The sequence below is a fragment of the Manduca sexta genome, chromosome 5 (genome assembly GCF_014839805.1).
Source record: "Manduca sexta isolate Smith_Timp_Sample1 chromosome 5, JHU_Msex_v1.0, whole genome shotgun sequence".
Taxonomy (NCBI): Eukaryota; Metazoa; Arthropoda; class Insecta; order Lepidoptera; family Sphingidae; genus Manduca; species Manduca sexta.
The window spans coordinates 8,032,355-8,320,712 of NC_051119.1; the positions used below are offsets into that span (position 1 = coordinate 8,032,355).

The window sequence follows — 288,358 nt, forward strand, 5'->3', positions numbered from 1 at the left end:
ACTACACCCCAAGTAGAAGCAGCCAGCAGGCGTAAGTGCAATAAAATAAAAAAATACTCTGCATAAAACCAATTAACAAAGATTTTTTTCAACCTTTTAAAATATCATAATTCTATGCATCATCATCATCACACTACAGCAGGAAATAATAAGCCGATGACTAAAGTCATACGGGCAATTTAATTGACCATAATTATACAAGGAGACCAAAACCATCTGTCAACTACAATTTCACATAAGGCCGCGCAGTAAAGGTCAGACTGCAACTGGAAAATGCCAATTATAAAACAATAATAATTGTCAAGATTGCAGACAATGTACGCAGACGCGATTACGATTTCGACCTCTACTGGTGCCATTGTTTGCCCCAATGTTCCAACGTTTGTTCAAACGAACGCGGTACATGTGTTTGATAACAGTTGATACCGATGACTAATTGTTTTTCTGATTATCTGTCGTTGTAACCGAATCGCCTGTTTTTTACGGTTGAGGGAGCACACAAGCAAAAAGGTCTTCTGATGCTTAGCAGCATGAATTAAAGTCCAGTAACATCTGTATAGTTAACGGATTAGGCAGTACATATTACTATAGAAACTGATGGCGCCCCAAGAGTTGTTGGTGCATTACTGGCCTTTCAGGGTTTTTGGGCGTCTGACATTTTATTTCTATTATAATTAGCTTTTGCTCGCAGTTCGGCTAGCGTGAAATAAGTTTTTCCACCATATAAGTGTCGCTTTATATTATCCGAGAATAAAAAGAAGCGTATATTTTAAGTAAGACCTCTATCAATACATCGGTGAGAACTGCATTCAATTCTGTGCAGTAGTTTTTTCATCATGCGTGTACAAACATACGTAGAGACAGACAAAAATTATAAAATTTGGCTTCTGTTGGTATAATAAAGAACCCCCATATTAATTTTTCTTCAATATCTCTAACTTTATTATATGCAAAGATTACAAAATCTTCCTACGACTCCGCCCATATTAAATCTATAAAGGATACTATTAAGGACTGCTTCTTAAGATTACCAGATTACCTCCGTCTAGCTAATCTAACATATTCTTACTTTAAAGTTCGCAAAAATTATAATCATAAACACTAAAATACTGTGGAGATGCGATTGAGAGCTAATACAAAACAATGTGTATATTATTATTATTTTATTTTTTAAACTTCTTTAAAGAATACTTTTATTGAAGAAAACAGTTTCTCCCTCTTTTCTATGTTGCCGTGCCCTGCAGGGTCCACGATTATGTACTTCTTTAATTTATAAAACCTATATTGTAACAATTGTGGAGTGCAATAAATTGAATTGAATGTGGTTGGCTTTCAGAAGGACATACATACCAAATGCACTTCCCACGCCAACTGCACACTAATCAAATATGCAGTTTATGCTCATGAGTGTGTGTTAAAATGAAAAAAAAGTGTTAAAATAAATTATAATTATAAATTATAGGTACATATTGTAACTTTGACTTTTCGAACGACCACCATCTCAGTCCAGTGATCCTGAAGGTTGCAAAAGTTTTCGAATCGTTAAAAAAACCGCGATGAAATCTGAAAAATAGTTTTAATTTAAGTGTTAACACAATTGAAAACATGGGGAACGCGTTGGATTATATATGTACATACATATAGCGCCTTGAGTATGATTGTTGTTAATTTTACTAGCCTGCACTCGGACTTCAAGTTAAGCGTAGTCCTGCATCGCATCTGAAACTGAACAAACTAACATTAAGTCGGGTCTGCAAAAAAAATTTACAACTACGATGCAAATATATGTTTTGTGCTGAAAGTTGAACAATATTTAAGTAAAAAGTCATTATTTATTTATCGTTTGTGTTTCCCAATTAAAAAAAAAAAAAAAAAAATAAAAATGCTTTATTCATCACGTAGGCGAACATAGTTGCACTTATGATAAGTCAAGGTACATGAGAATATTCAATTATTACTTAATTAGATTAGCTTATATAAACAAAGACAATAAAATAAATGAAAAATATACTTAGTAACAAAGAAGCCAGCTCGGGCTGGCAGGGAAGAAGAAATAAAATTATGTATGTATGTATTTTTAAATAAGCAATAAGGGAGAAACGCGTCGCGATCCTCACCGGTGAGGACAATAAAAGCCCTAACCTAGCTAACCTACCAGCCTTTCACTAACTACCTAAGCGATGACTACCCGAAGAAGAAAGGCAGAAAGAAACTCCGGGCTTTATTTTTGTCATCAATTGTCTATTCATTTATAATATTGTTATTAAATATATATATTTTTTTAATAAGTCTTTTCTATACAATGTCTGATTAATTATATAAGCTAATACACGCACATCACCGTAAAATTGCGGAGTAAATCCTCATAAAAGTATTTAGCAATAACTAAAACTAACGAAAAAACAATAATACTAAAAAATTATAAAAACTATGAAACAGTCAGTGTACAGCGTGCATACGCCTACATTTACAAACATAATATTTTAATTTCATATTTTGTCGCAGATCTTGGTCAATATAATTAAGATTATAAATTTTAAGGCTGGTGCAACAAAATGATCGGTCGGTCGTCTATTATACATTGATAATTCAATGAGTCAATATAAAATAAAATATGTCACATAAATTTAAAACTGTTACCCAGTATAATGTCAAAATTGTAGAAAGGTACACATGAGACGTTTATGTAGTTAATTTATAATATTGGCGTTAACATAGGGTTGGACAGGGTGTGCAGGACTGTTTTTCCAAACCGTCTGATCATCGAGGTAATCCTTTACATTATAATACCCCTTTGACATTAATTCGCGCTTAACATGACACTTAAATTTGTAGCCGGGCAGATTGGTTATTTCAAGAGGGATTTTATTATAGAATTTGATACAATTCGCTAGATAAGATTTATTTGTTTTACAGAGCCGGAAATTTGGAACAACTAGTTTATTCTTATTTCTAGTGTTCAAACAGTGCAAGTCACTGTTTTTCATAAAAGTACCTAGGTTCTTACGGACATACATAATATTTTGAAAAATGTATTCAGCTGGCAAAGTCAGTATATTCACCTCCTTAAACAGTTCTCTAAGGGAATCGCGAGACCGAAGGTTATAAATTGCACGAATCGCTCTTTTCTGTAAAATAAAAATGGTCTGCAGATCTACTGCAGTACCCCACAGAAGAATGCAATAAGACATAATGCTGTGGAAGTAAGCGAAATATACTAACCTTGCCGTAGCCACATCAGTTAAATATCTGATCTTCCTAATAGCAAAGACTGCAGAACTCAATTTACTCGAAATTCTTTGAATGTGGGGTCCCCATTGTAATTTCCTATCGATAGAAACCCCAAGGAAGACTGTAGAGGGTACTAATTCTAGTTTATTCCCGTCTAAATCAATATCAGTTCCATTAATCTTGTTCAGTAACGAGAATCGAACACATTTAGTTTTTGCTGCATTTAATAGAAGATTATTGGCAGAAAACCAGTCAGAAATCAATTTAAATACTTTATTTGGCTCTACAAAATTTCCTTCCCTTCTATTTAGTTTAAATATTAGTGAAGTGTCGTCAGCGAATAATACAACTTCAGCCATTTTGTTAATAATGTACGGTAGATCATTAATATAAACTAAAACAGAAATGGTCCCAAAATTGAACCCTGGGGACCCCAATCCCAACTGTGGACCCTGCAGAGGAAACGTTGTTGATAAAAACTTTTGTTTCCGACCCGATAAATATGAAGATATTAGTTTAAGCCCCACTCCCTGATGCCGTAATAGTGGAGCTTTAAAATGAGGGTTCCATGATCAACGCAATCGAACGCCTTGGAAAGATCACAAAATACCCCTAAAGCATCCTGCGATCCCTCCCAGGCATCCAACACAGCTTTAACTAATGCACGTCCTGCATCTTGCGTGGACCTACCCTTTGTAAAACCGAATTGCCTGTCATGTAGAATCTCATTTTTATTAAAAAATTGATACAAAAATTGAGATAACGCAATCATTAAAGTGCTAATGAACGTCAGCTTGCAAGTGTATTTACATCCGCCGCACATTGTTATAAAAAGAGGACGCCAACCAGTTTGTATATCTTAAACCGGTATCATAAAATATTATCATTATTTTAAAGGCATTGTTTTCTGTTATTGTTTGCTGCTCGCATCGCCTGCATAAAAAGACTTCTAATCATGATAGGAGACCAACTATGTGCACTTTTTCAGGTAATATGTTGTCCTGGTTATGGTCTACCTTATTATAAATTTAATCTAAATGAAGGGTCATGGACAAGACGCCTTTTTACAATCACTAACGCTAATAAAAAACTGAAAAATAATTGCTAGGGTATGTCATTCTCATACCTAATTTTAGCGTTAACGGTTAAGAAAGGCATTTCTGCTACGACCTCATGTGTTACTTTGTTTCTTATTTACTTAAGCTTTGTCAGCTCGTAAGAATATGAATTAATATAAATGAATTCCTGATACTTACCAATAAATATTATTAATCATTAATTAAACAAATAATTGTTTTGTCTTCACTTATAAATAAGTTGACGTTAAGCAAAAAATAAAAGTCAAAATTTGAGTAGGCCAATAATATTTATTAATACATACAAAAATATGTTAAAAATATTTCTTACAAAAATCTAAAAGTGAACACCCAGCTCAAACTCAGATTCCAAAATAAAGTTTATAAAACTAATGCCATCGTGTTCTACGTTTTTGTTCTATTTATAGAAAATTCTCACTAACCTATAGAAGTAGCATGTTGATACCATGTCAAGGCGTTTGCATGTCGGTTGGTACAACAACCTCCTCGATCGATTTACTATGTACAGTCGCCTCAAAAGTAGCTGAACACATTAAAAAAATTAAATCGCCCTAAAAAGTCCTCCGCTGTCTGCCTGCCTGAACGCGAAAAACTCAAAAAATACAGACTAAGGTCAATATCTAGAACCGTGTTGATTTTTTGGATCAATTCAACTTCTTTTATGTCTGACTGTAAATAATAATAACCATTGACGCGCGACTAGATCTATGTACTCACCAATTAGCAATACAGTAACGACGTGCAAATGAACAAGCAACTACAGCAGCTTGTGACACTACAGCCGCGTCTAGGTGCAAACAACAGCTCGGTGCCAAATTTGACTCTAAATAATTATTGTTGATAGTATTGTTATATTATTGATTGATTCCTTTCCTTAACCGAATTTCAGCCCCGGCGGCCAATCTCAACAGAGATCAGCCAAGTATACAAGAGATATTGTAGTGCACAAGTTTGTGCAATGCACAGAAGCACTCTATGTTCCTTCGCTGTCATAATCCGATGAAACGGAATCAGACATGACCGGAGAGATATCAAGCGCAATACCAACAACTTTTACGTTCTATCATATCAATACAGTCGTGGTGTTAACCATCATGCGTAAAACCAATTCGTCTCCATACCACCTCTCTCTTTACTTGGGGGTTCAAAAATCCACCCGACGCGACGGCCCCATTTCACGCATTTCTGTTCGCCTTTTGTAAGTTAATGAAGCAGGCCACATCTATAAATTCTTGGGGTTTTAATAAATAATTGCGTGTAGCCCACAATTCAAGTTGACCCCAAAACGCGCGTTCGAATGTTACGTGTAAGAAGTCGGGCCCACATTTACATTACAATCTAAGGCGTAAATGGTTAAGACGTGGTTTTCGTTTACTATTTGTGTGGTGTTAAATACTGGTAAGTTTTGCCAAAATTATTTACAGCTGATAGACGAACTATTTGCCCGTCTGTGTAAGGGACTGTGAATAATCAGTACATTGTAACACCATAGAAGTATATACAAAGCAATAGTAAAAGGTAACATCATAGAATATTGTAACATACAAAGTATTGCGTGCCATTTCTTTAGCTATATGCTTGTCATTGTTAAACTTAGTAAGAAGCCCAATAGGTATACAATAAGCTTGTCGAAGATTAAATATAATAAACATCTCTTCTTATTCATTTAGGCATACATTTTGAGTTTATATGATTTTTAAATATTAACAAAAAGGTTTATCTAATTTTGGAATTAAATACGTTGTATATAATATGACAGATTTTTATCTCATTACCAAAACAGATGTGGTATCAGAATTCGGACTTCCCCCGGCCACATAAAACGTGTAGGTAGTAATATTTCGCTAGCTGAACAATTTTCCTTATTTCAATTCCCCTAACATTGTCTGTATGTACTTATATTGTATATGGACATTATACAAGGGTAATTATACATATAATTGCCGTACATATTGCGTGAACGTCTCCCAATTATATTATTATATTGTGTTTGTTTAATTTACTGCGTTTGAAATTAAATTATATACGTGTTGAGTTTTCCTATATTGGGCTTACATTATAGCTATAAGTTATAGTATTTTAATTATTGTAATCATAGTCTTAAGTCTGCTGGAAAACCTAATAGATAAATAAATAAATATAAGTATAGCTAAAGAATATGCTTTATGCGTTAACACCTGGAACGTTTCTGATTCTGAGGGCCATATTAATAAATCAAGATGAGTTAATTGAGATATCTACTTGACTAGGATCTCAAGTAGACATTTAATGTATTTAATTATTTAATAAAAAAAGTTTAATTTGTCATTTATGTACTTGACTCAGCTGAGTCTGCTTTTTTTTAATAAACCAATCTCAGATGTCAAATTCATACGCTGTGTTTTAAGTTATCATTTGAGATGTTGACATCTGTTTCTTAAATAACCACAATCTTAAGATGTTGACTTCAATTTGAGAGCATCTCAGCTGTTATCATACTGAATGAAATTGAGTTGCATATTACTACGAACAAAAAGCGTAGTTATTCCTGATTGCTAGTCTAGTTTATTGCTCCTGCCTAATAGAATATTCACACATTATTCGCGAGCGTGTGAATTGGCAACCATGAGGTATACACACTTAACTTGTGTAAACTGAGTTATCTGAATTGCGAAAGCAAATGACCGAATTAATGTCAGTATTAACCTCAGTTAAGAATGATCAAGAAGAAAATATCAACAGACTTTGTCAAGACGTCGTTGCTATCAAAAATGAGGTTGGTAATATAATTACTACTATAGAAAGCCTCGTTTCGGAAAATATCAACTTAAAAAATCAAGTGTCCAACCTATCAAACATTACGGTAACCACAGAAAAAAAGGTCAAAGACCAAGAAGCCGATGTCAATAACTTGAAACGTAATTCAACTTCGACTTCATTTCTGGAAATGCGGTACGAAGAAATGTATAGCGAATTTCAAGATCGTAATATTCGATCTAAAAATATTATTATTGTTGGTGTACCGGAACCCAATGCAAAAACTACAGCAGAAAGGCAAGAACACGATATGAAAGAAATTTTAAAAATAACCAACCTTATCTACTTATCCTGCCCTCGTCCCGAAAAAATCATCCGCCTGGGTAAATTTAAACCGGACCGCACACGCCCAATTAAAGTTTGCTTTTCATCTAAAACGACTGTGAGAAATATACTACGCAATAAAAACATTACGGAGATCGAAAACATTAAAATATTTTCTGATCAAACCAATTATCAACGGAAATTCATGCAAAGTCTAAGAGAAGAACTAAACAGACGAATCGCTAACGGAGAGACTGACCTCAAAATTAAATATATCAAAGGAATTCCCAAAATAATTAACCTACACGAAGAACAAAATACTGTGACAACACCTACAAAAAACTAGTTACATCCGCTGATAAAATTACTTACAAAATTATAAACCAATACTCAGACATTACTTTTGGAAGAAAATCTTTGAAATCATTCTATGCAAATGCTCGGAGTATCGTCAAACCAGGAAAATATGAGGAGTTGCGATGTATAATTACTTCACTTCCAGCCACAATACATGTAATCATACTTTCTGAGACATGGATAAAGAACGATAATGAGGCAAAAAGGATACAATTACCATGTTACACACATTATTATAATTTCAGACAGAACAAGAGGGAGGGTGGTGTTTCAATTTTTGTCCATAATAATCTTAAACACAATCTGATTGAGGAACAGTGCATCAATGACACACACTATCTCTGGATACATTTAAACAAATTTTCTTTGGATATTGGTGTGATATATAAACCTGATAAAACTAATATGACCAATTTTCTTGAGACATATTCGGAGCAATTACACAGCAAGAGACGAGCAATTGTGTTTGGTGACTTTAACTTAGACCTATTAAAACCAGATGGACCAACCCGCGAATATAAAGATATTTTAAAAGAAAATAACTTCAAAATATTAAATAAAATTGATAAAAAACACTGCACACGTGAAACAGCGACAACTAAAACCATACTAGATCATATCTGCTCTAATCTGCGAGACCACAATTGCCATATAACCATGGTCGATTCTGACATGTCTGACCATAAACAAATGTTCCTAGAAATTGAAAACTATCGTTCTCCCTCAATTAAGAAAGTGGAATATCAGGCACTAAACTATACTGCGCTCCAAAAATGTTTTGAGGATGTCGATAATATTGTAGTAGATTCATATAAAAGTTTAGAACAAAAAATTCTGGCATCTATAACTAAGAGTACTATCACCAAAACGAAAACTCTTAACCCACCTCAACAGGATTGGATAAAACAGGAAATTATTCAAGATATAAATGAACGTAACTTGCTTTGGCAAAAACTAAAATTAAATCAAACAGATGTAACCTTACAAAAAGAATATGAAGAAATAAAGGCAACTGTAGCAAAAAAGATTCAGAAAACTAAAAATAGCTATTATCTCAAAAGCATAAGTGATAACATGACTAAACCACGGAAAATGTGGAAATTAATTAATGACCTTTCCAAAAACAAAATTAGAGATGACTCTGGACCTGATAAACTTGAAGCAGATTCCTGTGTTTACACCGATAAAACAGAAATATGCGAACAATTTAACTCATATTTTTCAAATATTGGTTCGTCTCTGGCTGGTATGATTCCTGACTCCTATAAACGAAACCAAAGCCATCAAGATTCTGGAATTAGTAATATGTTAGAATTAAAAACTATGCAACCGACCACCACCGATGAGATAGATAAAATAATTGACAATTTAGACGCAAACACCGGAGCTGGCATTGATGGCATTACTACCAAATCGATATTATGCATAAAAAAAAATCTCGTTCCGCTACTCACAACGTGTATTAATAAATGCCTTGAGCAGGGATCTTTCCCAAGTAATTTGAAGATTGCTAAAGTCGTGCCAATCTATAAATCTGGTACTAAATCTGACCCTAGCAACTATCGCCCAATATCTGTCCTACCGGTCCTATCTAAGATCTTCGAGAAAGTGATATATACACGCTTAGAAGTATTTTTGAAATCTATAAAATTCCTATACCCCAAACAGTATGGTTTCCGGCCCAGGTCAAATACCCTCTCAGCCACCATCGATTTAATAACAAAACTAAAAAACAGAATTGATCAAAAACAATTAGCTTTGGGAGTTTTTATTGATCTCAAAAAAGCTTTCGATACAATTAGTCCAGCAATTCTATTACGTAAATTATCGACCATTGGTATCAAGGATAAAGCGCTCGAAATTTTTACATCATACCTCGAAAATCGTAAACAAGTAGTCAGAATAGGCAAATACCAAAGTACCCCAAACACAATTAGCTATGGCGTGCCCCAAGGCTCTATACTGGGCCCGCTTCTGTTCTTAATATATATAAATAACATAAGCCAAATTGGTTTAAAGGGAGATATTTCTCTTTACGCAAACGATACAACGATATTTTACTTTGGCCACTCAATCGATGCCATGTTACCCATTATCCAAAGCGATCTAAATGTTTTAAATAACTGGTTCCAATCCAATTTGCTTACAATTAATATCGCCAAAACGAGCTATGTTATCTTTGCTCCAAAAAATAAGAAGATAAATGATAATATACAATTAAAAATCAATGACAAACTAATTCAAAGAAAATCAAATGAGAAATACCTTGGCATTATTTTAGATAATCACTTAAGTTGGAAACCACATATAGAAAAAATCACGTCTAAGTTGACATCCCAAGTGGGCGTTCTTCATCACTTAGCAAAATGTCTCCCTCGAAAAGCTCAGTACATTATATATAATTCGTTGGTAAAACCACATATCGATTATTTAATTGAAATTTGGGGCACCGCAGTTAAATCCAATTTGCAAAAACTTCAAACTAAACAAAATAAATTAATCAAAATATTATTGAACTACAAACTTAGAACACCCACGGAAAAAATATATGAAGATACGAAAATAATGAATGTCGCTCAAACACATACGTATTATACGTGCATATTAATACATAAAATTTTAAAGAAAGAAATTCATACAAGTTTAACTTTTACTAAAAACCCAAGTCCAAAAAATCAAACTTAGAAATGCTAACTGTTTAGTCACACGGGCACCTAGAACAAACTACGGTAAAAAGAATATTGAATATGAGGGCATTCAAATATACAACAAATTACCAGCTGATGTTAAGGATGCTAAAACTATACTCAGCTTTAAAAAACGTTTAAAAAAACATTTACAGGGAAAGTAATCCGTGTATACAACCGAGCTCATCTTAACGGATAGCATCATATTACCAATGTCGTCAATGCCGCATCTAGTAATAGTAGCATTCTGTAATTCTGTATATCTGTGGTCGCCGGTTACTTTTAACATCGACACTTTGCCGTCGAAAATTTTTTAGTTTACCCACTCATTTCTATACATAACCTTAATTTATTGTATTACTCTTTTTAATTCTGTACGCTCGTAGTTTACCATGATTTTATTTTATAAATAATTTTCTCAGTAAGTGAATTTATGTAATTCTTTATGAGGAAATAAAAGATCTTAAACTAAAAAAAAAAAACTTGTGCCTAGGGCCGCGACAAATATCCGACTGTGCATGGGCGTGCATTCGGTGTGGAAACCGAGCGAACAAGAATTCCCTTGGGGGGGGGGGGGGCGGTTCAGTATTAAGTGTATAACAAGCCGAGATAGATTATGCTCACGAACTAACAAAATATTGTAACAAAAATATTGTAGAAAATCAAATGCGGGGTCTTTATTAATGCGACAAAAGCCAAAACATGTTTTTTAGAATTTTTGTGTTTGTATGTTTGTACACGCATCACGTAAAAACTACTCCATGGAATTGAATACAGCTCTTACCGATGTATCGCTAGAGGTCTATCTTAAAATATAGGCTTCATTTTATCCTGGGAAAATTTAAAGCGAGATTTTTTCCCGGTAAAACCTTTTTACGCGGACAGAACTGCGAGTAAAAGTTATTTACCTCATATTTCCGCATATCCCCGACACATAGTTTCACCTCTATTTTATACTCAGCGTATTAACGAGATCAATTGCAAATGGTATTTAATCTGGCATAACTGCTGCGTGGCCGCGAGCGATGGCTTGAACAGGCCAAAATTATTCGTAAAGCGTGTAGGTCGTCCAGTAAGGACCTTGTGGCTCGCACAGCCACTAATTTACCTCCCACGGCTGTTAACATCAATCAACTACCGTATTATTATTCACAATAATTTTACATAGAGTATGAATTTCGGTTATTTGCATGCCTTGCTTTAGGATAACCTTACTAAGTTTATAAAGGACAATGTTTAATGGAAGAATTGATTTGTGTCAGTGGTTTTTGTTATCAACTAATAATATGAAAAACTAGCTATTGCTTGCAGCTCCGTTTGCGTGAAAATGGTTATTCGGTATAAATATTTTCCCGGAATATAAAGTAGACTATAGCACTCAGGAATGATATAGTATTTTATTAGTGTAAAAACATTCAAATCTGTTTATTAATTCCTGAGAAGTGCGTTGGAACTACCAAACAAACTCTTCAGTTTATACATTAATGCAGATTATATTGCAAATTTACTAAATTACAATAACAAATTTACGTTTATGTGCATTTTATACTTTCGAAATAATTATATAAGTTTCCTTTTAACATTACTACATATTTTGTTCAAGGCTTACGTAGCAATAATCTTTAAGATTGCCTGATAATGCATGCCCATTGCCCAACAATAAATGGTAAGTAAAATTATAAAGGTAAACGAGTGACAGTAATAAATATTATGTCCAAAACCGGACAAGTGCGAGTGGTAATCAAGGACCGAGGGTTCCGCACCAACCTTGTAGGTAAGGTATTTAAGTATATATCTTCGAAAATAACAATCTTACTTCACCGTATGATCCCAAGACAAATTTATTGCACCAACCGCAAATAATAAGTTTGTTACAGTAAATAGATTATTTTTTATCAACAAGAAATAAACAAACACAATCAACTTATAACTAAAGCAATATAAAGTTTTGATTTCAATAAAAAAAAAAATATAACAATTACGGCTTAAGTGTTAATTTACCTAATCAATTGTTTAGTTTATAAAAATAAAGTCTAATCGTTACTTTTAAATTATACTTGCTAATATATAAAGCTAGAGAATTTATTTGTTCGAATCCTAATCTCAAGAAATACTAAACCGATTTTAAAAAATGTTTCACCAATAGGAAGCCACATTAGAAGCTCAAGAGTGCTATAGCCAAATTTTTATCCCGGAAAAACTCTTCACGTGGGCGAACTCACAGACAAAAGCTAGTCATATAAAAATTGTCTTAGAGATACAAAATTTAGATAAAACGACGCAGAACACTCTGGCAATTCCAAATGTGTATAACTCATTTTCGGTATATTTGTCGATATATGACTGGCTTTCAAACGTCGATATGTATGAAGTACCTAATCGCCATCTAAACTCATTACTCATTCATACTGACCGGAACTAAACGAAATTTATTGCATATGCAAATCAAATCCATTAGAGTAAGGACGACTGTTGTCAAATTACAGCTTATGTTGACCGAGGTCATTACCAAAGAAATCCGACAGCTAAATTGATACTACGAAACACGCAAGCGGCAATAGCCTAGTGAGTGTGGAATAGACTGCCGAGTTGAATGTCTGCAGGTTCAAAACCCAAGGGTATACACCTCTGACTTTTCTAAAATTATATGTGTATTCTTTGTGAATTATTGCTTGATTTAATGAAGGAAAACATCGTGACGAAACCTGCATACCTGAGAAGTTATCCATAGAAATTTTAAGTCTGCCAATCCGCACTAGACCTTCGTGGTGGACTAAGGCCTAATCCCTCTCAGTAGTAAAGGAGGCCCGTGCCCAGGGCCCTTATTCTGTATGATAATGTAAACACGTAACGCGGCCGTGTCATGTTATCTTCGAGAAATGTGCGTGGAATGGTATTCTGTAAGCCAAATATCTATAGTCTTAAACATGATGCGTTGTGTTACGTGCTTGTTACGCACTGTCAAAATAACGTGCGGGATAGAGAATAAGGCCCCAGTATATAATACAAGGCTGATATTATTATTATTATAACAACAAGCAACTTGACATAACTTGAGTTATAAACTACTGCAGTTTTGCAGTCAGCATCTGTGGTATCCCTTTACTTTAGCTTACGTATTCACCCACTACGGGAAGCAAGGTTGCTAAGTAAAATTAGAGATAGCTCTCGTCTTAAACCTGGATGCCAGGCCTACCTTCAATCTTGTTATGTCACTCTATACGCCTTTAATTAATGATAAAAACATTGTAAGTAAATTAAAATAAAAACCTTCATGCTTTGAGAAACAACCAAATATTTAATTGGCAAAAAGTAAAGAAACGAGAACTACATTATAGGTAATAAAATTGTGTAAATTATCAATATTACATAAAATTATTGCTCTTGGTTTTCCCCGCGAGAAAAAGGTTTTCCTTTCGGTTTTCGTTTCTTTTTTTACAGGATAAAATTAATCCTATATTTGAATTTAGAGTTCTAACAATACATCAGTGAAATTACTTTCAATTTCATGCAGTCGTTTTTGCGTGATGCGTGTAGTACAAATGAGATAGTACAAACATACAGACAGACAAAAATTCTAAAAACTGTTGTTTTGACTCCTATTGTTTTATTAAATACCCTCCATATTAGTTTTTCTTTAATATTTATTATGTACAGACGTGCGTCTGACAATCGTATTATATAAAAAAAATATTGAAACTTAATTCAGATTGAGAAACTAATTGAATGTATGTAGGTACATATCCGTTATGCAAAGTAATGGCTGAAGGGAAACGAAATATCCGCACGGCATTGGAATTAACATACCTAAGGAGTAATGAGTCGAATGTATATGTAACCATACGATACCAGTGTAATATCTGACACAGATAGGCTTGTTTGCACCAAGATTTATGTTAAAAAACTTGCAGAAGTCGATTTCCGCAATAATTTTTTAAGGTTTTAACAATTACGGCAAGCAACTGCTAATGTTGTATATAGAATTATTGAAATACTAGGTGTTGCTCACTGCTTCGACCACGTAAAAGTTTTCCCGTTAAAAAATCCCTAAAACACAATTCATAGCTTCACCTGTACGACGTCAGCGCCGTCTATCTAAATCAGTTTAAAACCTCCCATTGGAGACAATTACCGACATAAAAGTAGCCTATGTGTTAATCCAAGACATGGTATACACGTTTGTCAAATCTCACTGACATTCATCCAGTTGTTTCTGCATTTACTTCTAACAAACATCTAAACGTTATTAACAAACTTTCGAAAATATTAGTAGGTAACATAAGAAATAAGATAATATTGCCGCGAAAAGCCTTTACCAAAATAAGTCTGTATTTTCCAGGATAAAATATTTATAATATATTCATCCAGGACAAGATACAGTATATGTAAATTTCTTCGAAATCTGTTCAGCAGTTATTATCATAATATTTTATGTCCGATATCCCGATACGGTTTGTAATAAATCCGGTTAACAGTCACGCCTAGAAGGTATCTCCGCATTTTATGCCTCGTAAGGTCAAACTTATAAGTGAATGTATTGTTACATACGTCTTAACAATCAATATAATTATACAAGTAATAAATTTCTGTAAAGAAATCTGACAACGCGGGAAATTAAATATGGAACATCGTATTATGTAAAAAAAAATAATTATACCGTCTTCAAAAACCATTGAAAGCCAAGAAATAGCCAAGAAATATAGGTTCCGAATTTGGAGTCGGTTAAAATATGGACAAAAGAAAGGTTTAATAAATAAATATTGCATATTAAAAAAATATGACATAGTTATAAACGTACCTCTGCAATCTTTTTTAAAAAGTGGACCACAAAGTTATTAACTCTGTAGTCACGCCAACAGCTGGTCTTAAAATTCCCAATAGATATTCACATCAATAAAGCTATATGTTTATAACTTGCATAATAAATACGTATCGATATACGCCTACCTCGTTTGTGTAAATAGGTTCACTGTGAGCGATTAGTCATAGACCGGAACGTCCTTTTTATAAATATTATGTACATATATTATAGGTTTAGGTAGCATAAATTTAATATAGGATGTTAAAATATTAATTACCTTATTAAGGTATTAAGGTAACCTTAATAAATGGCTGCATGGCATAAACTTCGAATTTACAAAATATTAAATGTTGATACTTCAATGCTTGGCTAGATGGCGCCATCGCTGTTTTAAATCGCGCTATAACTTTGTGCGAATCAAAAGCCTAAGGGACTGAGGTTTTACTTAAAGCATGCTTGAGTTGTAAATACCTTAATGTTAGTTAATATCACCCAGTAAATTATATTGTATTGTCAGCATCTATTTTTGAAGTGTGGCAGTTATTGCCGCATACATCAAGAAAAATAAGTGTAGTATATGAAAGATTCGTGGTCATTTAATAATTAATTAAAATCACATATCATGACAGTTGAGTAGCCTGAAATTAACTTACTCAATCAGATATCTTAGACTGATTTATCTTATTAAACGTTTGAACATTATCGGCTTAAGTTATCTTTGCTTGTAGAGCAAAGCAGGGCTCTCAATCCCAAGGCCCATCTTCAATCTCGATATTTACGGCACCAAACATTTTCAACCTCGCGGGATCCTACTATATTATTATATTATTTTGGGTATTTCTAATAGAAAGTGCACGGTCCATTCCCAACTAGGCTAGTTTGTTAGATAGTTTAGTACCGAGTTTAGTATAAGCGGCGATAGCCTAGTTGGGTGTGGGACGGACTGCCGAGACGAATGTCCGCAGGTTCAAATCCAAAGGGCACACGCCTCTGACTTTTCTAAAATCATGTGTGTATTCTTTGTGAATTTATCGTTCGCTTCAACGGTGAAGGAAAACATCGTGAGGAAACCTACACATCTGAGAAGTTCTCTATAGGAATTTCGAAGGTGTGTGAAGTCTACCAATCCACACTAGGCCAGCGTGGTGGACTAAGCCTAATCCCTCTCAGTAGTAGAGGGGGCCCGTGCTCAGCAGTGAGCAAGTATATAATACAGGGCTGATATTATTATTATTATTTATTAGTACCGAGACAAATGTCCGCAGATGCAAAACCTAAGGCACACCTCTGACTATTAGAAATTACGTGTGTATTATTAATGAATTATCGTTTGCTTTAACGGTGAAGGGAAACATCAAGAGAAGATCAAAAATTCTTCATAAAAAATTCTGGAGTATGTAAATTAACGAAGGTTAATATCATGAGACAACTTGAAAATTCTTCATAAGAATTTCTGAAGTATGTAGTCTGCCCGCACTATGCCAGCGTGGTGGACTACGGTCTAAACCCCCTCAATTATTCATAATTTCTCAAAAATTTTGCTGGGAATTGAAAGCGGAATCGAGAATTACATGATACAAGCATTTCGGTTATATAACCTGCCTGCGTGATAACAAATAATAATAATAATTAGTAGAAAAGGCCCGTGCTCGACAGCAAGCAGAATAATAATACGGGGCTGATATTATTTAATAAAAACACATGCTTTATTTTTTTTTATATTATTATTTGTCATCATGTTTTTAGTCATTATGTGAACGTTTTTGTTTTCGTAAACGTTCATTATGTTCCTGAGAATATTATATCTTATGTTTCTTTGTTTTGCCTTGTTATGTATTATGTTGTTATTGCAATTTAATTTACCTTATGCTATGGAAATCAGCATTATTTTACGCGTATGAATTTTGAATAACTTTGTCAAATATTGTAAATACTATCCTAAAAAAAATCGTTGCAATGCGTTAGACGATTTCAGACAACCCATAAGTCATGTTTGGCAAGTAAAATATTTCACTCACAAGATACTGGGTGAAACTGTGAACTAACGCTGTGCACACGCTAACAACTTGTTGCTAAGTACGTAATGGCTGAAGTTGCTAAAGCGATTGTCAATTTCGCTGTTGGTGGTGTGTCTTGTCAACGAATTGACAGCGTCTGCGCAACATCTTAAATAAGCAGAATATATCTTGATTTTTAATTGTGGCTCGGCAAAGTAGCTTGACTGCACCTTATGTTAAGCGAAGTGGCCTAATATTCTATATCCCGTTCACACAATAAACGTATTCTTTTAATTTTACAGAATAACAATCATGCTGCCGCGGAAAAGATACTTTGGTATTGTGTTAACAATACTATTCGTAGTACGAGAGACGACACAACACGGCTCCGGAGCGCCGCCCGGGGTAAGTTCCTGTTTGTTGAAATTCATTTCTGTAACATCCAATGAATCATGTAATGCCATCTGTTGAAAACAATGTTAACTAGTAATCGAAACGAAGTGCATAGTTCATTCAATTTTGGGTCATCGTCATCATTCGGAACGAATGTATGTTTCTTTTTATTGATTGGTTTATAAAAAATAGTTCATCGTTTGCCGCTATGTAAAAAGCAATACGCTTTATTACTGTTCATATTATACTCTGCAGTCAATACTCATTCAGAGCTGGCTTAAGTCAGATGCGACGTGGGTCACCGCTCTTGCCTTCGAAATATCACTGTGATGATATTAAGTAACCCGATATATTGATTACTATTATGAATGCCAATTAGCGCCTCGGCATGCTGCTAAAATTTCCATAGACATGGACGTACTTTTTCGTCAGTGGCTACTTAATCACGTGACCAAAATGCTTAGAGTTCCACTCATTATTAATCATTCCGCAGGCTTGCGCAGACCAGATGCCACGACACAGCGGCGTTGAAGTGCAAACATCGGTGCCTCCGTACATGATCCTCACTTCAGGAGCGCAGGTTCGGCAAGGCGACGTGCTCAATGTGACCATCGGCAGCCCCGCGGGCGCACCCGTGCCCATCGGAGGGTTCATACTGCAAGCTAGGGAAATACAGGTATGATTATTCTTATTCATAACGCACTCTTAATAATGCCGCCAAATAATAAAATAATGACCTATTTCAAAATTGATAATTTGTGGCAGTCGTCGGAAAACAAATTTTTGTTTGCTACCTTTTTTTTAAGTTGCTATAAAATTTAGCTTATTAAAGATAGGTAATAAATAAAACCTATAGCATGAAAAAAGAAGGGAAAAAACTAAAAGGTCACAAACAGAAATTGGTTGTTTGATGATTCCCACAAATTGGCAATTTTGAAATTGGTCATTATTTTATTAAGAGTGCGATAAATCCGAAAGAAATTTTCTCTGTTAACTTTCACGTCTAAACTACTGCACCAATTTTGATGAGATGTAGCTTGGTCAGTGAAAAGGGAGATAGACTACTTTATATCCCAAAAAAATAGGAACATCGTGGATTTTTTTATCGGATATATCTATATTGCTGAACTGGCAACAACAACTGGTATGATATTATAGTGGGCATTTGTTATTATAGGTAACCACTGAACAAATATAAACGTAAACGGTGCTTCCGCGGCTCCGTTCGCATAAGAGTCGAATCAAACGTATTACTTTCTGATAATTAAAGAATTTCAATCGAAGCAATAGACTATACATTTAAAAAGTATAAGTTTGATATAGATTTAGATATTTACAATGAGATAAAAATAATTTTAACAAAAAATTAAACCGCCTTCAAAAACCACTCAAAACCAAAAAATAATTTCACATAACAAGTATATATTGGATACACTAAGTATATATTGGATCTACTTCTTACACATATATATATATGTAAGAAGTAGATTCAAGCAAACCTAACGCAAAAACACAACTGATATATTTGGCTCACAGTACAACTATCGCGCCGTGGTGTAACGTGTGATGCTATATATATGTATGTAAGAAGTAGATTCAAGCAAACCTAACCCAAAAACACAACTGATATATTTCGATCATACTATGACTATTGCGCTGTGGTGTTACATCTCTGCCTACCCCTAAAAAGGGGAAAAGGTGTGATGCTATATACATATATGTATGTATGTAAGAAGTAGAGTCAATTAAACCCAACCCAAAAACACAACTGATATGTTTCACACACAGTACGACTATCGCGATGAAATGTTACGCCTCTGCCTACCCCCTGACACGGGGAAAAGATGTTATGCTATATGTATAAGTATGTGAGAAGTACAGTCAACCAAACTCAATGCAAAAACATAACTAAATACGTCACAGGAAAGCTAAATTCGCGATTTCGTTTTCTTGGACGACATAATTATTCTAGTTTTTAATTTTAAAACCAAACTACCGAAGCGATCTTGAAAAAAATTTTATGGGACCAATCTGGAGAGAAATTCTTTCGGATAAAAAAAGAATTTTCCAAATCGATTCATAAATGAGCGAGTTCTGAGGTAACACACATACAAAAAAAAAAAAAAAAATCACGTCGCATTGATAACCTCCTCCTTTTTTTTGAAGTCGGTTAAAAACAGGAAGAGATGTTTAATATGATAATTATGTTTAATTTCAGGATCCCGACGCCATAGTGGGCAAGTTCGTGAAAGTGCCACCCACGACCCACGTGATAACGTGCAGCGGGACGAACGACACGGTGACGCACTCCTCGCCCGAGGAGAAACCCGCCATGACCTTCCAGTGGCAAGCGCCTTCTGACTTCCTCGGAGGGATCGAGTTTAGGTAACTTTTTATTCTATAGTATATGTCGGAGTGAAAACTCTTTACTTGGTTATTTTTTTACATGACCGGTAAAGTATCACCGGTTTATATTTATTTTCCAGACAGTTATTCAATTATTGAAACACTTCTTTACTTCACTAACAATTTACTGCATAGTAACACTAAAGGAATACACAATGTGCTCGGTTCGAGCGTGAAACAAGACTGCTGAAGACTACTACAAGACTGCTACAAGGCTGGTACAAGACTGAGCTCTCGGCGCCGGTCCTTATATTGACAGCAGTCGACCTCCCTCCTTTTCTAATACTTCCTCGATGCAATGATAGATGGCGCCACTATCGCTCCGGAGGTTCACCAGTGCTGCGGCGACATATAATATATACGCCAAACGTATAGCCATTATATGGAGGAATGATTTCGCAAGATAATCGAAACATACTGTGTTTATTGTTCCGCGGAATACAAGTGCATGATTAATGTAAATGCTTCACGATGTGACACATTCATCGTCATCGAGCTTAATTACTACTGCTGGTGGTAGGATATATTTATATATTTTTCATCCGTCGGGATAGCGACCACCGTGCACAAGGTGTTGAAACCCGCCATAGTGGCCCACGTAAGTGTTGTATTCCGGGATAAGCCTGTATATATCCGATTCCAACAGGCCGGCATAATTGCGTCTGTCGGCATTCTCTTGGACCCCACTCCACTTGCCACTTTGAGGTAAATATATTAAAAAAATTGATACAAAAAAATTACTTGATATTAATACTAATTCTAGACATTGCGCAGACATTCGACGTTCAATACTATAGGTACATGTTATGAAAAGGACAGTATGTCCAAACTTCAAATTAGCTCAAGTTACGTTTCTGCAAAAAATATACGAATAATATTTACCTACCTAGGGCGACGGTAGCTCAAAGTTACGCGACGTTCTGGAAGAACGTAGAGTCGCCGCTGGTGGAGGTGGTGACGCTCGACACGGCGGTGAGCACCAGCCTGCCGCCCATCACCAGGGGACCCAACACCCAGCCGCCGCCCATCATCATGGAGTCTAAGGTATGAGGCCTATGAGTTCAATTATAATAATAATATAATAATATCAGCCCTGTATTATATACTTGCCCACTGCTGAGGCACGAGCCTCCTCTACTACTGAGAGGGATTAGACCTTAGTCCACCACGCTGGCCTAGTACGGATTGATAGACTTCACTCACCTTCGAAATTCCTATAGAGAACTTCTTAGATGTGCAGGTTTCCTCACGATGTTTTCCTTCACCGTTAAAGCGAACGATAAATTCACAAAGAAGTTTCAATTACCTACTGTATTTTATAGTTTTCAGTTTTATTATTTAATTAATTTCTTCGAAGCATTTGTTTTATTTGGGGAGATAATGGTAGTTGCTACTTGCATAAAACACCAAATTATAATGATCCCTCTAAGATTACAAAGGTAACCAATAAAGACATAAAACTATATTTTTATTTTTACTGCCTTATGTTAGACATACATTTTGTTACAGCCAAAAGCCGCTCCTGAGCCTATAGACGTGGTGTACCAGGGCTGCGCCGACACAAAGTTATGCTTCGGCGTGCCGCAAAACTGCATCGAGAAGGCCGACTGCAAAGCCGTCGTCGCTATCTTCGTCTCCGGAGACATCTACACCTTCGAAATACAAGGAACTGGCAACCCTAAATACGTAGCAGCCGCTTTGAGCCTCGACGATAAGATGGGAGACGACAGCGCAATGGAATGCGTCAGGAACGACAACGGGAGAGTCAGCCTGTACACCTCCTGGACTTACCCGAAGGTAGAGCCCTACGTGCAGAGGTCGGACTCTCCGCAAGAAATCGTGCAGTTGCTAGAGTCTTCGGTCATAGACGGGAAATTGTACTGCAAGTTTAAGAGGGACGTCGTGTCCACTGTGAAGGGCGTGACCTTCGATCTTGCCTCGAACAAATACAATCTGATGGTGGTCTCCGGCGATAGTATGAAAGGTTTGTATACTTCACTTTTTGCTGTAGTTACGCGACATATAATGACGGAAATATATTTCAACACAATCAAACTGGCAATTGCTTTAACTAAATTGCTAATCAATTTAGCAAGCAACAGTAACTGATCAAGTGCGTTCCCAGACGCCAACCGCGTCGGGTTCCACTCGATCGCGTACGAGGCGACGGGCGCGCCGCTGGCGCTGTCGACGGTGGGCGCGGCCGCCCCCGCCTCCAAGATCCTGCTGAAGCTGCACGGGAGCTTCATGCTGCTCGCCTGGCTCGGCACCGCCTCGCTCGGGATACTGCTGGCTAGGTAGTGTATTAACACTCCAGAATAAAAAATAAGAAATAAACAGGAGAAATAAATATCGTAAAAACTAATTAAGTAAAAAGGAATACGATGATTTTCAGGAGTCTGCTGTAAAATTTTAATATACTATGCGCTAATTAATTGAAAGAAGTAGCTACAGGCTTTTCAAAACTTAAATCAACCGTAAACAATAGTTCTATTTGATGGTTAACCTGTTTTCTTTCCAGATACTTCAAACAGACGTGGGCAGGCAAACAGCTCGGCGGGAAGGACATTTGGTTCGCTGTGAGTATATCATAGAAACACAGTAGATTTTTCCGTTATTTGTCGTATTAATTCGTTTTAATAAAAACTAGCTGACCCGGTGAACTTCGTACCGCCTAACAGTCGATACTATATTTTTTTTTAATACTTACTCTGCTATTCCGGCTCCGGGTCAGTTAGTAAGATAAAAAAAAAGAAAGTTGATAAAAAATAAAAATTATAAAACACCATCGTTCCATCTAAATCACTCAATTGTTTTGCCTTCCCGGAACCCCTCCACTAACACTTAAACTTTATGGTATAGGATTAAAGTTCAAATTGACTCTTAAGTATTATTACAAATCTTTTGTATGGGAATATAGAAAAGTGTTGTTTTTAGACTATTTTAGGTTATTTTTTTTAATTTTTCTCTCCTTTCTAAAAACCATCCTCGTACTTCAAGGAATATTATAAAGAAAGAATTCGCGAAATCGATTCAGCTGCTCTTGAGTTTTGCGCTTAGCAACACATTCAGCGATTCATTTTTATATTATCGATAGAACACTTCTAAAATGTCACACAAAGTAAAATCAAGCCAACAGCTCGATAAAAATGGATGTACCTCTGACCTAATACTATAACTACCCACAATATTGTAATTCGAAATGATAATTGTATCACCTCCCAATATTGATCAGACATATTCCATACGAATTGACCCTTCCCAAAGTCGCCCATTTGTGGGAACTGTCAAACAACCAATTACTGTTTGCGGCCTTTTAGTTTTTTCCTTTTTTTTCATGCTACAGGTTTCATTTTTTACCTATCTTTAATAAGCTCAATTTAATAGCAACTTCAAAAAGAAAGTAGCAAACAAAAATTAGTTTTCCGACAACTGCCACAAATTAACAATTTTGAAATAGGTCATTATTTTATTAAGAGTGCGATTTGTTGTACTCCAGTACCACCGCATCCTGATGGTGGGGACGTGGTCGCTGACGATGGTGGGATTCATCCTGATCCTGGCGGAGGTGCGCGGCTGGACCGGCGGCGACAACCCGCACGCCATCACAGGCATCGTCACCGTCATACTCTGCTTCATACAGCCTATTGGTACGCATACTTTACTATTACGACAATATAACTAATATTAAGGTCCTCTTTCAGAAAATTTAAGTAAGTTTTATCATATTATACAGCTAATGTAGGTAGTGCTTATTTTATTACAATTTACATGGGAGCATAGATTACAATGTAACTTTTGTATTTGGTAGGCTTATAGTTATGCGTCAAGTAGCATTTACCCAAAGATTGTGAAACAGGTCCTTTATATTGTTATGCTGCAACATTTATGTATTAATTATTTCCGTATACCATTCCAGGAGCGTACTTCAGGCCGCACCCGGGCACCAAAAACCGGTCGATATTCAACTGGGCGCATTGGTTTGTAGGCAACGCCGCGCATATATTAGGAAGTAAGTACATCCAACACTGACCGAACATATGTAACGTCACGTAAGATTATACCGGTAGTATACGGTTTGTTTAACATTTATTGCCAGTCACAGTATTTTCTTATAATATGCTAAATAAAGAACATCAGATTACATTTTCTTACTACTTAATTGATTTTAATGAGGTACTATACATATATGGAAATTCAAGAAAAAAACTATTCACATCTTTTTTTAACTCCATACGTAATGAACTTTCGTTTCTAAATGGTTCTAAACCTCACACGTTTTTTTTAGAAATGTAATAATAAAAAATAAATACTCATCGCTCCTGTCCTCCATTTTGTCCGAGCTCTGTGTTTCGCCACGCATGTAATACGAACTATCTATTGCAGTCGTGTCGATATTCCTGGCCGTGTACCTGCAGAAAGCGGAGCTACCGAGCTGGAGCGTGTACATCCTAGCCGCTTTCGTCGCTTTCCACGTTGTCATGCATCTCGTGCTCTCCGTAAGTAATCCAAGCAGATACATTATCAATAACCACTAGTTGTCACTTGTCAACCACGCTATAGCATTTGTGGCACAGCTGCGGTCACTCATTTGTGAACCGAAACCTAGCCAGGAGTGTGGCTGCAGTTGTGTTGTTTGACATTATTATATATTATTATATACCAGACAAAACAATGAAGGAAGGACAAAACAATATTATGAAGGTAACAATGAAGCCTTGTTAATATAGTTGTGTTGTGTGCAGGCGACGTGGTGCGTGGGTGAGCGCGGCTCGGTGGGAGTGAGCGGCGCGCTCGCCATGAAGCACCTCGCGCCCAGCTCCGCGCCTACGGGCGGCGCGCTCGCTACACGCCCGCCGCATCAGGTAATATCACCATTCATTCGTTCTTTATTTTCATTTATTCATTCAATATAACTCATATTCGTATAATATGTTCATTCCTTCAACCATTAAAAAGTTACTACTGTTTTATGAAGTAAAGCAAAGGTGTAGTTTGTCACTTTCTACGAGTAACCGTGCCCCAAATATTAAAAAAAAGTCTCCCACGTGGTTATGTCTCGACTTCCTTGGTACCTCGCAATTAATTTGAAATTATTTAGTAATGGTGTTTTTAATGTTACAGTTCTCCGGTTTCAAGAAACTGATGCTCGGCGTGTACGCTCCGATAGTGTTGCTGATCATCGTCGCCATGATCTACATTGTTGCGCGCGCGCCCCTCGGGGAATCCTACACATCCATACTCGGAGCGTAACGACGATATTCCAGACTTTAAGTACTAAAATCACCAATACTGATTCAGTACTATTGATGACTGCAAAAATGATTACTACTTACTTATTACTTTTGTGTGTGTTCTGTATGTGAAATTCTCGCAGGAAACAGTGATGCAGTTTTAATCATGTTCTTTACAAAAAAACATTGTTTATAAAAATTCGGAAACTTTGGCTTTACATTTCACATACAATTCTGTAACATTACATTACATTCGTTCACTCAAACTTTTACGACATTTATTAATTAATCCGCGAGAATGAGGTTTCATCTACTTATTCTTTTAATACATTTGTTTTTCATAAAAAGAAGGGCAAAGGTTCTCTCCCACGCAGTCTAGCTTTGACAACTTAGGTATAGACGTTGCAATTTACACGAGTCGAATTTATAAAACAAATGACAACTGAATTTAAAATTAGAAGAAACGTATCTTTTATGTACATAAGCCTAATTCCGCTGATTTGTGTAATAGGCGTGGTTATACAGTACACGAAATATTAACAATTTATTATAAATCACTTAACTATGACTAGTGCAAGGTCTTTGTTAGACCATACGTAGATCATGGTGCAATCGATTGATAACTAAACGAAAATGATTAGACTAAACCAAAACAGATGAAACACAAAGAAAAATATATTTTGTAAGTTCGACTAATAATAAGAAATCGTAGTTTTTAAAATTCACAAGTAGAATCGTAAAGTGGTGTGGCTCGGAGATAAAAAAACCCTACCATATTTCATATTAGGTATACTTGTCTGTGCTATTATCATTTTATCACTCATTATCTATGGTTGTAATTCAATAATTAAAATCTCGTAAAATGTTGTGCTTTAGGTACTCATACTAATAATTGTTTTTTTATAATAATTTATTATGCAAACTTTTCTATTTATCTACAATAGTAAATGTAAGTTAATTTTTATACATCAAAGTACTTAAGTATTAAATGATGTTAAAATTTGTATAGTAATCATAATTATGGTGCGTACACTGTAAAACACTTAAGAAATTATAATGTAAGAAATAATATCACATTACATATTAAGAAATTACATTCACCTAAATTCGGACCTGGAAATGAGCGAACTCTTTTCAAAAGGTCATTCTGAGACATAATCAGTGCGCTCTATTCTTAAAAGAGGTGCCTAATTTTTTTTTGTTATGCATTTTTCATCTTTATTACAATCAATATAAGGCCAGCCTGATAGGTATGCCCTACTCTAAAACTAAAGAGGTTCAGAAAGAGAGAGTCAGAAAAGTATTTTCTCACCTTGTAATAATTTGTGTTACCAGCGATTCGCATGCTGAGTGATTACTGATTGGTAACAATTCCATGATCAATAATATTATAAAAGGTAATTGATCCTGCAACTTAAATATAACATTGGGTTGCATTAAAATAATCTTCCAATATTGACAGTTGTTCCATTTATAAATCAAAGTATTAAATATTAGTACATTAGCATTGAAAATGCTGTATATTTTGGAAAGCCAATGCACGGCGTTACATTATAAGTACGTAAACTGGAATGTGATACTTCATAGCATGATGTTAATGTTGTAAAATTATATTTTAATTTTATGCTATTATTTATGAATTAAAATAAAATGAATCTTTAATGTTCATGTCTTTTATTATAATGGATACTACTAAGTGTTTCTGTAAGTATAGTATGAAAGCCTTAAAGCTAAATATTTAATAAAAAAATAATAACAGTAACACAGGTACCTTCATAATATATATATATTAGTGGAAAGATATTGAAGCTATATTACTACTTACAAATTCAGTACTAGTTTTAAATATAAGCAATCCACTGTTGCTTTTAAATATGTATTATTAAGTAATCACAATAATTTTAACTAAAATTTACTTGCAATAAATACAACCTTGTAATTACCCATCTATTTACTTATTGTAAGTCTAGCTCAATAAGTTGAAAAAATATCGTTATATTGCTTATTCTTGCTGAGCCAGTTCAGATTATGCGTAATATAGTTTGTAATTATTGCCAAATAGGTTTATTTTCATTCCATTAAAAAAAAAATTGAGACACCAGAGTTACTCTTGCATTTATTTTAAACAGCACTGAGTGAGGGTAATTATTTTCGCCCTTGGTACGAAATATAAGTTTTCAAACCCTTTCATATTTCGCAGTGTTAGAGAATCATAATAGATTAAATAAAACAAGTCATTAAATATATATGAAGATTATTAACTTTTAATGTATATCAACTGTCTTCTTTAGGTATTTGTGAATCTTCAACAGTCCGAGTGGCGGGCACATATACTTTGAATGAGAATTCAGTTCTTGGAAACGAACCAGGATTGATTATACGGCAGTTCTGATACACTCGTGAGTATGGCTGAAAGTGATCAGCTATCACAACCATGTCCGGCATTGGGTACAAGCTTAGAGCATCCGTATGCTTCCACAATACAGGCTGCACTCCTAGTGGAAGCGGACACAGTGTGCATTGACTGAACAAAGTTTTAACTAAATGATCCGGTACATCCCCTGATTCTGGAAAGTGGATTGTGTTACGGCACATCTTCATCATCAAATCTTGTCTAGTAACAACCAACTCCTGTGTGCAGTACTGTATACGACATGGGTTTTGTGGTAAAGATCACAATGTCTTGTAATTTGTCCCTTATTTCTTGCGTGACAGAGTTTGGTAGTGCCTGTCTTGGCAGTATATTTCCTGAACACGGATCAGATCTTCCCGGTACAAAGATGAATTTACAGGTCTCTTTAAGCCTACTAAATTGGTTGATAATGTCAGCCAAAGTATTCAATGCCCTTTTGAGTTGTAAGCAATGCTCTTGGCCATACGGACGAGATAGGAAATCTCCCATCAGAACTATAGCTACAGGTGGGTAATCATTGTAACCTGCAAATAATGTTTTTAATTTATTCAAAATCTTTTCTTTATCAAGCCAGACATCTGCAAGAAATATTATCATATCATCTTTGTGTTCTTGTTCCACCTGCAATAGCGCTTTAGAATTTTTAAGTAAAGTTTTAGAACTTCCACCAAATGTGTTCATATTGCCGAAGTAAGTAAGGGATGTCGCTCTACTCTCTGGAGGGTAAGACTAGGCCTTTAACATGAAATATTTTGTCTTCATAATATCCTTCAGCTAGAACGTAACTAAATTCCGTGAATAAACCTGAATGATATTTTGTTCGAGTCAAGTCAATCTCTATGCTTCCTGTAGGGTCTTCCAAGAAATATTTTCCTTCAACCAACTGACTTAATAATCCCAAAACAACAACTTCATTAAGCCTACTTGATGAACTTAAAAGCACTTCTATTTTCTGCAAATTAAAACACTGATCACTGTCACAAGATGGCAATGCTGTTTTAGCAAACAACTTGTTCCTAACAGTTCTTTGCCAGACCATTGTGTATCTGTCTAACAAAAATTTTGCCTTCCATTTTTGATCTGGAAACAAACTCTTGTTCGTGACCGTGTCGATGTAATATCGTTTTTTATCGTTATCGTAACACAGTTTGGGAACACTAAACGCGTCGATAACATTTAATACAGTTTCTGTTTGCTCCAATCCAGACGTAGAACACTCCTTATATGCTAATTCTATTAGTTCTTTCTCTATGACTGGGTGCGATATCCTCTGTTTTAGTAAGTAAGCAATCACTTGGTCCAACATTTCTTGTCGATCATCTGGTGGTAAAAAAGTTAATTGCTCGGCCACATACATGTTTGCTTCTTTGCGTAACATAAATCCACTGATTTTGAATGCATTGTTGATATCAAGGCGTAGTTGTTGCATTTTGGTAACGAATAACGACTTATTTTAATAATTCACTGATCATAATATTTATAAGCTGCTCCCGCGCAAACTACAAGTTGGTGTAATTGACATTTGACAACTGAGCCTATGACACTGACAGATACACCCTTTTTTTTTAAATATGACTGTGGTATAGTTATTATGCAACCTAATTAGGTTTTACTAGTTCGACTTAACTATATTTCCTTAATTTTAGAAATCGACTCAACATGCACTGAAGATGGAAATACAAATCCCAAATATATTTAGCTTTTAATTTTTCGGGACATTTTCCTATAATCCGCGATGTATCATATGTGTTTGATATCTATTGAAATAGTAATATTATTTTTGTGTTTTGGCATCACTGCATAGCAGGCGATAATCATCCGATTTGACGTCAGAGCTGTGATGTAAAATAGTATTTATTTACAAGTGTTTTGTTCGCAATATTTTCATTCGTAAGCATTTATTTGTGCGTAAAATAAGTTCGCGATAAATGGCCTTCGTAGAACAGTAAACATTCGCGTATTACGTCTCGGTGAATGCAAACGCTGTGATATCTTCGTAACCGATAAACGAAATATTCAGTAATTAATCTATTTTCGCGCACTCGTAGAATAAAATAAACGCCTAGAAAATAGTGAATTAGCAGTGCGATATTAAAATGTCTTTGGGCAGTCAGTGGCGTATAATAAGGCACTATTTGTCGTTAACCAATTTAAACAGTGAAGTGGAGAAATTAGTGCAAAAATTTAAGCCAACGTCTCCGGAGCAATGGGAAAGTATGTATTAGTTTCGTGTTCACGTCCTTGGTGTCATTTAAAATAATATGTGCGCCAACTTTTCAAACACTCGTTAAATATTGAAACAAGATTTTCGCACGCATGTTGTAGATTATTTTTATTTTCGCGAGACCTTCTGTGTCATCGCTGCTTCCTCATTACACACGCTGCGATAAACTTATTTGCGATGTAAATCTTACATTTCAAATTAGAAATATTTTAGAAAAATAATATTCACAATCCAGGAACAATAAATCATTTATATAATAATTAAAGCTGCTTATTTTATGACATATCTTGATAATATGTAGAAGTTTAGTAAACTCTATTTTAAAGTAATCCTTTATTCGTTTTGTAGACTTGAAGTATCTAATTTCATCAGAGGTTTAAATAGGTACAGAAAAAATATTATTTTTAACTATAGATAACTTTATCTGTAATAAATTATAATCAATATTTTGATCTTGGAAATTTAATGATTCTATATCTATTAAACTAAATTATTTTTAATAATAAATATTGTATAAAAAAAAATATTCATTAAGCTTTGATAGGTTTTCTCACAATAATATAACATATTTCTTAGTATAATAAAAATAAAAAAAAAATCACCATACTTACATATTTGTTATTTTAATATAGGTATTAACAAAAATAGCAACAAATTAAATATTAAAGCCATAAACAATTTAATTTCAATTAATTCCAGAACTACTAGCTACAATTCAAAAAGCTGTCCCAGTGCAGGTAATGAGAGAAAGCAAGTCTGAAGAAAAAAAGGATGTCAGAGTTTATTCCACAACTGTTGATAATGTAGAAAACAAAAGTGAAAAGGAAGAAAAACCGAGTCCACCGGGCACTCAGTGTGGGTTCCGAGGCGAAAGACATTACATTTGAAGGGTTCCTACAAGGTCTTAAACTCAAAACAGATCTTCATTTTGGCAAAATATCCGAGACAAGCTGGAAATCTAAAAAACCTGTAGTTAACAAGGTTGGTTATGAGTTTTCAAGTTTAAAGAAATATAATTATAAAATTAATTCAGTTTTGTGGTTGAGTCAGTGTTTTTTTAAATAGACTTAAAAGATATCTAACAAATTACATCTCCCAATTGATCTCTCATATTGATGTCAATTTAACTTATTTTAAACTTTGATTGATTATTTTGAAACCATAAATGGATAAAAATCCTTATTTTTTCTGGAAAGTGGGGACCATATGCTGTCAAGTAAATAAGTAATCTATATTTCTTCTGCTTACCTTTTACAGCACATAAAATTAAATTGCATCAATAAATCTATACTAATATTATAAAGCCCTCTTTATAATATTAAGAAGTTTGTAACTTTGTTTGTAAGGGCAAATCTCTGTCACTACTGGACTGATTTAGAAAATTCTTCAATTTTCAATTCACCAATAGAAAGCTACATTATTCCTGAGTGTTATAAGCTACTTTTTATCCCAGGAAAATATTTATCCTGTAAAACCTTAGCACACAGGTGGAGTCGCTAGCAAAAGCTAGTGAATAATATATAATGGTGTTCACTTTAACATGCTATCACTTAAGATAAAGTCATCCCAGTTCTGAGTGACAGTGCACAGTTCAGTATGTTTGTATATATTAATAATGTAGATAAAAAGATATTTCATAACATTTGACAAGCCAAGACTCCAGATTCTTCCAATAAATGTGATTTAAAAAAATACCCAATATTTAATGATTACAATTTGATTCTTGTCGTACTGCTTTATAAAGCAAGTAATTTCTGAAGTATCATAAAGTGTTTGGTTTCACACAGATCAGCATAATTATTTTGACTGTTAAGGAAAATTTCCTCTCACCATTTGAGACTCTAATATAGAGTAAGGTAAGGGCTATATACACAGTGACCTCAACATATCCACCTAGTCGCCCCAATGAATGCTGGCCGGTAGTCATAAGGGATTTTATGAGCAAAAAAAAAGAAGTGTATATGGAAACCCCACATAATGTCAGGCGCTGGGGACTCAGAAGATAGTGTCTAATTTATATAAAAAATTTTTTTTTTCCTTTTGCTAATTTTAATACTTGCTGTATATTGTTGTAGAGTTCGATCCATTCGCGCACTGCGTACGTGATATCCGCCATAGTGAGTGCCGAGACACTAGAGTGCCTCACCAAAAGAACTGAACATTTTATTGACCACCTCAAGCAGTATCCGGAAGCTAGGGACTACGCTATTAAGGTATATAATCATACAAAATTTTATTTCCATTTATGTTAAAATTGATGGTATTCATAACTTAAATTAGACCTATTTGCTGTATGCAATACTCTGTAATACAGTTTATTTTGGAATGGTCTAAGTAAAATAGAAGAAGCAATGTTAGTGTACTATGAAAGGAAAAAAAAATGTTTAAATGAGTCTCTAAATACAAATGTTTAATCCCAGTTATCTATGACAAAAACAATTCTTAAAATAGACAGTGTTTTTATCCAAAATGTAGAACAATATTTGCGCCAATTTTAATGTTGTTTTCTATTATGCATGGTTATCAGATTGATAAAATGTGAGATACATTGTAAACAAGGCCGCGAGTAATCTATCTGATCAATAAATTTGCTGTCAGATTTAATCATGTCCAAAAGTGTTGCAAATAATTGAAATCATTTTTTGTCTGAAATTAAAGAATATTTGCATTGTTTTGAATAATTTACTGTTATGCAAATGAGTCTTATTTAGTAGTTGAAACAAGTAATAGTCAATCTATGAACTGTTAAAGTAAAACCCATAAGAGTTGGCCCAAAAAACGTTACAATTTAGGCTAAAGTACCATTAATGTGGAATTACTAATAACCTTTTATTCGCTAACAGTGTCCTATAAAAAAATACTATTTATGTATACTCATTAATAAGTATACATAAATAGTATTTTTTTATGTATAAAACTTTTGTTTCAATATGATGATAGAACCAGCCTACAACTAAGTCTTACATGTCTGTTAGGAAAAGCGTTATAAAAGTATTTTTTTGTAGGAAGGTGCAGTGAGAGCTTTACTTCGGGGTACACAACAGGCTCAAGGATGACAAACCTGAGACACAACAGGCGAACGGGGTCGTCAAAGAAGTACGTTTAAATTATATAGATTATCTAATAAGAGGTTTACTCAAAAATTTAGTGCATAGATTCATAAGTGAAGAGTTGTTTTTAATCGGCAAAGTTTAATGTATCTATGCGTATATCAATAAAATTAATACATGACAGCTCTTATTTTTCTCTTAAACCTAACTTAAATATGTTCATATATTATTACCCTTTACTATTAACTTAGTATGTCTTTCATATTTAAATGTTTGCACCCGTATTCATAGACGTTTTCATCTCAGCTCTGTGTTGTCTGACAGCCAACTAGATTTAAGTTGTATCTCAATATTAGCCAATCACAACGGCCCTATGTCTACGCAGTGCGAAGGCCGCAATGCCGTCAGCACTGAGAAACAGACTTGATACAGCTTTGCTCCGTCCTTAGATAAAAAGTCTATGAATAAGAGGGTAATTTTGAAACATGTAATACTTAGTTCCTTGGTTCAGAACTTGAAACTTGTGCTCGCAGGCGCTGGCGCTGGTTGGATACACGGGTCCTACCAAGGGTCCAGGGCCGAACATCCTGTCGCTCGACGGCGGCGGCATCAGAGGACTCATCGCCATAGAAATACTCAGGCACTTGGAACGACTGACCGGCCGCAATGTGACGGAAATGTTTGACTATATAATTGGAGTCAGTACGGGCGCCATTATCGCTGCCGTTATAGGTATGTTTATTAGTATCACTCAATGGGTCAGTAAAGACCCATAAAGTACCCATTAAACCAGTAAATTAGCATAATGTTAGTTGGTGGTGTCTATATATTATCTTGAATGTTTGTCTTAAGTAATTTTGTAAATATCACTCTTATAGGTAGGTATGTAGTGATACGATTAAAATGACTATAATTCTTAGACTTATTAAAGTTGTGTTATCGGAGTTTTATGACAAATTGACAAATAATTATTTATAACATTTCAAATTTCAATAAAGCCTTGATTAAACTCATTAAAACCCCTTATTGAGTAAATATGTTTGATATGAATACACCTGAGCCAATCTATAGTGTATCATTGCAGATTATAGTGCATCATCATATTTATTGTTGCAGGTAGTGGTGTTGGTAACCTGGAGACTGCAAGTCGGATGTACCACACACTCTCAAAGGAGATGTTTGGCAACACTTCACTCATCGGAGGTGATTTTTCTCTTGTTTTCTTTGGTTTGCTAATTATGGTAACAAAATTCAGATAAGCAACTTAAAAGTTTAAATTTGCTTTTTTACGAAAAATTACATATTAAGTATTTGTAACGTACAGGCACGTCTCGGTTAGTATGGACGCACTCGTACTACGACACGGCGGCGTGGGAGAAAATGCTGCAGGACAACTTACGAGACTGCACACTAACGCAGTGCAATCGGTACAACTCACCCAAGGTCAGTGTAATGAACATTGAGAAGTGCGTTTATAAAATCTGACTTGAAAAAAATGCGTATAAATTTGTACAATTATGTTGGTGTAACAAAAATAATAAGTAATATATGTTGGCAAGGTTAACTTGATAATTTTGTTTATTGTTATTTTTGCATGTAAATGTTGGACCGATTGTTTGGGTTAATGATTTATCTTAGTATTATTGTAGTTAATTATATAATTGATATTTTGATTGATGATATTTGCGATACGGTATTGCTGCGTGGATATCATTAACAATATATCATGCATTCCGGGTCAATTTTGACCCGTTATTTAATACCATATATAGGCCAATTTAGAGTAAGTGTGCGATTATCAATGCATCAGGTATCAGCATACGGTAACTTTTGACCACGTTATTTAATATCACATACAGACCAATTTAGGGTAATAGTTGCGTGACAGATGGCGCTGGCGCATAGCCTAGTTGGGTGTGGAACGGACTGCAAAGACGAATGTCCGCAGGTTTAAATCTCAAGGGCACACACCTCTGATTTTTCTAAAATCATGTGTGTATTCTTTGTGAATTATCGTTCGCTTTAACGGTGAAGGAAAACATCGTGAAGAAACTTGCACATCTGAGAAGTTCTCTATAGGAATTTCGAGGGAGTGTGAAGTCTACCAACCCGCACTAGGCCAGCGTGGTGGACTAACGCCTAATCCCTCTCAGTAGTAGAGAACTGCCCACTGTTGGCCCGTGCCCAACAGTGGGCAAGTATATAATACAGGGCTGATATTACGATTATTATTAATAATATAATTGATATATTGATTGATGATATTTGCGATACGGTATTTTTCGTGGATGTCATGAACTATGCATCAGGTATTCCGGGTCACTTTTGACTCGTTATTTAATATCATAGATTCTCTTGGGCTCGAGTCGCCCTGGCTGAGGTTGCACAGCAGAGTAAGCATGATTAGGGGAGTGAAAGCAAACTAGGTCTTCAATAGAATAACAACTTATATATTTCTAATATATTGCACGTCGGAACACAACCGTAACAAGAAAGCACACAGCGCTTAGTAACAACAGTATATTGTTAATTATTCTAAATACAATAATTTAAATATTATTATGCTGCCAGTACAGCTAATATGATAAAGAGGCTATGCAACGTCAACAGATTCCAGGCTAACGTAGAGTACTTGTTGCGTGTCAGATGGCGCTGGTGTCGTGCGTGGTGAACTCGGGGTCGCGGCTGACGCCGTTCGTGTTCCGCTCGTACGAGTGCGGGTTCCGCGTGCGCTCGGCGCTGCCGGGCTCGTCGGCGGCGCGCGTGTGGCACGCCGTGCGCGCCTCCGCCGCCGCGCCCACCTACTTCCACGAGTTCAAGCTCCACGGGCTCGTGCACCAGGTACACTCGGCCTCACATTACACACACACACCAACCAACGGATTATTAAATGATTATTATAGAACCTCTTCTACTCAACATGCACATTCACATGACCATTTCACACATATTTTTTTTTTTATATCTATACATATTATAAAACAAAATCCCCTTTTCGGTTTTTATTAAAAGAGTACAATTCTTGAGGAAGGTTACTTAATGCTATTAGGTTTAGGGGTTTTTTTAAATCGACAGAAATATACTTGAAGAAATCGCGTGGTTATTTTGTGGTGAAAAAATTTGTGATACACTGATTTCCACGCAGGCGAAGCCGCGCGCACAGCTAGTAACGGATTTTTATGAAATTTGGTATGGAAATAATTTAAGACCCTGGGAAGTTTATAGGCTATTTTTTTATCCTTAGAAAATATATAACAGGATTTATATCACGGAAAACTCTATCACCCTGGCCAAGCGGCGAACAAAAGCTATTACTATTATAATGGTAACAACAGTAACTCTTTTTTCCTCAATTAAAAGTATTGGTAACTTATATCCCAGGACGGCGGAATAATGGTGAACAACCCCACCGGCGTCGGCCTACACGAGGCGAAACTATTATTCGGTGCGGAGTCCCTTCGCAAGGCGACCGTCATCTCGGTTGGCACGGGCAAGGCGCTCACGAAACACGTGGACTACAGCGCGCTCAGCAACGGAGTGGGCGGCGACGCGGCCGGCACCAGCTGGAAGGACAAGTTCAACAAGATACTCGACTCCGCCACTGACACTGAGGGTGAGTTGTACTGCTGGGTCAAATTTGACCCAAAGTTTTGGTAGTAGTTATGCTATTTGACTACAAGTTTTAGTAGTAGTTATGCTATTTGACTACAAGTTTTGGTAGTAGTTATGTTATTTGACTACAAGTTTTGGTAGTAGTTATGCTATTTGACTCCAAGTTTTGGTAGTAGTTATGCTATTTGACTACAAGTTTTGGTAGTAGTTATGCTATTTGACTCCAAGTTTTGCTAGTAGTTATGTTATTTGACCCAAAGTTTTGGTAGTAGTTATGCCATTTGACTCCAAGTTTTGCTAGTAGTTTTCCCTTTAAATTTTAGTTTCAAACTTTTGTTATACTGTGAGTCTTTTATGACCCCAAGTTAGTCGCTGAAAAGTAGTATAATTTCGTTTATAGAGTAGTCGATTTCTAATACAAAACTGTAACAAGGAGACTACAGATGAAAAAAATAATGTCAGCCCTGTATTATATACTGTCCCACTGTTGGGCACGGGCCTCCTCTACTACTGAGAGGTATTAGGCCTTAGTCCACCACGCTGGCCTAGTGCGGATTGGTAGATTTCACACAACCTCTAATATTCTTAATAGAGAATTTCTGAGGTATGCAGGTTTCCTCACGATGTTTTCCTTCACCGTTAAAGCAAGCGATAATTTACAAAGAATACACACATAATTTTTAGAAAAGTCAGAGGTATGTCCCCTGGGGATTTGAACCTGCGGACATTCGTCTCGGCAGTCGTTCCACAACCAACTAGGCTATCGCCGCTTCACAGGTGAAAATAACATGAATTATATAAACAATTGTTAATAAAAATATATTTGGTTCAGGCGTGCACCTAGTAGTGAACGAGTTGCTTCCGGCGGGCTCGTACTTCCGGTTCAACCCGCCGCTGATGCAGGAGTGTGCCATGGACGAGGTCAACCCAGACAAGCTGCAGAGTCTCATCACAGACACCAACGCGTATATCAGGTAACAAACAGGAACATATAGCGCCTTAGATGCTTATATTTCCACGAAGGGTCTGTAAGACAGCAAATGTGGAGTATTCAATGATGTAGAAAAATCTTGTAAGAATTTCTATATTCTAGTTTCTGTCTTAACTGAATATTGATATTACCAAGTTAAAATAAATTTGGTCTGAATACCGTGGAAAATTTAATTTAAATATGAAACCTATAATTATAATTTGCGCCACTGAAGTAATATTTTTACACATACATACTTAGTCTGGCCATAAATACTGTTACACTTAATTATAAAAAAATATTACATTTGAATTTCGAATCTGTCATTTTTATACGATTGTTCATTGTGTTTTCTCATTTTGGCGCCAATACATTGTAAAATATTTTGCGATATTAAAATGGTGTGGGGTGATAAAGAGAACCGAATCGCTGTGATAGCATTACACAAAGTAGGTATGGAGCCAAATGCAATTTTTAAAACTCTCCATACACTTGGTATTAGTAAAATGTTTGTGTACCGGGCTATTAATAGGTACAATGAGACCTCCTCTGTTTGTGACAGAAAAGATCTGGCCGTCCACGTAGTGTTCGTACGAAAAAGGTGGTCAAAGCAGTAAGGGAAAGAATTCGAAGAAATCCTGTCCGAAAGCAAAAGATTTTATCTCGGGAAATGAAGATAGCACCTAGAACCATGTCGCGTATTTTAAAAGATGACTTAGGACTTGCAGCCTATAAGAGACGCACTGGCCATTTCTTAACTGATAATTTAAAGAAGAATAGGGTGGTAAAATCGAAACAACTACTGAAGCGGTACGCAAAGGGAGGTCACAGAAAAATTTTGTTTACGGATGAGAAAATTATTACAATTGAGCAACATTTTAACAAACAAAATGACCGTATTTATGCTCAAAGCTCTAAGGAAGCTTCCCAATTAGTCGACAGAGTGCAACGTGGACATTATCCGACTTCAGTGATGGTTTGGTGGGGTGTTAGCTATGAAGGAGTGACTGAGCCATATTTTTGTGAAAAAGGTATCAAAACATCGGCACAAGTGTATCAAGATACCATTCTTGAGAAGGTAGTTAAGCCCCTTAACATCACCATGTTCAATAACCAAGTATGGTCCTTCCAGCAAGACTCGGCGCCGGGTCATAAAGCTCGGTCCACGCAGTCTTGGTTGGAATCGAACGTTTCGGACTTCATCAGAGCTGAAGACTGGCCGTCGTCTAGTCCCGATCTTAATCCGCTGGATTATGATTTGTGGTCAGTTTTAGAGAGTACAGCTTGCTCTAAACGCCATGATAATTTGAGTCCCTAAAACAATCTATACGATTGGCAGTGAAGAATTTTCCCATGGAAAGAGTGCGTGCTTCTATTGATAACTGGCCTCATCGTTTAAAGGACTGTATTGCAGCCAATGGAGACCACTTCGAATAAGCTTTTATATTTTTAATTGTTTTATATTTATGTATTAAACTGACACACTGTAAAAGTAATAAATGTTATTTGCAGTTAACAATTTTCTTTTTTCTTTATTACAATATTTATGGCAAGACTAGGTATACATAGTTATTTTGAAATTTTGTTACTAAATGAAACCAAATACTTATCTATTTGGAAATGACGCTTTACAATAAGTAACCTGAGCTGTATATGTAAAATAAAAAAAAAGTGTAAGTTTCGAACAACATAAATATTAATAAAAAGTAATTCTAATTTTACGCGCCCTAATGTCACTACTACTACTCTAAGAGAATTCGTCGCAGTGACAAGATAATGCTTTCAGTCAGAAATACATGCACGCACACGCCTTATTCACAAAAAACTAGAAAATGTTCAAACAATCAGAAAATAAAACCAGGATTTTTGGTGAAATTATTCGTTATTAATGTATGATTTTTGGCACAACGTCAGCAAAGATGAAGACGAGTATATAGTTTCTTTTGGTAACGCAATGCTAAAATGACCCTGTATACATAATATTGTAATACCTTATCGTATTATTTAGACGCAACCAACACAAGTTCGAGCAGGCGGCGGCCATGTTGACGCGCAAGCGCAGCGTCTCGCAGCGAGTCGTGGACTACGTGCGCCTCCGCGCGCAGCTCATGGGCCTCACCACCACCAACTGACACACGCAGCAAGGACCTCGGCCTTGCGAACCGTAGCCATTCAGGCCGGCACTGTGAGTGCGACGAACAACTGACGTGATATTTACTCTTATGGTCAATTTTAATAAGCCATTTTAACTTACCGTCGGATCGGAGAAAATAGATCAATTCTGTATAATGTTTGACATGTTTACACATGGTTAATTGTTGCCTTTAACGTGTAGCAGAATTTGGGTTAGTTTATTAAAGATGGCCATTATTTACCAACAGTACTGGCTCAATAACAAACATCGTTTAATGTGGTTTGAATTATTACAAAAAATTTGCTTGGCATACATTATTGTCAGTAAAATTTGAGCGTATTTTGTGTTGTTTTAGACCAATTTTTTCGAATTTTGCGTCCTTAGGTTAGTCATGATTGGTCATATAATGACGAAAGGCTATTAAAAATAGAATATAGGTTATGTTAGTTATCCTTACTTAGTAAGATGATTAAAAATATTACAAATAATTTGTAAGCAATAAAGTTTTAACACTTACAATTTAAAAGCAATAAATGCGAATGTAGACCTTATTTATGATGTATAAAGGCACATTTAGAGTGCTGTCTCATCATTCCGAAACGCTATAAGCCTATCATTGTAGACTTTTGTACCTTTATACACTTGTGATATGAATCACTACCTCTAAATGTAAACGCTTGGTATACCTCCCATACTGAACGTTTTGGGTCAATAATGACCCCAAATCATTAATAAATTATTTAAATACTTCGAGTATGAATAATGTCCTTTACCAACCATTTTGATGTGTTCAGCCTACTATGATTCTAATTTCTTTTTATTATAAAAAAGAAACTTGATTCAAAGGAAAATGAGTGATTATTAAATACATTTTCAACTATGATAACAAGATAAAGACATTTATGTTAATATATTGATATATTTTGTGCATATTGCTCTTCCTTTGGAGCCGTTCAAGTATTACGTAACGTATTTTGAGGGGTCGTGTGAAACGTTTCGATGCGTTACAGGGGCGGGAAGGGGCTTTCGTACAAAGCCTTATGTATCATTTTTTTTTTTTTGAAATGAAATGATTTATTTTTGTCTGTAAAATGTTATACATTATTTAGATTCCGTCAATATTAACTCTACCACCAGTTCGGAAAGCAGTTTTCACCAGAGAATAACGGGCAAGAAACTCTGGTGTTGCTCTTTTCAATCAGTTTAGGGTAAAGACTACAGTACATGATAAAGTGAGAAGAGAAAAAAAAGAAAGTTTAAAAAATGTTTGGAGCAGTTCCTTTATAGGCTCGTGAAATAAGGAATAAATTAATGTAAATTTTTGTATGACTGCACAACCCTCTCAGGAATCATGAAATTTCTCTATTATCCTTATTTAAAAAAATAACAAAGGTATTTTAGCGTCTTTCCGGTATTTTGCGTAAAATAATTGTGAATATTAGAAAAAAAAATGTAAATTTAGAGTTATGTAACTTTTGGAGGGGTGCGTACTGGAAAATGTTACGGCGCGTCACATGGGGGTGGGGAGGTCAAAAATCTTCATAAATTGCGATACGTAATACTTGAATGGCCCCTTTATCAAATATTGTATCGAATACTAGCATTGTAAAGCTTGCTTAAGTTATCCATTTATATAGCCAAATACTTCTGAAAGATCAATATGTAAATTGACCCATCTTTCGTTGTAAATATGTAGATATGTAAATTTTATTATTTTAGGTTATAGGTAGAAGCGGCGATAGCCTAGTTGGGTGTGGAACGGACTGCCGAGACGAATGTTCGCAGGTTCAAATACCAAAGACACACATCTCTCATTTTTCTAAAATGATGTGTGTATTCTTTGGGAATTATCGCTTGTTTTAACGGTGAAGGAACACATCGTAAATGTGCAAGCTTGAGGATGTCTGAGGTCTACAGATATCAGACAGCAAGGCCTAATCCCTCTTAGTAGTAGAGGAGGCCCGTGCCCAGCAATGGGACAGTATATAATTCGGGGTTGATATTATAGTTACATAGGTAGCATTTAACTAAGTAGGCATACTGTACAAACCTACCATTTTAAGTGCTACACCTACCATCTAGTCATGTAGATTTGATATGCGTAGTTAACTACATATACGAGTAAGAAAAGTATTTGATTTCGTCTTTAATGCTATTAAGAAGCTTTTGAATATGTTAGAGCGATGCCACACGATGCGTTGACGGTGCGGTGCGTCATCTATCTATATTAAAAATTAATCCCTATATCCCTTGGTCACGCCATCACGCGTGAACGGCTGGACCGATTTCAATATTTTTTTTTGTTGTTTGTTATTGCCAGAAGAAGATTCTTATGAAAAAAAAATTAAGAAATTGTGCGGAAAATTAGAAAATTTAAGGAAACTTAACGAAAATATTAGTTTTATATAACTGTCAGTGGTTTGAAATAACTGTCAGCGATTGACAGAATGCGCGCTGCAAATGCATAGTTAAGACGGGACGTTTGTCGGGTCAACTAGTCCTACATATAAATGTGACTTGAGAGACGAGGCGGGGAGTCGCAGTATTGTTTGCGGTTTCTTTCGCTCAACTCTCGCTAACAGACTTAAGTGGCTCGACACACTTGAGCTATCGAACTGTGGCGCCGCGCCGTTAACGCCTCGTGTGGCTTCGCTCTTACGTATTTATTCTGTTTTTAGTTTGTTATATCGCAATTATTGTTCGCCAATTTCTAGTGAATAAATTTATAAATTTCTCAATTATGTAAACGCTTAAATCTTTATTACTAGTCCGAATTTGTGTTAGAATTAGGTTTTGAATCGATAATTTTGTTATATAAATCTCTAAAGCACATTGTTGGTTCGATTTTTTAAGTGTAATGTTTGTTTTATACTGTACTAGCTTTTGCTCGCGGCTCCGCCCGCGTTATAAAGTTTTTCAGGCTAAAGTTTTCCATTATAAAAGTAGTAGTTTCCCGGGAGCCTATGTTCTTCCCAGGGTTACAAACTGTCTCCATACCAAATTTCATCTTAATACGTTGGGTAGTTTTTGAGTTTAAGACGTTCAGGCAGACGGATGCAGCGGGGGACTTTGTTTTATAATATATTTTTTTAGAACATTTTATGAGGAACAATCCCGTCATATATCATTGTTGCATAACTTTAACCGTTTACGCAGCGCACGCAACGGAAGCTCTCAAAACTAATAAATTGTCCCCGTATTTGCAACATGTTTCATTACTGCTCCGCTCCTATTGGTCATAGCGTGATGATATATAACTTAAAGCACTCCACAAACAAAGGGCTATTCAACACAAAAAGAATTTTTCAGTTCGAATCGGTAGTTCCTGAGATTAGCCATTACTGCTCCGCTCCTATTGGGTATAGCGTGATGATATATAGCCTATAGCAATCCACGAACAAAGGGCTATTTGACGCAAAAAGAATTTTTCAGTTTGGAGCGATAGTTCCTGAGATTAGCCATTACTGCTCCGCTCCTATTGGGTATAGCGTGATGATATATAGCCTATAGCAATCCACGAACAAAGGGCTATCCAACGCAAAAAGAATTTTTCAGTTTGGACCGGTAGTTCCTGAGATTAGCCATTACTGCCCCGCTCCTATTGTGTATAGCGTGATGATATATAGCCTATAGCACTCCACGAACAAAGGGCTATTCAACGCAAAAAGAATTTTTCAGTTTGGACTGGTAGTTCCTGAGATTAGCGCGTTCAAACAAACAAACAAACAAACAAACAAACAAACTCTTCAGCTTTATATAATAGTATAGATAATACATCATTCCTTTTGAAGTTACTTGCTATATATTCTAGCCAGCTTCTGTACTTATATAGGTAAATGCGTTAATATAATTTAAGATTATCTTCAAAAGAAATGCAATTTCTATATTGTTACTTTGGAGCATGCTTAATGAGCCATTTAAACAAAAAATATTATGTACATATCTATTGCAAGTGTAGTTATATTTTTTGGTAATACATTTAAATGTTATTGATTTTGTTGATTCGTTTCTTGCTAATTTTGGTGTCAAATGTGACCCTTAGTTACTCATGTAAACTTTTATGTACCATCATGAGCATATTTTTAATTACAACATAATATACTTTAATTTTTATGATATTAAAATAGTATTTTGAATTACAAAATTATAATAGTCTCAAGCAGTAATCATGCGAGTTTATGACCCACAACTAGGAACTGCATACGCCCTTATTCATAGAAGTTATTTATCTAAGGACGGAGCATTGCTATGATAACAAGTCTGTCTCTCAGCTTCGTTTATCTGACAGCTTGCTGTTTGTTCAGCTTTGTTTATCTGACAGCCAATTAGATTCAAGTTGTATCTCAATATTAGCCAATCACAACGGCCCTATGTCTACGCACTGCGAAGGCTGCCATGTCGTCAGCACTGAGAAACAGATGTGTTATCACAGCTTTGCTCCGATCTTAGATAAAAAACGTCTATGAATAAGGGGGATAGTATTTAAAACATATAAAAATGTACATAAAGCTATAATGAGATTATGTTGACGTTGAAATTTGAAGTTTTATTGTTCAAACATTGTGATATATTAATAAAAATTAACCAAATGTATTGGTGCTTTATTTTGTTGTTTTTTTGTACCTAGTATATATACCTGTGACCTGAAAAATAAAATTTTAAATAGTTTATCTATACATATTGTTGAAAGGCTAATTAACTTAAGAAATTATTTTTTCGAAAAATTTTAACTAGTTTATAAAAACAGAAAAAAGTACTGATGTTAAATAGTATGAAACGTGTTGCAAAAAAATTCAACTAATTGACTTAGCCCTTTACCCGTTGATATTTTAAAACAGTCCCTTTTTTTGTCTGCCTGTATGTTATCGATTTTCTCAAAATCTACGTAACGGATTTTTAGGAAATTTCATATGGAGATAGTTTAAGACCCTGGGAAGCTTATAGGCTACTTCATATCCCGGGAAAATATATAGCGGGTCTTTTATCCCAAAAAACTCCAGGCGGGCGAAGCCGCGAGCAAAATCTGGTTTTATTACAAATTTGTAGATGCCTAACAACCCTAGAACTCGAACGGTGGTTTAGGATGATTCTGAAAACAAAATAGCAATTACGCTATAGTACGCGTGGCGGTAAGGTGCAATTTAGAATGAACGCAATACTTTCAGCAGTACAAATGTAGATTATTAAATCAGTAGCTTTTCTCAAAGGAGTGTAACTTCTGCACGAAATACTCTTGTCTGTATTAAGGGTTTGAATTTGGAACCTTATTTTTTTACATAAAATCTCGCTAAAGGGGCTTCATTGCACCTGATGTTACGCGAAGTAAGTTTATAGAAAGTACGGATCGACCTAAAATACAAGCATCTCTGGAAGGTCGGCAATCAAGCCGGCCTGCATAATTACTTTCCCGCGTTTAAAATATAAATCACTTCACCTCACTAGGCCATTCGGACAATAAAAAAACATCAAAATACGACAAACATCCTTTTTAAGTCTGTTGAATGTTCTAGATGATGCATCTACCGGCAGGAATGTTGTATAACGCGAGGTAAGTGGGTGGGTCCGCATTAACATTCACATCGACTTTCGTTTACCACCACCATCGGATCTTAGTCAGTTGTGTAACGGACACAGTTGGTAACGTACGGGATTTTAGTGTTTTAAACCATGGATTGCTTTAAATATGTATTTTCGTTGGTAAGTAGCTATAAATACTTTTTGTTACTATGTAAAATTTAAAAACTTGAAATAATGTAAAATTTTGAAACGATTATTATTAGTTGAATAGTTTTCGGAAATGTTTGGTTGGGAAACGATTAGAGGATGATAATAGACCTCAGTTCACAAGGTAACTTTGGTATACAGTAAAGTATTTGTCAATCAAATGTTGTAATGTGTAGTGTGTAGGTATTATATCAAATTTGTTATTTAATTAAACGGGGACATAGGTACGTACATATCTAAGTATATATTAAAAGAAAACCAACCGAAACATTTTCGAATAAAGTTGAGATTTCGAGAATCTATTAGTAAGACTTAGATTTCTATATACAAAATAAGATATGCATTTATTTTAGTATTAAGTATGTAATTTACGTGATATTTTGTATAAATAATCGAAATCTAGATTACATAAATCAATTGAGTAATCTGTGACGTTGACATTATGTTCTTATTAAATAATTCGTTAATCGATTCCATTTGCTAATTGTAATCATAATATTATTGCAACAAGGACGCGTCCTTATTTCTACGTGAGGTAATGCGCGTACGCATATTTTTGACATACGAACCGACGTAATAGTTTGCTGAATTAACAACTTATTATGGGCTTGAAGGAGACCCCTCGGTCTAAAAACAAAACGTTGATTATTTATAATAAAATCAATGTATCAAGGTTATATGTAAATTATTATTAACTTGCAAAAATGTGATTAAAAATTGTCATGTTAATAAAAATTGGAAAAGACAATAATTCATGTTCCTCTTTTTATTTATTTTATGGAATTATTGGATATTTTCACTGAAAAGACAAAGAATGTGATATATAATTCAATTTGTAAAAATACAAAATAGGACCTTGTATAGTGAACCAACAAAATATTTATGTAACTGTTCCGACCTCTAGAATTTCACAGTTAAATATAATTATAATTTTACAGTTAAATTCATTTTAGTACCTATACATATAAAGTGGTAGTAATAGTCGACCAAAGTGTGTCGCGTTCTGGGATCAGCCTGTATATTTCCGGTTCCAACAAGCCGGTTTAATTATATCGACTGTCAAGCGCTCATCTTTCGCCAGTCGACATTCTATTGGACCCCATACTACTTACCATCAGGTGCATGGGAGTTACTTTGCCGTGCGCGTGTTAAACATAAAATAAAGTTATTTTTTATTGGACAGGTTATGTGCGGTTGTAATGTACAAAATTGCTGCGACTTATAACCTTACCTAATTATTACTTAGTAACATCCATTTCTAATTTTCAGCTCATGGTGATCGTGTGTTTGGTGATCACAACAGAGTCGACGATACCGCAGCCAAGAGCGCCTAACTTCCAATACTTCGAAAGGTAATTATATTCTTAAGTAAATTTAACATTAGCCGCATGCCTGATCACAATCCCTTTTCACAAATGCTTGGTAGCTTCATTATGAGATGGGTGTTTAGAAAATCCTTTGTTAATGGTCACCAACTTTTTTGGTCCTTCGAACCAAATAAAGTAACACAAATAAAAGCAGGTAATTAGTTAATGTTGATAAGGGTATAGTGAACTTCGGGGAGAATTTTGACGTATAATTAAAGAACCTAACGAGCCGACGGCTAACCTGATGATAAGCAACAGGACTAGTTCTTCAAATAATAGTAATACTGAGTAGAGCACCGAATAAAATGCTTACGACACCAAAGTATTTTTATTTATTATGAATGGTGAGATTTCATCTGAATTTTTACCATATTTAGGGTTCCGTTCTTCAAGAGGAACCCTTATAGGATCACTCTGTTTGTTAAGCCCCTTTTTATCAGGAATGCGTAGAGATATCAAACTGAAATTGCTATCACATACTAGAGTCCAAGATCTTTTTTAGCTGTAAAAAAATCAAACTTGTAAATCAATGCAAACAAAAGACATTATGTTCGTTCGTCAATAATATGTCGCATATTTTGCTATTTAAAAACAAAATTATTGGATACTGATTATATGAAAAGTAAAATAATTTTATTAATTGTGACCCAGATCTATGCTTATTATTTATGCACACTACTTTCCCGTCGCTTCTGCTAGCGATTACTATTATTATTAGCTTTAATATAGCAGTTAAATAATTCAAACCTAATATATTTACAGGCCGAACTACCGATATCCGTACTATGACGAGAATGGTCGTGGCAAGCTGCTATACGGCTACGGAGGGTCGGAGCTATACCAATACAAGTCTTACTCCCCGCTAGAAGGAATTCACTGATTACACGAAGCACTGGTAACAAATAGAACAAAAGTGAGGCTTCATTTTGTGCACAAGGGAAATATTTTGTATTTAAAACGTCCGTCAAGAGCATGGTTCATGAAATAAGTACTTAATATTTTACCTATGTGTTTAGATTCTATGGGTAATATTATATCAATGTATACAGAGGCTGTTACGTACGAACCGTGCCTTGTACAAATTAAATAAATATCAATTAACAAAATGAAGGCTATTGGAATTTAGGTACCTAAGTACTTACTTACCCATTTTTATATTTTTGTACATATTTTAATATACGGTAGTTAAGTAATAAATTGTGTTTTTTTTTAGTTTTCCTATGATCTATAACTTATAGGTAAGGCATTATTTTGTAGGTCAGTAGGTTTTGAACACAACATAACTGCAACTGAGTGTAACCAGAGCCAAACTCAGGTAAACATAAATATTGTAAAAATCGAACCTATGTTTGGCAAAACCTTCCTACTAATGTTTGTAAACATGCTTCGATATTTGTTACAAGAAAACTTATAAAACTTTGAACAGTTTTAGATGAAATCTGGCACAGGGATAGACCATAGTAAAACCTGGATTTATATAGGCCACTTTTCATCCTGGAAAGGTTGATCAACCTTGTAAAATATAATGAACAACTTGGCAATGCAAACTTCTCAAACTGATATTCCTGTACATTTATTATTATGTATGTTGCATATTTGTGAGTATATTTTGAATTAATAGATGTTTTGACATTTTAATATGGAAGTAGCAAAAATTATAAAACGTATGTACAACTTTGTTCAAGGCCAATCTTGATCAATGGTCTATGACTATAATGGTAACACCATTCGTGGACAGCGACTAGTGCGGTCCTTAATTTAATTCTCAGTTCTCAATCTTTGTAGAGGTTTTCCAACAAGATTTTACCAGGAATCCCTAGAAATAATCCGCAATCCTGTAATAAAAACTAAGCCAAATCTAGCAAAACTATACTTAAAGCTTAAACAATCATTTATTGCTTTTTTAATACTGTGCCTTTGCTTGATTTAAAAAAAAATAACCAATACCAATATTATAAAGCATATTTTTTGTTAGTTAAATGCCCTATGCTTTAGTCTGCATTATTTCCGAGTGCTTCAAACAACTTGTCGCAGCCGCGAGCAAACAGTAGCATAAGCTTGTATGAACATCTGAATAGTAACCTTAGATCACAAGCGCAGGACCTTGACATAAGACGACAAATATTTGCTCATAATACATAACAGACGCGCGCAACCTCAAATCATTATGATTTACCATCTAACGCTGACGCACAAAATGTTCAAATTATTAATATTTCTATCAATCACGGTTTGCGAGTGTGTGTATTTTTATTCGAGTTTTTGGACGCCGAGAATGCTTAATTACAAAGTTGATGTCGGATTTGAGCCAAATGGTGGCAAAATCGCGGCAAAAGAATACGAGACCTTGTATGGATATAGAGGAAGTAAATTAATAGCGGATTTGGGTAATGGAAGAGGCCCATCCCATGATGCTAACGATCCCAAGGTAAGATGGGTTTATAAATTGGAGTGTTTTTGTTATACAAATCTTTTAATTACCTAAAAAAGAAAAAAAATGTGTACGCATGTAGAACATGTAAGACATTATAAATATGCATATACATAGTGCAGTCATCAATTTTATTTCCTTATATGTAAATGTCAAAACTATTAAAAGGTAAAATTTTCGTAAATCCATTTTGATAACACATAGTATGTTCATCAATGAATACTAAATGTACATAGGAAACATTTATTTTATGTATGACTATAAGATATAGTAAAAACAATCATGTTGTATGAATTAATTAAAAGACAGTAGAAAACCAAACTTATGAATCAATGTAACTATGGCAAAAAATTATCTTTTTAGGGATAATTTTATTACATCATATTTTTGTTTTTTTTTAATGTGTTCAGTAACAGATGCAAACAATGCTATTTAGTTATTTTGGATAATTAAACATTAGTACTGTATATACAGTTATATACAAATTTTAATTTAAATTATGCACTAAATATTATATAATCATAATTAAGTGAAATCAAAAATTAACATTCATTCTATGATTTGTAGGAATTCGATTTTTATACCATTTCATACTCATAGATGATTACTACCAAATAAACAAATATTGTTTATGATTTTATAAAGTATTTTAATACAGATCAATCACATTTGCCTGATGACTATGCCATGCAAATAAATTAAGTTCTACATCAAAAATTAATTACAAACTCCTTTTTTACAGGTGTATGGAAAGGTGCATGTCTATTCTGTGCCAGCGAAATAATAATAATCTTTATATTTTTATAAGTTTCAAAACTATGTTACAGAAAACGTAAAAGAAATTAAATATGATTTGCATAATAACTACACTTTACACAGTACAGAATAAAAATTAGACTTGGTCTTCAAATATTTATATTTAATATGTTTTTTACCAGGCAGTTCCAATTGATTTGTTGATTTATTTTAGTTACAGTAGTTTCTTATACCAAGTATTTTATTAGGCTTTAGTCAAATAAACAATAACGGAACATTTAATAATTTAATACAAACTTAATGTCACATTCTTCTCTTTTGCGTGCTAATATATAAAACATTGTTGCCTCTTATAAAAGCATCACCATATTTGTTTTTGAGCTGTCCATTCACATACTCTTCGGTCTGTTCTAAAGCTATGTTCATATAACCGTCGAGACAGGCAAGGACACCTGAAAAAACAAATTATACAAACCAGTCATAACAGGAAGGCTCATATTTGGACAGTGGCAGCCTTAAACGACGCGACGACCTAGGCGAAAGAAAAAAAAAACAACGCTAGGCCAAGGGAGGAGCAAAAAAGTTCCCCGGTTTTAAGTTTCGTCTGTAAAATCGTAAATGAATTCCTCCAAGCCACTGCGCGAGACGCCGGGCGGTTGCTCGGTTTGCCTCAGCCTAAGTCCGCGTCTGTATTTGTAACAATTATTTTACAGTTACCAGTTTTATTATAAGACGAATAGCCAGAGTATGTAATTATTATTATGATCAAGTATGACACATCTAAACAAGAGCAGCTAAACCTAAACATAACCTCACTTACTCAGATTGTTCAATGTAACAAAAAGTATGCATAATTTACAAATAAATAGGGCTTAGATTTAAACAGCAATATTTTACTACAATGTCGATTGTATAAATAAAACAAATATTACCTCTGTAATCAACGCCGCTGTTCAACTTCACTACTACCGGGCGGCCGTGGATTTGTTGGATGAAGGATGATAAAGCTTCTTTACGACTCATCTTTGTGTTGTTTTATTTAATTAGTGTATCGTAAACTTTGTTAGAATTGCTATATAACACTATTCTGTTGTAGATGTATTGGCATTTAGGCAGTTGCAACAGGAAATTTGTTTTGACTTTTGGTTTTTGTCAGTGTTGCCACTTATTGAATGCCGCTTTACCTCAAACCAAATAAAATAATCTTCTAAAATAGGTATTCTTATGAATATTTCTTCCACAAGCTAATAAAAAATATTCCTAGGTCATGATCAAAAAGTTTTCAACGTTCCTTTTAATTTGAGTTGGACCAGGATAAGGGCACAATTTTTGCTCACTCTTATTTATGAATAAGTTAATCGAAAGAATAAGACACTTTTGTTTTTGTCCAATCATAATTTTAAAAATAAATATACCCCCAACTGGTCCTGTGTATATAGTTAAAACATTGGAGAAAAGTAGCCATAATTACCTAACCGCTTCTAGATAAGCATTGAAGACTGGATGTCTTCAAATAATGACAAAAACAGTGATATAAGTCACAAAATAAAACAAACTTTAATAAACAAACTAATATAATTCTATGTTCGCTCCTTGGGTTCAAGAGACGTCCATATGTAACCAGTGTAGTTGTTGACATCGTTCTCTGTGAGCGGGTAGGGGTTGCTACCAGTTTTGTAGTAGTCAGATGGAGCATGCATCACAAACTCCATGACATCAAGCTTGCGGGGCAGCTCTTCTTCAGGACCTAATTATTAACAGACAATAAAGTACAGTGATTATTTTACAAAACTTGGATTGTTTATCTTATGTTTCTAGTAAAAGTTTATCTGCTAGTTACATTTTTTGTTTACCATTTATTTGAAAGCTTGATTTTTGGAATTGGTCACACTATGATATTTAGTAATTTGTGTTTACAGACATGAATCAAACCCTAAGTATATCCAAAAAAGTTCAAATTTACTATCAAATTTAATATTGGTTATTGATAGTAAATAAAACTATAGAAAACATATTTTACCAATAATATATGTGGCAGGATCAAAACACTTCTCGGGAGGTGGACTGGCCTTTGTGGGCAGTAGCCATGTGACCACTGCACTCTTCTCGCAGTACTGGTCTGTGAGGAAGCCCCGGATCTGTGCGTAGTAGATGCCTCCTTCAACATCTGTCATTGATACTATATCACCCACCTGCATGTATGTGCCCTGGTGAATACAGAAGACGTTGTTAAGTGTATTATAAAGGCCAAGAATTAAATTTAGTTTTGATAATGTAAGATCGGATAACTATCATGGTTAACTAACATCACAAGCAGCAAGCATAAATATCATTAGTGTGAAAATCGAACTTCTTCACAACTTCAAGCAATACTGAATCATCAATCAGTATTCAGGAAGATATAAACTGATATAAGTAAAATAAATTTAAAACTTTTGTTTATTACCTTACTAGACAAAAGAATGTAGTCTTTCTTAGTATGAGAATTAGGATTGAAGAACAGTGAGTGAATATTAGAAGTGGAATGATTAAGAAGCAAACCTTATAGAATACAGAGTCACTAGTGACCACAGTGGCGGTGGCTGTAGGCGCTTTGAGTGGCTGTCTCTTAAATATACTTCTGCGACCGCGGCCCCGCGGCGCCGTCGGCTTAGACGGTGCGGGCGCCGGTGTTTTTGCTTTATACCTCGTTGATCTCGTACTTTTTCTTGTCCCTTTACCGGTCGCCTTCGCAGGCGTCGACTCAGCGTCAGTTTTGCCATTTTTATCTTCCTTCTCCTCTTTAATTTCGTCGTTCTCAGCTTTTACTGTGGCTTCTGGTTTTGAATCTTTGGCTGTGTTAGCGAGGTGACAGTCATTACATATTTGTCCGTTTTCACCGCTACGCCACAGTAACGAGTCATTCGTATTACACTGGACACATGTTGGTTTAGGCATTTTCTGTTGTTAGTATTTTATAATAATGAGATTTTACGGCATGTAATTATTTTATATATACATTGAAACGCCACTGTCAATTGTCAATGTCAAATGTCAAAAAGTCGAAATTTGATGTACTACGTTCCGTTTTACATTAAATCATTTTTAATAATGCTAAATATTTATCACATAATATATCATTTGCATTTTTAATTTTTAAATAAACGAAGATAAATTAAGTAAATGTATTTATTATTTTCACAATATTTTTTAATATACCGTTGGTATTATCTGATAAAAACTAGGAATCTTAGTATACTTAACATATCAAGAAACTATGTTATATGCGAATAAAGCCATAATTAGTATGTGCATGTAAATGTACATTATAAAAAATAATATAATAGTGATAGGTTTGTTACATTATATTATTATTATGAGTGATCTAAACTCAACAACACGAATTTTTTGTCAAAATTCTTCTAAATAATTTGCACAATAGGAATTTTCGAAAGTTATCGCCCACAAATTACCGGAAACGGTCAGATAATGCACGAGACAGACAGACGCACGCTCGGGGGATATGTGCGTGACTGTGAGTTATGCCCCGTATCTGATCGCTTGTCTGTTGTCCGGCCTGATTTGTACACTGGATTTATGACCGAGATACGTTATTACACGGTTTTATGTTGGCATTTTAAATCCAGGTTATCTGTCATTGTTTATCGGGTTTTTATAAAAAAAAGAGACGTGGTGGCTGTTTGTTCATTCTAAAAACTGAATTGCACGAAAGAAAAATAAAATCATAATAATTGGCTCTGGCAGAAATAAATCTGTTTACTATTAGACTTTAATTTTAGTTTAACCTTGATGAATAGAACAAAATACCACCCAACTATTAAGTATAATATTATGTTAAACACCTAAGTATATAATTTAGTGCGTTCTAATTTAATTTGGGTATATCTTACAGAGTTTGACTTTAAATTTATATCCATGGACCTATTGATGTAAATATGCTAAGAACTGAAATAATTTGTAATTAATGTATTTAAGTAATAAAAAATAATTGTAACCAAAACCACGCGGTGACCCTCTTCCGACCATATTGATACTCAGAACACGAGTTGCATACGATACGTTTCCATTACGACTCACGTGTGAACTGCGAAGACCATTAGTCGCTTCCTTGACGAACTGAGGTCGATTCTCTAAACTTCACCAATTCATGTGTCAGGAATTTGAACCTACTTTCCTGTTACCAGCGAAAATAATGACAAAATTCTACTCTAGTTTTGATAAGTTACTCCATTCACGCAAATTTACTGGTCGTAAGTATCTCTCATGTGTGAGAGGCCGCCTAGGTAGGTAACACCGCAATGTCTATTGCTGCGGCCAAGCAGCAGTGTGTAGTCACTGTTGTGTTTCGGTTTGAAGGATATTGTAGCCAGTGTAACTACTGGACATAATAAGACAACATCTCGTAATAAGATAACATCTCACGTCCGCAGTGGAATACCAAACGATACTTTGTAATTCAAGGTGATGGATGGTATTTCTATCGTTTATGGGCGCTCGTATCGCTTACCATCAGGCGAACAGCGGGTTTGTCTTATCATTGAAAGCAATAAAAAAAATTGTTACAATTATGTTTTAGTAAGTAAACAAACATAAAGGAAAATTTCTACTAAGCAAAGTGCGTCTGCGTAATTTGAAAATCAAAACAAAACGCACCGCGTTACTCGAACATGTGATTTCATTAAACAAACAAATATGCGACACGTGATGTATTTATAGCGTGGCTGTCTCGTGCACCACACGATTGCTGAACGATAGCAAACAAAATATTTTGGTTTGTTTTGATAACAGTGCGTGCTATATTGCATCCATTTACTAGCCTTGCTCGCGGATATGTTCGTCAGAGTTCTGTGACAGAAACTGCCATTGTAAATGTTATCGCGTTCCAGCTGTAATTACCTAACTTTCTTGTTTCACCCAATGCACGGGGGACATTTGTCGCGGTCCTAGGCACATAGTTTATTGTATATACCTCATGATTGCCAATTCACATTGAGGCCTATAAGGGCTCGCGAACATTTCCTGGCGTACTCCTCACATTTTAAATGAATTCCTTCTCCTTCGTCCACACTTTCTTCCCCAGCTATCCCCTCCCATATTTCCTCCAGGAACCTGCAGTCGCTAAGCCGAGGGATTGCAGTATCCCTTTGCAGGTTTCCCCCTTCAAATAGGAGACTGGATGTTGATTGCAGGGGCTGTTGGATGTTGATTACACAAAAACAAACTCGTTTTGTCGACAGCCTTTTTTAATTTTATTTATTTATTTGCAAATTAGTTTTACCTACTAACACTTTTTATCATGTGTATTCTGACCCATAATGGATGACGGGAGGCCCAGAGTGTAGGCCAAATACAGACTCCAGGTTTATTTAACAGAAAAATACAATTTCACTTTGCCTGACAAGTAGGCGTATCGTAAAACAACTACGCAATCAAGGGAGAGTAATATTTTATTATTGTTTGAATTTTGTTTCAAAATATAATATTTTCATTACCTACATTATTCTATAATAAAGATCTACACTATCAGATAATTGATGATTGATTATAGGCCACGTCAGATAAATTCTAAATAATATTTGCGCAAAAACTATTTTGTTTACAAAGAAATTCTTCATAATAATAATTACTCACATATTTACTAACCAGACGTTTGGCAATAGCACTGATATTGTTTATCTGCCAACAGAATTTACAGAAGTGTATTTCATTATTCATAGGATATAAATAACTACTAACTGGCTATTGTACAAGTACCGTCTCTCGTCAATCGACATTCTATTGGACTCCACTCCACTTACCATCTGGTGCAGTGGGATCAATATGCCGAGCACGTATAAGCAGTCATGATGCTTTCAGTATCACCGCCATTCTCAATAAATGATACATACTTATAGCGTGGTCGAGTAATTTTCAAGGGTTGCGAGCGCCTGAATCACCCAAAAGTCTGGATGTTTGTATAGGCCAGCCCTTGCCAAAAATGTAAAAAAAAAAATCCTTTGGCTTTGTAATTCCGCTGCATAGTTGGAAGGGAAACATTTTTGTCTATTGCTAAAGAAACATACACAAGTATTATGGCAAACATTTTATTCAAAAATGCATACATGTTATAAATGAATAAGTTAAACTTTAGTCGTAAAATGGAATGCATTTTTTACTGAACTAGTGAGGCGGTTATTACACTTTCACAGGTGTAAGTACAAGTATCTATAATAACTGTGAGTAATAGTGATTGAATAAAAAGATAAAAAAGCTATTTTATGGTTATATAAATTGTTTTCTTGAATAACAAAGCATTGTACTTCATTGACTACATTATAATTTAGTAATTAATAAATGTGTTTAAGTAATGCAAGTATGTAATTTATGAGCTGATTACAATAAACGATTGCGATCGCACTATTTAGATTCATCGCTAAAATGAACCATTCAAAAATATTTTTTTGACATGCTCATAGAATACCAATAATTTTGTTTCTTCACACGATGTTTGGGAAAGCAAACAGTATATTTATTGATATCGATTGTTTGTCTGTGAAAATGTATTGACCACTTAACACATGCGAATTAATAAGTACATATTACATCCACTTAATTCATGTCGAATACTTTAAAGCCGTTGTTTCTTACGTTAAGTGTACAAAGGTAATGTTAATTTAAGTACTTATATAGAAATATTTACATTTTACATAGAGTAGGTAGGTTTTATATAAATAACGTCACGACTAAGCATGTGATGGAACATTAAATGATATTGTGGCCAAAATGATTAACAAATAGTAATGAGATAAAGTCACAGGCTCATATTGATCACTGTTTTATTGGAAACCGGGAGCTTTGCAGAAATAATTCCGAAAACTCAACAAATCATCCCTTTATGCTGGTACTTACTTATTCCTTATGTTGACGTATACAAAATACTTTACACTGCCATCTAGCGATGATAGACGTTACTACGTGGTGCAATCGTAAACTAAATCCGATAAACGCTTAGATAGTTTGAAAAACCTTAATGCTACTTACTAATATTTTAATAAATATCAGAAAATACGATTAAATACAACATATTATTGTGCATGAGGAATGTGTTTCTCGTCAATTTCGGTGGTTAATGTGTTTTAACGTTATATTTGTTACACATTTTAAGTAAGTATGATCAAGGCGGGAACGCGCCATCATTAAATTCACCATAGATCAACAATGTTAGTCTCAGTGTTTTATTTTATCGAAACAATTTATAAGATTTTAGTATCTATTTTAAAATTTTACTCCTGTTTCGTACTAAAAACAACAGATGGCGTTAGAGACGCCGTTAGGATCGATCGAAGTTAGAATAATTATAATTTATGCGTTTACGATACTCAATATTTCTTAATTAAATCACAACACTAATATTATTAAGATTATTACAATAATTTACAGTTCGTGGCAATAAAATGATAAAATATTTTATACAAAATCGCTTTGATGCACTTTCCTTTCGAAAATAAAAATTTACAAACATACCTATCGTTAGACAATTATTTAAACAATTTTCAACTTTAAGTATGAGTGAGAAAATGACATTTAATTTGACCTTTGAGACCTACGACGCGACTTGCGTCCAGGAGATGGTCTGGGTCATGTCAGTTATTTTAAAATTTAAAATCTTTTTGGCCGCATTTGAGCCCTCTCACCGGCCTTCTATACCTATTGTTACAATATGAGTATCACTCGTGATTATCTGCAGCTCGACCAAAAAGATAATTTTCTACCTTCCTGTCAATACACGAGAATTGAGTTCAAATAAAGAGTCCCTGGAAACATCAAGATTCTGATCAGTTTCAAATTGACTTATAAGTCACTTTAAGGTTATAGCTTAAGGTCCATTTTTCATACATTTTGTTTCACCTTTAATCTGGGTAACTAAACAAGTATTGACAAGTAAAGAATTTAAATTCACGTCTAGTTAGTGATTAGTTCTCGCAGTTGAAAGAAAAACGTAAAAATAATTAATATGCATGGATATTTCGGCCTTTAAAATTTAATACGACGAAATTTTAAAGGCCGAAATATCCATGCATATTAATTATTTTTACGTTTTTCTTTCAACTGCGAGAACTAATCACTAACTAGACGTGAATTTAAATTCTTTACTTGTCAATACTTGTTTAGTTACCCAGATTAAAGGTGAAACAAAATGTATGAAAAATGGACCTTAAGCTATAACCTTAATGTTGATTCAGAAATTCAGGTATCAAATGCAATTTTGAAAAAGGCATATCTCACAAAGATCTATATCTATATCCAGAAATGTATATATAATAACAAATAACAACAAAAATCTGTAATTTTTTATTGTTAATTGAACCCAAATTCTAACCTAAAAATATTTTTTTTACAGTACTGTAGAAAATTTCCATTTCCTGAACTTTTTATATTTTCGGACATGTGCCCTTTTCGAAATTGCATTTTCAATTATACGAAACCTTGGTTAGTTCTTACCAATTCTCTGATCTAACATACGAATTCAGTAGATGCATTATCCGATCAATCTAATTTCAATTAGATTTGGAACGCATAAGGCGCGGCGTCGACTTGAGAATTGAAGCGTATCGAATCGTATCGCATTTGTTTTGTATAGTAATTGGTCTCAGCGCACCGCGACGCGACGCGTCCCTAATGGGCACAGTTTCATACAAAATTTACATACAGTAGGCAAATAAATATAACCTATACGACTTTGCTTAAACACTGGGCATAAGATTGATCATTAGGCATCAGTTTAATTAATTTCATTCGACCAATCATTAACCACGGATTAAAAACGTGTAGTTAAGTTAGAAGTCCTTGCTGTGTAGTTTAGAGTAGTAGAGTGTTCAGTTGCAGACGTGCGTCTCCTTGTTGGCGACGCAGGTGGCGCAGGAGACGCTGCAGCACCAGTGGAAGCGACAGCGGCACTTGGTGCGCTCCACGCGCCGCTGCGTGCTGTACCCGCGCCCGCAGCATAACGACTCGCACCCGTCTTCGCCTAAGGAGACATTACATGATTATAATACTACCGATCCCGTAAATGATGAGATATCCTAATTGTTACGAGCATATTTTAAAACATTATTAAATCTTACGCGAGATATACCAAATTAGTCGAAAACAAGTCAGTTTAGTGATCGAGAGGCTTCCGCTACGCAACGTCCTCTTAGCACACGCCCCTGAAGATGTCCTACTTAATAGGTCGAAACTGGCCGGCGATTCCGAATACTTTAGTACGTAAGGAAAACCGTATTGTTTTCGACAAATATTTTAACACGGTAATGTTTCGAACACTATACAATAACACAAATTTTCACATTGTTTAAGTTCTTTTTGCTGGTAGTAGGATATATTTTGTATCCGCGTGTATAGCGTCCACCGTACACAATGTGTTAAAACTCGCTATAGTGGCCCATGTAAGTGTTGTTCCGAAATCAGCCTGTGTATATCCGGTTACAACAGGCCGGCAAAATTATGTCAACTGCCGAGGGATAATCATCTCTCGTCAGTCGACATTCTCTTGGCCCCTACTCCACTTGCCATCAGGTGCAGTGGGCTTAATTTGCCGTGATCGTATAAAAACTTCGGCAAACTATTCGCGTACTTTTTTTTTATTTTGTTATTGTAGGTGTTTATTAAAGGTAACATCTACCATCAAGTGCTTCATTTTAAATCTCCTTTGTCAAATAAACTACAGCTCTACCTTTTGATATTGTAGGTGTTTACTAGAGGTGATCCCTAGCATCAATCGCTCTATTTTAATCTCCTTTCTCGTAAAGGCATTCTACCTTTGGAGGTCCTGTTGCAAGTCCGTCCGTGTGTGCCGTACGAGCCCGCGGCGAGGTCCGGCTCGCAGTAAGACGGCGATGGCTCCAGGTATACCAGCTCTGACTTGCGCGGCGCGCGCCCGACTCCGGACGCCTGCTTCGGTCTACAACAAACATAGTGGTAATACTTGGAACTTTGGAAGTTGCTAGAGAAGGATTTGAATCTGATAAACTTGTTCCTGGAAATATAATAATAATATCAGCCCTGTGTTACATGCTGTCCCACTGTTGGGCACAGGCCTCCTCTACTACTGAGAGGGAATAGGCCTTAGTCCCCCACGCTGGCCTAGTGCGGGTTGGTAGACTTCACACAGCCTCGAAAATACCTAATAGAGAATTTCTCAGGTATGCAGGTTTTCTCACGATGTTTTACTTCACCGTTAAAGCAAGCGATAATTCACAAAGAATACACACATAATTTTTCAGAAAAGACAGAGGTGTGTGCCCTTGACAATTGAACCTGCGGACATTCGTCTCGGCAGTGCGTTTCACAACCAACTAGGTTATCGTCGTCTTTTAGAAATATTGACGCCTAATTTTAATACATGGTCTTATCGATCACTCGGCTTCTGTAATGTAGTCCATGGTGAAGAAATTAATTTGATCAACTGACTTACAGTACTTTGTAGACATTGGGTGTTATAAACCAACCGCATGCTCTAGCTATGCATTGATTTATTTTGGGATAACAAACAGCTGCACAACAAAATCTATAAAATTTATGTTAGTTGTGTACTCATTATCCCCCTTTTAAGTTTGCTCAAAAATTCTGATCACGGTGTAAAATTTGTGTCTAGGTGATCGTGATCAAATTCCATATCGTTTTGAAAACTGCATTTAATTCCATGCATACAGACAAACAAAATTTATAGAAACTGGTGTTTTGGCTTCTGTTGTTCTAAATATAAACAAAAATGATAAAAACTGTTGTTTTTGGCTTCTGTTGATCTAAAAGACCCCCTATATTTTTTTCTACAATATCTATGATTTACATATATCGGCCTGTTACAATTTGATTAAATGTAAATATTAGATTTAAAAAAAGCTATGATAACTAATACCTCCTGAGCAGTAAATGTGTTTGTTCCGCGGGCGCTGGATGTGGCACCACGAGCCGCGCACGCGCGTACTTCTCCCGCAGCGCAGCGGCCGCGGCGCGGAACGTCGGCAGCGCGCGCCAGCACGTCCGCATCGCGCAGGAACCCGAAACGCCATGACACTTGCACTCGCGGTGCACCAAGTCCTTCACCACCTAACAGATAAGCACTTTGTCTCCTTGCTTTGACTTTTATACAGCAATCTAACTCCACTGATGGCGAGGTGGTACTTCATGCTGCGGCTAAATGGAATATCTACTGACAAGAGATGATTATCCCTGGCCAGTTGGCACAATCATGCCGGCCTGTTCCGTGCACATTGAGATAGGCTATTATAGCAGGTTTTACACCCTTAAAAAGGTGGTTGCTAAGGGGGGGGGGCTACAAATATCTTACCAAAAGCAGAATATTCTTTGACTTAAAAATAGTTAATAGGTAACCGTAATTGAGTCTAAGTAACCAACCACTGTTGTTAAAACACAATTATAGACCTACTTCAAGTATAAAATACGTAAGAATATACATCTGCCCTTAATTAAAATGCCCTCACGAAATATCTATTCCATGCTAATATTCATAAAGATAGACCGGTCATATTTTCATTGGCTCACACCCCGTAGCGAAACAAAACGAATAACTAGTGAGTAAATTCACACGCGAGCCAGAAAAACCACCTCTACCGTTTCGAGTAAAACAAAATGTTAATGGCGTCGTTACTAGCGAATGTAGTGCAATCAGCGTGCGTGTACCCACCACCATATAATTATGCCTTTAGTTGATATGGGGAATTAACGAGTTCCGTACAAATTGAATAATTTTATTGAAAATTTGTAAGTGCATAAAGGATCAATCACAACAAATTGATATTGGAATTCGTAGGGTTGTTAACAGAACTTCATTCTCCAGGTCTACAGTAAGGACATCAATAGATGATGTATTTGATGTTGAATTGGACAGCCCAATTTTTTTTATATCTTTAATCTCTAAGTTTAGAGCCTTTTAATCTTGTAGGTTAAAAGGCCAGCCTAGCCTAAAACTGGAATGCATATATTTTGGTTTTATAATTCAAACGTAAATAATAACCATAATATAAGACTTTCTTTTACCTCCGAAGAGATAGATAAAGCGCAACTAAATAGTGTGATATGGGGGGAGAAGTATGTAATAATGTAATACTGAAATAAAATCTCTCCTGTCATGATTTTAGAGATGAATCTTGCTTAGCATCATCTCTCTGGAGTATCTAATGGTAGACATGGGAAATAATATGCTATTAACAAATTTTACGGCACCATGTATACGTTGCAGCTCCAGGATATAACCAAGGGTTTCCTGCCCTACAATTAGCTTAAATCATAGCTCTCTACAGCTCAGGGTGTCTTATTATGCGATCCATATTCTTGTAATTGTTAAGTTTTAACATTTCGGCTCCCAACCGGTGCTGGAATTTCAATATTGTAGCATTTTGTATAAATTATTTTAATTGATGATTGATGATGATTGATGCAAAAATGTTGGTTTATAGTCTCAGTTTGATTTGATATGCTTTTAAATTTGAACATCGTATTTGAAAATTGTCTTTTTCTTAAGAATAGGATTATAACTATATAAGACTGGTTATATTAATAAATATAACTTCTCTGTTGCTTTTTGATCATAAAATAAACGACATATACCTTACTTATTAAAGTTTATTTTTATCATTGTAAATTATAATTATAATATTTTAAGTCCATCGTTATAATATAATTTACACGTGACATTTTTTCATCAAAATAAATATTCATCAGTACCCAAAGATAATACATTCTCTTTATAACTATTTACTACCATTTTGATCTTAATATTTAATATAGCTTTTGCTCGTGGCTCCGCCCGCGTTATAAAGTTTTTCAGGCTAAAGTTTTCCGTTATAAAAGAAGTTTCCCGGGAGCCTATGTTCTTCCCAGGGTCTCAAACTGTCTCCACACCAAATTTCATCTTAATACGTTGGATAGTTTTTGAGTTTAATACGTTCAGGCAGACAGATGTAGCGGGGGATTTTGTTTCATAATATATTTTTTAGAACTTTTTAAGAGGAACAATCCCGTCATAAATCATTGTTGCATAACTTTAACCGTTTACGCAGCGCACGCAACGGAAGCTCTCAAAACTAATAATTTTCCCTGTTTTTGCAACATGTTTCATAACTGCTCCGCTCCTATTGGTCATAGCGTGATGATATATAGCCTATAGCACTCCACGAACAAAGGGCTATCCAACGCAAAAATATTTTTTCAGTTTGGACCGGTAGTTCCTGAGATTAGCGCGTTCAAACAAACAAACAAACAAACAAACTCTTCAGCTTTATATAATAGTATAGATAGAGTATAGATGTCGCAGTAGTCAAAGTTGCGTTAATGATGAGATGTGTATTCGTCTGCCTAGTTTGAATTTCCGGCCCTCTAAATTCGCCGCCCGGAGCACGGGCCCTGGCTTGCCCCCTCCTAGATCCGGCGCTGACTGAGAGTGTTATAAACGTAAGAGTAGACAAATATAATAAGAAAGCGATCCCTAATCACCCCCTGACAGTTATTTTGGAAATATATTTCATGTACAGAATTGACCTCTCTACAGATTTATTATAAGTATAGATATAGAAGAAGAAGATAGAAGATAGATGACCTCATACGTCAATTAAATCAATACTAGTACCATATTCTTAAAATTGTTTAATTTCGTCTCTTTATCTATAACCTTTTGATTCATTACTGAACCCAAAACAGTAATATCACTTTTAAAATTCTCCCACACGTTGACCACCCGCGGGTTAATCATAGTCCACTCCAACAATACGGTGATGATTCCCGCCGGCGCGGTAAAGCCGGCTGTTTGCATTACTATTCTCCGACTGATTGGTGACTGCGGAGTGCATGATTGCTACCAACACTTGTAATGTCGTTTTAATGGACACATATTACTTTACATCTGCCTTAGGGTCTTCCGTCCATGCAACTGAATATGCAATAAGATAGCTTCGTTTGCTTCTCTAGTTCAGAAGGTGTAGCGATGCTAATTGCTTGTGGATGGTCACCTTTATTGGCTCAAGGCGTACGAGTGTCAGTACAATTAAATGCTGGAGTTAAAGATTGTATTGCATTTATAACTGGTGTTTGCGTCCTTCCGTGTAGGAGTCCCCGTTTCGCAAAATATAGCTTATCGGCGTGCCATTAGCGTAATGGGTTCGTGTAAGAAACAGAAAGATTGATTTTTTTTATTATGTATGAAGATATAAACGAATAATTTCTTCTGTATTGCGGTATATGTATTTAGAATATAAGTTAGTTAAAGTTAGTAGGTACCTATAGGGTAATATAAGTTTTATATAGATTGTTTTTAAACTGATTTTTAAGTTTGTCCAAATTACGCCTGACACAAGTCAGCTAGTTCAAAGACATCGGTCGATTTAAGAGAGATTTAGGCGTTAGCAAACCCTTTGCATTAAGCATCCATGCTGAGGGCAACCCTCAAACAGGTAATCTCCACTCAAGACTCCACTGGGAGGGGACAAAGATATCAGTGATTAAGGGATGATATTCAGACTATCTATCAATTACCGAGATCGTCGGCACACGGGCCTGAACTTTTTAAAGAGTCGGGAGGACGGGGAATGCCGCGAGGTCTTCGGCAGCGAGGGCAGAACTGCAGTCTTTTGCAGAGTAAGAGCTCGAAGAACTCGTTCTTACGATAAATAGCCAGAATGAATTCGTTGTTTGGATTGGTAAGGGTGTTATTAATAGAGAGAACGTTGTAGATATGATCTGGTCTGTCTTGATGTAACAACTAATGTAGACTGCCTGTTTTTACTCCAATATTAAAATCGTTTGATTTATTTTACCGTGCTGATAGGTATTTAAAGACAGTGATTTAAAAAATACAATACTCATAATTTTACGTTTTGCTATCTCAAAACTAATTTTTGATCTCTTAATTTACGTGTTTATGTCCAATTTTTTTGACCTTAAAGTTATCATGCACGTTTTCACTCTGAATCTAAAATCATTCCCACCTCCCTTGTATAAGCTGGCCAAGACGATTGGTAATATAGATGTATAGATGGGTCATTTGTCGGTTTCAAATCTTTGAGTAAAAACCCGAGGAACATCCTTTATACTCGGACCTCCTTGAGTATATTCTGTACCCAGTATATACTTCTTTATTGGTGTTTATATCGGCTTTTTACTCAAGCTCTGCGTCTAATGATAAGTTTAGATTAGGAAGACCTTGCAGCAATATATTGCACAGATATTTAAACTAGCGAGTTAGCGGCAAAATTTCTGTAGTTATGTTACAACTTGCCACATGTCTTGCATCAATTTTTTGTTAAAGTAAGCTTGCCGTGATTGTTTACATAGTAATACTTGCTTGCGCAAGTCGATTTCTTCAAGTCTTTTAGCTAATCTGAACCTCGCTTAAACCGGGTGATTTGTCTATCTATACATGTATTATACAGGAAAATAAAAAGCCTGCTTTGGGGCCGTGGCTTTTTTGCATTTTGAAGTTAATGTTGTCAATACAAATAATTAATTTCATAACATGGTGAGGTTTCTTATTTTCCTGTACAGGCTATTAAAGCAATGATATTTCAGTAAAAAGGTGTAGATATGGCATTGGGTTTAAAGGACGCGTTACCGCACATTTGCCTAATATTATAGCAAACAACAATATGACACGTGGAAATAGTACGCCTCAGTATAATACGTACTGTATCATACAGGACATTTTATCGAACAATATTTAGGCAACATACTTCAAAAGATACTCAATACTAATGATTTCTTATTCTTACGCAAATGTTAGACTTCGAAATACAACTATTTTATCGCGGATTTTTGTATTATAATTTTGTCCCGACGATAAAAGATTGCAGCCTTCATACTTAAGGGTTGGACTGAGATGTTGGTCGTTCAAAGAGTCAAAATTACACTATGTACCTACATTTTACAATTTAACATTTTTCGATACTCAATACTATAACTGATTACGCTAATTATCTTCAATTTTGCGTGCCACTCGCAGATATACAATCTACACCTTTTTATAAAAAAATGTGTATATACAAGTGCAGGTGCAGTGCGTAGTACCTCGCTCACCTTCCGGCCGACGCGGTTGTTGTGCAGGTTCATGAGCGCGCGCGCATCCCGCTCGAGCTCCCGCGCGTCGAGGAACCGCCGCGCCACGCGCGCACCAAACGCGCCTGACCCGCACCCGCCCCACTGGAACTGCTCCACTGCGTTCACTACGCGCCGTCTGATCACAAATTCATTTTCAAATCGGTTACTAATTGACTTAGTTCTGAATTAACCAAAAAAAAAAATACACATCGAATTGAAAGAAAATTAGAAATTTATTTTGAATAAAACAAAAAACTAACAAAAAATATTTAATACTATTTTTGGTATAAAATAACTCAGTAAGTATATGCTGGCAATAAAGCAGCGCTGATATTTCCTTGAACTGTTTTATTGTTAATGTTGGAGACGCCAAAAGCAAAAATGCATGTAGTGCTTAAATATTTTTTGAATAATTATAATATTTAAGTTACGTACATACTTTTGTTATTTGTTTACAAAAAAAGAATTCCAAATTCAAAATGAGAAGCTCCTTTTTTGATGTTTAAAATATATTATTGTATTTTTCCGCCCGATATCGACTTACGAGTTTAGAATCGTGCTGTTATGGCAAAAAGCTCCTATGAGTTAGGGAGCGGGCCTACTACCTACCTACCATTATGAAATGTAGGTATTATGGCACTTGTGCTACTGAGGATGAGAGAGTCGTCATACCATATATGTATTTGTATTCGGGCTGTATATAACGAGTTTTGAAAATGCCGATCTTTTTTTATGCGCGCACGGCCAAGTGCCTCCACTACACCTCGTGGTAAGTGAGTGATCTAATTGCGTTGACTGACGAGGGATCACCATCTTTCGTTAAACAATACTCTATGTAGTCTTAGAAGTCACTTAGCAATGACCGTATAAAAATAGACCGTACTTATTGAGGTCTATATGGACATATTCTAGAACTTCACTTCATAAAATTACAGTTAATTACCTGCGCAATGTCGTCGGTATATGCCGATGCGATCACATGCGTATGTTAAGTAAATGTACTGCAATTGAAGTTCTACTAAGTATATTAAAGTGTTACTTAACACACTGTGAATAAGTTATTTGGAATAACACGAGCAATCGATAGAGCGTCGACTTAGGAACCAGGCACGTAAAAAATCAGTGCTGTGTTCATCAACCCGATCAATCACGAGTGTGCTCAAGACTCGTGCCTGTTAGTAAGGGTAAGAAGTAACACATGCGTAGGGTAGTAGCTGACCTGTTGGCGGTGCAGCCGCAGGCGGGCAGCTCGCCGCGCGCGCACGCCATGCTCAGCGCATGCGTCACGCCAGCTGACGTGATGGCGTACGTAAACGCGGCCTCGCGAGTCGCTGCACAAACAAACATTACCATAGTTAATACACCAATCAGTAGCTGACATCGCCTAGGCTCACTGCATCGAGTCGCATTCATTCGCCTGCTATACTATGAAACGGCCTCTAACGAATACGGAATAAATACAATTCGGTTCCGCGAAGCCTTGCTTTCGTTTTAGTCGACGCCAGTCTTACACATAACCCTAATACTACACTACTGTACACGTTTTGTGGGTAGGAAAGAAGTTTACGTCGGGGTTGTGGTCCTATTTCCAACCTAAAAAAACCTAGAACATTTCTGCAGGAATTCAAACCCACTGCGCGGGACTTTCGGTCCTATACTGTACTTGAAAAAAAATCATAGAATATTACTGTAGAAATTTAAATCCACGGCCTAATGTTTATTCCGATGCGACTGGTTAACAGTTTTTTAGGCTCTAGCCTGGATCACTGACCACGTTCCTGTTAATTACAATATTACATACGCTCATCGCATAAAATTGTTATTCCAAACATTTCTGCTTTATTCAAGTCACCTAAAGTAATTTTAGAAAAAAGTAAGCGAAATAACTCCAAACACATTTCAGACGTAGAAATGTACGTGTTTTGCGAAGACTGATGCAGATGCGGATGATTGAAATGTAGCCGAGGCGAGAGAATACATGAATAACATTAGGCGACAGAACACTCGTTCATTAGTGCGCCGATACGCGAACTTAGAGTAGGGTTGCCAGATTTTTTTCTGTCTATAAGGGAGAAATGCTTAAATGGGCAAAAAAATACGGGATTTCAGTTTTTTACTAAGGACAAATAAGAAACAAAATTATTTTGTGACATTTTTTTTTTTCATATTTTTCAGAGGATCGAATCAGTTTTAACATATTCTTATTCGTTTTAAAACATTCGTAACAATACAATTATAATCATAATTAAAAACAGGTATCAACTCGCTTTTTATTAAATTATATTAAAAACCGAGTCGTGCGTGCGTGAGTACTTGTCAATCGTAGATCGATTAATTTACGGGACAGAGTTAGTCCCGTCGGGACATTTTAATATGTGCCTAAAATAAATACGGAACGTCTGGCAACACTAACTTAGACACGCTGGTTTAATGTGTTTCCAGAAATTAAGGGTGATAGTATTTAGATTTATAGCTTTTTATCCTAGCTTTTCATGAATTTTTTTTAAGAAATTAATATCACACTATGGATTTTTCTAATGTCTTTATAAGAGCAACAGAAGCCAAAACAACAGTTTTTAGAATTCTTGTCTGCGTGTTTGTATGTTTGTACACGCATCAAAGTAAAACTGCTGCATGAAATTGAATGCAGTTTTCACCGATGTATTGCTTGTGGTCGGACCTACGAATTTGTACAGAACTCTGGGTGCACAAGTCCAGATCGCACTTTTTCTGGTATTTTAAATCATTAAATAAGAGTTACGTATCATTGCTTGTAAGGGAATCATATCTAAGTGACAATCAGTAAACTTTTTACTAGATCTGTTCAAAGTTTTGATTTCATAATCAAAATTCATAACAATTAAACTATTTATTTACAAAACCTTCTAAAGCTACAAAACCTAGATCAAACGATGCACAAAAATCTGATTCTTAATATTTGTATCCCTCATTTTCAATATATTTGTGGCTATGATGATTGTCATTTAAGCTTTGGTATTCATTCTCATGGCTAATATATCTGATCTTGAAAACTCAACCGCATAAAATATATAATTTATATTGTAACTTGTGGAACGGTTATTTATTCACAAGTGGAATATTATACATAACGACACTTACTAATTAGTTTTCAATTGAATATTGCTAATAAATGCCACGTCGTTACATAACAATTATACTGAGTACACAATGTTATGAAGTAATGTAACTAATTGAGTTATAGCGAACTGTTAAAGAGTTGATATGTGTTAATATACACTGTGATATATTGCCATTATATTTTATTCATGAACACAACCTGGGTTACACAAGAATAAAGACATTTAACACATGCTATGATATTTTTGACTATGTATAAGACTAGTTTTTTAACGCGGCTTCGCCAGCATGAAAAAAAACTCGGGATCAAATGGAGCCTATATTTTACATCTAGCAATACATCGGTGAAAATTTAATCCAAATCCATGCAGTAGTTTTTGTCTGATGTGTGTACGAACATATAGACAAAAAAATCTAAAAGACTTGTTGTTGGATCTATTTCTCTAATAAAGGCCCCCATATATTTCTTCAATATTTATAAATTATAATGTACAGACCAGGGCCTGTTACAAATGTATAATGTGTCGCTCTCTTAATAAAATAATGACCTAATCCAAAATTCTTAATTTATGGGAGTCGTCCAAAAACTCATTTCTGTTTGCGACCTTTTTTATTTTTCTTTTCTTTTCATGCTATAGCTTTCATTTTTGACTTATCTTTAACAATTTCAATTTTATAGCAACTTAAAAAAAAGGTCGCAAACTGAAATAAGTTTTTTGACTGTTCCCACAAATTAACAATTTTGGAATAAGTCAGTGTGTTTTTAAGAGAGTGATGTATAAAAATATTACAATAGTGGCATAGTCTTAACTCTTAGTAAGACTGAAGCAAATTGTTAATCACAGAAATAGCCCCTAAATTTACATTTCCGCGTTCAAGTATAAATTCCCAATTCTAAAATGAAAAGGATCTCCACGTTACGATATCGACACGACACGACACCGACCCGACACGGCGCGTTATCCCGTCCACTAAACAAACGCTGTCAATTAACCGCTGCGAATAAATCACTTTGAGGCCTGTGGGCGGGACGGCAGAGGCTTACCTATATCAAGACTAGCTACTTCGCGCTTCTCTCGCTGTTTATTATTTAGTAGTTTACACAAATCATTGCATTCCAATGATTTTTTTTATTGCTTTGAATGACGAGATGAGCGTGCCTATCGTCTGATAGTAAGCGATACGACCGCCCATAAACAATAGAAACGTGTTAGGCGTCTGTTACAAAGTTCTTGCCACCTTTATCGTCTGACAGCCTTGCTGCAACGCTTATGCTAATATTTAAAAAAATGATTAAGGCCTTTGTTGGATATAAATTAAAGATGGCTGAGTAGCATTTTAAATTTCGAAGAGATAATGTGCGGTTTTCGTATAAAAACGTTCAACAAGATTCATTTTTACTAACCTTTAGCGTGTTTTTGTATTTTCGTTTGTGCTTATTGGTAGACATATTTGTCAATCCTCAAATTAAAGCAATACATTGTAACACTTAATTGAACTGAAAAGTTATACAATAAAGTCATTTTTACACATGGCAGTACCTTATATAAAAATGTCTGTTGTATATAAATATTTTTTGTCTAATGATTTATAAAGTAATTAATTTATTTCCCATTGATATTTTTTGTCTAATGATAAAAAAATAATTAATCATGTAATCCAATGAAATTATTGTTTGTATTCATGTCTGTGATATATTGTAATAATGGTGGAGGAATCATTGTGCGAAACATGGAAATGTAATTTAATAGCTTGAATCATAGACTGCCATTTTGAAGCCATAATTCATTACACGTCAATTTGAAATGCTCGATTCTGGAATTTTCTCTGCAACCAAATTCCACGCGAACGAATCACGGGTACATTGTGTTTTACCTGACTACGACGAAGCGAGGAAAGGGTAATGATTTTAACACCCTATCTACTGGATGTACGTCTCTCATATATGTGAGAGTTTGTCGGGGTAGGTACCACTGCGATATATATTTCTGCCGCCAAGCAGCAGCGTGTAGTCGCTGTTGTGTTCCGGTTTGAAGCATATTGTAGCCAGTGTAATAAATGGACATAATAAGACTTAACATATCATGACTCACGATGGCGAGCGCAGTGAAATATTAAAAAAACGAGTAAGATCACGTCACATGTCCTATTTCCCATTTAATCATGTAATTCATGTAATTTTTTTTACGTAAACGTAAACAATACTTAGTACCACCTATGTCAATCACCGCACTCTCACATTTTATTTACGTAAAAAATCTTAAGGCGACGTTACAGTGGATATGTTTATTAGGAAGACGTTAATTGGATATGTGTAGCATCGTATACATCATTGATTTCCAAAGTGGTCCAGTTGACCCCCAGGGGTCCACGGGAGACTTGACGAAAGTCTACGTTGGCGTGACCAAAAAAATTAGAGTCCACAATTTATAAGCGAGGGTCCACGATAGTTTATCTGGTTTGTTAGTAAAGAACTACAATGTTGGCTTGACTTCACCTATCAATGTAAGCAGATAATATTGATAGGGGTCGTGAGGCAAGGTGACCACAACATAACTCTCCAGACGCCTCCCGCGATGGCTATGCAGTAGTTGTAATACACTTTCTCTGCGAAACCAGAAAAAAAGGGCCACCGGAACCAGCGCCACCGTATTAACTGGGCGGTAGTTGTGATGCACCTTCTCTGCCAAACCAAAAAATCTATCGGAACCAGCAAAATTTTGAAAGGGGTCTATGAGAAAAAAAGTTTGGGAACCTCTGGTATACATCATAGTAAATTCGCGGTCAGAACTAGGTAGGCGGCGTCAGTCACGATGTAACACATCAAATAATCTATCTGTCAATACGAACATCGTAAATATACCATTTAATTACAAACATAAAATATAATAATGGTTATGAATATGTTTTGAATATCATATATATGGAAATAATAGCGAATGGTAAATATAAACCATTAATTAATTGCCTTACAAGTTTGTTTTCGTAGTATTGACCAGAGAAAAATTAAGAATATTGATTGTCTATATAGGAAATATTATTTTGCCATTTGCAAAATCAGGGTTTATTTTTGGTATTTTAGAACTGTCAAAAGACCGCGAAACTTTGTGTTGTTATCCTTAGGTTACATCTTCAAATAGTTATTCAATTGACGAAATATTTCACCGTTGCATTACGGAATAAATAACTCAATGGATATACGCGTGAGCGAGCACGGATGGTTAAAATGATGAGTTGTTGAACAGCCAGCTTAACATATCATACGGTAACTAGTGGTTGGTTTTGAGATAATTAATGGCAATTTTTATATAAAAATCAATGCCGATTTTTGATCGCGGAACGTTTAACAGCCTGTGCACACATTATCTGATGTTATATTAATGCACGACGTCCATCTTTTCGTCGACGTTCGCGTCGTGATTCGGCTTGGCGCGCCGCGGTGTGTTCCTAATGAACGCAGTATTAAAGTAAACTAGCTTTTACTCGCACCTCCACCCGCGTGAAAAAGTTTTTTTGGAATAAAAGTCTCATTTTAACCCGGCGAGCGTGTGGCGGGGTATGTCATACCCCCCATGTTAATTACTGGCGTATATTTTTTGTGCCTGACTTTCAAACTTATAGTCTCTTTGAGTAGCTGGAGTTACAGGGTTGCGGAAGGTAATAGTGGGGTGATCACAGTGTCGCGGCAACCTGCATTCGAGTTACACGCTTGCAAACTGAGTTCGGGTACGTGATACCCCGCCTCATAGCTGGTGTGACAAAAACTAAAATTGCTTTTTCTGCTATTTTAACTTATTTTCTTTGTTTAATTGTAGATTTTAATAGAAAATGGATGTTGAAAATAGAAAAAACAACTTCGGTCTATGATAGAAGATGTACTTACTAGAACAGGGTTTCGCAAACTTTTATTTAGTGCGGACCACTAATGCCACCTTATGCGACCTTTTTGCGACCAAAGTCGTAATGTTTGGGTTGATGTTGTTCAGTTGGATTCTTAAATTTGTTTTTACTAGCAGTTTACTTCTGTATTTATTTTTAGATATACAAGAGTGCAAAAGCGTGCACTTTATAGTTTTTCTTTTAACTTTTATTTTACTTGCGGATCCCTGAGAGGGGCCCACGGGCCCCAGGGGTCCTATGTTCTCGTGAAAATCAGGGCAAAGACACTAAATGGACCGATTTCATCCGTAACTTAGGCTTGGCTTTAGTTTACGAACACCTGAAGATGTGAAATGACAAAAATATATATTCCGATTTATATACGTCAGAGAATTTCTTCCCAGATCAACGAATCACTTTCATCGACTCAAAATGTTCCTGGTCATTTTATTAGATGTAAAGATTACCCCAACAAAAATAATCATAAGACAAAATACTCATGAACAAGCTCAGGAAAGGCTATTAGTGTGGAGCATGCAATGTTTTTTGCAAAAACTGCACAGATTTTATCTCCAGTTCCTAAGATGTTCCTAAATTTTTTGTGATTTTTTAGTTTATAAAGAAAGTTATTTCATATTCTATCATACGATTAAGTTTTTTTTATCATAAAACTGGTTTTACTTTAGTTCCTTTTTAGTTTTTAAGAGACTGAAAGTGTTTGTTTGAAATTCAAAGTGACTTATTTCCATCGAGGTAAAAAAATAAAATTGTTAAAATGGCGCGATAGTTTTATTTCCAATGCGTTATGATGGTATTGTCTTATTATACCAAAAAATAAATAGTATAATACTTCTTCGGAAACAAGTTTTATAGACAATTTTTTAAGGGGTATGTCATACCCTGCCTCATACTTCTTGTTACATTTTTTCACCACATGCTCGCCGGGTTAATTTCGCTGGATAAAATGTAGTCTATATTTTAAGTTAGACCTCCAGCAATACATCGGTTAAAACAGTATTTACTTCTAGGTAAGCAAGTTTTTGCGTTACATACAAAAAGACAAAAATTCTAAAAACTATTGTTTTGCCTTCTGTTGCTCTGATAAAGATCCCCTTTATTAATTTTTCTTCAATAATTATAGTGTTCAGACATCGACGTGTTACAATTTAATTATATACATCTAAATATATATAACTCAAAGGTGACTGATTGACATTCGCTTAAATAGGATTTTGATAAATTCAATCCCCATGGGGATAAAATTTGTTTGAACCTATCAGTACTGGGAAAATATGTAGCAAGACTTTTATCATACAGTGGACTTTTATCCCAGAAAACTCCTTCACGCGGGTGAAGCCGCGAGCAAAAGCTAGTAATATATAAAGATGTTTGGTAGGTAAATTGCGGCTCAATTTTATCAGAGTCGGGCGCCTAGTCGACGCTAGCTATAATGCAAACCCAGACATCTGCAGACGATGATTACTTTATGTCAACGAAAATGTCAAGTTTATAACAACCAGAGTGTTACGACCTTACAAAGCTATGATTTGATTATGAACCGCCCAAATCATGTTCTTGTAGGTCAATTATTATTCCAAAGCTAACATTAGGTAACGATTTAGGAATGTTCACAGTTTTTGTCTCAATGCTTTGTGTTTTGATGTCCAGGTTTTGTATTTTTTTATAGAATATAAATTGAATTTGGAAGCACTTGTTGCTCTGCCATCCCTTTAGGAATAAATGGTGTACGTATATTATTATGTTTGACTCCTACCAAAAGAAATATTGGACATTAATGGAATAAACCGTTCAAAATAAAATCTGTAGTTATGTATATCAAAACAATATTGTGATTAGTCTATCGCCGTCCGAAGATAGTTTCGGATTTATTATAGGCATTAATTTAGGTACTGATGTATTTACCCATCGGCATGACGTGTCCGAAGTGGTTGCCGTCGCCGACGCCGCTGCAGTTCCATCGGCGCCCGCTCAGCTGCACGCGGCATTCCTCGTACGCCATGCTGAACATCAAATCACTTTATTTACTGTAGCTACATAGGCATCCAATAACTTTGTTTACAGTAGCTTCATGAACATCAAATTACTTTCTTTACTGTAGCTACATGAGCATCAAATCGCTTTGTTTACTGTAGCTATATGAGCATCAAATCAATTTGTTTACTGTAGCTACATGAGCATCAAATCACTTTGTTTACTGTAGCTACATAAACATCAAATCTCTTTGTTTACTGTAGTTACATGAGCATCAAATCACTTTGTTTACTGTAGCTACATAAACATCAAATCTCTTGGTTTACTGTAGCTACATGAACATCAAATAACTTTTTTTATTATAGCTACATGAACATCAAATCACATTATAGCTTTCTATAAAAAAGCAAAGTATTCGACACACATTTGTATGTTTTTTACACTTATTTATGATTTTATTTTGTTTTATTTTTTTCTACAGACTCTTTGGTATGTTTTCAGGTTAGGAAACTAATAGTACATACCGCAAGCCGTCTCCAATGGCCGCGATGGCGGCTGGCGAGGCGCGGCACATGGCGCGCTGCTTGTCGGTGAGGCCGGGGGCCTTCGCGCAGACCAGGTGCGCGCCCAGCGACACTCCGCCGCACGCGCCGCCTCTGCACACAATACACATACTATTTACTAGCTATGCTCATAACTTCGTGTATGTAGACTTACATCCGAGTTGTGGATAAAGTAAATAACGAATATCTTAAAATGACGATAATTTTTACGGTATCCGTATGAAACAAAACCTGTGTTCTGTTTCCAATTATACTTTGTCTACTTGACAAAACTTGTGAAAAAACCCTGAGAAAACATAACCGTTTAGTATTTTAGGAGATGTGCTAACAAATAGAAAATCAGTCGGACAGAAAATTATTCTAAATATCGCTAATCTGTATTCCATTACTCATATTATAATTCCCTTATTTTTTTTTTATGTTTACACTTACCGAATTTGCCAATTAATTATACGTATAGATGACTAGTTGTGTTAAAAAAGCTAAAGGAACAGTATTCTTCAGTTATCACTGGTATATCTTGATTTATTATCTTTTTGATAACTTACACTATTCGAAACTAATAAAAAAAAAAACTATTAGGTACGATAAAATGACTTCACTTCACCTAATATTAAGCGTAATTAAGAAAAATAAACCAAACAGAAAAAGTCGTTATAATATTCCTCAGAAAATTTTACACAACAGCAAAATCATTCCAATTAAAATCATCCTTTAGACTTCAAAGTGAAGTCTATATTAGAGTTTAAATTAAAATTGAAAACACGCTGAAAGACGTTCGTCGCAATTACATAAAAGGCATTGCGAAAAAAACTCAACGTTCTACAAACTGTATTTACATACGATATCTAATGAAATATATTTATTTGTATATCATTAAATAGTAGGAAACGAAGCGGTAACAATTGCGACACACATTAGAATTGTGTCGCTTAGACTATTTGTTCTGTGTTGTTTAGCGCTTCGGATATGGAATTCGGAAATACGGTGCTAAATAGAGATTGTAATTGTACTGACGCGTGGTAGGCAAGGCTCCTGTAACACGTAGAGAAATAGTTTTAGATAAAATTGCTTACTCATTGTAGAAGCTTTATCTCTTTTATAATCAAATATTTGTGTCGTTGAATGAAACAGTGTTTTTTAGAAAAAAATCCAATACCCAATGATAGTTGACCGTTAGTCAAATATCTATAATTTCCGGAAAATATCGTTGAGTTTGATAAAACGAAATTTATAATATATTTTAATACTCACACCATGATAATAAATTTACATTGTTTTAAAGATTTTAATCTAGTACCCAAAGATATTTGACCGTTAGACAAATATCTGCGATTTCCGAAAAATAACGCTAATGTTGATAAAAAGAAATTTATAATATATTTTAATATTCACACAGTAATAATAAATATACATTGTTTTAAAGATTTTAATCTAGTACCAAATGAAAGTTAAGCATAAGTAAAATATCTACAATTTTCGAAAAATATCGATGAATTTTATAAAAAGAAACTTGTAATATATTTTAATACTCAACTAGTGATAATAAATACATTTTTATAAAAAAATCTAAATCATCATTTAAACTAGACATTATGCTTTGCTGGAAAAAGATGGACAGGTAAAATTAGGACGTATGATAACCCTAGTCATATATTATTGAAACGGAGTGTTCTAGGAATTGAACTCTAAGTTTTTGTGATATGAGATCATTTGTGTGAAGTAGGTCATAGTTTCTTAAATTCTAGGAATACAAAATTACAAAGTTTAGAGAACAAAAGGTCATATTTAGTTTTGGATGCCTATTAATTGTGATGTGGAATAATTACGTTAAATGTTTTTTAATTTATTCGAATTGCACTCTTCAGTTTCTTGTACTTTCTGTAAAGAGGATAATAATGAAAACGTCGGGAGAAAAGTAAAATATTAAAACCGCGATAAAATTCGTAAAATAGTTTAATTTAAAAGACGATAATACTTAAGGCTCATTTATTATTTATGATTGCGAAGGCCTAGAGGTGTTGGTGGGACCGCAGTCTCCGTTAAAAGACGCCCTATGTAGAGACTAACTTGGACTCCGAAAATATTTGTGTACAATAATTTAAGTGTGTTTAATTTCTGCTATACCATTGACTTCATTGTCTCTATTTGATTAAAAGTTTAAGCGTAGCTGTAAAAATATGACTGGACTCCTACCACGAATTAACGCGTGATTGTAACGTTAACGGAATGTTTTTTTTTTGGGGAACTGCCGTATTTATCACCGCTAATGGTGTACAAGCGATCCCCCGGCTTTACCCCGGATTACCAACCACGGCAGTCCCATGATGAGTTGGTGGGCCCTACCGCTATCAATGGAGGCGCTAGCTGGGGGTTCGCTGGCAGCCTGTAGCTACACGGTCTTAGTTCCCGGGAGGAAGAAGGGAGGGGATCGAGGGAAGGAAGAGAAGAGGAAGGAGTAGGAGTTATTAGGATGGTTGGAGGGGAAATGTTCACGAACCCTTACAGACCTCACTGTGAACTTAGCAAACATGAGATATACACACGAGCTGTGTATCTAAGGTCGCGGTAAATGTACCACCCTGCATGGGCGTGAATTTGGTGTGGAGACCAAGCGCACAAGAATTGCCTCGGAGGGGAACGGAATTGTTTAGTTTCAGTAAAAGAGTTTTAAGATAATATAGAGCGGATACTGGAAAGATTGTCATACAAAAATGTGGTGCTTATGTGATGGTTATTCAATCTACCGTGAAATAGCAAAACACAAATGTAAAATACTTCATATATCATGATTTGCAGGTTTTAATGCGAATATTAGCTCGCTGTGACATCTTGTCATATTCATACGAATATTTCAAATAAGACAGCGACGTTACCAATTGGTTATAACTTTTGGAGCAAAAATTTCGCCCTGATGTCCAGTCTGTAACTAACTATATATATAGTTTAAGTTTCAGTTAGTTTTTGTATGAAATATAAACAGCGCTTCGTGAGCGTTTTTGACACTAAAATCTGCAGCGTGAACATCGCACGCGTGTATACTGCGAATAGTAAATCGTGTAACCATGGTAATAAACTCCTAGTTATAATTCTGAGATGAACTCAAACATACAATTCGTAAACTTGGAAGATGAAAAAGGGCGCCCGTATGTATAGTGTCCGCAATTTCATAGTCGACTGTACATTTGTTCAACTTTTTTCATCTGACAGCCAACTGAAGTGAAGTTGCATCTCAATATTAGCCAATCACAACGCGCGTACGTATGCCTACGGAAATCATTTTAGATATTTGCACCGAAGAAACTGTTAAAAAAACCAGGGGACTTTTTTTGTTCCACGCGAGCATTGCGTCGTTAAGGGCCGCTTCTGTTGGGCACAGTTAGTAAACAAATATGTGGACAACGTAGTGCCATTGATTTGTTTATTTTTATTGTGTTTGGAGTGTCTAAATAGTGTTTCCTGACTTTCGTTGTATAAACCGGTCCGCCAAACAAGGGTCGAAGAAGGTCCGAGGTTATACTTATATATTTACATAAAAAAATGGTACATGCCGATGTCCGTATATTATAGATACCTATTGAAGAAATAGCAATGTGGGAGGACTTTATTAGAACAGCAGAAGTCAAAACAATAGTTTTAAGAATTATTGTCTGTCTCTCTATTTGTATACGCATCACATAAAAACTGCCGCATGGAATTGAATGCAGTTTTCACTAATATATTGCTAGAAGTCTATCTTAAAATATAAGTAGGTTCCATTTTATTTCGGGAAAATATAAACAGAGATTTTTATCCCGGAAAAACTTTCTCACGCGGACGGAGACGCACAAACTGCTATGAATCTTGTGAGTCCATGCTGCTTGCATGTTTCAATGATAAATAGTCTACGAAGGCGGGGTATTTACTGAACTACTTCTTTTAAAGAGAAATAAAGGGTTTCGGACTACCAACAAAAATAAAGGTGTCTTTTCGCACTGGAACGTAACACTGAAACGCGAAATTGTCTACAGATATTTGCCAGATGCTCTTTCAGTTAACGGAGGCTAATTGTTTCGGTTATTACTGCAGCGGTCCAAGATTCATGTAAATTGTCGCGTCCGTGTCACAGGCCCTTGTTAATTGGCCGTACTCGTTAACGTTTGAGTATTAATGAGTGGACAATAGTTTGTTTGGAACTGTTCTGTGTACGCAAATCTTTGTTAATTGAAAAACGTATTTGCCTTTTGGAGAAATTAGGGAAATTATAATCCTTTGTTTGCTCAAGCTCTTTCATATTGGGAAAGTACATTCGAAATTTGAATATGATATTTGTATTATAATGTAGTAAAAGTTATGATTTTACGTTCTATATATTTCAAATATTGTTTTTTTAATGAATACTGGGCGTATATAATAAAAATATTTGAATGTTTAAAAAGAACAAATTCAAATTCTTACTGGCCATTAAATATTGCTATAAAGAGTTTTTATATCTGTATATGTGTCGATCATTCGAGCTGATTAAATATTTTAAGACCTATTTTACATAAAAAAATATTCCTACCGTAAAATTACAATATTAAGAGCTGGCACGAATTCTAGGGTATCTGATGGCTACTTTATCTTGAGACAGCGAATGTCGGGGATAGAGGGTTCGCTCGTTTGGAATCGCATCATTAGACAATATAGGAATGAGTGGAGATAATAATACCATCTCTTTCACTCCATGAAATACATTTTCATTCCAGTAAAATAATGATTTGAAATCAATTATATCGAATGTTATCTTGTGGTAAGGCAATAACTTCGTGTCCCACGCAGTAATTTGCATATTCTAACAAATTCCATATTGATTAGTAATAATGTTAATTATCGTTGATTAGTTTGCTTTCTCCACCACCGTGCCATCACGGTTGTGGGTGGTTGGAGGTTGCACACGGGCGTTTTTTCAGACGTTTTGGTTATTGGCAGATCTGCAATAGATCAGTTTGCTTTATAAGAATGTGATGGATGAAAAATATATAATAATTTATTTTAAGTGATAATAATAATATAATATCAGCCCTGTATTATATACTGTCCCACTGTTGGGCACGGGCCTCCTCTACTACTGAGAGGGAGGGATCATTTTAAGTGATGAAACCGGAAAATTAAAAAAAAATCATCTTATGCGGTCCAACAGTTTAGGATAAGTTCAGTGGCATACACACGTACAGATATATTACATACACATTTTTTTATCCAAAAATAAAAATAAAGCACCAATTTATTTTACGCGCGAAGTTAAAATAGTCATTAATTTCTCTGGACGTTTTCAATTTTTTCAGCCATTTTCTTAATTTTTGTTTCGGTAACAACCATTTACAAAATATTAGAAACCTAAAAAAAAGATAAATGAAATAGGTTAAGTCGTTCTTAAGTTATGTCATGATCAATGGAAAAAGGGATTCATTTTTATATACGTAAATTATTATTTCTTTGTATTTAAAACGTTGCAGTATAGCGTGTAAAAAAACGCAGCGTTTAAACTCCGAACTCATATAACTACAATGTATTTGGACAATATTTAGTTTACGACGATCAAGTCGCGGACATATTTTATATTTAAATATCGATAGCCCGCGGCGTCACGCGTTCTAATCATCGTTTAAATACTTTCTAAAAATGAATATTATAAAAATGATTTATTTATGTGTGTTACGGTAATAAAAATCAACGAAATTAGTAGTGTGTTTGTTTTGAATTGCTTTTTTATCGAAATTAACTAACTGGGTGTTTAGTGCAGGTTTTTTATTTATTTCAGCCACGTTGATTACGATTTTTGTTTTTTTTTCAGTCAAGTTAACATAAGTAGACTCTAATATGTATAGATCATAGAATACATATTGAGATCATTAGTAGAAGATGAATGTCTTAGTGGCGTAGTTATATTGCGTACGCGGTACAACTGAGAGTTCAAGGGTTCAAATCCCGGGTAAGGCAGTGATGTTGAGTTTTTCTGCTCTATTTGCCCGGAGTCTGGAATCTGTAACCGATTTAATTTCATTTTCTATCACATCTTGAGACGGAATACGGGCGAAAAGTGGGTTACTTGGTTGTATCTCTGTCTACTTCTTCGAGGATACAGCTTACAGGCGTGATGTCTTTTTGTGATTCTTCCGTGTATACGAAACGACTCCCAGGTATCGCATTGCTAAGATAGCTTCGCGGAACCGTCCCTGAGCCGAAATATGCTGTAAGATCTAGCTTACTAGAGCGTCCGACTCGTAGATTATTTATGTACAACTAGCTTTTGTTCGGGGCTTCGTCCGAAGTGGTTTTCCGGGATATTTTTTTTCCGATTTACTTGATATGTATCATTATATTATGATGAAATTACACAAAGTTATTATAAATTGTAGCCTATATATTATTCTGATGTATAACCAATATTACTGTAAAGTTTCATCCAAATCCGTTCAGTAGTTTTTTCGCAAAAGAGGAACAAACATACATCCATACATCCATCCTTACAAACTTTCGCATTTATAATATTAGTAAAATTGTTAAATATGCGTCCCCTTCCCGAATGATGGCCCGTAAGATGTCGTGAAGGTCGCGAGGTCCATCTGATCCGCGGCTAAGCACGAACAATGCCCGGTGCGGCGGCACACGCGATTCGATTTATACGTATTCTCAACTAACTGTTGTTGGTAGGCATGCCACATTCATGGGCGAAGCGGGTTAATAAATATGTTTATATATAACAATAATAAATATGATATAATAAGACTTAACATCTCATGTCTCAGGATGGTGAGCGCAGTGGCATACCGAAGCATACTTTGTAATTCAAAGTGTTAGATGGTGTTTCTACAGTATATGGGCGGTCGTATTGGTTACCATCAGGCAAACGGCAAGCTCGTCTCGTCATTAAAAGTAATAAAAAAATGTTCTTTCGGAAATTTATAGATTTTGTAATTTATATACCGAAAGATGTTTTCGTAGTACTTGTATTTAAGATTTTTTGAATATTCTTCGCAACAGAACAAGTGTAGGTGTTAGTAGAACAAAAATGTGATAGTGGTAAACAGAGTGTGATGGAACTGCGAAATATTTCAATACCTTAAATATTATTTACTTAAAATCCAACTCATAGGTCAGATTGATTTGTTAAAGCGGCGCTTAGTTTTCTAAAAGACTGTCTTAAGATATATTTCATTGTCATAAAAAAGCATTATTATTGCATAGAACTATTAATAAATTTTGTACAATAAATTATCAATATTTTTATGCTATTAAAATGCTTTATTTGAATAATTTAAGAAATTTATGGCTTCTAAGTAAACTGTTGTATCTGAAAAATTGCGATATTCACTTATTTAATGTTGGTTGTCAAGGTACTGTTTGCTATCAAACCCATTTAATTAAAAAGTTATTAAACGACAAAAAATATTAATAATCATTTACCTACTTTTTTTTTTTTTAATGGGTTTGGTAGTAAACAGTACCTTGAGAAACCAAACGATAAACAGTGAATATAGCTATTTTTCCAGATACAACAGTTTACTTAGGAGCCATCGAATAGACGCAGATGGTTTAGTTATTACATAATGAATACCTTCATACTTGAAATGCAGCTACAATTAGGATAATCTGCTAAATAATTGCCGGTTAACGGATGGTGAGCTAATCTTTAGGCTCATTACCATCATCTTGGAGATGGTAGAGGCATTCGTAAGCTCCATCACTCTTATCTCGTGGTAAATAACCGTGTTCATCAACATTCATTAGCGCCGCCACAACCTTCTTACTTGGACTGACCACTTATATTTAGGGTTGTCACTTACAAGAATGGATATAGTTATATGAAAGAAATAGGATAGTTTCATGTGTTTGATTTCGTATATTACTTTATAAGTACCATATATAATATGAAAAACACTGACAAAAAATTAAACCGTCTTCAAAAAGCCCTAAAAATTAAAAAAAAATATTTAATATGACTGGTATATACTGATTACCAATTTTGCAGTCGGTGATTAATTAAAATGAAACATTATTTTCATGCATATGTTAATTTAACAAGCTTACCTAGCATTTTTTAATCAGTGGAAGTATTATTACAAGAATGATTTTGTTTTCAGACTGTTATAGTCCGATTTAAACATAATTACAGCTCAATTATATCCATATACCACGCCAACTATAATTTTACCTCTTAATTTTCAATTTTTATTAAACACTGTGGCAACCCTATCTCATAATACACACATCCGGCTGATTACAGAGAAATTAATATAGAGACATCTGTTGATAAAATGTCGAAACATCTTGTTAGTTGAGTGTGCTGTGAATCATGTTAACATTTTGATTACATGTTCGTGAAATGTTCCCGGTGCAATAAGCTAAGTTTTCCAGAGGTTTAGATGTTTATGTTTTAGATATTTGTTAGAAAATAATTTACGATGCAGACAGTTTATTTTAAAATGTTTTTGTTTATGACTAATGGAGATGCAAATACATGATGAGATGTCGTTATAGGTGAAGGTTCTCTGAGCGTTAATCTGTTTAGTTTGCTACCACTACTACCGTACATAATAACATGGGCGCCGAGAGGGGGTGCAAGTAGGTGCACGTGCACCTGCCCAAAAATAAATCACAAAACACATGAGTCACTGAATACATCTGAAACAATGAGAACTATCGGCACAGAGTTTTTTTATGATAAAGCATTTTCAAAAACCTGCATGATTTGAATTTGGAAAAAAAAAATAACTTAATTATTATGTAGGTAGTATAGTGCATAGCTGCACATGCACCTGCCTCAAACCAATCTTGGCGGCGCCCCTGCATAATATTATATTTAAGACTGATTATTGAAGTTTCGACTTATATCTTTATAGTTCATATCAGTCCACGACCAAACGAGAAGCGAAATTAACTTAATTGGCATTCTGACGAGAAATGCTATAACTGCATTTATAGTTTGCGAACTGCTCATCCAATTTAATAGAAGCGAGTTCATCACATTTTCAGACATAAATTAATTGTAAAATCACAAATTCATTATTTATACAAGCCTTTACAAATACCAATTAACAAAACGTATCTATTTGCTTAGGTCGCGTCTCTATAAATCGGCACGGACAAATTACTTGTACGTGTCCAGCATAAATCATTCTGTTTATTTAATTTGAATAAACAATGCCCTCCCCGCCCGCTGGTGTATAAATCACAAATTAATTGGGCCCACAGCGGCCACGGTGGGCGGCAAATACACTCGGAACACTGTATTTCATTGTGCGTGAAATTTGTGGGCGTACTCTGGTGTAAAGGTTGGTATTGTCCTTCGTAAATAGTGGAAGAAAAGCGCGGTTAATTTATGAGCGTTTTTGTCCAAGATTTGCTTGGTTAAAGTTTTCTATTGACTTCCTTAATATGTTTAGTTTCAAGCAGAAATGAACGTAGAGATCCATGGCATAGGGTCCACTGTTACTTGATTTAATAAAGATCATAGGAATACGCTGGATCAATGGCGAAGGGCCTCCGCAACTCGATAACAGCCGGCTTCCTTTTCGTAATATATGTAAAATTTTATTATCATTAGAATGATTTCCAGACCTCATTTAGGCATAGTATTAATACCTAAAAGTAGTGTAGCGTTCCTTTTCGGATAATTTCACCCTTCGCCATTGATAGAGATTCTATGCCCTCTAACTTGAAGGTTTTACTCAAAGTTGTAGACACCGTTATCCTACTAATATTATAAATGCGAAAGTTTGTGAGGATGGATGTATTTATGTTCCTCTTTCACGAAAAAACTTCTGAACGGATTTGGATGAAACTTTATAGTAATATTGGTTATAAATCAGAATAACATATAGGTTACAATTTATAATGATTTTGTGTAATTTGGTCATATTATAACGATACATATCAAGTAAGTCGGAAAAAAAATTATCCCGGAGAACTTCTTCACGCGGGGGAAGCTGCAAGCAAAAGCTAGTTATATATATTTCTACTACTAAACTGCAGTCAATGTATTTTAGGTCATTTTTTATGGCTTAAAATGTGGTCTTAAGATGATGAGTGCAATAACAAGCAAAAGTTTGTGATTCAAATATCTATGTTTGATAAGGATTATATCTAGCAGGGCATACCGTTCTGCGCACTATTTACAACAAAAAAACTTGATTTATTTAGAATCGAAGAGAATTGGTAGTTTCTTAGAAGTAAACGTAAATCCATGTTCTGGATTAACGTATTGAATACTCGTTAGCCCGGAAAATGCCGGAGACGTATGGAAAATACCGAAATACAATGGCATTTTTAGCTGACTTCAAAAAAGAGAGGGTTTTCAATTCGACCTGTATTTTTTTATGTTTAATGAACCGATTTGATACTGAATTTGTCACCGAATACAAAATTAGTAAAGAGTAACATAAATTATTTTTTAATTTTTAGTGGTTTTTGAAGGCGATTTAATTTTTATACGGGGAAAGTTCTTTTGGAGTCGCAAGGAGAAACTCATACTTAATACGTATTACACACACATATCACGCCTTATCCTCGAAGGAGTAGGCAGAGGTTAAATCATGTCACCCCCTTTTCGCCCTATTGTGTTTTCAGTACATTAAGTATTAAGCCCATTCCCATTTTGGGCATAAATTCCAAACTTCCGGGTTGATGCTGTTGAACTAGAAGTTTATTTTGCACCTAAATATATTTCTAGGTACGGTAATAATAAATTTGGCGTGGCAGTGTATTACAAGAGGTATCAGGAGCGGCTTCCCACACTAAATCATATCGCTATGCCAACCGCGAAACTTCTCTCTATACGGGATTTATGGCTCTCAATATTCTATTGAAATGTCTAAATATTTGCCGCGTTACTGATATATTGGTTATGACTAGAATATTGTGATTAATGTCTTAAAATTGTACGTAGAGAATTTCTAAAAACACAGACGTTATGTTCAATATTGTTAATTGATGTTGTATGGTGAGAAATATATTGCGACTTATATTTTCGGCACTGTATGCATACTTGGTTGTTTTGGTAAGTTTAAATATTAAATATCAAAATAACTAAGCAAATCAAATGGAATAAATTTTCCGTATTTCGACATTTTTCATTGATGCTCCGTTCATATTGGTCATAGGGTTGGTCGGTTGGTTGGTTGGTCATAGGTTTGTTTTTTTTTTATTTCTTTGAATGACGAGACAAGCTTGCCGTTCGCCTGATGGTAAACGATACGACCGCCCATAAACAGTAGAAGCACCATCCTACACCTTGAACTTTTCAGATGAGAACTTCTCAGATGTGCAGGTTTCCTCACGATGTTTTCCTTCACCGTTAAAGTTAACGATAAATTCACAAAGAATACACACATGATTTTAGAAAAATCAGAGGTGTGTGCCCTTGGGATTTGAATCTGCGGACATTCGCCTTGGCAGTCCGTTCCACACCCAACTAGGCTATCGCCGCTTCCTACCACCAGTAGGGTGATGTTATATAGCCTATATAGCCTTCCTCGATAAATTTACTTCTCAATGTTTGTATGTTTTTATCAATTCAAACGCGTTCAAACCAATAAACTCTTTAGTTTTATATAATAGTATAGATAATTATCTTCATATATAGTTATTGTTAACAGAATATGTTTTATATGTGTGCCAAAAGTTATTCTAAACCGTTCAGAGGTTCGGCATGTACTTCAAACAAACATCGACTTTTCTAACTGTTGCATTGGTAATATTTTTACAAAACTTTGTGTGAATTAACCACAATGATCATAGCATAATTGCGAGGCTAATAAATATGCTTGTTGCTAGATGTAGGTCTGATAAGAGCTGTGAAGTCTAATTGTTCGTACATTTATGGACATCAATTAAGAACACTCGTACTTTCTCTGTGTTAATATGTCGGTTGTTTACGTTATTGTTATACGGAATTAACAACTGTGAAATTAAGTGTGCAATTATTTATTATTACTTTATATTGAATAACATATCGCTCGCTTACAAATAAAAGGTGCTATGTTAATTTTATTGATATTGGAACAATGAGATTTTAAAATTTTATTTCGGTAAAGATTAGAACAATATAAATTATTGTTCTAATCTTTTGGTTTGGTTGGTTCCTCTTTTTATATCTTTTGGAATTTTTCGTCAATTTTCTTTATGTGATAATATAATTTAATTTGTGCAAAAATATATCATAAAACATTGTAATTAAGCCATTGGTACACTACCCGTAAATACATATTATTTCAAAAGAATTACCAATTCAAAGGATCAAAGTAGTATTGGATTTTAGGGCATCCGGAGTCCAGACACTTCTCGTGGCTGTACTACATAGAAGGAGCTAGCCTATTCATGCTGTGGAGAAATTTACAGTGTAACTTTAATATTTTAAAACTATGAATTTTACTAATTGAAAATTATATCAAATCTAGCTTTAGCTTGCGGCTAGGTCCACGTGAAATAGTTTTCCGGGATGAATATTCCCTCGGGATAGAGAGCCTATGATATAAAGGAGTAATGCAGCTTCCATTAAAAGAAAAATTACCTGTGATTAGCGCCTTCAACCAAACTCTATCCCCTTATTCATAGACGTTTTTTATCTAAGGACGGAGCAAAGCTGTGATAACAATTCTGTTTCTCATGTCTGACGGCATGGCAGCCTTCGCAGTGCGTAGACATAGAGCCGTTGTGATTTGTTAATATTGACATGTAACAATATTAGCCAATCACAAGGGCCCTATGGTTATGGCTAGCCTTGCCGTCAGCGCTGAGAAATAGACTTGTTATCACAGCTTTGCTCCGTCCTTAGATAAAAAACGTCTATGAATAAGGGGGTATAACTATATATATTAGTTTAAACTAGTAAAGAGGCGACCTTATAACACGAAGTAAGTCAGACATTGTAGATAAATTGAATAATTAGCGTGGTAGGCCTGCAGTCGCACCGGTTTGGAGATATGCGATTAGCAGCTCGCGCCGCGAACATCGGCGTCGCCGTTATTTCACGATTGTATCTTGTGTTAAAATAATTTTGCAAACTGTGATGGCACGACATGCATATTGAAATCTATATATATATAAAAATGTATCCCTATTTCCCTTGGTCACGCCATCACGTGTGAACGGCTGGACCGATTTCACAATTTTTTTAGTTGTGTTTGTTATTGTCAGGAGAAGGATCTTATGAAAGAAAAAATTAAGGAAGTTGAGCGGAACGTTAGAAAATTTAAGAAAAGTTAATTTCAGCGATTGACAGGATGCGCGCTGCAAATTCATAATTAAGACGGAATAACGTCTGTCGGGTCAACTAGTATGTTATAATAATAATATAATATCAGCCCTGTATTATATATTGTCCCACTGCTGGGCAAGGCCTCTTCTACTGAGAGAGATTAGCCCTTAGTCCACCACGCGGGCCTAGTGCGGATTGGTATATGAAATTGGGTTTTTTGGTTTGGTATCAGTGCAGAGTCTGGAATTCTATTCATGGCCATAGACCACTATCACAACATAAGACGGACCAAACATGGCCAAAAGTACTTACCCGTTTGGAGTGATCGACTCCAAAATTGGTAACCAGTATATAGGTAATGTTAAATTATTTTTTGGTTTTATAGTGGTTTTCAAAGGCTATAATTTTGGAGTACAAATTTGGCTATGATGTTCTATCTATAACTAACAATTCTGTTTAATGTCTTTGTATACATACCCCAAATAGTATTAATTGGATAGATTTGGGAGAATACAACACAAATAAGTTGACACCTATTTCAAACGTAATAACTGACTTTAAAAACAAAACTTATTCGGTAGTTTGTATGGTAGAGTACCTTATAGTGATTGAACAAGACAGATTATGATTTACAAGGTCAGCTTTCCCCGAGTTCAACTCGTTATTAAGGTCACGGGACGCGATCTCTGATCATTGAACCAATAACTTTGTTATTGTACACTACAATGTAAGGCATGGGATAAAAGGATTGTATAGTGTAAGAAATTATTTAATGCTATCTGATATTGAAATGAAACAATTTTTTTGAATTTTATTACGTTTTTTTTTTATTTCAATTTTGTCTCACCGTTTCGAAGACTTCAGCTAATTATTTTATTATTTAAATTCCGATTTAATAAAAGTCTAGCAGCAGGTCTTTTGGGTTCAGAGCCAAAAGACCAGCTGCCAGACTACAAGACACTGTAAGCTCATTATCATAGATCTAAACGTCAACAGCTAAAAAAAATAACAATTGTAAAATGTTGATATTGTTATTTTGATTTTTTCGTACGATGAACACCCCAGCCCACCCTGTGACCACGAAGGCTGCAAAGTCTTTGAAATGTCGGGAAAAAATTATAATGTCAAAATCGCGATAAAATCCGAAAAATAGTTTCATTTCAATGTCTAACATTCGCGTAAATTTAAAACTCATTATACTATCTGAATTAGCTTTTGATGGGAATATCGATAAATCAAAGGATAATAATTTTGCGTTCAACCTTCTTGTAATAATGCTAACAATGCAATTAAGGCGAGAGCTGTCAGATTAATAAACTCTTTTCTAAATGAGGTTCAAAATACTGATATACACGTTCATCTCATACAATTTTTATATAAGAATCCCATATTCCACTTAGAAAAATTATAATATAAATAAGCGACGATTGTCTTGTTGGGTGTGGAACGGAGTGCCAAGACGAATGTGCGCAGGTTCAAAACCCCACGACGCATACATCTGCCTTTCTAAAATTATGTGTGTATTTTTTGTGAATTATCGCTTACTTTAAGGGTGAAGGAAAACATCGAGAGGAAACCTGAATACCTGAGAAATTCTCTATAAGAATTTTGAGGGTGTGTGAAGTCTACCAATCTGCACTACAGCGTGGTGGACTAAGGCCTAATCCCTCTCAGTAGTAGAGGAGGCCCGTGCAGCAATGAGACAGTATATTATACAAGGCTGATATTATAAATTTTAATTGTACATTTTTCCTAGTACATTGTAACATTATTTTGAGTGTTTTAGCTTAGCTATAACTCCATAATTGTATATATATATATATATATATATATATATATATATATATATATATAAAACAAATAATAAGAAAATAAAAATACATTTTCTTTGACAATTTTATTCCCCTAAAGTTTTATGAAATGCGTTGCAATATCATTACCATAAAATTCTGTAATGAACAAATAAATAATGCTAATATCAACTGCGATATAACACCAGAACGACTTAAGCATTAGCAATAAAATCACTAAAACGGCCAGTTTCATTAAGTGCTTACTTATATTTATCAACATTCATTTAGTCAATTTAAAAGCCACAAATTTTTTATATGATTTTAAAAGCGTAACGGTAGTTAAAGCAATAAACACACCAATAGAATGTGTTGTACTTGTGTCGTATGTTGTAATGTGTTGTGAACACTTCCCGACATAGGTTGATAAATTTTAATTAGCTATTAAACACAAAAAGCATCGCCACGCTTTCGTGTAAGGGAATTCTTTTATTTTTTCACACACGGATGGCGGGTTCGTCCCGCCGCATCATTTATCATGAATTTTTCGAGGTGCGTTGCTTATGACAGGCAGTACTACTATTTCTTTTTTTAAAAGTAATTGTATTAATTTTGATTTTTTTGTTTTTATTTAAAACAATAATATTCTTATGTATTAAGTATTGTTTTCGATAAAAGCAAAAAAAACAGAATTATTACAATTATTTTTATATATTATTATGTTTAACAACTATTGAAACAAAAAAGTAATACGCTCTGTATTTATGATATTAGAACAAGTTATAGTAGACCGGTTAATACAAATTTGTTTCGATTTATTAAAAACTTTATGTGCCCAGTTTTTTTTTGAAGTATCGGGATGCATTACGCAAGCCCAATGAATGTAAGTAAATTTATCAAATCATAATAAATATATTCCGATAGTAATTAAGAGTTAAATTGATTTATACGGTTCTTTATTTAGTAATTAAAAGTGCATTCGACCATTGATTGCAATAATTGCACTATATTTCAATTTGTGCATTTGAGTCCCGGTTAGTTACATCCCTGAGGGTATCTTGAGTATTTCTTTATTAATGAGTGCTACTCAGAGATAATTACGGAGCGAGGCACCGTACGTCCGCGCATATTCAGACTAATTTTATATATTTATCAAGATCCAGTCCACTTGTAAGTAGTATTATTTTTTTTAAACATGGTATAGACTTCTCTTAAAATTAAGGAGTAAACAATTATTCTTTATATCTCAACCTGGATACCGCCGTAATAGTAATAACCTCTTTTCAAATATGAATAATTTTGATTAATCGTAGTGGGATATTTTGTTATTTTGAGTAATACTCTGTTCAAAGTTTAACCTACACTAACAAAAATAAACAAATTGTCCGTCCGAACGAGCCGTGTGTCACCCTAATAGATTGCTTCAATAAAACAAACGCTGTCTAGTTAATCTGTAACGCGGGTGGTTTACGAGTGGACGCGCCTTTTGTCGGCGGAACTAGCGCCCAATGTGTCCGCGGCTCATTACCGAGTCGCCTCAGGCAATGCCCAATACGCACCACCCTTATATAAACAAACCGAACATCTGTTTTAATATTATGCTAATGAGTTTTATGTACATTATTTTGCTGGTGGTAGGATATATTATATCCGCCCGGATAGCGACCACCGTACACAAGGTGTTAAAACACGCCATAATGGCCCACATGTTTCGCGTTCCGGGATCAGCCTGTGTTTATCCGGTTCTAACAGGCCGGCATAATTGTGACGAGTGACAAAGTGTTAAAACCCGCCATAGTAGTCCACGTCAGTGTGTCGCGTTCTGGGATTAGCCTGTGTATATCTGGTCCCAACAGGCCGGCATAATTGTGTCGACTGCCGAGGGGTAATCATCTCTCGTCAGTCGACGTTCTATTGGACTCACTTCACTTACCATCAAGTGCAGTACGGTTAGTTTGCCGTGTCCGTATGAAAAAAAATATTCACGAAATAATTCTAAATGAGATTCATTTCGCCTCATAAGAATATTGACAGCCCCGGATCTATGGGGGGACAAGCCGGGGCCCATGCCCCGGGCGGCGAATTCAGAGGGCGGCAAATTCAAACTTGGTAGAGGGAGGCAAATGCAAACTTTGACTACTGAGACATCCAGAACACTACACACATAAATTATTTTCCGGGGGCGCGAAATGATGATGATGATGACAAAGTTAAAAATATAGGTGGTCGGGGGCGGCATTGTCCAGATTTTGCCCCGCCTCCAAAAAAATTCAAGATCCGGAACTGAATATTGACGAGAAATATTAAACATACAACTCAACTTTATATTTAACTACACATGTTGCATTATCAGGGAACGCTCGCTTGCGACACTTGATTATGATCTAGATTCTAGAACTAGACAGAAAGCGGGCACGATCATTAAAAAGCAATCATCTCCGTTCCATTATTACATACACTGTTCCATTCGAATTAAATACGGGAAAGTCGCTTATGATTCGATCAAATTGTCTATACGCAGTTTAATACATTACAAATCGAAACCCGAGATGACATCACCGTAACCAATAGCTTTAAATTGTCCACTAATGTCCTCCACATTGTTTCTTTTATGGCCGATAATAAAGAAAGGACACAAATGAGCCGAAATACCACGAAACAAAACAAGAGGAATCTAGCGAAATGAATTCATAGAAGCACGTTTAGAATTCGGGGCTAATAGCCAACAAAGAAGTCACTGTTACCAGGTGGTCGTCGACCGGATTCCAACTTGAACGATATCGATACTAATCGATATGAATTATAATCGATTTGTCGGTCTGTTATTTTAGAATTATTGAATACCAATTATGTTGCGTGTATTTGTAAATTGTTCATTTTAGATTTGTTTTGAGTAGTAATCTTGGTGTTTATTTTGTGATAGCGGCTTCGCCTGCTCGAAAAGTATTTCCCTCATTCATTTACAATAGTCCTTAAAACACTATAGCGCTCCATAGCCTCAGTTGTACAATGTCAGCGTCATCTAGTTAAAAAAAACTTGAATAAAAACTCTATACTTTCCCAAGGGAGCAAATTACCAAATTAATAAATAGGAATTAATTTTTAATGTTTAAATATTGGATCAATAAGTAGTGGGTTCTTTAATATTTACTTTAGTTAATAGTGGCATTTTGTAGTAGGTTTAAGATATTATACACATGATAAATAGATAAATAAATACCGTGATAAAAAGTCTATAAGTTAAACCAAAACACGGACTATACGTGTGTCAAATTTCATTGCAATCCGTTCATCTGTTTCTGCGTTTAATTATAACAAACATTGGAACGTCGAAAAAATTTCACAAACTTTCGCATTTATAATTTGTTAGATTTTAAAATTACACGTTTGGAAGTCTTTGCGGATTTCGTTTCGTGGTCAAGTCCTCCCCGTGACCGCGAATGTTAGACATTAAGATAGTTTAATTTTAACCTTCGCGTAAACATAAGAAATCATTATTTGTTAGATTATCTTACGCTGTTCCGAATGCGAATGTTCAGCAGTTGATTTCACGTCGCTAATAATGATACTCATACACTCTCAGCTAGGCTCGCGTGGTATTTAATATCTAAACCTTTACTAAAAGAGGCTCGTGCCCAAAAGTAAGCAGTATATAAGCCATAGTTGGTATTATTAAATGGTAATCCACTCGCCTTGTCAGATATGATACTTACTACGCTAATCTATGCGTTATGATGTGATAATGCTATTTACAAGCATTTATGTCGGTTGAGCTCTCAAGCGGAACATTTTAACGTCAACTTATTATATAATCATAAATTATCTATCAATTTATAACCTGGTCTCTATTTAGTATTAGTATAATACTTAGGGATTTATATGCAACGTAAAAAGCGGCGATAGCCTAGTTGGGTGTGGAATGGACTGCTGAGGCGAATATCCGTAGCTGCAAAACCAAAGGGCACACACCCCTGACTTTTTTAAAGTTATGTGTGTATTCTTTGTGAATTATCGCTTGCTTTAACGGTGAAAGAAAACATCGTGAGAAAACCTGTATGCCTTAGAAGTTCTCTATAGGAATTTTGAGGGTGTGTGAAGTCTACCAATCCGCACTAGGCTAGCGTGGACTAAGGCCTAATCCCTCTCAATAGTAGAAGAGGTCCGTGGCCAATAGTGGGACAGTATATAACACAGGGCTGATGTTATTATTTCTATTAAATCTTGTTTATATCTACGATGAAGTGATGAAGTTTGATTAATGAAATGACGTTGTTAATGTGGCAAAATCATAACTTTTCCCCACGTTAGAAGAAGAAGGTTCGAATGAGAATGAAGGACTATCATTACACGTAGTTCGACTAATGACTGTTACTGTGGCCACATCACAACTTTTCACCATGTCAGAACAAGTTTCGAATAGGAATAAAGGCCTATGAATGAAATTAAAACTCGATCAGTGAATCACGAAATAACAGTAATCAGCGCGGCAGACGTTCCGCTAAAGCGACAAAGCGGTTAATATCCGCCCGGCACAAAGCAAGCACTGACCGTGGCGGCGCATTGTGCGAGCATCCGGCCAGTCTCATTAATGGCACACTCTGTACTACCCTCTATTGCAATGTGAACACCTCTGAGTTATTGAACTTAAACCAATGTTAGATATCTGCCTACCCGATTGTGAAATCAGTATTGAAATCGCTAACGTGTTTTTGGTAAGTGTTTAACGTGTTTATTATCGAATATTGATTTTAAGATTAACTACTGATCTTGTATGGAGTGAGACGGTAATGTAATGTGACCGGAGACAGATCAAGCGCAGCCCGCAGGACCAACGACTTTACAAGCTGTCCGAGGCACAGATTTATCACAATTATTTTTGGCCTGGGATTCGAATCCAGCACCGCAACGCCGTAGTCGTTCCCGTACCGTGTAGGCATTATAACTACGCCATCGAGGCTGCATTACAGTGGCTCGTTCCGCCAAATCGCGCAACGAGATCAGTTTATACATCCAGGAATACAGCCGAAATAATTCTAGCAACCGAAATATTTAAGCTACATTGTACTTAGGCTCAGTATTATTACTATAATGCTACGATAAAAATACAATTGAACGAATTCTTGCCACAGGGCCAATTTCAAATTTGGAACATATCTAAACGCCCTACAAGATACATTATTCAGACATGAGACTGTAAGAACAAAAACCGTCTCCATGTAGACGCATGTCATGTTTGACTGACAGTCTGTTGGACTTGCATTGCAGACATTGAAGGGACAAACGGACAAAAACACGCCATCAATGAACAGCATGACAAGACGTGGACAGACATCGATAAATATGTGATTGTATTTATTTAATGTATTTTTACGTCCATAATCGCTGACTGCCTCGGTGATGTAGTCATACTGCATGTGTGGTACGGCAGCGCTGACGTCTTGGGTTCGAGTCCCGGGTCGGGTAAAGTATTATTTGTGGTTTTTGTTCAGTATCAGCCCGGAGTCTGAAATTTGTGTCCGATATGGCGATAGGCTTGCGGAATACACACGGCGAAAATGAATGCACCTGCTGCGCCTTTGCAAAGTAACTCTTTATTTTCTTAACTCCTTCGATGATAAAAGATGTGAGTGTGTGTGTAAAATGATGCTTGTCATTTGTGTGCTAATTTCTGTACTTAATCATATTTATTGATAATTTCTATTATACACTAAGCTTAACGATAACGAAGATTCTAAGCAAGGTTAGAAACTCTCAATGTTTACCTTCAAAACAATAATCAATAGTCTTGTTAATAAAAGTATCAGTTTACGAGGCAGTAAAGCGAGGCAAGGGCGAGTGACTCGCTAATGCAACTAAACCATTAAAATCGCATAAAGACGTATCCGCTGATGGGTAATGTCGAATTATGATACTGTTACTGATTGACGCTAAGTAAGGCCATGACTTTGCAAAAGGTTTTACTTTACTTGAAAGGATTAATTTTGTTTCGTTTCAAAGTGATATGATTGGTTAGGTGATAAATGGATTTGAATTATGTAGAAAGAATTTGCTAAATTAATCTATACGTCGTAGAAATGAATCAAGCGAGTTGGCAAATACGGAATTATGAATTAAAAATAATCCTGGTGAGATGGGTTGGGTTGTATTTATCAATATACGATTGGTAAACAAGTTACCTTTGTGAATTATCTCGGTGAAGGAAAACGTCGAGAGGAAATCTATACCTGAGAAGTTCTCAATAGGAATATTGAGGGTGTGTGAAGTCTACGAATCGGCACTAGGCCACCGTGATGGACTAAGTTATAATCCCTCTCAGTAGTAGAGGAGGCTCGTGCAGCAGTGGGACAGTATGTAATACAGGGCTGGTATTATTAATTTATATAGTGGTTACTATAGAATGCTTAGATTATAATGATTTATAATTAAATCTGTCGCCTCCGTCTTAACATCTATATATATTGTAATAAAACTGTATGTATATTACAGATATTGAAGTACATATTGCAATAAAACTGTCTGTATATTATATTATTTACATAGAGAAAAAAATATTACGGGTGTCTTTATTGGAGCAACAGAACACAAATTAGTTTTTATCCTTTTTGTCTGTGTCTATATGTTTGTACACGCCTCACGCAAAAACTACTGCATGGACTAAACGCAGTTTTCACCGATGTATTGCTAGAGGTCTAACTCAAAATATAGGCTCCGTTTTATCCCAAGAAAATATAAACCTGGACTTTAATTTTGGTAAAAACTTCATCACGCGGACGGATCCGCGAGCAAAAACTACTTTCCTAAATATATTTCGTGAATAAAAAACTTATCAAGCTCGAAACAGCTGCGTAGCGTTACCTTCAATTTACTGTTTATCATTATTTAAAAGCATTAATAACTTAATAACGCCGGCCTTCCCGCTCGGTGCACGATAAATAAAATAAATTGTATACTTTTCTTTAATCTCCGATGCGCTATCGGTAAGAGTTATAAGTAATGTCTTTATGAAGCGTCAGTACTTGGCTGGGACGTGGGCATTTACAAGAGGAAAGGGAGGTGGGATCGGAACGTTAAAAATAATTTTACAACTACCGCCATCTGATAATTAGCTAACATAATAATTTAGAAAGGTTTCGCTCCTTTTATGTTAGGTTTGACATAGCTGCTGAAATGTGGTTTTATATCTCAGCCGACTTATGGTAGGGGAAATAGGGCTGTCTATGACTGTGCTATAAGAAGAATATAGGTTAAAAAATACTTGTTAGATAGCCTTATTTATAACAATAATAATAAAAAATAATTTCTTATGTTTACGCGAATGTTAGACATTGAAAATAAAACTATTTTACGGATTTTATCGCGGTTTTAATATTTTAGTTTTCTCCCGACGTTTCGAAGACTTTGCAGCCTTCATGGTCACGGGGCACTGATGTGTTGTTCATCCGTAAAGTCAATAAATGTTAATATTTTTGCATCAACAAAATATAACAAGTAGGAACAAAAGTGTACATAAGTAGTTCATTATATTAGCAATGCTAATTTTTTTACACTGACCTAAAAGTTTTCATAAATATTTTTTCTAAAGTGAGGACAGCTTTCAGGGTACAAGATAATGATGTATCACATGATGTAATATTACAAACTCTTGGATATCTTCGGATATGGTTTACTAGTGTAGGTAGAAACAGCCCACACTCCTTTACATCACGACTTAACTGCTAAAATAGAATCATCACTTAGTAACGTTTTTAGGCACTTATCCAATTTTGTTTATTGTTTTGAATGACAAGACGAGCTTACCGTTCACCTGATGGTGAGCGATACAACCGCCCAACAGTAGAAACACCATCTAACACCTTGAATTACGTATCGTTTAGTATTCCACTGCGCTCGTCATCCTGAGACATGAAATGTTAAGTCTCATTATGTCCAGTAGTTACACGCTACAATGTCCTTCAAACTGGAACACAACAGTGACTACACACACTGCTGCTTGGCGGCAGAAATAGACATTGAGGTTATACCTACCCAGGCGGCCTCTCACATATAAGAAACCTTGAATTACAAAGTATCGTTTGGTATTCCACTGCGCTCGCCATCCTGAGACATGAGATGTTAAGTCTCTATGTCTAGTAATTACATTGGCTACCACGTATTTTCAATTGTAAAATTTACTTGGTATTCCAGCTTAGGTATAGAAGCACTTGGTTCGTAATACCGAATTTATACTCAGGGCGTTTTATTGAGTGTGCGTGAAGGTATGACCATAACATCCGGATGCATATCACTCGATATCGATAATAAGAAATTATAATTATTGTTCTCAGCGAAAAAAGCAATAAAGTTAATGAGAAAATTGAGCAGGTCCGTTGCAATCTCATGTCTAATTAACTTATGCTTCGCTTTCTGTCTTTGGTGGAAGTCAAATCAGTTATAAACAGCTTCGTAGTAACAAATGTAAAATAAAGCTGTTTGTATATTATTAGTCATCGGAGTCATCATAGCATTCCAGGGTATCATTTTCTGGTCTACTGAACACCCCACAGTGGCAATAATCATATGAATGGCGAATACTACTTAATGATTCATTTTTCATTTATGACATATACGTGTTGTGTATGCCTATATCTATATACATAAACATGAATCTCTATTCCCCTTGGTCATCCCATCACGCGTGAACGGATGGTACAATTTCGATAATTATTTTTGTTGTTGTGTTACTTATTGTCAATTTTGATGTTTTCTATAAAAGTTAAATTGTAGGAACAAATCTTCGCTACGGCCCCTGTAACTAAATGTAGACATCGATTTATTCTCAAAACTCTATTACTAGTTACCTCGACTGATAAACCGTGAAATGATGCTCCTGCGCATGAGAAACTGTGTAAGTATTGTGTAATCGAGTCGTGACTTCCCAAGGCTGTCACAAACAATCAACAAACGCGATTGACAGCTGCAATCTGCCCTTAAACCATTGCCGGTTACCCACCAAGAACCATACTAAGCAACAGGAAAACATAACGTTAACGTGCGCGTCCCACGTTAGGCGTGTACGGTATCGTGGGCGAATGGGCGGAGTTGTTAATACGAAATCTTAAATGATTGACTGTCATAAACGTGTTGCATTTGGATTGATATTGTGCTTTATCGTAAGATCTTTAGGTTGTTATTTGCTTGTGATATAAGTGTGAGGTTGATGGGGTTTGTAAAAGGATTGGCAGTAATGATCGGTTGGACCACGTAGTCAGCGTCAGTAATCAACTAAACGTGGTCTCACGTATGTTACCTCACGCTGAATAATGTTCGTGTTCTAAATAAAATATGTTAACGTATTTGCTACCACTTTAATGACGGGGGAAAAATGCTCGTTATCCTTAAGGTGGTGATGGAATTCGACTCAAAGTAAAATTGTAAGAATCTTAATACGTCTCATATATTTATGTAGTTTTCTTTAAGTTTTCTCCTATTCTATTTACAAAGAAGATCAAGGGGTTCTAGTTCGTCTACGGGGGCATAACAATCCTTTTACAAGCACGGGCGGTCTAATTGAAGGACAGTTTTGATGGCGGTATAGGTAATTAGAGGATGTTTTGACTCTCTTACCAATACGGTTATCGAAGCTGACCTTCGAATAGAACGCCTGTAATTGCAAAAAGACGGATTCGCCTCTATAGATGGAATAGGGGCCCCTGACCTTTACAAGATTAATTCAACAAAACAAATATTAGTTTTTAAATATCATTGTACTTTAATTTAATCAAGCAAAGGTAGGCAAAATCAGACATTGCTTTAATTATATTCATTACTAGCTATTGCTCGCGGCTTCGCCTGCATGAAGGAGTTTTCCGAGACCATTTTTTTTTCAGATTTACTTGATGTGTATCGTTATATTATCACCAAAATACAAAAAATCATTATAAATTGTAGCTTATGTGTTATTCTGATGTAAAGCCAATATTTCTGTAAAGTTTCATTAAAATTAATTCAATAGTTTTTTCGTGAAACAGAAACAAACATACATACATTCATCCGCACAAACTTTCGCATTTATAATATTAGTAGGATATTTTATAAACAATAATTCCTGCGTAACTGAATTTCTGATAGCATTCCAAATGGGCACCGAATGACGTATGTTATTCGAGTCGATCAAAGAATTTACTTGTAATAATACTTGATTGGCAGTGGGCGCTCATATATTTTTTGAGTGTACTTTTTGTTTGTTTGTCTTATTGAAAATTGGCTCCGACGGTCGAGGGCTTGCGTATTTATTGAGCCTAATTGCAGGGTACCGTCTTATTATATTCCTATACTCTTTTGTACCTAGTGTAGTGACGCGCGATGTATCGATGAAATTGAAATTATCGATAAGAATAGATAAAAAACGTATATGCCAATATTTACATATTGTTTAACAATTTGATGTATGTGTATATAAATGACATTCGATAATTTAAAGAAATATTTTGACCCATTACTTTTATATTTATTATAATTATTACTAATTTATTGTAGAGACGATGATTGGCGATAGGCGATTGCACGATGAAAAAGGGGTGAACTAGTTGCGATTCTGCTTACCCCTAAAGAAAATGGCGTGTTTATATTTAAAAATATGATAATCATCATATGAAAAAAATATTAATAAGTATTTTGGTGGTTTGCTATTTCACAGTAGATTGAGTGACCATTACATAAGCGCATAATTTTTTGTATGGTCATTCTCAATATCTACTCTATATAATCTTAGAACTTTTAATAACACAAACCTCAGGAGAAAAATAAAAACAAAAAACCGCGATAGAATCCGGAAAATTTGTTTAATTTCAATGTCTAACATTCGCGTAAACATAAGAAATCATTATACAAACCTCGGGTAATTTTTTTGTATTATCATTCCCAATGTCGGCTCTATATAATCTTAGAACACCAAATAACACAAACCCCGGTACATCTCTAAAGCCCACCGGTCCCACGACGATATCGTGTATTTAGCATAATTGTTAATCTTGTTAGTGATTTTTGGTGGGTTGGCACGGTAATTTCGAACTAATTCGCTATGGAAATTTGCGGGGACTTAATATGGGGTAAATATTGGTTGGCGCTAATTTGACTACCTGAATGTTTGACAAAAAATACAAATGGAATTTGCATGGATGGAATTTGTTGCGCCGGCGCGGCGTGGGATTAAGTGGAATGATTCTGGATTTTCTAGTGATTGTGGTATGATATTATTTTAGTTAAATCCATGAATCCAGACGTTGAAAGTTTTAATGTTTATATATTAATAAATATTTGTTTTACTTCTGCGTGATGCTCACTTCAAAACCGCATACCTCTAACATTTTGTAATCTCCAAAACTTGTAGTCCGATTTTGATAAGGTATTGCCGTGTGGAGAACTACTGAATCAGTTATCTAGGTAAAGAAATTTTAAAAGCGTGAAATTATTAAGAAAAACTTTGATTTACAATAATATTTGAATAAGGTTACTTGACAGTGGCAAAATAACACATGAAACGGTGGAGCCATTTTAAAAGACGAAGAAGAAGATTAAAGTTTGTGAAGTTGTCAGTTTGGTTACCATCAGATTGAAGATTTCTCTTAACCTTTAGCCGCTAATCATTTATATTAGACTAAATAGCATGTTAACATTATATATAAGTTATATAAGTGATTTTAATAGTTGTTTAGAAATAATAATTATTCTTATTCTTTGTTTTGACGTATCATAAGTGCAACTTTGTTCGCCTACGTGATAAATAAAGTATTTTATTTTTATTTATTTTATTTTATAAATAAAATTTGTTACCATAAACGGCTCATGATGTTTAAATTAACATAAAGCATTTTTGAATTGAGAACACACGCACACACACACACACACACTCACGCCTTTATTTCGATAATGGTAGGCAGAAGCAACTGGTGTTCCCACTGTTCTGTCCTATGATATGAAAGGGCGAGCCTATCGCCATATCAGGCACTAATTCCAGATTCCTGGCAGATACTGAGTAGAAAATCCACTATCACTGCCCAACCCGGGTGTCGAGCCCGAGACCTCAGCAGTCCTACCGTAATGCAACTTCGCCACCAAGACAGTGAATTAAAAAGTCCGCTTCGTACCCACGAGGGCTGCAGTATTCGAGAGAAAATTGTAATACGAGTATAAAAACGGCATCGATATATATGTACTACGTATTAGATTTGGCATTCCGAACATTCACTGTGTTCAACTGAATTGAACTGCAATCCATTCAAACGGACTTTAGTGTATTACTGTGTACGGAGTGGCGCTCATGATATAAGAACTCGAGTCTAAGTGTAAACCTGGATTTGAATAAGAAATATAAGTGAAAAGTAAAAATAGTTGTTCAAGTGAATAAATATGTTATAACAGTGAAGTTTTGGTTGCTATTACATACATACACAACATCACGCATTTATCCCCGAAGGGGTATGCAGAGGCGCAACTAGGGCACCCACTTTTCGCCAAGTATGTTCCGTCCCATGATGTGATAGGGGGCGAGCCTATCGCCATATCGGGCATAAATTCCAGACTCCGGGCTGATACTGAGTAGAAAAACCCAAATATCACTTTGCCCGACCCGGGATTCGAACCCAGGACCTCAGAGCGCTATTGTACCGGACATGCAATACAACTACGCCACCGAGGCAGTCAGTCAGTTGCTATTACATTTTGAACAAATAGTATATATGGACGTTCCTGTCTATATTCTATGTGAAAAAATCGCGATAAAATCCGCAAAAAAGTTTTATTTTAATGTCTAACATTCGCTTAAATAAATCATTAACAAAAAAAACTCACCTGACGTACAGTACCGTCAGCAGCAGCAGCGCGAGCCGCGTGCTGGTTGGGTAGTGGTGGTGGGGCGCGCTTGCTCGACCAGGGTGCCGCGCGCCTCGTGCGCATACCGACATCGTTCACATCCTCTCACGGGTGAACCATCGCTACCACACGCATGCGCATCATCACTGTCAACACTACACTGTTCAGATCAGACCATTGTTACACATTTTCACTGCACTGATCACTTGGTTGTGGTTATGCGGCATCCTGTAAACAAATGTTTTGGTTAAGAACTAGGATTTATAATAACGTAAAAAGTGCGTTTATATGGATTAGTCCAAACTTTTGAGTAAGGGCTATTGCTTTATTTATTTATTTATTATAAATATGGGAAATTAACAGAATAAATTATGACTTAAAATAAATTAATAAAAATTAAGTTTCTTAATCTAACACAGTTTCCTCTAATAGGTAAATACATATGTAGAACAGAGTAGAATGATTTTAATTAACAATATGACAAATAAAATATATCAAAAATAAGAAACAAATAAACTCAATCAAATGTGGTAAAAAAATCAAAAGAAGTATCTTAATTATCTAAAATAGCAATTAATGTCTTCCCGCGTAAGTTTTTATAAAATATATCGATACCGGAGAATAAAACAAATTTATTATATTTAATAGTTGCTCTACTAATAAAACCATAAGAACCATAATTAGTTTTAGACTCTGTAACTTCGTACGTCTTTTAGAAAAAGTATTGGTTTCCTCATAGTTGAATGTTAGTTCTATCTTAAACTAATATTCTTAACAAACAAATCAGCAATCTGCAGACATTTTTTACGAAACGCATTATGCAGTTGCAAGTTACGTCATGTTTAAAGTTTAGGTGCGTCGTCCCGAAAACCTAGTCATGATTGACTTCAAACATATGTGACAATTTCTATAAGCGACTATTCGCCACAATAAATCAAATAATTGTATTAAGTGGGATAAAATTAATAAGTGGGACAAAATATTTGTGTAGTTAGCGGTTTCAATAATTTGATTGCGAGAAGATTTTTTTATCACAAATAGTGCATATTGTGCCTGCCTTAAGATGGTGTTACTCTTCAATTTTATAATATTTTTTTCTTTTATTTAGTATAAGCAACATTATAACAACTACTGGCTGTCCTAAATAAATAAATAAGACAAAGAAGTAATGTGAAGGAAGACATTGGGCAGAATTTGTTTATTACATTTAGTGAAAATAATTTGACGTCTCGACAGTCCGTTCTACAACTCGGCTATCGCCTTTCCACCGGTTGAAATCTCAAGGGCACAAACTTCTGGCTTTTCTAAAATTATGTGTGTATCTTTTGTGAATTATCGCTAGCTTTAACTAGAAAAACATCGTGAGGAAACCTGTATACCCGAAAAGTTCTCTATAGGAATTTTGAGGGTGTCTGAAGTCTACCAATTCGCACTGGACCAGCGTAGTGGAATGAAGACGTAAGGCCTAATGCCTCAGTAAAGAAGAGGCCTGTGCCCAGCATAGGGACAGTATATAATACAAGGCTAATATTATTATAAATAAGACACAGATAACTTGTACCACGCGTAAGCTATAACAGTTTCCTCTTTCAAGATGTTCGTTCAAATGCTCGCCCCAACGTATGCTCAACACAAATCAGTCACCGCATGACATAACCATGTTTTGTGTACATTAGTTGCGAGTCGTGAGTGAATTGTCACACTAACCGCACTATACGAGGCAGTACGTCTGCAGGCGCCTGTTTAATTGTTACATTAGCATACTAACTCTTGTCAATAACCATTCAAATGTATATATTGCTAATTTTCATGAGGGTTATTTAATACTTGCTGTGTCCGGTGATAAGGTCGCCCCCTATCACATCATGGAACGGAACACACTTGGCGAAAAGTGAGTGTTTTTGTTGCGTCTCTGCATACCCCTTCAGGGATAAATGCGGGATGTTGTGTGCTGTGTCCGGTAAAGCAGAATTTACTATCAGTTATAGGAAGGGAGAGTAAAGATATTTTGAACGTCCTAGATCAAGATAGATTTTTTGTTTTTGCAGACAAGCTTATAATAGTTTTTGTGAGAACGTTGTATTCAACATTAGGCGTCATATTCATTGAGTGAGGTTAAAATGTTTTTCAGGATAGGTACAGCGCGCTGGTCGCTCTCCAATATTTACCCGGCCTATGTTATTGTTAGTATATGTGTATCGTGGCTCTCCTTCTTCCCTCAGCCTTCCGTCCCTACTTTCCTCTCAACTTTCCTAGTAGTACCCCAATATTCCCACTTACTACTAGGGAGGGAGGCGACCAACATATCAAAAGGCATATCTCACCTCCCCCACCAAAATCCCTATTAATGAACCAGTAAAACTCCTTTTATACTCAAACGGGAAATAAAAAAAATACACATATAATGGAATCATAAAAAATACTTGGGCGGACTTCGTCGCACAAATACTATTCTTGACAGACATTCAATGTTAATGCAGCTAAAACTTACGGCTCCGATTTAATAAATCCAATTCGAGATTTAGTTTTTCACAAATTTGTCAATGCTAGCAACCGAACTAATAACTGTGTTGATTCATTGCAGATATAAATTGAAAAACTAGCTAAACCTTTTTAGTGACAAAAATAACTTACGTAGTTTGGGTTGCATATTCTAGTTTTTCCTCTTACTCATGTTGTTCTAATGAAGACTGAGTGCAGTTTTTTTAAGCATGCAGAAAGTATGTGCTACTTCACTTGATTTGACGCGAAACAGCGCGGTAGTCTAACCGCAATACAACTACGCTACCAAAGCGGTAAATGTACAATAAATACATGTATATTGTAGTACATAATTTAAAGTATATTGTAGACAGTGAAAGTAACACCAGTAAGCTTCATTACACTCTTACCTCAGCAGTAAATAAATACAATATGTTACAGCTACAGGTTGAAATACTGTATTTTATAAAAAGTCCGTTGTAGCTAAATTGTTTTACAGAAATATTGCTTTTAGAAACTTATTTAAAATCTGTAGGAACCTAAATTAATTCTAAATACGAATAAGAAGCAATTACAAATTCTCTTTTTCGATATCATTGACAATCATTTAAGTATTTATTTTATATTTAACCTTCAGATGGTTGACACAAAAAAATAAATTATGTTTTTCAAAAAAATAAAAATTATAAAGAATAAGTCTGAATGATTGATGTCTCCATGGAGTTTCTATGAAGTTAATTTACTCCGGAACTGTCAACTTCAGCGGTAACGTATGACGAATATCTTAGTATGTTTAGCTGAGCTCATGTCGCAACTAGCAACGGTAAAGGTACAGTTCCGAACATGACTTAAACGACTAATTATTTCAGCAAGAAAAAAAAAGTAACATTGAGGATGCAGCAAGCACGTGCATAGTGCAACCTAAATTTTAAAGGCTCGATTCCCAAATAACAGTAAGCGCGAGAAATGGTAGTATAAGAAAATATTGCAAGTTAAAGGATGATATTATATGGTGACGAAGAAGGAAAAAAGTGCTTGTGCTTCTTGGTGACATGGTTTATGCACGATGAGAGGATCGGTTTTTATCGAGCGAATGTAGATGGTACGGCTGGAAAGGACCGCCCGAAGAAAAAAGATATTGATTAAATAAATGAAAAAATTATCAATGTCGGTTCCTCAGATTAGCTTGTTCAAACAAACAAACTCTTCAGCTTTATATATTAGTATAGATTCCATCTAATAAACTAAGTATCCTTCGAACACATCAAATTGAAATCTTTTTTGCATGCGTTGCGCGTAATGGATCAATGGAAGCGTACATTTAGAGCCGAAAACTGCAATGTTTGCGCACTTTATTAGCAAGTTTACGACACAAGCGGACTGACCGACTGCTATTTCCTATGCGTGCTATTTGTGACAATATTTAGCTCAACAATTGATGCTCGGTAAGACAATTGTATTTAGATATTTGCATTCTTGCATTAATATTAGCTTATTTTGGCACATAGTTGAGTTGTTATGTTTTGCCCCGATTTTAACTGACTTAGGTTTGAATTAGGATAACCACGTTAATTGCATCGATATATATATAGTATGTACGAGATTTGGCGTTCCGAACATTTACTGTGTTCAACTAAATTGAACTGCAATCCATTCAAACTGACTTTAGTATGATCAATATGGACAGCTTGTGGTTGTGTACGGAGTAGCGCTCATGACATATGAACTCGAGCCTAAGTGTTAACCTATTTCAATAAAAAATATCAGTCAAATGAGTAAAATTATTTATTTTTCAAGTGAATAAATAGTTTATAACACTGGCGTTTTGGTTGCCATTTTAGTTCAGATTTTGAACAAATAGTTTATATGGACGTTCGTGTGAATAGAATATAAGTCAACGGTTAATTATATGTTTGATAAGATATTTAATTTCACTGTGAGGTCGACGCAACACACTATTTAAAACATTTGGAGAAACAAATCAGTTCAGACCAACCGACTGCGTGAAGTCATCCTCTAGGAATGATACAGTCAGGCAAATCGTCTCAGAAAACCCATACAAAGTGTTACGTGATCTAGAATATGAACTAAGAACTTTAGAGTCCACAGTCCAGTTATATGCCATTTGACTAAGGAGGCGATAAAGGTTATTTTAGCTGGTGATATTGAAAAATAAGGTATGTCAACTAAACTATAATTGTAGTAATAATACCAGATCTTTTATATTGTTCGCTGTCCTTATCAGGCATTATGTCATTTATATTTGGACCGGCCGTTAACTAGGGAATGTGGATTTCCTTCTTGTTTAGACAAGCGGAGGTGACGGCTGTCAGTCCTTTCCCTTACCAAATAGTGTCAATTACCAAGTGTGATACCTTGTAGGCGGGTTCGAAATTCAAACATTATTTCGTTAATAGTTTAAATAATTTAATAATTAATTTCGGTATTTACGGTCTTTAGAATAACACCTACAATTGCAAATCACAAATTATTAATGAACATCAACCCGAGGACGAACGAAACGTAAACGTCAACGATATAGCAACCTTATCACATGAACTGTCAACTAAAGATGTGAACACTTAAGAATCGTAATTTTTATCCAATTACCCTTACTACCATTTTCAACCATACCTCCACAGAATAAAGTGCGAAATTGATAACATTTAAAATACAGTTGGAGTAGGTAAAGTCGCAAATAGTAATAATTTGATGCAAATCAAGACGGTTAAGAGTACAATGCGGTCGTCTGTTATATGTAAAGAGACGTGTGATGGGCTTACACGGAGTACTTCACATTAAACCTTAATAGCATTCCCATGTACAAGTCGGTAATGAGTAATACTATGATAGTTATAAGGGTACCGCGGGAATGAAAACCCAGCCTTTAATTCAAGTCTAGAGAGAGTAAACTGTCTCGGTGGCGTAGTTATAATACGCGGTGCTGAAGTCTTAAGTTCAGTCCCGGTCGGTAATATATAAAAATAAAATAAAAAATAAAAAAGCCTTTTATTTCTAGTAAAGATAAGTACAGTACAGTACAGTAAGATAAGTACCTAGTATCCAGTTTTTAAATTATAACTTAATTACTTATGAATTATTAAGTTACGTTACGTTTAGTATTATTTTTTTTATTTATCATGGGTTTTCCAGAACCCCTCCACGGGTAAAGGTCTCCTCCGGTAATATATATCTACTCGATATCACTCCGAAGTCTGGAATTTGGGCCCGATATGGCGATACTCCTATTTTTAGTTTATCAAATAGCGAGGTGCTTAAGATACTGAATTCAATTGAATTGCTCTTCAGAACAAAACTGAGTTGCATTTATCAATTTGACCCTTAAGCTAGTAGCAATGTCTCAAGAGTTTTTTGCTGGTGTTAGGATATATTTTATATCCCGGATAGCGACCACCATACACAAGGTGTTAAAACCCGCCATAGTGGCCCATGTAAGTGTATCGCGTTCTGGGATTAGCCCGTGCATATCCGGTTCCAACAGGCCGGCATAATTGTGTCGACCGTCGAGGGTTAATCATCTCTCGTCAGTCGACGTTCTATTGGACCCCACTCCACTTACCATCAGGTGTAGTGGGGTCAATTATCAAACAAACAAACAATAAAAAAAAAGTAAAAAAAAATTGCTATGTCCGTATAAAGAAAAACGACGACGAGCACGATTCAATGGCAGAGGTATTTTATTCAATGATTTATGCAGAATTTACTGTTTCCTGCGCGTCGTTGTGGTTAGCATTAGGCGAGCGGCTAACTCGTTTCGTTTATAAGTTATACAAAAAAAATTACTGTCTTTGAAACCTGAGTACATCTGCCTGATGTTCCTCTCATTTTGGACACGTCACAGTAGCGTATATGGATACCGTAACAGTATGTAATAACATACGGAACTGCGCGAACAAAAACGTCAGAACTGGTTCGTCTGGCGATGTGCACTGCGCAAGCGCACGATAACAAAAACATGGAAAACGCCTTTTACACATGTACTCGACTCGCGACAACTTGAGGTTCGAACAGTTCCTACCAAAAGATTTCAGATTTTAAACAAAAGTATAATCAAGGTTTCAGTATTAAAGTTAACTTGTATTCGCGTAACGCTGGAGACTGCAAAGTAATTGCTAACGCTCATGATGTCAATAAGGACTTTGCGTCTTTTTTCGATTTCATGGCAGGATACATTTTTTAACTTTTCGATACATTTTTATTGTAATTCATAGTTACTATAAGTTAATTTTTATTGTTACTATTATCAAATTTTGTTTTTGTTTTGTACCCACTCATTCTAATCCCGAAACGAGGCTCTGTTATGTTTGTTATAGTATTTTCTGGTTTTATTTTATTTTGTAATTTTAATTTGTATTTCTATCTAGATGTTATTTGTGTGAGGATGCTGTGCATACCTTTAACAGCCATATGTATCAGAATTTGTATTATTATTTGTGTTTTTATATGCATGTGACACTGGTGTGTTATTGAAAAAATAAATATAAAACAGTCTGGACTAAAGTAACTGGATGCATAAAGCAGCGCATCGGGCTCTGTGGCGTACCTTGGAAGAGACCTATGGCCATCAGTGGACTGCAGCGGGTTAATAATGATATAAAACAAAGTAAACTTTTCCGACTTAGAAATCTAAGTACCTACAAGTAGACGACGTGGGCTCAGCTGGTGTTTATATAGGCCCTTCTCATAATATAAAGAGAGACGTGCATATGAAACCAGACAATAGTTCCTATAAGCAGTATCACAATAGAACAGTAAAATGTAAATTAAGAGTGGACACGTGAGCCATGGATTGATTCGCGCCAGATTTACGATGCGTGTTTGTGCTCTAACAAGCAAGCGTAAATTATCCAAATTGCACTGGCTATTTGTTAGGGTATGCATGAAGTGGAAGCGATATGCTATTGTATAAGATTTATATGCGACATGAGGTAGATTGATATATGCGTAACTATAAATTATATTAGAGTTATACTAATAAGTTAAAAGTAATAATAGTTTTCATATATATTATGAATTTTACTTTATAGTTCCGAATAACGAAAATTATAGTTATGTTTTTTAATTTCAACTATTTTAAGTATCGTAGATAATATTAATATGAATAGTACTCATGTATAACTCGAAGTATATTATCGAGCCTATTGGGGTCTTTAATTAAAATTTCCTTTTTTTCCTTTTTCCCTAAGATTCAGTTAATATTACCTCTGTCTAGTAGTCCAAGATACGGGCTTCGTTTGGTTTAGGTATTTCTAGATAGTATAATATTAAGGATGCCATAGTTTTATATTAATTTATTTTAACTAGACTTTACTCTGTAGGTAACTGTGTTTGTAATATATAAAAATAATGTGGGTAGACCGAAGAATAAAGTCTTGAGCACGCCGTGGTGTTTGATAGGCGCATAACCTTAACAATCTCAATTGGTATTTTTAATATAAAAATTTACAAAACAAATATTTACATATCGCGTATATCTTTGAATACGACAGCGCCCTCCGGGCTCGTTTAACGAGGGTATCTATCAGTCGTCAACGGCGGCGGACGGATTGGCTCGTCAAGTTATAACTTAGTTAAATTGTGTTGTAAATAACACCTCCCACACTAGCCGCTATTTACAATATGCATCAGCAAATATTGGCATTAACGACTACTATATACATGCAGCTTGTTTTGTATTTTCACCTAGACTGTTTTAATAAACAAAACTATTTTTATAGTTCCTTATAGCGAAAAAAATAGTTGAAAATAATTTAATGATTTTTTAAGTTTACGCGAACGTTAGACATTGCAATTAAACTATTTTACGAATTTTATCGCGGTTACAACACCTCAGTCCCCCCCGTGACCATGAAGGCTGCAAAGTCTTCGAAACGTCGGGAGAACATTATAATATTAAAACCGCGATAAAATTCGTAAAATAGTTTAATTTAAAATTTATCTTGAAAATCTGGTTGCCAGCTAAATATTAACAGCGGTTTGATTTTATATATACTAGCACTGAGTGACCCCACTGCACCTGCTGGTAAGTGAACTGGGGTCCAATAGACTGTCGACTGACGAGAGATGAGTACCCTTCAGCAGTGGACACAATTATGCCTGTTGGAAGCGAATATACACTGGTTGATGCCGGAACGCGACACACTTACGTGTGCCACTATGGCGGGTTTTAACACCTTGTGTACGGTGGTCGCTATGCGGGCGGATATAAAATATATCCTATATTTTATATCAACCAGTATTTTGTCAAGAAATTAAAAGATAGCGTTTAACGTACTCGATGAGAAAAAAAGTTAATCCGTCACTTAATCTCTGTGTACCAGACATTCAAATCTATTCAGCGTTTTTGTATCATTCTAACAAAATGTCAAAAATATTCACAAACTTTGAATTTATTACACCAGTAGAATATCCTAATTTTAATATATTCCTTAATACTAGATAGCTTCGGTCGCATATTGTGTCCGCGGTACGCCAGCGCTCTGAGGTCTTAGGATCAAATACCAGGTCGGGTAAAGTGATATTGGGTTATTATGTTTAGAATTAAGCTGAAGTCTGATTTGTGCTCGATATTGCGAGAGGCTCGCAGACGCACATCATGCAACGGAAGACACTGGCGAAAAGTGTGCGCCCTCGTTGTACCTCTGCTTTCCTTTTCGGCTTTAAAGGCGTGTAAGTACAATAATCAATTTACTTCACATTAAACTCAAAATTATAAACAATGAAAATATCTTATCAAAACCATAGATCTGGTGCATTTACTAAATTGTTATCAATTGAGTGTGAGTTGCGAACTGTGTTATTTAATTAACAGAGCGTAGTTGCAACAATTGCCTTAATGGTCGATGAGCCGCGTTGGTAAAATTAGACAAGGCCTTGAAACGCCGGATGTTGGATTAAGATGTTGGTGAACAAGATTTAGTTTGCGGAATTGCTTGAATTTAATAATAACATATTTTTCTTTAAAATATATTACGAGTCTAAGCAATTTCATAGTAGGTCATCTTTAAATGTATTTCAGAAATAAGTGTGGACATCATTGCTTAGTTGGAATGCTTGTATAACCACTTCTAACAATGATTATCAAACAATTGCGTATCTAGTATCCATATTTATTTTTGGAGGTAAAAGTAAAATCTTGACAAATATTTTTAACATTATATGTAATTGAGAGTTCTGGATGTGTAGACCAGTAATCCGAGCAATAAAATAAAGAAAGCTATTTTCTTATGCACATTTATACATTCGTTTTACTAGACATAATAAAACGGTTAAAATTCCCTTATTTTTCTGCACAAATAAGGCAAAAGCATCTTGGATTATACGGCCGGCTACATAATTAATTTCCTTACACCACCCAATAAAAACAGAATAAACTGGTTACACGAAATACCTTATTAATTTGTTCTTCCTTTTCTACCATAATTCTGTGTAGTTAGTGACAAAAATAGCTGAATCAAATAAAACTATATAATATCTGTATACTACTGTACCTACCAGTGGTGAAGGATGATATTCTTTCAAAGAGAACACGATTTATGGGCACTATGCGTGTATGTGGTCTGGAAATCGTTCTAATGATAATTATATTTTACATAAATTACGAAAGGGTAGCCGGCATGAATCGGGTTATATGGACCTTTTGCCATTGGTAATTATTATCATTTTATTTTATAAAAATAAAACGGTTTACTTTATTAAAAAATCTTTCAATGTACAGTGTACAGCTATTTTGTTGTTTAGATTATGTTTAATAATTATTTGAACTTCGTGTTTAACCGAGACACAATACCTTTCTCAATAAATAAACAAGAAGCATTTTTCACGGTTCTGTATTTTAACCGACTTCAAAAAAGAGGAGGTTCTCAATTCGACTGTATGTTTTTTTCTTGTTGTGAGCAATCGGTGTCAATAACTTAATTATTTTTTTTAGGATACCGGGTGTTCAACAAAACTTTTTGTATTTTCATAATCCGTAATCTCTTTTGTCTTGCTTTAGTTATTTGTTTAATTGTATTTTTGTGAAATAAATATTTTGTCTCCCGCTTTGCTGTGGAGGGAAGTAGACAAAATTTCCAACTCCACCCTATCTTTCTATTTCATTAATTTCGTTGCGGGATAATCAAATAAGTTTTTCCTGAGACTCGCCGAGCTTCACTGCTCGGTGTCATAAAATGCGTGCCACTGCTGATCCTGGCTCACAGGAGTTATAGTGGTGGGTGTGAGGGAGGGAAATTCTAAATATTTTTTTTATTTATTACCATTATTATTTCGTCTACATACAGACAAACTTTACTAATATTTCTAATGTTGTTGTTTAATTGATGTTTATTTAAGTTGGCTGTAAATAGACATCGTGTCCCGGCGTTGTCTTAATTCACTGATTACAATTCAATTTAGTTGTACAGACATTAATGTGGTGTCCAATAGCATTTAAATGATAAAGGTCTTAACGTGCAAACTGCTTTGGAGTAATATTCCGATTTCGTTAAAAACCATGATCGAATTAATATTTTGATGAGACCATTTTATGCAGAATACAAAAGATAAAAAAGTAAGCTCGGAGTTTTTATCTTTTTTCGGGTAGTCATCACTTAGGTAGCTAGTGTAAGGCTAGTAGGTTAGCTAGGCTAGGGCTCATGTCCTCAACAGTGAGGGTCGCGATGCGTTGTCCTTTTATTTCTTCCTACCTGCCCGCCCGAGCTGGCTACTTTGGTTTACCTTATGCGTTATTTATTAATTTTATCTCAAGACAGGTAAGAACCTAGTGATAGATTTTTTCATCATTGTTCTAATAAGTCTTGTGTATTTTTTTAAATTTAAAGACGAATAGTAGCGAATACTTTTTAAGGAATATAAATGATCTACTTAACAAGTGTTATAAGTATATAAACGGCATTGACGGCATCGCACGAGTGAATCTTGAAGTTTTGACGACTTACGTGGAGTTTTTTATTTAGAACTAGTTTTTGCTTGCGGCTTCGCCCGCGTGAAGGAGTTTTCTGGGATAAAAGTCCCGCTATATATTTTCCCGGGATAGTAGCCTTCCCAGGGTCTTAAACTATCTTTATACCAAATCTCGTTTTGTTATATCACGTTTTATGTTACGTCCCGTTCCCATGGGAATGGGATAAAAAGTACCCTGTATCCGTCTCCTAGCTCTAAGTTACCTTCTGACCAATTTTCAGCCAAATCGGTTCTGCTGTTCTTGAGTTATAAATAGTGTAACTAAGACAACTTTTTTTATATATATAGATAACAGTCAAATTATTACAACTTTTATCTAAATCATGACTTGCGTTGTGTCAACTCTTATAGGTTTAACTTTAGCAACGTGTGTTTTGGATTTCGCCTTTAATTCTTATTTTTACAGAAACATAAAAACCAGGCTGTTAATAAAAGACCGAAACTGTGTTGCTAGGAAAAGATGCACTTTCATTTTTTAATTAGTGAACTCAATTGAATGGTAATAAAGATAAGTGCAGTTGATTGCGCGTAGGCGGTGTTGCATGACACTTTTATCTTAAACTAAATTAAATAAATAACGTTTACTGTTAACCACTGTTAAACGTGGTAAACTTTTACTGTAGTACATTGACATATACAGTAGCTAAATGAAGAAACATATATTTTTAAATGAAGCCCAGTGGCGTAACGTCCTAACAACAATCTACCGGCTTCCTTTTTAGGTTTATTTACGTTTATCTTTGTTTTCAACATGGTATGTTAACTAAGACAATTTTTTATTTGCCTCGGGATACTTATTGAAAAATATCGCCCTTCGCCATTGATAGCCAGGTATTAATGTATTAATGTACGAATGAAACGTATTAAAGTAATAAACAGTGCAACTTGTTTGTTCGTAAAACATAATTGGGGTATCAAAAAAAGATATGTTAATTCAGTCTATACTAATGGAAATGTAAGAGTAACTCTGTCTGATACGGTTTCACGGCTACACGACTAAACCAATTTTGATGACATTAAGTGCGAAGGATATACTCCATGAAAGTACGAAGGCAATTTTTTTATTCAACACACACTAAAATCCATGCAGACAGATTTTACTGAATTGTATTTTATATCCGCCTAGATACGACCATTGACACACGGTGTTAAAACCCATCATAGTGGCCCACGTAAGTGTGCTGAATTCCTGAATCAGCCTGTGTATATCCGGTTCCAACAGGCCGGCATATATGTGTCGACTGTCGAGGGATAATCACGTTTCGTCAGTCGACATTCTATTAGAGTCCATTCCACTTAGCATAAAAATGGTAAAGCCATGAGCAAAAGTATTTTGTGGTCATCATATTGTTTATAGATATCATAAAGACGAACGCCATTATCAAACAGAAGTTTCTTCACGAGCAAATATCTTGAGTATTTCCATGACAATTTACCTCAACGTAAAAATTCTTGTTCGATTAAATGAATGCGGGAATGTAGTATTTAAGGAAAAATACCGATCTACTGCACGTGTCTAATGTTAAAGCAGGCAGGGAGTGTTTCGATATATTTAAGCTCGTTATTGTATGGCTTATACACTCCTATTACACCTGGAGGTGTAGGCAGAAGTACAACTAGAGCACTAGTATTGGTCAAGCGTGTTTCTTCCCATAATACAATAGAGGGTAGACTTAAGCGGAATTATCGCCATAATGGGAACATTTTTATATTGCTTTGAATGACGAGACGAGCGTGCCGTTCGTCTGATGGTAAGCGATACGATCGTAAACAATAAAAACAGCTAACAAATTGAATTACAAAGTTGTTTTGTATTCCACTGCGCTTGTCATTCTGAGACTTGAGATGTTAAGTCCTCTGTCCAGTAGTTACACTGGCTACAATTTAAAAATTCCAGACTCCGGGCTGTTACTGAGTAGAAAATCCGATATCACTACACGAACCTAAGATCATACCACAGCAACCGTATTGTAATACAACTATGCCAATAAGACAGTCAATTATTAAATACATGAATTGGAAACTAAGTACTTAATCGCCGAGTGATATAAAAAAAAACTTGTTAATGCATTTATATCCACTTAAATATAAACACAAAATAAATTTAAGTATTAGTACCAAATTACATTCGAAAGGTCACGTAATAAAAATAAGAAAGGAGGTTGCATGACTTCCGTCCATGAAGTCACAATGTCAGCGTAATGGAACGTGTGCGGCCGGCGTTAGGGCAAGGAAAGGGCATTACGTTTCCCACAGTAAAGCTTGAACTACCGGTTGATTTTGTGAGACATAACGCCTAGTCAAGCCTTCTCGTGATATAGATTGGTAGTAGCCTTAGCAAAGTAATAGAATTATATTAGTTACATTTTATATAATAGAGTTTTAACATTACTGCCGTCGCTGCAAAAATAAATTTGCAGTGAACCTAATTATTACTTATATATAATGCTACATTTTTATTTTCTACTTGATTTATTTGCCTCGTGACATCTTACTAATATTTTAAATGCGAAAGCTTGTGTTAATATTTGTATGTTTGTAAGATGTAAACGCATATAAAACTTAACGGATTTCGATGGATTTTGGCACATAGGTAGATCATATCTTGGATTAACACGTAGGCTACTTTTGATCTCGGTGTTTTGCTCCCATGGGAAATAATGATATTTGTAATTTGATTGTTTTATATATATGGCGTTGTTGATACAGTATTTTAGACACTTTTGTAGGGGAAACGACTTTTGACGCGGATGAAGCCGCGAGCAATACCTAGTCTTACATAAAACCGACAATTGCTTCATTTCAATTACAGGTAATGAAAGGTATAAGAAAAAAGAATTCACACCTTGTTGCCGTCTTTTCTCATGTGTCTGGGATAAGTTGAAAGCGTTTGCGCGGCGCCTTATTATTTTTTATACGAGACGATCAAGTCACTGGTAGGGCAATGACTGCTCATAAACTCATAAACAGCCGATTCCAACAATTCTAACCACTAACTATGGTAAGAATTAATCACTCAAAATTACTTATCTGTAAGCATGTTAAACTTTATTCTGATTGGTCTATTGTGACTATTGATCTGACGGTAGCGGTTATAACTCTTGTTAGTTAAAGCACTCTTTGTGTAGTGCACATTCCAAGCATGTAGTGTGGCGCCGAAGTCTAATGACATAGCAGTGATTGACATGTAATTATATCGCGCCGATATCTCCGAAGATATCCGACACACACGACATAGATTTATACGTTGATCTGCGGAACTAATCTCGTGTGCACCACACAAAGACTGTATTAATGGTCTGTATAATTTAGTTTCTACCGAGGACGTCTGATATTCTTACCGGTACGAAGTAGATATATTATGGAGCCAAATTTAAGGTCTAAGTATGTTAAAGAGCTCTTGAAAGGACTTTAATATTTTCTAAATTAATTTTTAGACTGGCCATTAGCAATTAGTTCCTTTGAAAGTGAATGATTGCCAGAAATCACGTTAATATGAAATAAAATGTGTCTTATTATTTAGGTGTTAAAACTCGGATTACTTTACGCTAATAGTGCGCACGTTACACTAAAACTATGACTAATATCTATTCCGATTAATCGGTAATAAATCGTGTCGGAAACTTCCTAGTTTCCATAGCCTAAATATACTATTCAATGCGTATAGTAGACATTGATTCCCGGTGCATCTGACGGCATTTGTCAAATACTAACGTGTGTACAAGAAACATTGCTAGGGTTGGCAACGTTCTAAAAAATATAAATTAAGTTTTTAGTAAAAGATTTTGCGTATAGCAGTATTTTGTGTAAAATTTGAACAAATACATTTTTAATTTAAAAAAATAAACATGACATAGTAACAATTTTTTTTTTCCCAGGAATTCAGTCACCGAAATACGTAGTCAAATATTTTAATTAAAATGTTGAATTATTTTACCAGCAATTAAGGAATGTACAGTCAATAACAAAAATAGCTGAACAATTTAAAATTTTCGTCTTTATATTTTTGCGAATATCAACAATCCTTTTTCCTTTAGTAAAATTAACTTCAAATGGTTGATTAAAGAAAAAAAATAATTTCGATTGAACTTATTGTGAAAAAGCATTATGAAATTTTGAGTTATTCAACTTTTGTAGCTGACTGTACCATAATAATTACAGTAATTTAGGAATGTCGTATTAAAATTATTGTTTGGTCGATCGCCATTGTAGCATTGTTTTATTTAAATTCGTTCTGCTTCACGGTTTGATTGACTTCCTATATTATTATATGACATAAACTATAGAGCAGTATTTGTACTATTTGGACAATGATTTCACACTTCATTCCAATTGAGAGAAACAGAAGGCTGGGGTCTTATATCTAAAACTATTTTGAGACATGTTAAACTTTAAGGTTCAAATAATATCAGTCAAAGTATCCTGTAACTACTGGATACTTTGACAAATATCAGAATGATGAGCGCAATCTAGCTATTTAGTAGGGTCAGCAACAAAAGCAACAAAACTTCATAAACATACAAATAATTTACATAGACAAATTATTAAATTAGATTTTTTTTAATATAAACACATTTAATCTATATATATATATATATAAAAAAGTATATATATTTCGCATGGTCATTGCATCACGCGTGAATGGATGGAACAATTTTCGTTAGTAGAAGGTTCTTATGAACGAAAAAATTAAGGAAGTTAAGGAACATTAGAAAATTTAAGAAATCTTTGTTATAATATTAATTTTACAAAACTGTCAGTTGTTTGACATTACTGTCAGCTATTGACAGAATGCCTGTATCATAGCGCATGAGAATAATAAACACTATGTTTATAAATAATATATTTTTAAATGAACACCAATTTGAATTCAATATTCCTAGTTAACAGGACAACGTCTGTCGGGTCAACTAGTTAAATATAAAATAAAATTAAATGTAATTTGGCAACCCTATTCTAGGAATCTGGGTCGCGGTCTAATCTTAGCGGGTTCGCAGTAGTGCACGAACTATAGCTTTCCACTATAAAACTGGCGAAACTAAATTAACCACAATGGCTTTCTCTACTCGGCTCCTGTCTGACATTGCTAATTAAAGTTTTGTTGCTTCCACGTCAATAAACCTAAGGTTATAAGGTCTTGAATCATGTTGGTCCAAGGTTAATTATATTCCAACTCTGTTTATATCCACTGTTCATTACAATGATTTGAAAGCTAGAAAGGTGATCATCAAAATGAAAATAGTTTTCGGATGTTATTACGGTTGATTTGATTTTCCTCCCGAGGTTTTTGGACTAAAAATTTTATTTTTTTTATATTTCTCACACCCAGTCATTACAGAACTATTCCAATGCGACAATGTGAGACATAAAAAAAATATTTTATTAGGCACCGACTTCAAAATTAGTAACCAGTACATAGGTAATACGGAATTAATTTCTGTTTATTGTTAAAAAAAAATATTTTTTCCTTTTTTGTGTTAGTAAAAATCAATATACATTGACAGCATAGTTGACATCATTTTAAGAGTTTTTTCATATATTTTAGAAGTCAAGGATCCAACAACAATGAAATTTACATGGGACAAGGGAAGCACCAGATTTCAAATGAAAAAAAATATATCAAAATCGGTTCATCCAGTCAAGAGTTCTGAGGCAACAAACATAAAAGAATACATTTGAATTGAGAACCTTCTCATTTCTTGAAGTTGGTTAAAAATGAGCGGGCACAACGATCGGGCAGTATTTTATAAAACATTTTCGCAACTTAAATTCTACAGTCGAATTCCTGGCCACATTGACGGGCGACAATTATCACCAAATATGTATTTTGGCACTTATTACGAAATAATTGTGTTAATTGAAACGCGGTTCAATTAAACTAGAATTTCATTTATGTAATTTTCTATAACGAGGCAAAATTCTTAATGAGTTTTACTTATATTGACAAACTGAATGTTTTATTTAGCTTTGTCTGTTGCAACTTAAAAGATCTTTTGATTCTTTTGTTCTATTTGATAGGCAATGGGCCGAAATATTTATACACTAGATATGTACGGATTTTTTTATACGGGTAAACCACAGTGACCCCACTAATGATAAGTGGAGTGGGGTCCAATAGAGTGTCGACTGACGAGAGATGATTACCCCTCGGCAGTCGACATATTTATGCCGGCCTGTTGGAATCGTATACACACAGGCTGATCCTGGAACGCACACTTACGTAGCCTCCCATAGCAGTTTTTAACACCTTATGTACATTCATCGCTATTCGGGTGGATATAAAATATATGCTTCCACCAGCTAAGTATGAAAGAAAAGGAGAAGGACTACTTATGTTTTGAAAATAATAATAAATACTTAGTAAAAGTATTAGAATACGGAATATGTAAAATTAGAATTTAGATTATCTCATTTCAAAAACGCATTTTGAATATAGAATGTCTTTGTACGCACAATAGGCTGTATAATTTAGATCCTTTGTTTTATCAATAAAAGCGGATCGTTAATCAGGCGGAAGCGAGACAGACAAATTGCTACGCTCCAGTTAGGACGCGTTCTCATGTCTAGCATTACACTGACAGTCAAATGCCAAGGAACGCGTCGATATATATCGATAATGGACGGTTTCGAACAATCATTTTCAAATTAAAATCCAGATGTAATTATGTGTGTAATCGGTGAGTCTATTTGGGTGGTGTTCTAAGTAGGGGAGATTAGCGGGTAAATGTTGGAAAGGTAAATCAGAGAGAAAAATGTACAGCCTCTATGTCGCAACGGTAAAAATATTTTCCTCACTCTTCTCTATTCTTCTTTTTGATTAATATCGCTGCGGGTACCGAGTAATTAGAGATCCCTCAGACTCGCCGACCTTCACCGATCAGTGTCGTTATATGCATGCCACTGCCGATCCTGGCTTACAGGAGGTTCAGTGGCGGTTGTGAGGGTGCGGTAGTCTTATATCCCACAACAGTGAGGAATCTTTCCTTTACACATTTTAAGTATGTTGCAGAAAGGGTATGGTATAGTTTTTACTACCACCTGTTTATCATCAGATGGTAATACATCTGCGGGATTTAATCCCGAACAAATCCCGCAAATGTCGTGTTATAAGAACAAAGTGTTGTCCTGATCTTAATAAAAAATAAATGACCAGTCTCAATTGCTTAATAACAAACTAAGACGCTAAGGGTGTTAAGCCTGGTGGTGTACAATATAAATTTATAATGTAATATAGTTTTCGGACTGCAATACCACAGAATATACGAAAGTCTTTTTGTCTTGGTCTTCCGAGGTACTTTTATCTAACTCAAGCTATTAATACTATAAAACTAAATAATCCAAAAACTCGATTTACGTCGCTGTCTTAATTTTACACAATTCGCGCATAACTTAGACCATCGTCTAACCGTAACAACCATGTATTCCAAATATCAATATGTTACAAAAAGTGACATTTGGCAGAGCCCCTTAAATCCTTGCTATTACCCAATACAAATGTCAGATTTAATATCATTGGCCTTTCTGTCCGTGTAATTTAGTAATTACATACTATTTGTTTGCTAAACGTATCATATTTTTTGCATTATGATATATGGTTTCCATTGCATCTCGCATAGTTATAAATCATTATGTGATTAAGTTTATTTTTTGCGTTCGCAGAATATCTTAGGTTCGGAATCTAACGTCAATTAATGCGGCGTAGCTTCCACGTAGAAGCCGAGCAAAAACATAATGCCGTAAATCATCTAGGAATTTTAAATGACAGAGGTTTTCGAGAAATAGTTTTCTTACTAAGGAGGAAAGATATTTTATAGGTTAGACATTTAAAATGGAATTTTAAGAAAAAGGTCTTAGTGTTTTGTGTTTGAATGGTAGGAAATTGTTTATTTACGAGTCAATGTATTATATTTAAGAGTCAATATATTTGTAATACTAACTTTTTCGCGGCTTCGCCCACCTGGAATTTGCTTCAGGAGAATTAAAAATAGTTAATGTTCTTTCTTGGAGTTTAAACTTTATCCGTACCAAATTTCATGAATGTCACAAGCGTAGTTAAGCTGTGGAAGGAACAAACCGAGTTATTTTTACCAATAACATGACTTTGTAACCGAAGTATTGATTCCAATTAGTTCATTTCTCTTTTCTTAACTTGTGTTACGTTAATTGGCCTAACAAGGGTTAGCTTATCCAAGCACACTGGACGTTCGGGTGGGTGATTTAGACGATCGCAACTCGAAAAATTAAGTGACTATGCTGAGGATAATCCATTAACGAGCAACAAACCTCGGCTCAAGACAGTCACTGCGAGAGAATGGAGACATCAGCGTTTAGGGAACATAGTTTGTGAAATAAAGAGCTGTGAGAAACCAGAAGAGATCATCTATACAATTAGGGATTTTATATATTTTTGAAAATGACTTTGTCTTTCACGTCTGAGCAATAGAACATCGTCATCGTCAGAAGTTCTTCTGCTGAATGTAGGCCTTTCATAAAGATTTCATTTCATCCAGCGAGTTGCTGGGACCTTTATAATGTCGTCTTTTCAGTGTATACGTGTATATAATGCAATATATTATATCACTGAGCATAAATTGATTCTTGAGTGCATACTGTAATCTTCACGTGCGCACACGCATCAACTGGTTGTAAAAGTTGATCCGCCCAGCGCGTCGATATCTCTGACTCTTAGTTCCGACTGCTGTCACGACAAAAAATATTTCATCTAATGATCAGTGTACTAATTGTAAATTTATAAAGTACTATATATACTAATGTCTCGGGGAGGTGTGTGCGGAGTGGACTTCATACTTTGGGTTTCTATGTGGGCTTATAAATAGTTTTTTGTCGGTTCCTGTGTTGGCTAGGGTTATATTAAAAAAAATATTTTGATATCTTGAAAAGTGCGTGAACACCGGTAATTTTGTATCAGAAGGAGCTAGGGTACCTTAAAAAAATATATTTTGAAATCGTGAAAAGTGAGTGAACACCGGTAATTTTGTATCAGAAGGGGCTAGGGTACCATAAAAATATATATTTTGAAATCGTGAAAAGTGAGTGAACACCGGTAATTTTGTATCAGAAGGGGCTAGGGTACCTTAAAAAAATATATTTTGAAATCGTGAAAAGTGAGTGAACACCGGTAATTTTGTATCAGAAGGGGCTAGGGTACCTTAAAAAAATATATTTGGAAATCGTGAAAAGTGAGTGAACACCGGTAATTTGGTATCAGAAGGGGCTAGGGTACCTTAAAAAATATATTTTGAAATCGTGAAAAGGGAGTGAAAACCTGTGAAAGCGGACGCACGGAGTGGCATGGTCGTGAAATAACGACCAAGCTCCTTAAATAAAGATTTCAATAAATATCTCAGTGTCGAGATTGGTGATTTTAAAGAAAACAATTGTAATTTTTCTCTTTTCTGTGAGTCATATTCTGTAGTTTATACCTTGAACTGATTTTAAAAAGAGCAACACCAGAGTTTCTTGCCCGTTCTTCTCTGGTGAGAACTGCTTTCCGAACTGGTAGTAGAGTTAATATTGACGGAATTAAAATAATTATACATTATTTATAGGTGCAAATAAATTATTTCATTTCATCTCAAGTTATGGTGCACATCTAAAAATATCCCGTTGGTTGATATTGTGTTTAGACTCACATTTCCGCGTTTAGACAAAAAACAACTTTATTTGTTGATCAAATTTTGTATCATAGAATATTTTTAATTGGAAATTTGTAATTGTTTATATTGGAATTAAACGGAAACCGATCAACAGATTTGTATATTGGACATGCAGATAGATCATATCCCATATTAATATGTAATAGGCTAGTGTTTATACCGATATACTAGAATCTCTCTCTCTGGTGAGTTCCTCATATCTGAGGATCGTGGTCAGCATCTGGAGCGGATGATCTATCTCCACCGGTTTTTATCCGATATATTAGACATTTCTGCTTTATTGCAAGCAAGCAGAGCCGCACCAATTACTAGTGAAAAATATAATACTTTGACACGGTCTATCGCTTGAACCGATGAAGCGGCTACGACGAAATAAGATATCAACAACTATTTCATAATTCTTTCAATTTTTTTCAATCAGATGCTATGCGTATCAACTTATATGCATTTTTCTTCTGAATATCGCTGGCTTATTTACAAGGTCCTTTGTTAATTGTTACTTATGTTGCAAATTTATATTGAAGTTTTCATGTTGGTAAAAAATAGAAAAGACTACAATTCAAATGGTATATAATATGCAGGAAACAACATTTTTTTAAGGCTTAATTATAGATTATTGGCGACAACAGGTTAAATCATTGAGGCTGAATATCGTACAACTTGGCTCAATATCAATGCAGTCTACGTGTCATCAAATCGTTTATTAGACGTCCATAACAAGATGTATTTCATGGACTAAGATATAGAGCTCTCGCTGCAATACTTTGCTTTGTGGAAGTTCGTGCCGAGTTTATAATATTTTTTTTTTTTATTATATTTGGGTGGCTCACAGCTATCAAAAACAGACAAATATAGGACGGAATGAATACAATATATAAGCCAATTACGAGCCACCGCAGATAGTCAACACACACACACACACACACACACACACACACACACACACACACACACACACAAACACACACACACACACACACACACACACACACACACACACACACACGCGTGCCTTTCATCCCTGATAGGGTAGGTAGAGGCGCAACTAGTGCACCCACAATCCGCCGTGTGTATTCCGTCCCATGATGTGCTAGGAGGCGAGCCTATCGATATGTTGGGCACAAATTTCATATTCCGGGTTGATACTGAATAGAAAAACCTAATATCACTGCCCGACTCGAGGATTGAACTCGAGACTTAACCACTGTAGTCGTACATACAACCACGCCACCGAGGTATAGTATATCTTGTAGGTACTATATTAATGCCCGCAATGTCGTCTGCGCGGACTTAGCGTCTGTCTCAAGCCGTAACATAACGACGCAACACGGTGATATGAGTATATTTTTAATTAAATAAAAAAATAATATCTTTTGTGTCTATGGGTAATTTTTTATGATGTAAACACCTAATGTTACTCAAAATAAGGTTCATACTTTTCAGTGAAAATATTTGTAGTGCAATGAGCACATTTTGCGTGATGCGCACACAAGCACGCAGTCCACGATTTTGTTATATTTGTAGAAATTAGCATCGATATTATCTTTACATATAATATAATTTCTTTCTATCTATGTCTGTACATAATAAACAATGAAGAAACTGTATCTACTGTATCTAAACTGTGTCTATATGTTTGTACACGCATCACGCAAAAACTACTGAATGGAATTGAATGCAGTTTTAATCGATGTATTGCTAGAGGTGTAGCTTAAAGTATCGGCTCAGTTTTATATCGCTAAAATAAAGCAGGACTTTTATGCCCAAAAACTTTTTCACGCGGGCGCATCCAGCAAAAGCTAATAAGAGAATATTATTTAAAATTGTACGCATTATCTCAATAATATCAGGGAAAACCATTTACAAAATGTAAATTATAGAAATACTAATAAACAGAGTGGATAGCTGGTTCTAATGTCACCGTAAATCTGTATACATGAACAGAATTCGCCGTGTCAAACACAGCGGTGGTTTCTCTAACACGACTCCTACAAACAACCGCTTGATTAATTACTTTCTCTCTTACTTTATGATGGTTATGGCTTTATCAATTTAAACCTTACTACAACAAGTCTAGTGTTGTTTTCATTTGCTTTCGTGAAGGGATTCCCTATAGCCCGCTACCTGACTGACGCCCAAGCATGCGTTCCGTCTTCGTAAAGATATTTTTGCATTTTATATAGTACAATCAATCTGGAGATATAGTTAATGGTCATTGTTAATATCATTAAATTAAATTAGGTTTTATTTAGGGTTGGTTTAGAAAAACCAGATAAAAATTATTCGTAGTGTAAGGTAAAAATTACAGCTGCATGTATAAAGTTGTTAATTTGTCTTACTTTTATATTCCGTCAGGTTATAATTTTGATTGATAAATTTTATCTCAAGATTAAAATATTAGGCCTTAGAGATAAGAAATAAACAGCGTAAAAGGAAAACTGAGTCAATGCCTCGTTCCTTACACTATCCAATTGTAATAAATAAGACAACTAATTTACTTATAACCAAACTGTTCACAGCATTAGACAATAATAAAATATATTTAAAATATAAGTGTGAATTATTTCAATAAAAATCAAACTAAGTATATCTTTAATTTGGCAAAAATAATAATTTTACAATGTTATATTAATTATTGGGTCACTCAAACAATTATTTTCGAATTCAAATGCTTAAAATTGAAATATTTATAATACATGTATATAACATAGTTTCTTATTAGTTTTGCTATCTCTTTATCCTATTTTCCTCATACGAGATAAATTTCGAAGAAGTCATTATAACATAAGTTTCTGCTGTTAATCAGGCGAGATCTCACAGAACAAGGTAATACTTAACGATACCATCTATACGTCATTTCGGCGCGATTCACTACACGTGTGGGTGAGTCACTTGTGCTCTACTTGGGAATGACGGATTGCGTGGAACCAATTATTGAAGATTGAATCGCCTTTTTGGTTATGCTTCTGTTCTGTAAAGCTTTGGTTTTATTTTGTATTGTACCCTGCAGTCAACACTTGGAGAAAACTTCGAATGGCATACAAGAGTCTCCCGCTTTACCGACTGCAGGAGCTTGGAGGAATGTCGGGAGAGGATATCTGGGGAAGTGTAGTGTGGAAGAACGAAAAGCAGCCTTCTTAGGATGGAAGGAGGGGAGAAGGCCAGGAAATGTTCGCGAGTGAGGTATACACACTTATCTGTGTGCCTAGGGCAGAGACAAATGTTCCTCAGGGTATGGGCGTACATTCGGTGTGGAGACCGAGCGCAGTAAAATTGCCTCGGAAGGATAAAGCTTTGGGTTCCTGTTTCAGAACAGGCAATACTTTAATCTTCCAACAATTTTTTATACATAATAATAAATAATACCGAGTATAAAGAGGGTTAAAATCTTGTCTCAGAGTGACGAGCGTAGTGGAATGCCACGAGTACTTTATAGTTCAAAGTTCTGCATGTTGCTCTGCTTATAGGCAATCATATGGCTTACCTTCAAGCGAGCGAAATGCTCGTCTCGTCATACAATTACAATACTAAAAAAGAACTCGACTCGAAAGAAATAGTAACCACATCCATAACTTGAATTACAGAGCACTGGGTGGGCTAGCACTATTTTATCGATAATAAGCCATCCTTATTAAAATTAAAAAAAAAAATTATTGGTAGGGTTGGCACTTAGATAGGCTTATGATCCGCAATGGACAGCGATAAGCTGATTGATTAATTAATTGATTGACCTCATTGTCAATCAATTAATCATCCTAGGGAGTAATCCTTGCCGATGAAACCAAACCCAATGTCAAGATAATTCTATAAAATTGTCTTTTTTATGTAGGTACGCCAGTGACCCCACTGCAAAGTGAGTTTACAAAAGAGCATCGCTTTAAATTGCAATCGCTCTCGCGAAAGGCTGTTCGTTGGAAATTTAATTTACCTACTTTGTATATTAATGCCAAATTATTATCTTGACAGCATTTCTTTTTGTACGCAATCACCGCGTAATATTGTGCTGGTGTTAGCAGATCGATTTATTTTCTTGGCTCATTGATTAATTGCGTCGTGACATATTTGACACATTGTGATTACTACGCTGACCTATTTGACGGAAAATTTTATGATTAAACACATTGCCGCATGCGTTGCGAAAAACTGATGATGTAAGGCGTTTCTATTTAATATTTAAAATGTGTTATTTGCCGTCAATCATTCTTTTATGAGCATCGACAGCCTTGTGTTGTACATTGTAAAGAATTTTAGGTTAGGCAACTACTTTTTGTTTAGGAGTAATGCTTTTATAAAAATTAACACTTGATGTAGATTATTTTTCACTTAATTTTGACTGTCTTGGTGGCGTAGTTGTACTATTCACATCTAGAATTTATACCCGAAGAGGTATGCAGAGGCATAACCAGGGCACCTAATTTTTGCCAAGTGAATTCCGTCCCATATGTGATAGGGGGCGAGCCTATTGCCACATCGGGCGCAAATTACGAACTCCGGGCTAATATTTAGGAGAAAAACCCAAATATCATTTTGCCCGACCCGGTATTCGAACCCAGGACCTCAGAGTGCTGCCGTATCGCGCTTGCGGTGCAACTACGCCACCATGGCAGTAATAAAGGGTTCGAAAATTAAAAACTTTACCATCGATTCCACTCAATAATATAACGTACGATACATTGATGTTGTCTTATAAAATCTCTATACATTTTCGAATAAAAAGCAATGCATTTGGAGCCCGCAATATCATGACACTACACTTTTACGTATTTACATTCCACGATTCATAAATAAGTTTAAGTAATGTGATGCTTTTACGATTATTGTAACAAATTGTTATTGATATTTTATTGGTTTGCAATCGTAAAATTTCTGTTCTGTGAGTGTGCATTTTGTCTCTTACCTTAAGTATATTTCGAGCTAATTTTATTTTTGCATGCATTTATTTGCATGCAATATCTTTAACAATAATGCTGATAGGGGTAAAGCCTACATTGCCTAGTTATCGGGTTGTGTTGTGAGTTGGTACGTATGATTAGGAGACCACGAATTTATTGTTTCTTTTATTATAAGTTGTGTAAAATGTGAAGTATTATTTATTAAAAATCCACAACCCTTAATACTGGGGTGATACACAATCTGATGTACTTATTTTAGGGCCAATAACGGATTTACATTTTGTTTACACGTTTAAATAACAGGCAGTCAAAAAAGGGCATTATATCAAGGACTTTTTTCCGCCGGCAAAAACGCGTTATTGCTACCATCACTTGGAGGATGAGTGGAATGCTTATGTTAGTTTTCCCGGTCTTACGGTCCAATGTCGACAATCGGGTGTATAGCATCCGAGCGAGCATTGGACCGAGTCCCTAATCCCTGTATACCCCACACCGGAATACCAACCAAAGCACGCGGTAGCCTTCTTCGGCCCTTACAGGACGGTCCCAGAGCATCTTGTTGGACCGAGTCGCTTACTCCTGTATATCCTACACCGGAATACCAACCAAAACTCGCATGGCCTTCTAGTCTTTCTAAGGCCCAAACAGGACGGTCCAAGTATCTTGTTGCACTAAGATAGTTGCCCAGAACCGTCCTTGCATCATATCATGGACCTTGAAGACTAAGTTACCTTAATTATGCGGCGTATGTATAATTGAAATGTAGTTTAGGAGGTAATTTATTAAAAAAAATAACTGGATACTAAATGCAGACAATCTTGTGTTTAATACTGATTGATTTGAGGTTAATAAAACGGATTTTGTTGTCATATATTACATTGATAACCAGAAACGATGCCCCGTCAAACAAGTTCATGGTAATAAACTTACATACTAGTATAAATTGCATTGTCAAAACATCATTTCCTGGCCAGTCGACATTTTGTTGGATTCCACTCTACTTATTATCAGGGGCCTTATTCTCTATCCCGCACGTTATTTTGACAGTGTGTAACAAGCACGTAACACAACGCATCATGTTTAGGACTATAGAAATTTGGCTTACAGAATACCATTCCACGCACATTTCTCGAAGATAACATGACACAACCTCGTTACGCGTTTACACTATCATACAGAATAAGGGCCCAGGTGGAGTGGAATCACTTTGCCGTCCACATAAAAAAAAGTTAGGCAATACTTCATTAAAATCGAATATCGAAGTAAAGTTATCGTTATTTTAACATAATATTTGCTGTTTAAAACTTAGACTCAGATATCTAAGTACTGAGACGAAGTTGGGGACAGAGTTAGTACTTATTAAAATTCTTCAATAATTTAATACCAAAATGTCAATCAGCATTTTAATTATTCACTGAAAAGCTATTTAAGGCTGAAATACCCGACACATTGGCAGAGTTCGCATTGTTGGAGCATCAGTTTGACGCGAGCAGACACCGTTAGCGAACCGTTAATTCGCAAAAACTGCCTCCGAAACCGATTGATCGAACACTATTTCGACAAAACCTGTATGATGCCTTCATGTTATGCTATAAACATTTTTGTGTACATTTTCGGAAGACGTTACGTAATTTAGCTTGCAGTGCTGCACTGCAAAATATCACCCAGATGTTTTCGTGCAAAGCAGCTATATACTTATTTCTTATCCTTAGTTTTTATTTCAGTAGTGCACTAGTAATCTTAATTGTTATCCTCGAACTTAAGTTGGTAGTGCACTTTTATTATTGAGCTGTTTTCTTTACATATCATAAAATTTTAACAGGCCGATGTTTGTGCTTTACAGAAATTGAAGAAAATCTAAAACAACAGTTTTTAGATTTTCTGTCTATCTATTTACACACGCATTACGCCGAAGTACTGACAAGCTTGTTATATAACAATAATAATAGCTATTTATCAAACTATAACGTCTAAACACGAGGTGGACGGATGATCTCATGACAGTCGCAGGAGGTCGCTGGATGCCGCTTACAATAGGTCGATCTGGAAATCTTTGGGGGACGCCCACGTTCAGCAGTGGATACCTGCGGCTGACGATGATGAATCAAACTATAAAACTATACTCAACATAATTAAATCGGTCATATATCAGTCTACATTAATAATAATAATAATATCAGCCCTGTATTATATACTTGCCTATTGCTAAGCACAGGCCTCCTCTACTAATGAGAGGGATGAGGCCTTAGTCCACCACGCTGGTCTAGTGCGAATTGGTAGACTCACACACCTTCGAAATTCCTATAGAGAACTTCTCAGATGTGCATGTTTCCTCACGACGTTTTCCTTCACCGGTAAAGCGAACGATAAATTCACAGAGAATAAACACATGATTTTAGAAAAGTCAGAGGTGTGTGCCCTTGGGATTTGAACCTGCGGACATTCGTCTTGGCAGTCCGTTCCACACCCAACTGGGCTATCGCCGCTTTTTACTAGGCTATTGCCGCTTTTAATCGCCGCTTCAGTCTACATTATTTATAAAAAAATGAATCAAAAAAGTATAAAATTAAAATTTTTAGATTTCCTGCAGCAATAAGTTAGTAAGTATAGGTACGAACCATGTCTAGTAATTAAAAAAGAAACACAGACAGACACAGACACAGGTAAATATATGCGTCATGCATATTTATGCATGTCTAGACATATGCAGATAGACTTAATGACTTTGGATACATAACCATTTAGGGATATCATGAAGAAAACACGATATATTTAGAAACTATTTCATAATGAGATCTAAGAATAAAAAAACGTGTGTGTGTACTTATGTATGCACGTAAGAAATTATACTTTGGCGTAACAATCTTTCCAAAAATGATGTCCTTCGCGTTATCCTATGTTTGTAGAGAAAACGACACTAATAATAGAAACTAGATATTTAATACAATGAAAGAAAGTTATATTATAACACGTTATGTAGTTAAATAAATTTAATTTAAATATCATAAAATAATTATTTTTTTCCGGACTTTAATAATTATTATTTGTATCTATTATTAATTTATTTGTACATTAATACATATGAAATAATAATGTAATAATTTAACTAATGACTAGCTAATTTGATGGTGTCTGTTTTTCATGATGGCGTGCGCGCGCATTGTAAATATTTACAATAATTTTTCCCCAGCGCATCAAAAGAAGTATAACTTAATACATACAATAATAAGAATCAGAATACAGTAAAAACATTTAGATCACGCGGCGTTTCTTCTCTAATTCTGCAAATATTATGTCTAAATTGTTCTTAGAAGTGATTTGGTCGGAATTTGTTATTATCTAATTTAAGTGCATAATCAGCCCACTGAATTAGCATTCTTAGTTATTAAAAGCATTAACCAATTTAGGGAAATGTTATAAATCCAGATACTTATCGATATATTTGAATACTAGATGGTGACTAATGATCGGTAGCTAGTATCTTAGAAACACTATGAAACACGTCACGTAACCCAAAATTGGCAAGTCCCCAATTCGTATCAGGAAGGTAATAAATCTAAATATAACCCGTTATTACAGAAATTTAAATTGAAAAAGAACAAAAAATAAACGTTAGATTTTTAAAATGAGTAAACTATCGGAAATTCGTTCTTATTTTAAAATTTGTAAACATACTATTAACGGACATTCCATGTACTTCGAAATCCACATTACCTTTGTATTGGACAAGTTCATTCAAGTTTTTAATTGGGGCTAATTAGAGTACTTCGACTAGTTAACTTCTTCGACTACTCCCTACAACGATAAATCGAAATAGAGCAAAATACGGAAACCATTCGAAATATTTTACTACTGTTTTAATGTTCCGAGAAATGCTATTCCCTTTACGAGTTCGCTTTAACTGCTCACACCAAATTAACTGAAAGCTTGAAGAAATAAAGCCATAGTATTTCATAGTTAATGAAAACCTGTATAGAGTCTAGTTTACAGTTTTCAGATCTCAAACCAGAGTTACCGGCTCTCAAGTCGTTTTAATACCGTCTAGACTAATATTTTTTAAATTTCTTATTGACCAGCAAAGGTAGACATTTGACTGCTGTCCATGAACTTTAGCAAAATATCGATCACTGTCTAGTGGATGCCTACTTAGAAGTGAGTATTCATTGGCTAAAATGACTACTTTGAACCAAATTCCTATTTTAAGTACATTATTATCATTCAGAAGTCCACTACTGAATATAGTCCACTCCTTTTTTATGCTGACACGTTTGTTAGCCTACCAAGGGTCGGCTTATACAAACACATCGGACTTTCGGGTGAGGGCATTAGGCGTTCGCAACCCTTGAAAATTAAGGGACCATGCTGAGGGCAATCTACTAATGGATTACGAACCTCAGCTCAGGACGGTCACTGGGAGAGGGTGATGCATCAACGATTATAGACCTCTCCTATAGACTTCCTTCACCAGGTGAAGGGAAACATCATTTAGAAATCTGCATACTTGAGAAATTCTCAATAGAAATTTTGAGGGTGTGTGAAGTCTACAAATCCGCACCAGGCCAGCGTGGTGGACTAAGGTCTAATCCCTCTCAGTAGTAGAGGAGGGTCGTGCCCAGTAGTGGGGCAGTATATAATACAGGGCTGATAGTATAGTATATATATACTTCAGAGCCTAACTTACAGATGGCCTGCATCTATTGACTCCTTTTGACCTTAGTTAATATATACAGTGCACTCAAATTACCAAACATGAAAGATGTTTCGATCTCCATGTCTTTTTTTGGTCTATCAATAAATGGTACGCAAATTTCGTCAAGGTGTGGCATTTGAATAGAACACATGTTTCACCACATATCCGTGGTCCCAGCAGGGGTCCGTGTTTTACTTAATTGGTAATAAACTACTGGTGATTTGGCCATTCTACGTTACGCAACGAAGGGTGAGCGTGAGCTGAAACTGTACACTGTTGGTTCCGTATATTTAATAGCCAGTATGAAGATACTATGATGGATATTTATTGGTTATTTAAAGTGCTACAATTCGTTGTTGTATAACCTGTTTAATTAATAAGAAAATGTTAAAGTATGTATGTGTGGAAAAGAGTGTATAGTTAGTTACGTATTTTCTTCCACTTCTAACCTATCCTAACCTAACCTTTATTAATGATATTTTCGATAATATCATCGTAGGCATGAACTTGGATTTTTTTTAGTTAACACACAGACAAACAATGTAACACATTAAGAGTAAATACTTGACTTGGCTTGTTGAGATTATTATAATTTTTTTTAGAATAAGATGTGAGAACTTAGAAGATTATTAGACAAAACAGTAGCTTGGGTTATCAGGAATGTCGTGACATAACCAGATAAGAAAAATAATGAGTCCAGAACTAATTATTTATGCAAATCCTGTATCAATTTTGTAAGGTACTTTATGTACTTCTCAAATACGTAAAATTTGTATCTATAGTTGTTATATTTTTATTTTTTTTGCATTCTAAACCAAATAGCTATTAAGCCAAAGATTGCTATTTTTACTGAACCCTAATGGTTTCACATAATTTATTTAATTAGCAAATAGTTTATTTAAATTTTACGGCTATTGTAAATATTTGATTGTTATTTAATTAGGACCTTGTTTGGTTAGGAATATTGGTGATGCATTCGATGGAGGACTTGAAGTGACACGAGTGGGCTACATTAACATCACGATATAGATGTTTGTGTTGTAAATCGATTTTTAATTTTTTATTTATGTGATGAGAATATATTTAGCGCTGCGAAGGCGTAGGTGCATTACAGTACGACAGTAGTGTCGAGGTCTCGGGTTCGATCCCCAGGTCGGGAAAAGTGTTATTGTCTTTTTCTACTCAGTATCAGTCCGGAGTTTGGAATTATTTGTGCGGAAAGTGGGTGCATTTGTTGCTCCTCTACTAACTCTGAGGATAAGGGTGTGTGTGTGATTTTATAGCCTGTCATGTGTTTAGTAATTTCTGTACTTTATCATTGATAATTTCAATTATATACGTGTGAGTGTGTACATGTTCTTAATTTAAGGCAGTATTTGATAACTTATTAAATTTCAATATTCAAAGCAATTTTATGAGTTGATTGACAAATAACATCGGTATTTAGTATCTCAGCGAAATCTCTACGAAACATTTAAGTATAGAGCAATTAGTTTTGAAATATAAAAGAGCATACGTGAATGCATGTATAGGCAGTCTTAAAAAAGCAGGTACTGGCAAAGCAAGTATTTCAATGGAATGTTTTCCTGGCAGTGTAAACGTTAATTTGGAGTTTACTGTATGTGGGTCAATTTCCACGTGGGGTTGTTATACAATTTTAAATATGATAGAATCATTGTTATTTTATTTTAATCTTAATCTACACATTAAGATTAATGCTCGAATTACGGGTATTGTCGCTGCGTCTCATGGTTTGCGCACGCGCACGTCCGGAATCTATACGGCCTTGTTACCCGCGTTTTAATTTACTCTATAATGCCTATGACTTGGAGTACCTGCAATGTACACTAAGGGCTTGTCATATGGCCAAGTTTATAATAAGGCAGGTTGTTAACTGAAAAGATACAATAGATGGTGGTGGGATGGTGTGAAAATAAAACAAACAAATTAAAGGCTTTTCTGTCATTGTTTCTAAAGCATAGAAATTCGTTTGCACCTCTCATTTCTCATTCGTTTTTAGGGATCTGTAAAGTATAAAGAAACCTTATAGGATCACTTTATTATCCGTTTGTCTGACTGACAAGACCTTTATACTCAGTAACGCGTCATGATATCAAATTGAAATATATAACAAACAACTAAACTTTTACATCGAAGCGATCGAAAGACATATAATAATTTATGTTGATTATTTTGCGATTTGACAAGGGATTCAAAGCCCATAAGGTTATTTCCCGTTTACTTACAATCACGAAATTTAACTAGAAGCAATGTCTTGCAACACATATAAAGGAAAAATTCCGAAAACCATAAACATTTACTTTAATAAATAAAAAAGAGCGAGTGTGTACGGATCCTTGGTGAGCAAGTCCGACTTGCACTTATCCGAGTTTTTTTGTGGTAAATTTTATTTTACAAATATAATTTTTCTGCCCATCTTAAAGTCAACCTTAATACATTTAAATACCATAGTTAGATGGCTAGAATAATATAAATAAAACAACCACCTCGTTTTTCCTTTTTTTATGAGTAAAAGCAATAATATAATATTATCAGCCCTGTATTATATACTGTCCCACTACTGGCCACGGGCCTCCTCTACTACTGAGAGGGATTAGGCCTTAGTCCACCACGCTGGCCTAATGCGGGTTGGTACACTTCACATACCTTCAAAATCATTATGCAGAATTTCTCAGGTATGCAGGTTACCTCACGATGTTTTCCTTCACCGTTAAATCAAGCAATAATTCACAAAGAATACACACATAACTTAAGCAATGTCAGACCTTGGGTTTTGAACTTGCGGACATACGTCTCGGCAGTCCGTTCCACTTCCAACTAAGCTATCGCTGGTTTAATAAAAAATAAAAGCAATAATATAATAATATTGGTTTAAATAAGCTGAGTAGCTTTCGGTACGTGATGCTACGCACTAGAGATTTGGGTTAACGGCAGTGTTAAAGTCTATGATCTACGTTACGGGCTAAGTCACAGGCGGTTAGTGTTATTTCTAGATGCACTAAAATAACTAGCCGGTTTTGTGAAAGCAGTCGTAAATCTAACGGCTATAAATAAAGTAAATATGTTAACTACACTCACATATGTTTAATATATGGTAGAATAATATTGACGATAGTAGAATACTAGTAAAATGATTTTCGAGTGCAAATTTTGTGATTAAATATTATGTCGAGGAGTTAAGGCTTTAACCTCAGTAATCTAACCATATATGAAACAACAGGACACTATCACTTCATTGATGGTAGGATATATTTTATATCCGCCCGAATAGCGAGCACCGCACACAATGTGTTAAAACCCACCATAGTGGTCCACGTAAGTGTGTCACGTTCCGGGATGAGCCTATATATATCCGGTACCAAAAGGCCGGCATAATTGTGTCGACTGCCGAGGGGTGATCATCTCTCGTCAGTCGACATTTTATTGGACCCCATTCCACTTACAATCAGGTGCTGTAGAGTCAAGTTGTCGTGCAAGGATAAAAAAAAAACTTTATGTTGCATTTTTGTCAGTCAACAGTCGCTAGAGATTTGCCGGCCGCTATCTGTATATATAGAAAATGAATCACTATGAATCCCTTGGTCATCGCGTCTAGCGTGAATAAATGGAACAATTTCGCTAATTCTTTCTTTGTTGTGTTAATTATTGTCAGGAGAAGGTTCTTATGAAAGAATAAATTAAGGAAGTTGAGGAACATTAGAAAATTTAACAGATCTTAACAACTATTTTCGCCCTTTTGACAAAACGCGCGTGATCAATATGGATGCAAAACACAGCTGTCTCCTAGCCGTGTTTTATTATGGATAAATAAAAATATGTCTGTATATCACTGACCACTTCATAAACACTATGATTTTGAATAATATATTTTTTCAATTAATTATACCAATTTGAATTCAATATTCATAGTTAAGACAGCACGTCTGTCAGGTCAGCTATAGTTTATAGAATAAATTCGATATTTTAATTTATAGTGTAAATAAAATGTATGTTTTATTTTCAAGGTAGGTATTCACTGCACGTGACCTTTAGTGCTGCAGAAACAGGTATCGCGAATTGTATTTATAGATACTTAATTGTTTCCTTTTGTGATTGTTAATTGATTATAATAGCTGTCTGATGAAATCAGGCGTCAGACAGTAGAAAAGTCTTGAATCAATTACTTTAATAATGTTTTAATTTTTGTAGTCTGAGTTGAAAGGCGAATTTGGCATAACCATACCCAATAAGGACTTTTTTTTAATAAGGGCAAGTGACCTCACTGTACCTGATGGTAAGTGTAGTGGGGACCAATAGATTGTGGACTGGCGAAGATGATTACCCCTTGGCAGTCGATACAATTATGCCGGCCTGTCGGAACCGGATATTCACAGGCTGATCCCGGAATGCGACACACTTACGTAAGTCACTATGGCGGGTTTTAACACGTTGTGTACGGTGGTCACTATCCGGGCTGATATAAAATATATCTTACCGTCAGCAAATATAAGTTTTAACCATACATTTTTTTATAGCATTGACCGTATTCATCCCTCAGGATTGAATATCGTAAAACGGGAATTCGCGCAAGAAGTAATCGCATAACACATCCAATATTTTACTTCACATTTTTCCTAATTGAAAATAGAACATAATATTTATATTTATCCCTATCATGGTTCTTGATAATGATAGACATTATGTAATGTCACGGGGCGGACTGATCGAATCATGAAGGCTGCAAAGTCGGGAAAAAATAATATAAAAACTGCGACAAAATGCGAAAAATGATTTATTTTAAAATAGTTCATATTAGGCATGTTTTAATATTTTTAAAATACCAAAAATATTGTAGTGACATATTTGACGCTAAGCCTTACTTATCTAATCGATCTGAACATAAATTATCATTTATATGAGGTGTATACAAAACTATTTGAAATGATCTCCGCTTATTAATTGACACCGGCTACGTGTTTTCATGAATATTTATAGACTTAACAAATTCGTATGTTACAACATATATATACTAAATGTGTCTGTCTGTACAACAAAGCGGGTCATGTATGTAATAATTATGGAAAAAGAAATATCTATAAACATTAATATATCGGTGGTGTAGTTATAGTACAGCACGACTGTAGTGCCGAGGTCTCGGGTTCAAACCCCGGGTCGGGCAATATTATATTGAGTTTTTCTACTCAGTCTCAACCCGGAGTCTGGAATTTGTGTCCGATATGACAATAAGCTCGACCATGTCATTGAATGGAATACACAGGGCGGAAAGTGAGTGTATTAGTTTCACTTCTGCCTACCCCTTCGTGGATAAAAGGCGTAAGTACGTATATACTAGGATTCAATTTCCTCTTAAGTATCGGATGGATATATAAATTTCATTTTTATTTAACAGTAATTAAGTTTTCAATAATGATTCCGGTGATCAATTTATTCAAAAAAGGATCACAGGAGGCAGGTCTTATTTATATTATTCGCTCTATTTAACTGAAGTTAAAATTAATATAATAGATACATAGATAAAAAAGTTTATTTTGGCTACAATTACCACATAGTATCAAACGCAAAATAATTTGTAACAATCATTATTTATATAAAAATGTTAATGTCTGTACAGACGATCAGATTCTTGTGATTATTACAATAACTAGCAAAAGTTCAGTCACGTTGTAGAGTTTAGACATATTTCTTTTCAGCGTGAATAGCTAGACTTTATGATGATAAGTGGAGTGGGGTCCAATAGAATGTCGACTGACGAGAGATGATTAACCCTTACAGTGGACGCAATTATGTCGGTCTGTTGGATCCGGGTATGCATAGACTGATCCCGGAACGCGACACACGTGGGCCACTGTGACCGGTTTTAACACCTTGCGTACGGTTGTCGCTATCCGGACGGATATAAAATATATTATTATCTTACCAATAGGAAATAAATACTTGATAACGTAGTGAAGGTACTATTATTAATAAGGTATCATTTTCTTATAGAAAATCAACTTATGTACTTAAGTACATATCCATTTTTGAAATAATGCAGCCACAATCAGGTCCCAGGTCAGCAATATGCTTTGCTTCAAGGAGCAAAACGCTGGTAATTCCGCTGGTACCTATGGTACCAATATGTAAACAATCATTTATTGAGGAAATGTCAATACAATATTATAAGTACTAAATTGTGGAATCTTGAGCAATACTTACACATTAAATTAATACTTCTTTTATATAAATAAAATTTTAAAAAAAAAATTTACATATTGAAACGGTCAGGTTAAAAAAAGATGAAGTAATATAATATTTACGGAAGCGTGGTCGTAGGCGGTGTTTAACTTCAAATATTTTGTAGATTTAAATATTTAATTCTTCCTTTGCATATTCTGAACATATTTTATTATTCAAAAGTGCATAATATTGTTTATTTAGGGTTATAAATTTTCTTTAACGCGTCTGAATGTTGTAGACCTCGTTGTGAGAAAATTATACATCTTCATCTCAGTTTTAAATTATTTAAAAAATCTTAATAGTGGACAACGCATAACTGAAATCATAGGGTAAAGTTTGAAATTTTGCGACACAATTCTCTAAAATAAAATATATGCCGGATTGATAACCTCCTTTTTTGAAGTGGGTAAAAAAATACCGTAAGTGAATCGGAAATTTGGAAATTTATTTCCTATATAGGTTAAATTCCATCTGGCAATTAGTATATTTGTAAAACCGGAATACTATATTATATGCAAAATAGTAACATAAAAATACTTCATTAGAGATGGAGTCATTTAAGTCATATTTTTGTTTTTATCACTAGAATTTAATTTCTAGCAATAAAAGTTTTAAGAATTGTCATTTTGCGATAGTTTTAAATTTATTACGCCTTCCTTATGTAGATGTACAAGAGAAATATATAATAAAATAGTATGGAATATATTAAGTAAACATTTTAGTTTAATTTGCACATGAACCTATATACAATTCAAAATATCGACTATACATTTCTTTTGGAGTAAAACAACCGCGCATACTGTCAATTTACTCAGCGAATTCTGTAACTGACTGTTTTATAGTAAAACACTTTTTATCCTTAGGTGTTATCAATCTATAAAATAAAACAACAAAATAAGGTGTGACCGTATATTATACGAAAACTAATAAAAAGATAGGGTAGAGTACTAAAGACGTAATAGAACAAATAATAGCGATTTTTTAAATTATTTTCTGTTCATTTTTAAACGCACATCTTAGAAACCACTAATCGTATTGTTATGTAGTTTCCACAAAATGACAGAGTGTAATTAGTTGCCGATAAATAGGCTTTGTTTTATTAAAATCGGTTATAGGAAACAAAAGTTATCGTTATATCAAAATACTTGCAATTTGAAATATAAATTACGTTCTTTAAAAGAGCAAGTGGCTCCACCACCAGTGATCAACCGCCACAATATACGTATAGTTGGTCAAGCATTAAAAGAATAAAAACTTAAGCCTAAAGATACTATTACAATCTACAATAACAATAACTATGTAGAGTTTTTGTCACAATAACTGCCAGAATGGAAATCACCAGCAAAGTACAGTAAACTTTGCGTCGATTTAGTAATTTTTTTTATTGTTTTGATTGACGAGACGAGCTTGCCGTTCGCCTGATGGTAAACGATACGACCGCCCATATAACGGTAGAAACACTATCCAACGCCTTAAATTATAAAATATTGTTTGGTATGCCACTGCGTAAGCCATCCTGAGACATGAGGCGTTAAATCTTATTATGTCCAGTAGTTAAGTACACTGGCTACAATGTCCTGGTTTAATCTGGGACACAACAGTGATTACACACTGCTGCTTGGCGGCAGAAATAGACATTGCGGTGGTACTTCACATATGAAACCCAACCACCAGTAAATGTAAGTAGTTTAAGGTTCATGTCAGCTATAAGCAATAAAAAATATATAAATGTTAACTAGAATAGTTGATACGTGTTAAACGTTGCGAGGCGCAATATTCAACGCTGTTTTATTGCTATAAAAAGCTTTTAATTGCGACTTCACGCGTGTTTCTCGGGACACGCTGTTGATAATGGCCTGTATAAAACTTGTTATTGTTCGCGACATTGTCCGAAGTTTTAAAATTCGAATTTCAATACCTATTTGACTATTGGAGGTGGTAAGTTGTATTTTATATCCGCCCAGATAGCGACCGCCATACACAAGATGTTAAAACCCGTCATAGTGGTCCACGTAAGTGTCTCGTTCCGGGATCAGCCTGTGTATATCCAGTTCCAACTGGCCGGCAAAATTGTGTCGACTACCGAGGGATAATCATCTCTCGTCAGTCGATATTATATTGGACCCCACTCCACTTACCATCAGGGGCAGCCGGGTCACTTTCCCGTGCTAGTTTAAAAAACCTACCCATTTAGCAATTAAGATACTTGATTAATGTTTTAACTACACATATTAAAGGTTTATTATTTCTTTAGAATAATGCCTGTATAATATAGCGATTCCATTGCTATGAACGGATTTCCTGTACTACTGCAGGGCGTTTAGGCTTTTGTCCACTACCCTGGCCAAATGCGGGTTGGCAGACATTTTTTCAAAATTCTTACGAAGAATTTTTAGGTATTCGGTTTCCTTAGGATATTTCACTTCACCGTTAAACCGAGCGATAATAAATTATTATACATATAGCTTCGAGAAGTCGAATTGCATACCTTAGACACTTCTTTCGAACCTTCGTCTTGGCGATCTATTCAATTCCCCACTACCCATCGGCTCTATATTTCTTTTAACAGCCAAAGACACATTACTGATACGGTTAATTACTGATAAAAAGATTTTTGGTAACCACAGTGTATAGAGGATGGATATTTCGAACTCTATAGACTCTACGAGATTCATTTAAATAAAATGTTATATCTAAATTAGAAGTGACAGGTCGATATCGAAAATTTACTACAAAGTGTGTGACAAATTGTTTTGACCTCATGTAACGATGTAGAGCACTGTAGGTATATCTAGTCTAGACATAGTCTAGATTTATCGAATAAGAGTTGGAATCAATTATAATTATTAGTATTTCACTGTACGATTTAAAATATTTGAATATAAATTTTAAATTAAATATTTGTTAATTGCGATTCGACTCTATCTTTATTGTATTACTAATTGTGATTACAACTGCATAAAACGTCTTGTTTTGAACTCTGTTAGCCGATAATGTAACTAGTTTTTACTTTTGAGATAACTTCGGCGACATGTCAAATATAAAACCTACGATACATCTAATATCAATGTATGCTATCAGTTCCAATAAATTCTCATGCTAGACTTGCAAGTCTACGTCAGTCATGAATATGGGTTCAGATCTCATTAGTGTGAGGGAAGTTAAAATGGTTTATATTATAATAATACTTTTTATGACAATTAATTTCTAAGGTAGAGTCATTAGCGAATTTTATATAATATTTTTTTAGATCGAACTTTTAGTTGATCTATTAATAAAAAGTAAAAAACGTCACTTTTAATAATAATTTTTATGGTAAGAGTTTAGCGTAGAGTCATTTGCCAATTTTATAGAAATAAAAATATTTAGATAGAGTTTACAGTTGATCTAGAACATCAAAGATTTAATATATTTAAAGGCCAAATATATCTCTTTTAAAATACACATGGAAGAATGTTTTTTTAATGGTCACAAGTTTTAACAAAACTTGGTAAACTTTTTATTTATCCAACCCACATAGTACAAGCTGTAGTTTTACTACACCATTATATTTATATAATTGAAGGTACGGATGTTATGAAACAATGTTGGCGGTTAAATCTTATCAGTTTACGTATTATTACGTGAGTGACATAGAAATGTACACACTAAAAAAAATATAAAACATATTTCGGTAATGTTTTGCATTTTTTGTATTGACGAATATTTTATGAAAACAGCAGTTATTAATATTTTATTAAATCACAAAATCAATTATAGAACGGAAAGAAACAATTTACAAACCTCTCACATAATAAAACTGTAACTAAACTTCAAATAAATGAACGTTGACCTCACTAAATGAAACACAACACAAAGTTTCACGTGTAAACGATCGAGCGGGCGATCAGACCGCGGCGACACGTGCGTCTCGCGCCACTTCCCAGCATCCACTGACTCGAAACTGACCACGCTCCGACCATTCATCTATACTAGCTCGGCCTGTGACGTTTTTCAGATGATGCATAAGGTTTTAAATGGAAATTATTAGTTTCGTGATGAGTGCTCATTTGCTAAAATATTTCTTCTTGGCAAAGTAATTATTTTATGTCATATCTTTATTTTTAGTTTATTTATCATATTTATTAACCCCGTCAAATTTCTCCGAATGCATTTTTTACCTGTATTGCTAACTTTCCTATAAATTTTAATAAATAAATGCGATGTATGCTCTACTCGCTAGTAACATAAATACATTTCTATTATTACGCGTGGAACTCAGTAGTATGACAAGCAAGTTATTATAGAAGGTTGCGCGATCGAAAGGGCATTTTTATCGCGCCTAGAGCCTTTTCTAGAGTCGTTTTAATGATTCTGATACGAAAGTACGTGCGGTATCTAGTTTTGTAGCTCTATCAGATTTTACGTTTCCACGTCTGAGTTAACGAGAAATATGTATCATAACATATTTTGTAATCGACTTACGACAGTAGCTTTTTCATATTTCTCGTTATGGTGGAGTCACCGTAGGATTAGATAATGATGTCATATTGACCAAAATAGTATAACGCTGCAGCGTCATAAACTGCAGTGTGTTTTATGGCTTTGCTTCTAGGGTGTGGCATCATCACGGTCAATGTGTGACAGACGTGGGGTTTCTATCAGAGAAATGTAGTTTAAAAAATACCTAGCAATAGAATTTATAAGCTATGTTAAGAGGTATTTATCGTTTTGCGTTTTTAGGATATTATTTTTGGTATGTAGCTTTTTGTAACACCTCGCACGGTGGTATGTGAAATTAACTGAAACCAGCATTTCCTATAACATCGAAGGAAAAATCTTGAAGATACTGTATTAAGTTCATCATTCTGAGTCATAACATTTGATGCCTTGTATTAGTTAGTAGTTATCTACAATGTCTTGAAACACATGAATACTTACGCTCCTACTTGGCGGTAGAAATGTTACAATGCGGTAGTGCAGCTAACGAACATTTATATGCAGGAAATTCACAGAAAACACATGTTGATATATGCTTTACTCGATAAAAATATATTATACTCCATAAAATAACAGTCATAAGTCCTTCCGCGAAATTAAATACTTTTTTTATCGCCTTAGTAGACAAACGAGCAAGCGGTCCGCCTGATGTTAAGCTGCATCCGCCGCCCAAGGACTTTGCACTGCCAAAGGTACAGCAAAAGCCGTTGCTTACCGGGAGGCGAGCACTCTTTTTAAGCCTTATTTAAAAGTTACATTACAACAGAAAATTTTTTTTAGAGAATAAACGATGCTATGTCTCCACACACATTGTTTTCTCAAATATTAGACACCAGATAAGCATTTCGCAATTATCGAAGAGCTATCAAAGTCGAAATGCCACACACGCCCGGCAATCGACTGTAGCACTCTTGAATTAGAAACTCCGAGAAGGAATTTGGCACAACACTTTGGATTAATATCTTCATTAATTTTGCTAAGCTTTACATGAAAATGGCGTTTATATTGTGTAAATTTGAATTATTAATATAAACTAATGAACAAGGTGTGTTTGTTAGTTTGTTTGGTTTAAGTTGTAGATAAGAGTGATATTAGGTTTTTCTACTCAGTACCAGCCCGGAATCTGGAAGTTGTGCTCGATATGGCGATAGGCTCTAATTACATCACATCATGGTACGAAATATGTAAGGCGGAAAATGGGTGCACCAGTCGTCACTAGTGCAGAGAGTTGTAGAGTCGTCGACTCCACCTATCTCTTTCGGTATAAAAAAAGTGATTATATATGTAGATAAAAGCGTCTATAATGAATAAAACAAAAGTGAGGAAAATTACCCTAAATAATATCTTTTACGATATATAATATATACGACTTATAATGAATAAGATCAGCCGTGGTATCCTTCAAACCGGAACACAGCACATACTTAGAAAAAAGGTGAATTTTATTGAAGGCTGGTTGAGTTTAAAGTAGACTTTAACGAGCAGTCAGAATTGTAAAGGAAGCAGTGAGATTCCTGAATGGTTAACGATTACCTTTAATTAGAATCCTCAGAGCGTTCAAGTTGAAGTGTTTGGCCATTGAGTTTTTACTGCGGAAATTATCGTAAATCGTCATCTCTATTCCAATTACTGGCCAATAAAATATTGCTATAAATATTTTAAATACGGTCAGTTTTAATTGCAACCGTTTTTATATGTATTTATGGTTTTGAATATAATTGAATGAAGTCATTGCTTTATTTTAAAGAGTTGTCTCTAACTTAATGGCTGTTGTATGTTTTTACTTAGTTCTACATAATTTTAATTGCTTTTGCAGTAGTTGTGACTGACGTGTGTTGGTTACTCTGCATCTGTGACGATAAATTAAAATGAAAATAATTTCGAGCTCTCTTATATAACTTTACGTAATAGAGTGTAAAGTTCAATATTTTTAAATTATATATCATTGAAGTAATAAAAGTAGAGTCATAAATTATTAATGTTGAAACACAAATATATGTTTTAAACTGTATCGTCCAATATTTTATGACCCCAATTTAAATTTTATATGTTATAAATATGTGTAATGTAATCAAAATAGTCACGGTGTAATTTTCTAAGTAAATGTAGAATTAAACTGTAATTTATGCGAAGCTTTGGGATCAAGTGTAAGCGCGTTGATGTCTTTTCTATGGGAACAGGCTCCGTCCGGTACAAAACGTCTCAGTTAAGCTAATAAGTTATGATTAAGTGATATTACAATTGTGTCGTCGAGTGGAGGTTTTAAGTTACGATGGGGTCCTGTGATATTTATACTCTACGTATCATCTGGAGAAGAATAAAAGTAAAACCAAATTCTATTTGTTTCTATTTTTGTTGTCACCGTACATATTTGAGTTATTTTTGTTATATCACATGAATTCTTTGTACATCTGTAATTTATTTTTACTGAAATATAATTTTTACTCCATTATCTTAACGCGTTCCTATATTGTGCAAGTTTTTATTTAGATTTTATTTCTTTTGCTGACTTTAAATAAGCTATTGATAAGTTTGTAAGTCATAGTCATGATATTGTTTTTATAATTGGTGCTGCTTTGGTGGCTTAGTTATATTGCGGTAGGATAACACTCTAATGTCCTGGGTTCAAATTTCGGTTCATGTAAACGGACATTAAATTTTGCTGCTCAGCCTGGAGTCTAGAATTTGTGCCCGATATGGCGATAGACTCACCCCTATTACAACATAGGACGGAATACACACCGTGGAATGTGTTTGCACCAGTTGGACCTCTGCCTACCCTATCAGGGATAACAGGCGTGAGTGTTTGTACCTAAAAGATATTATGAACTCGGCATCAACTTCCCCAAAGTAAAGTATTGCATTGGGAGCTATATACCTTAGTCCATGAAATACATCTCATTACGGATATCTAGTGGACGATTTGATAACTTATATACTGCATTGGAACTGAGCTATACTGCACAATGTTCAATAGCCTCAATGATAACACACATGATGAAAGGTACCCAGGTTGTATCTCTACCTACCTCTTTCAGCGTAAAGGCGCGATGTGTACCTTTAGTTAGTAGGAACGCTTTGTAAAATTCACCTGTTTCTTATTGTCCAAATATATCTGTGGTGCAACATCGTGATTCATACGTCGCGGACTGGACACAACCAAGTCGTGACTGTATGTGAACTACTTTCAATATAATTTATAGTGAAGCGAATGCATTGTGTAGTCAATAATGGCAATACGAATCTTATTTGTTTCAGTAATCCAAAATGGTTCTTAAATCTTAAAATAAAATACTTGAGGTATAAGTTTAAAAAATGGCTTTATCTTAAAAGGCACAATAATCTGATAATATGAAGGAAAATCGCCTTTCATATGTACATCTCGCGATGTAATTGTAATTGTCTCAAAACCTTTGGTCATATGCTCTTTGATACTTCGACTGATTCATTCCTTCCTAACTGAATTTCGGCTACGGCGGCCAATGTCAACTGAGATCAGCCTACGCAGGAGATATTATTGTGCACAAATATGTGCGCATTAAACAAGTGCACTCTTTGTTCCTTCACTCTGATAATCCGGTGAGACGGCAATTCCGACATGACCGGAGAGAGATCAGGTGCAGTACCAACGGCTTTACGTGCTTTCCGAGGCATGGAGGTATCACACCGCCAACTTCCGGAGCTGTGACTGTATAATTTTAAGATGGAAAAATCCAGTCACTGTTAATTTGGTCCCACCCGGGATTTGAACCCAGGACTTCAGCGCGGTAGTCGTACTCGTACCGTGTACAATTACAACTGCGCCGCCGAGGTACTTCGACTACCTAGTACCTACTCTACAGCGAGAGTGCTGCAGTGACCCGTAGTGTGTCGTAGTGGCCTACTACCGTTAAGCAATGAAACCGACACCAAGCCCGGTCTGTTTCAGCCGCAAACCGCAGCTTTCCCTAATATCTGGGTGTAGCGTTAGTAATTTAGGCGGCTATCATTATTGTATACATATTTTTAATTTCAAGATTCGTGTGACATCTCTATGAGTTTTACTTGTCAACTTGATTTCAACTTGTCAACTTGTCAAGGTGTGCCTTTCCTTGTATTTTTTAAGTAGTTATTGTAAACTTTTATCTTGAATAATCGCTAAGTACATACCCATGGTTAAGATACAAAAAAATACTTTGTAAGGTTTAGTTATCAAACAATATAACAGTTTATTAGAAACTGGTGAATAGTCTCTCTTTTAGTAAGACTTGGAATTTTTATTATTATGAATTCTTGAGAATTAATTGCGGGTATAAAAGAAAATATTTGGCATATTTCAACGCGGGGATTAAACCACGTTTCATTTCTTAGCCGATAAATCATCACTCTATTATCATCACTCATGTGTGACGAGCGTGAAAAGTATAATCACATGTTACTTTGTTATTAACTTGTCTCACAAAATGTTGCCGACATTTTCGGATAAACAAGAATCGCTACTGGCTATAAAATAATTGGTATTTTAGCATCAAACTTTATTTGCGACATGACTATACTAAGTAATACGTTATCGGTAATTATTTTTTCACTAGTTTTTGCTACTGGTTTTGCCTTAGTCGAAATCCAATCCAAATCTAATCAAACCGCATGTCACATTTTATTTGCAAAATTAACGTCATGAAACGGAAATTCAATAATTTATTATATAGGTTTTTTTATTGCTTTGAATGACGAGACGAGGTTGCCGTTCTCCTGGTGGTAAGAAATAAGACCGCCATATATAGCAGAAACACCAGCCAACACCTTGAATTACAAAGTGTTGTTTTGTCTTTCACTGTGCTCGCCATCCTGAGACATGAGATGTTAAGTCTCACTATGTTCAGTGGTTACACTCGCTACAGTGTCCTTTAAACCGGAAACCAAAAATGACTACACACTGCATGGGTGCAGAAATAGACATTACGATGCTACCTACCCCAGTGGATTCTTACATATGAGAAATTTACCACTAGTATTACGTATAGATTGGATTTTTTATAACAAACTCGCACATGATTACTAATACATTTTCATAGTTTATTTCTGTACATGCGGACGTTACCTAATCACACGTGGAACAAATGTAACTCGATCTGCTGTCCACTCACTTCGTCTGCGTCGTCGGAGGCTTTGTCTATGCACCTACTAAGGCGCACAGATCCTATAAACTTTTTGATGAATACTTCACTACTATAAAATTGATTGAAGTTGAAAGAGCTGTTAGTTTGATAATTACGTAATAAGTATTGTTTGTCAATAATTTGATATCGTCTGCATGACATCTAATAATAATTTAATATTTCATACTGAGGAGTGATATCTATATGTGTCTTAGAAAGATGTTATTAAATATTTATTGTGCTCTAGAATTAATACAATTAATTATCTTAGCTTCTAATTCTTTAACGTTTATTATGACGTAAAATCGTGAGTTCAGCCTACTGAGCACAAAAATTAAAAGACATAAATAAACCTAATGAAGGTGGGACGGGATAGCCCCCAGCAAACCGATTGAGCGAAGGAAATGCTACGCCGAAGCTATTATTTCACCATTGTCTACATCAAGCTGTCATAATTATAGTGTACTTGCAAGGTTAACCAGATTGAACCTGCTGTAAATGCTATAATAGCATGTTTTTTTATTGCCTTAATAGGCAAACGCGCAAGCGCGGCGGTAATCAGCATCCACCGCTGTAGCAGATGAACGAGCAAGCGGTTCACCTGAGTGAGCAGCATCCACCGTCCAAGGATTTTGCAATGCCAGAAGCACAGCCAAGCCGTCGCCTACCTGGAGGTGAGCACGCTTTTTAAGCCTCGCTTAAAAAAGGATAAGTCATAGCACTCGGTGAACACCAACGCATGGAGTTCATTCCAAAGTTGTATTTATCACTTATCTATCATATTAAGTACATTTTATATTATTTTACGGCAGTTAGTGTATCTGGTCGTACAAAGTTGTTTATTATTTTTAATTTAAATAGGTTAAAGATGGCTTAATTAAAGTTGACTTCACATTTAAGTAGAGATATAATTAAAATGACGTAGATATACTAACAAAAAGCAACGCAGCGAGTGCAATATTTTCCCAACTCGAAAACATTTTTGCTAAGTAACAGTGCGAATCTTTGCAATAGCGCATAGATGTGAAATCTGACAAATAGGGTTCCACGGAGCCCACACATCACAAACGGACAGACAGAAATGGCACAGTAATGAGCCCTTAATGAGGTGTAGAGAGTGCCGCAGACAGCGCCGCGGGCGAGCATGCAGCGACGCCGGTTCCTACCTCGTTATAGCTAATGTCAACCGCACCTTATTAATTTTAACAGTCATTTGTCTGTTCTCCAATACATATAAATTTATAGAAAGTTATGTTCGTGTACAACTTATAGTGTTCTAATAAGCAATTTCACATTTCGACTTTCAAACACTTTCATGTCAATAAACTTGTTAATTTTGTTATCATGTCTGGCAAATTGGCTAATTGAAGTTTCAGAGTGTGATTGAAATATGAAATCAATGAAAGTTTTTACGTTCTTTGTTTAACGTCTTAGGTCGGTCTGTATTCTAGGTTCACGATGCGACTTATTAGCATTGGTTTGAACCATTCAACAGCCAATCAAGATATATATTAGAACATTCAATTCTTACTTGTAGAAAGTTTTAAAACTTATCATGAGTGACCGAAGATTAGTGACAGTTATGCGATTTTAAAGAACACATCTCAGTTGATTTTTGGAATTGGTATTGAAATTTGTGTACAATACAGGCATAGGTTCGTCCATCACCTTCAGAGACGTAAAATAAGCTCGCATAATAAACGAGTACTACTTTTGCGAATGCTTAAATGCTCCAGGATAAAAGCATAAGTGTGTATGTGTATTTAAGCAGAACTTCCAAGGTGGTATCGAAACCTTTCCTGAAAAGTCAACAACGCTCTCACGTTTCTTTATTTATTGTAATAGTTATACTTAATAAGTGATGGTAAATTTTTACTATCAACCGAGTTGTATGCTCGATTACTTCCATAAAATGCTTAGAACTTTATGCCCATACGAAACCAAGTGGGATCTTTAGCTAAGTACAATAAGGATGTCTCATTGCATCGCTCAATATATTGTAGGAAAATAAAGCACGTCGTTAACACAGTGACATTTCGAATGTGAGAATGTGCGGCGGGAATTGGCAGGGGCTTGCGGGGGCAAGCGGGGGCAGGCGGGGACAATTCGTTTTATATCATTCCGTAACAGTTTGATCGGTTTTCTCACAATTGACCCAATACTGAAGTTTTATTACGTGTGAACGGAACTTGTCCTACAGGTTTAATGCTACGCTTTACTTTTGCGGATTAGTTTTTACAAGATTGAACTTTATTTAATATAAATATAAAGTAGATTTTTATCGCTTTGAATAATGAGACGAGCTTGCCGTTCACCTGAGGTAAACGATACGACCGCCCATAAACAATAGAAACATCATACAACACCTTGAATTACAGTATTGTTTGATATTCCACTGCGCTCGCCATCCTGAGATATTAAATGTTAAGTCTTATTATTTCCAGTAGTTACACTGGCTATCATGTTGAATGCTGAAAGAGTGAATTATTAAAAAAAAATACTTGAATAAATATTAATTTTGCTGGTTCCTTAAAGTACAATAAGTTTAAAAAAATAAAATAATTGCAACTTAACCTTGGCAGTGAATAAAAAACATTAGTAAATGTAAATGTGAACTGCATTATATCTTATATGTACTTCTAATTAGACTACGTGGTGTACTTTAATTGTTTCTGTCAATCAAAGCTTTGTATATATTTTAATGTTAAGGCGCTCCGCAGACACCTTCGCGTCAGCAACTTTAGAATTTATTTCATAGTAGTTTAGTGTATCTTGGCAACAAATAGCATCTGTGTGCGCTTAAGTTTATTGACTCTAACTATACCATAGCTATATTGAGGCAAAATACCCTATAAATATCTTTAAGTTTTTAGTTTTATCTCACTTTAACTTAGAGACGCTTTAATACACCTTATTAACTATATTACAGAAAAAATAACTTTGTAAATAACTATTTTATAGATTAGGATACCTGTAGACATTGTAACTTTGACTTTTCGGATGATCAACACCTCTGTCCACCCCGTGACAAAGTCAAGGTCTTCGAAACGTCGGGAGAAATTATAGTATAAAAACCGTGATAAAATCCGTAAAATTTTATTCATTGTTTAACATTCGCGTAAACATAAGAAATCAACACAATTTGTCTTAGTTTTTATCTCCGTTCGATTAGCTCAAACAAACCCTCCTGTTGGAGGTCGCTAACTGAATACCGGGAAAAATTATTTGAAAACTCACACAATAGATGACCTAAAAATCAAACCTAAGACTTTTCATATTGCTCTCCAAGGCAGACTAACTAACTTCACTTCGAGACTTCTTGGTCCTAATTTTCTTCGTCTTTCATACTATGATACCAATTAATCTCTTCCCTTTTAGTATCGCGCTGTACCAACTATACAGAACACAAGAATTATTACGCAACATATCCAAAGGTTTCACAAACAGTTAAGTAACTACTGATAATGTAGAGAATTCAATTACCGACCGACAATTTAGAGAAATGCTTTACAAAATATTACAAATTGGTTTGTACCTTGTCAAGTATTGAATCTCCTTGTTCCTAGATGTATTAAACATTTAGTATTAGAGGTGTAATAGTTATTATAATCGAAATCTCAGTATTTTGATTACAAATAGGCTGCAATTTATCCCAGCAATTTACTCTCGTGGTAAAGTATAAATATTACAATTTGATTTTTAACTAGATGGCGTTGGCATCGTACAGTTGACGCAACTACTTACATCAGTTTACCCCCCGCGGCACTTCTTGTGCTCTTAGTTCTCACACCAAATGCACGCCCATGCACGGGGGGACATTCGTCGCGGCCCTAGGCACACAGTAAAGTGTGTATACCTCATGGTTGTATTACACATTGAGGCCTTTAAGGGTTTGCGAACATTTCTCCTCCCTTTGCGCTCCGCCCATCCTAGTATGGTCCTCTTCTTTTCCCCACACTCCTCTCCCTATTCTTTCCTCCACTTTCTTCCAGGGCTCTCTCTCTCGCAGTCGTTAAGCCGGGGGGTACGTAGTATCCCATTAGCTTGTCTCTCCGGTGTGGAATGCGGGCCTGTAACCAAAAAAAAAACTTACTTCAGCTCCTAAATATTGTAACTATAGACTAAGAAAAGGTTTTCACGTGGGGGAAGCCGTGAGTAGTACCTAATTCTATATTTTTATTACAATTTAAAAAATTAGCAGTAATCACTTTCTACAATGTTCAAAATATTAACTATCAAGTGAAGGTGTGAAAATAAATAAAATAAATAGTGGTTCTTGTTTTCAACATTAAAAACCTTTTCTCTACGTGTATTTTTTATTATCCGACTTCAAAAAAGGAGATTCTCATTTCGACTGTATTATTTTTTTATGTTTGTTGCCTCAGAACTTTTGACTTGGTGAATCGATTTTGATAATTCTTGTTTTATTAGAAAGCTGGTGCTTCTCGCATAGTCCCATATTAATTTCATTGTGGTTAGATTGTTGACTTCGGATATACATCAAAAGTCTCTTAAAATGATATCGTCAACGTATATTAATTTTTACTATAAACAAGGATCTTTTTAACGCCTTCAAAAAACAAAAAATAATTTAACATTACATATATACTGGTTACCAACTTTGGTAGGTAATGTAAAATGATTTTTTGGTTCTTAATGGTTTTTAAAAGCAGTATAATTTTTTGTTATTTAAAACCGTTTATATCAAAATCAAGAAAATAATCCTTTTAATTGTTGATAAAATGATATAGTAGTCTGACAGTTTTTACAGACCATCTGCCCGTTTAAGATTATATCGCCCGTGTCGATCACAAAGGTCGCCGAGACCTCGCAACCCCTCGCCGATTAAAGAATTTGTCACTAGTATCTACGATCGGAGACAAAAACTAACACCCAGTCCCAATTAATTCGTAAACAAATAGCTTCGATGAAATGACAAAGGGCTGGACAAAAACTACTCGTGATGTTCGACTGTAATATATGGTTCAGTAGATTAGGTTTAATATGAGTGAATTATCTTTCTTATTCTTTTTTTTATTGCTTTGAATGACAAGACGAGCTCGCCGTTCGCCTGATGGTCAGCGATGCGACCGCCCATAAACAGTAAACACCATCCAACACCTTGAATTACAAAGTATTGTTTGGTATTCCACTGCGCTCGCCATCCTGAGACATGCAAGTCTTATTATGTCCAGTAGTTATAGTGGCTGCAATTTTGCATTGCGGTGGCACCTACCGAGGCGGACTCTTACATATGAGAGACTTACCACCAGTAAAAAGCATATTTCCTCATTATGTTTTCTTTTTGATGATTTAATTTTGTTTAAATACATCAAACAGAATGTACAAAATATGTTAAACTCTATATATATATATATATATATATATATATATATATATATATATATATATATATATATATATATATCTACTTAAATAATTATAAAAAAGTATTATTAATAAAAGACTATTTTGGACTGAAACCTAAGTAAATACCTGTATACGACCTCCTCGATCTAAACGTGGATTAACTTGCATTACAGATTTAGTTAGGTTTACGATTAGCCAAGCCAGACCACAATGCGGGCAAACCCAGTAGTGACAGCAAGTAAAGTGTATTCAATTTGTGTTGTCTTGTATCACAGATTAGATGCCATTTGCAAATGTCAAATGGTGAATGTATTAATCAAAAGATAGATATCTCGACTTAATTGTTGTTTGAAAACATAAATTATGACCTACTAACGTGCGAATTCGTCTGTGGTTTTGCAGTCTTGGTGAGCGAAATACCTATTGTAAAAACTATTTATTGATCGAACAAATATATGCTTAATTTGAGTAATTGATTAAGGTGTGCTTGTTGGCGATATGCTTGCGATTTTGTTTGTGATTATGACGCAAATAAAAAGTGGGTCAAATAAATTCAATTTAATTTAGTGCACTCCGCAAACTATGAACTGTCAACTGATGTTCAGTCGTCTTCATTGTTTGTATTTTTTTTTTTATTTCGGAAATATCATCGATAGGCTTTCCGAAATTTTATTCACCATATATAAATTACAACAGAGAGTGAACTTCACTTGTTTCCTGTGGCACCATGTTACTACCCCGGGCTGTCAGATTCATATCCAGAAATACCTCTATTACTACAGAATTTCAATATATATATAGCATTTGAGTTCCATAATCTTCTTCAGTCTTTGGATGTCCACTGAACATAAGCCTCCCCTAAAAATTCGTTATACCAACCTGTTAGAAGCGGCCTTCTTTTAGAAAGTTTTTGCGATCTTTATCACTCCGTCTTACCCTGTAGGTGGACATCCATTACAATTTAATAATGTAACAAATTTATTAGATTTATCAATTATCATTGGCTTTAATGGTGAAGAAAAACATTATGAGAATACATACATACCTAAGAATTCTTGATACAAGTTTCGAAGATTTGAGAAGTCTGCCCGCACTAGGCCACCGTCATTCACTAAGACCCAAACCTTCAGTAGTAGAGGCCTGTGGCCAGCAGTGGGTACTATATAATGCAGGGATGGTATTATCATATTTTTAAAAATGAAAAATCTTGAAACCTCTGCTGACTACGTTGGGCATTCAGCTCGTAATGCATTGCAAGCATTTTGATATCAATTAATATACTACTGTCAAACCACAAAGGTACGATCAAAATAATATTTGTTTTATAATTTTGTTAACCAAGTATATTATTATGGAAATCATATTTCAAAGTTAGATTTATTGGTTTTACACGAACAGAAATGTTAACAGGGTTTTATTTAGATATAATTTATTACTATTTCTGTTATTTATTATGTTGCATATTAATGGTTCAAACTTTTTGCTTCTGAGATAAAGATCACGATGCTGTGGTTCCGTAATATTCATTTAGTTGGTTTTGAGCCTGACTACAGGATATGCTTGGTGTGGGTGACGGTTATAAGGTAGGTGAAAAGTTATGTAGTTTTGCCTATATCTAATCCTTGAGTAGAGGCAATTTTAGTGCGCTTGGTCTCCACATCTAAAGCACGCCCATGTACTGGAGGCCATTTGTCGCGGCCCTAGTCACACAGTACAGTGTGTACCTCATGGTTGCCAATTCACATTGGCCTGTGAGAGCTCGCGAACATTTGTTAGCCTACTCTCCTCCTCTTATCCTAAGAGGTTACCGTATCCTTCCCACCTATTCCCTCCCAAGTTCCTTCCAGGGCCCTGCAGTCGCTAAGCTGGGGGATTCCAGTATCCCATTTGCAGGTTTCCTCTGGTATAGACTCTAGGGTCGTTTAAAAAGACCTGCGGTTTGAAAGTCGTGAGCTTATTTTTTTTATTGCCTTAGGTAAACGAGTAAGCGTTCCGCCTGATCGTAAGCAGCATTCGCCGCCCATAGACTTAAGTAACGCCAGAGGCATAGCCAAGCCTACTGAGAGACGAACAATCTTTTATTTTAAGTTAATGTCAGACTTGCTCTTCTTTTTTCTTTATAATTTCACTAGCTAACCCGACAGACGTTGTCCCGTCTTAACTATGAATTTGCAGCGCGCATTCTGTCAATTGTTGACAGTTATGTAAAGTTAATAGTGTCGTTAAGTTTTCTTAAATTTTCTAATGTTCCGCTCAACTTCTATAGTTTTTTCTTTCATAAGAACCTTCTCCTTACAATAATTAATACAACAAAAAAGAATTAGCGAAATTGTTCCACCCGTTCACGCGTGATGCGATGACCAAGGGAAATAGAGATTCATTCTTATGTATGTAGATATTATAGAGTTAGAAAACATTTGTCCACTTTTAAATATAAAACCAAGAAACTAATGAATTAGACTAAAAAGATTATAAAATCAGCAGTAGTTTTCAAGCGATGCGCACATTCACAAATCTCATTATACTATTTATATAGGATTAACCTGACGTGATTCATCAGAGAACATTCAAAATCAGTCATTATGTGATATTTATACGGATTTTATCGCATTAGCCGCATTTACATGACATATTTATTGACAATCGACTGTTATGACTGCGTATTTATCGCCTAAATTTGCTCTTAAAATACCAAATGACAGTATATTTAATTTGCAATAGTCAAGTTTGATAAAAATTGCCTAATATTATAAAGTTATTTATTTATCACACATCAACAGTTTATAGACTGAACTTGTTGAAATTACAACATTATGAATGAGTCTTCTCAATAATTACAGGTGTGGAATAACATTTATATAAAAAATAATGAAATTAAAAGAAATTCAATAAAATTAATACGATCTAACGTAACTTTCAATTAACACAAATATATCGATAGATCGATTTTGCACGCAGTTTGAAACAATAGTACCAATTGATCATGAGGCGTCGTGGAGACGCTGTTAACTTGTCAAGAAAATTACACTACTACGAAACTGATCTTCAGTAGTGTCCACAATTAATGGCGATAGACCAGCCTATCATATCATGACGAAATAAACGTTACGAAAACTGGTGAACTAGTTCAGCCTCTACCTACGTTTTCGAGTGTAAAAGGCGTGAGTACGTATGGTAATGACAGCCTTTGCGCACTGCCTAAAGAATAAAAAACAAACAACATTTTTGTTCAAATTGCATCATTCCCCAACAACGATCCATTCGTTCAACCGAGTAGTAATAAACTCATTGTAGTTAGCGAAACAAATGAGCCGTGTAATTGAAATATCACGGTGACTCGTCATTAGTGGTAGGCAGGAAGCTGGCACAATACGCGGAACCCCTGATTATAGATTTTTTGAGCATAGTCACAACATCTATGTATATAAAAATGAATCCCTATTTCCCTTGGTCTCGCCATCACGCGTGAACTGCTGGACCGACTTCACTATTTTTGTTGTGTTTGTTATTGTTAGGAGAAGGTTCTTATGAAAGAAAAAAAATCAAAAAATTGCGCGGAAACTTAGAAAATTTAAGAAAACTTAACGAGACTATTAATTTTACATAACTGTCAGTGGTTTGAAATAACTGTCAGCGATCAACAGATTGTGCGCGTGCATACATAGTTAAGACAGCACAACGTACACACGTGAACACTTGTTTTGATTCGATTTTTTGTATGATACAATTGTGGATGTTTGAGCTCATGTTTGCAAGAACGCGGAGACCGTTGACTGGGTTTAGATACAATTATACAGAAATTCTAAAACATAAACTAACTTATTATACTCTTTATCTTGGAAGTGCATAGTGGAAGTTATTTTCTTAGAAATGGTTTACAAATAGAGTGTTATGGAGTACCGAATAAATTTTTGTACATTGAAATAATAAATATGTTCACTGAAGATTACACAGAGTAACAACTACAGCAACTCCAGTTTGTTTTATTCTGTCAGGAGAAATTATACTGTTAGCATAGAACATTTTAGTGAGGGTATTTGTAACACTTTTTGCTTTAAAAACACTGAGCGTTTGACAGACCGGGCTAGTTGGTTGTTGACAGTCGTACCAGTCGGTTGGTTGGTGAAATATTTGCCGAAAGTATTTCTGTAGTCAGTGATATTTCTTTTATTTTAATTAGAATCGTGACAGTTTTCTAACATCAGAAGTGGGATTAGTAATCGATGCCCATAGAATTGGACTGTGTTTACTACATACCTACGCTATGTACCAATGCTACGATGGAAAACGGTGCCGCGCATGGAGTGGAAATTCTACGGAGGCGTCATGGGTAAAGTGACTACGCGAGTTTCGAATGGCACTTGATGCTAACTGTCCTATCGCAGACTATGTCTATCGACGCCTGGAAAGTGTGGTATCGTATGACCCATAACCCTTATTTGAGGGTGCTGGTTTCAATTATTTTTCCTGGATCTCTAAAAATGTTGGAATTTAGTTTTACCATGTGCTAGTAACTGGAAATGAAATCCGATCTACTTTGTAGGTAGATTTGTTTGTGACAGAAATAAAATCACTGTTTAGAAAGTTTTAAACGAATCTGATTAAGGTCAGAATAGGCCGAACGATGTTGCTGTTTTGGTTTTTATTTGCCTGCAGAAATATGTTCGCGATACGACGCGATGACGGAGCGCTGCACAGACGCGTCTCGAGGCGTGTGCAAACGCGCCTCATGAGGTGCGGAGGGCTGCAGGACTGCGCGCTCCGGGTGGTGCGTAGCGCTGCAGATCAACGCGCTCCAGTTTTGGGCCCGAGGCCTTGCCAGGATTCTGTCCGGGAGACACATTTATTAATGTGTGCAGACTTTGGTCTGGTTTAGGCCCGAGGCCTTGCCTGGATTCTGTCCAGGAGACACATTTATTAATGTGTGCAGACTTTGGTCTGGTTTAGGCCCGAGGCCTTGCCTGGATTCTGTTCAGGAGACACATTTATTAATGTGTGCAGACTTTGGTCTGGTTTGGGCCCGAGGCCTTTCACGGACTCTGTCCGGGTGGCACATTATTAATGTGCACGGACCTTGGTCTGATCAGGGCGTTTCTTTGTAAACGTGCACGGACTCTGTCCGGGAGACGCAAAGTAGTTATGCGTGCAGACCTTGGTCCGATAAACACGTTATTTCATCTACTGGTTGAAGGGTTGCATGTAACTCGAGTTCGCTTTTATAACACTGAGTAGATAGATGGTGAAGGTTACATTTTACATATTGCGGTTGGCAAATGCCATGAGTAGCGTATTGCGGTTGGCAAATGCCATGAGTAGCGTATTGCGGTTGGCAAATGCCATGAGTAGCGTATTGCGGTTGGCAAATGCCATGAGTAGCGTATTGCGGTTGGCAAATGCCATGAGTAGCGTATTGCGGTTGGCAAATGCCATGAGTAGCGTATTGCGGTTGGCAAATGCCATGAGTAGCGTATTGCGGTTGGCAAATGCCATGAGTAGCGTATTGCGGTTGGCAAATGCCATGAGTAGCGTATTGCGGTTGGCAAATGCCATGAGTAGCGTATTGCGGTTGGCAAATGCCATGAGTAGCGTATTGCGGTTGGCAAATGCCATGAGTAGCGTATTGCGGTTGGCAAATGCCATGAGTAGCGTATTGCGGTTGGCAAATGCCATGAGTAGCGAATTGCGGTTGGCAAATGCCATGAGTAGCGTATTGCAGTTGGCAAATGCCATGAGTAGCGTATTGCGGTTGGCAAATGCCATGAGTAACGTATTGCGGTTGGCAAACGCAATTAGAAGAGTATTGCGTTGTCGAAGGCCACGTGTAACGCTTTGCGAGTTATTTTGTCAAGTTATTTATGATAGCCACGTTGACATCATGTACAGACGTGAATATCTGGCGTGAGCTGGTATCCTTGACGGGTTTATTTTGGACGAATGAAGTCCGATCCCGATGTTCAATATCCTTCTTTGGTTATTGCTCATGAAAGCTTGAGTGCACGCTTGCTTTCGTGAGTTATAGGCTTTTGTCCGAATGAAATTTCATGTGCATCTTTTGAATGAAGATCCCTGCAGATTGTCAATGGAGGTGATGGCCGAAGGACGTGCGCAGACGCGCCTCAGGGCGTGCGCAGGCGCTCCAAGGCGTGTTGAGCTTTGCAGAACAGCGCCCTCCAGGCTACGCGGGAGCAAAACGACATGCTCCAGGCTGCGCTGGTGCGAAACGACGCGCACCAGCCTGCTCGGGTGCGATACGACGCGCACCAGCCTGCTCGGGAGTGATACGACGCGCACCAGCCTGCTCGGGAGTGATACGACGCGCACCAGCCTGCTCGGGTGCGATACAACGCGCACCAATCTGCGCCGGTGCGATACGACGCGCACCAGATTAAGCAGATACGTAACGAGTCCAAATTATTTTAGTCCAGTAGATTATGAAGACCTACTCATAGTGAGGTCTCTCTAATGTTGCAAAACCAAAGTTTGTATTTGGATGCTGTATATTTTATGAAAAAAATGCGTGATCGAGGACGATCATATTGTCAGGAGAGGCCGTGTTAGCATAGAACATTTTAGTGAGGGTATTTGTAACACTTTTTGCTATAAAAACACTGAGCGTTTGACAGACCGGGCTAGTTGGTTGTTGACAGTCGTACCAGTCGGTTGGTTGGTGAAATATTTGCCGAAAGTATTTCTGTAGTCAGTGATATTTCTTTTATTTTAATTAGAATCGTGACAGTTTTCTAACAATACATTTATTTCATAGCAGTGGACCTAGCATAGGGACGAACGAAGTACGAACCAATGTCATGCGTGCCAGTGTTGACACGTAATAAAATAATTCAGGCAAGGACATAATATGGTATACAAAAATATAATTCGGTCATAATAAATATCGCTAAAAAGGGGCATTCTGATAGATAAAACCAGTCCTAAATACTACTTTACAGGCAATATTTTTTTTTATAAATAATGGCACGTTAACTATTAAAGGTTCGCCATTCCTGACCTGGTTGTTTTCTAAGTTTTTTTCCATTCTTTATTTAAGAATATTTGTCGTATTTTTACAATTCGCTTCATACGTTATCCAGTGCCTAGATTAAACAAAACAAATGCACATCATTCTTTTTATCCCCAAAGGGATAGGTAGAAGTGCAGTCACGACACACATAGTTCGCTGTGCGTGTTCCGTCCCAAGATGTGATAGGGGCCGGAAAGACTTATCAACTGATAAAAATAGAGATATTTTTTTTGACAATTAGAGCCTGTAACGACAGTTCTGCTAATGTCGAATGTGCGATGTATACTCATGTGTTCTGGTACTCATAGAGTATTGCTTTAAAAAAAATTGGCACTCGACAGTGTGTACCAGTAATGTATTAAAACCTTACTAACACTTTTAATCTATATATGTTTTGTCGATATTTTAAAAACCGTCAAAAGACTGATAAGTTTAATCACATTTTTTTGTAAGATCAACGTTTTATCTACTGCAGTGTGACGGAACCCTAATAAGGTGCGTTCACAGTGAGCCGGCCGGTAGCGATCCGTCAAGCGTTTTATTGCCCCCGATAGTAGTATTGACGTGTTTATAGTTTTTGTCGCGACATCGACGCTAATTCGCCTTTAAAAGGCGACCATTTTTTTCTAAGTCATCGTTTTTTGGTACAATTGGTGTAAAGGACTTTAGTGGGAGAATAAGCGGTTAAGTATTTTGTTTGATTATAGGAATCGGGTATACGGGTCACATAGGGGGTTAATGAAATTAAATTGGATGTTATTAACATTGGAAGTGTAGTGCAAATAGTTTATTTATACATAATTTACAATGGAATTGCTTTAGATATGATGGAGATAATTTCTGATATATAGGCTGACCACGTAAATAAAACACTACGCGATGTTGTGGTAAGTATAAAACTAATTTCTTGTACGAGAAAACATCAGTGGCGCTCCCAAAGCAGGTTTTTTTCTTTCCTTTTCAAGCCAGATATACGTATATATAGGTTCCTTTGTTTATCAGGTCCTATATATTGTATTTTACGATGCGATATTTTAAAGGAGTATAAACAATGTTATTTTTTATTTATAATATAATATTCGAGATTAATTTTGATCTACTTTTTTATTGCCATCGTCAGAGAACAGGGTCGTATACGTTTAACTAAAGGTTAATATATTACGAAATATGCATAAAGCCGTTCCTCAGAAGGTCTTTTTCACTATTAATGTCTACGTAACGAATACCTACAAAAATTCCAAGACTTTTTTATCTTAAGAACCGCCATTGTTTTTTTCATCGCACCGGTGCCATGATAGACTGTAATTTAAAGAGTTACTACTGTTATTGTTTGGTGTACTAATGATTAATAATTTTGTCAACATTCCCGCTTTACGCTCCGCTCACAGCTCCGCTTATTACCAAATCGCTGCGTTAAATGATGTATTGTGCACACATTACGCGAACATACAGCGCTAAAATGCAATTAATTGTATTTTTTTGCTTTCAAATGAGACTACTGTGTTATATTTGTAACATAATATCGATCATTAATCAAATAACCGTCTTTGGTTATCTGAGATGCTATCTATGCAACAAATGGCTAATGTTGAACTAAGACGAGAAATAAATGTTTTGCGAAAAGCTTTACAAATAAGGCGCGGTTTAAGTTGATTATAGCGTATAGCTAAGTGTTTGTTTTTAATTTATTATAAGTGTTTTAATAGAGAATTTGCTTATCTCGTGTTGCATAACATTTATCGACTAGACAATGCGCAGGCGCACGTAACGCTCAGACGACACTATGCATTTGCCTTACTTGTTATTAATAAATACGAAAACTTAAAGATATTTAGATGAAGTAATTCCAAAAATGTCTGAATTTGGATGAGATTTGGCAAACATATCGACCTCCTAATTAACATATATGCTACTTGTATACCGGACTAGATCGGAACACTATTATTCCGGGATCGTTTTGTCACGCCAGCAACACGCTTTATTCATCGGTGAACTAAAGCTGTCATTTTACAGTACTTAGAACAATAAAATTGTATACAGTATGTTACAATATATTTCATATTATTAAAGGAATAGACATTGTAGCCAGTGTAACTACTGGACATAATAAAACTTACATTTCATGTCTCAGGATGGTGAGCGCAGTGGAATACCAAATAATAATTTGTAATTTGGTGTTGGGTGTTTCTACTGTTTATGGGCAGTTGTGTGTATGTGCGCCACATTTTGCATAGTAAAGACATAACTTTAGCATAAGACTGTTCATGGGCCGTCGTATTGTTTACCATCAGGCGAACGGCAAGCTCGTCTCGTCGTTCAAAGCAATAAAAAAAGAAAAAAATACATGATGCAAACAAAATATCATTCTATAGCTTATTGCTAATGCGTGAGCATTCCGTTATGACAACTGACATGTTTATTTACTTACGCATAGACTACTTTTGAACGTGTTGGACGCGACAGCGATAGATAATCAAGCTATAATATATAGCATTAAAAATTATGTGCGCCACATTTTGCATAGTAAAGACATTACTTTAGCAGTATTATACTGTTCATGGGCCGTCGTATTGTTTACCATCAGGCGATTGGCAAGCTCTTCTCTTTATTCATCAATAAAAAAAAGGTTATTGTTTTAAATTCGAACTTAAAACCTTTCTATTTGTAGCTAATGGTGGTGACTTATACCAAGGTGCGATTGAATGTCGAACTACTATAATTACATTCGCCCACAAATTTAACTAAAACCTAATTAATGAATGCTTGCCATATTGATAGGAAATCAATTAAAGTATTTAATTAATAGTAGAGTTCGATAGGTGTCTAGTCTGATACATGATTAATTAATCATTTTGAGGTGAAAGGGTTGCGGATTTAATATGAATTGAGCTGATGGTCAGATTTTAGGCGAGGCACATTCTTGAAGGAATATCTATTATTTTATTCGTTCCACAATATAACATTTTGGCTTGACAGATTAATAAAACTGCGTACAATTTAGTTATTTTTATTTGAATGAATTTTATTTTATTGATTTTGTTAAATTTAGAGTTAATTTATATTGTTTGATGTAAGTGTTTTGGCCAAGTGCTGTAAACTTTAATTAAATTTATAAATCAATAATGGAAAGATATTATAATATTACTAGCGACCCGCCTCGGCTTCGCACGGGTGCAATGCTGATACTAAATACACTACAGAAAAACTGTGAACGTTGTATATAAAAACATAGCGGTCCGCTCTGGCTTCGCACAGGTATATCATAACAAAATAACAGTATTTCTCCACTATTTAATGGATGTTATTATACATATAAAACTTCCTCTTGAATCACTCTATCTATTAAAAAAAACCGCATCAAAATCCGTTGCGTAGTTTTAAAGATTTAAGCATACAAAGGGACATAGGGACAGAGAAAGCGACTTTGTTTTATACTATGTAGTGATTCTATAGATAATTAATAGATTATACAAAACCATCAAGTATTATAAAAGCGCTGATAGCCTAGTTGGGTTTTGGAACATTCTGGCGAGTAGGTTCAAAATTCAAGGCACACCTTCGACTTTTCGAAGTTACGTGGGTATTGTCAATTATCGCACCATTTAGTAGTTAAGGAAAATCATTAGAAACCCATATACCTGAGAATTCGTTGTAAGAATTTTAAAGATGTCAAGTCTACCAACCCGTACTAGGCCCGCGTGATGAACTTAAACCTAAACTCTCTCAGTGGTAGAGGAGCTCCGAATTTAGCAGAGGGCAATATACAATACAGGGCTGGTATTAATGTATTACACACACACAACATCACGCATTTATCCCCGAAGGGGTATGCAGAGGCGCAACTAGGGCACCCACTTTTCGCCAAGTGTGTAACGTCCCATGATGTGATAGGGGGCGAGCCTATCACCATATCGGGCACAAATTCCAGACTCCGGGCTGATACTGAGCAGAAAAACCAAAATATCACTGCCCGACCCGGGATTTGAACCCAGGACCTCAGAGCGCTGTCATACCGCGCATGCAGTACAACTACGCCACTAAGGCAGGCAATGTATTATCATTAATATAAATTATTTTACTTTTATTTGGCTTTGTCAATCACTGAATGATAAGACGAGCAAGCCGTTCACTTGTAATATGCGACATGAGTGCTTCTAAATTAGAAATAGCTTTAGGTGACAGTCCGATCTACGCAGAATGATGCTCACAACGTCTTGAAGCTGAACGTAAGAAATCATTACTCTATTGTGGATTTAAGTTTTTACTTAATTTTATAGTAAAGTAAGCGAGCGATCTCGATCAATCTTTAATCAGTTCAATAGGTGACCTTGAATCAAGGTTTTAATTTTAAATGTAAATATTTTATGACCCTATTCATCAACCCATAACATTCGGTCATCAATCATACCAAGATCTGATTGAATTGATGTCATATTGATCGTAAATGAGTCACTAAGGCGTCGCGCAGATGGTTCAAGTTGTTGAGAAACTGCTATGAAACTGACAGTTTCTGAAATAGAACAGTATTTGGCAAGATGTTGACAGTGTTTGCATGATGCCTCTTTTGGACTTTTCGTCGAGTAAGTTTAGTTTGAAATTTTAGTCGAGTAACAAGACATTAAGTAACTAAAGGCGTCTGTACTAAAAAACTCCAAAAATTTTTCGGGTTTTAGTCAAGTTTAGTTACTAATTACCCGCTACTTGACTTAAATACTGGCACAGTTCGAATTAAACTTTAGCTAATATAAGTTAAAGCTACGGGAATCAAACAGAAAACAAGTTTTTTCCGTTCGGTCAATGTCCTCGCGAATTGGTTTCGGAACTAAAATGGATGAATGAGCAACTTGAAGATCCTATAATTATTGATTATTTTTTGGGTTAGTCAGCATCTTTCGCCTACTGCTGCTTTTTGCCTTTTAAACCTATCATGACTTAAATGGTTATAGCAAACATGTTTGATTTATTTTCTTTATATCTTTGTGTTGACATGTTTATTGTTTAAATTGCTTTTTAATAGAATCAACGGTTTTTATTTAACCCAATAAACAAATTTCGTTTCCTTTTTATTCAAAATTGGTAGTATTATTTTTATTAAGACTTTTTTTTATTGCTTTGAATGACGAGACGAGCTTGCCGTTCGCCTGATGGTGAGCGATACGACCGTACATACACAGTAGAAACACCATCCAACACTTTGATTTACACAGTATTGTTTGGCATTTAACTGCGCTCGCCATCCCGAGACATGAGATGTTAAGTCTTATTATGTCCAGTAGTTACAATGGCTACAATGTTCTTCAAACCGGAACACAGCATTGCTACACACTGCTGCTTGGTAGTAGAAATAGATATTGCGGTGATACCTACCCAGGCGGACTATCACATGTGAGAGACCTACCACCAGTTCATAATACAACTACGCCATCGAGGTAGTCGTTCAAACTGATGTTCCCTAAGTTGTAAGTAATTTTAACTCAAACATTACATTCGACACCTCATCAAGTAATTTCAGTTATTTGATCGAATGTATCCCGCTAACAGACAAGCCTATTAACTTGACGGTTTATCACTTTCTATATCTAATTACATCAGTTATTACCCATCCGAACATGACAAAGGCATCTCTAATCAAGCATCGCGCATAGCGTCACGCAATATTGATAACTGATAAAACTAATGCGTTGAACGATTGCTTGGATCAATTTATATAAAGGTAATAAATGATTAAAAATAGTACGGTAATTTAAAATGAAAGTCAAGTTAATATTTTAATGCTAAGAATTAATTACGTATTTTGTATAGATAAAGGGTTTATTGGATTGTCGCTCTCTAATATCATGACGATCATAGTAATTATTACACAGAGGCCGATTATAAAGATGTAGCTTTATATTTTATAAAAGTTAAAATATTAATATGTTTTATTCCGCAGTAAAGTGATTATAAACTTTCGAATTTCTTTATATGCACTTATTAACATGTTGGAACGAAAATTTAGTATGTATAGTGTATCGTACTGTTTAATAATCATACAAATGTCATATTATATAGTGAAGGCTTTTACTCGCTTAAAATTAAGTATATGTAAAATATAAAAAAATAATGAATACAAACTTTTTAACAAGAATTCAACCACCTTCAAAAATAATATCAAAAATAAATATTTAAAAAAACAGATACATACCTGTATATACATATTTGTTAAACAGCTATATACTTGTTACCAGTTTTGGATTCGGTGACTAATAAAATTGCTAACTATGTTAGATAAATACATGAAATATACAGGAAACAATATACAACGTTCAATTTCAATTACATACTAGATTTCCGTTCCATCACATTAATAAGTGCAAATAAAGAAATTCGAAAGTTTATCATTATTGTTTCATGCACTATTACATTTTAACTTTTAAAGAAATAAAACTACTTCTTTTATTATCTGTCAACATCAATATCACTGTATTTACGTCATTAATTATTATCTCTGAGTGCTTTATCGATCTTACACTGCACTTGTCATGCAACTGACAGTTTGGACTGAGCGCATGTGTTCCGCTTACATTACAAGATTTATCGATAACGGGCATGACGTAATATTTTGACAGGTTCAGATTGACACTGATCGCTTCACACCCGCCTTGGAGAAAGGAAATCTGTTGTATAGACGATCTTTATAGACGCGCGATGATGTTTTACTGATCAATATTTTATAAAGCACTAGGTTTTGGTTGCGGCTTCGCTTGTGTGAAAATTATGAATGAAATTTTTAAGCAATTTTCTTTAGTGAAAAGTGAAGAATATAAACTAAATATACCTGTGTGGCTCCATTAAACCTATTAAGCGGTTTTTCCCTTTAATTCGAACAAAATAGAAACATCTTCATAAACTTTCGCATTTGTAATATAAGTAGGATAAACTGAGTCATCGGTCAATAGAAATAAAGCTGGATATTAATTGTGTAGTAATAGAGCCAGTTTGTGCTGAATTTTCTGAGTAATAGACACATTCAACTTGTCTTTCATTAAATATTTTGTTAGTTCCTTTAGATTAACTAAAGTATTCGCCTTACTAAATTGAATTAACCCACTGTAATACAAGATTGCAGAAACATGCATTGCAGTTAATTAAGCGCCATTTTCATTAATCGAACCCTATTGGGTTGGGTCTTGATCTATCTCAAAAATAGACCAAACAAAACAAAATATTTTTGACATGTTTACAAATGAGTTATTTTGATTGGTTCATTTTTGGAATCGGATTGAAGATTGAGATTGGGATCATTTATTGAAAACGGCTTTAAGCCAGCACTCACGTATTTGTCTTGGTAAGTTTTCTTTGTCAATTAACTAAGTATATGAATAAAATTCTTATATATCGAACATTATACGATTTTCGAATAAAAACAATATATATGACAATCTCTGACATAATTACAAATGGCTGCTAATTACAGTGACATATACGTCACTAATTATCGGTGGACGATAAAAACACTGACATTTGAACGTTTCAATCAACATAAAATCGGACAATGTATTTTGTTTTTTTGCAAGTTCGTTAACGGGTTATTATTGCTAATTTATTTTACACACAAAACTTGATTTGCGAGTTATGCACATAAAATGTTTTTAGCACTTGAATTCTGTTAGATTTGGAAGTACTGTTAAGTTACCTATTATTAGCATTGTTGATTGTAGTCAGATTGATTTGTTAATTATTTGAATCTTTTTTAGTTTTCCTGACTAATGCGCTGGGAAACATATCGAGGGTGCAATTCCCAAGCCAATACAAATTACATTTGCAAGTTTATTTTAAGTTTTGTGACAATAATGTTAATACCTGTCCTTTTGAAGTCAATTTAAAAACTAGCAAAACTCGTTTTCTATTAAAATTATAATATAAGCCCAGTATTAAATACTGTCCTATTGCTGGGCTTGGGCCTCGTCTACTACTGAGAGGGTTTAGGTCTTATTCCACCATGCTGGCCTAATACGGGTTAGTAGACTTTACACAGTCGAAACTTATAAAGAATTCTTAGGTATGCAAGTTTCCTCACGAAGCTTTCTTCGTGTTAAAGCAAGCGATAATTCACAAATAATACACTCATAATTTTAGAAAAATTAGAGACGTGTGGTTTGGGTTTTCAACTTGTGAATAAGAAGAAGCTAACGCGTTTTTTAAGATATATATGTATCAATGTGTCAGTCGCCTTTTTCACTAGTAATATTACCTAGTCAGCATTATATGGATTAGGATACGATGGGACTGACATTCCTTTGGATAAAATCCTATGAATAAATACAAAATTTGCGGATAACCATCTCGACTATCTGTTAAGAACTCAAAGGTAGGCGAAATATTTTCTATAAGTCTACGATTTAAAATACTAATCGCAAGTAGATCTATATCATAAATGCGAATCGGACGCTGATTACATTTAGATCATATCTCGAGTTTGTTAAAGCTTCCGTGGGCAATTTCCTCAATCCATCCGTACATTCAATTATTACATAGAATTTAAAAATTCTCATTTTTAATACAAATAAGAAAGTGTGTTCTTTACGATAATAAACTGCTAAATTTATGGAATTCGGTACGGGAATTGCTTAAACTATGAAGATGGATATGTTACTTTTGAAATTGCGGGCAAAGCCGCGTGCATAGCCACAAATAAATTTATACAGAGCCAGCATAAATATGTTTGGACATTTGATTTCAATATCACGTGATACGTAACTGTCTCACTGCGACAATGGTCCGAGGTTCGATTCCGATAAGAGATACAAGTGCCACCCGCGGCTATTTATCCGACGACACGATAGTTCATTATCGCTCGTGTTGCCAGTTGTTACAGTTGCCAATCGTGCTCGCATTAACATACCGGTGGGGACACTCCAGCAGTTTCAATTAGACAACATATACATACAACTAAGGATTTATTACTAATATAGGACGAGCAAGCCCCCCTGAAAATATTTGCCTGTCAGTTGACAGAGGAAATGAATCTAAATTTTGTATTACAATCTTCGGAATATAACTCCTCTTTGAATTTGCGTTTTTATTTTAGACTAGCCTGACAGATGTCCTGCCCAAAAAGGTGATAAAATCCTAAAACCCAAGTACAGCGCCATCTACCGGATCCAATTGTGAATTTAAACCATCCAGGGACCCGGTCGAAAATATATAAAAAATTCATCATAATTAATCTAACGGTTTAGGAGGAATTCAGTGGCGTACAGACGAAGAGAAGAATTATACCATCTACATCGCAGTAGGCCAACTTGTTAGCGTTTGAGATACGAGCCCGGTAATGCTAAGCCGCAGTAATCCTCTATCGTGGCGGGCACTTGCTAATGTTTTATAGCACTCGCTGTTCATTAGCCGCCCACCTACTAAATTCAATATCGCATTTTACTTAATATCTATATTTATCGTGTTTATTTTGGTGTCAAATGTTATGTTAGCTGTATTAGTTGGGATATTAAGTGGATTTGGATGAAACTGGCCGGAATTTTAAATTTAGTTATATACGAAAAAAAAAATTGATATGTTAGATAACTAATTAAAAAATAAAAAAACCAAAAGAGATTTTTTCATATTCGGAGATGTTGTCGCTCCTCCATTTAAACGGACAGCACCCATTGGTGAAGCAATGCTCACAGTAAACCATGAAATGACAGCTGATTGTATATGGTAACTGAGACATCAAGACGAGCATGTAGATGATTTAATGATCACTTACCAGGATCTTTGTTTTTTGTCAAACATGAATATTTATCAAAGTTTGTATAATCTACTAAAACAGTTTAAACATAATAAATATTTTGAATAACTTTATAGATAGTGGGTGTTGTCTCCGATATATTTCTTTAGCGCCTACTAATTCCAGAGTGATAGTGTTACAACATACTCTATTTATTCATAAAGTGGTTTGTGTTATTTTGCAACAGAGCATGTTTAGTTATTGGCCCCGGTTTAGCTTAAATTTACGTCCTAATCGAGATGAAACAACATAGATTAATCAAGAGGAATTCTTTTGTAATTTCGATCAATTATTTAATTGATAAAGCATTCTTTTCCACTGTTCTAACTTTAATTCTAGGATAAGCGAATAGGTAGAATGATAAAACAAATATTAAATACCAATAATAATTTAAAGATAATGTGCAACTCGAGAAAGCATCATTTTTCCATTTGAAGGCTTTATCTAACTGTGTAGAGAATCAAACAGGTATCGACAACAATGAACCTCGGCAATAAGTCCGCTAATGCAAATATACTGTAAAACGCTCACCATTCCGGTCGTAAATATCAATTTCTGAGTTACATTCAACGAGTCTGCGTGACTCCGTAGCCATTATGCGCAATCACAGTCATCATTTATCAAGAATTATCACTCATTTGAATAATATAATAAGTATTGGGCGAGTGGAATCAATTATGGCCAGTTGCACCGTGAAATATTTGCGTAGTGTGGCGCCGCGCGGTAAGCCTCGCGCTATTCTATTGGTGGATATCCGCACGCAAGTCCGAAAGGGTGCGGTTCTCACGGGGCGCTTTTGTTGATGCCCTATTGTGTTGTAATCCGTAAGGCGCTGCTATAAATTAGTTTTATTGTGTTGAATTATGGTGAAATGGATAAAATGTTTTATGGGCTTAGTGAGTCAATCTGAACTTACATTTTATGCATGCAATATATTTCGTAGGTTCATTGGAATTTATTCCTAGACTCGGGCAGTGTTTAAGTATACGCATCTCGCCGTACAGAATATACTCCTTTATAGAAATGCGGGTCATAAATATTTGCGTTTTGTCACGCGAGTAATGTTAATTTACGTTGATTCTTTGCCAATTCGTCTTTACTTAACCTACATACCTATATCAAGAATACTTAAGGAATAGATTTTGATTGAAATAACTAACTACAATACCGATAGACAGGCAAATATGTTTGGTTGACCAGAAAATACATAAGGGTTTTTTTTTATTCGAATTAGTAATTTTATTATCGAAATGGCTGAAAATAGTGTCTCTCATAGGTTGACGGTGGGGGGGGGGGGGGTCAGCTATTTGATACGTAATTCGTCCTTCCTCCCTACAAGAAGACGTTAAACTATGCCATATTATACAATACATCTTGAAGTTAGCTCAAATAGAAATATTTAGATACAATAAAATTTTTACGATGAGGCATTGTCTATCTCAAAATTACATGTAACATTATTAGACCAAGCATGTTAACGAAACGTCTGCATAAAATCTTATCCATAACTTATTCTATAGATTATGAAGTGGAAATTTTAATTTACGTGAGAATTAAGTAATAAATGATATATTAGGGATAATAAACTTAGCTTAATCTGACACTCAAATCAATTGTGCGCTGTGATAGTCCCGCATCCCATTTACTTACTTACTGTCATTTAAAGTTAGATAAATTAGTCCCGGCGAGGGAGGTTGCTGACAAAAGAAACGGGATTCCAGATTCTGAAGATTCCATTCAGTTTCAAACAGGATTCCAATCGCTATGAATAATAAATGTGATAAAGATTAAACATTACACATAAATATAGTCATGACATCACATCGTATGGTTAATGAGATATATTGAAGCCATCAATAAATCACTAAAGGTATTTCTTTTCTATGGGGCTGGCAGCGCAACGGAATGAAAGGGGTTTGAATCCTTTATCATCATCAGCCACATAAAGTCCATTGCTAAACCAAGGCCTTCCCCAAAGATTTCCAGACGGACCTGTCAAAAATGTCCTGTTTGAACTCTTATTTAAGCAAAAAGTGATCTACCTAGATCCATTTATTTGACCAGGCTTCCTGAGGAAGATGACTCTTGTTCTAAATTAGAGCAATTTATTACTGTCAAGCCTATTATTAATAAAGAACGCGATAGCAAATCTTCTTGGTAGTTATATCGCCCAGTTCAGACCGACATTCGCGCAAATATCTCTGGGCTCTATAATAACACCCGAAACATCCATAATTCCAATGCTTGAGCATTACACCAAATAGCGTAATCATGTCACTTAACACTTTATTGTAATGCCTTCTAACATCCAAGAATTGCTCTAAGAAACAAATAAAATAAATGTTAAGCTCACTAAACACGGTAAAAGCGATGTTAAAGCGGCAAGACGAGTTCTCTATTTATAGATAGCAGTTTTATCAATTGAATTCAACGCTGGGCAGCATTAGTGGACGACAGATTGATGAAAGTGTGTGCCAACATAAATCCTTAGGGGAAACACATAAATTAACACATCTGCTCGCTTGATATGTTGTTAAAATGCTGTTTTAAATGTCTTGATAATTATGTGAATGTATTTATCTTGGAGTTAGGAAATAGGATTAATTTATAATCCGATCCCGTGACGTTTTAAATGGTGTTTATGGAATATAGACATTTTTAATCGGTAGCGCAGTATATTAAGCCAAGTGGTAAAAAGAATAAGAGATAGGTAGGCTGACAATAGAAAATGTGTTTTCGAAATATTTTCGGGGTGTTCACTGTTAACAAATATGGACACTTACTCACTTCTTAGTTCAGACTAAGTATTTTTAACTGTAGTTGTAATACGCGATACGAGTACGACTACCGCGCTGAAGTCCTAGGTTCAAATCCCGGGTCCGTCAAAAATAATTGAGACTAGATTTTTCCATTTTAAAAATTACTCTGTCGTAGTTTGGAGTCAGGAAGATGGCTGTGTGATACCCCTGTGCCATCCTGTCCCTAATCTTTCTCTTGTCTTTTCATATTACTATGTCGTAGGATTATGAGAGTGAAAGAGCATAGAGCGAACCTGTGTATTGCGCACACAGATTTCGGCTAGGAGGGATTCATTCAGTTCAGATTTCCGCAATATATTTTCTAAATAAGCGTTTGTATGGCATCTCAGTAAGGTAGTTTCATTAAAAATTAATCCATTTTATGTTTAATGCGGATGCGCCGGGCGTTATGAATGCTATTTAATGGAAAAGGAGCGCAAATGTCTTTCACAAAATTTTAATTCAATGCCCAAAATACATGCAATTTTTATGTTATTTAATGGGTATAGAGTGGAAACGTTCTTTACATAACGTTCTTTTCTTTATATTTTATGTTCAAAGAACAATACATTCAATTTTATTTAAAACTAGCTTCCGCCCGCAGCTTCGCCCGCGTGGATTTCGGACTTCAAAAATGGAGCCGGTCGCGAACGTTCGAGAATGTTCGTTTTGCGAAGCTACTCGTTAGGTGATTCGCTAGCCTCTAGGTGCCAAGCAAGCCGCCTGCCTGTGCGTTCGCGACCTTATATATATACAAAAATAATCCTTATAGCATGATTCAGTATTCACGCACGATGGCTTATTATTAGCGTATTTCACGTATAACTTTGGTGTTTCTATACCGATTTCTATGATTCTTTTTTATGGAATATTTAATAATGTCAATTTTTTTAATTAGGGATGACTGAGAGTGTTATAAACGTAAGAGTAGACAAATATAAAGAGAAAGCTTCGAACTGCTAAGCTATCGGGAGTTACACGTGTTATTGTGAGTCAACCATAAAAGATAGACATATGCTGTCGTGGGATATTTTTACATAATTTTAAGGAGAACATTTCCGTCATACATGATTTCTGTGTAGCTTTAACCATTAAGGTTGCACACGCGACGGAAGCTTAAAAAATGGAGTAACTTCTCCCGTTTTCCCAACATTTCCCTTCACTGCTCTGCTCCTATTAATTGTAGCGTGATGAAAAGTATACTATAACCAGCACAGGAGTATGACAAATAATTGTACCAAGTTTCGTTAAAATCCGTCCAGTAGTTTTTGTTTCTATAACGGTTATATAGACAGACAGACAGACAGACAGACAAAAATTTTACTAATTGCATTTTTTGCATCAGTATCGATCCCTAATCACCCCCTGATAGTTATTTTGGAAATATATTTCATGTACAAAATTGACCTCTCTACAGATTTATTATAAGTATAGACTAGCTGACCCGACAGACGTTGTCCTGTCTTAACTATGTATGCACGCGCGCATTCTGTTGATCGCTGTCAGTTATTTCAAACCACTGACAGTTATGTAAAATTAATATTTCCGTAAAGTTTTCTTAAATTTTCTGATTTTTCGCGCAAATTTATTAAGATTTTTCTTTCATATGAATCTTCTCCTGACAATAACAAACACAACAAAAAAAAAATAGTGAAATCGGTCCAGCCGTTCACACGTGATGGCGTAACCAAGGGAAATAGGGATATGTTACGATCGTCTTTCTTATGTTTTTCAAAGGACACTACTATTATCATCTTACCATACTTGACTACCAATATCTTCTATTTAAACTTTATTTCTCACGCGTTGTTATTAAATATTACAAAATTCAATCCCGTGGGAACTTTAATATCATTAATATTGCAGATCAAATACGGAACTTGACGCACCTTCTAGTAATTAACAATGTTATTAATCATTGTTGATTGTTCTCTCTTAATTGGTGTAACAGTATAGTGCGTGAAGCAAACTCTTCTAACCTCCTTGAATTAATAAGCAAGTATTAGCTCAAAATGGGCAGGCCTTAACCATAAAGATTTCTTATGTTTACGCGAATGTTACACATTGAAATAAAACTATTTTACGAATTTTATCGCGGTTATATATGTACAGGGTGTCCCAGAAAGTAGTGTCAAGCGGAGGTCCAGAGATAGAGCACCCCTTGGGCTATTCGAATCACCCCCATGTATGTTCCGCGATTACTACTTTCTCGTACACTCTGTATATTATAATTTCTCTTGACGTTTGTATTATTGTAAAATCTAGGTAGATATTGTAACTTTGACTTTGACCAACTCAGTCCCGCTGTGACCACGAAGGTAATTTCGAAATGTCGAGCGAAAATTATAATTTAAAAAACCTCGAAATTTGTTTATAATAGTTTCATTTCAATATATTCATAGTTCCTAACATAGCCAAACTAAACAAACTCACGTATTGGCTGTAATTGTATCAAACGTTGGCGGATTTGTCCAATGCGATGGATCACGTAACGATCAGTAAATGATGGCCGCGATCGATGTGGGAACTTCATAAACCCATTACACAGATCATAATTCACGAATGTTGTTATACTAATGACTGTGCCGACGTGCGGGCAAATTATCCACTGCATACTAAAGCCTCGCTCACAATAACACGTGGAGATGCTAGCGATATAATTATGCTAGGCCTTGAGAGGTTTAAAGTGGTAGTGAAGCGATTTACCGAAATTAACTAGCAAAATTTACAACAAAAGCTAAATACCGGTAGGACTTTATGTATATAAAATTTGGGGGGGGCGGGCTGCTCTTATCACCAGGGGTACCCTGTGGACGGTATATAGGAAGAGTGGGAGAAGCATTGATACTTTTTAGAATGGGCGGAGGGGAAAAGAGTCGGAAGTGTTCACGGGCCCTTTAAGGCCTCAATGTGTTATGCAACCAAGAGGTATACACACTGCACTGTGCTCCTCGGTTCGCTACATATCTCCCCTCGGGCATGGGCGTGTATTCGGTGAGAAGACCGAGCGCTCAAGAATTGCCTCAGGGGGGAAGTAAGCTAATTGTGTGTTGTGTACCGCCGCAGCCGTATCTTCTCTATTTATTTATTTAAGACTGCCTCGGTGGCGTAGTTGTATTGCATGTCCGGTACAATAGCGTTCTGAGGTCCTGGGTTCGAATCCCGGGTCGGGCAAAGTGATATTTGGGTTTTTCTGCTCAGTATCAGCCCGGAGTCTGGAATTAGTGCCCGATATGGCGATAGGCTCGCCCCCTATCACATCATGGGACGGAACATACTTGGCGAAAAGTGGGTGCCCTAGTTGCGCCTCTGCATACCCCTTCGGGGATAAATGCATGATGTTGTGTATGTATGTATGTATGTATGTATGTATTTATACGGTCAAGGCAAAGTTATCCCACTGCATCTTAAGGTAAGTCGATTTAATTTTTCGCTAATAGGAAGCTACCTTACTCTCGAGATCTAGTGGTTATATTTTTCCCGGAAATACTTTTTCACGCAGGCGCAGCCGCAGGCAAAAGGTAGTGTAAAATAATGCTATTTCTATAGTTAGTAATAGACCAAGCAGTCGAGATGAAAGTGACCAGGTATTAATAGTAACTACCGTTCGTTGAAGGTGTAGGAAAACATCATGAGGGGACCTACATCTCTGAGAACTCTACTTAAGCATTTTGAAGGTATGTGAGGTTTGCCAACGTACTAGAGCAGCGCGGTAGACTAAGGCCTAAACCCTCTGAATAGTAGAGAATGTTCTGCCCAGTATAATTATCACTGGCGTTTAGAAGTAAACGACAAAATCGCTAAACAAATTTGGATGGAATTTAGCACGCATCACGTTGGCTTTCATCTGGACACCAAACTCACATCACATCTTGCAATATTTCCATTATTTCTTCAAGAACAATATAAAAACAATTTCCCGTGGGATTAAGCCGTGGGCGAAAGCATAACCAGGTAATAAAGATTTACAAGACCGTGTGTATGGAACTTTAAAATAATTTTCTAAGCAATGATTTATGTGTGTTCCGAAGCGGGTCGGAAACAAGCGCTAGTCTACCCACGTGCACTGTAATGGCAAATAATCTAGGTTTTACCAGCCAGGTAATCTAGGTTTTATTGCTAACGAAATTGCTCGGACGCCTCAATAAAGTATAAGTAGTTGTCATAAATACGCTGTGACTAAGACGCCTTCTGTAGGAAAGATTATATAATTTATTTATTTAATACTTAATTGGACATCAAGTAATACAAGGGAAACAATATGTTTGTAACTGGCCGATGTCTGTATATTAAAGGTATAGAAGAAAAACGAACACGTGAGGTCTTTATTGGAGCAACAGAAGCCAAAACAACAGTTTTTAGATTTTTTGGCTGTCTGTATGTTTGTACACGCGTCACGCAAAAACTACTCCATGTATTTGAATGCAATTTTCCTCGATGTGTTGCTTGAAGTCGAAGTTAAAATTTAGGCTCCATTTTATCCATGGTAAATATAAAGTGGGACTTTTATCCCGGAATACCTTTCCACACGAGCGGAAACATGAGCAAAATTTAGTTCAAAATATTAAAAGAAACAAACGCGTAAATAAATTTCTGGTCCTGACATAAACTTGATTGCTAGTAATTTTAACAATAGGCATATTAATTGTTAATGCGTCACATATTTAATAGTTACATAATTGTATGCTGACTAGAATAATTCAGGTCGTATGAAGACTAATTTTGAGTTTATTCATTCTTCTTAATACTTAAATGAAAGTCTCATTTAAGTATTGAATCACTCACAATGGAGTCTACATCTAGACTATCACACGATCTATCAAAACACTAACTTTAACCAACCTTTGCCTAAATAAACAACGAAAGGGTAAACTGACACATAAATCAAAACAAATGACAACAAAAGAGTGAACCCGTGATCGTAGAGCGGCACAAACGGCTCGATGACATGTTTATGGGCGAGACTGCGGCCCAATGGGCCACTTTGTATTACAAAAAACAAATTAGAAAAGGTGTGATAGTAGTGCATATCCTGTTGGTCGTAAAATGAGATTCGAAAAAAAATTGGGCCGCGACGGTTTGGGACTTTTCATCAACTAATGAATATAGATTACGTTTTAAAATTGTAATTGTCGGCCTCTGGGCCTGACTGCATTGTTGACTAGGTTATATTAAAGATATGTATATCACATTTAATTTAAGCACGTAAAGCCGTTGGTGCTGCGCCTGATCTCCCTCAGGTTATGTCGGATTGCCGTCTCACCAGACTATGAGAGTGAAGGAATAGAGAGTGCAGCTGTGTATTGCGCACACACATGTGATCTCCGTTAAGATTAGCCACCGCCCCGTAGCCGAAATTCTGTTAGGAAGGAATTCATCATATTTATTTTTATCTACTAAGTTATATGTTAAAGCAATAATCAGAATCTAAAATATAAATAGGTCGCTGCTATATTATCAAAGTAATAGAAAAATCTTTAGAAATTCAATATTATATTCATTAAAATATATCTTTAGAAATTCTCTCGAAAACCATGGTCGATAAAAAAACACAAGAAAAATGAGGTCCTCATTAAATATTCATTTGTAAAACATTAAAATAATTGAATTTAAATTGAGCTCAGGGACGCGTACGAGAAGCTTAACAGATCGCCCGTGTGGTTTGAAGATGCACGCATTTCTATGGGCTATTGTTGTGGGACTTTGTTTCCATTATACTCAGAATGTCGTGTCGTCGATGGAGTTTGTTTTTTGTTATAATTTTTTTAACAGTTAACCTATTTTCTATACTAATATTGTATTGCAAAAGTTGAAGTTTGAATTTTTTTAGAAGTACGCGTAGAAACAGCAAGACAGATTTAAATGAAATTTAGCACACGTGTTATCAAGCCTTAGATGCATTATAATTATACAGGCCATTTTTATCACCAAAAATATCTAATAGGACTACAATTCTATTCATAAATGTGGGGGAGCGATATCTAGAATCATAGACAATGGTGTTTATAAACCTGTCATTTTTTATTTATGGCAAATTATTCGTTGAAACAGGGGAATTTACTGCCAGATGAAATGACCTTGAAAATTTTTGTAATTTTATTTAAATAAATGGCATGAATGTTTTATTACTTTTTAAAGGCATAAAATATAAAAATTAGCATTGTATAGACATGTTTATTATCTTTATTGACTCGTATTCACATTTTATACATGTATTGGATCTTGTTTATTTGCCATTTGACAGATTTAAAAGCGATTAAAATAAAATATTTGTTATAAACTTTTTTTGTGAATAATTATTTATAACGATTTAAATACAAGAAATTTTTAGTGCGTTTTAAAATGTTTTATTAAAAATCTATTTATTTTTAATGTCAATCATAGATAAAAAAATATATTTTGTCGATGGTGCAATGGAAACGGGTATATAGCGCCCCATGCTCGTAACTATTATGTTTGACACTTAATACTTCCTTTAGGGGTTGAGATTTTGAATAATAACCCAATAATGCCAGCCATTTGTTTGAGTTATACTTTATTTATTCAACTGTGTTTTTTCAACGAGTATTTACGATATATTAATACGTCTTTTTAATGGTTGATGTACGACGTCATAATTAACTACCACAATAGGTTCGGAATCATTTTCTTTATTTATATGGTTTTAAAAGTGCTTTTAATGTGACGGTGGGTTCCTTATCTCTTGTGTTATATTAATGTAATGGATTCTTATAAAGATAAGCATTATGAATATGTTAAATGTTTTATTTGATGAGGCAAAAAATACTCTATATATTTTATATGGTCAGGGATAAGTGAAACAACTACACCTGATGTTAGGTGGAACCCTAGAATATCAACTGACGGGAGATGATTACCCCTGGGCAGTCGATAGAATTATGCCGGCCTGTCGGAACCGGATTCTTTGCAGTCTCTATAATATAATATATTTTTGTTTCCTTTGAAGGAAGTTATAAAGTTTCGAGTAAAAATATATACTAATTAAGCTCAACAGCGACGAAGGGATTGCACCCCTGACAATTAAAAATCGTATAATAAAAATGTTTGGAATTTATAAAAAAATATTATATGCTTCTGTAGACACGCGGATATGTGACCTGATCTAATCTGATGCGAGCCGTGTGACAGACGGACAAGAATGTTACATTTTTATGTCGTATACATCTCCGGGTTATGTTTCCTAGTGTTATATAAGAATGTATCTGTTTGTTTGTGGCATGTCTACAGCATGAATTGTGCGGGTCGGCGACACAGAAAAACAATGTGTAGTTATAAGTTATAACTTACCTATAGCATAATATAATACAATAAGGTCAGCCCTGTATTATATACTGTCCCATTGCTAGTCACGGGCCTCCACTACTACCCAGAATGATTAGGCCTAAGTCCACCACGCTGACCTAGTGCGAATTGGTAGACTTCACACACCCTCAAAATTCTTATATAGAACTTCTCAGGTATGTAGATTAACTCGCGATATTTTCCTTCATCGTTTAACAGGAGATAATTCACAAAGAATACACAAATAAGTTTAGAAAAAAGGAGGCCTGTGTCCAGCATTGGGACAATATATAATACTGGGCTGATATTATATTATTATTATATCTTGTAGTTATGTTTCTTAGAGGCTTAAACACCCAACTTCCTATCTCTTTACTTTTAACCAGCAGTCTCAATTATTGCGCGTTTTTTGTAAATCCAAAGCAAACCCGTATACATTGTCGAGTGTTGACCAAACCGGCCATTAGAGTGTATCTCACGTGTGGGACAATTCGTTAGTGGCGTATGAGATCCGTCGCCTTATATGACACTCTTAATAAGACTCCTTTTTATGGAGCTTTGCGCCAATTAGTTACTGTTCATATCGATTGTGGTTTGGACAATAATTGTTATAGCGAATGGCTTTATTTGTTGGTTTTTGGTATTTGTACAATGTTTTAATATTACATACATACATACATAACATCACGCATTTATCCCCGAAGGGGTATGCAGAGGCGCAACTAGGGAATCCACTTTTCGCCAAGTATGTTTCGTCCCATGATGTGATAAAGGGCGAGCCTATCGCCATATCGGGCACAAATTCCAGACTCCGGGCTGATACTGAGCAGAAAAACCCAAATATCACTTTGCCCGACCCGGGATTCGAACCCAGGACCTCAGAGCACTATTGTACCGGACGTGCAATACAACTACGCCACCGAGGCAGTCTTAATATTACATTTTATAAAACAAAGTCTACAATAGCTGTCTGTCTGTATGTGAACGATTTTCTCAAAATCTACTGATTTTTTTGTACGGTTTTCACTAAATAAAATAAAAATAAATAAAATACTTTATTTATCACGTAGGCGAACAAAGTTGCACTTATGATACGTCAAAACTATTTATAAGAATATATTTTTTTTAATTACACTCAAGACCACTTTATATAACTACGGATATTTTAAATTAGGGATAAAATGAGTTACTAAAAATAGTGTACTTCTTGAGGAAGGTTTATGTTAATAGTACATTACGGTTTTATGTAAATTTAAATACAACGATTACTGTTGAAGAGTTCGCGTGGTTGTATTGTGTTGAGGTTGAAAAACTTTGTGACACACTGATTGCCATGCGAGTGAAGCCGCGGGCATAGTTAGGTATAGTATTGTTAATATTTATAATTACTGATATTGCAGCCATTTTGTTTTCTTGTCATTATTTTCGTAAATAAAGCATTATACTACAATAAATTAAACTCGTCACAATTAATATCTAATGCCATAAAATCGCTTGACAATATACATGATCAATTAATGATTAATAGTCGCCTTAATATATTTTATATATTTATAATATGCCCTTGAAGTATACATTATTATTATATACTAGCTTTTGCTCGCGGCTCCGCCCGCGTTATAAAGTTTTTCAGGCTAAAGTTTCCCATTATAAAAGTAATAGTTTCCCGGGAGCCTATGTTCTTCCCTGGGTTTCAAACTGTCTCCATACCAAATTTCATCTTAATACGTTGGGTAGTTTTTGAGTTTAACACGTTCAGGCAGACAAATTCAGCGGGGGACTTTGTTTTATAATAAATTTTTGTATAACTTTTTAAGAGGAACAATCCCGTCATACATCATTGTTGCATAACTTTAACCGTTTACGCAGCGCACGCAACAGAAGCTCTCAAAAATATTATATTTTCCCCGTTTTTGCAACATGTTGAACCTGTTACTGCTCTGCTCTTATTGTTCATAGCGTGATGATATATAGCCTATAGCACTCCAGGAACAAAGGGCTATCCAACATAAAAATATTTTTTCAGTTCAAACCGATAGTTCCTGAGATTAGCCATTACTGAACCGCTCCTATTGGGTATAGCGTGATGATATATAGCCTATAGCACTCCACAAACCAAGGGCTATCCAACACAAAAAGAATTTTTCAGTTTGAACCAGTAGTTCCTGAGATTAGAGCGTTCAAACAAACAAACTCTTCAGCTTTATATAATAGTATAGAGTATAGATGTCGCAGTAGTCAAAGTTGCGTTAATGATGAAATGTGTATTCGTCTGCCAAGTTTGAATTTCCCGCCCGCTAAATTCGCCGCCCGGGGCACGGGCCCTGGCTTGCCCCCTCCCCCCCCTAGATCCGGGGCTGACTGAGAGTGTTATAAACGTAAGAGTAGACAAATATAATGAGAAAGCTTCGAACTGCTATGCTATCGGGAGCTACACGTGTTATTATGAGTCAACCATAAAAGATAGACATATGCTGTCGTGGGATATTTTTTATATTATTTTAAGGCAAACATTTCCGTCATACATGATTTCTGTGTAGCTTTAACCATTAAGGTTGTACACGCGGCGGAAGCTTAAAAAATGGAGTAACTTCTCCCGTTTTCCCAACATTTCCCTTCACTGCTCTGCTCCTATTTATTGTAGCGTGATGAAAAGTATACTATAACCAGCACAGGAGTATGACAAATAATTGTACCAAGTTTCGTTAAAATCCGTCGAGTAGTTTTTGTTTCTATAACGGTTATACAGACAGACAGACAGACAGACAGACAGACAAAAATTTTACTAATTGCATTTTTGGCATCAGTATCGATCCCTAATCACCCCCTGATAGTTATTTTGGAAATATATTTCATGTACAGAATTGACCTCTCTACAGATTTATTATAAGTATAGAAGAAGAAGATAAGTATAGACAATAGATATAGTATACACTTTACAAAAAAACATTTATAATCGTAAGTCTATCTTCGACTAAAACTAGTACAAAACATAAAAAAACAGTTGTGACAAAGCTAATAATATCCATCATCTAACCAAACTGGATATAAAAAGTGCTAAGTCGGGAGTTTGAGGGTCAACGGCCTTTGTACAAAACGGTGAACCTAGACATCGAACGCATAGGTTTGCGATGGTCGACTGGTTTGGCTAGCTTTTGTTTTATGACCAGCCTAATGAGAGATAAGAGATTTTTTGTCCCCAAGGCGCACGATGAACAATAAAATTAAATAAAAGTATGCAACTTTTATAGCTATTAATATAGCTACAGCAATAACCGTAAAAGTATGCAACTTATATAGCTATGACTGTAGCTACAGCAATAGCTGTAAAAGTATGCAACTTCTATAGCCTATGACTGTAGCTACAATAGTTGTAAGAATTGCCACAACATAAACATAGCTACAATAACAGTCATAAGTGTTGTCATGACATAAACGACGCTAAAGTAATAGCCATAAGAGTTATCACAACACAAACGACGTTAAAATAAAAACCATATCAGTTTGCACAACACAAACAACACTCGAGTAAAAGCAATGAGTATTGTCATAATATAAACATCGCTAAAGTAAAAGCCATAAGAGTTGCCACAATACAATCGTCATAGTAGGCAAAAGTAAAGTAACCATGACTGTTAATATAAATGAAGATTGTCAATAGTAAGCAAATTGGCAAAATTTTGAGACGCCACGATGTAATGGGTAAATTTTTCGATCACGTTGTTGTCCGTATATGCAATCTGATAATAATACTATAATTTTTAGAGATTACTTTCGAGACCTCAAAATTTATATATCACGATGCATTAGGTACTTTCACGTGGATTTGATAAGCCTAACCATTTTTATCAGCACACAGTGGGGTTAAACATCTCTACACAGAATTTAATAATGATACGCATAAGGAATGATGTGGACGTACTCTGAAATCATCAAGGGGATAGCCCCCTGATGAAAATTTAGTTGCAACAAACAAATATCGAATAAGTCTTCTACTTTTTTAAAAAGAAAACATTTAATCGTTCAAATTGAAAATTCTCAAAAATTCAGAAAAATATTCATAACTCGTAAACTATAAAATATCGCGGAACATACATGAGGATGATTCGGATACCCCAAGGGCTGCTGTATCTCTGGAGCTTCGCTTGACACTATTTTCTGGGTTACCTTATATATGAATTCACTTTTAAATTAAATTATATACGATTTGAGGTTTTCCAACATGGGCCAACATTATAGGTGTTAGTTGTATTATATTAATTTATTGTAATCGTATTGTTAAGTCCGCTGAAAAACCTTGTAAATAATCAATTAATAAATTTAAAAAAATCCAATGACCCCCACCAAACCTGCTGAAGACGTCCCTGTCACTTTTATATCTGTTTTATTGTAACCAAATAGTCATGCGAGTTCAATAAGTGATAGTGATCGAGGACGCTCAGCGCTGCTCACGCGCACGTTATCGTCGGTTCAGTCTAGATCAGTAACTAAATTGCACATTGTGCTACCCTATTGTGCTGTACGCTGCCTCGCTTGCCCTTAATGTGGAAAAATGAATAAAACTCTTTGAACAGATGAGTCGTATTTACTAGAACTAGTTAGTAAGGTTTATGAGACTTGCTGGTGGTAGGATATATTTTATACCCGCCATCCAAGCACCGTACACAAGGTGGGAAAAAACTAATACTAGGCCACGTATATGTGTCACGTTCCGGGATCAGCCTGTGTGTCGACTGCCGAGTGGTAATCATTTATGATCAGTTGACATTCAATTGGACTTTACTCCATTTACCATCAGGTGTAGTGGCATCAGCAGATGATTTAAAGCATAAAACAACAACTGAAATGCCCAGATACGGCAGCGGACATCTTTCACCGGGAATTACCCAATGTATCACGAACGGGGCCGGGTGTAAACACTAGTCCGCTGAACATACACATTACCAGAGATATACGGACAGACACGTGCATAACTCATGTTAATACTCATTACGTATCGTTGGAGATGGCAATTTGACAGAATCTGTTTGTTATTTGTAGCATGAATGGGCCGGCTGCACTGTCTATCTTTTTTTAATTGCTTTGAATGACGAGACGAGCTTGCCGTTCACCTGATGGTGAGCGATACGACCGCCCATAAACAGTAGAAACACCATCTAAAACCTTGAATTACGAAATATTGTTTGGGATTCTACTGCGCTCACCTGCCTAAGAAATGAGATGTTAAATCTTATTATGTCCAGTAGTTACACTGGCTACAATGCTCTTCAAAGCGGAATACAACAGTGACTACAGGCTGCTGCTTGGCGGCAAAAATAGACATTGCAGTGCTATCTATCGGGGTGGACTCACACATATGAGAGACCTACCACCAGTATCTTAAAAAAAGCAAAAAACTAGATGTTGTTGGGGGAGTAAGATTCCAAGAGACCAAAACGTATCTTCTTATAAATTTTTCTAAGGCAATAGTTCTTGTGGGTTTTTTGCAAGATCCACTACAGAACTAAGAGGTAATTGTGACCTCAAGTATAGAAAGAAAAGTATAAGAACAAAATGTCTTTTTAGTAAATTTTTTTAACCGACTTCTTTTTAATCTTCTATCGCAAAGTGCCACTGGATCGGATGGTAAGTGAAGTGGAAACTGGACTATCAATTTATCTATCAATTGTCAAGGAAAACAATATGTATACTTTTTAACCGAATTCATTTTATTCGTGTATCACAAAGGGACACGACTGGATCTGATGATAAGTGGAGTGGAAACTGGGTGGATTATCAATTGTCGAGAGAGAATTATCCCTCGCCACTCGTCACAATTACATAGGGCTTTTCGAAATAAGATATACACAGAATGATCCCGGAACGCGACACACGTGGCCCACTATAGCGTTATGTATAAAATGGGTACTATTAATTTAAGAGAAGCGAAGATAAAGTTGTCTAAACAATACAAATCGATGTGTTTTGGTATTCTCTCCAATTGATATATGAATGCTATTAGCAGCCCCGACATTTTAGACATAACTTACCCGGACATAATTAAAACAGCATTTAGGCAATATGTAGATGCTGTCAACATGTTTACAAAAAACAAAAACTAATAATATGAACCCGACAGTCGCTGAAAGTGCAGAAGCAGCTTATAGTTTGAGTTTAACAACGTTGGCAGGGTCTGCAAAATGCCTATTTTTCCACAACAATAGAATTCGACAATAAATTTACTTCGAAATCTAGAAAGAGAATCGGAAAGTCCTCGATGAAACGTTATACACGTGTATACAGGGTCATTTTGGCATTGCGTTACTAAATGAAACCACCTACTTATCTACTTGGAAATAACACTTTACAATATGTTACTTACTTAAGCCCTAGATGTAAGATAAAGAAGTGTAAGTTTCGAATAAAATAAATATAGGTAATAAAATGTAATTTTAATTTTACGCGCCCTAATGTCCCTACTACTACCCTAAGAGAATTCATCGCAGCGGTAACATGATACCTTCAGATTTTAGGTGAAAATATTCGGTATTAGTGGATGATTTTTGGCACATTGTCAGCAAAGGTAAAGACGAGTACCTATGTGGCTTCATTTAGTAACGCAATGTCAAAAGACTCTGTATATATAAACGACATATTATACAACCAAATTGATTATCTCTTTCTAAAGCTAAGATATTCACTGCCGAGTATTGTATTTACCAGAATATTTGAATCAAGATAGCATTTTTAATCGAGACAAACGAACAAAGGATAAAATTGTTGTTCAAACTAGATTTGAATCAGATAGCTAAAGCATTCCGATAGATAACGACAGAGATTATTTATGGAGTCTATAATGCTTTGAAGTAAAGATAGCTTAGTTTGTACCTGAAATATATTTCTGTAATATATAAATAACTAAGCAGTGATAGCCTAGTTAGTCGTGCCGAGACGAATGTCCGCAGGTTCAAATCCCAAGGGCACACACCTCTGACTTTTCTAAAAATTATGTGTGTATTCTTTTTGAATTATCACTTTAACTGTGGAGGAAAACATCGTAAGGAAACCTGCATACCTGAGAAATTCTCTATTGGAAGTTTGAGGGTGTGTGAAGTCTACCAATCTGCCCTAGATCAGCGTGGTGGACTAACGCCTAATCCCTCTCAGTAGTAAAGGAGGCCCGTGCCCAGCATTGGGACAGTATATAATACAGGGCTAATATTATTATATTATTATACACAAAGGAAACTGGGACCAAAACCTAGTAGTGCTTCATAAAATATTGATCAATAAAACTTATATTGAGATTATTATTACATTATGTACAAATAACTCATATAAAAACCAGCTAAGTGTGAGCATCGAGGATTCTGCACAGACTTGTAGTTAAGATATTTATGTATATTAGTGGCCAAGTTCCATATAACGAGATTCCTACCAGCTTCTCTTTATGTAGAATTTTTGTAGAATCTAATTATTATTAGAACGATTTGCAGACCGCATATATGCCTATTAGTACCTATATGTTGTGTCCAGTTCCCTTTCAGAAAAACTCACCTGTCTCCACTAATGTATATAAGTTCAAGTTGAAAAAGTTAACTTTGCCCGTCAATCCCTAGACACGGTTATTAACTTGTTTCTTGGAGTTGAAAATTACTCTGTACAAATTTTTATTAAAACCAGTTTTCATCTCGCAAAATCCATACATACGTTTACAAATGCACTGTTTCCAACTTTACTACAATGTAAAAATATTGACTAGCAAGACACGTTATGTCTTTTTTGATTTTTGCTATATTTACACCAGCTTTTGCTCGCGGATTCGCCTGCGAGAGTTTTTCCAGGATAAAAGTTCCAGCTTTTATTTCTGGGATAAAAAGTAGCGTATGTTCTTTCTAGGGTTTCGAATTATGTTAATAAAATTGATGTATATTTGTTCGGTAGTTTTTGAGTTTAACGCATTCAGAAAGATAGACAGTTGCGGCGAAGGCTTTTTTTTAAAATATGTAAGGATATTTCCATTGGTCAAAGGTTGGTAAGCTATTAAGGACCCTTAGGTCTCCAATGATACTTCCTATTGACTTAAAACCATACAGATCTGACGAAAAGTGTACCTCAAGATCGATTAGAAATTAGTTCTTGTATCCTACTAAAGTATGCTAGTAGAACAATCGTATTGAACTGCATTGTTCCCGAGTATCATTATAATCTGATGCATTCTGATACATGGGTCCGTGCATGACTTATGCTTTGTCTATATTTAGCCTCATTCTACTAAATCCATTTTCTAAATATCGGTAGTTTGCTGTAAGTACATAACAGTTTAAGGTACAAAGGTTTCTGATGATACTTCCAAATTGACGAGATCCAAACGAATAACTTTCATCTAGTTGGCCATGGTCTATCCATTGCATATCAGTATAAATTACATTTTTAATCTACGTAGAGTGCAGAAATTAAAAAAAATCTGAGTTTTAAGATTAAGCAGTATAGCTAATTACCAATTGGTAATAACTTTTGAAGCATATATATTTGGTTCTGATGTCCGGTTTATAACTAATTATACTGTTCAATGTCTTTGATCAAAATAGACGTTTTGCACATGGATATCGCGTTTGAGTGCCTGCAAATGGCTGTCGATTGTCTCAGCATGACATCCACGATTTCAACGCAATTATAATTCAAAGTTAGTTTAATGAACAGTCATGACGTCTACCATCAGGCAAGCAACTTGGTCATCTCGTCACTTAGTCGCATAAAAAACAACACGAACTAAAATAAACTGTTTGATATAACATTACAGTATCTGAGTACTAATTGATTTGAAACAGAGCCTATTCCTATTAAAAGCAAGGGCCGAGATGCGATCAATAAATTGGGTCCAGTTGCGACCATGGACGCGCTCGATTACCGCCCGCGTCAGGTGAGTAACAGCTGCAGACAAGGACAGGCCACGGGACTGCGCACGCGCCGATATCGCGCCGCGCCACTCCGCCGCGCCGGCCGCGTATATTACTCAGAGTACACTTAAATGTTCCACTTATAACTGTTATAATCCTAAATTTAATAAATCGTCGGGTGCAAAGTAAAATGAGTTATCTGCAAAATAGCCAGTTTACTGTAAAACAAATAAAATATAAAGAAAATAAAATAAATTCAGCATTCTATACGTTATACTTTTATGCAGTGAAGTTCGGGTCAATTGGCAGACGACCGTTTGTTGGTGAATATAGAGAATGCCATTTCTTCCGCGTCAATGCCAACACGTTAGTAGACATGTGTAGAAAGCTTTTTCTACCTAGTAAAATTGATACAAGTAAGGCGATGGTGGCGAAAAAGAAATATTTATTCATTCATGTAAATAATTTATTCGAGTAATCTTAGGCATGTCAGCTTTTTTAGTAAAATATGTATAAAACTAAAACGAGAGATAATTTTCAAGGACTGTTTCATTTTGTATAGATACTTCCTAACCAAATTTCCGCCATGGCGACCAATGTCAACGTAGATCGGCTAACGTAGGAGATGTCATAGTCTTGTACACTATGTGCGCAATAAACAGGTGCAGCCTGTGTTCCTCCACTCTCATAGTACGGTGAGACGGCAATCCAATATGACTGGAGAGAAATCAGGCGCAGGGCCAACGGCTTTACGTGCTTTGCGAACCGTGGGGATTTCACAACGTCAACTTCGTGATTCCAAGCTGCAACAGAAAAATTTTAAGGTGTAAAAATCCAGTCACAATTATTTTTAGCCCGACCCAGCATTCGAACTGTGGACCTCAGTGCGGTAGTCGTACGGTGTACGCATTACAACTACGCCACCGATTTATTACTTGCAAAGCAAGGCCTACATTATTGCTTGCAAAACAGTCATTATATAACGTGGTCGCAAGCGGAACGGTACAACCGCATGTTTATCTGCAACCATGGTTGTAATCTAAGCTGCATTGTTTGTACCCGTTTCATTGTACACATTCATTTAACTCGCCAACAATAAAAATATATTGTTTTAACAGAATCTCACTATCAGTTCAGGATTTAAGAGACGGCGCTTGGCGGTCAGCCTATCTACTTTTAGACTTTTCGTGACTTGTAGTCTTGATATATTTTTTTTCAATTTTAAAATACTATAATCTTAATTTTAACGCTTTTTATTTTCATGAAACGAATGCCAAGTAAAGTAAGCCCCTCGCTTGATAAAAAACACTAATACTCATAAAATGAAGCAATACATATGAACTTGTAATTTATACTCCTCCCTTCAGCCTTGGTCTTATAATGCTTAATATTATAAGAGCCAAAATCAAAGCAAACGTAACTGGAGCAGAACAATGCTTGGTATCAGGGAAATATCTGCCCAACAGAAATATACATTCAGCTGATATCGGCTCAGCCGGACTATAACTTACCAGAGACTTTATTTATTACGATTTTATTTTAGCAATAGCTAACACGACAGACGTTGTCCTGTCTTACCTATGTATCATTATCATCATCATTTCAGCCGGGAATCGTCCACTGCTGGACATAGGCCTCCCCCATTGAGCGCCACAGGGACCGGTTCTGAGCCGGCCTCATCCATCGGACTCGGACTCGGACTCCAATTAATGAAAAAGAAAAATATTCAAAAACCTCAGAACAATAACAAACATTTTTCGGAGTCAAAAACATACTTATTAAAAATTCGCAAAGCTATGTAAGCATAATTGAACTAAGGTTCAAACACAAATTTACTCGATCAGCTGTTAGCCAAAATCCGCCATCTTGCTTCTTAATAAGGTTTAAACTAGGAAACTGGTAATTTTTTTGACAGCTATTTAAGCAATTCTTAATCACCTCTTAACGCTAAAACAAGTTTATAAGTAATACCGATTGTGGTTATTATTTTAATGCTCTATGATACACGCATTCTGTCGATTGATGACAGTTATGTAAAATTCATATTAAGATTAAGTCTTCTTAAATTTTGTAATGTTCCGCTCAACTTCCTTAATTTTTCTTTCATAAGAACCTTCTTCTAACAATTATTAACATAACAAAAAAATATTAGACCGTTCCATCCGTTCACGCGTGATGCGATGACCAAGGTAAATAGAGATTCATTTGTATATTTAAGGTATTCAGTATTCAATATTCACTAGTGTGGGCATCGAAGATCTCTGATTCCATATACATACAGACAGACAATCGCCTTGAGCTATTTGGTGGTGAGGTGTTAATAACAAGCAATTGACATCGACGTACAAACTGACTGGATGTTTGTATACACATTGTTTTCTTTTCATTTTCCTTTATAACACTATTTGGTGTTATTGTTGATTTAACGGCATTCATTACTCGGATAATTAAATTTGATATTTCTTTAGTTGATTTCTTTCAACGTTATGTTAAGGTGTTTTGTGATTGTTGTTGTTTTTCTATGTAAGTCATTTTTAAAATGTTTTGTTGTAAAGATTTCTAAAATGATACCCTTATATTATGATACGATTGTTTTGTTTCAAACCTGATATGATTTAGATGGTTCCAAGTTGTAATTAACAAAGACTAAGTCGTTTGAAGAACATAAGCTCAATAATATAGTACAGCTTAATTCTTAATTACTGTGGTTTTGAATCATATTTTTAGGCAGAAAGACAGAGACTTTTTCGCGTACTTGCGATGGTTCCACAAACTCCAGATTTAGCGAGGGCAATATCGGCGAAGTGGGTTACTTCCCCTGGCTTGGGGTACTCAGAGTGCATTTACGTAAGTGTTTTACTTAAACACGCTAAAATAACTATAGGACTTGATATAGTGTAATTTAAAAATTGTTTCGACAAACGAGAGAAGTCTCTCTTGTCTCCTCAGATTATTTCTTGGATTCGTCGTAACACACTTTGAAAACAAGTAGCAGAAACCATTTCTAAGTACATATTTTCGACCGCCTTCTTGAAGTCATATCAATAGTTGACTGAATCCTGGACAAAACGTGTCAGATAAACTGGACTTTGTTACTTGACGAAGGTTAAATCTGATAACCTTTTCTTCACAATCTACAAACAATACGCCAGACTTCGTCCCCCTTCAACACCTTATTAGGAATCGTAAGCAAAATTTACTTTGTAAAATGTGACTAATTATAAGAACTATTATATTCATTTCAAAAACAAAAAAAGAAAAAAAAAATACGCTGCCTAGACCTAAGAGAGTTTATGTAAATTCTGAATTCACAGATGACGGTGACGTAACGAAAATAGCACTGACGGGTTTAATATACATAAAGGAGAAATATAGTATCGCAAATGCAGATGACATAACCAGAATACCAAAACACATATTTGAGTAAGTTATGTCGAACTACTAAATATAATAAAAAAATTATATAACCCCTCAAAAGAATAAACCTCTAAAAGAAAAAAAAGTAAAAATTATTTGTTTGTCATTTACGATTGTTTGTCAATCTAGTAATATTTTGACCCATTTTTTTTTTCTGTCATGGGTTGTTTAATTCCTATGCTGTTCACACATTACTAAAACTTTTTTTAAGCTTATATTATAGTTATTCGCGAATTGCCAAGCCTAAAACCTATTTCTACCTTTCCCTTTTTCAAATCTAAAGCAAATCTTAAAAGGGTTGAACTAATTTTGACAGCTTCCCTGGCAAATACTGATAATTATTTATGTTTATTAAGAATTATTTATTTCGTGTAAGTCTATTCTTCTTAGTGTAATCGTTTATGTACTAAATATTCATTAAAAAAAGAATTATCAAAATTGATCTACTTTGTAAAAAGTTACGCGTGGTCCAACATAAAAAAATACATAAGTGTTGAATCTCCTTCGTATTTTTCACCAGTTAAAACCACTTTTACACACGCGTAGCCGCAAGCCAAAGTCAACATACAAGTTATTTAATACTATCAGACAAGGTAGTTAAAGAAAAAGAATTAGGATAAATCCGCTTTTCATCAGATCAGACAGCCAAGCAATGTTTATACCGTCGGATCAGAAGCCATGGTTCTGCAAGGTGAAGGAATACATGGCGCATCCAGAATACGAGTTCGCGACTATAAACACCATCGCGATTGTAGAACTGCTGCCCAACGAGGATGAGTATTGTGAGTATCATGACGTAGCAAGAAGGAGGATAGGCCAGTACCACATATGTGTGGTACCCTAGGATATTTCAATCAGCTTATATTTACGGCTGAACATAGGCCATCGCAAGGAATGCCATCCATCGAAGTCTGGAGTCATCCACCTGTCGCCTTTAAATTGTTATGCAATAATATAACAAAATTGACAATTTGATAGTATCAAGATGGATTCTCGGTTACGAAAGACTTCGACCTAGCAATAGTACTATGTTTATTACCAATTATTTATTTAACAAATAAATATTACTCACCCACCAGTATTACCTCTGTACTAGCAGTAATACGTTTATTATTGTTATAGTAATAATATCAGCTATGTATTATATACTGTCCTACTGCTGGGCACGGGTCTCCTGTACTATTAAGAGGGATTAGTTTTTAGTCCGTCATACTGTCTTAGTGCAGTTTGGCAGACTTTACATACCCTTTAAATTCCTATAAAGAACTTTTCAGGTTTTCTCAATATAATTTTCTTCACCATTAAAGCCAGCGATAATTTACTTACAAAGAAAGGTGAGAGATGCGTGCTCTTGGGTTTTGAGCCTACGGACATCAGTCTCAGTAGTCTATTCAACTCCCAACTAGGCTATCGCCACTTACTATTATCATTACTTTCGGTAAACTCTTAAAATTTATTTCAGTTCCCATGACACCAATATGCGTCCCTGGTTCTTCGTTTAATGCGTCTAATCAACTTTACGCGATCGGGTTTACAGACGGTAAGTCCGTTTATAATTGTAGTTTAAGGAGCACAGTCAAAAGGGTTGAATAGGGACGAAGGGTGTGAGACGAGGTGAATACCTTACATTATACATTATTTCTATTATCACCATTCATACCACTTGATAGTATGGACGTTTTGGATCCCTACTTACTTCTGATCCCACCAAGCAACGAATTATATTGATAGCTAATAATGAAAAACTAGTAACCAGTTTTAACTAGTGTGAGTTTCAAGTTCTTTAATAGAAAAAAGGTCTTTGCAGCAATGACATTATTTTTCAGAAAATCAACTACTAGAGAAAATGATTTACAAACTCCAGTACATAGAGCAAGGATTATGCGACGAGTTTTATAACAGAGCGGGGGTAAGTAGTAACAAATGAATAATACAATCAGCCTCAAATAATCTACGCGGATAAAATATAAACGGAGGGATTCCTTTGCCTCAAAGTGATAAGCGGAGTGGAGTGCCAAGCAGTAATTATTTTAAAATTGTGGAAGACGTTGCTACTGTCGTATCGCGTTCCATCAGACAAACGGGATGCTAGGCTCATCATTCTGCAGGGGCGGCTGCGGTCGCAGACTAGACACTTCAACGTCAGAGGAAGCCCGCAGCCGTTCCTAATGCGCCGAAGAGGGCCACCGCGGAGTTTTAGCTAGTAGGCCGTGCATAGGTTAAGTTGTATATAGGGTTAGGGACTCGGCCCGGAGGTCGCCCGAAGGTCACCATCAAATCCGGGCGGCTTAACGCCGGGCCGTAAGGCACGGTTACCCCAGCATAACCGCTCAGTCGCCCCCCACGAAGGCTGGGCGGTAGTAATAAGGGACTTTCTCCGCGACAAAAAAAAAAAAAAAAAACAGGCTCATCATTCTAATCTTATAAAAATTGGACATTTTCAGTCTATGTATACATAATTTAATTTGGGCCTGACCATGTAATAAAACTGCATTGTAACTGAAATGTGTTTAACAGTTGTCGGAAGGCAAAATTGTACCAACATCGTACCAATGCGGTTTTGCTGTTAACAACAAGGACAATTGTGTCTGGGAGAATGGAATGGTGATTACATCCAACTCTACCGGCAAATGGACACTGGTAAGATTCTCCTTATTAACAGATTTTCAAAAAAAAGAGGAGATAACTTAATTCGCCATGATTTTAATAGTAGACAGGTCGATGAAATAAATCGTTTTCTTTTCCTATGAGGTCTTTTTTTCTCTCAGGAGTAAATTATTTTGCCTTGTTTTTATTTATGATTTTTTAAAGTATAATATAGACTGAATTAGGTAGAGCATCGTGGGCAAATGTTGTACTTTTTTCCTCAACAATTTTCTGTAATTTGTCGTAAGTAGCATTACAACTTTTTTTAATCATGAAATTGAATGACTATCTTGGTAGCATAGTTGTTGGCTCGCCCCCTATCCCATAAGGGGACGAAACACATATGGCGAAAAGTGTGTACCCTAGTAGCAGTTCTGCCTAACTCTTAGTTATTCGTTTTTGACATCCCCCAGAGACATGGCTGTTCAGTGTTGAACACTATGAATCCCACGTTCTCTTTAACACAATGAATCCCACGTCCTCTTGAACACTATGAATCCCATGTTCTTCTGCGTGGATTGGTCATATTATTCATTCCAGCTCGGTCTCAGCGTGAAGGGTCCTGGATGCGCAGCGCCGGCCCGCTTCATCGACGTGACCGCTTACATCCCATGGCTGGAATCCGCCACCTCGCTCGACGATATGTACTACCCAGACTACGGCAGGAGATCTTTAACAGAAGGTAATACAGATCTTTTCAAAATGCATAGGCATGGGCTACGGACCTAAAACACGTGATTATGATAGAATTACGGTGCTTAGCCTATTTTATTGCATACATACGATGTTAGGTTCGAGGTTTTTATTGTCCCTTGTGCTTCTTTTTTTTAAATAAGGGGAAAATTGTGGAACAAAAGGATATTTCAATTGCCATACAAAATACTACAGCAAACTGTGGCTCCACATCAGTTTCCTGGCTTCATCTTGACTTGTTTTATACGGAAACCTAATAATGAAGAACGAACAAAACGATGACATGATATTGCATTGAATAAAAGATACAAAATATATAAGAGCACACAAAATAAGAACCTTAAACCTCTTGAAAATAATATTTTTTTAATTAGAACTCAAGCTATTATAGTTTTATCACTTTTCGTCAAATAAGTCAATGTATTAAATAATTTATTCAAACCTATTAAATTATCTCTACCACCAGTGCAAAAAGCAGTTCTCACCAGAGAAGAACAGGCAAGAAACTTTGGTGTTGCTCTTTTTTAAATCAGTTTAAGGTATAAACTACAATACAAAAAAAAAATAGAATTGTTTTTTTTTTTATTGTTGTTTAGAACAGTTCATTCATTCAGAGCGAAAAAAAAGCGACGATAGCCGAGTTGGGTATAAAAAGCGACGATAGCCTAGTTGGGTATGGAACGGTCTGCCGAGACGAATGTCCGCAGGTTCAAATCCCAAGGGCACACACCTCTGACTTTTCTAAAAAATCATGTGTGTATTCTTTGTGAATTTATCGTTCGCTTTAACAGTGAAGGAAAACATAGTGAGGAAACCTGCACATCTGAGAAGTTCTCTATGGGAATTTCGAAGGTGTGTGAAGTCTACCAATCCGCACTAGGCCAACGTGGTGGACTAAGGCCTAATCCCTCTCAGTAGTAGAGGAGGCCCGTGCTCAGCAGTGGGCAAGTATATAATACAGGGCTGATATTATTATTCAGAGCGAAAACATTCATCACTGATTGAAAAGCTTGATTCCAGAAAGGGACGGGATAGTAGATATCCCAGCCCACGCGCTGTTCAGAAGTGGAAACACCTCGATATCTGGTCGTCCAATGCTGACAGAGCCGTATCAGTTCGACGTCGATGCGTTCGCCTATCTCAACGTGGAAAGAATTGACAAAGACGCCATTGTTGTTGCTAGATGTGAGATTTTTATTTCGAATCACAAAAATAAACGTCATGGACCCTAATAGCCCTTTTGATTCAATAATTATACTTTGTTTTATCTAAACACTGCTACTTTCTTGCGTCAAATAATTTTAAAGTAAAAAACAGCGCAGTTTAATAATTAATGAAACAAGTTTGATTAACGCCAAGTTAGGTTAAGTCAAATCGATATTTATTTAAAGCTTATCTTCTTCTTCTGCTTGGCGATTATCCCAGCCTAGGCGCCAGATTCCGCCTTCCTACTGCTTCCTATTTTCTATAAAAACGGATAAAATCTGAATTAATGTTTCAGTTGACACAATGTATGAGAGGAAGAAGGGGGATTGTTCGCAATACAAAATGCTGGTGTATCGTGAACTGACGAAGGTCGTCGCGCCCGGACTGCGAGGGACTGCTTCTTATAAGGTTAGTTTTGCTTATTTAATTTATGTATTTTACGCTCTGACGATGCGCATTATTGTTTTACAATAATACTTTTAAATCAATTTACTATAAATTGTTTTATCTCATTCAGAAACTCATAAACTAATACATATAAATTAACGGTTTATATTAATTGTTTCAGTTAACGCTCTACGACATGTGGGTTATGAACTACACTTGCATAAAAATGAGGGTGAGATTATAATTTAATTCACAATAAAAGAAGGAATGTAAATGCGACTGAATGCGTAAAGCAGCAGGCCGCGCTCTGTAGCCTATCTTGGGAGATGCCTATGTCCAGTAGTGGACTGCAACGAACTGATGATGATGAAAAAATAAAATAAAAATCGAGAAAGCTTTTATTGTTCAGATCTGATAATCAGACCAAATCCATTAGAGACGATAAAAACGAGGTAGATAAAGTAAGATTTTTTTAAATGGTATAGTTAACCACGTAATTTTTCAGATACATTCACAAAATCGTACGAACGCGTATCTTTACTACAAAAAAACCATAAACATGTACCAAGGCACTGCTTTTGGCACATTTGGGGACACACCAGAAGACATACTCAAAGTTCGGCCCATAGACAAACTAGAATACGCAGTAAAGTCGACCAACGTGACGTCACCGCCAGTGTGGAAACCAGGATCAAGAATGGAAGAGAAGTTCATAACAGACGAATCGAAGATTCTTGGAATACCCAACATTAATTTGTGGGTACAATGTATTTTTACGGACGAAGCTGTGATCATTTTCGAAATTTACGGCAAACCATATCGAAGCAACGATACATTTGTTAGTACCACAAGAGGTCCTCGGAAAAGTAAAAAGAAGCGTATACGTACGAAGAAAGTTAAAGTAAATAAAACTACAGTAGATGGGGAGCCAGCAGTGGCTGGAAGGACTCTATTACGTTATAGTAAGGTGATGCCTTTAGTACGAAGTTCAGCGGAGCGCGTTGAAGCGACGATTGGTACAATGTTAGTTCTGAAATATTTAATAAAATAACAGACCTGTGTTTCGCTGGGTTTACCTCCTCTAATATTGAAAATGTTTAGGTGCATGGCAAAGTAACTCCAATACATATTAAAGGCTCGTTTCACAACTTCTTAATAAAAGCTATTCATCTCATTAAGGTATAAGCCGACCAATTATAAAAGTAACACTTTAATCTCTTATCCCAATCAGATGGCGATAAAATGAGTACCTACTATAATTTACATTAGATGTTGTCTAATAAAATTTCCTTGAAGCATGAAACAGGCCCTAAGTAAAATAACGTCCAGGTGGAGTATCAAGGACGATAAATTATATTCCTAGACCATTATACACACCTATAAATGTTTAAACTAGTAAGCCTCCCCGAGGCAATTCTTATGCAATCAGTCTCAACACCCCATGCACGGGGGGAAATTTGTAGTGTATATACCTCATGATTGCAATTTCACATTGGGGTCTAAGAGGGACTCGTGAACATTTCCTCTCCTTTTCACTCGGCCCATCCTCATACTTCCTCTTCCGTCCCCTTCTTTCCTCCCCTATTTCTCCTCTTTCTCTCTTCCTCCAGGGCCCCGCAGTCGCTAAGCCGGGGCGAACCAGTGTACCGTTCGCAGGTTCCCGTCGGTGTTGACTGGGGGTCTGTACTTTAAAAAAAAAAACATGTTTGGGTCTTTTATCAGAGCAAGCAGCACAAAACATACCAAACATATGTCAAACCTATGCAAGGTTATGCTGGCATTAAGTTAATTAATGAACCATCTGCCTGTGTTGTGTAACCTATGCTACCATTGTGCTAGATATTATTCATAAATAACGCATATTTTCGCCACAAATCCCAGTTTTAATATCCTGTTTTTAACCATTTTATAGTTAGCGAATATGGTGTGTGCGTGTTTGTATTTCTGAATGAAAGTGTGATTTTGCCGTAGCGACAAATTCTCTTAGAATAGTAGTTGTCATATCCGGACGCGTAACATTAAAATTACTTCTTATTGATTTTTATTCTGTTCTACACTTACACTTTTTTCTTTTACATCTACAATTCGAGTAAGTACATATAGTAAGGCAATGTCAAACGACCCTATAAAACACATTTTTCTTAATATACGTAAACTGACAAACTATCTTATAATCCCGAAGCCGATACAACGTTAATAAAAGCCTCAAATTAAGAAGCCGCAATAAACATGTGTAGGCTTGTCTCGCATTCATTGAAATATCATTGGGTGCGGACAGGATTCCCATGCGGCTGATATTTATGGCGGCTATCGTTCCAGCGATCTTAATATAATTAACACCTATATCGATGCACGTGAAAAAATAACAACGATCGTGTACCGAACGCGTTTTGCATGTTAAACGTTGGTGTATTCGCGTTGCTGAGGGCGGTTTGGGTTAAATATTTGTATAGTAATAATCCCTCTTAGCCGAAATTTCGGCCACGGCGGCCAATCTTAATGGAGATTAGTCAGGTACGCAGGAGATATAGTGCACTATATGTGCACAAGTGTGTGCGCAATACACAGGTGCACTCTCTGTTCCTTCACACTCATAGTACGGTGAGACAGCAATCTGACATTACCGGAAAAAGATCAGTCGCAGGACCAACGGCTTTACGCGCTTTCCGAGGCAAAAGGGTATCACACTGCTAACTTCCTGACTCCGAGCTGCAACTGAATAATTTTTAAGAAGGAAAAACCCAGTTACCATGATTTTATTATTATAATTATAAAATAATAATAACCTTCAATTGTATAAGATGTTGCTAAATAAGGTTGTTTTATTCCTGGCAAGAGCTGCATCTAACGTTGACCCACGATGTGAACAGATGACGTCATAAAGGTTGCAGGAGGTCGCTAGATGCGGGCAACTTCCAATAGGTCGATCTGGAAATCTTTGAGGTCCATGTTCAGCAGTGGACATCCTGCGGCTGATGATTATGAAATAAGGTTTTTGCAACTGTTTAGTAATCACCGTCCGAAAAACAACGCTTCATAAACATGCAAGAGGCATTTTAGAAGGGGATTTTGGTTTTTGACCTCAACAAATATAATATTTATAAAATGCTGGAAGTCTCGTCGATCTTCTTGATTTAATTCTTCTCGTAACATTTTCTTTATGACTACCTACTTTGTTGATCAAGGCTATTCTTGCTATAAATATGTTTCCCGCATGGCCTTACTAATTACTACAAAGGTCGAAAAACAGGATGGTTCATAGATTATTTTTAGTAATACTCTATCTTTAATATTCTTTGGGAATTGGAAATGTATTTGCGTATAGACTAGCCTTTATTGTGGGTTAACGTTAGCTTATACTTAGTCTGGCCATAAATACTGTTACACTTAATTATAAAAAAATATTACATTTGAATTTCGAATCTGTCATTTTTATACGATTGTTCATTGTGTTTTCTCATTTTGGCGCCAATACATTGTAAAATATTTTGCGATATTAAAATGGTGTGGGGTGATAAAGAGAACCGAATCGCTGTGATAGCATTACACAAAGTAGGTATGGAGCCAAATGCAATTTTTAAAACTCTCCATACACTTGGTATTAGTAAAATGTTTGTGTACCGGGCTATTAATAGGTACAATGAGACCTCCTCTGTTTGTGACAGAAAAAGATCTGGCCGTCCACGTAGTGTTCGTACGAAAAAGGTGGTCAAAGCAGTAAGGGAAAGAATTCGAAGAAATCCTGTCCGAAAGCAAAAGATTTTATCTCGGGAAATGAAGATAGCACCTAGAACCATGTCGCGTATTTTAAAAGATGACTTAGGACTTGCAGCCTATAAGAGACGCACTGGCCATTTCTTAACTGATAATTTAAAGAAGAATAGGGTGGTAAAATCGAAACAACTACTGAAGCGGTACGCAAAGGGAGGTCACAGAAAAATTTTGTTTACGGATGAGAAAATTTTTACAATTGAGCAACATTTTAACAAACAAAATGACCGTATTTATGCTCAAAGCTCTAAGGAAGCTTCCCAATTAGTCGACAGAGTGCAACGTGGACATTATCCGACTTCAGTGATGGTTTGGTGGGGTGTTAGCTATGAAGGAGTGACTGAGCCATATTTTTGTGAAAAGGTATCAAAACATCGGCACAAGTGTATCAAGATACCATTCTTGAGAAGGTAGTTAAGCCCCTTAACATCACCATGTTCAATAACCAAGTATGGTCCTTCCAGCAAGACTCGGCGCCGGGTCATAAAGCTCGGTCCACGCAGTCTTGGTTGGAATCGAACGTTTCGGACTTCATCAGAGCTGAAGACTGGCCGTCGTCTAGTCCCGATCTTAATCCGCTGGATTATGATTTGTGGTCAGTTTTAGAGAGTACAGCTTGCTCTAAACGCCATGATAATTTGGAGTCCCTAAAACAATCTATACGATTGGCAGTGAAGAATTTTCCCATGGAAAGAGTGCGTGCTTCTATTGATAACTGGCCTCATCGTTTAAAGGACTGTATTGCAGCCAATGGAGACCACTTCGAATAAGCTTTTTATATTTTTAATTGTTTTATATTTATGTATTAAACTGACACACTGTAAAAGTAATAAATGTTATTTGCAGTTAACAATTTTCTTTTTTCTTTATTACAATATTTATGGCAAGACTAGGTATATATTATATTTATAAATAACTAGCTAACCAGATGGACGTTGTTCTGTTAACTATGAATTTGCAGCGCGTTTTCTGTCAATCGTTGGCAGTTATTTCAAATAACTGACGGTTATGTAAAATTAATATTATCGTAAAGTTTTCTTACATTTTCTAATGTTCCTTAACTTCCTTATTTTTTTCTTTCATAAGAACCTTCTCCCTACAATTATAACTAACAAAACAAAAAAAGAATTAGCGAAATTGTTCCATCCGTTCACGCGTGATGCGATGACCAAGAGAAATAGAGATTCATTTTTTAATATATAGACTAGTTGACCCGACAGACGTTGTCCCGTCTTAATTATGAATGTGCAGCGCGCATTCTGTCAATCGCTGACAGTTATTGCAAACAATTGACAGTTATATAAAATTAATATTTTCGTTAAGTTTTCTTAAATTTTCTAATTTTCCGCTCAACTTCCTTAATTTTTTCTTTCATAAGATCCTTTTCCTGACAATAACAAACACAATAAAAAAAAATGTGAAATTGGCCCAGCCGTTCACGCGTGATGGCGTGACCAAGGGAAATAGGGATTCATTTTTATATATATAGATTTAGTATATGAGTATTGAATCAACCATACTTTTAGCGAGTGCGGTGCTCATCTCTTGTTGCGAGGGATCACCCTGAGGGTAGAATTTCTCGTTGTAGTCATGATCGACTTTGCGATGTTGTTTTACATCAATGTTCAACGTCGATTCTCAATCAATTTACATACCAACAAAGATGTATCACGCGTGTGAGATGTAAATACTTAATTTTTTTTGAATATTTGAACATTGCTTTTTAGCAAAGTTATTCTCTTTTATTAGGGTTTGCCTTTTGTTAACTTACATCTTGGTCAAAATAGATCTTAAATGTTCTGACTACTATTATTCCTGTGCTTCTCTTCACCCATCTGCAATTAAAAGATTAAAAGATGTCCTAATTTGGAACACGTAAGTACCTACCGACGTCTTCACACTTCACAGCAATCTTACCTCTCAGTGCGCCACGATGGCTCTCAAACTTTTAATATACTCATGTCGTCTTTTATAATGCATCAAACCAAGTCATTCATGATATTCGTATGCTTCGCTGTTTCTGTGTGTAATCGGTGTGGCGAACCTGGCAATAATTTGCTTGAAAATAAATAATAAGCACATTTATATATTTAAAAAGACGGCAATAGTTGGGTAAGGAACGGACTGCCAAAACCAATGCGCGCAGATTCAAAGCCCAGGAGCACGCACCTCCAAATTTCATAATGTTGTGTGGGTATTCTTTGTCAGTTATCGCTTGCTTTACGGTGAAAAAAAAAGTGAGGAAACCTGCATACATAAGAAGTTCTCTTAAGAAAGTTGGGGATATGTAAAGTCTGCCAATCCGCATTAGGGCAGTGTGGTGGACTAAGGCCTAGTCCCTCTCAGTAGTAGAGAGGGCCCGTGCTCAGCCGATGGGTGGTAAATAATACAGAGTTGATATTATGATATTATTATTGCATATCATTTAACAATTTTGAAAGAGATCCCTTGATTCAAAAGTATAAAAAGAATAACAATGGTTTCGAACGATGGGGTTCCTATGAAAAACCTTTGGGAAGTAGCTTTATAGCCTGTTTTCTAAGACGACAATAGACTTCCCAATATATCAGAGTTTCTAGTAAAAAATATAGACAAAAGCATGTAGATTTCTGTGCGAGTCAATTATTACTTCAGCTTAGCACAAAATAAAGTCAATTAATAAGGAACGGGCCGAGTTTTTACCATCCCGTCAGTTATATATCAACATTCCGTCTTCGATTCTTCAAATAAAAAAACAGCGAAATGAAACGATGAAAGCACATCATTAGTGGGAGCGAGCCAGACAAGCCCAGACATGCCAACTGCACTGTAATTAACAAACTGCTAAAAAAACTAAACCTGCGGAGACAATTGTCAGTAAATCAAAACAGCTCATCCATTTACATGGGCTTATTTGCACCGCTTTTTGGGTACCGTCTGCAAAAAAAGCAAATGTTGGAAAGCGAGAAAATCTACTAACTGCCTTGGTGGCGTAGTTGTACTGTATGTGCGGTACGACAGCGCTCTTGGGTCCTGGATTCGAATTCCAGGTCAGGCAAAGTGATATTTGGGATTTTCTGCTGAGTATCAGCCCGCAGTCTAGAATTTGTGTCTGATATGGCGATAGACTCGCCCCTATCACATCATGGGACGGAACACGCTTGGCGAAAAGAAGGGTGCCCTGGTTGCGCCTATGCATACCCCTTCGGGAATAAATGCGAGTTGTGGTGTGTGTGAAAAAAAGCAAGTCACAATTTTTGTGACTGTTTTACTTATTAGAGTAATACATAATTAACTCATTATTTATGTAGAATTTGGGTTCCATAAACAGCTTATAGTTTAATGTTGGATAATCTGAACTGAATATAATAAAACCTATCGTAACAGAACCTGATAAGAGTACATATTACGTTTATCACACTGTTACGTAGGGTCGGCAGGAAAAGCAACATCGTCACTACAATCGATTGTAATATTATCAAAACTGCGCTCGACTGTCCTAAAGTTTATCAACAGACATATTACCATCTAAACATACTTTTAAAATACTAAAATGACGCTTAATTTTCGGTCGGTACTTTTCGGCAGCCATTAAGGTGAAGGCAATCAACGCCTTGACGCGTCCAAAGCGTCGGCATTTGGGCTACTTGTTGATTATGGGAAAGAATTCCCAGACCAACAACTCCATCAGTTTCGCTGTGTGAAATCGAATTTTTTCATTCGGTTTTTCGTATGCAATTTTTCGTACGAATAATGGAGGTCTGTTGACAGCGACTGGTTCGGGCCACACATGGAGATAATTTCGTATGTAAACGTGCGACTCATTAGTCAGAGTAACTCCAGTTATTTAAATATTTCATTTTGTAGAAGAGCCCAGAAAAAAAATTGAATAAGTACTCCATAATAATGACTAAAATAGTATGTGAAGGTGTGTGAAGATATTATGTGGTTGTTAAATGTAACGCCATAAGTTGCTGTATGGTCTGGCATGCAGACAAAGTGCTGTCTTTTTGTGTTTTATTCGGCCACGATATGATCCCACTGCACCTGATGGTAAGTGGACTATGATTCAGGCAGTTTACCGTACTGGTTATATTTTATGATTTTTTCGAATCGAAAAATAATCGAGGTGTAATTTGACTTCTGTTCCTAATATATCGAAAATCACCATTTACTAAAGTATCAGATAAGAATACCTACGAAATCTAGGATACGATAATAGTGTCTGTCATTACCTACCTTTTTAGAAAAATATGCGTTAGCTTTATATTGTTATGGTTTTAGGTAAAATGAACAATTCCTTAAATGGACGACTTAATTAGAGGTAGCTCTCATTTTAAGCTCATTCAATGATAATCAAACATGACAACTGAATCCCTTACGTCATAATGGACCGAAATATAATAACGGACATAGGTCTGATAATTTCGGGAGTAAATGAAGAAATAATTTAGTACAAAGGTCAATTGCTCAATCGGTAATGTCAAATATAACAAGACCTCACCCACACTGGATCATCCCAACAAATGGCTTTGTAAGATAGATCAAGACAAATTAGATGATTGTGAACATATACACTAGATAAAAGAAGATAAACTGTTTCTCTTATCAGATTATCTACAATCTCATACGTGATATGGTAAAGTGGGTCTTATATCACTGCAATTAACCACAATTTACAACAGCAACCAGAGAGATTACAGGAAAAAAACAATGTTGTTTTAGCAAAAATTACTTGAAAGAATATACTGATTTTCATCTTGTACCTACTAGATATCATTCTACCGAGATTTTTCTCGATAACGTCTTTCTAAAATTTATTTTATGAATCTAGGTATCCTCCATTTAACAACAGTTGAGACTCAACACGCTTCACAATTTCATTTTGGTGCGCGAGTTTGGAAAACTATCCAATGATATCTTGGATAATTAAGTAAAATCTTGGAGTAATTCACGACTCTAAAGATTTGTTACTTCTTATTACATCTACACTTTGTTCTGTTGCAACGCAAGACCCATTAGCAAGGCCAGCATAACAACAAATTAACCCAGTATAAACCCTATACATAACAAATGACGCTCGCATGATTCGGACAGTGTTCAGGTCTAACTCGGCTACAGCCGCTGTCAGATGATTAATACGCGTCGCGTTATTGAGGTGTGATAACCTGACGATTTCAAACGATACGATACGAACCGATCGGTGTACAAACAACTGTGTTTTTAATTTAGTAGTATTGTAGTTTAGAATCATGTTTTTGGATATGAGGGAAATTGTTTTCTTGTTTTTTGTGATCATTGTTCTTCTGTTGGTGTTTATGTATCTGCAAATGTGTGATATCATCATTGGGAGATATATCTTCAGAGTGTTTAGTAAGTACATTATGTTCCACTGAGTTTAGTACATTTTATACAGTATTATTGTTACCTGACTATATTACACTATGCTTACAATAGGTCGATCTGAAAATCTTTGGGAGAGGCCCATGTTCAGCAGTGGACATCCTACGGCTGATGATGATGATGATGATTACATACACTGTATTAAAATTAGAAGATGCTAAACCTTCACTGAACTTGGTCTCTGTAAAGATTCAAATAGTCATTGATACTTCAAAATTTTGCTGTTAGACTTGTGTCTGATTTTAACCCTTGAAGCAACAGAAGATTGTTTTAAGTTCTCGTGTGTAAGTATGTTTGTATAGGTATGTGTGTGAGTGGCATCGTAGCTCTCAAATGTATGCAATTATTTCGATTCAGACTTTTGTTTGAAAAATGATCAAAAATATGATATAATTCAAGAAAATTAGTTAATAATACATAAACACTAAACCTTACTCATAAAAGTTACACAATGTTCTATCATATTATATTTTTTATCACCTTCATGCCAACCACAATGATACGAGAGTACAAGAGACAACGCAATGATTAATGTTTATAAGTGATACGGTTCAATTTAGAATGTCAATGCATGACAGATAATTTTTTAACACATTTTTCACTCGAACTTTAATAACAACGCATTTCTAATATATTAATAAATCGTATATAATGATACAATACAATCAATTATCACGATTAGGTATTGAAGTAGGGGGAATTTGTTTTTGAACTAAAGTTAGTAATAATAACCCAGACTAGGCTTGTAGATTAAACCCGATAATTCCTCGAGGCAGTGGCGGCTCTATACGACGCGAAGCCCCAGGCGAAAGCAAAAAGAAACAGACGCGAAGCCCCGGGCAGAGTAAAAAAAAACGTTCCCCTGTTTTAACAATTTTGTCGGTAAGAACGTAAAAATTAGGTCCTGTGAGGCACCACGCGAGGCCTCTGTAAGCGCGAGGCGATTGCCTGGTTCGCCTCCCCCAAAGGCCGTCTCTGCCTCGAGGAACAGTTAGGCCTAAAGGTTCGCAAATCAGGCGTAGTGTGTTCTTCGTCAAGGTTAAAGTGTATTGGCAAAACGGTTTCTTCCCGCAAAAAGTAATATGACAAATGTGGAATGCCATCTCGTATTGTACCAATTTAAATTTCAGCACGTCAACAGATTGTAATCTTTATTTGCCATAACGATGGCAAGTATGTAGGGGCATGACTAGTAGCTGCTATTTTGGTTTTATTGCTTTGAATAGAAAAAACTTCACTATTTAATAAAGTATGCGGCTACATACTGATCTATCTATACTATTATATAAATCTGAAGAGTTTGTTTGAACGCGCTAATCTCAGGAACCACTTGTTCGAATTGTTTTTTTTTAGTTTTGGATAGCTTATTTATCGAGGAAGGCTATAGGCTATATAACGTTACGCAATGCCCTATAGGAACGAAACATCAATGAAAAATGATTTAAAAAGGGGGAATATTTTTAATTCCCTTGCAAGCTTCCGTTGCGTTCGCTGATTGAACGGTTAAAGTTACGCAAAATATATTTATGACGGAATTGTTCCCCGTACAAAGTACTAAAATATGTAATAATATATATATTATAAAACAAAGTCCCCCACCGCATCTGTCTGCCTAGCTAAACGCGATAAACTTAAAAACTACTCATCGGATTTCGATGAAATTTGATATCGACATAATTTGAGACCCTGAGAAGTACTTAGGCTACTTTCTATCTCGGGAAAATATAAAGCGGAATTTTATCCCGCAAAAACTTTTGCTTGCGAGCGGTGCCGCGAACAAATCCCAGTATTTATGTAAAAATAAGAGATCCCATTTTGTTTTTATCAAACGCTAATGTTGACTCGAATATGTCTTAGAGCAAATGAGAATTCAAAAAATCTTCCACCCAAAGTAATGCCGCTGTGAGTTAAATGTAGGCATTGGTTACATTTTACATACTTACAGTTACCTGCATCAACTCTCAAATAAATTCTGGAACGTGAATAACTGCGTTACCTGACAGTAAGTGGTCACTTTCATGCAAAAACACCTTCAATTGACAATTATTATTCATAGTTGTTTTGGGTAGACACAGTCATTTCATATCGATTTATGCGCCTGACCGTCTTTATAATGCAAATTCTCTCTCGATACAATATATAATGCATTATAGAATATTTTAGGAGACGTCGCGTCGTAAACATTCAATATATTACAACTAGTCAATACACTTTGAATTTGCAGATGACCAACCCCCGCAGTCCCCCGTAACCACGAAGGCTGTCTTTGGAACGTCAGGAAAAAATTAAAATATTAAAACCGCGATAAAATCCGAAAAATAGTTTATTTGAATAGTCAGTCTTTATGTATTTTTGTAATCAAGAACAATTTTAGTCTTAAATAGGTAGCTTGGGGCTGCAACAGTATTGCATAACCTTTGTAGGTACAGTAAACAGACAAAATGCCCAACGTCGTATTCGCTTCTTATTGGTGGTAGGTCTCTCATATGTGAGATTCCGCCTGGGTATGTACCTACCACCGCCTATTTCTGCCGCCAAGCAGCAGTATGTAGGCACTGTTGTGTTCCGGTTTGGACATTATAGCCAGTGTAACTACTGGACATAATAAGACTTAACATCTAATGTGTCAGGATGGCGAGCCCAATGAAATATCAAACAATACTGTGTAATTCAAGAAGTTGGTTGGTTTTTCTACTAGTTATGAGCGGTCGTATTGCTAACCATCAGGTGAACGGCAAGATCGTCTTGACATTTAAAGCAATAAAAAAAAGTCGTACGTCATCGACCAGGCGTAACAGAGTGCCTGACGAGCACAATGTCAAGAAATCTCAGCTTAAGATGTCCCCTTGGGAACGATTTTCTGATACGTGCAGTTCCTGACTGGTGAGAGGTGTTTCATTCACATTTCAATTCATTCATATTATGTCGGATCGCCGGGCTAAACGACGTCCTTCTACCCACACTCATCTCAGTTATATTTCCATTACGAAAAAATGAGTTTCGTCCAATAAATTTATAGTGAATACATAAATACACAATCTGCAAGCATGAGCTAAGATAGTCGGAATCCAATACTTACGATGATAAGAATTCGATAAAGAATATAATTGAATATCGTATCTACTTCCTTGAAATAAAAAATATGTTTTTTATCTCGTCACGACAATGCCTAGTGGGCCTGGCAGTGAGCGCAGTGTGTCAAAATGTTTACTAAAATTAGATGTCGGCTTTACAATGATACCGGCTTACTTATTAGATGTACAATCAGCCACAAGAGTAGCTGTATAAATCCAAAATTTCAAACGGTCTTTAAACTTCTGTATCTTCTTATCAACAATAGCTTTTTCTTCACTAAAATTAACTGCATAGGATTAACTTTATTTTATAAAAAAAAGAATATTTAGATTTAAGTTAATGTGTAATGCATTTTGAAGTTTTGAATGTGTTCAGATAGGCCATAACATCACTGACTTTTCTAAAAATATTATGTGTGTATTCTTTGTGAATTATCGTTTGCTTTAACGATGAAATAAACATCGTAAGGAAACTTGCATACCTGAGAAGTTCTCTATAGGGATTACAAGGGTGTATGAAGTCTATCAATCCGCACTAGGCCAGCGTGGTGAACTTAGGCCTAATCCCTCTCAGTAGTAGTGGAGGCCCGTGCCCAACAGTAGGACAGTATATACAGGGCTAATATATATGTAAGTGTTATGATTTGTAAAATAAATAAAAATATTAGACACGAAAGATGTCGCTTGTTTATTATAAGAATTATTTCTATAAGTACACATCCAGAAGCTTCTATGTTCTATGTTGATGGGCTTCTTTTTCCGCACTTAGCCCGAAGCAAGTCGGGCCGTTGTGCGTATTAGACGCTTCTACAATATCGGCTTGACAAATCTAATTAGATCTAATCGAGTGATGTATAGAAATTCTTTACACGTAATTAATTCGAAGATAAATGAATTAATTTGTAATTAAGTAGATAATTACAACAACAAAATTACCAGATGGTAAAATATAATCGTATGCGAGACTAGAGAACAGTACGAATATTTCTTCTGCTAATTAACATTTTTATTTATTTACTAGCTTTTGCCTGCAGCTCCGTCCGTGTGAAAATGTCTCTTTGGATAAAAGGTAGCCTATAGCACTCAAGAGTAATATAGATTTCTATTAGTGAAAAAAAAAATAAAATCCGTCTAGTAGTTCCTGAGATTAGTGCTTTCAAACAAAGAAACTCTTCAGCATTGTATATTAAGTATAGATTTTAAATTTGACATTGCGTACTATGATTATAGAAGAATTAGACATTCTTGATTTTGTTAATAAAGTATTAACATTAATTTATATTTATACTCTTAGATTTCGGCTTTATATTATAGACACTATAATTATTGGCCTAAGGGCTACTTAAAATATCTTAAGATGGTTGTCACTGAACGCAGTTTAATGCCATGGAGGATATTTAATCTATAGTGGAGTGAATTTAATTTTGGAGTATCATTCAGAGGCCTTATTCTACGCCACACGTTATTTTTACAATGCGTAACAAGCACGCAATGCACCGCGTCGCGTTTAAGATAACAGAAATTGTCATACAAAATACCATTCCATACTAATTTCACGAAGAAAACGTAACACGGCCGTGTTACGAGTTAACACGGTCATCTATACTCTATACTTATAATAAATCTGTAGAGAGGTCAATTCTGTACATGAAATATATTTCCAAAATAACTATCAGGGGGTGATTAGGGATCGATACTGATGCCAAAAATGCAATTAGTAAAATTTTTGTCTGTCTGTCTGTATAACCGTTATAGAAACAAAAACTACTCGACGGATTTAACGAAACTCGGTACAATTATTTGTCATACTCCTGAGCTGGTTATAGTATACTTTTCATCACGCTACAATTAATAGGAGCAGAGCAGTGAAGGGAAATGTTGGGAAAACGGGAGAAGTTACTCCATTTTTTAAGCTTCCGTCGCGTGTGCAACCTTAATGGTTAAAGCTACACAGAAATCATGTATGACGGAAATGTTCTCCTTAAAATTATGTAAAAATATCCCACGACAGCATATGTCTATCTTTTATGGTTGACTCACAATAACACGTGTAACTCCCGATAGCTTAGCAGTTCGAAGTTTTCTCATTATATTTGTCTACTCTTACGTTTATAACACTCTCAGTCATCCCTAATTAAAAAAGTTAACGTTATTAAATATTCCATAAAAAAGAATCGTACAAATCGGTATAGAAACACCAAACTTATACATGAAATACGCAAATAATAAGCCATCACGCGTGAATACTGAATCATGCTATATGCTTCCTTCGATTTCACCAGGATCCCATCATCAGACTCTGACCGGACAATCGGACCACCTGCATACCACCATACAATAAAAAAACATCCCGACAAATTGAGCACCTCCTCCATTTTTGAAGTCCGAAATCCACCCGGGCGAAGCTGCAGGCGGAAGCTAGTATAGAATAAAGCCCCAATTATATAAAACATTTGCTACTTACTATCAACTTTTGATTTGTCCACACTGTGGAAAAACATAAAGGATTAAGAACAAACGATCATTCTATAAAATCGCCGAGTGTTTTATCCAAACCCTGCGGTATCTAATTAATCCATATCTATCAATTTGTAGATAATGATTATCGTGCTCACATGTCATAAATTTTGGCGTTCCTTCGGCTGAAAAATGGTTTTAGTAGTTTTCACAGTGCGTTCGTTGAGCTATAATTATCCCTATATTCAGTGAGCTATATTATTGGTCTTAGTAGTTTTTTAGTGGTGTCTTGAGCAATAAATCTTTATTCAGTTAGCTATATTATATAAAACTCGCTATTCCCGTGGCTTCACTCGCGTGGAAGTCAGTATGTCACATTTCCCCGCATAAATCCCGACCCACAAGATTTTTTACAACGGCACGATCATTTTAATAGTAATCTTTAGAATTCATTAATTATAATTGCACTATCTTTTAGTAGAAACTCTACAAAAATCCGGTCAGTAGATTTTGAGAAAATCGATCACATACAGACAGACAAATAAATCTAGTTGTATATACCTATTTCGTTTCATGGCATGATTTAACCGTTACGAAAGATGATATTAATGTATGAGTCAACAATCAGCATGGATGTTAATAAAAAAATAAATTGTACGGAACTCTACACTAAAATTCGTCAACAATCCCTATTATTTCGATAAAGCGCATGCAAAAACACAGTGTTTAGTGTATACGTTACTTTCGAGGGAGACAGTGCAAAATGGAATACACACTGTTATTTTTACCGTTTGTGGTTATGGTTGTGGTTTACGCGGGAACTTGCGTGTTCCTGCATTGCTGCGAGTTATTCAGTAAGTCATTTATATGTTTAGTGTTTATTTCCATTTAGATGCATTGAATGGTTTGTTAGCTTGGTCGTTAGGGAAATTATCAAAAGAACATGGTTTGCATTTTTATTCCAAGGTTCATTGTTAGTGTAGTTTTAGCTGTTTAATTTGTAAATATATAATTTGTAAGTAAGTTTGAAACTTTAGATTGAAGTATGACACATTTTGAAATTGATTGTGCACACATTTATTGTGCAATCAAAATAAAGATTTATGATTTATGAATCACCTCAACTTACAGGTGTTTAAAATCTACGTTGATTTACGTGTGATAAGAAAGAATTTATTTTAAATATTTACATTTTAAGTACAATTACAGATGTAATTGTCTATTTAGTTCCAAATATTTAACTATGTAGTTTAAAGTATCGCAAAAGCCAAAAGCTATGAATAATTTTAAATACGTATTATTCAATTTATGTGTTAAGCGCCATCTCTTTTTATACGACGGTAACAGATAATATTTTTCTCTATAAATTTGCCAAGTAAAATAATGTTATACTATCTCACTAGATGGCGCAGAACTAAGTTGCGTTTCGCGATATCTTTGATTTATCTAATTACTAGTTGCAAGCAAAATCGTATGTGTGAATATAGGTATATCTCAGTTTTTATACTCTTCTAGATTCATATTCCTGTAAAACAGAACACGCGCGACGCTTATGGCCCATTTCCCCCGTGTGTTCCCTATCCTCAACTTACCCTTCTTGTTAAAAAATAAAGCTTATTATTTTTTTTAATATCTACTAGAAACGGCCATTATTTTTTAAAATAACATCACAAGATAGTTTTTAATCAAGATTAGAAACTATCGCGATGCAGATTAGTAATCAGTGCACTGATGGGGAAATTCTTTATCAACAAAATTATTGAATCATAGTTGTTATCGCGCGTTATGCACACAATACGTAATTGCCGCTGTGCCGGGCTCGAGATAATTTAACACGTAGTGACGCGTAAAACTATCTAGAGACCAATAGTAACAAACATAAAAAATACACGTCGTTGAAAACCTCCTCCTTATTTAAAGTCGGTTAATAAATCGAACTGGTCAGGCTGTAGCGATTTATTTTTACTATTAGTAGAATTTTCGGGTCTCTTTGAGTCTTGGTACTGGCACTTTGTTCATAGAAAGTATTGAACTATTTAGTAAACGAAGATTAAGTTGATACTTAAGAGCTTGTTCTCAGCTGAATCTGCTATTAAATAAAAAAAATCTGCTATGAAAATCCGTCACGTATTGATACTTCAAATATAATTTAAGCTGATGGTAATTTGGGTTTATTAAATAACGACTGTCTTAAGATATTAACATTAATTTGACAGCATCCAGGTTGATATCGCACTTCAGATATATTAACGGCTCTTAGTAGCAGCTTGAGGTCTAAAAATGTGCCCGATAAATGGCAATAGGTTCGCACCCTATTACAAATATAGGACCTAGACCCGGCAGAATGTGTAATATGAATGTTTTTGGTAGTACAGACCACACGAACATAGGCGAGACTTAACGAATATGGGTCCTACACTCTTGTATTTGGCTGTTCTCGTGTATTATTGGCAAGAGTGTGACGCTGGCTTTATCGTGACAATTTACAATAGTACGCAAATATAAAATTTCAGTTTGATTTGTCGCATTATACGCCTTATTTATTGTGATAATAAGTGATGATATCACCAACATGCATTACAAATATTTGTCAACAAAACATGTTTGTCATTGTAGTGTCATTTACATGAGTGCACTTTAACACTAACAAGAAACCTAAGTCTAGACGTGGTTTATGATAACATCTAAAACAAATTTAATTCCGTATCAGATAGGCTTGGAATAACATATAGATACGATCATTATGAATAAGAAAATTAATTATTATAAACATCGATATACAATAACATTTTGACATTGCGTTACTAAATGAAACCACATTCTCGTCTTCACCTTTGCTGACATTGTGCCAAAAATCATCAATTAATAACTAATATTTGCGAGAAAAATCCAGATTTTAGCTTTCTGGATTTTTGATCATCTTGTAGTTTAATGCGAATATGGCGTGTGCATGGATGTATTTCTGACTGAAAGTATGATGTTGCCACTACAACGAATTCTCTTAGAGTAGTAGTAGTGGCTTTAGGGCGCTTAATATTAAAATGACTTTTTATTAATATTTATTTTGTTCGAAAACTCACACTTTTTTATTTTACATCTTCGGCTCACGTAACTTATTGTAAAGTGTTATTTTCAAGTAGATAAGTATGTGGTTTCATTTAGTAACGCGATGTCAAAATGACGCTGTATATTAACTAGATTCCGCGTTCCGAACATTCATTGTGTTCAGCTGAATTTAACTGCAATCCATTCAAATTGACTTTAGTATGGTTAATATTAGCAGCCTGTGACTGTGTACGGAGTGGCGCTTATGATGTAAAAACTCGAATCTAAGTGTAAACTTGAATTGGAATAAAAAATATTAGGTAAATAAATGAAATTATTTGTTGTTCAAGTGAATAAATAGGTTATAACAGTGACCTTTTGGTTGCCATTTTAGTTCAGATTTTGAACAAATAGTTTGTATGGACGTTCGTGTCTATAGAATATACGTCAAATATAATAAATATGAAAATAATTGCAAGGTCTAAGCAAGGGCCCTAATACATAAAAAAGGTCCCCGCCGGCCCAGTGTGTAACACACTTCACCAAACCAACCCTAATGGAAGAAAAATTGTTCCCGGTTAAACTCTTTGATAGGTAATATGGTTAATTAATGACAGGATCCTTAAATAAGAGTCAGGGTCCGAGGGCCCCAAGTCCCAAGGATGTTGGCGCATTGCACTCCCTAGCCCTTCAATAAGTGCCTGTGTTTTGCTTTCATGATTAAACCATAAAATCTATTGATCAATTTTTCTGTTCCTTTACTTATAGTACGATGAGAAAGCAATCCATCAGACTAGATCAGATGCAGGACCAACTGCTTTTCGTATTCTATTATTTTACTGGTGGTAGGTCTCTCATATGTGTGAGTCCGCATGGGTAAGTACCACGGACCACCGCAATGTCTATTTCTACCGCCAAGCAGCAGTGTTTAGTCACTGTTGTGTTCCGGTTTAAAGGACATTGTAGCCAGTGTAACTACTGGACGTAATAAGATTTAACATAACATAATGTCTCAGGATGGCCAGCGCGGAGGAATAACAAACAATACCTTGTAATTCAAGGTGTTGAATGGTGTTTTTACTTTTTATGGGCAGTCATATCGCTTACCATCAGACGAACGGCAATCTCGTCTCGTCATTCAAAGCAATAAAAAAAATATGTATGTGGTATCATCACATCACTGAGTAATAACCAAGACCGCAATATGTTCAGCTAAATTGATTCCACGCGGTTGATCATTCTGTTTCAATTCTGATGCAAGTCTCAGTATATTTACCGCGGCACCGTACATCTGTTTAAACTACGAGATATGTAAATATAGTTGTTAAAACAAACTCGCTGATAACAGAAACTATTATGAAATAGCATTATGTCACTATATGGGGTCCATATAAGAACAGGTTTACAAAGACTACTAACAAAATACCATCTTGAAATGATACTCAACGCTTTGTTGTTTAAAAAAATGTGACTAATAACAACTCGTCAAGCCAGCCTAATGGCCCAACGAGTTTAGAATTCACTAAACTCATCCGGTGCGCACGAGTTATTAGTGTTTAATGGTAATGTCGCGGTCACTACACCCGACGGACCGTTGCAGTCTATTCACGGCCAGGTGAAATCACAACAGTGGATGCGAGGCTTTAGCTTACTTTATCAATGAAGCAAGCGACAGATAACGCGGCACGTACGAACATATAGCATCCGCAGTCTTAGCAAAACATCCGTCGGTGTCGCGGCTATATAATTTAAATTTTAAAATTAGAACAACGATTCGGTTTATTTTTTTATCGGTTTATAGATATTCGATTTATAAATATGTGTTAATTTTTTTATTTGTATTGTGACTATTAATTTATAACTATAAAAAAGACTTTAAAAATGGAGAGCCAGAACCTGACAGAAACAAAAGAAGAATTCGAAATGCCAAACAGTAGTAAAAGAATGATCGGACTGTTGCCTATGTTTTTGTTAGTTTTAATCGTAGTTCTGAGGATATCGTGGACGTTGTACAAGAGTTTCGGTAAGTGTTTATTTATGTTTGATCATTGCATGTATTAGCTTCAGATAGTTTTGTTTTTTATATAAAATATTGTTATTATTGAATCTCACTACTATACATGTTTATTAGACAAACCATCAAACCACTAGGATAATCTTTTAAAAAAGAAATATTTCCACTTGTTCGTTTTGAACTAATTTATACCGTTTTTTAAATCTTTACAGAAAAAGCGGGACGTTATTATTTATTATGAGTTTAAGGTGCGTTTGTGTATCAGCGTGTCTGTTTATTTGTGTATTTATGTCTTTCTCTGGCGTCGTTGCTTCCCAACGAATGCATTGATTCTGATGCATTTTTTTAATTAATCTCATCGTATTCGTGCTGCCGAAACTTAATAACAAAATAATGTTGGTAGATATAAGTAATTTCTGGAAAGTAAGTTACCGAACATCCTCACTTTAATGGTTTGCCTAAAACTAATGATTTGTAAATACATGCGATGCTATAACTAAATTATTTACGTATAAGATAGTGTGGCCGAATATAGCCCGGTTCGTAATGTAGCTCACCAACCATTCTTTTATTTATAATTTGAGTTGTATTATCAAAATATACGCGATTTTTAGCAGTTCTTTTATTTTTCTATTTTATGACATTTATATTTTTCTTTATGAAATTAAGTGGGCCATCAGGAGCTTTGTTGCTTACCTTGTAAAATATTTGAGATATAATTAAAATAAAATATAACTTAGTTTAAACAACTTACATGTTGCAACATACACAAACGCATAGCTTTTGTTGATGTTGAATACATAATCCATTTAGCTGTATAATTTTCGAATTATTGTTTAAGATTTTAGATCAAGGAATCTGACATTCTGAGTAAAGGTCAGGTCAAAAGTACCTAAAACCGACAGGAATGCATGAAAAGATTAAGTTATGAAGTTGGAGGAAGCGAGATAAGTATGCCAGAATCGTGCAAAGTGGCAATCCATAGTCTTTGCCTATCCCTATGAGATAGAGGCGTGATACTATGTATGTATCAAGGAAGGTTATTGATATACAACCTGGACTAAGATTTTAATTTAGTGTCATTCTGATTGACAATTCGCCAGCTTAATAGTTTAAAATAAACCTTCTGGAACAATTGATTTGTATTGGTTGAGGAGTTTTTGAAAAATTATTATTATTTTTGCCATTAAATTATGAATTAGTCAAGACAAAGTATGTTTTTCTATTATTTCCTAGAGGCAAAAATCCATAGTACATATAGATATGATTCTAGAACTGTTAAATCACAATCATTCTAAACTAAAACATTTGAATAAATTAGGAAAGTATATGAAAGAAATAATAAATTTTATCGCCATATCTATGACCCTAAAACCTATAAGATAATGATAACTTTGTCTTTTTGTTAAACTCGTTTGAATTAGGGTTTGAGATAGATTTAATGTTTATCATAAAGGAAAATCTAAAACCTAAATATACGGAGAAATACCTATATCTTAAAATATCGTACCATGTTTAAAATGACCATTAAGGAACATAAAGGAATAAAAACACAGACTTACAAAAAAGCAGATCTTCCAATAGCCGTTAGTGCCATAATTGTTTGTTTTTGTTGTTCAAATATTCATAAAAAAGCCCCACGTTTGCAATATTGTGCAATACTTAATATGCTATTTTAGTGTTGTTTCTAGAAACATACATACATACATACATACATAACATCACGCATTTTATCCCCGAAGGGGTATGCAGAGGCGCAACTAGGGCACCCACTTTTCGCCAAGTATGTTCCGTCCCATGATGTGATAGGGGGCGAGCCTATCGCCATATCGGGCACAAATTCCAGACTCCGGGCTGATACTGAGCAGAAAACCCCAAATATCACTTTGCCCGACCCGGGATTCGAACCCAGGACCTCAGAGTGCTATTTTACCGGACGTGCAATACAACTACGCCACCGAGGCAGTCTAGAAACAATGTATCCAATTTTATTTTTGTTAAGCTAGTAAATAAAATCCCTGATTTTAATAGAGGGCCAATTTGATTTAATTAAAAGAAAAGTTCACGTCTCCGTTTAAAAAATATATATTTATAATCTAGGAAATGGATTATACCATCTATGTGTAACTAGTTTTTGCGTGCGGTTTCACCTGTATTAGACATGGAACAAAATGTTTAGTTACTCCATGAAAGTCCTATACCTAGGATTGAATGGTTTCAAAGATCATGCAGATAAATGGACACAAATAAAGTAATCGATAAAATATTTGTGGTAGGACTCTCATATGTGAGAGTCTATTGCAGTCTATTCAGTCGTAATGTCTATTTCCGCCGCCAAGCAGCAGTGTGTAGTCATTGTTGTGTTTGGGTTAGAAGGACATTGTAGCCAGTGTAACTACTGGACATAATAAGACTTAACATCTCATGTCTCAGGATGGCGAGCGCAGTGGAATACCAAACAATAATTTATAATTCAAGGTGTTGGATAGTATTTCTACTGTTTATAGTCGGTCGTATCGCTTCCATCAGGCAAACGACAAGCTCGTCTCGTCATTTAAAGAAATATACAAATAAATAATACTTTCAATTTATAGGATAGGAAAATACTTCTTTGTTAAACCTACCGTATGCAGCGACGCTACGCGCTATCCAAATATAAACTTAAACACTTGAGTTTTTCATTTATTTATACAAATTTTGCAATAACAATAAGTTGTAACAGGACAAAAATTGGTTCCGTAATTTGTATTCGGTATAAGTATTTAGTTATGCGTTGCATTTTAAAATTTAAATATGTGTACTGTTACGTTCTTTTGTCTCCATTTTAAACATCGTAATTGTCCTCAACGTATTTTCTGTATTTACGTTTTTTGGTACGAGTTCGTGCCCAAACACATGTACTTATACTATTTGTAGACGACTGGACTAACTTCATTCATTTTTAGACTTTTGGGTACATTAAATGGTTTCTGGGATTAATACCCTAAATTTAAAAATAGTTTGATAGAAGCCCTGTGGAGTTGCAGAAAAAAGTTGTGTTAATCGTATTTTTAAAAGCTGTCTTTTCGAGATAACTCAAATAGAAAAAAAAATTAAGCATCATATTTCGGCAATATGCTATATTTATTTTGGTTGTTTAAAAATTATAATAATTTGGATATTTTTTCAATAAATACCTCTAAGATTATTGACTCCGTGCACTCCTTCGTTTTAAAGTATATATGATTTTAATATGTAAACTGCACTAAATAGACAATTAAATAAGGAATATTTTCAACAAGACATAAAATTGTTGTTTTACAGAAAGTATTTGTAAATCTATGCATTTTCTCGTATCTCATGCGCTGTAAAAGTATGGATAGAATACTCAAGGCCGTTTGCTCGAAGGAGAGCTTTAACTGCACGTAAAATTTAATAATGCAAACATTTAAATTAAAAAATATACATTAAAGTTCCTTTCGAAATTCGAATGTGTTAAGCAAAAATATAACTGTTAGTAATAAACAAAAAATCCTTCGAGTTATTAAGGAAGACAATCTATACAAATATATTTGATTGTGTTCTGTTTTATACCTTTTAAAAATAAAAAAAATCAATTAATACTAGCCAGCACGTACAAAAGTAACTAAAAAATATGCCTTCACAATAATTGCAACGTAATCGCCAATTAAAAGTCATTTGCTTCCAGACGGATCGGATTTTTGCTAAGCGATAAACTCTTAAAAACCAGTTCTAGAACGTTAATACTTAAAATTCCGGTTCTAGTTTTAGAAAAGATATTAACTTTGCATTTATTTGTGTTAAACTTGTTGAATTCTTTTGATAATTTCACAACTGTTGATATACATTTTGTTTATGTACTTATATACTTACTTATTCCGTTAGCTCAGCGACCTAAAGTGAATCTTGGTTTCCGAAACGAGTCCGCCAACTATCCCTGTCCTGTACCAGCTCTCGACAGTTAAGGTTCTTATAATTATAGTCCCGGATCTTGGAGGATGCGGGAATATCCTGCGCTTCTGGAAGGAGTTTGACTGGCTAGACCCATAGTCGGCATCACAGGCACAACGGCCCGACCTACTACGGACTAAATGCCGAAAGAGCCTTAGGAGAATTTTATTGAGGTGGGCCATATCTGGAGAACGCGGCCTCCGCTCACCTGTCATCATCATCATCTTTTCGAGCCCCGTGAAAAATAATTTATGTGTTTTATGAACCGGACGTCTCAGTAGTCAAAGTTGCGTTAATAATAAGTTGTGTATTTGAAGCCAAGTTTGAATTTGCCTCCCTCTGAATTCTCCGCGCAGGGCATGGGCCCCGGCTGGCCTCCAAGATCCGGGGCTGTATAATTATACCGTTTTTACTGATAAAGTGTATGTTGACCTGGTGTGTTGGAGTATAAAAACAATAAAAAATAATCGGATATGAATCTGTTACCAGTTAAAGGGCAATTTTAAAATTATCAACAAGTCAAAACAAATTAAACGCGATGACATTTGCGAAGTCTTTTTGTCTTTACGCAAGACAAACTGAGGACTTCCTGGTTGTTTATTTTTATTTGTTTAATTCAGAATACGATATCAAAAATGCGACATCAACAGAGTGCAATACACGATTGTACCACATTACAATGCGTATTAGGTGGTACATTATACTTACCTACACTAACTTTATGTATATTTATATTAATACTAGTTGACCCGACAGACGGTGTCCCGTCTATGAATTTGCAGCGCGCATTCTGTCAATCGCTGACATTTATTTCAAACAATTGACAGTTATATAAATTTAATATTTTCGTTAAATTTTATAATTTTATGCGCAATTTTTTGAATTTTTTCTTTCTTAAGAACCTTCTGCTGACAATAACAAACACAACAAAAAAAATAGTGAAATTGGTCCAGCCGTTCGCACGTGATGGCGTGACCAAGGGAAATAGGGATTCATTTTTATATATATAGATTTAAGAAGGAAAAGTTAGCTTGTAGGTTTTGTAGGAGCTAATCTCTGGAAAAACTGAACCGATTTTGGAAATTCTTTTACTAAAAGGAAACTATAAATAAAAATATATATATATATATTGAAAAATATTTTGATAGCATAAAAAGTGAATGAGCACAGGTAAAAGCGGACATACGGAGCGACATAGCCGTGAAATAACGACCAAGATCCTTAAGTGAAGAATAAAAATATAGGAACCTGTAATATATTACATAAGTGATAAAAAAATAACATTCATAACTCTTTACGTAGGGAGTTAATTCTGAAACCACCAGCAGCAATAATCGCGTTATCTATATTTTTTAAATTATGACCACTTTTTAAAATTTCCTATGAAAGAAGAACATGTAAACTGACAAGTGAAAGACTGATTAGCAATTATTATCGTGCTGACCTTACCTGTCCCTCATTGCATCTGAATAACAATGTGAAGAAACTATAAATAGACTTTAAAGGTAGATCCTAATATGGTTGCAAATTATATTTACTATGAAAGGGTAACCGAACCTCGTATTGTTTAATGAGACATTGTAATAGTCATTCTGAGATCACATGTTCCGGTTTGAAGAACATTGTAGCTAGCGTAAATACAGAGCATATTAAGACTTAACATCTCATGTCTCAGGATGGCGAGCGCAGTGGAATACTAAACAATACTTTGTGATTAAAGGTGTTGGTTGGTGTTTCTACTGTTTATGGGCGGTCGTATTGTTGATGGTATCAGGCAAACGGCAAGCTCGTTTTATCGTTCAAAGTAATAATAAAAAATCATGTATAACGTTAACATTCCCGATTATAGAAAGGTGTCTTATGTTCGGCCCCTAGACATGATCTATCTGAGTGCCAAATATCACAAACCTGATCAACAGTTCCTGCGTTTTCTAATATGTAAATGTCTCTATAAGATACGTTTTTATCAAAGTCAGAAGGATTTATTGCTTGAGCGAACACAGTCCTATCAGATGGAGGTCATATCGCAATTCGAAGACAAGTAGTGTCACCTACAGCGGTTAGCCAGAGTAATCTAGTACCGTTTGCTACTACGATCGTGTTTTTGAAAAGAGCTACACCGGAGGGTCTTACCCGTTCTTCTCTGGTGAGAACTGCTTTCCGAACTGGTAGTAAATTTGATATCGACGGAATCTAAATAATGTAAATAATCTACACCATTTTACAGGTTCAAATGAATTATTTCATTTAATTTTGTTAGGAATATGTAAACGTCTTTTTTAACGTTCCGGTTTCTTCAAGAGTACTGTGGTAGAGTCAAAAGGTGAAATTTTCCGAAAAGGAACCCGACACAACATATAGGTACTAATAAACATGAATGCGGTTTGCAAATCACTCTAAAATAATAAGACTAAATAAATTCTCCGTCAAGAGAATCTGACAGGTATTGAGTTATATATTATATCTTTCGCCACTACTGTTGTATCAAATATATATTATCCGTCCAATGTTATGTGATACGTGCTGTAGGATTGCAATATCATAATTGTATAAAAAACGTTAATTTATTTTATACCCATAATATCCGCAGGTTCAAAACGCAAGGGCATGCGTCTCTGTCTTTTCTAAACTTATGTGTGTATTCTTTGTGAACTATCGCTTGCTTTAACGGTGAAGGAAATCATCGTGAGGAAACCTACATATGTGAGAAGTTCTCCAATTTCGATGGTATGTGAAGTCTACCAATCCGCAATAGGCCGGCGTGGTGGACTTACACCTGATCTCTCTCAGTAGTAGAGGAAACCCGTATCTAGCAGTGAGACAGTATATAGTAATGGGCTGATATAATTATATTAAGTAATGGAATCTGAAGCATTGAATTTGTGCCCGATATAGCGATAGGCTCGCCCTTATCACATCATGGGACGGCATACATACGACGGAAAGTTGGTGCAACAGTTACGCCTCTGCCTACCCTTTCAGGAATAAAAAGCGTCAATGTACGTGTGTGTGTCAAATTATTCAATTTAAACAATAGTCAATAAAAACGTCATCAAACAATTATCGTTAGTCACTTTCATATTGCATGCGATGGTCGTAAAATATTGAGTTTTAGCAGTCTAGCACGTGCTAGCGTTACGAGTGTTATGCGTGCAGCGTGATGGCGTAAGATGTTGCGCAAACCGAGGTTACGTGTTAGCGCTTTGTACGAGACCGTTTATACTATCGCGTTTAGATATAAACTGGCGGTCATAATTAAAAAAAATAATTTTGCTGTAGTAAGATATATTTTATATCCGTCCGGATAGTGACCACCGTACACAAGTGGTTAAAACCCGCCATAGTGGCCGACGTGTGTCGCGTTCCGGTATTAGTTAATGTATATCTGGTTTCAACAGAACGGGATAATAGTAAATTAACACTCCTTATTTGATTAATTTCTTTATTTCTGTGTTCTCAGAGACTTGACTACCTTCACTACTTGAGGTAATACTGGCAAGAAAATCTCATGGCGAACTTCTAAATGTCTATAACTGGCCTGATTTATTGGAACCGGAGCAATCATTTCAGACCTTACTTATTCCATAAAATTATGACTGTTTGAAAGCCTTGCCTATAAGTTACCAGATTCTAAATAGCTATAACTGGTCTTATTTAAGGTATAAATAATTTTAGACCTTACCTTTCCACAAGATTGTAGCTGTTCGACAGCCTTATCTATACATTATTAATATCAGATATTAAGGCCCTCCCTGAGCAAGCGGTCATGTGCATTCGTACCATACGGCGCACAAGTGACGGGCGGGAATATGTTAACACGAATAATTTCTTTAAAATACAATTCTAGGTGTTTTTGAAAATGTTCAACTATCAAAATGTTCCTTATTGAATTGTTTACCTAATGTTGGTTGCTAATTAATATGTATTATTTACGGAGTGATGCACGGATTTAAATTTAGTTGCATGTACATTATAAAATGAATTAAACAATATTCCCATTATAAAATATTTAATACAATGGAAGTATAGATAATATAATGTAACACTTCTTTCTTTTTCTATATGTATTTTAAATTTCGAATAGATAGCTTCTATAAATACGGTAAGCGCGCCTTTTTATGAAGATTACCTTAAAAAATATGTTTACATCGCAATAATTCACATGACCCACATTTTATATCAAAACATTCATAAAATCATGATTTATGATTATAAAATAATAGATAAATAATTGCAAATACTGAAATACATCAGTAAATGCGGTCAAGATAACCTTATTGGTGTTTATGTTTATTTGTTTTGAATAAACCTTTGTTATTTATGCCTACTTTTATATCTATATATTTTACTGCTTTTCTTTATATCTATGCAATGCGTATTTCAATTTTTTATTAAAAATAGTTCTTAATCTTATCTTGCTTATTACAGTACTTAATAAAATCTTTTATTATTGTTAAGTATTCAAACTTTGTGAATTATCGCTTGCTTTAACGGTGAAGGAAAACATCGTGAGGAAACCTGCTTACCTGTGAAGTAGTCTATAGCAGGGGTGGCCAACCGGTCGATCGCAACAACAAGTCCAGTCGATCGTGGCAACAAGTACAGTCGATCGTGGCAAAGCAAAAATATAAATAAGTAGAACAGACCGCGCAACATACCTAATCACTAACTGCTGCACGCATCGTTTTGTATCATTTTTAATCAAAATAATAATAAATTGTGTACTACACTATGTTGTTTCATTTAAGATTTCAAGATGTATGTAACTTGGTAGATCGCACAGAGTATCATCAGTGAAAAGTAGATCTTGGGTCTTACCAAGTTGGCCACCCCTGGTCTATAGGAATTTTTAGGGTGTATAAAGTCTACTAATCCGCACTAGGCCTGCGTAGTGGACTTAGGCCTAAACCGTCTCAGTAGTAAAGCCCCGTGCCAAGCAGTGGGACAGTATAATACGGGGCAGATATTATTATTATACTAAGTAATATTTTGAAGATGAACCGCACGATCGGGACAGGTGAACCACTTTGTGGGTAAACAAAACTGATAAGTTCAACCTAGGTTACATACGAAAAATATTCAAACAAGGACATTGCAAAAGATAATTTTGTTTTAAACATCTGTATGACCTTTTAGCGTACGCCGAGGTCATCTCAAACAATTCTAGGAGACTAATAAATTCAAGTCAAGATGTTTTGTTAGCAAAAACATTAATAGCCTAATCATGTACCTATGAAGTAAAGATGAGTTTGTGGCTTTGCAATGTCAAATTTTGCTGGTGGTAGGATATATTTTATATCCACCCAAATAGCGACTACACAATATGTTAAAACCTGCCACAGTGGCTCACATAAGTGTGTCGCGTTCCGGGATCAGCCTGTATAAATCCGGTTCAGATAAGCCGGCATAATTATGTCGACTGTCGATATGCGACTACACAATATGTTAAAACCTGCCACAGTGGCTCACATAAGTGTGTCGCGTTCCGGGATCAGCCTGTATAAATCCGGTTCAGATAAGCCGGCATAATTATGTCGACTGTCGATATGCGACTACACAATATGTTAAAACCTGCCACAGTGGCTCACATAAGTGTGTCGCGTTCCGGGATCAGCCTGTATAAATCCGGTTCAAATAAGCCGGCATAATTATGTCGACTGTCGATATACGACTACACAATATGTTAAAACCTGCCACAGTGGCCCACATAAGTGTGTCGCGTTTCGGTATCAGCCTGTATAAATCCGGTTCCAACAGGCCGGCATAATTGTGTCAACTGCCGAGGGGTAATCTCTCGCCAGTCGACATTCAATTGTACCCCACTTACCATCAGGTGCAGTCACACTGCCGTGCCTAGAAAAGAAATTACCTTGTCTACGAGTGAAAATAATCACACTAATTGCTTCTCTATTTACCCCTACCCCTGTTGAGATAATAGGTGTGAATATGTGTAATGAGATACCACACGATGTCACTTGCTAAATACTCTTTAAAGTAAAGACGTGTTGTGCTCATAACACGCTCGTGCGTGACACGTTAAGACAATCGGCTTTGTGACAAAACATTATCACATGTATCCGTAAAGGAGAAGATAGAAAGTTAAAGTTAATAAATTTGTAACAAGCCAATGTCTGTACAACTACATTATAAATAATGAAGAAAAATTAATATGAGGGTTTATAATAGAGCAACAAAAGCCAAAATAATTTTGAGAATTTTTGTTTGTCTATATATTTCTACATTATCACGGCGAATACTATTTGAATAACACACGGCGGAATGTGGGTGCACATCTCTGCCTACCCCTTCTGCGATGTATGAAGTGTGTGCATGTGTGTGTATAATCCCAAGAATAGTGTTACCCAAATAACCCATCTTTTTAACGTACCCATAAAAGATAATTAAAATGGACAAACCTATATACATTTGTACTCGCGAACTTATCTTTGTGAATCATTGTACGGTTATCAGTGATAAAACAGTATTAACTATACAAACCAGACGCTAAACTAATAATGGTCTATAATGGCCTTTAACTAACTAGAAGTAATGCTTGCGACTCCGTCTGATTGAAAAAAGTTTTTCTGAATCAAAGTCCCATTATGTACATTTCCCGATAAGGAATGGCTTTAATACGTTAATCCAGGCTTTGATCTATCAGTGTACCAAATTACATCGAAATCTGTTTAGAAAATTTTTGTCTTTTTAGTCTAAACATTCAATATCATCACAAACAAAAAAACACACAGACTCCTTAATGGATTTAGATAAAATTTGGCACACAGACTATAATATCAGGCGTGTATTATAAACTGTCTCACTGCTGCACGGGCTTCCTACTACTAAGAGGGATTAGGTCTTAGTCCACCACGCTAGTCTATCGCAGATTGACAGACTTCATATACCTTGAAAATTCTTACACAATTTCTTGGGTATGCAGATTTCCTCACGATGTTTTCCTTCACCATTAAAGCAAGCGATAATTCACAAAGTATACACAAAACTTTAAAAAAGTTAGAATTGTATGGCCTTGGGTTTTGAACCTGCGGCCATTCGTCCCGGCTGTCTATTCCACTTCCAACTAAGCTATCGCTGCTGGAGATAGGCCATGCTCTACATTAATACACTGGCTACTTTTAACCCAAAAAATTAGAAGACCGCTTAATCCAGATGACATTAAAACCGCAGTATGTAAATAAAACGCTCAAAACTGCATGATATTTATCTAAAGGATGAACCTAAGAGGTTTTAAATCATTTAAATGAGATTATTTATGTAAGTATTTTTAGCATATAGATAAAGTCATATGACCGCAGTATCACATGGTGCATATCGGTAATTTGTCTCAATAACACTTCAAAATGGATATAGTTTCGGTACTTTGTGTTTGATAGTGGATCAACGATATACGTCTTAAGATTTGTTTTACTAACCGACTTCAAAAAAGGAGGAGGTTATCAATTCGACTGTATGTTTTTTTTTGTGTGTTTGTTACGCGATTACTCCGCCATCCGTGGACCGATTTTCAATATTCTTTTTTTGTTCAAAAGTAGATACTTCTCAAGTGGTCCCATAGTCACTAAGTCAAGATGTGATTATTGGATTTTGGATAAATCGAAGGCAACGCTTAAATTTTATAGGCCCACACATCGCTTTTCGTAAATTTTATGAAGTAACTTAAATACTTGCGTATGGTAATCATCATCTTATGTAGCCGAGCTGATGATGGAAGGTACAACTCCTTAACAGTAAGGAGTTACTCGAAGAGGCATCGACTGATTTAGTAAAAAAAAAATTATGTTTGAAAGGGCATTTGCCATTTGGTCTCATGATTATTACGTACACAAAAATAATTAAACATTACCTATATACTGGTTACCAATTTCGGAGTCGGTGCCTAATAAAAATTAAACATTAGTCATTAAAGTTGTTAGTTAAGCTAGATAAATACATGAACAAATGTACGAAACCAATTTTTGTTTGATCCTCCCCCCTTTTGAAGTAAATTTAAAACCCGACGTGACGGTTACTTAGCATTCGCGCTTCGCACATTTTTAGCCAAGGCCAAACATCCGCAAGTTCCATTAACATTATCGGTGCATCTATATATTTTGACATTGTTAATATTCATGGGCAAAAGCGATTACACAGAATCCGATGACCTACTTGTTATACTTTTTGTTTACCTTGCACTTTCTAATTGTAATGTTTCCAAGAAAATAGACTGAGATTAATGGCTTTGCATTATAATATCTGTAACAAAGCGGAGCGACTGCAGGTCAGATAAAATGTTTTTTTTGTATCCGTTACGAGTTATCTTTGTTATAGTTTATTTTTATCTATATATAAAAATGAATCTCTATTTCCCTTGATCATTGCTTCACGCGTGAACGGGTGGAACAATTTTGCTTCTTTCTTTGTTGTGTTAATTATTGTCAGGAGAAGGTTTTTAAGAAATAAAATAAAAAGGAAGTTAAGGAACATTAGAAAATTTAAGGAAACTTAACGACAATATTAATTGTACATAGACAGGACGTCTGTCGGGACAGCTAGTAACACCAAAATAGACTATAAAAAGAAACTTAGAAACTGCGGAATGGATTTTATATAATCCAAAATTGTCTATTCAGAAAAATATTATGCTAAAGCTCTTTCAGCAAATGAAACCGGGGCCGACATCTTGTACTACTCAAAATTTTTAGTTGTAAACGACCTTTATACTTGAAGTTAAAACGCCTCCTTAGTTCATTACTTTGCTGTGGAGGGAAATGGACAATTAATATTTCCAACTCCTCCCTATCTTTCTATTTGATTAATTTCGTTGCGGGATAAAGACAGATTAGTTTTCCCTGAGACTCGCCGAGCTTCATCGCTCGGTGTCATACAATGCCACTGCCGATCCTGGCTTACAGGAGTTGTAGTGGCGAATGTGATGGCGGGATAATTGTCTACCCAAAATTTTCAGAATTTGATTAGACAATGAGCGCTTGACATTCTAATTAAACACATCGCGGAAGCCTGCCGTGTGTTCGCGGAAAACAAACAGTAAAACATGGTTTTCGTTTTAACGTTCGTTCCGTATATAAAAAAATGTTTGTCTCAAAATCTGTTTATAATTAAACTAGTTATTAATACGATCTAAAGTACTAACTGTTACTAAACTAACTACATTTACTAATCCGTCGTGACTTATCTAAATTAACGAAGAAGAGGTGAAATAATTGAAACTTTTATTCCAACACTAAAAAATATTTTAGCAAGGCGATCCTCCTAATAAAATGGCGTACTAAGCATATATTTAGAAGCTATTCATTTGGTTTTTTAGTACATATAGAAAAACAAATAAACATCGTATTTCTAGAATATGTTATTGATGATATTGTTTAATTAATTTTATGACAAAATGTACACATCACTTTAATTTCCAACCAACACTCTTAAATAAACTATATAATAAAGAATATTTTGGTATAACACAATTTCCAAAAGACCAAAAATTTATTTTAAAGAAATCATTCATAATTCTTCTTCATCCCCTACAACTCGTGCGCCATTAATTAATAGAAATGCTCAAGGCAGTTTGCATAGCGGAGAATCTTAATAAGAAGCTACATTACACTGGTAAGGACTTATTAAATAATATTGACTATTTTATCCTTGGAGTATTATAAATTGCAAAGAGCGAGCATAATGCGTAATAATTGACACAAATGTACTCAAATTGTTTTTGTTTCATAAAATTTTACTAAGGTGCAGTAAACGTCACGCTCATTGAATTTCCACAATAAAAAATTCGTTAAACGAGTCCAGAACAATACATTTATTTTATTTTATTTAAACTTTATATACAGTAAATGTATACAGGTGGACTTAATGCCTGAGGCATTTTCTAACAGTCAACATTTGGGTGATGCAGAGATGAGACAATGTACATTGCGACTAGAGTTTTTCTAGATCTCAAAGAAGAGAAATTATTGCCTTCACATTTCTATAGCTATGTATTTATTTAAGGATATTTCTATACGATTAAAAAATCCATAAAAATATCCCTTGTTATAGAAAATAGTACGTACGAAAGACAAAGAATTGCAGTAACCAAACGTCGTATAAGTATTAACCATATGATTATGAATTAAGTATTATTAAAACTTCAATGAATGACGCCTACTCAAACACATTAACTAGCTATGAGGTAAATCTAATGGGGCTGATAAAAATAATCGAGTCGATAACAGTTTCGTGGTCATTTGAGTAAAGTGTTGATACCCACCGTGCTTAATTCTACTTACTTATAGACTAAAGTGTGCTGTTCCCTTCAACGAAGAACAAAAACAAGTAGTAAAAATATTTAATTTTAAAAGCGACTCTTTATATTTTTGTGTTCCATTTTTAACAGTTTTTTGCCAAATTTTTGTATCTTCTAACTCATTCATAAATTATATAAATTAATTTATTTTAGTTTATTGATACAATATTAATTTTGCAGTATATAGAAATGGATGAAAAAGACCCCGATGAATTATTGGAAGAAAAAAACGATATAATTAGATCAGTGTGGATCAGATTAATTGTCATTCCGCTCAGCGTCACGTTGTGCGTTCTCTTATATCTGTTGTACAACTGCCACAAAACTAACAAAGAAATGTAAGTAATTTTATTTAAATCTTATATAATAATAATTAATAAGGTACTTTCCTATGTTTGATTGCGCACAATATTTCACATGTAACAGGAAATAATAGTAAAAAAAATTCTTATGTGAAATCACCATCAAAATTGGTTGAAAAATGAAGCTGTTATTCATATTTTAAATATTTAAAAAAAGTAGGGGTGTATCACGCTATTTCTTTCCCACGCGTGCAGCGTTATGGCCTGTGACAGTTGGTGACGTCACACTTTGCTATTACTATTATTTGGCAGCTACCTCTTCTGCAACATTACAAAGCTTTATAACTTTTTTAATCATGTGTGGATTTTGAAATTCTTTATTAGTTAGGCTAATGAGGTGGAGCTAATTGTTTTCACTTAAGGGTTATCGGTAATGACTCGGGGGCTATTCTTAGGAAGAAGACATTAATATCTCATACATAGATCACATTTTCATCCACGAAGATGCGCCCCACCACCTTTGGAGCGGTGTAAGGGAACTGATCAAGGCACTATCCCCGACGCTGTCTATAGTAATGCGTTTGCACTTATACTTTTCACGTACTCTGTAATAGATTAGGGAAAGTAGTAGTGTGCATCTTCGTGAATGAAAAGATATGTATCGAAGATGCTTGTCTGAAATATGTTTTGATTATATAATAATAATAAATTCCCATCTTTACTGCAATAGTCCCTGCACCTTGCAAGCGCTATCTTTGGCTGTATTTCCTCCATAAGTACGAAAGAGAGAGTACTTGCAAGATATATAAACCCCAACTAGAGTAATGTATCTTAAAGGGGCCTCTACGTATTGGATCCATGTGCCCACGCAAGCCTTCCAAAAGGACCGTCCCTTATGTCGTGATTTCCCGCAGGAAAAATACATTATAATAATAATATCAGCCCTGTATTATACAAACGTCCCTCTGCCGGGTATTAATGGAAACATATTCGGCTGTCGCGCGTTTGAGCATACATTGCCGCCATACACCAACAAAGGTATTTCATGCTATTCTCATGCTCGAACAGAAATGATAACATTAAAGTGGTTTCAAATTTTTGTACTTTTATATCGGTACTGGTTTTACAAAACGGGCCAAGGTGAAATGAAAATATAAAAACATTAAAAATTAACTGTTGGTGTTAAATACTTGTGGCTCACAATCACGATTTACAAAACATAAGTGGTTAGAGTACATGGTATACACATCAGTTTATTTTTACTTAATAATATACAGTTTGTTACATAAAAAAGTTCAAAATGCTTGACCTAGGAATTAAGAACATTGATCCACACCACACGATAAGCCAGGACAACTTATCGAAATTCAAAATAGAACACCGCAAGCATCAACGAAAGCTTTAAAAACAACATTATCTCCAAGAATTAAATAATGTAAACAGACGTAAATGTACACAATTCTTTTGATAATACTCCTTGCTTCATACAATCGTACGGTGTCTGGTAAACATTACGTACGACAATGCGCATCGAAAAGTTTGAGCTAATTTGTGTCCTCCTACTGCCTATTATAAGTTGTTTGGTGTATTTCATGGTTGTTATTGGGATTTATTTGAAGAGCCACTGTGTTGCTAGTAAGTAGATTATTTTTTTTAATAAGTATTAAATTAAAGTACTTACTAACTGATCTATTAGTCGGTTGAATAGTAATTTAATTATATTTTTCCTATTTTCAATTGTTATCGGGTTTTATTTGAAGAGGCACTGTGTCGCTAGTAAGTAGATTATTTGCTTCAATAAGTATTAAACTAGTAATACTTACTAATTGATCTATTAGTCAGTTGAATAGTAATTTAATTTTTTTTTTCCTATTTTCAATTGTGATTGGGATTTATTTCAAGACGCACTGTGTTGCCAATAAGTGATTTTTAGTTATTAAGTAACCTTACTTACTAACTGATCTAATATTAGTAGGTTGAATAATTATTTTCAATGTGTTTTCATATTTTCAAAAATCCTTACACTTTTAATTTTTGTTTTTATTTTATTTACACTTTTTACACATGCATCAATGGCGAAGGTCCATATAACACGATTCCTATCTTCCCTTTATGTAGAACTAGCGACCCGCCCCGGCTTCGCACGGGTGCAATGCTGATACTAAATACACTACAGAAAAACTGTGAACGTTGTATATAAAAACATAGCGGCCCGCTCTGGCTTCGCACGGGTATAACATAACAAAATAACAGTATTTCTCCACTATTTAATGGATGTTATTATTATACATATAAACCTTCCTCTTGAATCACTCTATCTATTAAAAAAAACCGCATCAAAATCCGTTGCGTAGTTTTAAAGATTTAAGCACACATAGGGACAGAGAAAGCGACTTTGTTTTATACTATGTAGTGATGATGTAATTATCATTAAAATGATTTGCAGACCGCATTTATGTATATGACTACCTATATGTTCTGTCGGGTTCCCTTTCAGACAATTAAACCTTTCACCACTGCATGGTATACAGGCGGACACATTATTTTTCCTTTTAACCTATTCCAGTCTGTTGCAGAAAGGACTAGCTTAATTTTCGTGTCTAGTTACTTTTCTGGTATCAAGTTTCACTCCCCCTAAAAAAAGTAATCCTAGCAAAACCGTATTAATTGTCTGTTGTTGGTGTTGTCCTGATTAGACTCCAGGACCTATCAGCCTACAGTCACTATGTTACCACTCCCTCCACCTTTCCGTATCCCATCCCACATATCCCATCCTCTCCCTAATCTCCCTTCAGGCCCCTGCAGTCGTTAAGCCGGGAGATTCCAGTATCCCATTCTGTTTTCCCTGATGTTGACTGTAGGATGGCTTAACCCAAAAAAGAACTATGCTGCCATTAGAGTTAACCAACTATTACTCATATCTATACACATTATAAAACAAAGTCCCCTTTTCTGTCTGTCTGTATGTTATCGATTTTCTCAAAATCTACTGAACGGATTTTTATGAAATTTGGTATGGAGATAGTTTAAGACCCTGAGAACGTTATAGGTTACTTTCTATCTCTGGAAAATATATAGCGGGACTTTTATCCCGGAAAACTCCTTCACGCGGATGAAGCCGCAAGCTAAAGATAGTTGCATATAAATATAATTAAATATTTAAATACATTTTTATTTATTTCTGGGGTTTTATCCAGCAAGGACATGTCAACACTTCTTATTATTTATTTTAAGCAGTAATTTGAACTACTAACTAAAACCTTGAACATTATCTCATGTGCAGGAACTAAATTTCTCCTCAAAACGTCGCAAGGTCAAGTGACGTATGCTTACACGTAATCAAGGAACAGTATAATTATATACTTTGTTTAAAACCATAGACATTAAACAGTATAGTTATAGACCGGCGATCAGGATCAAATTTGTGCTCCAAAAATTATTATTAGTAATACATTTTTGTCTTATTTCAAATGTTCGTGTAACAACATGTCACACAGTCCTTTGATAAATACAAAAATAACACATTTATATGCTAATGTGCGCATTCAAAACGTACAAATCATGATTTGGAAAAAATGAGAATAATTTTACATTGGTGTTATGCTATTTGAGTTGATTGAGTAACCATCACGTAAGCGCAATTTTTTGTGTAATAATCTTCCGAATGTCCGCTCTATAATCTTAAAACTCTTTGTTATGAACACTATTCGTAATAAATCCTATAATATACATTCGCAGGGTCCTTTAAAAATGTCAAGATCCAACTAACATTCCACTACTATCTATAGCTAAGTATTATTTAGTCCAGCTACACATCTCTATCAGTCTTACTTATAAACTTATTTTAGCGTTAATGGTGGTTAAGAATTGCTTAAATAGCTGTTGAAAACATCACCGGCTCCTAGTTTAAACCTTGTTAAGAAGCAAGATGGTTGGTTTTTCACTTACAGCTGATCGAATAAATTTGTATTTTAACTAAGCATGCTTTGCGAAGTTTTTATAAGTAAGACTGTATGTCTCCTGGTATTGCAGATGTTTATAGGCGTCGCGTCGGTGAACTGTATGCGCGTTTGCCTCTTAGAACATTAAAAAAAAACTTCAATTATTTATGAATATGGCCTTGTGTGGATTCTAGAACATTTCACACATATATCTAAGTAAATACTAATTGTTAGTTATTTGATATCTTGTGACTATAATAACTGCTTATTACGGTTATGTGTGATAGTTAATATTGCATCATATTCTGATAGCGCATTGTTCTTCGTTTACATGCGCTGTGTACATTATTATGTAAGAGATATGGTTTACCTTAGTTCAATAATAAATCATCGCCTATCGTCGAAAGTTGAGATTATTCTGTTGTTTTTCAATAGTAACAAGCTTGCATACCAAATTCAACAAAGAATAACGTATTTACAAAGAGTCTGACCCAATTTCGCAGTATTTTGGATTACAATAATTTTAATTATGCCCTGGTAATTGATATAGCAGTAAATCAAAAAAAGCGGTTATACTCTATTACATTGTAAACCAGGTTATGTTTTTGTTTTGGTTTAATTTACTCCTTAAGGAGAAGGCAAAGGCTCCCAGCCATACAGCCTACTAGATTATGTTATCGTAATTACTGCAGTTTGTTATTTTTTTTTATTTATTTATTACGGGAAACAAGTCCATTGAGCCCCTGTATGTTAAATAAGAAAATACATTTGTAATTTACGTAGATGCATGAAACCTAGACAGGAAGAAAGTTTGTTTAATGTACATTTTAAATCAGTAATAAAGAATAAGCCGCCATTGTCTTACTCCTGTCACAATTGTCACGGCAGAATTATATAGAGGTAGGAAGATATTTGTTAATGTTTAATTTTTTTAATTCTTTAATAATATGATATGTCAATAGGGTCATTGACTCCTAAGTAGATCTCATTGTAAATTTAGTCAGCTAGATATCACCGAAAATACATATCAGTAATAATATAGTATAATCATAATAGGAGCCCTGTATTATATACTGTCCTACTGTTGGGCACGGACCTCCTCTACTACTGAGAGGGATTACGCCTTCGTTCACCACGCTGGCCCAGTGGGGATTGATAAACTTCACACACCATCAAAATTCCTAAAAAAAAATTCTTAAGTATGCAGGTTTCCTCACGATGTTTTCCTTCGCTGTTAAAGCAAGCGATAAATGACAAAGAATACACACACATATTTTTAAAAATTCAGGGGTGTGTGCCCTTGGAATTTGGACCTGCGGACATAGGTCTCAGCAGTCCATTCCACACCCAAACTAGGCTATCGCCGCTCTATCAGTAACAATGCATTATGCTAATTGAGCTCAGATATGGATAATCTTTTGTTTGTTTTTTCTTCGGTGTCTTTGTTTATTTTTTAAGCATTTGTAATTGGTACTAGCTATCTACAGACTACATTTATGAAATTATATTGCTTAGATAGTTATTTTATTGATACGCACGCCAACGACCTCGACTCTGTCACCGCCATCTAGTGCCTCAAAATAATAACTGTCGCCACTCGTTAGTAACTCTGACGTGCCCATTCGTCATTTAGTAGCCGTGGGGTGTATAAAGAGTTGTTAGTGTATCTGATATGTTAATTTGTTACTTAGTTTTCAGATAAAATTAATAAAAAAATTGACAATTTTATTGTTAATGTCGGAATTAATAGTTGTTTGACGATAAATCTAGTTAAAACAATTAATATGTACTTCTATATCTAGTACCAGCATTAGCTAGCGACTTCACATGCGTGAATTTTTTTTCCGTGACTAAAGACCGGCTTTATATTTTTCTAGGTCAAAAAGTATAGCGCACAATACTAATGTAGCATCCTATTAGTGTAAACATTTACAAAATCGATTCAGTAGTTCCTGAGATTAGCGCGTTCAAACAAAGAAACAAGTTCTATTGGTTGATATATTAGTAGGTATATATTGTCAGTTTTGTTACCTAGCTTAGCTTAGACACTTTTTATTCTTTTTCTATAATCAAAATTGTGCCTAGAAAACCTGCTTAATATGTATTTATTTGAATATATAGAATGAATTTTCTCGAAGGTATGTGAAGTCTACAAACCCGCATTAAAATAACGTGGCTAAAAGACCTATCCATTTACCTATCCCCTTTAATAAAGATATGCCTATCAGTTTATTATTATTCATAAAAAGTAATAATATTATTCTACTATCAATAGCTTTATTCGTTTATTAACAGCTAAATCCACCTGTTTGTGAGACGCCATAAATGAGTGCGTCTGAGTCTAGCCTTAAATCCGGACCAGCCAAATCTTATCGTTAATTCGTAACCGATAAATCAATGTATCAGATTGCCTCATTACAAACATCATATTAATCTCTACCTTCGCGAATAGTGATCAACTTCCTACAATTTTATTAAGTGATTTATAAAAAATATTTGGAATCAATGAAGATGCAAATTTATTTAATAATTGTAGTTGTGTTCTTAGTGGGTATTACGTTGTATATAATCGAAGTGATTTGGGGAAACAGTAAGTCATTTTTATTTATTTTTCTCACGACTTCTTTCTAGTAGGCCGTGCCAATGTTATTTCTCAAACTACAGCAATTATCCTCACTGTTTTACTTGTGATGAAAATAATAATTCATTTATTTTTATTTTCACTTACAATGTTTTACATATATCTTTGTGTACGCTGATTTTCGTAATTCGTATATAATATGTAGAAGAGCTATAGTAACTGACATTCGAGTGTGAAATTTTGGAATTCTTTGATTTCGTATCACTATTGTATATTCTGGTAATGGCACCTAACAGTTGTTATAGGATCTTGTTGGAATTTTACTTTTGATTTTCTAATTAAACTTGTGTTCAATAGAATCAGCAGGCCGTAATGACATGCTGCTATATAATTTCAATAATTTGTTTACTTCACAGATTTTTTTAATATAATTCAATCTATAGCCTGACCAATGAAATAAATAATGTCGCTATGTTGTGGTAAAATATTAAACTAATTTTTTTTACTGGCATCTTTAATATTAAAACCAAAATGCAAAAGTGGCGCCCAACGAGATTTTATTTTCTTGGTCTAGCTATACTTGATTTTTGATTTACGAGTATTAAGTTCATATGTTGAATTAGAAAAGTATGAATTGTAGGTAAAGTCGAGATCACATGTTCCTCCCCCTCTCCCGCTTTAACAATAACATAGAGCAGAGCGTAATTGAGCGTACGGATATTAGGAATGGAATTGGTGAATTCATTCGAGTTTCGACATACGGGAATGTCAACACTTAGGACTTTGCTTGTTTTACATTTGGCAACTTCTTTAGAATCTCTAGAGGGGCACAGCTGCCACTCGCTGCCTTCCCTGTGCGACGCCCTTGCTGTTAGATACAATATATGCTGTTGCTACGCACCTAACTCTCGTCAAGGGTATCTGTGGACGCGTCCTTAATGCGCAAAAGAGGATCACTGTACCTTAACAGATTACTGTTTTGTAATAGTACAAAAATTTTTTATGTAAAATAATAGCGGATGACTGAAAAAACATCGTTTTTCGTTTTTGCATCTAAAAAGAATACTCTACATAAGACATACAGTGTGTTTCCGCATTCAGTTGGATAATTCCTTACCCCTAAAAGCCCCCATAATATTTTGCCCATCCATATTTCCCCCGTGGCGTTAAAATCCCCCCAAGTTTGAGTCAAACTTCTCATACAGCAACTTCGATCGGCGTAATGTTATAAGTGGTATGCCCGTGTAAATGACATGTGATGTAAAGTACTGGGTCCATTCATGTTAGATAATTTGACTTTATATTACAGGTTTCATTGTTCAGTGTTCACGTAATCATGAAGGACATAGCTACATACAACACTAGATTTTGCTCGCGGCTGCGCCCGCGTAAAAGAGATTTTCGAGATAAAAATCTCGCTATATATTTTCCCGGGATAGACAGTAGCCTATGACGTACCCAAGGTCTCTAAATATCTCCATAATAAATTTCATGGAAATCCTTTAGGTAGTTTTTGAGTTTATCGCGTTCAGACAGTAGACAGATGCCTGTCTGTAATGATGGGGACTTTGTTTTGTAGTATATCTTTTAGAACTTTGGAAGAGGAACACCATACATGATTGATAAGTAACTTTAATCATTAACGCAGCGCACGCAACAGAAGCTCTAAACAGAATAAAATTCTCCTGTTTTTGCAACATTTTTCATTGATGATCCGCTTTTATTGGTCATAGCGTGACATTGTATTGCTTATAGCCTTTCTCGATATATTGACTATCTAACACTAAAATTATTTTTCAATTCGAACCAGTAATTGGTCTCTGTTTGGTTTTACTGGTGATAGGTCTTTCATATGTGAGAGTCCGCCTGGGGAGGTACCACCGCAATGGCTATTTCTGCTGCCAAGCAGCAGTGTATAGTCGATGTTGTATTCCGGTTTAAAAGACATTTTAGCCAGTGATATATAATAAGACTAAACATCTGATGTTTAAGGATGGCGAGCGCAGTGGAATACCAAACAATACTTTGTAACTCAAGGTGTTTTATGGTGTTTCTACTGTCGTGTCGCTTACCATCTGGTGAATGGCAACCTCGTCTCGTCATTCAAATAAATTTAAAAAAATCTGCAAACTTCTATAAGCTAATATATCCTATAGTAGAGCTCCAATCTATCGTTACGACGTGTTCTTACTAATTTAACTCTGTTGCACTAACATTAACTGGAACACTTAACATATTTAATCGCATTCAATCAATTTTAGACTGAAAGAATTAATATGCGCAATAAAAATACGACCATATTCATTGGGGAATTCTGTTTAAATTCGTGCGTTTAACCGCGATGAACTGCATGACACTAATCCACTGGAGTCTGAGGCACTAACTCAAATCTAATCGTTATAATTGTAATCGATAAACTTGATGTACACGATAACTAACAGACATCGTATTAACGTTTGCCGTAGTAATCCATTTTATGGTTGGTTATAATAAAACAATTTAATAGTTGTGAAACAGTGTAATAATGGAGGTTACTTTACTCATTTTCATTTTGTTCCTAGTGGCTGTTATTATGTATAGTGTCGAGTTCTTGTGGCGATTCCGTAAGTTTATGATATTTGCATTTTAATTTTCTTAATGGAATTCATTTAGATTGTCTAAATAGTTATAGTGGCTCACGTAAGTGTATCGCGTTCCGAGATCAGCCAGTGTATATCTGGTTTCAACAGGCCGGCATAATTATGTCGACTGTCGAGGAGTAATCATCTCTCGTCAGTCGACATTCTATTGGACCCGACTCCACTTATATACCTTTGCCGTGCTGTAATAAAAAACAAATTGTTTTGTAATACATGCGTCATGAATGAAGAAACCTTCAAAATTGGGGTTTCCTGCAACTTAAGCAGTTTATAGTTTGCCAAAATGTTACCCGATTATTCATACGAAGACCAATATTTAATACCACCTATTTTTTAGAAACCAATAGCCAATCTTTGATAACATTAGATAACATTATTGACTGGAATGCTTTCAATGATTGCTAACAAAACTGACAACTTATAAAGACAATTTATCAATTATGATAAATAATATCAAAATTAGCGAAACAAGATAACCATAAATGAACCCGATGGGTAATCTATACATATTATAAAACAAAGTCCCCTTTTCTGTCTGTATGTTATCGATTTTCTCAAAATCTACTGAACGGATTTTTATGAAATTTTGTATGGAGATAGTTTAACACCCTGGGAAGGTTATAGGCTACTTTCTATTCCGGGAAAATATATAGCGGGAGTTTAATCCCGGAAAACTCCTCGCGAGGGAAACCGCGAACAAAAGCTAGTAAGATTATAGTTTTTAATATAATTCGTTCTAATACTATCCAAAAATCTCGCGAGGAAACCGGCATATATAACTCTCCCTAGATATTTGAGGTATTTGAGGCCTGTCATAAATCTATACAACGTGGTGAAAGAAAAACTTCTACTGAGAGGCTTAACGTCCCTGATATCCTATTGGAACTCTAGCCCACCAGTGGGACGAATATAACAAGTCTGATATAATCCTACTTATATCCCCCGTGTTCTTTTTTATTACGGGCACTACAAAGTGCCCAACTGCACCTGATGATAAGTGGATTGGGGTCCGATAGAATGTCGACTGACGAGAGTTTGTTACCCCTCGACAGTCGACATAATTATGCCGGTCTGTTGGAATCGGATATACTCAGGCTGATCCCGGAACGCGACACACTTACGTGGGCCACTATGGCGGGTTTTAACACATTGTGTACGGTGGTCACTATCCGGGCGGATATAAAATATATCCCAACACCAGCAAATAAAACTCGTCAATGTAATATACCGATTCAAACTTGTTTTTTAATTTCCTATCGCAAACTTATTTCGATAATACTAGATTTCTACTAAGATATAAATGTTTTTCAGTAAGCACTTTGTTACTATGTCGAATTTATAAAAATCACAATTATTAGTCACTTCTTAATCAGATTTAGCAGGTAATTTGTTTATTTTCCGTAGTCTGATGGTATATTGAAGCATATCTTGTGACGTATATCTCTGGTATCTTAACAGTAGGTATATTATATTTTAATGTCACTCACCTTCTAATGGTATAGAGGCATGTATAGGTAAGGTTGTAATTTGCCCACAAAATAAGTATATAAGAAGTTTCTATGGGTTGCTTACCGTTTTACACCTGAATTGGTATATTTAATTAAATAGGTGCCTACATATTCCATTACCTTTTCCGTATGTACAAAATTAATAATAATTTAAAGTATGTAACAATTTAATTTTCAATCGAAGAAAATATTAGAATTAAATGCGATACTTGCGCAGACAATATAAATTGATTAACAATACAATTTGTGTTAATTTCAATTGTTTTAATTTTTATAACAGATTATAATTTTATTTATTTTCCATAACTCTTTTTCAATTTATGTTATAATTATTATCTATTATTCTTAATGATTTGTCGCAAACATTGCGTTTCGCCATCTAGTTATTTACTGTAGAACTATAACATGTTTATTTGTGGCTATTGCGTTGTCACAAAATAGATGGCGCTTTAAAGGTAATATATGAATAAGGTTTATAAATGGTGAGAGTTGCTTTTTATGTTTTATGCAATGATTTCAGATAAAAAAAAATGTTTAAACTTAATCATTGTAAATGGGAAATTTCCGTTAGTTTCTTAGATTTTCTCCACGCAGGTTTTACAAAATTAGTTTGACGCTTAAACGCCTACAAAATTAATATGAGCAATATGTTTTACTTACCTATAATAAAATTTGCTATAACGAATCTTAAAGTACGAGGATAACATGATAATAATTTACTTGCATAAAAATGCAATTTCACGAGCCAACAAAAACCGTAATATGATAGTTTTATTGACGTCACAGTTAATTAAAAGTACTTCTCTAAACAATATTTTCGCTTAATCTACTTTAATTTCGTAAAATATACATCGACAGGATCACAAATTTTAAACATTTTATTGTCAAATAAACAAAATTCCTTAACCATTATAAACAAGTAATATTTTTGACGTAATGTGAAACTTGTTAACCTTTGAAATGAAAAGAAAATGTGATGTTATAGCAACTATTTGTGTATGACGTCTGTAAAAAATTGAGGTTATGGTTACATCAGGATATTTATAATTCTGCTGCAAATATAATATAATATCAACCCTGTTACATACTATCCCATTGCTGACCACGGGCCTCCTCAACTAGATTTGGCTTTAGTCCACTACGCTGGTCTTTTGCGGGTTGGCGGACGTCACATGCCCCTTATAAAAAAATTCTCAGGTATGCAGGTTACCTCGGGACATTTTTCTTACAGTTAAAGCAAGGGATAATTCACAAAGAATACACACATAAATTCAGAAAAGTCAGATGTGCATGCTCTTGCGTATTTTACGGACATTTGTTTCGGCACTCCTTTCCACTCACGACTAGGCCGCCGCAAATATTGTAAAACCATCTCAATTTATACAACGACAGCACACCATGACAACAGATATTCAGTTAAATGCGTAAATCCTAACTCGACCTTGGCTAATCACAATTGCCATAAAAAAATCCCAAATCATTGTGAAAAGCTAAAGGACATAAAAGCAGATTATTAAACTGACTTTGACGTCATCGTGGCTCCATATCCCATAGAGATAAGATATATCGCTGAAAGGTTTTATTAACATATCCACATATGCCTCGATACGCAATGTTTGGAAGACGCGAAGTATTCACATAATACAATAGTATTTATTTAATATATTTAGTGATTAAAAATGGTTGCTTATACTTTACCTGGGTATTTATTCCTGCCGGGTATCATTTTGTTTTTAATCTTGTTTCTGATATTGACACGGTTCACACTTCTTCAGTATTGCAGTAAGTAAAGTTTTTTGTCTTGTAGCAATTTAGTACCAAATAGATCTAGTGATAGCGTGGTGTAGAATCGGCTTCGAATACGTAATACTTACACATATATTGACATACCCCCTTATTCATAGACGTTATTTATCTAAGGATGGAGTATACCTGTGATAACAGTTCTGTTTCTCAGTGCTGACGGCATGGCAGCCTTCGCAGTGAGTAGACATAAGGCCGTTGTGATTGGCTAATATTGAGATACAACTTGAATCTAGTTGGCTCTCAGATAAACAAAGCTGGATATACAGCAAGCTGTCAGATAAACAATGCTGAGAAACAGGCTTGTTATCACAGTAGTGATCCGTCCTTAGATAAATAACGTCTATAAATAAGGGGGTTAGTGTTTATTCATATGTCGGTTGGCATAAACTGTTTGCGCAGACTCGACTGCCATATACATTCTGACGTCATATTGTCCCCTAATCGTTGATGTCCCATCCTTTCCCTGTAACCGTCTTGAGCCGAGGTTTGTATCCCGTTAGTGGGTAGCCCTCGCATGGTCACTTAATTTTCAAGGGTTGCGAGCGCCTAAAGTGCGCACCCGAAAGTCCGGTGTATTTGTATAAGCCGACCCTAGTCAGGCTAACAAACGTAAGTTGTAAAAAAAGAACCTGTTTTATTGTCGGGTTCGAAAATATTGTCTGTTGACAGCGCCTATTCCCCTCTCCCTTCGTCTCTGGGGTAGAACATCAGTCTATTAGACGTAGAAAATAACTTAATTAAATAATTTGTGTAATTGTAGGTCGTAGGCGACTCCGTCTAGATAAATACTTACTATATTTACATATAAATGCAAAAGTAACTCAGTCTGACTATTTTAAGAGCTGGACACCTCAACAGATTTCGATGATTATTTTATGAACATAATTTAAGACACTGGGAAAGGTGTACACTTTTTATCCTGGGATAATATATAACGAGATATATCCTGAATTTTGTTTTTCTACACCCGGTAGGTGATTATAAAGTTAGTCTATATAGGCTATCATGCAACATGATGTAATCTTTGGTTTTGATCTGAAAGATTGTATGTAATTCAGTGCGTATTATCAAGTTTAACGTCTCAAAATCGCACGCTGTAGTGCCTCGTAGTAATTTCATCTATACTAATACATAAAGCAGATGAGTTTGTTCGTTTGAGCACGCTTATTTTAGAAACTACTAAACCGATTTAATTTTTTTTTCACTAATAGAAAACAACATTACTCTTGGGTGCAATGAGCTACATTTTATTCAAAAATATTTATCCCATAAAAACATTTCACGCGAGCTGTGCCGCAGGCTCAATCTAGTAATATAATGATGGAAATATTGTTATCGCATAATAAAAATAAAAACTTCCGATGACCCAACATTGGAGTAAAGTCGGGATAATAATCACCCATCCAATAGCAGAATATAATGCGCTATACCACGTGTTTAAACCAACCAATTGGGGACCTACAAAGTATTCGTAGTTTATGGAAACTACAGCCGCAATCGATAATAATTTAGTTATTAAAACGCTTTGAAACACATAACATAATAATTGCTAAAATGAAACAAGACGCTGCATTAGTGTTTTCTATGGTGGTCGCTTCTTTGTGTTATATGGTCCTCAAGTTGTGCGTCTGTCTCTATTGGTATAGTAAGTATTTTGACAATAAATGTAATGTTTTTTACTGCACCTGGTAACTGAAATAGGTTTAGATAGAGCGTTGAGCTACGAGAAATGATTGTTCTTCGCCAATCAATACAATTATGCTGGCCTGTGTGTAAAGAAAAATATACAAAAACTCAAAATAAAAACACTACTGGAAAGGTGAAAGGAAAGCAAAATATGTAATTTTGTTCACTTGGAATTTATAGGTATTCCAGTTAATTTGGTTCAAAAACTAATCTAATTAATCGATTTTAAAAACATTTCTTTGAGACCAATTTAAAAATATATTATTTTAAATAAAAAAAAATCCAAATTTGTTCATAAATGACTCAGCTCTGAGGAAACAAACATTAAAAAAATGCACGTCAAATTAATAACCTTGTCCTTTTTTTAAGTCTTTTGACAAGTTGTCGTCATTTTAAGAATTTGGCTATTTAATTAAAAAAATTCAAGTCTGCTAGAGAAGTCCAGGCAGACGGAGTTGTTAGCACAACTGGTACATTGATTACTTATAGATCGTTTTGTAAATAAAAATTTAAAACATATTGCGGTTTTTACGTCACGAAAAAGACTGTGGATGCGCGTAGTCGCAGCGAACTATCTAGCCATTATTACCGGTTTCGATCGCATATCTTTTATTCTTTACCTACGTAAACTTAGCAGAATGTCTATCAATTCTATGGGACAGTCCATGTGACCATCACACCGTGTGTACCCTGTCTTGAAAACGAAACTGCACCTCATAAAACAATTCTAAAAATTTACATAATCAAAATTGTAATAATATACTTTATTTAAATCTTCATCTAATATTTGAACGAACCTGTAGTTGCCTATTTTTTCTTATCATACAATAATATTTAAGTCAGTTATTTCAAACGTTCATGATGATGGTTAGGTCATGCCCATTATCCAATTGACATGCGACCTGTACACAGTTTATTGAATCATGCGGGCGGGTCCGTTGTTATTGGGATTTCCACAAGCGGCCGGGAATATTATGAAATACCCAACAATATTGTAGAGATATTTTAAAAGCAGGCACGGGTAAGTAAGCCCATTGTACGTCGAGGTAGGCGGAGTAATATCAAAATCTATTTCGACCTTACTTTTTTTTGTACTTGCACGCCAAAGTGACCGATAGTAAATAGAGTGGGGTCCAATGGAATATCGACACAATTATGCCGGCCTGTTGGAGCCGAATGTGTACAGGCTAATCCCGGAACACCACTTACGTGGACCACTATGGCGAGTTTTAACACCTGGTGCACGGTTGTCGCTATCCAGACGGATATAAAATATATCCTACCAAGCTACCACCAACAAACAAACCGACTGTAGGGACTCGGAGGAGAGTGAGGAGGGTGGAAGAATGGAAATCCCTTTAGTATGGGTGGAGAGATAGGGTAAATGTTCGCGTTTTAACTTTCAATATGAATTTACAACCATGAGGCATACATTGAACTGTGTGCCTTGGACCGCGAGACAAATGTCTCCCGTGCATGGGCGTGCATTCGGTGTGAACAGTGCACAAGAATTGCCTCTGGGTGCAAATAATGAATTACAAAATTGTATAATATAGTTGCGCAGAATTATCGTCATCTTTTAGTAGCAGTGTCGTTGTATCAGCTATCAATGTGAATAATATTTTGATGTCGATAACAGATCGGACAAAACCAATGTGGGTTTTTCTAGTAGAGACAGGAAGCTGATTATTAAAATTGAGTAATACTTTTCACTAAGACAAGGGGTTCATATATTAAGGGGCCTGTAGAGGCAGGAGCGCTATTTGAGATCTATTATGAGATTAATAATGCAAGCTATTATACAATAAATTTTATTTTGAATGTTTTTAATGTAAATCAAGCAACAGGGGCCGTTTTGTTATGTAAGCAGAATTGTAGTATTTTAACCCTTCTTGTCTCCCTTGTCATCAAATGTAAGCAAAAGTCTAACCCCTCTTCCATGCTTATATAAAAATAACATAATGTTTACAAAATCTGTTGCAATCTATTGATTGTTATGTACAAAAAAATAATGAAGAATATATTTACTTACATAAATATAGATGACGTAATCATTGTTCAGACTTCTCATTCCCCTTATCAACGAAAATAAGAAAAGCATAGACCCCCCTCCCTCCACAGGAAATCCACTGTTCAATTTATGCCTCCACTAAAGATTTCTAGTCCGCATATTAAACTAATTAATTAATAATTTCTAACGAAAATAGGTTTCACAAATTGGCTATCAATAAAAAAAATACTCAATTACAATCGACAACATCAAAACTAATGAAAAAAGATCTCATGTCGATTATTCTGGAATGTTTAATGAACAAAAACATGATCTTTATAAGGTCCCATTACTAATGAGACGCATTGGCTCCGTTACATGAGTCACTATGAGCCGTTTACTTGCAATCTCTTATCAAGTTTTGCAGGCGTTTTCCATTGAACGCAAACCCTTGTCGGATTCTAATGATATTGGTTACTATTTGTAGGTAGATAGGTACTAGTTCTGCGTACTTTTTTCATTGAAAACCGTCTCTTACTCCTATGGCATTGAAAACACCGTGTACTTCAAATTAATCCTGAACGCGTTTTCCAATGATGTTAGTCGAAAACGATTGTATCAAACTAAATGGGTCTACATGAATACGTAAAGGCTCGTTCAGATACTACTTTTTTTTTTACTGTGAGTGAAATTGTAGATGATTTTTCTTAGAAGTTTCGAAAGGCAATATTATGGCAGTAATTTTTTTGTTGAAAACTAGGGATAATTATTCTGCATTTCTAATGTATTTTGAATTGGGCTAGGCTTTCCACAAAGGCCATAGTTAAAAGTGTAAACAAATGCACGGTCAGTACTTAATTGTTTTATTTTGGGTTTGTAATTGGCTTACGTAATAAAGAAAGACAATCCGAACAGACTACAGAAAAGGGGCAGGTAAAGGCCACACTATCCTTTTTTACCCTTCATTATTTGAAATACATAACATTTTTTTTATTACTGGTTTCACCTCCATAAACAATTGAACTTGTAAGAATAGACAATACTTAGAGAAAAAACGCTATTTGAATTGAAACGCACAAGTCTATCTTCCTTGTTACTCTATAACCTCAAAGAAATATAAATATTTTTTTAGATAAACACAAAAAATTCAATAGGCGTTGCTGGTTAAAATGTATCCCCCGAGCTAATTCTTGCTCGGTCTCCACACCGAATGCACGCCCATACACGGGGGACACTTGTCGCGGCCCTAGGTATACAGTTAAGTGTGTATACCTCATGGATCATTCACATTGAGGCATATAAGAGTTTACGAACATATCCTGGCCTTCTCCCCTCCTTCCATCTTCCATCCAAGCCCTGCAGTCGCTAAGCCAGGAGTCTCCAATATCTCACTCGCAGGTTTCCCTCGGTGTTGATTGCAGGGTCCGATACAAATAAATACCATTAAATATAGAGTTTAGTCTTTACAACATCATTAAATAGAATTACATTAAAATGAGGTCAATAATTACTGATGGTAGGTCTCTCATATGTGAGAATGCGCCTAGGTAGGTACCACAGCAATGTCTTTTTTCTGCTGCCAAGCAGCAGTGTATAGTCACTGTTGTGTTCCGGTTCGAACATTGTAGCCAGTGAAACTATTGGACATAATGGGACTTAACATCTCAATCAAATCAAACAAGAATTTGTAATTCAAGGTTTAGGATGGTGTTTCTTCTGTTTATGGGCAGTCGTATCGCTTACCATCAGCCGAACGGCAAGCCGGTTCCGTCATTCAAAGCAATAAAAAAAATACCATAAACCTACCGCGTTAAGACTGAAGCCGACATATTTTTCAAGGGCTTAGATACGCCTGATTTAATCCTCGAAACCTAACCTTCCTACATTCGTAGATTAATGTAATTTATTGATAATTTAATCGATTGATAAGTCTCCACACTGTGTCGTGTCCTTATTATTCATTAGTATTGAATGTGCAAATAATAGTGTACGATGGAATCAGTTGGTCTTCTTATTTTGTTAACAACTTTACCAGCTCTTATGATGTTCGTGGTTGTGATGATTGTGATGTCGTGTATATCTCTCATAGATTGGTTAGGTGAGTGCTATATATAACTTACATTGCCTACTTACTAAATATTTGCTGTTGGTTGGATATATTTTATATCCGCGCGGATAGCGACCGCCGTGCAAAAGCTGTTAAATCTGGCATAGTGGCTCTTGTAAGTGTGTCGCGTTCTAGGATCAGTCTGTGTATATCCGGTTCCAACAGGCCGGCATAATTGTGTCGACTGTCGAGAGGTAATTACTTCTCGTCAGTCGACATTTTATTGGACCTAATACTTTGCTGTGCGCGTATACAAAATAGTTTAGTGTTACATATCAAATTTAGGCTGTGAACTTTCTTGTGTCCCTTTCAAAGGTTATGTCTTTGAGATATAAATTAGAGAGGGGTAAATTCTTGTAAAATGTTATCAATAGTAATTTAATGAAGATTTTTAAGAGCCCCCAGTGTTTGATAACCCAAAGGAAGGTCAACTCTAGGCACCGCCGGTCGTAAAAATCAAGTGTTTCGTTGCATTAACTAACATTTCAATGCGTATATATAACTATAAAAGGCTATGTTTAATATAACACTTTTCTTATAATATATTACAAAGTTTGAATAAATCAAGAATAAAATAATTTCAATATACTTAATATTTAGACAAAAAACAAAATTTTATCATTTCCAATAATGCCTACCTTATACTAGTATTATCATTTAATTATATATATTAAAACATTTACACGTATTAAATACTTACTGAATATCTATTATGGAAAAAAATTATCAATAGAGAATTTAATCCATTATATCTAAATTCACTTCAAATTTAAAGCATTCTACACAAATATAATATAGATTGAAAGTAGAATGTTCAGGTTAAAAGGCTTGTACCATCATAATATTAATAAATAGAATAATATTACCATAATAATAATCTTATAAAAGTCGTAGGAGGTGGCTAGATGCGGCTTACAAAAGGTCGACCTGGAAACCTTTAGGGGAGGCTCATGTTCAGCAGTGGACATCCTATGGCTGATGATGACGATGTTTAATAAATAAGCGGCATAAATAAGATTGGACTGCTGAGTACCACTACTCAAATGTCCAAAGATTCAAAACCTAAGAATAAACTTCTGCGATGTTTCTAAAGTTAGATAAGAATACACATATATGTATTCTTTGTGTATTATCGCTAGCATTACCGATGAAGGAAAACGTCGTGAAGAAACCTACATATTTGAGAAGTTCTCCATGAGAATTCTATAGGTGTGTGAAGTCTGTTAATACGCCCTAGGCCAGCGTGGTGGACTAAGGCCTAAACTCTCACGGTAGTACAGGAGGCCCGTGCTCAGCAATAGGACAGTATATAATACAGGCCTAATAATATTTATTATATTATAGCATCGATGTTTCCTTACCATTTGCCATCATATAAAATATGAAGTTTAAACTCTTCACTGTTAAGTGCAGACTTAAGTGGCATTGATTAGTCCACTTTATATTTAGTAGCTATATACCTTAGATATATATTCCTATTCCGTGTGTGAGGAAGCGTAATATCGCTTACCGATTTGTAACTTCTTTACCACGTGTTAGATTCAAGTCACGCAACCTATATAGCGCACCTGCGCCCGCGCACCCATGTAGGGAGGGCTGTAAAAGCGCAAGACTGAGAGAGGGGGTCTGTCATCTAGCACCATAATGGACACTAACTGTACATGTGCTGTATTTTGTGCAAATACGTAGAGCCACGCTGTAGATATATTTATCTATAACATAAATAAGCTTAACTGTAGCCCTATCTAAGAACCCAACGCGAAGTCAGCTTCCTGTTGCATTTCGTATGATGGCATTTTTGGAGTCCTAACTTCTTTGACCCATGGTTAGGCGATATCATTTCCTTTAAAGAAACAGCGTCTAATAACGAGACTCATAGCGCGAATATTTTGCGAAACACTGAAAGTTTATTAAACGTATAGATACCGTCAAACAACTTGACCCATCGCTTGTAAATGTCCAGGGGGATGCGCACGCGCCGCAACGCGCGAACTATTGGTAGATGGACATCTTTTGCCCCCTGCTCCCCGCTGGATCCCCCCCTATTAGGTCAAGTATATCAGCATCTATAACTAACGAAAATTTTAAAATAGTATGTTCGCTTTTCAAATTTGTAACATGTCGTTCGCGTTATTTTTTGAAATATCAAATAATCTTATCGTGATAAGATTATAAAATTTCCGATATAAATACCACATCCTTGTTGTTACGGAACTAGCCTTGCATTTAATGCAATTAAGAGTTTCATATCACAATGATAAGTGAGCAAGAGTCCATCAAATATAGATAAGATGTCAATTGTTACCCAAATATCATAAAATAGTTTACGTTTCTGTATTATTATAATGTGAATTATCGAAAATTTGTAACTTAAGAAAGATAAAGTGAAGTTACATTGTAAACAATAAATAATACCCATCAACACAACAATGTTTGAACCCATGATAAGATTACATTAATCTCTGTAAAGTCCTCTGTTTAGTGAAAGTTGCATCTCCTATTTCCAAGATAAGTACATGCAAACAGACATACAGATAAACAAATAATGCGTTTAGGTTTTATAAAATATTTTTTACCAGTATATGAAATCAGACGAAGATTATTAAATGCTTGTTTCATGGATATAATAAACACAAATTAAATTCTGTCACATTTTTTAACATTTCAATTTCTTATTTTTCCAAAAAAAAAACTGTCCGCATACCCCCTCTTCATACAACTGACACTAGCACCATTCCGATGCAGTAACTTATAAGTCGACTTCGCCACGTGCAGTGGACAAGCGCAAACAAGTGCACGGAGACCTCACTCGTTAATTTCTAATGTTCGCGCCGCACGCACAATGAAAGGAACGCGCCACGTACTAGCAATATTTTATTCTCTTATTTATAATATACGATAAGGTTCCGATAAGTTACCGACTGAATTTCTTGTCAATCGATCACAAAATGGATACGGTAGCGTCGGTACTCACCGCCGTGTTCTGCATGATGTGTGTTTATTTATTTTGGATGTGGTTCTGTTTGGGACGCTGCGTTTTACAAAGTAAGTTATTCATTATGTTTAAATAGTTAAGAACTATTTCTGCATATGTTATTTGTTATTTTTGAGTGTATTTACAAATTGACATTATTCAATGAACTATGACGGTAAAAAAAAATTATTGTAAATAAATACAATTAAAATTGGTGTTTGATGTTCAACAGTAAATTAACAGACATTAGTCCAAACATATTTAGTTAATTTGACTGCTTTAGTAAATCGCACCTTGATAATTAAAATGTCGCGGTAATTACAATAAGTCGATGTTGCATTCGATAGTTTGTCACTTTTCAAATGTTGTGGTTTATAGTCAATTTAATATTTTTTTTTAACTTGCGTCATTGTTATTCTAAAGGTGCGAAATAACTATATTATTTTGTATTTGTCTTTGTATGAAGGAAATAGGTTATCTATCAAAGTAAACAATTTAGTAAATGACTGTCCATGATTTTGTTTTTCTCCAAATTATAAGTCGAACAGCCATTATCAGTACTTAAGATAGGGCCAATTATATTTGGCTTTCTAGTCAAAATTTTCCATTCCGGTGTTACTATGACACTGTTAGTTGGCAAAATGTTAGAAAGAGATAAAAAATATAAAATAATTTTGGGCATGCTAAAAACTTTTGAAAGTTAAATATAGATAGTGCATAAACTATGCTATACCTAACCCAAGATATAGGTATAATAATCTTTCTGAAATATAATCTCTTCCGAAAACGTTTAATTTTTAAAATTCGAACTTGTTGTTCTTTTGGCAGTTGCCCGTCATTGCGCTGTGTCATTCATAGTAACGTCGACCGATAAGAATATCATGTACTAACGCCATCTACTTTTCAAATTAGGAATTTCAAGTTAAAATACCAAAACTACTAAGGTGTGAAATCGGAACTATATAAATACTTAGTAGCTACGCATGGAGCTTAAAAGTAGAATAAATTAAAAACGAGGAAGTGTCAAGTAATTGTACTTTCATTCTATGTGTCATTAAAATATATAAATAATAATAGATATACATATAAGTGTCTTAGTAAGCCGAAGGAGGGGTTGCCCCGCCTATAACCGAGAAACAATATTATAGTGTCAAATCTATTATACTTACTATTATATAAAGCTGAAGAGTTTGTTTGTTTGTTTGAACGCGCTAATCTCAGGAACTACCGGTTCAAACTGAAAAATTCTTTTTGTGTTGAATAGCCCTTTGTGGAGTGCTATAGGCTATATATCATCACATTATGACCAATAGGAGCGGAGCAGTAATGAAACATGTTACAAAAACGCGAAAAATTTATTAGTTTTGAGAGCTTCTGTTGCGTGCGCTGCGTAAACGGTTAAAGTTATGCAACAACGATCCTCTTAAAAATTTCACTTAAAGGGAAGAACATAGGCTTCCGGGAAAATATATAACGTGACTTTTATAACGGAAAACTATAGCCCGAAAAACTTTATAACGCGGGCAAAAGCTAGTAAAATATAAAAGTTTATTCTCACTAGGTATCAGATTTTATTTTATTCACAAGGCAATTCTATTTAATACCAACATAATGACAAATAATATCGTATTATATAAATCATTCTTAATTTATTAAGGGCCTATATCAGAAGTTTTTAGTAAATTTTATTTGACAGTAATCGTATAAAATAGCTAGGAGTATAGATTAGAGTTTGAATTTATATTTCGTCAGCTCATGCATTTCTTTTACGAGTTGAATTAACTCGGAATTTGTAGAATAGGCCCTTAGTGTCACCAATAGAAATGTAAGGTTTTTATTAATAAAATTATAGTATTCATTACATTTATGATCCGATTACGGAGCTATTAGACATCTGATGTGTTGTGCTTCGTACAGTGATCCAGTTTTTGCTGGTGGTAGGATATATTTTATATGTTAAAACCCGCCATAGTAGCCCACGTATGTGTCGCGTTCCGGGATTAGCCTGAATATATCCGGTTCCAACAGGCCGGCATAATTGTGTCAACTGTCGAGGGGTAATCTCTCGTCAGTCAACATTCTATTGGACCACACTCCACTTACCATCAGGTGCAATGAGGTCACTATACCGTGCACGTACTTATTAAAAATAATTGAGACCCAAACACCGACTCTTACTCAATATCTTTTGTTTTTTCCCGGCAGCATATATCCTGTTATTGTGACATGACCATTGCACGTTTTTGAACGTATAATATAAAAACCTTTCCAATGAGTTGAGTTACCGAAAAAGCTTTTTTTATTGAACAAGATATGCTAAACCACGTTCTACGACTAAGTTGCCATTAAAGCTGATTGCAAATAGCCTGCTCACTATTACAAGGTACTATATTATATTTTCTTAAAATATATCACATGGTCCCGTGTCTTAGTCAGTAAATAATCCTTAAAGAAAAATAAAGGGGAGGAACCATAAATTATTGTCTTGAAATTTTTACTGACATGAAAATATTTAATTTAATTTTTCAACATGCATAAAAATTTACACAGTACCTTCTAACATATAAAGGCGCATGTTTTGTAATACAATCTAGTTATGTTTTATGTATATATTATAAAATTATGTAAAAAGAAATTGAAATCTGTTTTGCGTCTTAATTAAATAAATCAGCGAACTCTTATGGCCTATTTCTTTAAATCACGTACCTTGCATTTTCTACTTTAATACAATTACATTACGTACGTACACGAATGATAATTAATATCCGTTATCAATAGATACTAAGCTTTATCGTACATATAAGTTTCATATCGGTCCCGCATAAATTACGTACGTGGCTAATCATTTGTTGTTTTATTATAGCATAACTAGCACGGTGTTATATTTTTTTTATTATTTTTTTAATGTTTACAAAATGACGAATAATTTGGCCGGTGTATTGGTTTTTATGATATTAAACATATTGTTGTTTTGGGTGATTTACGCTGTTGTTGTGAGATATTTTGGTAAGTTTATGTGAAAAAATAATATTGTGATTCCTTTTGATCTGCCATGAAGGCTGCAAAGTCTACGAAATGTCAGGAGAAAACAATAATATAATTCACCGCGATTGAATTCGTAGTCTTATTTCAATAATATTGTCAATATTTTTTTGATTTTCGAATGCCGTGTCAATTTCATATTAGGTATGGATTGCTTGTTTGTTCTTACACTCGCGTCTTTGTAAATATTTTTTGACTAAAATTATTTCTGTATATTGATTGTCTTTGTGTGATATAAACTTCATTTTAATTCCGTGATTTATGGTCTATTATTTAGTTAACATCACAAATTTTCACATTAATGTCATTATTAGAATATGTACTTTTGTAGTTACTTGGGTTTGTTATTTTGCCCAATATCATGGCTCAGGTATTCCATTATAACTCACTAGTTTTAACCGGCGTGAAAATGTTTGACTAAGATAAAAATCCCTTTGTTTTTGCGGAATAAACCTATAGCACTCAGGAGTAATGTACCTTTCTGTTAGTGTAAATCAAAATCGGGTCAGTAGTTTTAGAGATTAGGGTCTACAAACGAACAAATTCATAAACTTTTCCTCTGTATAATATTAGTATAGATAGTTAATCTTTTTTGTGAACTGCGAAAAGTTTGCATCTTCGCTTATTTGATACAAGCATAAACATGCATTTAAAATATGCTATACAAAATACTAAAACGTCATAAACAACTGTAGTCAATAATAAAATAAATGCACCAATTGTGTTGTTTTTCTTTGCGATAAGACGAATTTATCGGCACATCGGCCGCGAATCTTATACTGATTAACTAATTTCGTCGAATATTATATTAATTGCTTGACCTGAATTAAAAACTTTGATATTTACTGGTGTTAGGTCTCTCATATGTGAGAATCCGTCAGGTACCACCGCAATGTCTATTTCTGCCGCCAAGCTGCAGTGTGTAGTCACTGTTGTGTTTCGGTTTAAAAAACATTAGCCAGTGTAACTACTGGACATAATGAGACTTAACATCTCATTTGGGCTGCGAGAGCAGTGGCATACAAAACAATACTTTGTATTTCAAGGTGTTGGATGGTGTTTCTATTTTTTATGGGCGGTCTTATCGCTTACCATCAGGCGAATGGCAAGCTCGTCTCGTCATGCAAAGCAATATTATAATATATAATAATACATAATAATCCCACTAAAATATACTTTAATATGTAACCGTTTATTTTCCAAAAAAAATTGTGGTTTGGAGGCTTTTTATATCCTAATAGCTAATAGATATAATGCAGACGTACTATATATTGAAGCGGTGATAGCCTAGTTGGGTGTGGAACGGACTGCCGAGACGAATGTCCTCAGATTCAAAACCCAAGGGCATACATCACTGATTTTTCATAAATTATGTTGGTATTATTTACAACTTGTCTCTTGCTTTAATGGGAAAGGAAAACATTGTGAAAAACCTGCATATCTAAAAAAAATCTCTTTAGGAATTTTTAAGGTGTGTGCAGTCTACCAATCCGCACTAGGCCAGCTTGGTGAACTGAGGCCTAATCCCTCTCAGTAGTGGAAGAGGCTCGTGCCCAACAATGGGACAGTATATAATACAAGGCTCATATTATTATCTATCTATACTTATAATAAATCTGTAGAGAAGTCAATTCTGTACATGAAATATATTTCCAAAATAACTCTCAGGGGGTGATTAGGGATCGATACTGTTGCCAAAAATGCAATTAGTAAAATTTGTCTTGTCTTGTCTGTCTGTCTGTCTGTCTGTCTGTATAACCGTTATAGAAACAAAAACTACTCGACGGATTTTAACGAAACTTGGTACAATTATTTGTCATACTCCTGTGCTGGTTATAGTATACTTTTCATCACGCTACAATTAATAGGAGCAGAGCAGTGAAGGGAAATGTTGGGAAAACGGGAGAAGTTACTCCATTTTTTAAGCTTCCGTCGCGTGTGCAACCTTAATGGTTAAAGCTACACAGAAATCATGTATGACGAAAATGTTCTCCTTAAAATTATGTAAAAAATATCCCACGACAGCATATGTCTATCTTTTATGGTTGACTCACAATAACACTTGTAACTCCCGATAGCTTAGCAGTTCGAAGCTTTCTCATTATATTTGTCTACTCTTACGTTTATAACACTCTCAGTTATCCCTAATTAAAAAGTTAACATTATTAAATATTCCATAAAAAAGAATCATAGAAATCGGTATAGAAACACCAAAGTTATACATGAAATACGCTAATAATAAGCCATCATGCGTGAATACTGAATCATGCTATAAGGATTATTTTTGTATATATATAAGGTCGCGAACGCACAGGCAGGCGGCTTGCTTGGCACCTAGTTATAAATATAATATATGTTGCCATTTATCCTCAATAACAAATGTATAGGAAAATGGTTCTGGGAATATCCAATTAATTGTTACGCAATAAAATTATTTTATTCATCTGTGCTAGTAAAAGTAGTGTAAGTAACATTACTGTGATATAAACTTAAGTCTGTAGGTAGGTTCATCCGTTTTCTAGTGGAAACTGCTTTCCGAATTGGCGGTGGAATCATAATTTTGTGGGATCTTATTAAATGTTTAACATTTTATGAGTTCATATAATAATAATCTTTCTAAAGATACGTGCCTCATGTCAGGGGTGGGATATACTCTGCGAAATCTTGATTTAGTAGCTGTGTCCCTGTCTTACATGCATGTATGATACACTACTTTATTTCTGAATAATATAGATACTATATTTTGATTTCTAGGAAGCTATTTTATAACAAAAAAGGAGTCGCGAACAAACGCTAGTTCAGGTGACAGGAAATGAGCTGACTCACTACTTCACACTTACTTCATATTTCTAAGGAAGTGCATCATTCATAAGGGTGATTAACTAAGTAATTATTATGAATTACTTATAAGTAATTGTCCCAGGGGGGAAAGGGGTTAATCAGTAATTGCTAATAACGAAATACAAGATAAAAATCTACCTAAATTTCTTACAATACAAATAAAAGTGACTGTAGAAAGGTGTCATAACTAGTTCATTTCAATTATCTATTACGCAATAAATCTCAATATTATCATCTAGTGTCAAAATGTTGAAAACGCGCTTTTATGGAGTTTTAAGTTCAAGTTAATGTTATTATTATTTATCACGTGACTTACTATTAAATTAAAAAAGGCTATAGCCTAGTTGAGAATCGAATGGACTGCACGAGACGAATGTCTGCTGGTATAAAACCCAAGGACGCGCACCTCTGGCTTTTCTAATGTTATGTATGTATTCTTTCTGAATTATCGCTTGCTTGCTTGAAACATTGTGAGAAAAGCTACATAACTAAGTAGTTCTTTACAACAATTTTGAAGATATGTGAAGTATGTCATTCCGCACTAGGCCAGACTAAGGCCTAATCCCTCTTAGATGTAGACGAGGGCCGTACAGCAGTGGGACATTATAATATAATATAAGCTTGATATTATTCTTACTATTGTGCAATGTAAATCGTATTAGAACACCTATTACGCGGCGTCTATCTGTCTGCGTATCCTTTAAAGGTTCTTTAATCTTTTGAATTGTGATAGAAAAATCATTATTTTTTTTATAAGGTACTATGGCGAATTTTAACAAAAAGAAATATAAACAAACATAGCACGGAACCTTAGGTGCATGAGCTGGACTTGTCCGGAATTTTTATTGTTAGTACTTACTTAATAAATAAATTTAACGAACTAAACTATCGGATACGTTTAATAAATCGATTTGATCGATATTACGAATGTGACCCGAATAACAGTAATTTTCTTATAATAGAAGGCCGGCAAATGCCAATTAACTAATGCCAATGATTATTTACAATGCCTCAGGTATCGTGAATGCCCGCCCTGTGGACTGGGGGCGTTTGGAGAATTCCACCACGGTATCCCCTGCCTGTCGTAAAAGGCGACTAATAGGGGCCATGGGGGGGTCGCCGGCGAGCAGCAGGGGGCTGTCGGCCGCTGGTGAAGGTTGTGCATGCTTAGCACATTGTGGTGACCCCCGGGATGGACGGCAGTGTGTAGTTGGCCTCATGCTGCCGTAGACGCCGAGGGCGTCCTTCGGTGCGCGGGGGCTTCTGAGCCCCCCACCCATAGGAGACGGGCCGCAAGGCGGCACCGCGCAGGGGCGGCTGCGGTCGCAGACTAGACACTTCAACGTCAGAGGAAGCCCGCAGCCGTCCCTAATGCGCCGAAGAGGGCCACCGCGGAGTTTTAGCTGGTAGGCCGTGCATAGGTTAAGTTGTATATAGGGTTAGGGACTCGGCCCGGCGGTCGCCGGAAAGTCGTCATCAAATCCGGGCGGCTGAACGCCGGGCCGTAAGGCACGGCTACCCCAGCATAACCGCTCAGTCACCCCCCACGAAGGCTGGGCGGTAGTAATAAGGCACTTTCTCCGCGAAACCAAAAAAAAAAAAAAAGGTATCGTGAATGCAATGCATCCTTTGAATAACGGAATTGGCATTGCTGTTTCAGAATAAAAGACCGCATTTCGTCATATAACTGTTCACAAAAATCTGAACCAATATCAATCACATTGACAGCATATAACGCTACAAAATATGTAATTAATGTTTTAAATAAATGATCGTTTTGGGTTTTACTATACCTAAAAAGAACATAAGGTCAGGAAGCCATATTCCATCTATAGAGGCGAATCCGTCTTTTTGCGATTACGCGAGTTTTATTCGAAAGACAACTTCGATAGCCATATAAATAAGAGAATCAAACAATTCTCTATTTAGCTATACCACCATCAAAACTGTCCTTCGATTAGAACTCCCGTGATTGCAAAAATACGGACATACCCTCGTAGACAGAATAGGGCCCCGTGACTTTACTATTTTAATATTTCAAATTGTATTTTTTTGAGCTTGTAACACTTTATCATTTTTAATTTCAATGTATAATAAAAAATAATTACATCAAATTTAAAATAACAAAAACACATCTAAGTAAAAATTACTACCCACACAATGTAAGATTATATTCTATGGGACCAATTCCTACATTATCTACAAACTACATAAATACATGGATTTATTCAAAAGATGCTCAGTTTTTGCTTTTTGAATCATTAAAAAAATTATCCAGATTAGATTGCGAAGTTGGTAAGCGCGTAGATTATTTAAAAAAACGATATATATGGATATCTACAAAATCGTATGACACATAGATAAACACATATACATAACTTTATATATAGAGAGAAATAATGGCGATAAATTGTTGAAAAAAGCTTATAAAAGGAACACGGACATTTTACTTTTTATCTATAAGTAGAATGTGCAAAATAAAAACCCGTTGATAAGTTAAAAATATGTCGATAACGGCCATTATCCTTTTATCGTATGGATATATTATAGCTTTAGTCATTTTTTAATTAGTTTCGACCAATCAGTACGTTTATTCAGTGTACAGGAGAATTTAGTGATAAATTCAAGATGTACTATCCTTCACCAGCTTTTCTGTTTTGGGTGACCTTTCTTTTGGTGTTAATAGTTATTGTTAGTTTCAGATCAATGAGTAAGTACAATTTTATTTTCAAAGTCGTTTGTTTTTTTGTATTAAACCGATCGCGCCATCTATGAAGGGATTTCGGAATTAATGTAAATATTTCACAGATATCGTCATCCTTATTGTACCCATGTCGTGTCACGAATAGTCTTCTGGGATAGTAAAAAAAAACACTATTACAATTCCAATACAACCTTTATGTATAGAAAGGAAGATATAAAAAACTGTGATAGTAAAACATTATCATAATTATGACGTAGTTTATAACAAAGAATTATTGTTTTTTATAATATATAAACTTTCCATGCAGTGGTAGCAACATTAAGCCTTTATTCTTATTGATTATAGCGCAAGCTGTCTGTATGTTTCATTGCCACGTAGTAATTTATATTTGTCGAAATAGATATCGTTTATCAAGGTCCACTGACGGCCACAACTAACAACTATTAGTTAATACTTATCTAATACCCGAATAACATTTGGATGAGAAACAGGGACAAAATATATTATCTATTATCAATATCGCTTGCGATTTTTCGATAAATGCGAAGTGTTACTAAATTTACATTACTTTTAAGCATTCATTGATAACATCTATGCCTAATGGTAATGATTTTGAAACTAACGGAACTCGGTTGACAGTTTTAATTGCGGTTTTATGAAAATTCCTTAAGGTTTGCTGGTTGTAGGGTATATTTTATGTCCGCCTGGATACCAATCACCGTATACAAGGTGTTAAAACCTGAAATAAGCACAAGTAAATGTGTTACATTCCGAGATTAGCCTGTGTATATCCGGTTCCAACAGGCCGGCATAATTGTGTCAATTGCCAAGGGGTAATCTCTCGTCAGTCGACATTCTATTGGACCCTACTTACCATCAGGTGCAGGTCAATTTGCGCGCACGTTAAAAAATGTACTGAATATTCTTGGTAATTGGTACGTCTACTAAATCTAGATAATTGTGGATGTTTTGTGTTGCTAATTTAGTTTATTTAATGTTCCATTGGTATTTACTGTTTTAAAGAAAGTTTGTATATCGCTTAATACGACGAATAACTTTAGTAATAAACGGCCCAAAACACTATCTTTAGATCGATTTTGAAAGTAAGCCAATCAGAATAAATCATTTGTAAGCATATCAAACAAATTGACATGATTGGTCCGTTTTCATAGTCAATCCGATGATAATGCTTGGGATCTGTAACTGATATCGGACTTTGTTTTGATAATCGTTTAATTAATGTTTTAATAGTTTTAATATTTGTGTTATGTATAAGTAAAATTAATGTATGCGAGCAGGGAGGTGCAAAGGGCTCATGCACCCCCCTGTCCAGAAATAAATCACAAAAATATAAGTCACTGAATAAATCTGCAACAATGGGAACTATCAACCACAGAGGTTTTTTTATGATAACACTTTAATAAACCCGCGTAATACGAATTTAAAAAAAAACTTAATAATATTATGTAGTATATAATAGTGCGAAGCGGCGATAGCCTAGTTGGGTGTGGAACGGACTGCCGAGACGAATGTCCGTAGGTTCAAATCCCAAGGGCACACACCTCTGACTTTTCTAAAATCATGTGTGTATTCTTTGTGAATTTATCGTTCGCTTTAACGGTGAAGGAAAACATCGTGAGGAAACCTGCACATCTGAGAAGTTCTCTATAGGAATTTCGAAGGTGTGTGAAGTCTACCAATCCGCACTAGGCCAGCGTGGTGGACTAAGGCCTAATCCCTCTCAGTAGTAGAGGAGGCCCGTGCTCAGCAGTGGGCAAGTATATAATACAGGGCAGATATTATTATTATTATTATTATATAATAGTGCGTAGGTGCAGATGCACTTTGATAAAACTAATCTTTGGGCGCCCATGGATTTATGTGTAATAATCGGAAAAAACCGGCCAAGTGCGATTCGGACTTGTGCACCGAAGGTTCCAAATTTGTAGCTAAGGTATCTATGTATATTAAGTAGGTTCGAACTTGACAAACGTAACTTTGCCGTTCGAAAACTTCACACAGTTATTACACCAATGTGAATAGTAAGTTTGTAATAGTAAATTCCCTTTTTTCTTATTAAAGTTCATAATTAAGGTTTTCCTTACATTGTATCATGCCAAATTTCCTGTTTCTACGTCAACGGGACTTACCCTATAGGTTTTGATTCTCTTGTAAAATCACAAAATTTGTGGCACAAAAGGTAAAATCTTTTCTCCTTGTCTTAATTGTTTGTTGTTTTCACAGCTAAAAGGGACTGTAGGCATGAGTTTTTGATATACTCGTAAATTTCAACTTAATTCTACGGGTTTCTAAGAAAAATATTTGATAAATACAAAAGGACGGACGGACTCCAAAATGATTCCTTTTGAAGTGAGAAACCCTTAAAATATTAGTGCAGTTTTTTATTATATTCGAGTACAAAGTACTGACATATCATGAAGAGGAAAACGAACGTCGCATGATCATTTATAAATATGTCGCATATCAAAATAATCTTTCAGATAAATTCGGATATTGATTGATATTGTAAGTTTAAACGAAAGTAAATTTTATTCTAACTACACAAAACAGAAATTCGTAAAACATCAGATTTCGGGCACGTAACTGAATATTCAGATTGAAAAGATTTATTACATAAATAAGATCATTTTGAAGCAACATAACGTACTGGTGGAAAGTGTTAGTTAAAATGTAAAAAAAAAAATACTGAAAAAGAGATTACCGTGATGTTTGTGACCAAACATAACTGCGTGATCAAATCATAAAAGTAACGAACTGTTTTGGACTTCAAAACAACATCGTTTTAAGTGTACCACGAATTTGTCGAGTATGCTTACATAATTTGGCCATTTGGAAAAATGCCTCCATCTGCAGAAGATTTAGATATGAGGTCTGAGGAAAGCAATGTATCTATCACGGCGATAGCATACATTTCTGTCCTCTGTACTCTTTTATTGATGTCCTTTGTCATTATGTGCATCAAGATGGCGCATTTGGGTAAATATATTTCTATTTAAACTCTAGCGAACTCAATTAGTACCAAACCTAACGTCTTTTACTAAAATGTGAGTTTTATCATCATCTACGTGTAATGAAATTGTGGTTTCCAATGTACTTTCAAATCAAGTTACGTTTAATGGCTTTCGTCATTGTTTGATATGAAGAATAATTAAGAAACATTAGTTTGTCATAAATTGGCTTCACGGTACGCGCATTAATATTACATTTACAGACATTACAATTGACATGACAAGTTGTGGTTAAAGACAAATTAACAAGCAATGAAATTACATTAAATACTGATTGATAATGTATTCATATATAGTATTTGATGCACCATCTAACCATCCTAAAGAGCCACTATTATATGAATATGCCATTGCTGTATTTTACAACAAATTTTAAATTTTGACTCAGAAAAACCATTTCTTTTTACTACCTAAAGGACACCTTTAGCCAGACCGGACCTGGCGTAAGCTAGGCTTAAACGAATTAAGAGAAATTTAGATACATTACATCGACAATAAATAGAAATTTCTTTATATTAATCACTCATTCGCTAATCTACTGCCAAAACTACGATTAAAAAGGATTATTACGGTTTGGATAAAGTTCGCTCCATGTCTGGCAGAAATAGCCAAAGTTTTCGGCCTTTTATTTCTGTATTTATATCTAAAGGTTTTTAGCTTTTGCCTGTGAATCCGTCCACCAGTAAGACTTTTCCAAGACCTCTTATTCTCATTTATCCGGAATGAAAGGTTGTCTCTGTGCTAATCCAGGAAATCGCCTATCTATATATCCAAATCTGTACAAATATCTGTTCATATATTAACATTAAATAGGATCATAATAAATACAGTGGGAACAGCAAGCCACATCTTCTGTGAACTTATCAGACGATTCAATCAAACGGAATCTAATCTTAATCCGGCTCGTCAGAATGTGGCCAATGATTGTCTTTGTTTCTGAAGGTATGAAAGAAAATATATTTATAAATACGTCCGTGTTTAAAACATTGTTAAACAAAAACGAAGCAACAATAGAAATATTAAAATTTATGGGCAAATGCAAAATAAATCAACAAGGAAGATAGAAGAAAGCACCAGCGGTTCAGTTATATTTGGTATTTAGGCTGGATCTGTTACAGTTATAAATAAAATTGAGGTTTTATCAATAATAAACCATTTTTGGCTTTTACCTGCTAAACTAATGTCAAGGTCATTTGCTAAATTTTATAGCTAAACTTAGTATAGAGCGTTCACTGTTTGCTAGACTAACACTTGAAGAGCCTCCTATTTACTTCCATGGGTATAAAACATCTCAGCCCAATCCGGGTCAAAAATATTAGTAAGTAAAACTAGTGTACATTTTATATGAGTTACAACGTTCTTATTTTAACTCTCGCCGCCTAATCTAGACGACTGTCTGATATCGAATGATTTCGATATGATAACGAAAAAGCACACTCAAAATATTTTCTAACTGGTTAGTTGGTGCAAAATTATGGTGCCGAGTGCTTTCAAGATGTATATTACAATATCAGTACTTCAGTAATTAGAAATACGGTTCAACATTCCATTAATTTGTTTAATCAAGTTATTGTGAGTGCATTAAAGCAGCGACGCTCGACTTTTTTGCTCGACAAAGAAGCAACGAGTGTCCTTGAAAGTGATAATCTTTTCATTTGATAAGTGAAATCACGCTTACAACCATGTCTCCTATATACGGACATCCGTCTTATGAGTTCGATAGATTTGAAGAGTATTCTCATCCAGATGATTACATGCCGAATCAGGACCAGACGAATCTGACGCAAATGGCTTTCTGGTACATGATGGTACTGATAGCTATGCTGCTTCTGTGGCTTGTGCTGTTCTTCTGCTTGAGGATCATAGCACTGAGTTCGTATAAATATTAATTTTATGACGTAAGATGCCTAAAACTTTGTAGAGATCATTTCGTCTTCAGCATTAAGGGGATAGCTCGAATGGGACTATACTAGTGTCAAAAACAGATGTAAAGTGGGTTTCTCTTGTTTTGAACGAGATTTTTAAAGACCCAAAACATATTTTTGCTTTAACAGTATCAATTCCTTTGGCATTATCTATGAGTACATCCGTTATCGATTACTTAACATTAGCTTCTCGACTTGGTCTTTTTTCGGTCTATGTTGTTAAAATTTTTGTTGGTTTTGAAGAAAGTTTTTCTGATATGGTTCATCTTAATTTACAATGTGTTCTTTAAAAACTAAGGTCGTGTTATAATATAACAAAGCCAATTTGCCTTCCTTTATAAATTGATATTATGGGATGTGCCTCTGGAGATTTGCTCTTAGCACGAATACTCTATGTGAAAATGACATTCAGGTGCTATCTAGTTGACTAATTACATGAGTATAGATCTGCGTTAGACAATTCGTCTCACTTAAATGACTAATCTCTACCACAGTAACAACACTATAAACTCAATATTTTATGCTGTACGATATATACTGTGCTATTTTTTTCTTCTTTTACACCATTTTAAAAACAATTATGAAATATATCTGAAAATTCCCGCGTATTTATGTCAACAAGTTACAACAATCGTCACTTTTAAAACGTCATTATATAGATAAGATATAATTATAATTAATTTAAGATCGTCAAAAAACAATTAACATGTGTCCATTGAGAAGTTATTAAACTGTTAGACCATTATTGACATTTTGTCGCGCAGTTTCAGTTCAAATTTAGAACAGCTTTTAACTTTTTCTATGTTTTTTTTGGCCAGTAATATGACGTAACAAATTTATACAATAACCGTTAACCAATAAATACATATTATGGTGTCTATTAATATAACACATTGATAATTACATCAAGTGTCATAAATATTTTATTCAGTTTACAATAAGTTATCAGAAAGATAAAGGGGTACCACCTATACTTAATTTGTATTACGTTTAATCAATACTTCTCTGTGTTTATCAACGCTAGGTCGTGTTATGTGTGTGCCTACGTAAATAACGAAATAACGTATTCCAAAATGCTAAATTAACAGTTTTTTTTGTGAAAAATAACGTTATGGAATCTCAAACTTCTTCGGTAAATATTAAAAGTTATCAAGTGGTCTATCAGAATTCGCTCGCAGATGTTATTTGGTCTATTCTCAGTACAAGCACTACATTCCTTCTTATTATTTTTATTGTGACTTGCATCCGCGTATTGATATTAGGTAATGTATTATCATAATTTTTCATTAATTTGTAGATAAAATCAAAGCGAAAATCAAAATTATCAATTTCACTTATATTAATCAAATTTATCTTATTTTAGGGATTAATTGTGTAAACCGCACCTTACATTAACATTGTTTATGAATAATTTTACATTAAAATTATTTGAGGGAGTTTCCCTCATTCGTATTTTATGGAAAAATGTTAAATTTGAATTATTAAAGCTTCTTATTTTAGCAATATCAATATAAAAGTAGTAAAAGTGGTTTACGTACTATTCATAAAAATGATATAAATACTTACCCCCTTATTCATAAACGCTTTTTATCTAAGGACGGAGTAAAGCTGTGATAACAAGCCTGTTTCTCAGTGCCCAACGGATCTGAGAAATAGACATAGGGCCGTTGTGATTGGTTATTATTGTTGTATTTCAATATTAGCCAATCACAACGGCCCTACGTCTACGCACTGCGAAGACTGCCATGCCGTCAGCACTGAGAAACAGACTTGTTATCACAGCCTTACTCGGTCGTTCGATAAAAAACGTTTATGAATATGGGGGTAAGATGATTAGACAAGATCTCAACAACTATGTTATACGTCACTACTAAGTGTTGTTTTTGTGCGATAAAGTGACCCCTCTGTGCCTGATGGTAAGTGGATTGGGGTCCAATAGAATGTCGACTGATGTGAGATTACCCCTCGGCAGTCGACACAATTATGCCGGCCTGTTAAAACCGGTTATACGCAGGCTGATCCCGGAACACGACACACTTACGCGTGCCACTATGGCGGGTTTTAATACCTTGTGTACGGTGGTCGCTATACTGGTGGCTGTAAAAAATATCTTAACCCCAGCAAGTGTTGCTCGCGGATCCAAAACAGTGGAATAATTATAGTCTCGATATAATTTTTTCCGAATAAGAAATGTCTATCTCATACTCCAGTAAAGGGCCTATCTGTGTATTGAATTCCATCAATTCCCTTCAGAAGTATTTGCGTTTACTTCTTACAAATATGTTAACCAATTTTGGCTCTTAAATTAGTAGGAAAATAATGCTTAAGTTGAGTTGACATTTATGTTTCTCATCTTTCGTTTTTTTATATTATAATATTTGGTAAACACGCTATCCCTGACACGTTATAAAAAGCCTTACAGAATACCGTTATTAACGTTATTATTCGTTATTTTCCAGGACAAAAAACGCGCAATCCGCAGCAGAGGCGGATGTACATGGGAACTCGCGCGAGACCGTCGTTGGGTCCGAGCGAGCCTACTATCTACGTCAGCCCTTCCAATTTGCCACCACCGCCCAAATATGGTAAGGAAATTTATGCATGCTATATTATATTTTAGTTGTCCGGAAGAGATTGCTCTTAGCGATAAGATCGCCTATTATTGCACTAACTAGATATTGTTATAAAGTAGTAAGTGTTTCTCTTACTTAAGTAGTGTTTAATAAATAATTATCTTTTTTTTATGTGCTGCCACAACATAGTTACTTTATTGCACCTAATGGTATCTTGTCCAAGTGAATTGATTAACAAGAAATGATTATTCCTCGTTAGTTGACACAATTATGCTAGTTTGGTCGGAACCTGTCTAAAGGCTGATTACGACCCGCGTAGTTCTTACATCGGCCATTATCGGATTTTAAACCTTGTGGACGGCCGCGATCTGGGCAGTTTTAAATATCTTACCACAATTATTGACTAAAGATTTCGGATCGTTTCATCTGTATCTTTCATCTTATTAATCAAATTTAATCCTACATTGACGTTCAAAATTGAATTATGTTATTTACTTGGGACATTCCCGTGCTTTAACTTGTAATCATGGTAATGCCTTGAAGCAGGAAATAAAAATTTATTGCAATACTGGATAATTGGTAGGTTTTCCTATTATTTTTTAGTTTAAACCCAATGAATATTGCTAATCTAATAATAGGTACTTACTTTTTCATTTTAAAGTTAACGTTGTCAGTACAAAGATTAGATCCACATTTTACCACATGGCGAAGTTTTTTATTTTCCTAGTCAGACTATTATTACACTTACTTTACTAGTCCAAAATGGAAAATACGGATATTTGGCAAGGACACATTTATTTTAGAAAAATTTACAAGTAACATTTAAAGTAAACGTAAAGTTTTCACATTTGAAATCCAGTAAAAATAAAAACAAATACATAGTCGATGTTCCAATCCACATAAAACTAGGCACATAAATCCTTAATAAAGATTACGCACGCCAAAAAATACATTGGTCATAGTTTTTCAAATGTTGTATAGTTGATGTCAAAAAGATCAACATCAACATCAGAAGAAACGTCATTTATCAATGCTCCATTATCCTACATAGCGTATGCAACGTGTTAAACAAATCTAGACACTTTGTATGAGAACCTAAATAGAATGACTAAGTCACCTATCATGTGACACGCAATACCACCTGTTGTACGATAAGTATTATTTATCCTTAGGTTTTCATATACAATAAAGTGTCTACACGTTGTTTAACATGTTGCATACTTGGGACAAATTAGCCTTATCTTTATACCACCTACATAAAAGACATTGGTCCCGACCTTGAGGCTGCCCATCAACTCTATTTCAAGTTTTATCCAGCTATGATGACGCTGCAACTGTAAACCGTATCACGGAGTGTATATCCGGTTCCAGCAGGCGAGCATAATTGTGTCGACTGCCAAGGGGTAATCATCTCTCGTTAGTCGACATTCTATTGGACCCCACTCCACTTACCATCAGAGACAGTAGGATCACTTTTCCGCGCAAGTATATAACAAACATCCACAGCAACTAGTTACCGATCTCCAATTCTCTTAGCATTTTGTCATCAAACTAAACATTAAAAAAATCCAACGCCGTAGATACAACACAATGCTATTGGTTAGTTTTACCAATAAGTAAAACAACGTATCATCTATCAAAATAAATGCGTCACAAACACCCAATAAAGACAAACTCGAGGCATTACATACATTGTCCATTAATTTTATTGTACAATGAAGGTAACGCATAGTTTATTTGGAGGGTCGTTATCTTATTCGTTACACGATTTGTAACAAGATCAGAGGCGTAACGTATTCTAATTTATAATTATTATTCCTTGTCATAATCAGTGGCGCCCTTAGTAGGCGCGAGGCTCAGGTCCCCAATTTCATCTCCACTCGCCCCGTTTCCTTGTACTATCTGGGACCATGGCATCCCTGTCTCTTCCAAGCCACGACACTACTCCGGGCTATCATATCTAACAAAATATACGTCTCCTATTACAGAATGTATGGCACCGCCCAGCTACGAGGAAGTAGTTGGAGTCCATTACCCTAACTACCAGGTTCAACCTATCACACAACCCATCGCGGCGGCGATGGCACAGAGCTCAAGCAACGAAACAGCGAACAGAAACGAACAGACCGCTACCAGAAACACAGAAGCGCCAGAAACCGTTATAACAGTAGCAACGGAGCCAACGAGAACGTCCGTTACCGTCGCGCGATCATAAGCTATTAAAGTTATTTATTTAAGTCTTCCAGTTGAACTGGCAGGTACTGGCTATGCATTTTTATATTCTGTGAGATAATTACTAGTCCATCTGCTGTTGTTACTTACAGTATTGTTAATTAGGCATCTTGCACCGTTAAATATAAGCTGTTAATCGACATTAAAAATCGCATCGTTGCCATTTTGTTAGGAACGATAACGGCTTTTAAATTTCGTTTGAACACGCTTTGTTTATTGGTGCAAATATTATTTTGCCTTAGGTAGCGTAAACGTTGTTATAACGTTATTTAATACCGATAACGTTTAAAATCACGTTATCGACAGTAACGGATATGATTGACATAATATTGTCTGCGATACTTCATGTAAAACATTTTTATATTTTTTAATCTTTACCTCGTTATAATCGGTCTTTTTGTGAGGACGCAAGGCTGATTGTATTTGTACAAATGTATTTATGAAAAATATAATTATGAAACTGAAAATTATTGTGAAACGACTGGTTTCGGTCAAATATTGTATGTGAAATATTTGATCAAATCAATGTCATAAATGTATATAATTCTTCGACGTACTTTATAATACGTATTTAAATGATTTTTATTACAATAAAATTTATTTAGTTTAAGGAACTTATTATTTTATTTATATTCACAAATGATTTCATTATAATACTATGTCTTACAAAAAATATACTTATATATTTCATATTTCTTGTGCGATTCCGAGCTATCCATTTTTTTTGGGGTTGGGTTCGATTCCCATTTATAATCAATATTTTACAAGAATTGAAATCTCAAATAGATTTTGAGCCGATTACTGCTGTATGCTTGAAAATAATTTATAAATGGCAACATAACGAATGTGCTATCACGCCTGCATACTAAAAGTAGAATAAATATCAAAAAATGATTTTCAATTTGGGCTTAGATTCTTTAATATATTACCAAAAAAATCAAAGAGAATTCCAAGAAATAATAATTCGCCATTGTTCTTTAGGCAACAATATTCCATAGAAGTTTGACTTCATGCGAGGGCCGTGTTGGGATCTATCGGTGTATAGGTAGGTAATCATTAAGGAACGAAATGTCTATTGGTACCTACAAATTATACCGTATATGTTGTGCTATGTAAAACATTTCCTTATTATTTAACATTGCTATAATAAAACGAATAGGCGAGATAATAAAATACTTACGTAAAAAAACATTCAGTCTCCAACAGCGACATCTAGTTTTTTTAATCAACAATATAACCCTAAAATGTAGTGTAAATATGACAGCAATTAAACACGCTCTTTTCCGATAGATAGCCAACGTATCAGTAGCCTAGTTTACATATAACCCAATTTCGGCCGGCTCTTAAGTAATTTATGTAAAATCTAATTATTATTACAATGATTTTCAAACCGCATGTTATTAGAACATATAGGTTATGTCGCGTTCTCTTTTGGTAAATTTCTTCCTTCACCACTGTAACGTATTGCCAAAACCTTCATGTTTAACAATTCACTGGCTTCAATGTTCTCACCTCCTGCGATTTTTAATGAATGCGGGCTGCTTCCAATAGGTCGACCTAGAATTTTTTGGGGGAGGCCCATGTTCAGCAGTAGATACCCTGCGGCTAATGATGATGAATGTCCTGACAGGACAACATAGCTCTGGTATAATAAGGTAAGTGGGTCCACTTTCCCAGGCAAAGAACTGTTACTTCTAGATATATTATACAGTCTATGCCCATACAAGACACTACTAGTACATTAAATGAGTCATTTAATGTATTCAGGTCGGCCTAGCTCGCGATATTTCAATCGATGCTTCTAACATCTCATAACTAACCTATTCAGTACATTTTAGGAATTCAGGGTAAAAACAAGGTATGTCGAGTATTGACATGTGGCACCTGCAGAGACGCGCGGCGCGTTCACACTTCACGTAAGGACGTGAATTCTAAAGTACTTTCAATTAAATTATTTCTTTCAATTCAAGGGTTATGGAAAAGCGGCGATAGCCTACTTGATTTTGGAACGGACTGCCGAGACGAATGTCCGCAGGTTCAAATCCCAAGGGCACAACATCACTGAATTTTTTAAAAATTATGTGTGTATTCTTTGTGAATTATCGCTTGCTTTAACGGTGAAGAAAAACATCGTGAGGAAACCTGCATACCTGAGAAGTTCTCTATAGGAATTTCGAGGGTTTGTGAAGTCTACCAACCCGCACTGGGCCAGCGTGGTGGACTAAGGCCTAATCCCTCTCAGTAGTAGAAGAGGCCCGTGCCCAGCAGTGGGATAGTATCAGGGCTGATATTATATTATTTAGTAAGAAGACCGGATTTTTTTTAGTCATTTCTCTGTCATATTCGTAACTGTACCTCCTGGAAAGCATGAATATCATGAATGAATATAATACAGAAGTAATATTATTATTTATCACATTAACCCTCCATCATAAGAAAGGACCAAGGTTTGAACTTATTCTAAACTGCCACACACCTATAAAGGTTTAATAAATATGAACTGATCTACACAATATGGGATTTCTTCGCCACACAAAAAGGCTTAACAAGTGAGGACCGGTATTCTAACTATCTCTTAACGAATGATCATGATATATGTTTCCATTTACAATTAATACACTCAGATATATCTGCTCCCTCCGACGTCTGGCAGTGGCCGGACAGTGCGCTGTCAGACATGATAGCTTACATGATTAGGTACTAACAGTCCTGAATTTGTAAATAGGCCGTAGAGGCCGCGCCCTATGGGCGACAGCCTCTTAGGGGCGGCAGATTTCAGAGGACGCTCACTGGATTTAATTAATCATTCGTTCATTTAACTTTAGTGCCTTCCATAATACAAACAAATGGAAAATTATTCAGTATTTTAGAAACCTACATACATGGGGCGGCGGAAATAAAATAGCCTACACTCATGAAAAATATAAATCCGCCACTGAGCACTAAGGTATATTTTGCACCCGACTTTCAATTTAATCAATTGCTGTTGTATGTATACACAGCGACCGAAATACATAAAACAATACCTTCTTAAGTATGCAATGTGTAAACTCTTTGAATTATAACTAGATGGCGCTAGGCGCTTTACTTGTGAAAACATTGATATATTTCCGTTTCTTATTTTGTGTTCTACTTACGATGTCCATTCAGTCATTTCGATCACAGTACTAATTGTATATATTTGGAATGTAATAAAAAAATATGGTTACTCCTTGAAAAAACACCCTGTATACTGAACATGTGGTCAAATAAAATCAATCAATCAATTTAAAAAGTAATTTTAATTGTTATTTAAAAACAATAATAATTATTCTTATACATTGTTTTGACGTATCATAAGTACAACTTTGTTCGCCTACGTAATAAATCATTTAAAACGTCTTATTCCGTTGACGCCTACTCGAGCAATTCGCAAACATCAGATCCAGAGTTCAAATGACTTGTGAAGCTAATATCGCAGTAGAGTTGAATAATTAATCTAACAAATATAATATCAGCAATAGGGGACCGGCCTATGCTTGATTTTGTACATTATTCTATATGTAATGTTTAATAATACGAAAAAGAAGCACTGCTGCGAAAACTGCATAAAAATTGGTTAAAAAATGAGTGAGCAATTCATATTTAAAATATTGTAATGTACAGAAGTGGGCGCGATGTGGGGATATCGCTTCATCTCTTTCTTTCGCATGCGTCGTTATTCCCGATGACGTCACATGTGCGTATTTCGTCTCTTTTCTGTTTCTTGTAAATTACCCTTTCCACTGAAATTCAAAGTCTTATAACATGTTGATTTTTTACCGGATTTTAATAATTCTTTCAGTGTTATAATTTATATTATGTAAATATTTGATAATAGTAAAGAACAAAAATGAGTCCGGTACCCTATTTTAACATCACTAGACATTGCTACTAACTAATCAACACAGATCATGTATTGCCAAGCAGAGCGGCCGTCTGTTGCCGGTTGCATAACGAAGTCGTGTGCTGGACATTAAACAGTAGCCTCGTAATACTTGCACCACACGCGTTCCTAATAACACTTGACCGCGTACAATGTCGAACTATTGCCATGGGGAAACATACTTGGACTACTATGCCATTAAAAGTCATTAAGGCTGAACTGGTGGGAGGTCTTACATGTGCGAGTCCGCCTAGGTAGGTACCACCTCAATGTCTATTTCTGCCGCCAAGCAACAGTGTGAAGTCACGGTTCTGTTCCGGTTTGAAGAAAATTGTAGCCAGTGTAACTACTGTACATTATAAGACTTAATATCTCGAGTCCTAGGATGGCGAGCGCAGTGGAATATCTAACAATTATTTGTAATTCATTGTGTTGGATGGTATTTCTACTGTTTGTGGGCGGTCTTATAGCTTACCATCTGGCAAACAGCAGCCTCGTCTCGTCATTCAAAGCAATAAAAAAAAGACTTTAAATGCGTTAGTGTGTGTGTGTTTTATTTTTACCACAAACAAAAATAAGGGTTGTTAAAAATATTATTCTCCGAATAAGATTTCTTTACTACAGCTGGAACTATTAATACCCAATTAACGTTACCTAAATTAATACCTACATGGCAAATACCCCTTAGTATCTTCACAACTACAGCTCAGATTGCTTTAAATGTTATTTGATTATACAAAACTTCTCTTTAGCACCTCTGTTCGACCAAGTCTTCAAGTGTCTCGAGTAGTCTATTTGCATCAATTTCCTGATATTTTCTTACCTTCCGCTTCCTGTCCAACAAATTCTTTTATAAATACCGTTCTGTTTATTAATAGAATTCATAAAAACAATAATCACTATAATTATTGGCATGATATCTTAATAATGGACTTGAAGTTTCCGACATGTTCTAGAAAACTTGTCGGTGTGATCGAGTGTTGAAAGTAATACTCTGTAGACATAATTGTCTATAAATAATAAAAATAATTTTAACAAAAAATAAAACCGCCTTCAAAAACCACTCAAAACCAAAAAATAATTTCACATAAAAAGTATATATTGGATACCAATTTTGGAGTCGGTGCCTAATTAAAATTGCTAGTTAGCTATATTTGTTGCACAGTCCATTTATGAGCTAAATTTCTTTCAAATCAATTAAAGGAGTAGGTTTGCGTGTACTACAACATACACAGTGAAAGGTGTAATACCAAGCACATGTATGGTGTTTCATCTTTTTATTTCCTCTTTTTTCGAGGCAGGGAGTGTAATACACCCACATTTGACCAGCTATATGTAACAGGGGAAGAATTTGGGTAGTGTACAGTTCACAAATTTAAATATTTCCTTAATAGCTTCCATTTGCTGTGCTGCGGCGATGTGTTTATCTCCGGTGACGATCTGACTTGCTGACTTTCTATGCTGGCAGCATATTGTTTTCGTATATTCGTTAATGTATTTATCTAGCTTAACTAGCAATTTTAATTAGGCACCGACTCCAAAATTGGTATCCAATATATACTTTTTATGTGAAATTATTTTTTGGTTTTGAGTGGTTTTTGAAGGCGGTTTAATTTTTTGTTAAAATTATTTTTATTTTTTGCTTTTTTGTGTTAGTAAAAAATAGACCGTCTCAATGGCATAGTTGTGTTTCGCTCACGATACGACTATCGCGCTGAGGAGTTACACCTCTGAGTACCACTGAAAATGGGAAAAGGTGTGATGCTATATATATGTATGTAAGAAGTAGATTCAAGCAAACCTAACGCAAAAACACAACTGATATTATTTGGCTCACAGTACGACTATCGCGCTGAAATGTTACACCTTTGCCTACCCCTGAAAAGGGGAAAAGTTGTGATGCTATATGTATGTATGTATGTATGTAAGAAGTAGAGTCCACTAAAGGCAATACAAAAACACAACTAATGTGTTTCGCACGCAGTACGACTATCGCGCTCAAATGTTACACCTCTGCCTACCCCTGAAAAGGGGAAAAGGTGTGATGCTTTATATATGTATGTAAGAAGTAGATTCAAGCAAACCTAACGCAAAAGACAACTGATATATTTCGATCATACTATAACTATTGCGCTGTGGTGTTACATCTCTGCCTACCCCTAAAAAGGGGAAAAGGTGTGATGCTATATACATATATATGTATGTATGTAAGAAGTAGAGTCAATTAAACCCAACCCAAAAACACAACCGATATGTTTCACACACAGTACGACTATCGCGATGGAATGTTACGCCTCTGCCTACCCCTGACACGGGGAAAAGATGTTATGCTATATGTATAAGTATGTGAGAAGTACAGTCAACCAGACTCAATGCAAAAACATAACTAAATACGTCACAGGAAAGCTAAATTCGCGATTTCGTTTTCTTAGACGACATAATTATTCTAGTTTTTTTAATTTTAAAACCAAACTACCGAAGCGATCTTGAAAAAAAATTTATGGGACCAATCTGGAGAGAAATTCTTTCGAATAAAAAAAGAATTTTCCAAATCGGTTCATAAATGAGCGAGCTCTGAGGTAACAAACATAGAAAAAAAAAAAATAAAAAAAAAAAATTAACGTCGATTGATAACCTCCTTCTTTTTTTTGAAGTCGGTTAAAAATAAATAATATCAGTCCTGTATTACATACTGACCCACTGCTGAGCATGGGCCTCCACTACTACTGAGAGGAATTAGGCCTAAGTCCACCACGCTAACCTAGTGCGGATTGGTAGACTTCACAACCCCTCAAAATTCCTATGGAGAATTTCTCAGGTATGCAGGTTTCCTCACGATGCGAGTGGATGATATGGGTGTAGAGTGTGAAGGTGGGAATGTCTACGACATGAATGGTTCGGTTCGGTCGTGGTGTAACCACTGTCTCAGAAAATCCATGTTAAGTGTCTAGTCGCTGTTGCGATTCGTATGATGAGTTAGATTTCCGGAAACAGATAGCATCTCCCTATACCTAATTCGTATCATATTTTTTTTATCCGGGCAAATCAAATTGTCCCCAATGATGGTAAGTGGAGTCCAGATAAAGCATCGACTGACCAGAGATAATTATCCATCGCCAGTGGACACAATTATACCGGCTTGTTTGAAACCGGATATACATCCTCGAGGACCGGCGACAGACAATTACTTTAACAAGACAGCAATTGTCTGCTTAGAGTAAATACCTAAAGAGTCAATACTTAAAACGGTTAGAATAGCAGGATTGGTTATGCGATGGTCAATGAAAACAAATTAAAAATTGGAAACACCATCAGGGGCTTTTTTTCTATAGCAGTGTAAACTTCTAACGCGGTCATATTATCTTCGTGAAATTAGCGTGGAATGGTATTCCGTATGACAATTCCTTGTCGCGACGCTATAGGTTACGTGCTTGTTACGAACTTTCAAAACGTGTATCATAGATAATAAGGCCCCAGCTTTATAGTCTAATGTTTCTCAATTCAGGGACGGTTCCGCGCAGCTATCTCAGTGCAACAAGATACCCCGGGGACGTGCCATATGGCCCGAAGAAGGCCACCCCGAGTTTTGGTTGGTATACTGGGCGCAGAAGAAGGCCACTGCGGGTTTTGATTGGTATGGTCCTCTGATCTCCAGCTGGTGGCAGCTATCAAGCGTTTTTTTCCCGCGAAGAAAAAAGTGATTTGCAGTAAATTGACAGCGTCGTGGCCTAAATTAGGACCATCAGGTCTAATGCGTGGCGTTTCCGAAAAAAAATCCTGCATATCTGTCCCGCTAGAGATTTTCCATTTGCCAGCAATGTATGACCGGTGTTGGAGACACGGAGTATTTATATGTATTCGAGGAAAACGTTAATGGATTTCATTAATATTAGTTCAGTGTTAACATTTTATTACACTAATATCAGTTCAAGGTTTGTGGACTATGTCACTTTATTTTATATGTTTTATTTAGTTTATATAAAGTTTAGCAATATATCAAGATAATCATGCCTTACTAAATGTACAACCTTGCATATCCGCAATGTTGTTATGTTTTTACTTTTTAATAAGCGTAATAAGTTACCTCTGCTTGAAAACAAGAGGCAATGTATTATAATACACTAGCTATAGCTAATAATATAGTTTTCACATACGTAGTACAACGTATTTTATGGCTCTGGATATCAATATAGTGAACTATACAATATGAAAACTATCATGTTTCCTTTGAAAGGGGCTAAAGCAATTAGTTGCTTTTAAAATTAGTATTTTGGGCATTTTGATTAAAAAAACGACTCGACGAATGTATATTGTGTCCTACTACGAATTACTCATTTCTCCTTACTATTTAGCGGTACAAGCGCGAACATGTACGTCCATATATCTTGTATTATGGTACAATAAGTACCAGGCTCTCAGAAGTTTAAGAAGTAATTTCCTAAGCAAAAGAGCGCGGTATACAGTGAATGCGGAAACACGCATTATAAGCAGCTTTCACTGCGCTCACGATAGTATACCACAGCAAGAAATTTCCAACTCGTTCGGAATTATTCAACGGAAATAATCTAAACGTAAAAAGTACGTTAACCTCTGCACATATACCAAAAAGACAATCTATCAAATGCACTGACGATTATATTTCAACTAATAGGAGTAATAAAAGAAGGTTCCGGAATAATAAAAAGGTTCCGCATACATCTTAATACAATACTAACGATTAAACATGTTCCAAATTCGTTCAATTATTTTGGTAGTGGTAACTCTGTGCATGCTGTAATGTGATGGTACTTGGCACTACATTCGCCAAAAGATCGGGACATTTTAGGACTTTCGAAGGTTTTTTGAACTTTTAAACCATTTATCTAAAAGTAAACAATAGTGTCAAATTATAAAACTAAACAACTAAAATAGCAATTTTGCTATTATAAATTTTAATTATCGTAGAAATTAACATTTCAAGTTAGATGTTTAAAACAAAAATATATTTTTTTAACTAATCGACTCGAATGACGATCGTTCGGGTTATTATAGTTAATAGTTATGAATTAATCCCGCTAAACCGTTTAGATTTGGTAAACCTACTCACATATAATTCGATCTGACGCAACTGCAATTACAATTCGTTTCGTTGTTGTCTTTTTTTAATGTTTAAATTAAGTTTCATTACATTACATAAGTAACTGCTTCATTGGTATTAGATACAAGCCAGTTTTTTGAACATATTGCCGGCATCAAAATTTAGAATATTTGTAGAATGGATCAACCCTATTTTTATTCGCGGTGTCAATACGGGACGGCCCCGGGGTATCTTGTTGCAGTAAGAAAGCTGCTCGGAACCGTTCCTATAAATGAGTCAACCCTAATCTATCATTAAATTAAAAATAGAACAAGAATTGACCAGCAATGTTGTCGGATAACATCAAAAGTTTAAATAACACACTGGCTAGAATATCAAGATACTGGAGATTTACGAACCTTCTCTTAAAAAAGTTTTATTTTTAATTCCACTCCTCTCAGGACGGAAGCGATTACAGCCCGCTATCCAGGCTCCGCTCAATTACATAGGTGACAATAAATACTATTTTCCTTCCTATAAGACGAATGCAGGTATTTCCTATGCCTGATTTCCTCGTTCGATAAATAAATTTTGCTTGACTGAGTATAGCTGGAGAAAATAATAGCGAATCATGATGAAACTAATAATTTTTGCAGATAAACTTCAACATAATGACGCATCATTCCTGCACGTACGGGTAGGTAGAGATTGCTAAAAAGTAACCACTAATAAAGTCTTCGACTACATTATATTATGTTAAAATTATAAGAAATGGTGTAAATAAAGCACTCACAAGTCGTCGGTTATATTATAATCTGTTAAAAGTTAAAATTATAAGTATTGATGTAAATACTTGTTGGTGGTCCAAAAATAAGTAGGAGTAAACGATTTGTCAGATTTTTCACAAACAAGGTAAGTTTTAATAAATCTTTTCTTTAAAAGTCTGTAAGACGATGGCCATACCCTACCATGTCATGGGTCAGAATATGCTGTCGAAGCAAGGTATAATTTTACCACCTCAGTCTAAACATTTGGAGAATAGTTGGACCTATCCAGACCTAAGCATTAATCAGAAGAGTTTGTAGGTTTGTTTGTTTAAACGTTATAATCACAGTAGCTATTAAACTGATTTTGATTTTTTCTAATAGGAAGCTACATTACCCCTGAGTGCTATAGACTACTTATTATGCCGGATAAAATATAAAGCTGGAAAAACTGCATCACGCGGGCGGAGCGGCAGACAAATGCTCCCTCTGTCTTTGCTTATTAAAAATTATTATTATCATTAAAATTATATTTATTAAAATGCTAGTTAAGTATAAAATCGTTGATATTAGCATTATGAACTTGAACTCTCTAAAAATATTGCAATAATCATAATTTCATAGTAATCTAGGACACCTTGACGTCATCACAAAAATAAAACAAAACTACGCACTAGGCGTTACACGTGTTTATTACATTGTTTTTTGGATAAGCAATTTCAAAATTGTATATCGAGAAAAATAATATGTTTCTCGTGTTAAGCAAAAAAAAATTGTTTCCTTAGTTATAACGTAGTTGGAGCCGCATCAATGAGGTGAACATCATAAGTCTTGTTGGTATGTTATACGTGTGAGTATCATCTCTTGGTGGATTAAATAAAATGAAAATAAATAAAACACAGTTTTATATGATATTTTCAGGTTGTCTGGAAGAGATCGCTTTTTAGCGAGAAGATTCATGCATTATATTCCTATGTCCCCTAGATGGGGCAGAAGGCATCCACAGTGCGCCGCCATCCCGCTCGGTCTGAGCTTCGCGTTTTATTTCGCTCCAGGTCTTCCCGATGTTCTTTGCCTATGCGATAACGGTCCGCCGCCAGGTCTGCTTAGGGCGGCCACGTTTCCGCTTTCCTTGAGGATTCCAGTCTAGGGCTTGCCTCCGTATGTGCTCAGAGTCCTTTCGGGGCGTGTGAGACCGCCTTTTGGTGCACTTTTTTCATATGATGTAATAACTATTCATTTTTCTGTATTTGGTGTATACATTAGTTTCATTCATTCATTCATTCGTTCAGTTTACATAAGGAAATCAAACCCTGGATTTCCCGTCGCAAAACTGTTTATCACAACCAGTCCAATTGAATATATCGCGTTCAAGATAGACCGTGACATTGTATTATAGATGTCATGTTGTGAATCATGTGACTTACTAATTGTGGCGGCAAAAACAAGCTTCCATTAGTAGTTTATTTTGTTTGGAGGCCGTCTTATATTCTATGCAAATTGTTGATACGTTGGCTGATTATTGAATTAATATAAGTACTAAATAATATGTATCAAGGTAACATATATTTTGAGAGTAGTGTACAGCTGATAACGATAGCTGAATTTAATCGAAAATCGTGTGAGCTGTGACTATTTTCGAATTTTATCGTGGTATTTTATTTTATTATCTCCCGAACGTTTGGAAGACCGCGATAAAATTCGAAAAATAGTTTTATTTCTACGTCCAAAGCACGCAAGTTCAAGAATTTTGCTTATTTTGTATGACCGATAGTTTGCGTGACGACAACCTTCTGGGGAATTCAATCAGCCAAATGGTGTTAGAAAAACCCAAATAAAACGTCCGTAATAATTCATCTTATTATTTAGAGATACAACTTAACAATATTAAGGTATAATTTTAAAATTAAGATTTATAGTACACGTCTAAAACGTGCTCAGAACAGTGTTTTCCTTTTTACTATCGTTGCCACTCATAAAAAAACATATTTATCTAGGTAAAACAAATGACGAAGCTAAATTTACACATCAAAACTATCAAGAAAAAAGGGTAAATTAATATGATCAAATATATGTATATATTTAACTATCATCAACACAAAGTACACTAATACACAGCAATAAATATAAAAAGTAATTAAAAAACTTCAAGTCTACATTTACAGTTGAATAAATCCTATAATAAAATAAAATTAATTCATATGAGATTCAAAGTTTATATTGTTATTTAGATCACTTATATATCGAATTATATTATTGAAGTATGTTGAAGTTAGATACACATTACAATTTATAAAGATAGTCAAACACCCATGGGGAAATGCTATTAATTAATAATTCTGCTTCCCCTAAAACATGAACTACTTGAGGATGTATGCTTAAAACATCATTTTGACGAAACTACGTCTCTGTCATGTCATCATCTACACCTTCTTCGACGTCTACTGGCGACGAGCTTGATTATGATTCTATTCCGCCAATGTCATGTTACAGACTGCACAGTTCTAAGGTGCTAGATTTGAATGTCTTTATGTTGGGGACTTTGGTTAATGGGAGAAGATATCTCTGCCTATTTTTGGCATCATATTTTATAATTTATTTTCGAATTAGAAGATTAAAATTATTTTTTTGGCCTAACAATAATATTAGCCCGTATTTTGATTACACTATAATTACAGTAATAATTTTTTTAAATCAATTCAACATATTATGAGATCAATTTTACACTTTATTAAATTATTAACAAAATTTATTTTCCAAAACAAGAAGAATGTTATTTAAAACACCAGCTTAATATAAAAACACAACCTCATGATTATCCAATTATCATAAAAAATACCATTCCAATAGGCGTAAATACCCAGTTTGAGGCTGATTCATGATCGAGTCGTCAGTCGATCCATTGTAGTCCGGCACGTCGACCGTTGTGTATGGCTTTGTATTATCGGGCACAAGCATTGGATGACTTGTTGTTATCCACCCAGATTTCCCTTCTGTCTAGAATAAGCGGGAATTCGATTATAAGGGTGATAAGAGTGGCTTTAACATGAAATGCCAAACTAATCTAACCTTATCTGCACGCCACTGCACGGGGGACATTTGTCACGGCCCTAGGCATACAGTTAAGTGTGTATACCTTATGGTTTCCAATTCACATTGAGGTCTATAAGGCTCTCGAACAATTCCTAGCCTTCTCCCCTCCTCCCATCCTAAGAGGTTTCCTTATCCTTCCCTCACACTTTCTTCCCAACTATCCCCTCCAAATCCTCCAGAACCTGCAGTCGCTAAGCCATGGGATTCTAGTATTCCATTCGAGGGTTTCTCCCAGTGTTGACTGCGGGGTCCGATATCCAGAAAAGAAGAAACACGATTACTCATAATTAGGTAAGTGTTATTCCATGTCCTCCTTTTTATTTTTTCTCTTTGTTGTTTAAAGGGAGTTTTGTCATATTGTCGTAAGTCAATACAACATATTTCTTAAATCAATTAGCATCTAATCTGGAAGAAATGTAAATCTTAATGATCGCTTTATCAGAATTTGGCGAAGCTAAAATGCTGTTACAAATACCTTCATTGCTACAATTATTCATGTCTACTTTGGATTCTCCAGAGACCTCGAAGTTAGGCAAACATCAGTTATAAATTACCCACCTTCGACAATTACGGGTAAAAAAGTAAATAAATCTTTTGACATAACCTCCAATAAAATAACTTTAAATTTATTTTGCTTATTAAAAAAAATAATGATGGAAGGAAAAGTAGATAATGTTTTTTTTATTTTATCATTTGGTCTGATTATTTGACTCAGGTTCAGATACTTTCCTACCCTCAATTTAAAAGCTACGTAGGTACATATATAGTTAAGTGCCAGGTGCATATAGCTTCTAAGGCCCCGGTCTACATAGTTTTTGCACACGTCCGCGCCCTGTCGTTTTAATTAATTTATATATTACCTGACATTATTCTTGTGACTAATATTGTGCAACACTATTTAAACAAAAACTGTTCTGTTTGTCTGTCATTAAAAATATTTTATTTTTTTTTAAACAACACTGAAGTCAAAACATGGTATATCTGGATGGTGTCCGCATCTTGATCCTGTAGATAGGCCCCATAGCAGACGAAAAATACATTTACCTTTATCTTTACAAGCAGGTCAAATAGTTACCTCAATTATAATATTTTTTGTTGCAATTAAATGGTGTGAGGAACATACCGCTCGCAATACATTTGACAATATCTTTTACTTTTGTACACTACATTACCAGTGGTAAGTCTCTCATATGTGAGAGTCCGCTTGGGTAGGTACCATCGCAATGTCTACTTCTGCCGCCAAGCAGCAGTGTGTAGTCACTGTTGTGTTCCGGTTTGAAGGACTTTGTAGCCAGTGTAACTGTTGGACATAATAAGAATTACATCTCATGTCTCAGGATGGCGAGCGTGGAATACCAATTCAAGGTGTTGAATTGTGTTTCTATCGTTCATGGGCGGTCGTATTGCTTACCATCAGGTGAATGGCAAGCTTGTCTCATCATGTAAAGCAAAGAAAAAGATCAAAATATTATCTTTTTCATACAAATAAGTTTATGAAACCAGTATTGACCTTGTCATTACCACACAAATACATTCGTTTTAATAAAATAAAAACATTAATTTAACCTGGACTATTAATGTTTTTAATAGTTTTATTCAAGTGGTTTCGCAGGAAAATATTTGTATTATCTCTGAATCTATTCATCTAGTTGTTCATTATGGGATTATAGCTTATTTTACATTTGTAATTGAGGTCATTTTAGTCAAGCAAGTTACGGTTTACGTCTTGGTTGCCAGTTAATTGGATAGCATATTGCGGTGAAACATAAATATTAATGAGTGTCATAGTAGGGTCAACCTGTTAATTGAAAATTATATGCTTACACTCTTACTTCGGTGGCTGTATATGGTTTGGGATCGGGAGGTTTTGAGTTCAAATCATAATCAATCAAAAACAAAATTTATGTGTTTTTTGATTTGATATATTGGGTGGAATTTGCACCTGATAATATGGCAACTTCGTGGAGTATTGGTGCACTTTTTACACCTCTGCCTAACCCTTAAAGGATAAAGGCGTGTACTTACATCTAGGACTCTACAGTAATAATAAATGCACGTAGGAACTATGGTCTCATTCGGATTGCGACAGCAATAGCAGCCGCCTGCAATAGGGAAGCATTGCACACCGCGTGCCGGCCTCGGTGCTGCCATTGTAATTCCTGGCATAGACTCGATCACT

At 35.3% G+C, this 288,358-nt stretch overlaps 9 protein-coding genes and 2 long non-coding RNA genes across 21 annotated transcripts; 6 read left to right on the forward strand and 5 right to left on the reverse strand.

Annotated features, from left to right (window-relative positions):
- The first annotated feature begins 17,533 nt into the window (after positions 1 to 17,533).
- LOC115455916 (putative ferric-chelate reductase 1 homolog) lies at positions 17,534 to 26,927 on the forward strand. Its single transcript, XM_030184717.2, has 12 exons — positions 17,534 to 17,635; positions 18,117 to 18,299; positions 19,842 to 20,008; positions 20,920 to 21,073; positions 21,539 to 22,013; positions 22,155 to 22,326; positions 22,551 to 22,608; positions 23,529 to 23,679; positions 23,949 to 24,041; positions 24,416 to 24,528; positions 24,775 to 24,894; positions 25,154 to 26,927. Exons 1-12 carry the CDS (start codon positions 17,543 to 17,545, stop codon positions 25,280 to 25,282), a joined length of 1,908 nt encoding a protein of 635 aa, XP_030040577.1. The 5' UTR covers positions 17,534 to 17,542; the 3' UTR covers positions 25,283 to 26,927.
- Positions 26,928 to 27,500: 573 nt separating this feature from the next.
- Positions 27,501 to 29,211, reverse strand: LOC115455918 (DNA polymerase epsilon subunit 2). The gene is given in 3 exon segments (XM_030184718.2): positions 27,501 to 27,924; positions 27,926 to 28,400; positions 28,402 to 29,211. Coding segments are annotated over 3 exon segments (1,566 nt in total). The 5' UTR covers positions 29,106 to 29,211; the 3' UTR covers positions 27,501 to 27,537.
- A 275-nt stretch (positions 29,212 to 29,486) lies between these two features.
- Positions 29,487 to 40,834, forward strand: LOC115455936 (calcium-independent phospholipase A2-gamma). The gene is given in 13 exon segments (XM_030184749.2): positions 29,487 to 29,890; positions 30,600 to 30,772; positions 30,774 to 30,881; positions 31,976 to 32,113; positions 32,906 to 32,932; positions 32,934 to 32,996; positions 33,484 to 33,682; positions 34,067 to 34,153; positions 34,275 to 34,393; positions 35,597 to 35,791; positions 36,332 to 36,563; positions 37,395 to 37,536; positions 39,541 to 40,834. Coding segments are annotated over 13 exon segments (1,725 nt in total). The 5' UTR covers positions 29,487 to 29,772; the 3' UTR covers positions 39,665 to 40,834.
- Positions 40,835 to 45,124: 4,290 nt separating this feature from the next.
- LOC115455922 lies at positions 45,125 to 47,954 on the forward strand. The gene is made up of 3 exons (XM_030184732.2): positions 45,125 to 45,363; positions 46,660 to 46,742; positions 47,520 to 47,954. The coding sequence occupies exons 1-3, from the start codon at positions 45,334 to 45,336 to the stop codon at positions 47,635 to 47,637; spliced, it is 231 nt and encodes a 76-aa protein (XP_030040592.1). The 5' UTR covers positions 45,125 to 45,333; the 3' UTR covers positions 47,638 to 47,954.
- Positions 47,060 to 47,586, reverse strand: LOC115455924. The gene is made up of 2 exons (XR_003939835.1): positions 47,505 to 47,586; positions 47,060 to 47,259 (listed from the first exon to the last, which is right to left on the reverse strand). It is a non-coding gene; the product is annotated as an uncharacterized LOC115455924 (long non-coding RNA).
- A 921-nt stretch (positions 47,955 to 48,875) lies between the features above and the next one.
- LOC115455927 lies at positions 48,876 to 50,104 on the forward strand. The gene is made up of 2 exons (XR_003939837.2): positions 48,876 to 49,185; positions 49,931 to 50,104. It is a non-coding gene; the product is annotated as an uncharacterized LOC115455927 (long non-coding RNA).
- On the reverse strand, positions 49,306 to 51,112 carry LOC115455926 (U6 snRNA-associated Sm-like protein LSm6). Its single transcript, XM_030184734.2, has 2 exons — positions 50,877 to 51,112; positions 49,306 to 50,396 (listed from the first exon to the last, which is right to left on the reverse strand). The coding sequence occupies exons 1-2, from the start codon at positions 50,965 to 50,967 to the stop codon at positions 50,248 to 50,250; spliced, it is 240 nt and encodes a 79-aa protein (XP_030040594.1). The 5' UTR covers positions 50,968 to 51,112; the 3' UTR covers positions 49,306 to 50,247.
- A 388-nt stretch (positions 51,113 to 51,500) lies between these two features.
- LOC115455925 (GATA zinc finger domain-containing protein 1) lies at positions 51,501 to 52,989 on the reverse strand. The gene is made up of 3 exons (XM_030184733.2): positions 52,486 to 52,989; positions 51,965 to 52,151; positions 51,501 to 51,691 (listed from the first exon to the last, which is right to left on the reverse strand). Exons 1-3 carry the CDS (start codon positions 52,879 to 52,881, stop codon positions 51,525 to 51,527), a joined length of 750 nt encoding a protein of 249 aa, XP_030040593.1. The 5' UTR covers positions 52,882 to 52,989; the 3' UTR covers positions 51,501 to 51,524.
- Positions 52,990 to 58,085: 5,096 nt separating this feature from the next.
- Positions 58,086 to 144,302, reverse strand: LOC115455953 (protein Wnt-7b). Of its 2 annotated transcripts, none has more exons than XM_030184785.2 (9): positions 144,167 to 144,302; positions 103,401 to 103,649; positions 75,525 to 75,656; positions 74,932 to 75,029; positions 67,250 to 67,361; positions 66,010 to 66,166; positions 60,842 to 61,032; positions 59,742 to 59,884; positions 58,086 to 58,951 (listed from the first exon to the last, which is right to left on the reverse strand). In XM_030184785.2, exons 2-9 carry the CDS (start codon positions 103,511 to 103,513, stop codon positions 58,800 to 58,802), a joined length of 1,098 nt encoding a protein of 365 aa, XP_030040645.1. In that variant the 5' UTR covers positions 103,514 to 103,649; positions 144,167 to 144,302; the 3' UTR covers positions 58,086 to 58,799. The 2 variants fall into 2 exon arrangements, with proteins under 2 accessions (XP_030040645.1, XP_030040644.1); XM_030184784.2 differs by having other exon boundaries at positions 66,001 to 66,166.
- Positions 144,303 to 193,346: 49,044 nt separating this feature from the next.
- Positions 193,347 to 200,803, forward strand: LOC115455935. The gene is made up of 12 exons (XM_030184747.2): positions 193,347 to 193,656; positions 193,861 to 193,980; positions 194,448 to 194,556; positions 195,187 to 195,332; positions 196,013 to 196,090; positions 196,377 to 196,459; positions 197,068 to 197,190; positions 197,737 to 197,878; positions 198,910 to 199,074; positions 199,391 to 199,503; positions 199,664 to 199,714; positions 199,988 to 200,803. Exons 1-12 carry the CDS (start codon positions 193,620 to 193,622, stop codon positions 200,531 to 200,533), a joined length of 1,713 nt encoding a protein of 570 aa, XP_030040607.1. The 5' UTR covers positions 193,347 to 193,619; the 3' UTR covers positions 200,534 to 200,803.
- Positions 200,804 to 208,448: 7,645 nt separating this feature from the next.
- Positions 208,449 to 273,976, forward strand: LOC115455920. Of its 10 annotated transcripts, none has more exons than XM_030184726.2 (3): positions 208,449 to 208,605; positions 271,017 to 271,142; positions 273,119 to 273,604. In XM_030184726.2, exons 1-3 carry the CDS (start codon positions 208,485 to 208,487, stop codon positions 273,343 to 273,345), a joined length of 474 nt encoding a protein of 157 aa, XP_030040586.1. In that variant the 5' UTR covers positions 208,449 to 208,484; the 3' UTR covers positions 273,346 to 273,604. The 10 variants fall into 10 exon arrangements, with proteins under 10 accessions (XP_030040586.1, XP_037299783.1, XP_030040584.1 ...); XM_037443886.1 differs by lacking the exon at positions 208,449 to 208,605 and adding an exon at positions 214,892 to 215,020; XM_030184724.2 differs by lacking the exon at positions 208,449 to 208,605 and adding an exon at positions 218,938 to 219,234.
- Positions 273,977 to 288,358: the final 14,382 nt, after the last annotated feature.

Coding starts and splice junctions, on each gene's coding strand:
- LOC115455922 (XM_030184732.2), top strand. CDS start 45,334: ATGGATTGCTTTAAATATGTATTTTCGTTG. Junction 45,364..46,659: donor TTAAATATGTATTTTCGTTG/GTAAGTAGCTAT, acceptor TCTAATTTTCAG/CTCATGGTGATCGTGTGTTT. Junction 46,743..47,519: donor AACTTCCAATACTTCGAAAG/GTAATTATATTC, acceptor ATATATTTACAG/GCCGAACTACCGATATCCGT.
- LOC115455920 (XM_030184720.1), top strand. CDS start 268,315: ATGTCTCCTATATACGGACATCCGTCTTATGAGTTCGATAGATTTGAA. Junction 268,505..271,016: donor CTTGAGGATCATAGCACTGA/GTTCGTATAAAT, acceptor GTTATTTTCCAG/GACAAAAAACGCGCAATCCG. Junction 271,143..273,118: donor GCCACCACCGCCCAAATATG/GTAAGGAAATTT, acceptor CTCCTATTACAG/AATGTATGGCACCGCCCAGC.
- LOC115455925 (XM_030184733.2), bottom strand. CDS start 52,881: ATGCCTAAACCAACATGTGTCCAGTGTAATACGAATGACTCGTTACTG. Junction 52,152..52,485: donor GTGACTCTGTATTCTATAAG/GTTTGCTTCTTA, acceptor TGTATTCACCAG/GGCACATACATGCAGGTGGG. Junction 51,692..51,964: donor TCCTGCCACATATATTATTG/GTAAAATATGTT, acceptor GTTAATAATTAG/GTCCTGAAGAAGAGCTGCCC.
- LOC115455935 (XM_030184747.2), top strand. CDS start 193,620: ATGTTAAGGTGTTTTGTGATTGTTGTTGTTTTTCTAT. Junction 196,460..197,067: donor AGTTTTATAACAGAGCGGGG/GTAAGTAGTAAC, acceptor TGTGTTTAACAG/TTGTCGGAAGGCAAAATTGT. Junction 197,191..197,736: donor CTACCGGCAAATGGACACTG/GTAAGATTCTCC, acceptor TATTCATTCCAG/CTCGGTCTCAGCGTGAAGGG.
- LOC115455916 (XM_030184717.2), top strand. CDS start 17,543: ATGCTGCCGCGGAAAAGATACTTTGGTATTGTGTTAACAATACTATTC. Junction 17,636..18,116: donor GCTCCGGAGCGCCGCCCGGG/GTAAGTTCCTGT, acceptor ATCATTCCGCAG/GCTTGCGCAGACCAGATGCC. Junction 22,014..22,154: donor CTCCGGCGATAGTATGAAAG/GTTTGTATACTT, acceptor GTGCGTTCCCAG/ACGCCAACCGCGTCGGGTTC.
- LOC115455926 (XM_030184734.2), bottom strand. CDS start 50,967: ATGAGTCGTAAAGAAGCTTTATCATCCTTCATCCAACAAATCCACGGC. Junction 50,397..50,876: donor CAGCGGCGTTGATTACAGAG/GTAATATTTGTT, acceptor TTGTTTTTTCAG/GTGTCCTTGCCTGTCTCGAC.
- LOC115455953 (XM_030184784.2), bottom strand. CDS start 103,513: ATGTCGGTATGCGCACGAGGCGCGCGGCACCCTGGTCGAGCAAGCGCG. Junction 75,030..75,524: donor GCCATTGGAGACGGCTTGCG/GTATGTACTATT, acceptor TTTGATGTTCAG/CATGGCGTACGAGGAATGCC. Junction 66,167..67,249: donor TGCGGCTGCACCGCCAACAG/GTCAGCTACTAC, acceptor ATTTGTGATCAG/ACGGCGCGTAGTGAACGCAG.